The sequence below is a fragment of the Amblyomma maculatum genome, chromosome 1 (assembly GCF_055883805.1).
Source record: "Amblyomma maculatum isolate TAMU_Amacu chromosome 1, ASM5588380v1, whole genome shotgun sequence".
Lineage (NCBI taxonomy): Eukaryota > Metazoa > Arthropoda > Arachnida > Ixodida > Ixodidae > Amblyomma > Amblyomma maculatum.
Genome location: NC_139344.1, coordinates 49,133,561 through 49,396,091, shown reverse-complemented (window position 1 = coordinate 49,396,091; position 262,531 = coordinate 49,133,561). Strand labels below are relative to the sequence as shown.

Sequence of the window (262,531 nt, the reverse complement as noted above, 5' to 3'; positions counted from 1 at the left end):
GACTGTAGATAAGAGTTTAGTTGAGCGAATAGGTGTGCTGGTGAGGGAAGGCATCACACCTGTTTCTGACATGAAAAAGTGCCTTCATTACCATGTGCATGATGTGCTTTTTCCAGGCAAAGAGAAACCTGACAACAGTAGCAGAGCATTTTTCCCTACTGCTAAGGGCATTAGCAACCACATCCAAAACACTCTTCGGAAAGACCGCTTCAGCACTGTTGACCAAACAAATGCACTGAATCTGGTCACAAGAATTCAAAATGAGCAACCTGAAAGTTCAGTACTTTTCCGGCCATATGCTGTAAACAAGAGTGAAAGTAGTTGCATGTCTGATAATATGGAAGAGAGTGTTGCAAGTGAGTGTGAGCAGACACTGCTTTTTTGTTATCAATCAAAATTTATGAAAAATATGCTTTCAAAATATGGAAGTGCAGTTATCTGCTTAGATTCTACACAGAAAACAAGTGATTATGCCCTCCCCCTTTTTCTTCTCGTTGTGAAAACACCATCAGGCTACACAACTGCTGGTGCATTTATTGTGCACTTTGAAACTGCTGCTTGCATTGCTGAAGCTTTGAATGTTTTCAGAAAATGGGCTGGTCATCTTTCACCACAATATTGGATGGTGGACTACTGTCAAGCCGAGATGAACGCCATACGGCAAACATTTCCTGAAAGTAAAATATCAATCTGTGATTTTCACAGGTGTCAGGCATGGCATAGGTGGCTCCGCAGAACAGAAAATGGTGTTTCACATCCTGGCGAAGCTCTGAACCTTATGAAACGTGTAGGCAATGCTTGTAATGCAGGTGAATTTCAAACAGCATTGGAAGAACTTATGTGTTCGGAGTATTGGAAGAACGAAAAGTTTCAACATTATTTTGAAACAGTTTGGCTTGATGTGAAGGAGCTTTGGGTTCTTTTCTACCGCCTTGAATATGATGTTGTTCTCACAACAAACAATGGCATTGAGGCGCAAAATAGAGTACTAAAGGCACACTACGTGAAAAGTGCAAGTGGGAAGCGATCTCTCACTTCCCTTGTTACTGTGCTGATACATTCATACCTTCCAGACTGTGAAAAAAAATTTGTGGAAGCAGAAATGAGGCAGTCTGCACTTTACAGACAATACAGCGAGAACGTCCCCGCATACCTTCATGGACGACCTCACAACTTTATCAAGCATATGTTGAGGAGGATTGTAAATGCAGAAGAATACACACAAGCTGATATAGTTGCGTTGCCTACTGAAAGAACATTTTGTGTCCGTTCTGAGAGAAGTGGGAACATTTCTCACACTGTTGACTTTAGCAAGCCCACTTGCACTTGCCTTGACTTCCGTAAACATAAGTACCCCTGTAAACATTTCTGTGCCATTTTTAAATTTGCTGATGGGTATTCTTTTTTGTCATTGCCTCATGCCTACCTGAATGGGCCACATATTACTTTGGACCATTCTACACCAACACTTTCATCGTCCTGCAGTGATGCTGAGGCAGATGAAAACTTAACAGAAACCTCTGGGACTACAGTGTCTGAGCCAGCAGTTCGTACAGGGCCTTCAGAAATGCATAAAAAAATTGTGGAAGGTTGGGAAAAGTGCAGTTCGATCCTCTATCATTGTCATGATGAGGAAGTTCTCTCCGAAATGAATGATTTTTTTTACTATGCTTTCAGAAGGCTAGCCAGTTCTGTGCCAGAGAGTTCTGGCTTGCATGTCCGAAGTTCACCGGTAAAAGGATGTTCATCTCTGAAGCCTCTCCCTAAACGAAGGCGGCTACACGACAAATAACACCATTACAGTTATTGGCTCAGAAAGGCACAGTCGTGCCCTGTCTCTCATTTCACCAAATAATTGAGCTTTTTTTTTTTTTTTTTTTTTTTTTTTTTTTTTTTTTTTTTTACTGAAGAACATAGGACGATGCCTTAGTAACCTGTGATTCTGATAATGGTGCCTTGCAAAGTAACTCAGGGGACGAATTTAGACAGGCAAGATAGAATAATAGGACTAAAATTTTATATGGAGAAAATGAAAGTAACACTTAACAGGCTAGGGTATCAAACAGGAGTTTATGATAGGTAGCAATGACCTGGAAGTAGTTAGGAAATATGGCTTCTTACTACAGGTATAGCAACCGCCTGTCGCTTCGATGGCAGTCAAATAACTTGAAAAATAAAATTGACTTGAAGAACAATTGGCAGGTACTAGCTCTCAGATCATGAATGGCAGCTGACTAGTAGTATCCCTCAAAAAAAGTAAATAGCATATATGATAGCTGTATCTTTTCGGTACTCACCAATTGGGCAGCAATAAGGAGGCTAATAAAAAGGGTTCAGCGTAACTTTTAGACAGTGCAGACAGCTTGGCATAGAAAATGATAGGTTTAGCACTAAGAGACAGGAAGTGAGCAGAGAGAGTGGCCAGGAATAAACGTGAGTTATCAATATTCTAGTCGAAACCAAGAAGAAATAAACATGATAGGGCATTTAATATTCAGGCAAGCTAGCCGATGATCGCTATAGGGTAACTGACTGGATTTCAAGAGAAGGTAAATGTCACAGAGGGAGGCAGAAAGGTGAGCAGATGAGATCAAGAAGTTTGTGAGGACTAAAGTGGGTGCAGCTGGCACAAGACATGGTTAATTTATTGAAAGTACATATATAGCATAGGCCTTTGCCCTGCTGTGGGTGCAGTCAAGGTGATGGCAATGGTGTGCAAATTGAAAAACACGCATATAATACTTCCAAAAAGAAGAGTGTTTACCATGCATACACCTTAGTCACAAGTACAGTATACCATGTGCGGATTATCCTTTCTTTAGGCTGGTTTTTACAGACAGTGCAGGCTATATATCTGGAAATTACAGCAAGTTTCTCATGTATTTTTTATTGCATGCATAGTGCATATCTGTTTGTCTTTTAATTTCTGTGCATGGCTTCATGTTTTGTACTCTTTGTAATGAAATTGCATATTCCAATGTAAATATAATCCACATAGTAAATAAATTTGAATTTTCAATGACTTTGAAGTCTTCTCTGCATATATCATGCCGTCTTGAAGAAGAGTGCATCGATTGTTTTTACTTGCATAGAAAAGTTGATGCATGGTGTGAAAGCTACAGGTACTGTATTATCTGCTAAACTTATGAAGGCTATGGTGTTATGCTTTCAGTTCTGAGATTTTTTTTTAACTATATATATCAGGCAGAAATCTCCACCAGTTAGGGTATAGTTTATGAAAAAATCCTCAGTTGGTTCCAGCTTGAGCCAGTTAGGTCTAGAATATCCCCACGAGCTTCACTAGCTGGTCAAGAGTTTTGTCCGGTTTAAAAAAAAAATTAATTGTTTAAATTACATTCGGTATGATCGAATTAGAGCAGGCATCTTTGATGAATGCTGCTGTGAGAGACATGGTAAACATTTCTTTTATAATTAGCTTATCAGCTCAGTTTAATTTTATTTATTTCTTTTTCTTAACGGTTTAATTAATATTGTTAAGTGGAAGCAAAAGCCCCGCCATATGATATTGAAGAATACATGAAACGTACCTGAGTTGTAACTAGAAGAAAATATATGATGGACAGGATCAACAGCATAAGAACGGACAAGGGGTACAAAATGAATAAATTAATTTCCCGAGAGTAAAATGGATATATATGTACGTGCCAGCTGGTGATTTCAATGACGACCGTTTTGTGCATGATCTAGGTAAGTGCCGACGAAACGCCACTTAAAGGTATCGTGCAACAACACTCACATGAAGTGCACATAATAAGTTTGTATCATCATCACTCACATTTCTATTGCCCCAGCTGTGAAGCTGAACGAGATTCGCGCGCTCTTTCGGTCAAGACATAGAAAATAAGGTAAATAAATAGCTGGACAGACTGATTATGTTCGTAAGGAATTTTAAGTACCCGCTTCTGGCTTGCCACAACAAGTGCAGGGTACACAAGCGGCCGTTATAGCTCTAAAGTAGAAGCAGCTGACGTATACCTTGGCGACGCCAGCATTGAAGGACTCTGGCGACGCTTTCCACGCGGCCGCCGCGCCGGAGTTTCTTTTTTTTTTTTTCCCGACGCTATGACGTCAGTGGTCTAGTGAAAAGCGGAGGCCCCGCCCCTAGACCGATTTGGTGTGAATATAGCATCACCCGCTGACGCACCGCTCACTCCTTCGCACATTTCTTCACGCGCCCGTTCTCATTGACGTTTCGCTCACTCCTGCTCGGTGTCCCGTGATCGCACTCTCTCGCACCAAAGCAGGCGTACGGTCCGCCTGCATCCCTGCTTGCGATTTTACCAGTGCCCCGGAGCGATCTTGGAGACGGGCCGGGGCGGTGACTCAAAGGCCGTACTACTGACTCCAAACAATGAGCCGGGGCGCGCGGCAGACACGGAAACGTCCGCGGAACCTCGTCCCCCCTCAGAAAATGCTGTTTTCTTTTTCTCTTTTACGGTGAGCTTCTTTCAAACTTCGACGAGTCCGCACCAGCTCCGTTCTGCGGCCCGACCGCAACGTCGCCCCGCATCGGCCTTTCGCTGCAGGCCAACTGTTTCCTCACTTGTCAACGGAGCCGATGGGCTGCGAGAATGCACGGGGATGAACGGGCATCCCCCGCCTCCATAACCTCACTTTTCTAAACTAGAGGAAACATTTGCTTGTTGAGAGCTTGTTCGCGCATGAAAAAAACGGATTGATAAACCACTTACTACTTTGACTCAGCGCACTGGCAATTTGCAGCCAGGCATCGTTTTGCACTTCTCTCTGTGCGATTTCAGCTACTCGTAGTAGAGAGCCGGCCTCTGCCGAACTTTTTTTTATGAGAGGCTGATAATTCCACAGCGAAGATTCCGCACTGCACATGATCAAGCTGCGGACAGACCCAATCACTGACACAACACCAATAACACCGGCGAGCCGAGACACTGCAGCAGAGTAGGAGCGTTGGATGATGTCGCCTACTAGTGGTTTGCGCGCGAAATCTGGGAGGACCGGAAGCCCCGTGACCGGAAAGGGAAAACCGAAACGGCTGTGCGCATTGGTCGCGCGTAAAGCCGCGTTCAGACTACGTGCGCAACGCACGTATCGTTCGTAAGGATCGTCGAGTCGTAAAAGTCGCGGGTCCTCCGACATTTATGCCCACGCTGGCTGCGTACGTTGCGCATTTTACGCTCAGTACGACAGCAGTCTGAACAGACACGTTACGTTTTTTGCGCTTACGCTTACGATCCTTACGAACGATACGTGCGTTGCGCACGTAGTCTGAACGCGGCTTAAAGGTAACATTTTAAACTAATGGCCACTGGCAGAGATCATTTTCGAGTAGCATGAGCCATTCGTGACACGACAGGCGACCGGGTTGTGTTCGCCCAGTGGCGACCACGTTACTTATCCTCCTCTATACCGACTGGTTGGTTCCTTCATTGCGGACCCATTGGCCGTTGTGATTGGCTCTCTCAAAGGCCCCAGCTAATCATGATTCCACCTTACGCATAAATAACCAGTCCTACTCGTGTTTCAGTTTTCTTCGAATAATTCGCGTGAAAGGTGGCAACAGTTCACGCAGCGTATCATTGTGCATGCGCAAGTAGAGCTAACGCCGTTCTAATGAAATTAGCCGCGAGCTTGTGACGCAGGCAAAGGATGCTCACATTTACATGCTACTTGTGCACTCGCCCACACGCAGCGTTCGTCGGCCTCTGAAAAGAACGACGGCGACGAAACTTCGCAATGCAGCAGGCCCCCGTCGTTTGCTGCATGGTGCGTTGTCAAACAAAGAGAGAATACAAAAGAACAAAAGCGTATGCTGTTCTGCGCAGCTTCGTGCCACCACTCCTTTTTTTTTTCTGTGTGTTCGTAAAAGGCATCCTGGCACATGACAAAAAAATTACGAAAGCAACCCAGCTTCCCCGTCATTGCTGGCGTCTTATGCAGCCTTCCACAACGTATAGTGATCAGAGGGGTTTGAGGCATACAGTAATGTTATCTAACCTGCCGGCTACAAGGTAATGATGAGATTTGCCGTGGTCTTAGGTCCATGTTATTACTAAATCGCCCTGAAATTGCACCCATACACTGCGTCAAACGACAACAGCCCGTTATTGCAAGCAAAAAAATCTCAAGGCTAGCCACATCAATAATTCAACGTAGCCGTTGCAAAGTTGATATTGGTTACGCGTCCACCAATTCTGCGCGAAAACCCTTCCGCTACGTCCTAGCAAGATTGTGACGCGCATAACCAAAGGTTCACGGAACTTCTTTTTCGCATGAGTGCCGCAGGTTTGATGGATGCCGATAGCCAGCGAGATGACACCTTGGTAATGATAACGAAACAACCTTGTCAGTTGCCTGGTCGTCACCCGTTGATGATTGCATTTTATTAACGATGCGCCACTATTGGTGCGCACACTCCCAGACAGATTTAGAGTGTGGGGGCAGCTGTTCTGGGCCTCAAAGGAGATGCCCTTGACTTGCGTCGCAAGCTCAGCCGCTAGTCAGCTACCTGTAGCGACAGAAGGGGGCGGCTGTTAGGTGCCCAGCTTTCACCGGTTCAAGCCATAGTCAGGGAAGGAGTCAGAAGTAACAAATAAGAACAAACTTTATAGAGCTTATTCACATGACGTCCCAGCCTTAGTAGCAACCATGACACGCACAATGCAACATCAGAGAGGGAGAAAGAAAGAGAAAGGGGGCCTATGGCGAATCATGATAAGGCATCGGTGAATTCAGAGCTCTGGTTGGGTGGCGTTGGAAATGGCGTCTCAAGTGTCCGACAAATGAGCGGCGCGCAGCAGGAAGGAGGTCGGTAGATCGGCGCCGACGCTTCGGAAACATTATTTCGTGTGCTCTTAGTTTCGAACTGCCCAATGTTATGGTGCCTCCACAGTACAGGGTTGCCACAACTGCTGCTTGCTAAACCTGATAGTGAACCTGCTAAACCTGATAGGGCCTATACACAGCAAGAGACGATACAAAGGAATACACACTATTAAGAGCGCACAGACAAGAGGTTCCCAGAAAGGCAATGGAAAGCATGCAACTAACGAGGCTTTCAATACCACAATAAACGAGAGAGTCAGAGCAAATGAACACCAAATTGTTCACCGGGCTCTGTCGCAGACCGACGTCTGTAGAGTCGCAATGTAGCCGTCCTGTATACGAGCGCCGTTCCCTCGCAAATCAGTGGGCTTGCCGAGCAGTGGGTTAACCCCGGGAGCCGAGCAGTAGCACTTCAACACTCGCTGCAACACTGGCTCCAATACTGGCTAGCGTGTCGAAGCGACGCGACCTCAATAAATAGGGCGCTTCGCGTCTGTCTGTTACAACGCGCCAAGGCAGGCGCGCACATACACGTAACTTTCACTCTGCAAGCGTCCTCTCTTCCTCCCGCCGAGGCGCGCATCGTCATTGGTTAGGCGCGGCAGAACTTTTTGGAGATTACCAGCTCTTTCTTTGCCGGATGACGATGAGGTGGCGCCGATGCGCAAGACTACACACTCCTCGCGCGGAAAAGGAGACATTCGCCAATATCCTGGAATCCCCTACGCGACGCCACGCGCGCTTCTTCCGCGCTGCGCTGACTCAACGAAACTGGGTGCCGATTTCGTGACACTCGCCTATTCAATATATGGTCGCCTACTGAGCTTAAACGTAAAAGCATTAACGGTCATGTTCTCCGTAATATCCGGCATCGGCGCTGTCGCCGTTGTGATCGAAAAACCATGAGCCCGCCTCTGGTACGTGGTAGATGTTAGGCGATTATGCCTGAAAACTCATTGGTCGGTGACTTGTACGACGTCACAAATCACAGGACATGGCCGAGTTGGAAGGATCTGCCACCTCGGGCAGCTACTTTGAGATGGGTGGATGATAGGGGAATCGAACACCCCGGTAGCCTTGTATCCCGAGTTGGAGAAGCCACTTCAAGGCCACGAAGGCACATTCGCGCGGCTTGATTAAAGCGGGGCTTTACATGTATGTCGGACAGTCTTCGACATAATGCGGTAGCTTAGGACTGTATGCTAATGAGCACGTGTGTGAGACCTGAAAGAGAATACTTACTGTAGTAATTAAGCTATTAGCAAACAGAGTGCGCGCGAACGACGACCCTTAAAAGGGAGCCGCTGACGGGACCCATTAAAGTTGCCGGGTTAAGCCCTTAAAGGCGGAACTTAATTGCCCCCTATAGGGAGCTTGCATGAAGCGATGCATGCTGGGTAATCCGCCATGATGTTGTCTCGACGTAGCACGGCACTACCACACAGCCTCGTCTACATGGTCGCGTAGGGCACGCAGACGATGATGGCGCGATCGGGCAGGCCGACTGCGGGTTCTTCACGTTTCCAAAAATACGTCTGCACGAGAGCGAGAAGGCAAGGGATCCCTCTAGCGACGCGGTCGCGAATGGCTCGCACGGATCAACACACGCGAGATCGACGCGATCCGGGCAAGTATCAAACTACTTGCCACAACTAAAAATCATGAATGTCGGCGATGTCGACGGGCGGCCAGGTCCAGGCCCATATAGGGCAGTCAGTCATTCTCGCGTAGCTTGATCAGGCTCGCGTCGCACTGCTTGGCATTTTCTCATAGCGCTCCCGATTTTTCGGGCACAGTGTCGACACGTTCGGTCCTCAGGGATCTGCCGACAATTGCACGCACGTTAAGGTCGGCGCACGAAAAGCCGTGTATTTGCTCGGTTGACCGTCGAAAACGACAAGGCACTTGCTCAATTCAGCCTGGCCGCGCTGCCTGTTGTCAGCAGCCAGCGACAATATCATGGCGGAGTACCCAGCATGCATCGCTTCATGTAAGCTTCCTATACTGTTCCCTGCATGACCACGTTGTGCAGACGTTTCCATTGTCTTCTTAACCGTACTCCGGAACAAACGACGCTATTTTCTTGTTTACAATTGCGGAATGAGGAGTGCAGGGATTAAAAGGATCATAATGGTGGTAGAGTGGCCTACCTGTCCCATCCGTAATAGCATAGCAGAGCTTCAGAAACATATCACATATATTCCTAGACGGAAACTTGGTTAAGCAGAGGCAACTCCAATTTCTCAAACCTCTTTAGCTCGGGCCGTGAGCTGCAACCAACCGTGCGCGGAGCAATTACGGCGTCTAAGGCACCGGCCACTGAAAAACACATCTTGTGTTTAATAATCGCTTAAACAAAAGCTAAAGGAGTCCGACTCTTGGAGCCTATTGTACCTGTGGCAAAATTTTGTTGAAATCTACCAAATGCGCATTTCAAACCAACAACAATCTCTAGGTTGGCTTTTTATGCGTACTAAGGAACTCTACTACCGGCTACGAATATGCTTTCTGCTAGCTAGTTGGCGGCTGCCCACAAGCGCTTTCTCCGTTTTCGGAGGCACCCACTATGAGCTTGTTTCTCCTAGCAGGCCAGCACAATCTGATTCAGGCCAACCTCGCTTTCTTTTTCTTCGGCAAAAGTCTTCCGTGTCTTTTCGTGAAATGGACTCCTGTATGTTCCGTGTTCACGCCTTGTTTATCTAGAAGAAGACGTTTTTCATGCACCTCATTAACCAGCAGTAGGTGCTGAGCTCAAGGCGCGCAGTCCCACAGGCTCAATCCCAGTGGTCTGCGTCCGAAATAAGGTAGACGAAGAGGCTCACCGTTTGTAGAATCATAGGTTGAATTCTCAATGTTGTTCACGCATTTAAAACGCAGCCTGAGAAATCGTGCGCAACTAGGCTAGCATATGATGGTCGAAATGGAGAGTCAGTCAAAAAGCCGTGCTCAGATCGGTTGCCGCCAGCTGGCTTTCATACCAGAGAAAACGAAAAGCGAGAAAAAATAAAGTTGTTGGCACCTGTATCGCAAGTATTGTAACTTCCTCGATCGGAGGACAGCGAGCTTTGTTGGTGTGCAACATACGACCTTCGTTAGTTTTTTCTCACGATGCTTGCTGGCAGGTAGGCGTGCTAAATAACATGGCTTTCGGCAATGCGTCTGAAAGTAAAAGCGAATGCAAATACCTCGGCCACACCTTGTTCCACCAGGTCGCTACAAGAGCTTAAAAAAAGTCTGGTTCCCGGCCAGTTTTGCGAAGACTCCTTTTGGCCTGCCAAGGACGCTTGTAGACCTCAGGTGCCTTGCTTGTCTTCCCGTGCATATATTTACACATCAGCGCCGCTTGAAACGTGGTCAGTGCTTAAAATCTTGCTTTATCGATTCGAAGGGGGGGGGGGGGGGGGGTCCAAGTTATTCGAAGGCAGGTGAAGAGGGAATTTAAGATGGAGAAAGAGGGTAGCGTTTTCTTTACACTTTTTTATGTAAAGGGGATACATCATTCTTAATGTCAGTGTTTGCTAAATTTATCACTCAGACCTCAAACAAGAGGTTCCCATGCTATGGAGGTATCCGACGTAGAACAGCTCACCGTGAAACGAAGCGTCTACACATCTGACGTATGTAATGTTATTTGCAACAGCACTGTTTAATGAAACATCAGCATCCCTAATCGGCTCAGGGTCTACACTGGCCCGGGTAAGGTCTGCTGTCTACGACAGTCCTTGATGCCCGGGTAAAGCTGCGGACGACAGTGTGTGTGTGCGGTGGACCTCTGAAAGAGACTCATGGCCGGGGTCCATACTAGCGCGACGCTGGATGAGATGCTGACCTAAGGTCTGGCGATTCTTGCCGCGTAGAGGTACTATAGGCCTCATATGATGGAAAAACCATACCAACTCGCCCAGATGTCTCTTCTATTACTATAGGCCCTAGCTATAATTTCTACATGATACCTATGAGTCTGTGATGACGTATATGATGTTAGTCGTCGGGCTGGAGGCGATAGCTAGCTCCATCCCTGATTCTCCTTCCGGGATGGTGGCGGTTGTGATGAATGCGATCGCCTCAACTCGTTGGCCTGAGGAGTGAGTTGCGCGTCAGTGTTGCAGACTTGTGGCAATTTGCTGTCGATGCAACCTAATGCCTTAGCTCGCACTTTCCTTCGTCCAGTGTGGAAGATACACGGGGTGCATACAGCTAAGAATAAGTGCAGTTTGTAAGTGGTCGTTGATGATTGGTGAGAGTGCTGTCGGAGGCTGTAGAGGCACGTGGGTGCGTGATATCAGGGGCTTTGCTTCGGGTGACGTCATGTGGTGCTGAAAGTAACGCGCTCAATTTGGTTTGCAAGGCGGGCTTGTATTACTTATCTGGCCATATTATAGGGACCGGGCGCCCGTTGTGTGGCGCGGAACAGCGTCGCCTGCGGCAAAACGCTTGCCAGCGGATAGCCGTGCCAGCTGAACGGTGCAGTCGCTTCCGTTTGGCTAGGCGTACTCGAACATGTCCCTATACCCACCGTTCTGCGGTGTGGCTTTGAGAGCTTTGAGCTATGACTAATCGCAAGGAGCAGTTTTCGACCGAGAAATCTTGGAAAAGTAAAGGGCCATCCTCGGCAGGGCGTGGCTTTTTTTTTTTTTTTTTTTTTTTTTTTTTTGAAAGGCTGTGGCTAAAGGTACGTCGGACGGACCCGATCAATGGTCTTAAAGGTATGTCTGACGGACCCGGTACGCTTTTCTTCGGGATATGTCGAACGGATCCGGAAAATATTTTTCAGAAATATTTTCCAGAGGTATGGCGGACGGACCCGGTCGGTGGGGTTCAAGTTTAACGTCCGAAGGACCCTATGCATTTTTCTCCGGCATACGCAAGGTAGATGGATGGGGATAGGCCTTTTGGACTTGGGATACCAGATCTTACCTACATGTGTGCCAGACTCGAGAAAATAAGAGGAAAGCATTTTGTACAATTTTGCAACATCCCTTTCCATCCCAGCATGATTCTAGGAGAGACTGCACTAGTCCAAATTTCCTGCATTTTTGGTTTCCTAAAATGAAGCAATGTTCCTGAACAAGCCACATCCTAAAGAACACTAGTCATTAGACACAAAAGAAATACATTAAACCTTATTCTTGGTGCATGGCAGCATTAGTCGTTTATGCACCATAAAAATCAACACAACGCTTATAAGATTTCGGTCTGATGTGGTCTTTATTCATGTGACAGCGCCGTCATGCGGGTCTAATGTCCCAGCGATCGGAAAGTGACCTTTTCCAAATGCTAGCATAAATTTAAAAACTGTAAGGGCGATTCATTCTACAGATCTCTAAAGAGCGCGGGTGTTTGGTTTCGACTGGAGTACTCAAGTGTTTTATCAGCGTCCACCTGCTTTGTTTGGTGGAAAGCCTGTTATGAAAGTGCTAAAGAGAAGACATTTTTGAACAGGGCTTTTCTGAAGGCGTTGCTTTACATTACGGGGCCCACAAAAAGCAGCTGAATGTCAAACGCCGCCTAGGTAGGTTTTCTAGCAAGACAGCGGTGTAGCATGGAAAAATTGCTACGCCGGACCAGCGCTGACCGCGGACTTGAAAGGCGAACTGTTCAAACTAAAACCACACCTGAAACACTGAGTTGTGAATGGTCAAGGCAAAATTTTGCCACTGAGCACTGGTAGCTATGGATTTTGCGCCCAATAGTATGAAAATCCGTCCTCTCTTCGATCATTGATACGTCCACGGTTGAGTTCATTTATGCGCCTCGGGGTAGGCCAGCCGTGGGAACATGAATGCGTGGTTGTAGCAACGATCGCTTGCATAACATTCTCTGCGCAAGTCCAACAATCAGCATCTGCCACAAAATGTGCAGCGCACATTTTCTACCGCGTACCAATAAGTCCGGCGACGCATGCATATCTCGATCCCGCGCTCGTTTTAAAGGTGCGACCGTTCAGTCGGGTCACGCTAACCTCGAGCATGCGGGCGTTTAAACTACATGTACTCAAATTTCAACGACGAGAAAAAGATGCAGGCTGAGTACTTGTCTAGACTTCCCCTAAATACCAAAAAACATTGCTGTTTGCAGGGATGTGGATCATTCACGTTTCTGGCTTTCCGGTTGTGCACTCGTGTACTGCGATGCAGCAGGTCTTCTCCTAGACGAGTCGACGTGCAGCTCGCCGCTGTAGCAGCGTAGGCCTCTAGTAGATTCGACATGTCTTTTTCCACGGCTCTGAGGTAGAATCTAAAGGAAGGATTTAAGTAGAAACATCCTATTTCTGTCTGTATGTGAGGAACGAACATAATGCCATTTCACATATATACTTTGGACTGCCGAATGTTCTGCACGGCGAGCTGTGTGTGTTGTGCCGGCGCTCGATCTTCGGAGGTCGATGCAGGACCTAAGACAGCGTAAATGCTAGGGATAGCTCGCTTGCATTACGGGTAGATCGAAGTGATAGTTTAGTTCGAAGCGAAAACTCCTGAATGTGCGCGGGTCTCGATGCCAGCTGTTGGAGCTGGTGCAGGAGGTCGCATCGCCTGCAGCTATGTGCGTGACAAGCGATGCTTGCCGTACGCAATCCTGAGTGAATGAAGACTGTGATGTGCGTTAGAATGGGCGAACTCTTCGTAGCATCTCATCGAGAGTCGCGGCTAGCTGGGTTATAGCGTAGCAAGCGGAATGCGCACATACGCGTTCGACGTGCATATAGCCATGAGCCTGTATATCGACGTTCACCGTATCTTTACAAGAATCGAATGGGTACGTTGGACGTATCTTTAGATACTTCGTTTTTGAAACCGCCCGGTATTTCTGTTACACGCTCGAAAATGAGCGCGCGATTTAACCATGCGCTGGGAACGCCTCCGTTAGGTGCTTGCGAAGACGACTTCGGAGACAGGAAATGCGCCTGCACTGCGCGTTCATCTTATTTTGTTCTTGTCAATACCCGCCTGAAGATCAAATACCGCCGAGCCGTGGCGCCGTATTAGCGGTAGTTGTAAGGGTCAGCGTTCATGTAAAATGGAAAAGATGCTGCGCCTGTCTTTTTTGGTAATAGGCTGAAATAATTCAGAATAGGACATTCCGACTTCAACCTTAAAACGAGAGCTGGAAAAGGAGAAAAATAAACAAGAAAGGCAAAAATAGGATTATCTTTATAGTAGGGAAAGCAAATAAACGTACTTCCAGGATTTATTGCACAATTACGCTACAATAACGCACTGAATCCGGCCTTGAGACTATCATAATATAAGCGAAATGAGTAATATGACCTCAGCATCCTTTTTACGTATACGACAATGCCCTGGTTGAACACGTCGGAGCTGCTACAAATAATTGACTTAGAAAATGTTATACTATAAACACGTTTCTCTCGACATGCTGCGGAGGTTGTGAAAAGAAAAAAAAAATTATTTTCCTGCTATGATAGAGAGATCTTGGGAGTATTTGGCTTTTGCTTATTTCGGCTTTCTCCCAGGGCTGGAAGTTCAATGCGACTGACCGCAGCTGCCTTGAGAATTTTAAGGCAGTAGTCCACTACTACCAAACTGTTAAAAACAATCGAATAAAAAAAGTGTGATGTGTTGTAACATAAGCTACCAGACAACTAAGATGGCGTTCTATTGTTCAAGGAATCCCTCTGATGGCTCGTTCGCTAAGGTGTCATACTTTATCAGCGTACCACGAACCTGCGGGGCCGATACCTGACCGCGATATCTGATGAGTGTGAGGGAATACGACCCTGCAGGTAGTTTTCTATTTGCACGTCAAGGATTCCAGATAACTGAAAGCCATTCCTTTTACATACCTTGTCACTGCAGCTGGCCGGACTGCCGCTAAATCGTTTTACAGAATTGGTCATACAAGCTATTTCTGAGAGGTAAAACGATCATGTCTTACTACGCCATAATCAGGAAATCTCGCATTCACTAAAACGCCAATGAGATACACTGTATTTAGGTGGGCCAGGAAACGGGCGCTGCTGAGAAAATACGTAAACTCGTGTCAAGTGCAACGCGAATGCAAAATAAAAAGCAGATAAATATTTGCTACTCGAGTAGAAATATGTGCGGGACATATTAACAGTCCAAACGGCAGCATGCGTACCTTCAAAATTAAAAAAAAACAAAATACTGCGTTCAAGCTCGTTTCTAGCAATTAAAATGTATTTTTTTCTTGTTCGCCTTATATGAAGCCGCGATAGCAGATTTTGTGACCATGCGGCATTGAATGAGCTCTGAAATGAGTGATTTTATTAGGCGAGACGGACATATGCTTTAACAGGAGCTGCTGTCCCTCTTGCTTTTGTGTCGTGTTTGTTGCGCAATTTCATCATGACTACACGAGACGGACATGCTACAAAAAAAGGTTAACAAAATTCTAAGAGTATCAACGCAGAGCTCTCAGCACATTTTCATTGGTTAACAAACAAAGAGAGGAAAAAAGACAAGAAAATCATGGTATTAGGAATTGTTCGTCTCCTATCGCCTCTTTCTCTCAAGGGAAAAAGGAAATTTTCTATGAGTATCTCAGTGAAAGTATCTGCACAAACATTGTCTCTGCCCATCACTGAAGACCGTAATGTGGCTCGAATGACGATGGTGGCTGCCTTTTCCTTTTCCGTGCTGGAAGTTTCTTGTACCCAGGTGGGGAAATGCTAGCGTTGTAACTTGTTCCTTCGATTTCCAATTGTCAATAAAGAGACTACAGATTAAGTAGTGCGGCTTCGGCTCCGAGACTCTCGTGCCGTCACTCCTGGAGAACAGAAGGCACAAAGCATCCGGTTGCAACCGGAATTTAAAGAAATCGGCACTCCACGACGACAGTTACCAAACACGTAGATGTGTGCCTCTGTCTTTCAAAGAACCGTGCTTATGCAACCCGCCACTCATGCTTGTGTGGAAATTCGTAGAAATGATTTGACTTAAAAGAATCTGACGAGTTCGCGTAGCTGCCAGTGCAGTCAACAACGCACCACGTTTTGCCAGCCTTATTTGGCCCGACTTTGTTTCATCCGATATATCCACACAACTAGCCCAACTTTATTCTCTCCTGAGAAACATTATCTAAACATTAGATTTCCAATTTCCACATAAACCTACAACAAACGGCGCGCTCCAATGCGCTGGCAATGCCAGCAACGAGCGATGCGCCGAGAGGCGGCGCCGCCAGTTCAGCTGTGGTCCCTTTCCGATGAATGTAAATAGTTTTAGACCAAAATCTTACTTACATGATACTCATAATGTCAGTCTGACTATCTATAATGTTGTTTAAATTATAATGTGAAATGGCTGATGACCAGCGCCTGAACTAGCCTGATGTTGCCAGCCTCCGTCAGTCCCCGACGCATTAGTGGACACCCTTGCGATCACCCGGAAAATCTGTAAGGTTCGGAGGGTCGAATGTTCGACGAAGGTTTTAGGGGCGCTCTTCGAAATGTGTCGTGATCAAGTTCGCAAATATGAGGTCGTTGCTGATATTATTTAAGGCCCCATGCTGCAATCTAGAAAAGGGCCGAAAAAGGACATTATGGGGTTGTATGGGATGTCTTCCGTAGAGGGGTGTGAGTGGAAGCCAAACACTGCATCAGTGAAGGGCCTTGTCTCTCTCCCAGGTAAGGCTGCCGCCGATTTAGTGCGACAAGTTAAAGTTTGTCGATACATGATGCAAGCGAAAATGGGCGGAGGTTATATTAGACTGTCTTCTTGGTTTCGGCATGAGGACGATTTCAGCGTGCTTCCATTGAGAGGGCGGGATACCACTCGACCAATACAGATTGAAATGGTCGATGAGTGCTTGGCTGTGCAGGGGTTTCTTTCTGGATGCGATCTCGACCCGGTGTTGTGCTTCAGGTGAGTGTTTGGAGAGCATTCGTGATTTCTGCTCTAAAATAAGGCCGTCTAGAGAGCAATTTTTGCTCCAGTGTTGTTGACATATTGCGCATTCTGGTTTGGTTTGGTTTAACGTCCCAAAGCGACTCAGGCTATGAGAGACGCCGTAGTGGAGGACTCCGTAAATTTCGACCACCTGGGGTTCTTTAACGTGCACTGACATCGCACAGCACACGGGCACGTTACTTCTCGCCTCCATCGAAAAGCGGCCGCCGAGGCCGGGATTCGATCCCGCGTCCTTGGGAACAGTAGTCGAGTGCCGTAACCACTGCGCCACCCCGGCGGGGGATTCTGGGTCGTGCCAATATAACGCAGCTAGAGGAAGTGGATGACATGGTCGTCCTGGTCAGGATAGCTGTCTAAGGTGTGCTGCGTGATGTGATTGCTGACTGCTTGGCTTGGGAGAGACCATGTTTTTGTTGTCTCTAACGTGCCTTATAGTCGACTACATAATTCAGTTTTGTGCGGTAATTGCCGCATAATTGGTTGCTTTCGCTGTGGGTTTAGCGATACGTAGTCAGAGCTTTCAGTTTTGTTTCTGACGCTTCCAATGCTTGAGGAGAGCGACTGCGTCTGGTTTTCCACAGATGCAGCAAGTGATTGTCGACATAGGATGTGCCTATTGTGAGCGCGAGGTCTTTCGTATGTGTGTCGAGGCCCACATGTAGTGCCGTGACCCATTCTTCGGGCGTTCTTTTTTATCGTATCTTACGAAACGCATCCTAGTCTGTGAGTCTGATGCATCGAACCGTTTTGCGGAGTTTGCCGACAAGTAGTGTGGTAAAGATTATGCAGTAATCACAGCCGGAGGAGTCCTTTGCGTTGACTTACTCAGCATGCTGGGAATTTCTCAATGGTGTTAGGGTAGGGAGTGTCTCGTGTGACGCTGTTGCCTATGTATGTAGGATAGATCGATGGGCTCTTTGAGAAGTAGAGTCGGTGATGACAGAGAGCAATGTGAAGCTTAGTGCCTCCAACTGTTCAAATCGTGCACCCACATGAGGGGTGCGCCGCGTTGAATTCACCGTCTGTTATCAGGTCATAGCGTACAAGGGAAAGTGCTTTCGCGAAAAGCAAGTCGAATGAAACTTAGTGGCTATTTGGCGTGCTGTACGCATTTAACATAATTCCGGTCTCCGCGCTTGTTGAGAAGGATTTCGGTTATCCCGTGCATAATTGTGCTGTCAGTAGTGTGCTGGGTGACAGTGATTTTCAACAAGGATATTAGATGAAACGGATCATCCGAGATACAAATTTGATAGCCAGTCAGTGTGGATGTTACACGTGTTTCTTACAGAGCAGCGACATCGAGGTCTACGTGAGTTAAAATACATTGATTTATTGATCACCGTTTTAGAACGGGAGCTCAATACAAAAGTCGACCACCGGCGGACTGTATCCATTTGACCTTCAGCTAAGCCTCAATGTGAAGCCTTCGAGTCAAGTCATTGCCACACAAGTGTTACGTCGTTGTGTAGCCTACGTCAAGTACAATAGCAACACAAGTGTTATATCGTTATATAGCTTATGTTAAGTATAATTAAGTTTTACTCATTGCTCGTCTTAATTACGAAAAACAATTGAACATTGCGCTAAAACATCAAATAATATATCATTAGATAGCGTTTGTTGATTATAATTGCGCTGCGCTTATTACAGGTCTTAATTCGCTACCATTAATTCGTAATTGTGATTAAAATTGAACTTTTGCGCTACAAGTCATATTATCTTGCAAAGGTCTCGACGAGTACAGTCCAAAAAACAAACACCAAACCACACAATATCATGTCACTGCTTGTGCAACTCGGTTCAACAACATGGTTAAACCGTTGCCATTTTTCAGCTTCGTGTCTCGAAAACAGCGTGCAGACGGAGCACTCTAAATCTCTGGGAGGGAAGGCGAGTTCTAATCTGGCGCTACATGTGCAATCCCGAGAGTGTAAGTCGGAGCATGACCCGTTCCTTTGTGCGCCTGATTTCAATAATACGGGTGTAGTTTACAGCAATGGTAATCAATTCTCTAGAGAGTTGGTTGAAGCATATTACATTGCTAAAGCTGAGGACAAGTGTGTGGCTAAGGCGTCGGTTAGCCTTCATTGTAAGGAATTGGATCTATTAGAAACGTCGTTAGTTAGACCTTGACTTAGAATTGGCTTTGAATTTTCTTTTTAATCTTCTTCTCAATTTCATGCCATTCCACCGGTTGGGTTGTGCGCATGCTTTTCGGAAGGAGTCTTCGTTGTTTTCTTCTGTTCAATAAACATTCGGTTGCTAGTCCAGCCTTGTCCTGTCCTCTTCTTTCCTATGTCTCGTCCTTTGGCTGGTTAAATATGAATGTTTCTGGAAGGAGTGCTCTACTGTCGATCATACCCATACTGTTAACATGGTGATAGAAAAATGTCCGGAATATAACATCTATATACATAACATTCATTTATTACGAAAAAACACTGGACTCAGTCCAAACCTCGGCGGTCATGCAGACATTGCGAAATCAGGGTGTAGACTAACCGTATGTGAAAGTACTGAAAGACTTACATATAGTGGCTGCACAGCAATGATAGTTCTGCACAAAGAAAATAACAAAATTCCTATAAAGAAAGGTGTTAGGCAAGGAGACACGATCTCCCCAGTACTAATCACAGCTCGCTTAAAGGAAGTATTCAGAGACTTGGAACGGGAGCAGTTAGGGATAAGGGTTGATGGAGAATTCCTCAGTAATCTTCGATTCGCTGATGTCATTGCCTTGCTAAGTAAGTCAAGGAGTGAACTGCCAGGAATGATTGATGACCTACACAGGAAAAACAGAAAAGAAGGTATAAAAATTAACATACAGGAGACTAAGGTAATGTTCAACAGCCTCGTGAAAGAACAGCAGTTTATTTTAGTGAAGCACAGGAAGGGGTAGGCGAATATGTCTACTTATAACTTGTAAGCAACCGCAGGTCCGGACCATGAAAGGGAAATAACTAAGCGATTAAGATTTTCATGGAGTGCACTTGGCAAGTACTCGTAAATTATAACTAGCAGCTTACCGGTATCGCTCATAACAGTTTCATCTTATCTGTACTCACCTATTGGGCTGAAACGTGGAGGCTAACAAAAACAACAGTTGGAAAGGACAAGTTGAGGACAACGCAGAGAGCTATGAAAGAGAAATGGTAGGAGTAACGTTATAAGCGTGCAGAGTGGGTCAGAGAACTCAAGTTGATGACATTCTAATGGAAATCAATAAGAAGAAAAGAAGAAATGGGCATGGGCAGGGCATGTAGAGCAAAGAGATGATAACCGATGGTTTCTAAGGCTAAGGGTAACAAATGAGAGTCCAAGAGAAGGGAAGCGCAGCAGGGGGCGGCAGAAAGTTAGGTGGGCGGATGGGGTTAACAAGTTCACATGGGTCAAATGGATGCAGCTAATACAGAACCGGTTTAATAGGAGCAATTTGGGAGAGGCCTTCGCCTTGCATTGGGTATAGTACGGCTGATGATGATGCTGATGAGATTGGGCAGCGGATTTTGTCCAGCGTAGGGCAGACACCACAAGGCGACCCAGGTGGCGCTACAGTCGTCTGCGATCCCATGGTAGGCAAAAAGCACGGGAGTGGCACTGTGGCCAAGTTTGTCAAGAGCGTGTTATTGTTTGGTTTGGTTTGGTTTGTAGGGTTTAACGTCCCAAAGCAACTCAGGCAATGAGAGATGCCGTAGTGGAGGACTCCGGAAATTTCGACCGCCTGGGGTTCTTTAGCGTGCACTGATGTGTAGGCGCCTTTTCGGCAGACAAAATAACCATGTGCTCAGAGGGTTTACATGAATTGGACAAAAGTCGAGTCGGGTCCTCTTTTAGAGGGAAAGGGCAAAAGCAGAGGAAGAGAGCAAAACACACGTTACGTGTTTCCCATTCAAAACTGGCTCTTTCTCTCGATTTATCCACTCGACCTGCATTCTGTCAGGTTATGTACACAAGGCTACGTGAATATTTCGGGAGCTTCAGCGGTGAGGACAAAATCGGTACATGGAGCAACTCTACACGGCTTGCAGCGTCCGGTCCCGCCCGCCATACCAGACGGAGAGTGAAACGTTGCTGTCCTTTTCAGCAGTTGTGAGTAATTGAGAAATGGTAGAGATTAATGAGTAGTATCAATCGATAGAGGTTGACGTAATGTTGTGTCCGAAATAATAATTAGGTCAATAAGTTAATTAGGTAATTACTTACAAGCAAAACACGCAAAATCGTGTCCACAGAAGTTGTAATTGAAAAGTCGTAGAGGTTAATGAGTGGTGTCTATCGATAGAGGTATCAATAAGTTAATTAGGTAATTAATTATAGGCAAATAATAAAAAAGTAAAGGCAAAAATGGTCTCATTGGCGAATGGCTTGGCGCCACATTTGAATGTATCAGATACTACAATAGTTAATTAAATCAGTCAGTTAGGGTGACGTGCAAGATGTGACTTCACGCAACCTGAAGTCGAGCCAAAAGAGGGCATAGGAAGGGATTGGCGCGCAATTTGAAAGTAACAAAGGCTAAAGTAATTATAGTCAATTAGGGTGACGTCAAGGAGGTGACATCGCGCAACTGGAAGTAGAGCCGAAAAAGGGCATAGGAAGGAATTGGCGCGCAATTTGAAAGTACCGAATACTAAAATGGGTAAACAAGAAGTGAATTATAGTGACGTCAACGATGTGACGCCACGCAACCGGAAGTAGAGCCGAAAAAGGGCATATAAAAGGATTAGCGCGCAATTTGAAAGTACCAAAGAAAAAATGGGTAAACAAGAAGTGAATTAGGCAACTAGAAGCGACCAGAAGCAACCAATAGCAGCATCCGTGCTTTCGCGTTACTCCAATGCAGATTCTGCAGGGCTCTTTAATTTTTTTTCATTTCCTGTTTTCGCGCAGCCAATGGACCGCGGAACGCGTCGAGAATTACAAAGCTTTGAATGCATACTTTCAGTCGCGGCGAATTTTGTCGCCCGTAAACAGCGCGCGCAAACCACGTAGGAAGTATTCCGCTCGAAACATTGTAACCTCAGATGACTCTTCACATAGAGCGGCAAATGAGTGTTGTTGGTAAGCACGAAGCCTTCGCTAGCATCAACAGCAAGGGGATCGCGCCTTGGCACTACACGGATTTGCTTATCCTTGCAATGTTCGCTTAAATCACCGTGCGGCGCACCTGTTGTATCTGTACTGTTCTTGGGCGGCTATCGGCGTAACGCTCACAATTTCACCACGGGTATTCACGCTTTTAGCTCGAATTACAGTGAAAAGCTGCAGCAGCCGCCGTGGTTCCGTACTTAGGGCGACCCAGTTCAGTCCCGGCCACCGTAGTAGCATTTCACTGTAGGATAAATTCCGAATGCGACGTTTTCCATGCAGTAGGTAGCTGGTGTAAATATCCTCGGAAAGACTTAATCACGAGCACATATGTCGCTCGGCGATAATCAACCCCATAAGTCGCATTCACAATTAGTCGCTGACCACTAAAACCGTTCGGTATAAAAAATGCAGCTCCAATCGAGCTAATCAGCGGCTGTCAGCGCATCACGAAATAGATCAAAATAATTTAAGGCGAACACGGCGAAGCTAGGTTACCCATGCAGCACAACCATGGAGGAGTTCAACACAGATCGCTCGAGCAGCAGCTCACTACGGTAAATTAACAAAGTGAAAGAAAAAAAAATCAGTCTGAGGAATTGTCTTTAGATAAACACATCTACGCATGCTCCAACAAAGAAACAATGCATACTGGCTGCCTCGTCTACTTATGTTACGTGCGCAGTCGCACCCACCCCGAACCAGTATTAGGATATCCTATTACGTGTCGCAAATAAGGCCAAACTCGAGTTATTCGCTACCTTTGAGAAGGTAGGCCGCTCTAGCATAAAGGTGCATAAGCTTCAGCTTATCCGTTACGAAGTGTTCGCCGCATATTCGATGAGCCGGCGTCGGTATCCAGTCTCCGCGCTTCATCACGGTGGACCGCTGTTTACGGCTGCCTTCGCCGGCAAGAAATCTGTGCAAGCATACTAAACTTCCCTTCCTGTGCCTTGCAGCACACGCCACGGAGACGCAACTACAACACTGCTGACGACAGCGCCACCGCATCTTCCTGAGGTAGCCGGAGTGGAGGAGGTCAGACCCTGCAGACGTGGCATGCAGGTGACATGGTCGGTAGGGGAAGCAGCTTGTCTCCCCTCCGTGGCAAAGTATGAAGATGCATGGGCGCTTGTTTGCCTTCGAATGTGATCAAGGCCATCTGAGCCTGTCACAGCATCCTGGCACAAAAGATGAACTGTACAAGAACGATTCCTTTTCAGAAAAGGACGACGTCAAGTAATTTTTTTACGTTCTTCTATTTGAAAAATATTTGGAAAATAAAATATGCGTCGCTCGGAGAGAGGTCTGTCATGAGGTCGGGGGGACGTACCGGAGTGGATTGCGTGAACACGTTTCACCGAGGTGTCGCCGGCTGCCCCGTAAGCGAACCGGTTAAAGTCTTTGCCATTGAGATAGGTTGGTTATGTAATGATATCTGTCCGGATTTCGATGGGGAGGGTGCTCGCTATTTCCAGATTAGATTACGGGTTATCCGGGCCTGGCGGATTTGCGATGCTGCATGTTGCGGCGAAGCTGCTCTCGAAGTTGTGCGGCTCCACCTTGGGAGTTGCAAGCAGTCTCGATGACGAACGATCTGGTAGTCAGTCTTCCTAGCTGCGGTGGACAGTGCGCCGGGTTCTGCCAGGGGCTATCGTTTTGACAGGGCGACCAGGAGATGACGTGGGTCTGGTGTCGATTCTGAGATGTAGCACATGAAAACTAACCACCCAGTGCTCTAAGGATAAAATCTCGAGGAAATTACTCAGCCACCTGGACTTACACGTCGGGTGTTTGGAGGTGTTGCACTTCTGGTAGGTTTGCGTCAGGGTCGCGCAAAGTGGGACTGCTAAAGCCACAGGGCAGTGTTGGTGGTTACGGTTGGCGAGGCGGCAGCAGTCTAGGAACTTCCGAGGCGATAAAGAGCAGTTATGAGATCGATGGTTCTATGACTAATGCAGAACTTGAAAGCTAGTCGGATGGCTTCTCCCTTTCGTTCTGGGGTTTTTTCTTCGGGTGATTTGGCCATAAATGCAAGAGCCTATATGAGGCGTTTCCGTTCACGTCGGCTTCGCCGTCTTCGTCCCTCGATCAAAAAGGAACGTTCCGACCACCTCTAACAAGAATAAGATTTGGTTTCCTACCTCTGATTTATACAGTCCTTACCTTCTAGCGCGGAGGGTCTCGTATCCGTTCAATGCTGGTGGGAGGCCTCAGACTCCCCGAGAACGCCCTCTCACGGCACCAGGTACGGAAATGTTTGAAAGAAAGCGGGGAAACATGTCATTATGGTATAGAAACTATATAGACCAATACCATACATGGCAGTAATTGAATTACAGTAATGGAATTACTGTAATTTAATTACTTTTCTTCGTAATTTGTAATGTAATGAATTCCTTTTTCGGGTTGGTAATTTAGTAATGTAATGAATTACTTTTTGGCAGTAATTTCGCAGCAAAAGTAATTAATTCCTTTCGAAATTACTTTTACTAAAATGCGCCACTACTCCTTCAATAGATGACGAAGTAGAGTGCCGCGAAAGCAGGAACGGCGTGCGGCAAGCGAAGTCAACGTAACGGATCGGCAAAGGGGGACAGAGTTTTCCAAGCAGCAGGATACAAGGCGTCAAGGGAATGCTGAAGGGAGAGATGGTGCAAGAAGGCTGGAGCTGAAAACTAGTTTGGAGTGCGGCGTAGCGCCACTCCCTCTTGCGTCGGCTAGGGCACAGTGGTGCCTGGTTACACTCAACACCACGGGGCGAAGGAGGATTGGGGTTGGGGGAGATAGGCAGAAGGGTCCATGACGTGAGGCACCGGGGCTTGAGCATTACTGAGCAGTGAGCACAAATGTGCCGACATCGATTCTTGGGACTGCGGAAGCAATAAATAAGCTAGCTTCTTCGGGCCCTTTAAATGGCGGAGACAGCTCCGGGCCAGCAAGACGCTAGGTTTTCCGGTCATTTCAGGACCGTTCGACTGTGTGTGTGTGTGTGTGTTTTGCGGTAGACTTGTTTTTGTAATGGCACGTACTGTAGAAGAGAGAGAAGGAATAGCTCTCTGGGACGGAATTTGGCGGGAAGACGAAAGATCGTGTGTGCTTCGCGTCTGGAGAACAATTGTTGTTTTGTTTACTAGCTTTGCTTAGTTTTTGCATGGATAGAAACTAGAAAGTAATTTAAAAGTAATTTAATTACTCAGTAGAAGTAATTGTAATGTAATTTCATTACTTTTTGGCAGCAGTAATGAGTAATGTAATTTAATTACTTTTCTGCGATTTTCAGCAAAGTAATTAGTAATGTAATTTAATTCCTTTTCAAAAGTAATTTTGCCATGTATAACCAATACTGTGCTTACAGAACGGGCGGCTGGGAGTGTTGGCTGCGCCGTCGGTGCGCGGTTCGCTTTCGCTCGTTTACCATAACGTTTGAGAATGCTATTTCGTGTACAGCTGTCTAGGTTGCACACTTCGAACGACTACATTAGTGAATAAATATTGCCCACTTGGGAGAATATTTGGCACTACAGGACATTTAGTACATGCACACATCTGTTCTAGCCCCCTTTTGGGGGCATGTCCTGCATCATAAAACACAACGTATCAGCTTTGATTTGAAGTTAGGCACTCTGTGCACCCTTATTCAAAAACCTCGCCAACTACTAATGAATGGCCGCTTCCTTGTATAAGTTTAAGTTGCATGTCTTTGTATCGAATGCGCTCCCGTCAGCATCCCCAGTCGGCGTGACTCCTCAGGCATGTGTCGCCGGGTTCAAATCAATAGCTTTGAACATGCATTTCAACTGTCACATTCTATACTCGAATGTTCTGGGTTTTACTTCAAGACGGGACGACCTGGTAGGTGCAATATAAAATCATAAAACTACCTAACTACTTTGAAAATGGTCGTTTAAATGTATTTCTCTTTAACATAAACCTAACTTTGACCCCCCAGGCGTATCCGCCGGCGACAGCAGCGCCTCGACATTTTATTGCGAAAGCAATACTACTTTCACTTCTCAACCTTTCGCGTAGCGACGCGGTGGCTACCATTGACCTTTAGCGTTACCTTTAGCGCGCCGCCAAGCATAGCTGCGCAAAAACAGGGGCTCCAACTCGCGCCGTCAACTCGCGAGGCGGTAGCTACCAAACACGGCCTAACTCCCATTCCTTCCACGAGAGGCGCTACAGCCGGAGTGACGTCATTCCATCTGCCGCAAAAACAGGGGCCCCAACTCGCGCCGTCGGCTCGCGAGGCGGTAGCTACCAACCGCGGCCTAACTCCCGCTCCCTCCGTGAGGGAGCGCTACAGCCGGAGTGACGTCATCCCTGAGACTGTTGTGAGACCGTTTAGAACGACGTTTGTGGCGCCGGTTCGGGTACGCCCTTACACACCGAGAGTTAAGCACAACGTTGATCTACAGACGGGCGGAGCTGCAGTTGTGCCACATGCTCCTAAAGCTAAGAATTATGGGGCTGCAGCCGCAGCTACTGCCGGGGGTGCAACGTTGGATACAATAGGAGGTGGCCTAGCAGCAGGTGGAACCAACGCGGTCTCCAGGGATGCTTTCATTTCTGCTGGCGTAAAGAATGCCGTTGCAGCCGGTGCCGGAGCGGCAGTTCTACATTCTGCCTTAACCTCACCCACAACCAAGTATATCGTTGCAGCCACGGCACTCCTTCCCTCGCTACTAGTTATAAATAGAATAACCAGGTAGAATCTTACCTGTACTCATCTATGGGGCTGAGACGTGGAGGCTAACCAAGAGAGTTCTACTTAAGTTGAGGACAACCCAGAGGGCTGCGGAACGAAAAATGGTAGGGGTAACATTAAGAGATAGGAATCGTGCAGAGTGGGTCAGAGAAATAACTCAAGTTACCGACATTATAGTGGAAATTAAGAAGAAGAAATGGGCATGGGCAGGACATGTAGTGCGAAGAGAGGATAATCGATGGTCGCTTAGGGTAACAAACTGGATTCCAAGGGAAGGAAAGCGTAGCAGGGGGCGGCAGAAAGTTAGGTGGGCGGAGGAGGTTAAGAAGTTCTCAGGGGTCAAGTGGATGCAGCTAGCACAGAACCGGGTTAAGTGGAGAAATATGGGAGAGGCCTTCGCCATGCAGTGGGTATAGTCAGGCTGATGATGAACCAGGTAGCACCCCGCAATAAACAATAGTTGAACCATATGCCGTGGCCAGAATGGAGCACTGCGTAACCATAAGCATAACCACAAGCACCACAACCAGCTACGCCACCAGCTGAACCTAGGCGTAGCCATAGCTATTGCTTTCGCAATTACCAGGCTTAGCCAAGCTAAGCCACTGCCAATTTTTTGCTTACGTCCCATATCGGTGTTTGTGTACAGCCCGTATAGCAGGCACACGATACGCCAACACCGATCTGTGACGTAAGCAATCCGCGGGCTCACTACTCCCCGTATTCTAAGGCCTGCGCGCCGGGGGCGAGGAGGAAGGCGCCGTTTTTCTGATGGAAATAAATGCTCTATCAAATTGTGTATAGCCTGCTTGTCCACGTTGAGAAAAAAATGGGGCAATGAAAGATGATTAGGGTGCAGATGGGAGTGAACGAAATCTTGCGGTTCACTCTGGCGACCTACACGCAGTAAGTACTTAAAACTGCGTTATATTCTCCAATGCATGTGGTCGCAACAGGGCAACGCAGTGTCGTGTGTGTGTTTATGCGGTCCGTGTTCGCCGCGTATTCTTCTCTCGCTGCCGCTTAACCCTTGCTGTTGCTTCAAGTCGTCGGTGAGCAAACTTCCCAGTAGTATAACATGCCATTGTATAAAGGGCCTAGAGATTTCCCGATACACGCCCTAAAAGGGCTTGAGGGGGGGGGGGGGGGGTACTAAATTCGTGTCATTTTTTTTTTTTGTTTAGACTTGTGGCAGCGAAAAAAGAGATGATATACCACTTCTTTTCTAACCTCAACACACCCCCGTACCCAGACCATAACCGTAGACACTGAAGACACACGCCCTAAAGTTTAATTCTTGGGGTGACCCCGAGCGCAGTGTTGCTCTTTGAAAGGTAATTCCGATAACTAATCAATGAAGACGTCAAGTTTTATTTTTCTTAAAAGGTGCCAGTGGCGGCAACAGTGCGACTCCTCCACTAGTGCAAAACGAGACAGGCTGCATTACATAGGCACTACGAAAAGCAGGCCCGCACGTGTGGCACTGAGTCATGCTGTGCGGCCGCAGTTCGGCCCGGAGGTATTGCAGCCTCACGAAGACTCAAGCAGCATTCAGTCTTTAATAATCTGTTTGAAAAATCTCATACGGCACGCCAGTATGTCAGTGAGGTCGTTATAGGCTTTATAAGGAAACAAAGGGATGGGATGTACACGTGCCGATTAAAAATAACCGCCACAGACAAAGGTGAGTGAAAACTTGACTGGTCGCAATAAACACGATGACTACAAGAAGGAATATAGTCGCGAACTACAAAAAAAAAAAAAAAATGCAGTGAGCGCGCAGAGTAATTTTCTTTCTCTTTTCTTCGACTTTGCGTAGAAGGTGGCGCGCTGCAGACGATGTGCTCAGAACAGAGCAACGCAGCGTCTATGTCGTGTGTGTGTGAGCGGCCCGTGTTCGCCGCGTGTTCGCTGAAGTGGGAAGCCGATGCCCACCACGTCTCTCTTCTACTCGGTTCAGGGCGAGCAAAATAAAGACAAAACACAGCAGGCAGCGGCAGCGATGGTGGCGCTGTCCGTTTGCTCAGTTGGTGGGGCGCGGCGGCTGCGGAGGCGGCGGGGGCGGCCTAGTCGCCTTCCAGTCCTGGAACAGCAGGAACGCTCCCGCACCGTAGACGATCGCCTGCAGCAGCCCGAACACCTGCGGCACCGGCGCAGCGATGAGCGAAAGAGATGCGCCAAAGGTACCGGCCGATTCCGAACTTGCCGCCAGCAAGCTCAGCAACGATGGCACGAAAAAAAAAAATAATAATAAACTTGGCACACTAAAGGTCCGCCTTTAGAGTATGACGCGACAGCGCTTATGGCTACAGACTGCTCATTCCCGTTCCGGCACAGGCAATTTTCTACTCGCTTACTTCCTACTCCCGTAATCTGTGCCTGTATAATACCAACATCTCGATAGCGTACACAGTTGTAAGTTGCCAGATTATGTGCAAGGCCACCCAACATGAATATATCATTAATGAAGCCATGCGAACGAGCCTACGTGGCCCAGGAGTAGCTCAATTGACTGAGTCGAGATCCAAGGGTCCCGCTGCATTCGATTCCCATCTCCAAGGAGCGACTCGAGCTGAAACTCCTGCCATGTTATGCGGTCTCGTGAGGTCTCACGATCTATCCGCCGACCATTCAGTTCCTCGTCATGTCACCTGGTAACTATCACCTGCCACTGCCAGTGACAGGCGCGTGACGTTTCGCTCATAACGATGACGACGACGCCGGCAACGCAGTATTATCTGGAGAACGGGGCGTTTGAAGGTACCGTGTTAAACGAAAACAGTGAGCGAATCATTATAAGAGTGTAAAGATTCGATGACTGTCCGGCCATGGCGTCGCCTACATAGTCGCGTCGTACATTCCGGCATCTCAAACACAGATCTCAGTGGAACGGGTTCCGAATACGATTGACCTATCGTCGACATAATTCCCATTTTCAATGCTTCCCAGCTCAAAGCCACTATAAAACTTCTAATTGCCCTCTGGTGGTGATCAGCTTTGAGTCAAGACTGTCAGCGAGCGTTCTCGCTTTCTGCCTCGGAACTTTTCTCGATATGAATGATCTCCACGGATATTCAATGCTTTCATGCGCCTTCTGACGTAACATTACGGCATCAGGCGCGGTCCTTCTTTCCTTCCTCGCACCCCGGAGGCCGTGTTCCGTAAGCCCCTTTTTTTAATTTTACATTTAATTTGATCCTGACGTCAACAATAGCAACAGAAGGTTCTGAAAGAAACCAAGGCCAATATGGATGCGACGACGTCTCTAGCGACAACCAGTCTAGCACCTAACTTGCCTAGCAGATGCATGCTAAATGGGAAGCGAAATGGCATTCATTCATTCATTCATTCATTCATTCATTCATTCATTCATTCATTCATTCATTCATTCATTCATTCATGCATTCAATTCAGTTTATTTTCCGTCAAAGATAAAGGCTGTCCGAAGAATAATTCAGTCACAATTTTGATACGCAAGAGAACATACACATGTATGTTCGTTAGTGATCTGCCGTACGAGCAGCAAATGGTGCGCCAGACGCGGCACAGGGGAGGGGCCCTTCCACAGGAGTATCTGTTGAGCATGCCGTCGTCCCACTCGCCGCGTCCGTGGCTGGACAATGGCTGTTGAATGATGGCGATGCCGACAGACGGATTTTCGCGTGGTAGGGCTAGAAAAGGTTTCGCCTTAAAATACTAAGAAGTACGTGCTTCTAGATATCCGGTAGAGCTAATTAGAGAAATGTGCTGATTCTGACTTGTTACTACACTGTCAGTAGATGCTCCTGTGGGAGAATTTAGTCCACACGACCCCATTCATAATTTCCTGCAGTGTCGTCAAGCTTGAAGCTTGTAGGAAAGTTCGACGACCCGTTCAAGGTATCACACTAGATGAAATTTGAATATTTAGTAATGTGAGCGTATAAGAAGCCCCATTCGGAGAGAAACTCCGCGTCTCTCAAAAAGTGGCGTCATAAAGCAACTTAGCTACCATGGTAAATTCAATCAATTAATAGACGCAAATTGAAACCTAATGAAATATAGGGCAGCTGCTGCCTGCCAAGGCTGGCAAGTGGCGAAGAGGGGAAGGGTAATCCTCTTACCTAGGGCCTATGAGATAAATGACCTTTAATATGAAGGTCATCACAAGAGATAAATTACCTCCAAGACAAAGCAAGTTTGAGATACGACGGGGCTTCAACGCTTTCGCATTAACAACCCGTAGGATATATATACTTTAAGGTGCCTCGGGAACGTCTTTGTTTTTTGTTTTATTTCCCGAAGCTTTGAACGTATGTCTCGAAACTAACGTGGCCCAATAGTTACTCGCTGCAGAGCTAACTCTCTTGTCTGTAGAGGCATAACAGCTCCTATGCCGACAGCAAGGGTTCATAACAATATAAATGTAGAAGGAAGAATGGCGAAAATTTTAATACAGCGCATCCAAGACCAATCCTTTGGCTCGGTCGAATTTTTATTTCCAGATCATTTCGCTTTAGGCTGTAAAATATTAGCTGACTCAAAAGTGGAGAATGCTAAGAAAAAATTATACAATTAAAATCAGATTTATTTTTCAGGAATCGGATTTTCACCTGGGCTAAAACGTCTTTGTTTTTTGTTTTATTTCCCGAAGCTTTGAACGGTCTCGAATCTAACGTGGCCCAATAGTTACTCGCTGCAGAGCTAACTCTCTTGTCTGTAGAGGCATAACAGCTCCTATGCCGACAGCAAGGGTTCATAACAATATAAATGTAGAAAGAAGAATGGCGAAAATTTTAATACAGCGCATCCAAGACCAATCCTTTGGCTCGGTCAAATTTTTATTTCCAGATCATTTCGCTTTAGGCTGTAAAATATTAGCTGACTCAAAAGTGGAGAATGCTAAGAAAAAATTATACAATTAAAATCAGATTTATTTTTCAGGAATCGGATTTTCACCTGGGCTAAAACCTGTGGTACAAGCAGCTTGACAGGAAGCCACGACAATGCATAGCAACAGCAAACACATATAAATGCCAGAATCAGTGAATAATACAGTAGACATCAGAGCTTCAGGCAAGACACACACCAGTAGCGCGCAACAGAAAGAGGTACACAACTGGTTTGATAATAATGAACAGCTATAACGAGCAGCAACAGACTGGTGCTGCCTGTCCCATGAAACCATCACCATCGCTTCATCGTCTATGTTTTCAGAACTAGTTACCGATCCCCTTGAATTCTAATTCATCATCACTGCATGTTGCTGTTGTTATTTAGCACAATGAAATCCCATCTCTTGCGCAATACCTCGGATTAAAGGGGGCCTTCATAGTAAGAATACTGAACTGAATTGAAATCAAAGCACACAGTTCAGAAAAACGCGTGTAAAGACTTCAATAATAATTAAAGCAACAAGAGAGGGAAGGAGACTACATTCCCACAAAGTGCGTCCTTAGGTGCTTTAGCTAAAACCAGCAGTGCATTCGTATTTGTTAAGACAAAGCAGAAAATTATGGTTTAACGACAGCAGTTTGTAGGTAATTCAAGAATGCGATAAACATCGAGGGCTGACTGTGCCTTATTCGTGTACACTGCTTCAGGCTGTTGAGGCAAAAACCGACATTTCGTGGGTGAGCCCGCTGGTCCGAGCAGCCGCAGAAGAGAATAAAAAACTTACGCCCGCCGCGATGTACTGGCCGTTGAGGGCACTGAACATGACGGGCCAAACTTCGTAGTAGCCAGACTGCGACACCAGCTGAGTTACTGACGCGATGATGTAGAGGACGACAGCCGTCACCGTGTACGCCAGCTCCTGCGTCAGACGCGCATCCGTGCATGAGAACTTAGCACATTGTCTACGACGGTTGGGCAAGTGGATTAAAAAAAATAAAATTTAGCAAGTTTATGCGCTAACCATACATTACCGCCCATGTGTTTGTCTCATACGCAACGTTTTCCGCAAGACAATGGGATCCAAAGGTTACACTGTGGTAACAGTAAATTATATAGCCTGAACGTGCTTTTTGCTGAACCGCCATTTTAGGTTTGTGCAGCGGCACAACATTTCACGTGCGTTTCAATAAGGTGGTTTCAAGCGCCGCGCGTTTCTCAAGCTGTCATCCTGCCCTTGCGCTGGTTTCTTGTTCGTATACCTTACAAAAAGCGGCAACCAGCGAATTCAGAGCGCTTTGACTTGTCACCAGTAACCATGTCTACCCTCTCTTTTTGCCCTTAACCTGAAATTAATCCACGAATAATGAATAACAAGCGTTTAATGATGTTTAAAATAATTAACTGGAAACCTTCCTCTGCAATAAGCCAAAACTGTCCGGTAGTCTCCTTTCGACGTTTCCTTGCAGGCAGACGGGTGGAGACAACTTTCATACAAAACTCTGATAATTTTGTTTGGTGTGGAAGAATTGGGGGTAAATTGGGCTTTACTCCAAACCGACGGGGTCAGTGCATAATGAAGCTATTTCTTATTGTAAGCAACTGCTCATCCTTGCAACCCCTCTTGTTATGCAGGAAAGTCAACAAACAAATAAATTACTCTCGCTGTGCAGGAACGTCAACAAACAAACAAATAGATGAATTACTCCAAACTGCATCGGGAAAAAGCCACGCCTTGCGACCTCATCTCTGCATTGCCAGAGGCGATGCATGCTAAAAGGGGGGGGGGGGGGGGGGGGTTCATGGCGTCTGCCCTGTTTTGTAGTACATGCAACCGTGCAACGGGGTAGAGACGGACAGCCAGCGGTGCCTCGGTTAGCGCACCCCGACAGACGCACGTGAGGAGACGACGTCACCTGCACGCAGCAACTGATCGGCGTCGATAAGCGCCCTCGTTCATGCATTGTGGCTGAGCAATGAACCGCGTAAACACTTCCAGCTAAGGGCAGCGCCGGCGTGGCCTTGCTACTCTCAAAAGCTAGCCGAGCAGCGACGCGTGACCGCAGAGGTGATGGTCGCGCTCCCCACACCCAACACGGAAGGGCGACGCCAGCAAAACGCTGTCATCGGGCCGCAACTTTGACTGGCAGGGCGGGTCACAGCCGCTACGCGTGTCCGCTATGCAGGCAGAAACGACACCCAGATAGGATACGATGTAGTCTGATAACTGGTACAGTTCCACCGTGCAGTATGTGACAATCCGAACGGCGAGCCTTGATCGCGAGGATACTTTCGCGCCTGCGCAGGAAACGATGCACAGACGGCCTATGCACTCATATGTCCCATATGTTGATTCTAGCCCACCCCACTGCTGCTTTTGCGTTCCGCTGTTGATGATGATGACCTCGGACAAAATGGCACATGGTGGGGGATTGCCAGGGTGCATTGTAGGATGAAATATATATGATCAAATACTGGAGTAATAAGATAAATATGGATGTTTAACTAGAATTTGGAAAAATAAAAAGGAAAAGATAAAGTAATGAAGTCATACAATAGAATCGCACACTGGTTTCAAGGCATATCCCTTGACGCTTGCCCCAAAGGAGAGGAGAACTGGAATGGTTAGTGGAAAGCCTGACCTCGAAAGGGGAATCGCTAAGTAAATTTTGCGGAGAGATGCGAACCTCCGGCAGAAGAGGAAAAAATGATCTATGGATTCAATTTCTTTGCAAGACTCGCAGAGGCTAGCAGCGGATAGCCCCGAACGACATAAATACAGATTTAGTTTCGGTAATCTGCAGCGTAAGAGAGTCATAGACACTTCGCATAGCCTTGAACTTCACATGCGGCCACGCCAAGGCCATCTGAGGTGTTGGTAATCTAGTGCAGAAAGGAGAGGCTCGTGACTGAGGTGATGGAGACGTTGGAAATTTTGAAATCGTACTAAAGTTAAGTGAACGGTATTAGGTACGCACGGAACAAGAGGTCCACCAAGAGAGCAGGGACCTAATGAAAAAGCAAATCTGCAATTTGAGGAGGGATGTTACCTCTGTTTATTTCCTCCCTCTTTCTCTTCTTTTCCTTCTATCGCGACAACGCGAGCTGATTCATTCTGATTTTGGTTGAAAACAGCGCCGTATCTCTGAGGTTACGTCGATGCGGTATCGAGAGTATTTTACATGTAAGAACACACTCATAGACGTCATGACCCCACCATTCTGAGAATATCATTTAGTCTGTTTCACGAGGAAAACGATTTACCGGAAGTATCATTGTTCCGGAAGTCTAAAAGGTACCAGACGATGATTCCTCACAGACACGTTTCTCTGCTATGAGAAATGAGGTTAAACCGTTGTTTTTCATTTTCTTTTTTTCTTTGGTTTGAATTGCACCGCTTTGACATTTCCAGTCACTGTTGCAATGTTCCCTCGAGTTCACCTTCGCTTTCAAAAGGCTTCGTCCGAAGGGGAAAAGCAATATATTCCCGCGGTGGACCATGGAGAGCGCTGGTGAAGACGCTCGATAACGAGAGAGTCGCGGCGGTTGGCACCGAAGCCTTGAGAGATGCGGACCATGAAGGACACCCGTTGATGTGGAACCGAGCAGGCTCGGAACGATCGCAGAGCCTTCGTTGCACGGGCTTCGAACCTTGGCCCTACACGTGTCAACACGCAGAGTCGATCACGCGGATAGGCTAGTAAATGTCGCCCGTTGGAGCCAACCCCAGTTGACTGCTGCAATTCTCGTCTCGTTATACGTACTACAAGCCACTGCTGGGTGCCTCTTCAGGGACAGCGGGCCACGACACTTCGTGGTGGGAGCACTTGTTGGGAGCACGTGGTGGGAGCACAACGTGTGTCGCCAAGGGCGTCGAGCTCACTTTAGAAAAGAGAAACGGCAAAAGGCGAATGGGGGTGAAAGGGGGATTACCGCTCACCATTTCATCTCGTCGCCCGCTGCGTTAATAGAAAACGCACCGGAGTCTCCGCACTCGACAAGAAAGCGAGGGCGACTACGCGTAAGCGCGAAGGCTGTGAGTCATTGTGTGCGCGCGAAAGGGCGAAGCAAAGCGATGGTTTGGCATAACGAGCCTGCCTCAGTGACCCGACAGTCCCTGCGGGAGGCAGGCGGTGCTCTTACCCTTGTGCTTGCATTGACTGGTTAACTACTCAATACGTCAAGCAACCAATCGCTGCTGTACGTTACGTTCCTGCCTTGCATTTTGCATCTCCCCGGATGGTACCGCGAACCACCCATAAGGGTACGTCGCCACACCAGTAACTGTGACTTAATTGTCAGCGCCAGCTCGCTCACACCACGTAATTTCAGGGAAATAAAAATGACTAAAAAAAAAACTTAGTTCGTCACTGTGTACCTTATAGCTTGCATGTGGTGCTCACAAAATAATTCGAGCACGGAAGCAAAAGAAAGATACTGATTCCTTGAGTGCAAGCATGCAGCTGCCGCATACCGAAGGGTGCAATTTCCATTTCCCTATGTGCTACCTACACCTTGCTCGAGGTCGCCCCTCCGCAGCGAGCGCATTAAACTTTTTCGCGGCTTCTGTGTTTCGAAAACGTTTGCAGGGAGCTTGCTAAGCAAGTGAGAAAGCAAAACTTTAGCCAAATCACGTCTAAGATGCGGTAGAGACTGAACGAATTTGCGGCTATAACGCTCCATCCCTGCAAGTGCGGACAGCTCATCCCAGAGCCTCCTTTCTTTGTGTTCACAGCCCAGCCGAGAAGCCACGGTGGTCGCATGCCGTGAAACTTGCGTCTAAAGCAGCAACTGAGAGCGGAGCGCACCGATTCTCTCGACGCCTGCAGAGGCCCTGCGAGCAAGCAGATACTCACGCCCAGCAGCCAGGGAAGCGCCGACAGGGCCGTGTTGACGCCCAGCACGTAGATGATGCACAGCAAGACCGTGACGACGTAGCAGAGCGCCGCCACGAACAGGAAGAACCGGGCGTAGCCGATCAGCGCCGGGGAGGCGCAGCCCAGGCAGATCATGCCAAACAGCTGCGTACACGCGAGCACACACATACACACGATCAGTACACACACACAGTCCAACAGAGATGTCGAGGCCAACGCTGAATGAGCACTCGACACGCGAGATCAATGCCCCACGGCCAGCACTCATTACTGCGTCAATTACGTGCTCCGTTTGACGGGCTGCATGCTTTGTTTGCCCTGATTTACTTTCGATGCCTCCGACCTCGCTGACGCTGCACCTTTCGCTCTCCTGGAAGAACCTTAGCTACCGCGAAACGTCATCTCAGCTCAGGGGAGAAAGCTGACTGGCACAATGGTGTTTATATATTCTGGTTTTGGAGCTTTACCTTCTCTTCTTAGACCAGCCAGGAACGGACAGGTGTATGTCAACCGAAGGCTTTGCATTGTCACTCCTCTCCCCCCCCCCCCCATCCGCCCCCGCCCTACCCCTTCCTACAACCACTCCTTCCTCGACTCCAAAAAAACAAACAAATATAACAAAAATTGAACTGCACAGCAGCAGAGCGCACCATAAAATTTCTCATCAGCTTTTCCATTGTTTCTCACATAAAACCGACATACCACAACAACTTTCACAAGATAACAACATACTTCAGAGAACACAACGTAGTCCATACAGATGGTAGAATATACATGCACATTTTGCTATACGAAAGGACTCAACGCACGCGCAGCCCTCCTCAAAAGTGTACAGCCTGTGGCTCTGCTTCTGAGCCGTACTGCGTGCCTCATGAAGCATCGCTTGCGCTCAGTATCTCTTGGAGGCTATAACGCCTCTTCCCTCCGAAACGTAGCAGCTCGGTAGATGCTACAAAAGCCCCCGCAGAGGCTGAAGCGAATTCATTAACAAATCCGCGTGCTGGTCTTAAAATGTTAGAAAACGTTTGAGAGAAGCCGTTCAGTCGATGTGGTTAGAAAAAATAAGCACCGCCGAGTTTACAAACTAATATGGCCGGTTTGGTTTGGTTTGGTTTGATTTATAGCGTTTAACGACCAAAAGTGATATTGGCTATGAGGGATTCGAGTCCATAGAGGCTTGTTACGGAAATTGCTGCCACGTTCTTGCCTTGAAAGATGCTTTAGTGGACAAGTTATGCTACATGTCATCGATTTCCTCGATTTAGTTGAGGACATACAGATATAAGCAAAGAGACCCCCCCCCCTCCCCCCCCCTTCCTTAGCAAGAAAAGAAAGAAGAAAAAAAAAACAAAAGCTTTGGGGTATAACCCCCATGGGGTCCCCCATTTCTATTTTCTTCGAATGAACAAAAGTCAAATAACGCATGGTCGTCACACACAGCGGGGCGTCACCGTCGCACAAGTGACGCCACGCCCCGCCTTATGAGCATGGTTCATACTCATATATGCGCCTCCGCCTTGATACGCAATTTTTGATCCAAAAAGTATAGTAAACGAACCGTGCGTACTGAAAATTGCAACCGAATGTAATGCGTTCATCACAAAATAAAGACAAGGAAAAAAAAAAGAAAAGGGTATAGAAGAAACGTCAGCAGTTTCAATATTCTGTGCAGGAACGATTCTCAGGCACTACAGAGTGGCCACTTCAGTTGGAAAAAGAAACAGCTGTACAAAACAGTTCCACTTCGAAAATTATATTTGTGAAGCTCCGTGACGGAGATCATAACTGGGTGATGTGCAGGTACATAGAGAGGGCTTGAAGACCGTTTCGCAAGTCTTCAGCGGACTTTTCAAACAAGTTGAGCTTTCTGCGGTCATCAAATTTAATTTTGAGGCAACTGTGGAATATTGTTGTGGAAATGTTTAATGGAATAGCCTATAGCTTAAGATATGCTCAACAGAGTATTTCTTTTTGCCATTAGCCAGCATTGAGTAGCAAAAATTGTTATAGAAAACCAGTGGGAAACGCTTTTGACGGTAGCAAACACCTTAATAGAAAACAACTACGAGGGTAGCTAGATCTGGGGATATCTAGGGGAATTTCACGATATAAGAAGATTGCATTAATGAAGAACTTCTCATTGAAAAAAACGCTCCTCCCGTCTTTCAGAATACGTGTATACTTCTTACAAGGAAAGCCTGCCTTCGAATATGAGTTGAGGTTTTGATATGGACAAGTTATGCAAGTCATATAGATGTATACCGAAAGCCCCAGATTCCTCCACGAGTCAACGCCAGACTTGCTATCAGTGCGGAGCAGTGTGCGCCGCATGGTATTCTGAAAACGCACGGAGCATTTGAAAGGCCAAAAATTGGCTGCGAATGAGAAACCTTTCATACATCTGGCCATCTCTCGAGCCGGAGTGCTATATATATACAAGAAAAAAAAAAGAGCTTTGAAATATCGCGCGAAGCCTGTTAAAAAACTAAAGCGCAATAGTGATACCACATTTACTGAGAACTAAATATTGAATTATGACCTGCGTATTCATTTACAGGCTTCCAAACCGAGTTATGCGGACGCTGTGAAACGGAGGACAAAACTAGTCGCGGCGACTGACCAGAACAGCCAGGATTAAGAACCCGCGCAGAAGGTGAGTGGGTAGAGCGAACCACACTCCATAAAGAGAACAAAAGCTAGAGAGAAAAAAAAATTGAGGATGGCAATGACAACAAAATAGACAGTAGCGAGTCCGCTCGGAAACTGGAGGCCGAAGGAAACACGCCCGTGCATTATATACGCAAAACCGCGCGCACGACCGAGACGTGGGGAAGCGGAAGCCCGCGGCTGCCGCCGTATCGACGAGCGCGCTTGTCCACTTGACAAAGCGCTGCACGTTCTTCGACGTTTTCAGCTTCGAGCGAGAAAGTGCGCTTTAGAGGCCTATGCTCTGACTTTCTTTCTTCCCACGGCAGCGCAGCAGTCTGCTAAGTCCACGAGTGGTAGCGAAGCGTTGCGCGCCGCACACACTAGCCGCCCTGTGGAGATAGCCCGCGAGGAACGCCTTGAACGATTCCCGCTCAGAGTTGGATGCATTGGAAATGGAGTAAGGACGTTCATAATTCGGCGGCACGATGTTAAAAGAAAGCCGCGAAAGTGTAGTGGGAACAGAGAGTAAGTGAGGTCGACAACACTCTGCGGCCTCCACATCTAGCGGCGGGCACGCATGCGTGCGCGGCAATAAAGATTGCCGAGATAACGAAGTGAAAGCCCAATCGGCCGCGCTTTAACAAAACTGCAGGCGCGATGCTGTGCAGCAAAGTTGTTTGAAAGGAACGGTGGAATTTGCAGGTGACATGGCCGGACACTGACTGGCGGCACGGAGGCACAAAATTCGGGTGGCGTGGTCATGAATACTGAAATGTATAATGCTCTATATTTATGACTCATGACCAAAGCCTCCTTCAGAACACCTAAGGGTGCACGTAGCATTACAATGCACTTTAATATAGATATACTGTAAGGTGTAGAGCATGTACAAACGCTACACAAGGTGATCAGTCATTGTTATGGTAGTGCTTTCGCACTATGATGACTCTTGTCTCTCTGCCGAACATCAATAGCTTCATTAACGTGTCTGCGCTCAGCTCGGCCGAACCGAGTGCGTTACCTGAGTGGTTCAGCGCGTTATTTTCGTGTGCCGCGAACGCGGTTGCTACCTGTGGGTTCGGCAGTGCCCCGCGAACGCTCCACCGTCACTCAGGTGGCCAGTCGGAGTTCGCTGTGCTCGCCACGAGAAGGCGTCCTTCCGCAACCCGCGCAGTGTGCTCGAAGCATGCAGTGGGGTGCACGGCAGGAAAGCGAGCGCGCCTTACTTTCGCCGTGCGTGCTGCGCGGGCGGCTGCGTGGGGCTCCCCGCCGCGCACGCAGCGATCGAGTCGGACGTGCACCGTGCGGGCGGTTGCCTATCAGAGCGTCGCAGCTGCTCAGCCCAGCCAGCCAGAGCCCTCCTCCCTCCTGACTACCTGTGCGGCAGGCGGCTGATCCCAATGACAAGCGATGCGGGAACTGCACGCGGAGGCATTAGATGCGAACGTCGACGTGCATCAGCGAGCGTCTAACCAGCCATCTCTTGCATGCGCCATCATTAGAGTGCGATCGAAAGCGAAAGACAGCACGGCTATGCGACCGCCGTGCACGGCAACTGAGAAATAACGAAACCGAAATGAGAAAATCCGAGGACGATGCACGACCCATGTCAAAAAGATGAAGGTTTTGCACACCGGCTATCGCGTTATTCAACCCCGTAGATTCAGTTGCTTGTGAGCATGGCAACGTTAAGGAAAAAGTCAAATAACCCCGCAGGCGAAGTTCGCCATATTTAGACATAATACTGAAGGAGGTGTCAACGGAGATGTAGGGAAACGCATGTTCATCTTTCTGTCCACTTAAAAAGCGGCGGTGCTTAGTTACTCTACAGAAACAGGCGATTTGCATTACTTTTCAAAGTGCACGCAAGGCTTTCCAGATATTTTTTCTTTCTGTGCTGCAGAGACATTTTACCGAAAGGCTTGCTAAGTAGCTGACCTGAATCTGCGCTGCGACGCGCGTCTACTATAATCTTTTCTGCTCCTCCCCTTTCCCTTCTCCTTCATCCTTGCCGTCTTCACGCTGCAGTGACAGCGGCCACATTCAAGCCAGCCGACACACCCATGTTGCTTTTCCCTTCCGGCAATCGCTTTATGCTGTCAGCCTTGTTTTCTGCGAGTAAGAAAATTCTCTTGTCCACAAGGGCTAGTTGAGGTTGTTTACTCTGAAAATAGGTTCATTGGTGTTAATTTAATTTGGACGGACTAGGAACTTTTGACAATATTAACGGGTTAACAGCGGCGCAATAGTCACACTCGTTAGACGGCAGGTAAATTGTCGAAATCTTACTAATTAACCTGCACATTAAGTATTTCGTACCAGAGTATGGCAATGGCCCGCACATAATAGGAACCATATATATACCCGAAAGCACCACCGTGGTGGCGCAGTGGTTAGGGCGCTCGACTGCTGTACCTAAGAATCGAATCCCGACCGCGGCGGCCACTTTTCAATAAAGGCGAAAAGCTAGGCGCTAAAGAACCCTAAGGGGTAGAAATTTCCGGAGCCCTCCACTACGGCGTCTCTCATAGCCTGGGTTTCTTTGGGACGTTAAACCCCACAAACAAAACCAAACCAAACACATACCCGAAAAATTCTCTTTTCAAGTTGTTAGACATGCTATCAAGCGGCCGCGCGTCTGAGCCGCGCAGGTTGGATGAAGAAGGGAGGGAGCGTTCGAAAGAGAGAAGCGAAGACCCCCCTTTTTTTTTTTCTTTCATTGTTCATTCTTCGATAAGTCGGAGCACGCGCATTACCATCGCCGTCGGCGACTCAATAGAATGTGTCACTCAACATCAATGAGACGCAATAAGTGGCCGAAAAAGGATGCGCTTCCGTATTCAAGGCGCGGGTTCCATCTTCGAGCCCCGTCGCACCTGTTACGCTTCGTTGATGCAGGTAGCGGCGCGCTTTCTGGCTTTCTTTTTGCTGCCGCGCCTAAAAAGGGCTTCTTGAACCGCCGGGGTAACTCGCCGTACTGTGGCGTTGAGGCTGAAGCGGTGAAGAGAAGAGCTCTCGTGCACGATCCAGTGGGCAGCTGAGCCTCAGTGGCTGGCGAGGGACAGAGGAGCGCGTCGCCGCGAGGCGCCCAGATGAAGCGGGGGCCCTTCGCGTACACGCCAGAGTGGGCATGACAGCGACGTCAACAGGGTTCTCCCGCCACTGCCACCGCCGGTTCCGTGCGAATGGCGTTACACAAACGCGCCGGAGCTGCCCTGCGTCGTCGTCAATCTATAAAGTGCGCGCAACAGGTTCCGTAGGAGCGCCTCGGGCGGAAAAATGAGGAAACAGGAAGCGAATTCGTAAAAGCCGCGCAACGCGGTCCAGGAATTGTAGAGGAGGAGAAGGAAAGAGATGGTACGTGCCATGCGCGCGCGCGCACGCACGCACGCACACACACACACACACACACACACACACACACACACACACACACACACACACACACACACACACACACACACACACACACACACACACACACACACACACGCACACACACACACACACACACACACACACACACACACACACACACACACACACACACACACACACACACACACACACACACACACACACACACACACACACACACACACACACACACGAGCCAAAGGGAATCGCCGTCCGGGAACCGTTGTGATCAAGGTTAGCTCAGCAGCGGAGCCGTCCGCTCCTGTGAAAAGGAGGAGGACGAGTCTCGAGGACCTTGACCGCATTCTGCGCTGCCGTTTACGTCCACTATTTATATACCTATAGATATGCACTCGCGGCCATCCTCCCTTCTTGGAAGCGCTCCTCTCTAGCGGGACGCGCTCGCGTGTGTACAAGGCGATGATGCGTCCAGACGAGTGGCGAGGACGGGCGGCGTAACCTCCGGCGAGCAGCTTGCCAGGTGCCGTCCATAACTGCGCACACGTGGCGGTGAAACGAATTCGATTAACGGTGGCTCTTGCGCGGAGAGAAGAACGCTAGGAAAAGAGATGAATGCGTCGAGGAGCCCAGAAAATATACGGAACGCGGCAGTCGCCGCGGAACGCGTTACATGGGGATGAAACGAAAGAAAACGAAAAAGAGATTCATGTGCCTCTCAACGATGGACCGAATTTTCGTTATTGTTGTTTTTTTAACTCTCTGAACAGTGTTGACTAGTTCGCAAGAAAGATTCGCTCGAGGAGCACGCGTGGAATCAATTCAGGATGAGCTTTCCTGAACAGTATTAAGCATAGTCCGTCATGGCGCTTTGTGAAAGAGTGAATGCTGCGCCTCCGTGATTAATCGCTCTACTTTCTTCTTTTTTTGTTATAGCAGCTGTAAAATGTCACTCCTAGTGTTTAGTTTCTCTAATACCCAAGTAGGTAATCTAATCGACAAACTGATCTCTCACACACGATTCTCAAGACCATTCTTTGGCGTCGTCCAAAGGGCATGCTGGTTGTCCCGTGAGTGAAAATGCTGAGGTACGTCCACTTTCAGCCGTCCAGACATGTATTCAATGCTCGCCTGTACTCCCCTGGACATTATTCCTTATTTTGAGAGCAAGCGTTCATCACATTGCATTTTACTCCGGGACTGAAATGTTTCCTCCGGGCCCATCTCCGTCTGTCGTTACCGGTTACTCCAAGGCCCTCCATTGGCTCAACTCCCGTCACGTCCACAGCGCGCAAGGATGCTCGCAACTGTAACCTCACGATCTATTGACAAACTCGGCACCGCTTTGGCAACTCCAGCGAGCTCTGGACCCAAGAGGTTCAGCGGATCACGTAAACGGTCCCCGCTCGTGTTACGTCTGCCGGGTACGCATCCACAGCGCTGGCCGCTTTGCGCGATGGCATCGCGGCAACACCTCTCGCACTTCTCGCGGTTCCTCGCGGTGGTTCTCCGTCGATGCTACGCAATACCACACGCTTCGCGGTAATTAGATTTCGGCGTGGCGCCGCGGGATGGGGAAATTTCTTCCGCGAGCACGCACCGCGCGGTTTCTGGCAGTGCGGCTCGCGGTGTGAGCGAGCACTCGCTGCTCGCGCTGCGGGACAGTAGCGGCGTGATAACTTAATCATGCATCGGAACAAATTGAAAGAGGCCGCCCGCACGACGCCAGCGCGGTCGGCTCCGCCGGGATCAAGTTCTCCGCGGCGGCCCGCGTGAGGTAAGAGCAAGGCACAGAGGGTGCGCGATGCATTGCCCGAAAGTGTAGCGGAGGAAACAAGCACGCCGGGTATTTGGGTCGGAACTGGGCTTTTGCTGCGTGGCATTCTCGGTGCCTGTTCCGCGCTTCCTTGAGCCGCGCGCCGCCGTGACCTCCCCTGACCGGTCCCCTGGGGCTGGCTCGGAGGAGACGAGTGCGCGGCGACGTTCGACTGCGATTCCTCCCTTCGCGCCCGCGTGCCCCGGGAATTCGCAGATTCCGCAGCAACAACCTCCCCCGCCACTGGCTTCTGCTCGTCGCAAGATATTTCGTTTATCTGCAACGTTTTCTTCATTTTCTCGGTGAACAAGCAATACAAAAGAGATGCTTTTCGCGTTTCCTCTTTCAAAACTTTTGAGATTTGGCACGCTTTTTGGAGCGCGCCAAGTATTGAAGCAATTGTGAATAAAAAAAAAGCGTAAAAAGCAATGTCAGCTGAAAATTCTGGCCATGAAATATGTATATGTACATTTTGGCATATGCATAGATCTCCGCCGTTGCACAATATTGCGTGCCAGAATCTGTCGGTTAGGGCAACTCTTAATTGCTTTTGACCCACTGTGGTGAAACGGACGGACACCCTTGAATTTTTTTCTACAAAGCGGTCGATACTCTTCGTAAATACCCGCAAGATGACATTTCGTTTAAGTAGCCGGCGCCGACACACGTCGCCCCTGAATTTAGAAGTAAACCTCTCTTTCGGTGCATTTAGCAAGCGACAGAGATAAGCTCTTCTGAAAACGTATACCTTACTGATCGAACATGAAGCAACACGCTACACTCGGGTTTATACCACATAGGCCTCGAAGATTGAGGCCAGAGTTCATTTGCACGCATATCCAAGATTTTGTAAGCAAACTGCCGCCTCGCATTCAGCCCCATGCCGTACAATTTCCTTCCATGCGATGTATACACCGTCCTGACCGTGAGCCAAACATAGTGGTCGCGGGCGCAATCGACACCGCTGACCGCTGACATACAGTGCAAAACTCGGAAACAGTGAAGTGTACTCGTTTTTCTTTTTTTTTTTTTTTGTCTTTCATAATCATGGTTACGCGGCTGCGTTCATTAAAGAGCACTCGCCTTCTTGACCAACGTTTTCCAGCAAACATGCACCGAGACACTATCTGTAAACAAAATATTTGTTTGTTCAAGCCAACATCAAGCGTTTCTGCGTCCTACAGACTGCAAGGAGTACGGTCACAGCAACATGGTAGCGACACGCTTTTACTCTGTCTCAAAAAAAAAAAAAAAAAAAAAAAAAAAAACTGAAGCACTGATTCGACCTTCTCTCATTTGTTTCGTAAACGAATACAAGACCATCAGGGCTGCCTCGTCGCACGCACTGGGTTTCACGATCGACCTCCTCTAAGCGTGTTTCATTCATTTCATCTTCGCAATGGCACCTGAAATTCCCCATCACTCACTGAGCCTGTTGAGCGAGGAAACTTTAGCAGTAGCGAGAAGCACGAGCACTCACAGTCCAGCGAGGGATTGCTTCTGGGCGTATAGGAAGCTTGCATGAAGCAATGCATGCTGGGTAATATCAGCCATATTGTTGACACCAGACGACGCGTCTAGCACAGTCATGTTTCAGTGAATTGACTGAGTGCATTGTCATTTTCGACGGTGACACCAAGGAAACACGTGTCTACTCGGTGCGCTGCCCAAGTGCGTGCAAGTTGTCAGCAAATTTATGAATAACGTATGTGTCGACGCTGATCCCGAACGATCGGACGCGCAATGAAGAAAAGGCCAAGCAGTGCGGATCTATTCAAGCTACGCGTATACGACTGAGTCTGGGCTTGTGGCCACCCATCGACATCGTTCCGGCGACTATGGTTTGTTACTTGCCCGGAATGGCGTCGATCTCGAGTCTGTTGGCCCGTGCGAGTGACTCACGTCGGCATTGCTCAGAGAGCAATGCCGGAGCAATGCTCAGAGAGCCTTCTCGCACTCGTGTAGGCATATTTTCTGAATTGTGAAGAAATCGCACTCCGGTCGCGCCAGGCGTCTGCGCGCTCTTCATGCGACCATGCAAACGCGGCGGTGCTGCAGTGCGGTTCGGAGTTACAGTGAATAACTGCGTCGTCTGCTGACAAGACATGATGGCAGATTACCCAGCATGCGTCGCTCCATGCAAGCTCCCTATACAAGCTTGCACTGCAGAAGTACTGTTTCTCGCTACCTGACATATTTATAACTAGAGGGCATAACAGCCCCATTAGGTGTGTTTGCTCGCAGCTGTATTCTTTTCAAAGTAGACGCTCATGCACCTCCGTCAATAAACCGACTCTGAAGAGGAAAACAAGGGAAAAGCAGCGGACGTGCTGCTAGAGGCGAAGCGCTGTCGACAAACCTACAATACTAAAGTCTATATCACCCCACCCTCCCCTCTTTCCATTTCCTTAACCGAATCGGCACAGAAAACTTGGCAAAAATTTGGAGGGCACTAAATTTCGTCTTGAAGGGTATGACGCGACAACGTTGTTGGCTCCTGTCTGCAGCTCCGTTTGAGTAACTGCACTTTGCTATTCGCTTAATTACTAATCTTTCGATTGCTTCTTCTGTTATCGGACACATACATCACAGTCGTAAGATACCGCATTATGTGGAAGAACACCCTACATGGATATATATATATATATATATACTGTTGAGAGTCCCTTGGAGACTGCTGAGAGTTCCTTGGACGGCTAGAAAATTAAATCGGTCGATATTGTCGACCATAAACCCTGACTGCTCATTGGAGGGTCAAATTCTAAGTTAAAGCTCATCTACTCTGGTAATCTGATGAGAAGAGAGGAGTCGCTGGAGAAAGATTTGATGTTGGGAAAGGTTGAGGGTCACCGGAGAAGGGGTAGGCAGCGAACGCGATGGTTAGATGGCATCCTCGAGGCGCTGCAGATGAAGGTATGTGATGTCAGGAAGATAGTGAGAGACCGGAAAGCGTGGCGTTATATGGTCCATAGGGTCACGAAGAGTCGGACACGACTGAACGACTGAACTGAACTGAAATATATATAAGATGTCAAGGAATCCCAACAAGAGATGAAGCAATGATATCGCAGTTTTTTCCTTCTTCACGTGACCAAGAGTAAGCTTTGACGCCATAGCTATTACTCGGTTGTTGCAATTCGAACCGAAATGGATGAAAATAATACAACTATAGGTTATTTACAGTCGTAGACAAAAATCACGTGCTGACCCATGTACAGTAATAACTTAGTGTTCCTAAGTCTCAGGTGGAGAATCTTAATCCCCCATTCCTCCCCCCCCCCCCCCCCGCCCATTTTTTTTTTTTCTCCTGCAGTGGAGTGCGTGCTCTCCAACACTGAATGAAAACGCACGCAATTCCTGAAAAGGAGTTCAGTATGACACATACATGATATTTCTTCTCCCAAAGGAGTGTCTCGCTCCTCACTTTCCACGGTGTAGCTATCAGCGGTGTGTGAGCAGTGTGGAATTCAGCTTTGTTTCGCGTTGCTCCCGGTCGGCCCGGCCATAACAAGCACCCGCCTTCCGCCTTGTCTGGTCCCGTGAAGCAAGCAGCTATAGGGCAGTACAGTTCCGTCGAGTCACAGAGGGCAAGCAATAAAAAAAAAAAGAAATAAAATAGAAAGTATAGCGTACTCGGCGCCACAATTCGCTTTCAGAGCGCGCAGGCGCCTTTTGCGACAGAAACAAAAGCATCGAACTCTGCCGTCGATGGCTGCGACAAGCCCGAGGCGCACACATTGGCTGGCACAGACATTGCGTGCGCAACGCGGCCACTGAGGAACAAAGGCTAGCGGCGTGTGTCGTCACTTCCGCGGGTGCTTCGGAGAACGCTTAAGGGAAACCCCTGATGGAGAAAACGTGCTCATCCACTCAGCCTGGATGTATGAGCGTAAGAAGATGATCCAATATGATAGAAAGCGATGCTAAACTTTTACTGTTTATATTTAGTCTCTTGGCACTGTGGATGGCGCATGGTACTCGTCCCATCGACGGACAAGCTATCTTGCCAGTGGGGGAGTAAGGAGAGGCAGGCCAATCGCCTACAGTAAGCAAGCACAATACGGGTTGAGTTTTAACATACCTTCCTTAAGAGCAAGAGAAAGCCTTATCAATGCAACGTATGTTGTCTATAACCGCTCCAATAAATGTATAATATAACCTACGGGAGAATGTCGCTCTCTTCTTTACTCAATAGTGAATATGGAATACGAAAAAAAAAAAAAAAAAGGGAGGGGCATGGTGCAGCCCGCTATCTCTTTCACCTTTCACGTGATTCCGAAAGGCGTTCTAGAGGCTGTACTTATTGCGACAGCGCTGTATTTGTGTCCTGATCTTCGTCCTCGTCCTTCGCGCTGTTATTCCAAATGTGCTTATTACGCATCAGGCCGCTGTACCTGCAAGTAAAGCTTGTGCGGCAGGACCAGTGACGCCAACACTGCGCAAATCGCCTCTGTATCATACCGGCTCATCCAACGACGAACCCGATCAATTCTCTTGCTCCGTCTTCAACTTGTGCTTCTAGGCACCCGCCCAAATAACATAGGAAAATGGAGAGGACTGTTTTATAAGTGCTTCACATTTAAACCGGAGCATCGTAAGCCAGTATTTCCCAACGTCAATTTTAATGCCATGGTCCGCGCAAGAGAGGCTCGTGGAGAGACCCAGTACGACATCAGGGCCTCGGCGGGTGTTCACACTCGTACGTCGTAAGGCACGGCACGCACACAACGGCCCGCCCGAAAGCTAGCACTGTCGGGGCGACGCCGCCACGCCGGGAAGCAGCGGGCCCGTTTCCGCCCCGCCTGTCCTCCGGCGCCGAAGCTGTTCCGCATACCTGGACTTCCTCGACGCCGCAGCAGCCACCCAGACACAAAAATCAGTTTTCCTGCGCCACGCTCGGTCCGTCGTAGCCGCCTTTGCCGCGGTTTTTCTGGCATGGCGCGCCGTCGGTGTGTTTGCGTTCGCGGTTTCCGCGCCGGCGTCCGTCCCTGTGGGGCTCTCGTTCGAGTCCTCGCTCACCGAAAAGGGTGTGCGACTCGTGAGTGTTTGCCTCGGAAGGACGCGTTCACGCATACATGCCCACCATCTGGGCCCGTCTCTGTATGCTCGTACACCTGACGCGGCGTTTTCTTCTCTCGTGCGCGCGTGTTTCTCCAGGGCGGAGCTGCTGCTGTGTGCGTCGCGGGGACCCGGTCCCGTTCGGCGCTCTACGGCGTTGACGCACCCTCGCACAGCACAGCGCACTCAGTTCTGCCGTCACTGCCGCTGCTGCTAGCGCCGTGCGGCTGGGCCGTCATTTATGACTGCGCTCCGTGTCCGCGCTGTCTCGTACACTTTCGGCTCGGTCGGTCGAACCAGCTCCGGGAAAACAGACGCTGTGCACGTCGCGGCGAGCGCTGCGCAACCTGTTGTGTCTAGCGAAGTATGAAAGCGAGCCGGCAGAACGTAAACGCGGTTCTGGTTTAGTGGAATGGGGCAGGGTGGTCGAGTTTTGCAGCTGCTGCACAGCAATGGTTCGGCTTTGATTTTGAACAGTGGTCTCACCGCTTTAGTCAGCGAGCTTGCGGGCAAGCAAGCAACCGTGTATGGGCTGATCCTGATTTTATGATGCGTATACTTTATGAGAACATGACGCTGTGAGCGGCACAGTTTCCGCGTGAAAACGGGCTAAGTCAGATGTTGCGTTTTCACACTCACGAATACTCCCAGCAAGTGGATAGTCGGTACTTAGTAAATGAATAGGGAAGTACATCGGTCTTGACAACTGCACTCAGCGAGTCAGGTGGCCACTGTAGCGTCAGGTTCCATTTTCTTCGGTAACGTGGCACGTACGTGTAACCACTTTCGAGGTGAGATCGCATCGACACAACTGCTGGCCACGCAGGTTAGTTGGCGGAACGTCCCTCGTTCTGCGATCTTGCCGCTTTTCGTAGACAGTAAGCGAGATCAAGCGGTACTTCATAAACATGTTTCAGGCTCGTAGAAACTATTAACTTTGCCACGCAAATGCACGACTCCTACTGCGCACACATGAGTCAATTGCAACACGCAGGATGCGTACGTGTTGGGAGCAGGCGTCGTTCGGCCCATTTTTGGTGCGCTAGAGCCAATCCTCGCACCGCGGTCATGGTCCTCTAACCGAAAGGTGTCGAGGAAAGACTCGCGTGGGGCAAAAGCCTTGCAGATCAGGTGTTACTTGTTAAACGATGCGATCAGTCGTTCCTAAAGCTCAGCTAAAACATCTCGCGCCAACTACTCGGCATCGGTGTTTTCTATAATCCTCTCGATTACTCACGAATAAATCCTTGAATGCTTCTGCTTCTTAATTCCAACACATTTATTCAAACACGAGTTCATTTATCCGACTGTGCTGATGATTCAGAAGAGGCTAGTCCTGAGTTAGACATCATAGTCCCACGCGGTGGTGCCTGCAACCGCCAAGGGTCATTGGTGCGTCAAGAACGTATGCGTTCTGTGGTTCGTGGTTTAACGTCTCAAAACGACTCAACTATGAGAGACGCCGTAGTGAAGGGCTCCGGAAATTTCGACCACCTGGAGTTCTTTAATGTGTACTGACATCGCGCAACACACAGACGCTGCTGTGCCCGGCCAAATGCGCCCAGAAATTCAGCCGAACGCCAAATTTCGGCGAACGCCTCCTTCACAAAATCTGGATACTTCTCTGCAAAGCATCGGTGCACTGGAGGCGAGCCGTGCCAAGGGGAGAGAAGCGACGTGTTTGAACATGAGCTGAGCATCCAGACAGCTCGGCGCCGAGGTCCTGGCGGTGGACCCCTTCTCGCCCCGCGGCATATTTAAAGCGAGAGCGCAGCAAGCTCTCTCATTGGCCCTGCGAAAGTGCTGCCGTCGGATTGGACCATTTGAGCGTCAACGGTTTCTCGGTTTACGGAGACGCAAGTGCTTCCGTTCGAAACTCCGAGCGAGTGTGAGTTCATCACTAGCGTCCATCGGGGGCAGTTCGCACCCTGAAAGAGCAGACACGGCGGAATCTCCCCGGCCGTCGCTGCGCGAGAAAAGTCGCGTATAGTTATGTTAGCTTTCGGCCCCAAAGCCGATCTCGTTGTGTAAATGCCTGTAAGTAGTGTACAAAGCTTTTTTTTTTTTTTTTTTTTTTTTTTTTTCATCTCACCAGCGCCGACTCGAATCCATCGCTACCGTCCAGGGAGCTGACAGCCCTCGTTCACGAAACGGGTGACGAGCGCTACGTAACCAACTGCTTGGCACAACCCTGTTGACGGTGGGCTACTGTGTGATAACCCCACTGGCACAACAACGCCTAGCTTTTCGCCTCCATCGAAAAGCGGCCGCTGCGGCCGGGATTCGATCCCGCATCCTCGGGCACATGCCCTAACCACTGCACCACCACGGCGGGGGGAACGGAAGTTCTGCCACTTGAGTCGATACCTGCTCCGTGAGCCATCCTGCATGCCAGCAGAGCTCTAGAGGCAGATGTGGCGCAAGCAGTGGTAACAGCGCCCAGAGTCCCATCTATGCGACTACAACACAGCGCTTCCGAGCTGAAAATAAAAAAAAAAAGAAAAGAAAAGAAAGAAAGAAAGAAAGAAAGAAAGAAAGAAAGAAAGAAAGAAAGAAAGAAAGAAAGAAAGAAAGAAAGAAAGAAAGAAAGAAAGAAAGGAAACAAGTGCACAGAAAGAAACACAGGACCACAAAGTTGGAAAAAGGACGAGCCATCCTGCATATAACGTTGGGAGACTCCTAGTCGGCCACACTCTAGAAACGCGTCGAGAGAATCAGTGAGGGGTTTCATGACGAACGCGACGACCAATGGACGGCTGTAATGTCTTCTGCGGTGCTTATTGCAGAGAGTGCTTCTATATATAAGCAGCTTTCTCCGAAAGTGCTTTGAATGCGCAAAAAAAGATGAAAAAGTAATATCGAGGACCGAGCTCCAAGTTACCGAGGACCACACACTGACAACACTACTGCATTTAGCAGACTCAAGACAACGGCGCATTTTGGGACACCTGGAGAAACGCATCAAAGCAGCGCCTCTTTCTGAGCCGTGTCGCTGAGGGCCGATGTCTGCTTAGGCGGCAGCTGCCTCTTTAGAATGTCTCGTAAATGTCGAGAGGCCAAACGCACTCGACATCGCAATTTCCGCGACGAATTGGTGACAGTACGCGCAATGCACATCGCCACTCAAAGTAAAACCCCTGCCACACGGCAAATCTAATGCCATTTTCATCGAATGACATTCGATAATTGAGTCATTCGCTAGCTGAAACATGGGAAAATTAAATGACATTAGTTGAAAATGACATTAGCCATCCATTAAGTTTGGGGAACGCGTTCGAACCCGCTGCCCGATGAACTGTGCGGCCTTTTCTTTCTTTTTTTATTCTATCTGCTGCTGCCACGCGCACGACAAAGAAACGCAGCATAACCTTATACAAACACTTCGCTCACCGAGCCCTTCGCCTCAAGCTTTCGCTTTTCCTCAGTACTTTTTGTCTTTCTTGGACGCACTCGACCCGAAGAATGCCCGGTATTCGCTTCCAGACACGGGAGATAGCAAAAGCACCAGCCGCAAGCTTTTATTTTTTAATTGCCTATAGCGTTGCATCACGTAGCTCGAGGCCTGACTCGTCTATAATACATCGACATACTCCTGTTATTTTCTTCCTCGATAGCCGCAATGGCCAGAAGCTAAATATACGCTAGAAGGAAACCGAGAAACAGAAAGCCGTGAAGAGAAACGTTTTGTGCAAAGCTAATCAGCTCCGTGAAGCGGCTGACGGAATAATGATACACTCCAGGGAGTTTCCGGGTAATCTAAACCCACGTGATTGACACCGTTCTATCTCTTTCTTCTTGTTTCTTTTTTTTTTTTGTTTTTCGGTTGCTGCTCACTTTCGCGTATGCGTTGCGTCGCTTAATCCTGCGTTTTTACGCAGCGCCGACCGGCCGCGTCACAAAGAGGGCGACCGGCCGTGTATTTGTTCATTTGTGCAAACATCGCCGGCGGTGTCCAGAAAGGTGCCCCCCCCCCCCCCCTTTTTTTTTTTCTTTCTTTCTCAAACAGCGTTTTTGTGCTCCACCAGAGGCACGAGTAACCCAGGCCGGCCTCTTTAGCCGCTTCCGTGGACAGGCGCGGCCAGTTGGGGCACCCCTCCTTCCTGTATCGAGGGGGCTTGGAAGCGAAAATAAGAAGCACCTAGTGACTGTCGGGCTGAGTTAGGGTAGTTATTCTGGCAACTTCCACAGTTAAAAACGATTTAGTAATTTGTCTTCGAAACAAGCCAGTAGCAGCTTAACTGCATAATATACGGAGGCCTGTTGGAACTTTATTTTCCGCTATATGTGAGCTGTCGACATTGCGAAATTTTCTTGCATAAAAGCATGCTTCGTGATATGCGCAGAAATAATCGCACGCTATTAGCAGCGTGTCGGATGGTCAATCAAGTCATCCGAAGCAAGACTCCTAGCAGTAGTGTCTGTAGTGTGCAAGGCGTACGGTCATTTGCAACATCTTATTCGCGATCTGGACGGTTAGCGGTAGGGAATAGAAAATTGAAAACTGTGCGAAGAGGACGGGACGAAAAGCTAGAACACGTACGCACAAAGCGCTCTGTGTGTGCGAGCTCGTACCTCTTTTCGTCTCGTCTTCTTCCCGCGTTTTTCAATTCTCTGAAACTATGAACTGACTAGACAGATTTAACGTCTTACTTGAGTGCGGTACGTATGCCTGCACTTTCCCTTCGTGCCCTACCCGAGTGAGGCAGATTGCGGCGACTTTTCTTAGCCCGTATCATTATCTCGTCTTGGTTCACCAAATCGCACACTGGACATTCGTTCGTTCGTTCGTTCGCTCATTGATTCATTCATTTTATTACCCTAAATGGCACGAAACGTTACCACGAGCATTAGCTGGGGATGAATATTAAGTGAACGTTTGAAATAATGCAAGCATCTAATGTCTTACCCCCCACACAACAAAATCAGTGAACTCAGTCGGTACACATGATGAACGTAAGTACAGGTACGTATATAACAGGTAGTAACAAAATTTACTAACACTAGTTGGTCGTGACCAAAATGACCGTAGTTTTATACTCATATTCTCTCAGGATAAGACACGCCGAGACAATTATTTATTTTTTAATTAAAACTGTTCAGCAAGAAAGGATTGGTCGACAAATATTAACCATTGAAATGAAATAAAAAGAGAATGCTCTCTGGAGGTATGGGTGGCCGGAAGCAGCTGACAGCCATGCACTATTCCAGAAGTGCGCGCTAATGCGCGGCCAGAATACACTTTTGAAAGGCACAGTTCAGGTATATTGTGCCCCACCCCTTCCGACGACAGGGGGCAGGGGCATCTTACACGGACACTAAATGGGGACATCTAAAGGGGAGGCACACCTTTACAGAAAAGCGCATTTACAGCGACAGTAAATTAACTTTTTCAATGACTCTAGAAATAATTAAAGACCTGCGCCGCTTTCGGACACAGTAGCAACCAAAAAGCTATCTCTAAGCGTTCGCGAGATTGGCTAACAGGGCACATCTATAGGTGATGATGGACAATCAATGAACACGCAGTCATGGTGCCTTGCTTGCTTCGCCCATATGCTCGGGGCTTCGGCAATTTGCTTACGAACTGCCGGGATAGCAACATGGTCATGGGCGATTTCACGTGCACATGTCCATCAGAATGACCTAGTTTCAAAGCGCCACGCCACATCACCCGTGGTAAAGAGCATGATTTATTCATACCGCGGGACGCTTCAATACGCCTTTAAATGCTTCTGAGGGCGGAGGCTAGTTGCGCGACGCGGAATCTCGGGAGATCTGCCCTCAAACGAATTTTTGCCGCTCTAATATGAACCCGGAAATAAAGCTGTTGTCGCAAGCTCCGTATGACGTCATTGCCGGCGAAGATGACCCGCATGTGTCAGTAGCGCTGGTAACTAAAACGTGCGCCAATAAATCTGAGCTCTATAGACGTTGTGCCGACCAATCTTTGCACAGGCTTTGGGTTGGAGTGCCCTGGATCACTTTTAATCACCTGGTGTTTTCGGCATACTATACACTCTCTTCACCAAACTGCGGCCGTTGCGGAGCGGAGAGGCATCGAATCGCAATCCGGCAACAGAACGCTACAGCCGCCGCGCCATTATAAGAGACATCACAGAAACTTTGCTTCCCCTGAAGGGGAGACCAGTATTTATATCAACAGCTCTGCTTGGTGGAAATGGATTGGAAAATATTTAGGCAAGTAGTGTCGACAAGAGCTCCGAACACAGGTGCCTATGTACGGCCGTGTGCAAGTTAGTCGAGGAGGCAGATGAATGCGAACTCCTTAATTTCAACGGGCCGAAGCTAAAGGCAAAATAAGAACGGTCAGCCAACACCGTTTTGCGAGTGAAGCATTACTGCGGAAACGATCTGCCCGCGTAAAAGGAAAAATTTATTGCTAAGCAGGCAAAAAAAGTATGGGTGGTGCAATGACGGGGTGTAAAATTTTCCCACGGCAAATGGTCGAGGCGAAGCAAGCAGCAGGTAACACCCGCACAGCGCCAGCAAATGCGGAACGATTCGCGGGTCAAGCGCCAAGAGGCGCAGGCGGGTGAGAAGGGGACCGAGCTTCCATCAGCTACCCCTTGGCGCAACACGAGCGGTTTGGATTTGAGGCGCTGGGCGTATGTACAATGTAAAACAAAATCTATTCGCTCAATGTCTCGCTCGTGTCGGAAGCTGTCAGACGTCCTCCGCACTCCGCTCCCACCACCCCCTCCTTTTTTTTTTTTTAATTTCCTATTTGATGGTGCAAGTTGCACCTCTTTGAGCCACACCTAGAACCTGCGTTTTTGCATACATTGCTTTTCGCAAATTTTCTTGGCTTAGTGTAGAAAGAGAGGAAAGAGAAATAATCACGATGGGCTCTTGTGGCAGGCAGCTTCGTGCCAGTAAAAACTTCCCGCGTCATCAAAAAGAAGAAAATAAATTAGACAACGCAAGGAAGAAAAGCAATGTTCGGAGGATCCCAGGTCGAATAAGCAAGGGCTTCGCGCTGCACTGAAGTGTTCAGCAAAAAAGCAGCCCATAATCATCTACATTTTTTTTATTTGATGTTCCTATTCCACGGACCGAGTTAACGGGCACCTTGCACTATACAGGCGTCAAGCAATAGATAACATGAAAAAAACTAATAAAAAAGAAGGCAGCTGACACTTTCTCTTTAACTTGTGTGCAAGGTAAGTATTAGACGCCTGCAGGGACACTTTCTCCCGTCCGCCCCTCCCTAGAGTGGACACATAAACAACCTTGGACGAATAAAAATGAGGTAGAAGCGATGAGACGTAGCCTGCAAAACAGATGGAAAACTGGGGAACCACATATTATTATTATTATTATTATTATTATTATTATTATTATTATTATTATTATTATTATTATTATTATTATTATTATTATTATTATTATTATTATTATTATTATTATTATTATTATTATTATTATTATTATTATTATTATTATTTATCCAGCTGCACACAGTACATAGATGCAACGCAACACTTGTGTGCAATGCGGCACGCATGAATTCCGCATTCCGTGCAATGTGCTGCAGGTGTGGCATGGATGCCTCAAGTTTTTGACCGCGGCATAACGCGGTGTTGAAAAGCATTTCTTTGGCATCTTAACACTGAATTGTTAACCATGTTTGCATGGTGGATCTTTCACGCAGTTTTCAACGCTTAGCTTTTAATTTTAAACACCGCTTTCAAATCACTTGTGTTTAGGGCGTAATTGTGTTCCCTAATCACTACAGCACCCCAAACTTCGGTTTCGCAGCCGGACTCGTTTTAAAACATTTAAACGACAAGTTTGGGTTAAACGCACCTATAAATGCAACCTGAAAGATAGAGCACATCGAGGGGAGGCGGTAAATCTTGGTTGGTTTATGGGGCTTAACGCCCCAAAGCGACTCAAGGCTAAGAGAGACGCCGTAGTGGAGGGCTCCGGAAATTTCGATCATCTGGGATTCTTTGCTGTGCACTGACATCGCGCAGCACACGGGCGCCTTGCTTTTCGCCTCCATCGAAAAGCGGCCGCCGCAGCCAGGATTCGATCTCGCATCCTTGGATGTGGTAAATCTTACTGCTGCTTGTAATTCTTGCTTTTAAGAAAAGAAGACGAGAAAAAAAAAAATTCACTCCTCTTGTCTTCTTTCACTGTGTCCTCGTTAAGCGTAATTTCTCATCGCTTTACAAAACACCATCTAGTCCGATACCAACCATTCCTAAAGAACAAAAAAATTATTTCCAAGTTAAGTGACTCTTAACTACTGCCTTACACAATCGAAATCGCAGCGCTAGTCGACTGCGCCACAAATCCTTTAACATGGTATTTATTACAAGTGTTTATGTTAAAGAACGCGAGCATTGAACAGGAAACACAAGGAAACACAAAGATACTACTAAACAAAATGAAATTTGTTTCAAAGGTTGGTAAGGAAAGAAAATACGTCAGTAAAGAGCAACCCGGAAGAAAGTCACTTTCATTATAAGTGTCCTTTTAAGCTGCATCATCATGTGCGCAAAAATTGTTCTGGGAACTGACAGGCATGGAGAACATGGAGGAGCGTTTACTAGTTTCCCCCTTTTATTGTTTATTAACCTCGTCCCCCTTTTATTGTTTATAACGCTTTTTAACCTCGTCCTTCGCCACTGGCGGAACGTCTGACTGCTTTGCCCTACTGCCAATCTCAATATTGTTCAGACTAATTTGGCTACTCTAGAGATCAGTATAGAACTCGCCGGCTACTTTGACTATCTTGTCGATACTAGTGATGACGTTGCCCGCCTTATCCCTTAGCGCATACACGCATGTGTACGCATGTCAAATAAATGTATCATGATCGAACATAACATAATAATGCAGTCTGAAGGGGCACTTTAGTCTTTTTTTATTTTTTTACCATCCGCATTCAGCGCACCATCTGGAGCCGCTAACGGCGTAACGCCGAACTCAGCCACTTCCCCGGCGCACGTTGCAGGCAAGCATTAGCGTAATTAAACGCGACTTCAGAGGACACAAGGTACAAATCTTTATCATCTGCATAATTGGTTGTTTGACCGTTTTGAGTTATTGAGGTTTGTTGGACAACATAACCAAGACTGCTGTGGAGAAAAAGGGTTTTTAAAATTCAATATATATATATATATATATATATATATATATATATATATATATATATATATATATATATATATATATATATATATATATATATATATATATATATATATATATATATATATATATATATATATTTTTTTTTTTTCCCCCAGCCGCTCGATTCAACAAAAAGGAGTCCGCAGCTGAAAGTTGATGGTGGCATTACGTAGCCCCAGGCTAATGCCGCTAACAGTTAGCGCTAACGTCCTCATAGCTTGCTTACAGAACAGCATTAACATGCAAACGTTATTTTTTTTGCTCCTCTTACAGCTCAAAAAGGCAGCGTCTTCAGTGAAAACAAGTACATTGAAACGCGGTAATATATGGGTACAGACAAACTTCGTGACGGCAGAAAACTCGCAGTTGCCTTCTTTTTCTTCAACGGAAAAAAAAAAATCATTCATTAGGTAGAACAGTAACCAACCGAACGTTTGATCAAGTTCACACACTGACATTTCTTTAGTATGGGCACCCGCGTTGTTGGCAATCTCATGCTTAGGTATGCTTAGGTACAATCATGATGAGAGTCGGAGACTGATTACTGCGGGTATGTATGCCTGCGAAGAGAGGATAACCAATGGTCTCGAAGGGTAACAAATTGGATTCTGAGCGAAGAAAAACGTAGCAGGGGGCGGCAGAAAGTTAGGTGGGCAGATGAGGAAGAAGTTCTGAGAGGTCAAGTAGCTGCAGTATAGCATAGGGCCTGGTTAGTTGCAGTGATATGGGAGATGCCTTCGCTCTGCAGTAAGTATAATCCGGCTGATGATCATGATGATGTATGTCTGACAAATTTGGCATGGAAGAGCACTAAACAAAGGTTGAAGGGGATCCGCTCAAGCTTGCGAACAGAGGCTCCCTCTCAACCCTTGTTCAATGCTCTTTCGTGCTGTCTAGCCATCTTCTTCCTCTCGTTCTACCGTGACGAATTAATGTGTCTCTTCAAGGGGGAAGATACCAGAGCCGAAATATTGTTACGAGGAATAACACGGAGATAACCGCAACAGTTCGCCGTGGACACACTGCTAGGACTAGCTTCAGCGTCGTCGTTGCTCACCACACCATCCCACACCAACACGTCTTCGTCGTCTCGATACTGCATGCCGTAACAATATGACTCAGTCCGCCTCCGCCGTCGCACTGTCACGACGCCAGCAGTCACGACAGTGTTTCGTGTGACTGGCGTCTCTTCTCGCCTTGGCCCCTGCAGTCCGTCCGTGCGGCTCCTCCTTACCTCGCCGTAGCGCCTTCCCTTTCTCCTCGGATCACCGTGACGCAATGGCCACCGAGTGAAGGCCACGCACTGAGTACGCTGGCCCCGTTGACGTTGAACGAAGGATGTTACGGACTTCATTTCTACGCCTTAAGTCTCGGTAAAACATCCTGGATAACTGAAAAGTGCTTTCGAAGGGTCGTTTAGACATTTAGTGATTTTGATTTATTTGCACTTTTCGATCTTCAGAGGAAGGTGGCATACTCGAGCCTATATCAGTACTCTGACGGACGTTCCTAACGCCTCCAACCACCCCTGGCTCGTGTCTGTATTTCAAATAATCAATCAAACTGCAGCAGGTTAAAAACGACGGAATAATTGTAAATAACATCCGCACGATCGCAGTGATATAATACCTACGAGGGATATATATGCCTCGGGCTGACTTTTTTTTTTTTTTTTTTTTTTACATCTCTTCGGAAATTCAATACATTTTCCCCTCAACAGGGTGACAACGTTATTATTTTGCGGTCGAAATGCACAGAGTTAAATCGCGGCTCGTGCCGTCCCCGCCCTCGTGAGATTCGCACTTCCTATTCCTCCACCTCCTCGCTTCGACCCATCAAACGTCCCGTATATAGTCTTTCATCACAGCCGGCGTGATTTTCGTAGTAATAATTGGAAATGAGCGCACACTCACAGACAGAAAAGAAGACGGAGCAAAGTCACGAGTCGTTGTATGTGTAGTTGGCATATACTTGCGTGCCCGGTGCGCTCCGGTAGCCGGAAAGACGGAGAATTATACTATGGATTCCTTATTTCCTCCTTGATTTTTGTTTCCCCACCCTGCAACTGTTTCTTCCTGCAGTGGCTTCATTCCAACGTTGCATGCTTCCACTGCAATACGACAGAGACGAGCGAAACAATGAGCCCCGCAGTCGATGCAGCAAACGAGCTCGACACGCGCGTACGCTGCCTCTGTCGACGCGGCGGAAGGACTCCTCGATCCCGCTGCATAATGCCAATAACATAAGAAGGAAAGGGGGAGAGAAGAAGGCAGGGAATAAAAGTCGAAATGAAACAATCCCTCTTATTCGGGTCACCCAATCAGTGGAGAGTGGTGGCGACGGAAACAACGCCGTTCCATTGTTTTCGACGCGGACCTAAAATTAGGTTCCCAGAGGGCCGCGCCTGTTTCTGCCTCACCTCCTTTAATTCCGTTGCCTCCTTCCCTGCTCCGTCTTTTTTTTTTTTTTCCCCCATCCTCCTCTCCCTCTCTAGCCCCGAATGAGTTTTCGTTGGCTCTTCTCGCCATCCTGCGTCCTCTCTTCGGTTACACGGCTGGCCGCCTCTCGGGTTTCCGCTTTAACCGGCGCGACCGCTACGCGTCGAGCTCGCGCACGTGGATCGACGCAATGCCCGACGCTCGGTTGCGTCCTGCGCCTGCCACCGAACCCGTTGCCGCTGACGGTAAAAAAATCCAACACTGCTAACAGCTAGCAACGCTACTGTAGAAAGACAGAGAGCGACCGTAATATGACGCGAGCCGCGCAAATGATGGCGCGTGTTCGGGCAAGGAAATGTAACTCGGCGCTTTAGGGCACGTCGCTAATTTTCCCATTAACGTTTACGCATGATTCCGAGTAAATTACGTGTCGTGTACGTCACGCCGCGCTCGGAACGCGCGCATTGGAAAAACGAATGTTTGCTCCTGCAGGCCTATGCTATGCAAGGACGGCGGACACCTCGATATGTCCCCAAGTAAACCCGCACGGTATATAGTATACTCCCTAACTCTCAGTATCCGCCGAGTTCCAGCAGAAGTGACCGCTCCCTGCAAACGCGTGCTCTACAAAACTCGACCGCTACACTGCAAGCTTTCTTGAGTATAATAGCTCGCATGCTACGGGCCTAGGCTGCACGCAAGCGAGAAATTTTTGTTCCGGCTACTGGCTAAGCGTTCAGGCAGAATGTAAAATTGAGACTGAAAAACGGTCGAGACAACAGCGCCGGCTGATTGATGCCTGCGCTTCGACAATTACGGAAACCCGCTGTTACGTTTCGAACTTCCCGAGTAACGAGACGGTGCACGTGTCGAGATGGGCGTCCGTTTTTCTAAGACTGCACGCGACCACCTCGGAGTTCGTGGACCAGAACCACCCAGGACGCAGCAACACGGTGTTGCATATCGGCAGCGACGGCAGCAGTTGCCCCAGTTTGTGTCCGGAGGACTGTGCGCAGAGGCGCTAACGAATTCGCCGAAGAGCGGGCGCGCCTGTGTTTGGAAACAGAGAGCCGCGGCGCCTGCGTGTTAGCACCGAGGAGAGAGAGCGGGTCATCTTCCCCCCCGTGGAGAAGAGCGGTCACCGCATTCCTTTCCCGCGGAGTGCTCCCGCGCGAGGGGCCCGCGTGGGTGGCGCGCGGTTCCGACCTTGGACAGCCAGCAAGCCTCCTTGGGACCCCCAGGCCTGACTTCCCCCGGCGGAGTCGCCATCGTGCCGCTAAAGTGGAAAGAGTGCGCTGGGAGGACGCTTCTAGTGGGCGGTTCCCGAATGTCAGCATATCAGGAACTCAAATGTGATTGGACTTTGACGAACTAGAAAATTCCCCAACTAGGTACTTGGGGACAAAAAAGTTGTTAAAAACGAGAGCACGAGTGCTCTCTGTGTGTACCTTCTCAGATTCACCATGTAAATAAACCTTCGTTAAGTTCTCTCTAACTCTCGGCCAGTCTCTGCTTGGGTGACCACCGCCCAATATTGAAGTGCATGCAGCCCGACGTCTGACTCGGCTTTTCGCTACCCGTTGGTCCGCTACCGGAGCAGTACCAACGCAACAGCTGGTTGGCAGCGTCGGGATGGACTCCGCTGGAATCATGGTTGCAAGGTTCGGTGAGTGCTTGGCTTTTCTTCACTGAGGTTTTACCAGGCTTTGTAGTAAGTAAGTTTACAAAGGTGGTGAGGAATTGTTTATCGTTAGCACGGGACTTGAAAGTACGTGACGATAAGAGATTTCTGAAAGGAAGAAATTGCAGCACTCGGGATAACCATGAATTTGAAAGTGTTGAAAAAGCCACTTTTACTGGAGTTGGCCAAAAGTCTGGGTTTGGATCTTCAGGACCAAACGAGAAAGCCAGATATCATTGAGGCTATTGAGGCACTTGAGGCAGACGACGATGAGCTCTCGGAATGCCTGGAGCTGATTGCTGAGAGAGAGAAATCAAAGAGGGAAGCAGAAGAAAAAAATGAGAAACGCATGGCTGAAGAGAGTAAGCGCTTAGAGCAGGAACTTGAGCTGAAGCGTCTCGAACTGCAGGTGCTAAAAGCTCGAAATGAAAGTGATGAGAGCGTAGCATCGGGCACAGTAGAACGCAAGTCGTTCCGCATGAAAGACCTTATGCAACCTTATAGGAAAGGAGAGGACATAGGTCTGTTCTTGGTAAACTTTGAGCGCACGTGCGAGAAGGCAGGGTTTAGCAAAGCAACTTGGCCACAGTGCTTGCTGACACTGTTGCCTTGTGAGGCGGCAGATGTGATAGCCCGCTTGACTAAAGAAGATGCAGATGATTACGATAAGGTTAAATCTAGTCTGCTCAAAAAGTATAGAATGTCAGCGGAAGCTTTCCGGCAAAAATTTCGCAAAGCTAAAAAGGAGAATGATGAGTCGTACCCGGAGTTCGCGTATAAGCTTATGGCTAACTTGGGGGAATGGCTCAAAGAAGCTAAAGCTTATGACGAAAGCCAAAGAATGTTGCAATGCTTCGGACTCGAGCAGTTCTACTCTTGCTTGCCTGATGAAGTAAGGCATTGGGTGCAAGACAGGCCAGAAGTTGCGACTGTTTCGAAGGCAGCAGAACTGGCAGAAGAGTTCGTCTCGCGCCGTGCGCTGGACAGGACGGAAAGCCCTAAATACCAGAATAGGAAAGCAGCTGGATGGAGAGGGCAGCCTGTAGAAGAGAGACAGCAAGCACGAGGCGTAGACGTCTCAGAAAGAAGTGTGATCGTAAGAGAGGAAGCACTTGAAGCAGAAAACGGTCAGAAGAAAGCTTTTGAAAAGAGACGGCAATTGGTTTGTTACAACTGCCAAAAGCCGGGACATTTAGCTGCGGCTTGCAAAAGCCCAAAGATTGTTTGCTTGTCAGTGAACAGCAACAATGAAAGTATGCGGCTTTTAGAGCCATACTTACGAGATCTCGTCGTGAACGGAAAACCGTGTCGCGTGCTTCGAGATTCGGCGGCTACAATGGATGTAGTTCATCCTTCGTATGTAGAGCCAGAAAATTTCACTGGAGAGTGCACATGGATTAAACAAGCGGTGGAAGCAAATAGCGTGTGCCTTCCAATCGCTAATGTCAGCATTAAAGGTCCATTTGGCGTACTTCGCACAGAGGCTGCCGTGTCAGCCAGTCTGTCGAAGCAGTACCCCTATCTTTTCTCGAACAGATCTGACCAACTGTTACAGCAGAAGGGACTAGTGTTCGGAGAGGGGGCTGCCCAAGGGTTGACTCGCTCGAAAGCAAGAAACTGGACTGCTAAAGCCAGCACACTGGAAGCGTCAGGTGGCGTTGATGCGGCAGAACATGAGCCGTTAGACACGGCAGAGGCAATCCACGCGCCGACTAACGAGGATGGTATGGAGTTTAAAGAGGCCTGCGGTGAGCTTCTCATAACACCGGCATCTGACAGCTTGCAAAGATTGCTGGGGGTGGACCGATCGTCCCTGATAGCCGAGCAAAGAGCCGATTCCACACTGCAGAATCTTAGGCACATGAAGAGTAAAGGTATCGCGAAGAAAAACGTGATATTCTTAGAAAGGTCCGGAATACTTTATCGAAAGTATCGTGATCGCAGAGGAGTGCAGGTCGACCAATTGGTCGTACCAAAACGCTACCGCGGTGATCTTTTGCACTTGGTTCACAAGAGCTCCCAGTCAAGTCATTTAGGGCTCAAGAAAACAAAGAATCGGTTGTTGCAGGAATATTACTGGCCGGGATGTTTTCGGGAGGTGGAAAATTTTGTAAGGACCTGCGACACATGTCAACGGGTGGGCAAGCCGGGAGATAAGGCGAGAGCCCCAGTGAAGCTAGTGCCTGTGATCACGGAGCCATTTCGACGACTCGTGATCGACACTGTTGGTCCCCTTCCAAGGACTAAGACTGGTTGCAGCCACATTTTGACAGTAATCTGTCCTGCCTCCAAGTTTGCTGAGGCAGTGGCCCTGAAGGAGTTAAGCTCAATGGAAATTGTGAACGCACTCATGTCCATTTTCGCACGGGTTGGGTTTCCCGCTGAAATACAGTCAGATCAGGGGACTGTTCTTACCAGCGCACTGAATACAACTTTCCTGGAGAAGTGTGGGATTAAATTAATCCATAGTTCAGTGTACCACCAGCAGTCCAACCCGGTAGAAAAGATGCACTCGGTAATGAAACGCATACTGAGAGCCCTGTGTTTTGATCGCAAAACCGACTGGGATGCCTGTTTGCATGCAACAATGTTTGCGCTGAGAACCGTGCCTCATGAGGCCACGGGGTTCTTGCCGGCCGAAATGGTCAACGGCCGCTCCCTGCGATCGCTACTACGCTTTCTTCGGGAATCGCGTGAGGGCAGGGAAGAGAACCCTACGATGGTCGAATACGTGCTCGCGCTGCTTGAAAGGTTGCACAAGGGGCAGGAGCTCGCGGGAGGCGAAATGAGTAAAGTGCAGGTGAGGGCCAAACTACAGTGAACTAGAATCAAACAGTGCAATGACCGAACAGCGAGATTACGCTGTCTTGAAGCTAGAGACGCGGTAATGGTGCTAAAACCGCCCCAGAAAAATAAATTGGAAGTTCAATGGGAGAGCCCAGCGGAAGTCATTCAGAGACTGTCCGACACGCGCTGTCTAGCTAGCTTGCCCGGAAAGCGAAAGATAGAGCCACGGTAAACCTAACGGCAATGCCGATGACTTAAGTCAATGCTTTTGGTGTTATTGATAGCATCGATGAGTCTGGCTTGGGTATGTTTTTTTTTTTCTGGCATAGGTTTGCATAATTACCATTTTTCTTTTAATCTTGAACATTGTGTTTGTGTGAATGAATAATGTTCTGGTTGTATCAAGTGCTGAAGTAGTAGTAAAAGGATTAAAGTAATATTGGTATGAGAGCCTGGTGGATCTCGTGGAGAGAGTCCTGGCGCTTGCCGTCTTTGCGGCTGTGATTTTCGTGTTGTTCAAACTGATGCTGTCTTTCCTGTGAATGAGCTGGTCTGCAGAGATCAAGAAGCCCTCCATAGTCTTGACAAGAAGCAACGAGGAGCTGCAGAGTCCGTTGGAGGCAGCAGAACATCAGCAACAGTGAACCGAACCAGAACGACATCGTGTATCCCTCTGGACAATGGTTGCTGACCTTTGTGCATCGGGATCTTCAACCGCCGCCGGAGAAGCTGTTACGTTTCGAACTTCCCGAGTAACGAGACGGTGCACGTGTCGAGATGGGCGTCCGTTTTTCTAAGACTGCACGCGACCACCTCGGAGTTCGTGGACCAGAACCACCCAGGACGCAGCAACACGGTGTTGCATATCGGCAGCGACGGCAGCAGTTGCCCCAGTTTGTGTCCGGAGGACTGTGCGCAGAGGCGCTAACGAATTCGCCGAAGAGCGGGCGCGCCTGTGTTTGGAAACAGAGAGCCGCGGCGCCTGCGTGTTAGCACCGAGGAGAGAGAGCGGGTCATCTTCCCCCCCGTGGAGAAGAGCGGTCACCGCATTCCTTTCCCGCGGAGTGCTCCCGCGCGAGGGGCCCGCGTGGGTGGCGCGCGGTTCCGACCTTGGACAGCCAGCAAGCCTCCTTGGGACCCCCAGGCCTGACTTCCCCCGGCGGAGTCGCCATCGTGCCGCTAAAGTGGAAAGAGTGCGCTGGGAGGACGCTTCTAGTGGGCGGTTCCCGAATGTCAGCATATCAGGAACTCAAATGTGATTGGACTTTGACGAACTAGAAAATTCCCCAACTAGGTACTTGGGGACAAAAAAGTTGTTAAAAACGAGAGCACGAGTGCTCTCTGTGTGTACCTTCTCAGATTCACCATGTAAATAAACCTTCGTTAAGTTCTCTCTAACTCTCGGCCAGTCTCTGCTTGGGTGACCACCGCCCAATATTGAAGTGCATGCAGCCCGACGTCTGACTCGGCTTTTCGCTACCCGTTGGTCCGCTACCGGAGCAGTACCAACGCAACACCGCCCTGTGTGCTGTCGTGACGCTGGGGCTACGTCGACCCGGCCTTCACTTGGTAGCGTGCAGAGACTCGGGGTTGAAGTAGGATTGAATCTTCGAAGTTGGTGAAATATGTACAAGCAGGTTTAATGGCACTTTGAGAAATCTTATTTACAATATTTACACGAAAAAGAAGGGTACATCAGCAAAATGACAAGCGTTAAGAGTTCATAGCGAGAAGCGACTGGATGAGCCGTTTACCCAGGGCCCAGAGCGACATTTCGTGCTCTGCAGCGTCCTTAAAAACCCCCTATGTCCAGCCCCTCTCTGAAGATGCTGACCAACCAAATCCAGGGCACGCCCCTCAGGTATCGGCATCCAATCGAACACATCACTGCACTGATGGTCTGAAGCACTGACTGGTCCGGCATTCATTCGTTGGGCGTGATCACTTGTTGGCGGGAAAAGCTTGGGAACGGCGAGGAGAGGAGGTACATTTCTATTCTTCAGCAAAGAAACCACAGGCTGGTTCTGACAAGGGGTTTTACTTCTCAGAAACCCGAGTGCACGTGGCGCCGCATAGGGCTCCCAACATGGTCCCTTTTCGACAATTGCAAATCTTTCCTGCATTCCCGGGAAATCACTTAATGGCCGTATGAGTCATGCTCCTTTCTTGTCCTGCACGTCAGCGGACATGTCACTCTGTCGTCTCCTTTGGATAGGAGGCATTCATCACTGGAGGATAGCACTTCTCGACTGGAAGGGTGAACAAAAGAAAGAAAGCACTTCCTGCTATTTCCCTCAGGGGGACGTTTCTTTGTGTTTTTCCAGACGTTCTCTTGACAGGGTCAATTTGGCATTTGCAGGTTGTCCACAAAGCAAAACATGCTTACAAAACAGGATTCCTGGAAACAGGCTCACTTAGAGCCATTGGACCATCACCACATATTCACAAAACTTATCCATGCCCACAGGCGAACAATAGAGCGCGTAATTGCGGATGCTTGGTCGTAACAGCCTCCTCCCCCGCCAGAAGAGTCTCGGAGGGCAGCAGTCCCAGCTGCTGCATGAAGAGACGACTTAATGGCCTGCACGTGAACGCTTGAAGCTCGCTGTTGCTTGTCGCGTTGTCTTGATTGTTGTAGGCCAAATTGCTCGAGCTGTCTGAAACTCAACCACATGTCGAAGCAAGCACTCGGCTCCCGTCTGAAGAGACCAGGTCAAAAGAAAACTGCCATTGTTGTTCGAGAAAAGCCCACTCTCAAGACGTTCAGGACCCACGTATTCCTAGAAAACCAAACGTGCTGCTTTACATAGTCACACATATACAAGCGCACGAAAAAAAAAAAACCTGATTATCAATTTGGATACATGGTGAGGAACATCTCGGACCGCTTAGAAAGAGCGGCTAAGCGCGTCCGCATTCCCATTTAACTTCCCCTTTTTGTATCTTATTTCAAAATTGTACTGCTGTAAAATCAAGCTCCACCTAAGAAGGCGACTGTTCTTCGATGTCGCAGTTTGCAGCCAAGCCAGGGGACAATGGTCCGTCTCTACGGTGAATTTGGCCCCTCCAAGATAGCACTGCAATTTTTGAATGGCCCATACAATGCAAGCGCATTCTTTCTCTGACGCGCAATAAGCCCTCTCTCTAGAACTCAGTTTTCTGCTCAAGTAGAGCACGGGGTGCTCATTACCGTCGTCATCTCTCTGGCAGAGAACAGCACCTAGCCCTCGATCACTGGCATCACACTGGACCGTGAATTCTCGGGCATAGTCTGGAGCTCGCAATACCGGACGGCTAATCAGCACAGCCTTCAGGTTTACGAAGGAGGCTTCCTTTTGTTCGTCCCAGACTACATTTGTCGGTTCTGTCTTGCGGAGAGCGTCGGTCAGAGGGCTAGCCAAAGCTGAATAGTTAGGGATGTAGTGATTGTAGTATCCCGTCAGACCCAGGAATGCTCGAATTTCCGTCTTCGTGCTCGGCCGCGGGTAGTCTGCTACCGCAGAAATCTTAATCTCGCTGGGTTTCCTGAAACCTTGACCTACATTGTGACCCAAGTAGTCCACGGTCGCCCTTGCCAGGCAACATTTCTCGGCCTTTACAGTTAGTCCAGCTTGACGCAAAAGGCTCAGTACAGCTCTTAGATGTACCATATGGTCCGCCCATGAGTCGGAAAAAACCGCAATGTCGTCTAAATAAGGCACCGCGAATGTTTCACACCCCTTTAAAACCCTATCCATGAGTCGGGAAAAACAAAATGGAGCATTTTTGAGCCCGAAACTCATCATTGTTGGCTGGTAGCTGCCCGTCGGAGTGACGAAAGCCGCGTATCTGCTGGCGCGTTCAGTGAGCGGTACTTGCCAGTATCCTCGAGTAAGGTCCAGCGTAGTCACATATGCCGCTCTACTGACCTGTTCTACCCTCTCCTCAATATTCGGAATAGGATACACTTGATCCCTGGTGAGAGAATTTAGCTTTCGGTAGTCTACCACAGGCCTAGGGTCTTTACCTGGAGCTTCTACTGAGATCATAGGCGACGCATAATCGCTTTCCGAGGGTTTTATTACTCCTAATTCCAGCATGCGAGTTACTTCCCTATCCAGAATTTCTCTTTGCCTTGGAGAAAATCGGTAGCACCTTGATCGCACTGGCACGTCTGAAGTCAGCTCAATATCGTGCTCAGTCAAATCAGTTCTGCCTGGCCTGTCCACGAAGCAGGCCTCAAACTCTGTTATTATCTCGCCCAGATCGGACAGCTGGGATTTCTTTAGTTCTCCTCTCTGCTCCGTCTTTTTGAGAAGCTCCTGAGCGTTGCTTCCTTTTCCGCTGAGGCAAATCAAGTTATCCCCCATCTCCTCGGGAAGGTTTAACGTTAGATTTACCACGGTTTGCTCCATAGCTAAGTCCTCTCGGTTTTCACTTAAAAGTCTCGATAGATTACTAGACGCTGGCGGCAAGAGGTTACTCCCAAGGACGTCCTCATTCCGCGTCTCATCAAGATCACTTTCAAGTTGACTTATTTGAGATGCCTTGCTCTCAAAGTTTTCTGACCCACTGTCTTCCGCATCGACCACTGTTTTAGCTGTCGTTTCCTCCGCGGTGGATTTTTCTGGAATTAGCAGTGTAGCTAGTTCTCGCGCCTTTGAACGTGTTAAGGCTGGCACAACTCTGTCTCCGAAAAGGATGCCCCTCTTTCGCAGTAGCATATCCGATTTGTTGGAGAACAAATACGGATAGCACTTAGGAAGCTTTCCTGAAACGGCAGCCTCGGTTGTTAACTTGCCGAAAGTGCCCTCGATGACCACGTTCGCGATTGGCAAGCACACACTCTGTTCCTCCACTACCTGGCGGATCCACGCACACTGTCCTGTATAGTCGGAAGGCGACACATACGCCGGATGGACAACATCCATCGTTGCGGCCGAATCGCGCAGTACCTTGCAAGGCTTCCCGTTGACTACTAGGTCATGCAGGTAGGGTTCCAAAAGCTGCATATTTTCATCGCAGTCACTGACATACGAGAAAACAATCTTTTCTTTCCGGCAGTTGACGGCAATGTGACCCTGCTCATTACACCTAAAGCATGTGAGCGGCTTCCTAGCCTCAAACTTTTTCTTTGTGTTCTGCGCGTTGGTCACTTCCCCACTTTTCTCACTGCCGTCCTTTCTAGGGCGTTTGCCTGAAAAAGCCTTCCTTTCTTCGTTTGCAAATCTAGCAAAGTGCCTTTTCTGACGGTTATTTACACTGAACTTGGGATTGCGGGGCCTATCCACTGCTGGGTTGCTGAATTGTCGGCGCGAAGCATACTCCTCAATAAGTTCGGCAGCTTCAGTTGCCGACTTAATTTCGCCTCGGTCCTGTAACCAATTTCTTTCTTTTTCTGGGAGGCAGTTATAAAACTGCTCCAAAAGAATTCGCTCGACTACAGCGTCCCTATCACTGTAGGAATCTGTGCTCTTTAGCCACTCGCCCAAATTTACTCTTAAATTGTACAGGAATTCAGGGTAACTCTCGTCCCTGGACTTACTAGCTTTCCGAAAACGTTGTCTGAACGCCTCGGCGCTAAGCCTATACTTTTTCAGAAGGCAAGCCTTGACCTTCTCGTAGTTGTCCGCGTCCTCCTTGCTAAGCCGCGCGACAACCTCCGCTGCCTCGCAGGGCAGAACCGTCAATAATCTCTGAGACCACGTGTCTCGCTGGAAGGACAGTTTTTCGCATGTTCGCTCAAAGTTAACCAGATACAGACCGATATCCCCTGATATCACATATGGCTGCATGTACTTTGACATCTTGAAATCTGCCTCCTTGTTGAGAAGAGGTACCGCTAGCTGGGGACAATTGCCCGACCTCTTGCTCAACTCTAGTTCTAATTTCCGGAGCTCAATTTCTTGGTCCAGCTTTTTTGCTTCTCTTTCACGCTTCTTTTCCTCTTTTTCCCACTCACGTTCGCGCTCCCTTTCCTCTTTTTCCCTCTGACGTTCGCGCTCCCTTTCCTCTTTTTCCCTCTGACGTTCGCGCTCCCTTTCCTCTTTTTTTTGGGCGATGAGGTTCCATGCTTCACTGAGCTCCTCATCATCGGCTCCCAAATCTGTGATTGCCTTTATAATCAAAGGTTTTCGTGCCAAACCACTTGTATCAATTCCCAGTTCCTCACACAATTGCAACAGTTCCGGTTTCTGCAGCTTTTGTAGGTCCATGATCGCTCCGAGTGTCGGCTACTTCCAAAACAACAGTGCAAACTACCAAACCTAAAGGCGTTTCAACACTTTTTACCAGTTCTAAAATCTAACCCTGTTCTAGAACCTGGTCCACATCAGAAGAAAAGCCAAGCACTCACCCACACATGCGATCGATGTTCCGAGCTGCTCTCTTGTTGGCCGATTGTTGCTCCTGCTTGTTGCTTGAGATGCCACCTCCGATCACCAGATGTTGTGGCTTGTAGATTCTGATCCACCTCGAATCACCAGATGTTGTAGCTTGTAGATGCAGATCCCAACGCTGGTCACCAGTGTTGGGGCTTGTAGATTCAGATCCTACCGCTGATCACCAGTGTTGGGGCTTTATCCCACCGCTGCCACCAGTTGTCGTGACGCTGGGGCTACGTCGACCCGGCCTTCACTTGGTAGCGTGCAGAGACTCGGGGTTGAAGTAGGATTGAATCTTCGAAGTTGGTGAAATATGTACAAGCAGGTTTAATGGCACTTTGAGAAATCTTATTTACAATATTTACACGAAAAAGAAGGGTACATCAGCAAAATGACAAGCGTTAAGAGTTCATAGCGAGAAGCGACTGGATGAGCCGTTTACCCAGGGCCCAGAGCGACATTTCGTGCTCTGCAGCGTCCTTAAAAACCCCCTATGTCCAGCCCCTCTCTGAAGATGCTGACCAACCAAATCCAGGGCACGCCCCTCAGGTATCGGCATCCAATCGAACACATCACTGCACTGATGGTCTGAAGCACTGACTGGTCCGGCATTCATTCGTTGGGCGTGATCACTTGTTGGCGGGAAAAGCTTGGGAACGGCGAGGAGAGGAGGTACATTTCTATTCTTCAGCAAAGAAACCACAGGCTGGTTCTGACAAGGGGTTTTACTTCTCAGAAACCCGAGTGCACGTGGCGCCGCATAGGGCTCCCAACATGGTCCCTTTTCGACAATTGCAAATCTTTCCTGCATTCCCGGGAAATCACTTAATGGCCGTATGAGTCATGCTCCTTTCTTGTCCTGCACGTCAGCGGACATGTCACTCTGTCGTCTCCTTTGGATAGGAGGCATTCATCACTGGAGGATAGCACTTCTCGACTGGAAGGGTGAACAAAAGAAAGAAAGCACTTCCTGCTATTTCCCTCAGGGGGACGTTTCTTTGTGTTTTTCCAGACGTTCTCTTGACAGGGTCAATTTGGCATTTGCAGGTTGTCCACAAAGCAAAACATGCTTACAAAACAGGATTCCTGGAAACAGGCTCACTTAGAGCCATTGGACCATCACCACATATTCACAAAACTTATCCATGCCCACAGGCGAACAATAGAGCGCGTAATTGCGGATGCTTGGTCGTAACAGTGCCGAGTGGTTCAATGGACTAAGACAATCGCGGGCGGGCCTCAAACGACCTACTGTTTTCTGCACCATAGTACATATGATATCTTCATTTTTATTTTTAACCTACCCTGTCCTTTCTCCCAGTATCTCACCTATGCGATTTCCTCAACCTGTATCTCGCTATCCCTTTCAATCCGCCGCCCCATGAGGTTCAGGTGATTCAGTTTTCTCGATAACTCGTACCGAGGCTGGCAAACATCTTCTTATTTCCGCTTTTGCTTTATTTAACAACCAAGAACCACACACTAGTAACTGAAAGTGCTCTGTCGCAAGACGCCTCTACGAGTGCGCCGGGCGAAGCTCCACGAGCAGTTTTCCTGACGACGCTAATGGCGTTAACCTTGAACTGGCGCTCCTCTTCCTCGTACACACCGCGGCCGTAGTCCGTCAAAGCACGTGCTCTTCGTCGCCGACGCGCAAGGCAGGAAAACGTCAGCCAAGCCGGTGTCTGCCACCACACAGCAAGCTGCCCGAAAGAACCACTGCGGTCCTAAACTGAGGGCATCAACCACGTGCCCTCATTGTATGAATTAAGTGCCTGCCTCCACCACAACAAAACCCACTCAACAGAGCTTTGGCGGAACACTCCGAGCACATAGTTTCGCTAACACAACAACTATAACGGTTACAGACGGCTTTGTCTAAGACGTATTCTCCCGCTAAAGTTTCGCAACTGCACTTAAGTCGCCTCGCCACCGTCTGCACCACGGCGCTGGCGCGAGCCTGCTCACGGGCAAGCGGGTGAGAGCGCAGCCCCAGTAGCGCTCTTTCTGAGATGGCCATCGAAAAAAAAAAAAAAAAAAAAAAAAGAAAAAAAAAAAGGCCGATGAATCAGGAACACGCAACGCTGCAGACCCAGATTCTCATCGGGGACGTGAGAATTGGGAACTATTCTCGTCTCCCGGGGCGGCGGCTGCGGCAGTGGGTCGCTCCTCTCCCACTGCTCCGAGGCAAACGCCTGTGTTCCCACTGGAAGCTATACGTTTCGCTCGTCTAAACAATTGGCATATACATTTCTACTTTCTTTCTCTGGGCCCGAACGTGAAAGCGGGCAGGTTCTGTGACTATGCAGGCAACATGCTAGTTTCGCGAAAAAACGGGTACAAAGACCATTATAATGAAAGATAAACCGATTCGTATCAAACAGAGGGGCATGCCTCTTCGACCTCCCCGCTGGAAAGATTAAAAGGAAACGTGACAGGGTCATTTCAATGGGCTGCGCCAACTGTGAACATATTATACGGCTACTAAGTGCGCACAAGTCTATTACTGATGCGCACAAAATGCATGGTGAGCTGAGGAATCAAGACCGGTTTTACGCACAGTAACGAGGTGGACCGTTGAGCTAGTTAATCAAACATAAAAGCGGCAGCAGAGTAGACAACGACACACAAGAACCATGTTCCTTGTCTGTGTGTTTCTTGAGTGTCATGTACTTTGCTGCCATGTTTTTTTTTTCTTTTTTTTTTCTTTTTTTGCGGTGTTACGCGACAACTCTCTTGGTGTCTGTGGTGTCAGTGCAAGGCTAAAATGCCAGGCAGCACCGGTAAGCGTCCGGGTTATTTTCTATAAAATTTCAGTGCTTGAGAGTTAGAAATCTGAGGCCAATAGTTTTGAATAATATTTCTCGAATATTCATCGCGGGACTCTCAGGTAGGTGTTTTTAAAATGTCATATGACAGGAAAAATGGTAGGGGTAACATTAAGAGATAGGAAGCGTGCAGAGTGGGTCAGAGAAATAACTCAAGTTACCGACATTATAGAGGAAATTAAGAAGAAATGGGCATGGGCAGGACATGTAGTGCGAATAGAGGACAACCGATGGTCGCTTAGGGTAACAAATTGGATTTCAAGGGAAGGAAAATGTAGCAATGGGCGGGAAGAAGTTAGGTGGGCGGATGAGGTTAAGAAGTTCGCAGGGATCAAGTGGATGCAGCTAGCACAGAACCGGGTTAAGTGGAGAAATATGGGAGAGGCCTTGGCCCTGCAGTGGGTAGAAGTTAGGCTGATGATGATGATGATGACAGATTCAAATTCAAGACCAGGCGGAATGGAATCCCGGCCGCGGCTTTTCGACGGAAGGGAAAGGCAAGGCGCCCGAGTACTGTGCACGCGATGTCAGTGCACGTGAAAGAACTCCAGTTGATCGGAATTCCCGGAGCCTTCCACTGCGGCGTCTCTCATAGCCTGAGTCGCTTTGGGACTTTAAACCCTATAAACCAAACCAAACCAAACCTGCAAGCGTGCGGGTTTTTCTGCCGGGCCAACGCCTCCTGTTGAGGAGGTACTACTAGTCACGCACACCGGTGTCATATCTATCGCCCCCGCCTTATGGATGCGCGTATCCCTTCGCTAATTCATTTGTTTGATTTTCTTTTCAGAACAACGGCGCTGTGCTCCGCTTCAATCCGGCCAGTTTCAACGCGGATGTATATATAGCTAATCGCGTAGTGATGCAATAGCCCACTCCCCGAGTAATACCCTGAAAGTGGGACGTTCGGCTAAGTACCAAATACGCAACGGGGGAGATAAGCCAGGCGGCCAATATAAGCACTATATTCGACGCTGCTCGCCAACCGTTATTCGCGCAATAAACGGACAACGGTCAGGTAAGCATGCAGCGGCATGCACAGCCCCGCCCATAAGCGCTTGTGGGGGGTGACCAGCGAGCGGACACACGAGCCGCAGGTAGCGTTAATTCGTTTCCTCGTTTATTGTTTCGAGTGTATCCTTACCAGATCTGTTTTCCTTTTTTTTTTTTTTTTTTTTTTCATTGCTGGTACCCTTACGATCGCGTCGCCGGCAGGAAGGAACGCAGTCAGCTGTCGCACGCCTATTCCTCGGGGCAAAAAAAAAAAATAATAAAAATAAAAAAATAAAAAAAAGTGCCTCTCAAATAGCCGGAGCTCGTAGTTGCGCGCGGTTTGCGAGGCGCACGCGGCCAAAGGTCATCGGCTAAATCGCGCTCGGCCGAGCGCTAAGCGATATGCCCAGCGAGGAGCCGGTCCGCTCTGAGACAATGGATGAAGCGACGGATGGCCCTATGGTACAAAGCAAAAGCGCAGTCCTGGGAGAAGGGGAGGGAGGGAATGCACCGGCGGGTGCCGAGCCTTTCCGCTCTGAAGGTCACCGTTTCTGGGTCGCCGCAGCCTGACTACGGGAAAAGCCGGCACGCGGGATAATGTTTTTCTTCATTACGACGAAGAGCGGCCTGCTGAATGATGCAAGGGGACAAAGTTATTCGGCACGGATGTTTGCTAAACAGGAGACAAACACAAATAAGAGCATAGCGTTCAGGACCAAACAAAGAAACGTAACTTCTAGGCTAATCGGTGCCGACCCCTTTGGTATTGTTCCCTTTGCAAGAGATTTCCAACAGGTGATTTCATGCACACAGTCTACTCGTTACCGCTGTATATATAGCTGCCCGAAAAACGTTGGATCCGACAGGTTTTTTAGAATCTTCGGGCGGCTGTTTCGAAGTGAGCGAACACGCGTGCAGCGTCTGCATTCGCAGCCTACCGTCGACAAAAGTGCACAGCGAGAGTTTCTACGACAGATGCGCTATAGTTACTACTGATCACTGGCCCCCACTACATCGAAAGGCGAAGGGATCACGCGGCGCCACGAAAGCAATAATCTCCCACTGTCGGAAAAATATAGCATCTCATTACGCGTTTAAGAAACGCAAGACCAGTACACAACCATCGCGTGCGGTCTCGACGTATGCACCAGGGCTGATCTGCCTCGTTGCATCGCGCCGCTCGGAGGGCTGCTATGTTAGGCGAGGACGGCGCGTGGAGAAGAGTTTTGCATTCAATGTGCCATCATCATTATCGAATTCGGGGTCACTCGTGTTGCGGCCCCGGAGGCAGCAACGAGTGCTGCACGGGACGAAGAGGAAAGTGTTGCGGCGCCAGCGTTGTCGGGTCGCCCGCGACGAGGCCTTCTCGCTAGGCTTGCTATTACGGAGGCCCTCGCCGCCGCCCGCGAACTGTACACGAGCGCGGACGAGAACAATCGTTTCGCACTGTCCCCGGCGAAGGTGGTCGTTCGAACGGGCCACGCTCACTTTCCTCGGGATCTGTATGTCACGGCACAATGGATTTCGGTCATTGTGGCCCTCCACCCGCGAAAGGCTGGACGCGCTACACGCGGGACGAAGTGCGTTCCCAGTCAGGAATTCTATTCGGTTTTATAGGAGCTCTCGCGGGACCGGTGTTCGGTTGGCGCCACTTGAGCGACACTTGGCACGCTGCGTGTTCGAAGCACCGTCATCAGATAGCGTTTCATTGCGCCTCACCCAACCCCTTCTTTCTAGTTTTTCTCCGGGTTCAAAGGCTCACCGCCGAATGTGTTGTAGTATGATTCGCGTTAAACTGCGTGTTAAACCACATGCGACCGAGGATGAAAAAAAAAAAAAAAAAATATGGGGAACACTTAAACTCCGCCTTTAAAGGTATGACGCGATAGCGTAGGCTACCAGCCGACATATAAGCCTCGCTTTGACCGAGCCGTGTGAACGTGACTTTGTGGCCTAGGCGTAACGTGAAAGCAACGGTCTGGGTAGGCTGATCCTGATATCACCCTCCCATATGAAAGGAGGGCTCCGAGTTGACAGCTCCTGCCAAACGTAATGTCAGCCAACCCTACGTCCAGTTAGTGCTCGGCCATGTCAGCGGCCAGCTACCGCCTGCCAGCGAGCGCTATGCTCGTGATTTTTCGCTCACTGCGCCAACGCCGGCGGACGGCCGCCGACGCCAGATTTTCGGTGCACGGGGCCTTCAAAGTTATCGCGTTAATGTAAACAAACCTTGCCATGCTAAAGGATCAGGCTTACAAGCGAATCACACCATGCTGCCGCAGACATCATAGCAACATCCAGTGTACCAACAAAAGAGTGACCGATGCGAGTCATCGAAGTTCTGGATTAATTACTCGTTCAAATAACTTAATATTCTCCTTTTTTTTTTTTTTACCCCCGGTCGAGCAAGCGCGGACACAAAGTAAAATTAATGGTGCACAACCGAAACTATGCACCTAGCAACAAGTTTTCCATCGGACGGACGTCTCTCTCACGACGTCTCTCTCAATTAGCCATCGAGTGAGCGGGCAAACGGGAGGTGGACCGGAAGCTGTCACTCGACTGGCCCACAAGGCTTCTGTCCGAGCTAGTCCGGCACGGCTGCCAGCCCGCTCCGTATGCGAGAAAGGCTGCCGGCCACGCACCGTAGCACGGCGCATTGCTCTGGACGCCTTCAGCTAATCCCACGCCGGTGTCGCCTCCGCGCGGCGCCTCGAGGCCACCACCGCAGCCTCGTGGCCCACGCAGCTGTGATGACTCCGCGCCATCTGTCGCGCCCGGGTCTAGCGGCAGGGCTTTTCGAGTAGCTGCAGCCGCGGCGGGCCTACGCGGCGACCGACAAGTGCGACGTTAATGACAGTCTCGTATTAATAAAGCGCAATGCGTGGTAAGCGCGGCCGCGTTTGGCGCGTGGAACACGCGCGCGCGGAGAAAGTGGCGGGGAGGCGCCGATGCTAGGGCGGTGCTGTCTTCATTGGCAGCAGCGAAGGCGAGCTGTGTCAGCTGGGAGGCCCTGGCTGCGAGTTGCGGGCACGGCGAAATTGCCTTAAAAGAATAAATCGACCTGTTTCACAGTCTGGCGAATCATCTGCCGCTTCCGGGAGTTCAGCGGGCTTCCTGGGCTTATTACGCTACAGTACGGAGGGTAAAGACCCTTGAGTTGCTGATTTGCTGATATCTTTCGGCTTCCATGCGCAGATGTGAGGTTGTAAGGTGCATATTATAGAAACTCCACGTTATGCAAATTAATACGGAGCCCTTTACGGCGGTGTCTCTCGTTGCTGGATAACGTGTAACGCTGGGATGTTGAACTTCTATGGTGTTCTGTTAAGCTGTCGCCTCCCCCCCCCCCCCCCCCTTCTGCTTTATTTGTAAGCCTTGTGTAGAACCAAACCAAGAATGATGCGCCGGATTTTGGGACACAGCGCGAATTCTGTTATCAAAAATTAAATTTAAGGGTCAGTTCAGTTCAGTTCAGTTCAGTCGTTCAGTCGTGTCCGACTCTTCGTGACCCTATGGACCATGTCACGCCACGCTTTCCGGTCTCTCACTATCTTCCTAAGATCACATAACATCATCTGCAGTGCCTCGAGGATGCCATCTAACCATCGCGTTCGCTGCCTACCCCTTCTCCGGCGACCCTCAACCTTTCCCAACATCAAATCTTTCTCCAGCGACTCCTCTCTTCTCATCAGATGACCAAAGTAGCTGAGCTTTAACTTTAGAATTTGACTCTCCAATGAGCAGTCAGGGTTTATGGTCGACAATATCGACTGATTTGATCTTCTGGCAGTCCAAGGAACTCTCAAGAGTCGTGCCAGCACCACAATTCAAACGCGTCAATTCTTCGGCGGTCAGCCTTTTTCACAGTCCAACTCTCGCATCCATACATCACAACTGGAAAGACCATAGCACGGGTTATACGGATCTTGGTTGGCAGACTAATGTATCTGCTCTTTACTAGATGGTCAAGGCTAACTATTGCTCTCTTTCCCAGAAGCAGGCGTCTCCTAATTTCATGGCTGCAGTCTTCTTCCGAGGTAATCTTGGAGCCCAAGAAGAGAAAATCTGTCACAGCTTCCACTTCTTGTCCATTGATGCTCCAGGACTTGATAGGGCAAGACGCCATGATCATTCTCTTTTTAATGTTCAGTTTAAGCCCAAATTTCTCACTCGCTTCTTGTACGCGCATTAGAAGTCTCTTGAGTTCCACTTCACTTTCTGCCATTAAAGTGGTATCATCCGCATATCTAAGGTTGTTGATACGTTTTCCAGCAATCTTCACTCCAGCTGAAGACTCGTCCAGACCGGCCTTCCTCATGATGCACTCTGCATATAGGTTAAATAGGCAGGGCGACAGTATGCAGCCTTGCCTCACTCCTTTCTCAATCGGAAACCAATCAGTAAGACCATGCCCAGTTCTGACTGTGGCCTCTTGTCCTTCATACAGGTTCCTGAGGAGACAGATGAGGTGAATTGGAACTCCCATATCTTGGAGAGCTTGCCACAATCTGCTGTGATCTACGCAGTCAAACGCTTTCGCATAATCAATACAGCAGAAGTAGATGGGTTTCTGGAACTCTCTTGCTTTTTCCATGATCCAGCGAAGGTTGGCAATTTGGTCTCTAGTTCCTCTGCCCTTGCGAAACCCAGCTTGCACGTCCGGAAGCTCCCGATCCACATACTGCTGCAGCCTACCTTGGAGGATTTTCAACATCACCTTGCTAGCATGCGAAATAAGCGCGATCGTGCGGTAGTTGGAACAATCTTTGGCACTGCCTTTCTTTGGAATGGGGATGTAAACTGACTTCCTCCAATCCTGTGGCCACTGCAGGGTTGTCCAAATCTTCTGACATAATGTATGCAGAATGTTAACAGCGTCATGGTTGAGGTTTTGAAGCAACTCAGCTGGAATGCCATCAATTCCGCTAGCTTTGTTCTTAGCAAGGCTGGATAAAGCCCATTCAACTTCACTCTTCAGGATGCCCGGCCCGAGATTAGTAATCACAACCGTCTTATGTTGGGTTTGCACATTCGGGTCCTTCTTGTACAGTTCTGTGTATTCCTTCCACCTCTTCTTTATCTCTGAGGCTTCAGTGAGGTCCTTGCCTCGTTTGTCCTTTATCACGCCCAGCTTAGCACAGAAGCTTCCTTTGATATCTTGAAGCTTCCTTAACTGGCTGTCGTCCTCAACTGCTTGGCACTGTATGTTCAGGAAGGCATTCTTATCTCTCCTTGCTATTTTCTGAAAATCCGCATTGAGAACCTTGTATCTTTCTCTTTCCCCCATAACTTTTGCCATCCTCCTTTCCTCAGCTATTTGCAAAGCCTCTTTAGATAACCAGTTTGCTTTCTTGCATTTCTTTTGCTTTGGAACTACCTTAGTAGCAACTTCTTGTATTATATCACGAACATCAGTCCACATCTCTTCGGGCTCTCTGTCTTCTAGATCTAATTCTTGAAATCGATTCCTCACTTCCACAGCATATTGTAATGGAATTTGATCCAGATCATACCTGAAAGGCCTTCTAGTTTTCTGCGTTTTCCTCAATCGAAGCTTAATTTTGGCAACCAGAAGCTGATGATCGGTGCCCCAATCGGCCCCAGGCCTTGTTTTTACTGCTTGTATAGCGCTTCTCCATATCTGCTGGCAAAGAATATAATCGATCTGATTCCTGTACAGACCGTCCGGTGAAGTCCATGTGTACAGGCGCCTCTTGTGCTGTTGAAAATGAGTATTCGCTATGGTCAGGTTGTTTTCTTGACAAAACTCTACTAGCCTCTGCCCAGCTTAATTTGGCTCGCCAAGACCGAACTTGCCTATAATTCCGGATATTTCTTCACTTCCGACCTTAGCATTCCAATCTTCTATGAGAAAAACGACGTCTGATGATGGGGTGCGGTCTAAAAGGCATTGTAGGTCCGCATAAAATCTCTCAACGTCAGCTTCTTCAGCAGTAGTGGTCGGTGCATAGACTTGGATAACTGTTATGTTGAAAGGGTGAACTTGGATCCGAAGTGAAATCATTCGGTCGTTTTTGGGGTTGTACCCTAACACTGTCTTGCCCATTCTTCTGTTTACTATGAGAGCGACCCCATTCCTCCTCTTGGATTCGTGCCCACAATAAAAGACATAATGGTCACCGGAGTTAAATTCTCCCATTCCGGTCCACTTGAGCTCGCTGATACCCAAGACACAATGTTCAATCTGTCCATTTCTCGCTTGACGACATCCAGTTTACCTTGCGTCATAGATCTTACATTCCATGTTGCTATGTGATATATCTCCTTGCAACATCGGACTTTCCGGTCGCTTCCCGACACATCCACAACTGAGCGTCCTTTTGGCTTTAGCCTAGCCGCTTCATTCGTCCTGGAGCTACTAGGAATCGCCCTTTGTTCATCCCCAGTAACATGTGGGACGCCTTCCAACCTGGGGGGCTCATCTTCCGGCGCCATATCATTAATGGTATTGTGACTGGCCATAGGGTAGCGGAGTCTATTACAAGTATACCGTGGGAAAGCAACGGAGGATATTGCAGTTCTTTCGATACACGAGTATAGATCCAATGCGTTAAGTGCGCGTCCCAGCCTGAGTTGTTCTTAGTTATAGGCGGCTTTCAGCAATGCACAAAGCAGGAACCAGGGCGTCTTTCAGCGCTTCATATGTGTCTCTTTCCGAGCCTCGTACTTTTATTGAGCTGAGAAGATATTCATTTGACGTATCGAAACCCACTATCCCATCTTCCGACTTTAACGAGCGCGTCTTCTTCAAAGGGGAATGCACTCCGTCCCTCTGCAGTGAAGTACTGCATGTACTACTCGCAAACGATCAGCATCAATCGTAAATGTCTGCACATCAGAATGGTGCAGAGCGAGAAAGATGTAATTCAAAGTCGATTCAAAGGCGATTCAAAGTCGAAAGCACTGTTCAGCGTTACGTCACCGAAGCTATATTTGGCGATGGCGATTGTTTAAGTGTCCGTGGCCACCACAAAGTCTCGGACTTCCTCGTGTGCTGTTTTGGCTCGGATGCCAACCAATGAAGACATACTCAGATTTGACTCCGAGGGAACTGCGCGATAATTGTTCAGCCTCAGAAGAAACACTCCGGACGATGTGCCAATAAGGAAACAAACGCCGAAACGAGCGAAATTTACTACGGCTTCAACACCTCTTTTTTGGGGTCTAGTTGGTGCATACTTGAATTGGTGAAGATAATTTCGCCGAACTATGCAAACCACAAGAAAGAACGAAGACGTGACACTTACGGCTGTGCCTCTCCGGCAGTGCGCAGTATTGGAGACATTTAGCATCGGGGAGACGTATTAATGCACACGTTCTACACCTCTCTACCGGATGCCAGTTGCGCATATGTGCACGGCAAGAGGCTGCAGTCAGATAGAGCCACAGCGCATGCGCAGTTGGCATTCGGTAAATCCGTCTCTGCTAGCACTTCTCACATGCCCAGAAATTCTGGACAATCGTTTCTTTTTTTTTTTTTTTCAATGGGAATTCGATGAATACAATAAGAATAAAAATAGCCTTGCCTAAATGCGTAAGTTCAATTCTTTGTAAGAGGAGGACCCGACACACGCAGGGACACTCACTGGCACCAGATTTGACCCGCACAAACACATTCAGAAATAAAGTATAGAGGACCTTTCTTCCCCTCCTCCTCGCTAAGAGTCGATTTCGTAGCGAGGTCACGCCCTATCGTTGTCGTGACAGCCTGGTTTTCTGATTGGCGTTGGGCACGAAGGATGACGACGAAGACGCACGCTTCCCTGGCAGCTCACGACGAAACCCTCAGATTCTCTACAGTATATATCTTCTTAATCATCCGATTCGCCGCCGATTCGGCAGGCCCTCTCTTGAAGCAACAGTACACCCTGCAGGCGCGTATAGATAGCAGCGTCCACCGTCCTGCAGCGGGTCCCACGTGATCCGATAAAGGGCAAAGCAATAAAATCACAACTAAATTGCATACCAACGCTTGTTTATCGTGACACGATAAAACACAAGGTAAAAAAACGAGGAAAACTAAATCGCAGCACGAATCTAACGCGATCCAACAAAACACAACTAATGAAAAGCGCAAACTAAGTCGCATATCAGCGTCTATACCCTCTTCCCCTCACTACGGCGCGGGCCAACCGAGGCCGAAGAGCACGGGTAAAAACAGAATAGTAATTTGTCCTCCCGTTTTCACGAAGAGCGTTCGCCGACAAACACCAAAGTGCACTAAAGAGAGCAAAATCGTCGCTATTTAGACCCTGCCAGCTTCGGCCAAGAACGGGCAGAGGTGTAGATCTTCCCTGCTTAGTGCATTAACTTATGGGGCCGCACCGACGAAATCGTAAGCCGGCAAAAACAAAAGATAAAAAAGGAAGACTTTCGCTCGGGAAGCGCTGTGTTTATAACGCGGCCCGTGTTTGTGGCCTCACCCGTGCGCCGAAGACGTGCCGTTTCCCACGAGGTGCATCCGTGGAGTTCGTACCCACCACAGTCAAGTGACGTTCGTTTTATCCAAAAGAAGCGGGGCGAGGAGGGGGAGGGAGTGGGGAGAGGGGAACATATGGAACAAATCAGACAGGAGAGATTGTTCTCCTCATGGAGTCTCCGTTTATCCCGGGAGCACGCGCTCTCTGTATGCTTCCATCGCGATATATTCCTCCGCAATGCGAACGTGATGACGGTTAGCAGGCCGACGAGAACACGTATTTCACATGGGCCGACGAGAACACGTATTTCACATGCCACGGGAGAGTCTCGAGCTCAGTGACTGTACGAATAGCTTCTTCTGTAGAACAGCAGCAGAGCGGAATGCCTTCTCACATTTTTAAGGCGAAAGCTTGGCTTGCCTTCGGAGTAGATGAGAGTAAAATGTAGACAGCAAGCGGCGACAAAATAATGACGTGATTTCGTATTGAAACTCTGACGCAACCGTTGTCTAAGCAGTGCTCAGAGTGGAGTCATATAACATATCGCTTCTCATTTAGCATCCACCTGCTAGTCGTATTGGAGTTTCCGATAGGGCTTCGAACCGGCCACATGTATGTACCTCCAATTTTCGGCCGTTAATTGCGAAAATGGGTGTTCATCGAAAAGTAAGGCATATACTGCGCCTTCTCCTTCCAAGCACAAAAACCTAAACCAATCAACGCTTAACATTTTGAACAAAAAATGTCTCAATGCTAAACAGACAAGCAACCTTGCTAAACCATGACGACCAGTGTTTTGTGACGTCTTAATCGGTTTAAGCGTCATGTAATATCATAAAAAAAAAATTATAATGCCACTTTCCTGTTCCGTAAGTTTGCAGCATTGCTTTACAAAGCCTGTTTTTATTTGTTTTTCTGTTACTTTTATCGACTGCATTTACCTGTCATTTCTGGTAACATTATTGACTACGCCTTTCCTGCTGTCACAATACATAGTGGACAACAAGCGGAGGCAGCGTTGGACTTGCTTAGGAAACGCAATCGAATGAGAGAGGGACACTTGGTCTTAAAACCTTCATCTCATCTCTCGCATTCGACTGCTTCGCTTCAGCGCGATTCGTTAAAAAAAAAAAAGAAAAAAAAAGAAGAGTCGAGTGTGAAAGGTGAGCATGCTCTATTGTTCCACAGGCCGTTATTTTACTGTCAGGAGCCTCCGTGCTGCATGGTACATGGGGCTATAAGACAGTACGGGGAAAAATAACGGGACACGTGGTATTCTCGTGAACTGTCTCGTCTTTTGGCGATAGGTCTGGACCAAGCAAGCAACTAAGTAATTTAAGGACCTAGATGCGACGCCTAAACGTGTTCGCGCCAGTAACCGCTGACATCGAATGCTGCAGACACCTGCACAGAGAAGCAGCAATAGTTATCGATAGCGGCTGCGGCGAAGTCAAGGCGCGTGGTCTGCGAGACGAGGAAGGACAGGGAGGAAGGCTTTGAAATAAAGTGTGGCAAAAGCGCTGACCAGCAAGGCATGCAGGTCAGGACCCGCCGAGCAAGCAGCCGAGAAAGCTGCTTTGTAGCTGCTGGAGGTGCCGCCTGCACCCGGAAGGGGGGTGCGATGCAGGATGTACGCCGGGCCCGCTTCGTTGGGTCCGCATAATGGCAGACCACGCTCAATGCATCGGCCGACAGAAGCAGCGCGGACTGGCGCGTTCCGCCTTTACTCTTTCCCTCTTTTTCACCCCTTTCCTGGACGCAGCGTCCGGTCACTATGCTGCCGCGAGGCTCTTGTTTAGCCTCTTTTTGTCCCTACATCTTTCCCTGGCCGTATCCTTCCGTCTTCACCCTTTTTTTTTTTTTTTTTTTTTAACCAAAATATATCCTCTCCTTTTGACCCGCATAGGTACAATAACAACCGTAGGCTGTGGTACGAGTTCAAGAACGGTGGCAGAAGGCAGAAACGCGGAGAAGAAAAAGAATTAGAGGAGTGTCAAAACTACAGCGCGAAATCTCTTGGGACCAACGTTAATAGAAGTATGTTGCTTGGGAATGTCTGTCGGTTATGTGGCATGCTAGATTTTGCGACTGGGCCTCCATTTATTTCGGTACGCGGTCGAACGGAGCCCCCGGGATACCAGCACATTTCAGGCGTCGCTGCTCCCACTCGTAGTTATGCGACCCTGGAACCTGCGGAGAGTATATTCGATTCCCTCGCTCTTGGCTGGAAGCTACGGACGTGCGACCGTCGCTGGAGCGCGGTATGTTTCCCGCCGGATCAGCGGCCGCGTTTCCTCTCCGGGCGACAGTTTTGGAAGACGCAGCGCGTGTCCTTCCGATGACCTCGCCGTGTTTATAAACATGCGATGTAAATGGCGGGGCCGGCGGCGCCGAAGTGGGCGAGTCGGCAGCGGTGCGTCTCAGAACCTCGAGCGCCGTCGCTTTGACGAGTCCCGCCCCATGTTATATCGGCAACGGAGCGGCGCGAGCATCTCTTTACCATCACGACATCCCCGGCAAGGGAAGGCGAATATTGCTGCCCGGGTCGTTTTCATTTCTCTGCTTTTTTTTTTTTCCTGTCACATTACAGGTGTGCCTAACGCGCTATGACACACAATAATGATCCTGTTCAGCTAGAGACTCAGGAGAAGAGGGTACAGCGCCCGTTGCGCGTGCGTACGGCGACAGTGTGAAGGCAGCCTGCACCCCTCATGGACATTGCACTGCCAAGGTCATTGTCAATAGCTGAACAGCATAAAGTCACGGCCAGCAGGCTAAATGACGCAGCCTACTATGAAGTAGCACGATACAAGCTGGTCAGAGTATTCGACACCTCTTGCTCTCGCCAAGCAGGAGGTCGCCTACACGGACTGCTAATGCTCCGGTCATCCCATGTCCACACCCAAAAGGTAGGCTTCTGAAAACCAGCTGCAAGGACACGCAACAGCTGACAGGCTTCAGTCAAATGCCTGCGTTACAGGTCTCCGTCCTCGTTGGCACGTTGTACTGGTAGTCGCCTTTGTAAGAAATAACTACATGACGTCATATTTTCGGAATGTCTTGGTCACCTGCTCGGCAAAGAGAACGTGCTGTCTGTATACATCGCTGTAAAATAAACTGCATCCATAACGATGCGTTTCCTTGTCTATATCTCACTCCCTTGCACCCTCCGAAATGAGTGCACGGTATGGTGTTCACCTCCATACAGTGAGGTGTGACAGGTACAGTTACACCCTTTTCCTGTTCAAAGGAGAAAAAAAAAAAAATCAGGGCGAACCAACAAGCCTGCTGGCAAGTGTCGCGAGATCGCCATAGCAACACAACCAGGTTGGACATGTCACTGGAAAGTGCTGGCTGCAAAGTTCAAGCACAGAAGGCATCACGGACGCACTACCTATAGTTGCAGAATTTACAAAGCATGGAGACTACGTGTATCGCCTTCAACGTGCCCTTCAACCTATCGAAATGAGTCGTTGCAAAACACGTCACCGGGCTGTTCAAGAATTTCATGAAGGAGGAGGCCCTCGCACTTGTCGAGAGTGATATTCGACAAAGCTTCTATTCTGGGAATACGGTTGCGTGGAAATTCACCGCACGTTGTTAGCCATGTACGGAACAGTGCAATGTTGCACATTGATCGCAATGACCAGAATTACAGAAGGAAACCAGATAACTATTTCAGCGTCCATATGTGCATTGCCAACTTAATTGAGACGGCTCTCCGGCACTATCATCCGATAAAGCCGATGTAATCAGCTGCACCCTCTCGCAATTAACGGCCACCACAACAAAAGGTGAAAGCTTGGCACAGGAGGATCTTGATGTAGGTCGTTGACTTCCGCAGCGCCCGTGTCCTATAGAGTGACCGCGATAACTAGTCCTTGACTTTTCGTGTTAGTTTCAATGACGGGACCGTTAATCTTTCCGGGCAAGACACGGACGTCGTTTAATAAACACACAGAAGCCGAATCAAGCACGTTGAAATCTTAGGTTATATATATATTTTTTTTTTTGCTTTTTTTTGCCCGACAACTCGATACACCACGCCCTTTTCAATCCATGCTTCAACTGCACTTCTACACCTGACGACATCCAGTACTACGCCGTGACTACATGTCCCGGTTACAGCGGCTGCGAGCGCCGGTGTCGTGTGCGATGCGTGCACGACTGTTCCTCCGCGGAAGTTAAAGGATGCAGATTCTCTACATAGGCATCCGCGGTCAGCGCCTGCGTACCGGTCACATTGCGCTACCGTGTCATTAGTGTCGCCGGCGGCCTCGCTGCGGTGGCCTGCATCAGTGCAAAATAGCTTCGCGTCAGCGCCGGGAAGGGGAGGGGGTGCTCATCTCTTCCCGAGCGCGACGGGTGTCGGGCAAGGCGCGTGGCGTCTCTTCTCAGCGGGGCGAAATGCAAATGCCTTTTCGGCCGAGATCTTCATGGCCAGGAGTGTCGTCACGCGTGGCGCTCGCTGCTGCCCCGCCACTACTGTTTATGTGCGCGTCGCCGGCGTAATCGACGCTGACGCAAGCCCACGCGATGGCCACGCCCTTTGCGGCTGACCGTAAACGTCCAAGGTCGCGTGCCAGCCCGATCGCTTCCTAGGAGAAACGCGTGTTTGGCAGACGTGGCGCGGCGCTATTCTCCCCGTGTTTGTTTTCTTTCGCACCCTATGGGGAGAAAAAAAAAAAGAAAAAAGAAAAAAAAAAAACAAACAAACCAGGAGGCCGCTTCCTTGCTCGGTTCCGAATGATGCCTACTTCGTCCGCGGCCCAGTGCGACTTGGCATCACTCGAGCCCGTAACCTTGAGTGCGGCCGGACGAACGGGGGGACCTGCCGTGTTTGGGTTGCCGAAGGAGAAAGGCCGCGATCACTCACAGTCCGCTCTGAGCGCGCCGATTCACTCCGGCAGCCGCAGAAGGACGCCGTCCCAAACGTCCGGTCAGCACGCGCCGCCGTATTTCGTCAGAAATAGAACGGAACCGCGGAACGTGGGCTCGGCCTGGAAGCTCATTGTGCGTGCAACGCGTCGAGGGACAACGCAACTCCCTCCGGTGATCTTGCGCCCTGCTCGCAGCGCCTTCAGTTCGTGCTTGCTTCGGATGAGATTGCCAAGGGAGGGGTGGTTCCTGCTTGGCTAGCGGTTCTGGCTTAAAACGAAGGGAGTGAGGGGCCCCGCGTACACCGCGTCCTTCGTTCCCTGCTTTTCAAAGAGGAAACCACACATACAGAGATGCATGCGCGAGAAAACGGAGAGCCGCCCAGGAAGCAATGATTACGGACGCACCGGAGAGGATGCTAATTTCGCGTAAGTATAATTAGCGTAAACAGGTAGTTTTCATACGCCAAGCAAATGCGCCAAACCGATAATCGCTAGTCTACTGGATACTGGCGCACGGAACCGCAACTGAAGCTGCCGAGGGTCACGTGGAGAGGCGAGCTTGGGAACTTCGCTGTTGTTGGCCTCGACTTTCTCAAGGCGGGAAAAATGCAAGGTCATTTGCGAAGTCTCTGTCCTGTAGCAGAGTACGACTAGGGTGACGATGACATCTCCGGTGGATCTTGCGCTCGCAGTTATAATTCAGAAGCTGGCTTAAAAATATTGTTGCGAGCGTGAATTACAGCTGCGCGAATTATTCCCTGACATCTGCCAAGGAGTCGAGAATACGGGCGAAAAAAAGGATACCGAGCGGCAGTAACTCCGCAGTCGAAGAAGACTCACAATCTCCCACGTCAGAACCGGCTCTCTCGTTCGCTGCAGGCTATCTCTTGTGACGTATCGCTTAAACATGTGTGAGCATCATGACTCAGTAGAAAAGTCATAATCAAGGCGTCTCAAGTCGCAACGATGCTTCACGTAGAGCACCAAGTAGGTGCAAACAAAACCGAACTCAGTCGAATGCTTTAAGAATAGCACAACGTCACCGCAATTGAAAGCCTCGATTCGTTCTCTCCAGTGCTGGTTCGGGGCCCATTGTCAATTAAACAACAGGCGAGCGTGTTTCATCCATGTCCTGCTTCGCGGAGGCATGCAAAGACTTGCGTATACAGTGCTGATATGAAATAGTCTGAAGACCGCGAAAACTGAATCGCGCACCTTGATATGGACTAGAGTTTGTCTCGTCGGACAAGATGGCTAAGCGTGTGGCGAATTGTTTCAAGAGATGCAAAACGACCGTCCGGAGCCGGTACTCGGTATGGGGTGGGGGGAAAAATAGTGCTGCGCTGAGCCGTCCCTAACCGGATGACAGGCTTATGTAATGACCCGCTCACGACAACTGCCCCTCTCTCTTCTCCTGCTTTCATCCTTTCCCCAAGTCTGGATCCAGTCAGTACCTCCGGCCGTCTCCATAGTGCGCAGCTGGGACTCCTCGCTGCAGGGATATTGCCGGGCAGGAAAAAGAAAGCTCGCTATCTTCATTCGCCTGGCTTCGGAGATGTTGCAGCCACTTGTCTTTACGGAGGGTGCGCACAGCATGGTTTTGCGACAAGACGCGATCCGCCGTTCTTGTCCCTCTCGCCCCGTGTATTCCTCCCCTGTCTCAAGAGGAAAGGGGCGGAGAAGGCGCCCGTCAGTCGGACACGAGTACGCGGCACGTTTCTCGCGTGCAAGCTAAACGCACGACTTCGGACATCGGAAACGAGGCGTTGACGCGGAGTGGAGGCCCGACGGCCGCGGTCTCCCTCTATCGGCGCCTAATCGGCGGAACTGATTCCGCCCGTTCGGAATGAATAATGGAAAAAAGTGCGTCGGGGCGGAAGGGAGATGGCGGAAACGCCACGGTCCCGGCGTATAGGGAACCAAAGCTGGAGTTTGCTCCGCGACGCCAGCGCTCGGTTTCCAGCGGAGCGGAGAGGAACTACAAAACCTACGCGCATCCGCGCCCGCGCTGCGCGTGGCTGTCTGCGGAGTCTGCGCAGCCCGCTCGCTCGGGAGCGCGTGCTACGTTCAGCCGCGCGTGCACGCGGAGCGGGAGAAGGAGAGTGAGGACGAGGGGGGTTGGTGGCGCGTTCTCGCGCGCAAAGCCGGCGCTCTTTGCCAGTGGGATTTCTTAATTTTGCTTTTTTCTGTGCCCGGGCTGACTTAGAGGCTGGCTGGAGACATGTTTTTTATCGGTGCTTTTGAAAGCAAGAAATTATGATTAATTGATCGCCGGACATTGTTTTCAAAGAGCGCTTGTTGGCAGGCTCAGACATACAAAAAAAAAAAAAAGATGAACGCGAATTCGCTGCTTGAAGGCGGGAGGCAAACGACAGGTATCTTGAAGGACTTGAAGCGGCACCTCTTGATGCCTCTGTCCATGTTCACAGAATGAAGGGTCCAGCCTTCGAGTGCTCCTTCCTTTCCCTTTGTGACTGGTCACTTGAAAGGGGCCTATTCAGCTCTTTGGGGACAAACGTTTTAGGCAGTGCTGCCGGCGCTGTGGGGCCTGTTTTCGGCGCGTTTAGGATGCGTTCCCTACAAAGGCACAAAGCATGCCGCCTTACCCTTTGGTTCCTGCCGACACCGGCCAGGGGAAGTTCACTGCTGCGGCGCTGCCATCCGAAATCAATGACCTAGCTACCGTTAACAATGAGGGGTTTCTTAACGACCTGAGTCATTCCCCAGAAGCCGAGGCATGCCATTTTTGCGGCAGTTTCCTCTCCACGAGACGAACAGCGAGGAAATGTCTGACGACTTTCCATGCAGACGGGGACATCTCTCCACGGAAATCTTAATTCCACTGTTACGCTGCGCAATTCCTAGTTCAGTTATCTCCTATAGCGAACGCGCAGTTTTGAGCTTCCGAAGCAGGATCGCGTATGAGGATAGGATGATTGACGTAAAGTGATCGCATTAATGACGAATATCTGTTTCTTGAGGCCGACCCGGTTCCACGATGGCTGCTTCAGCACCGCCAGTTAGAGAAGTACGACACACGAACGGTACGAGATATCCCCCCCCCAAAAAAAAAAGAAAAAAGAAAAAAAGAAAGGCCCACAACCATCCCGTTAGCGTTTCCACACAAGCTTCGCGAAAAAAGTGCGCCGTCATTATTTTCCTTCTACTTCTTTTCTTTCTTTCTTCTTCCCCCCTCATTGTTAGAGCGCGACGGTGGCCACAATGCGGCCGGAGGAGGAGAGAAACAACCGAGCGCGCGCGCGCAAACACGTGCTAGAAAGCAGCGCGGAGCAGGCGACAACATGCTTTTCTATGCGGCGGCTAGCAGACGACGCGGCCGGGCTGCGCGTAGATTTTGACGGGGTCTCCATGGAGGGCGCTGACGCACAGAGCGGCGCAGCGCCCCCTGGCCCAGGTTTTCTCCCCTATCGGTCGCTTCGCCCGACTGAGCGTGCTCGCGGCGACATTGTACTGTCGCATTCCACCAGCCTCGGCCGAGCACGTTGGCTGCTTTACCATGATCCGCGGCGCCGGGTTAAGCTCCATACCACTTCCTCACGTCAGATACGGCAGGAGGCCGCGCTTACGGCAAACGCGGACGCTTCAGGTGTCTGAGTTTAGCTGCCTTGCAGATTCCGCTGCCGCATGTGCGGACATCAGTTATCTTTTTCAGCTCCGACAAGAATGTGCAAATGACGAGTGTCGTTTAATGAGCGCGAGAGACTTTAACGCCACAATCATAAGCGAAGCAGGATGCAACATATGGGGATGAGCAGCGCGCGTGCTTCATGCCAGACACTGTGTTTACTTTCAACTGTCTTTACCTTGCTCTCATGTAGAGTGCGGTGGGTCAGAGAAATAACTCAAGTTACCGACATTCTAGTGGAAATTAAGAAGAAGAAATGGACGTGGGCAGGACATGTAGTGCGAAGAGAGGATAACCGATGGTCGCTGAGGGTAACAAACTGGATTCCAAGGGAAGGAAAGCGTAGCAGGGGGCGGCAGAAAGTTAGGTGGGCGGATGAGATTAAGAAGTTCGCAGGGGTCAAGTGGATGCAGCTAGCACAGAACCGGGTTAAGTGGAGAAATATGGGAGAGGCCTTCGCCCTGCAGTGGGTATAATCAGGCTGATGATGATGATGATGATCATGTAGATAGTATCTAACAAACGTTTTTCACCACCACCACCACGACCCATATACGCAACACTATGGAGCTAAAGTGACGAACGGATATATCGAACCCAGGTATTTCGAACCCCTGGTTGTATCGAACGCACAGATTATCGCCCTGAAAACGTTCTGTGAAAGTATAGAAAACTCGCGCACTATATCGAACACAAATTTCGCCTTTCGTTCGATATATCGAACCATGCGCTGCATCTCTGCAGTGTCGATTCCCCTAAGAGCGTTCTTTTATCATTTTTCACGCGCGGAGACGAGTGAGCGGCGTGGCCTTGGGCCTCGGCTAGCGGAGGCAGAGATGTGGAACGGAATGGCGAGATCTTGCTGGTATTCTCGATCTTTTTGCCCTCATTTTGCAAGCCAAAAAGTCGATCTAACTAAAGCCCAGCAGAAACCCTTCGCTGCCAGAGCCATTGTGCCTTAAATTGTTTCTTAAATTTAATGAGAAAATATTATGCTTTTATTATACTGGTGAGAAGGATAGACACCTTATGATAGGCGGTGGATAGTATCAAAATACCGTCCGCGACATCTTCTATGCAAAGCAGGCTAGCCCTACGTCTAGAAAGCGGTGCGCTGGCATGGGTGGTACGTACTCTTGAGTCTAGGTTAATAACAAGCTTTTCTGTTCGCATTTTTATATACCAAATTATCAATAGATCAAAATATTTTGGGATTCCCGTCGAGTTCGGTATATCAAGGTTCTGTATTTTGACCCTCACTTGACGCTCAGAAAAATAGAGATGCCTGGAACGTCACCACTGGCGGTCATTTGTGGAACGGGTCGCGACGAAGGGTGGAGGCGACGAAAGTGTCTATTCAGAAACAAACAAAAACAAAACTGCGCCCCTCATACACATTACACGCTCTTGTCGCTTTCGTATGATGCGCAGCTCCGTTTTGAAGCTGTCTGAACTGTTTCTTTCAGTATAAATCTGTCGACCTAAACGCCTACCCCGCACGCATTACGATTATTATTCAGCAGATTTCGACTAACTCGCAACGGTCAGTTTTCCTCTTTGTTCAAACGACTGGAAGCACACTCGCAACATTCTCGTGAAATGAGAATGACCAAGTCGCTCTTTCATCAGTGACGTGAAAGTTGCGGTGCAAAGGGGATGAGTAGAGGGGAAAAGGAGGCGTCTAGCTATGTAAGTAATCATACGTCTCACTCCAGTCATTTGTATACACCGCGAAAAACGTTCTTTCAACGTAAAATCATAACGTTTCTGGCAATGGCGCGAGAAAAAAAAAATACGGTCGTTGAGACTGGCTTGTGGGATGTTAGATAATACCGAAACATTTTCAAAAGGCACGTACGTTGTTGTGCTTTTTTTTTTTTTTTTTTCAGCTGAGTTGCTTCCGAACGCATTTTTTTTTTTTTTCACATGTCGTAGGATTACACCAAAGCAATATACACCTGCATATCTTCCCATGGAACGCTTTTCTTTAAGTGTGTCGACAAAGTGCACCCAAATTTTATTGGTTCAGTTATAATTTGCTGTTATTACGCGAGAGGGTGTACATTTCGATCTGTCGAAAAATCGTCGTCGTGCCCCAGTTTCGGCTCGGATGGTGTTGCCTGAAGTGTTCAATACGTGGTTGGAAAAGATTTGTCTAACCCCGCTGAACCTAATTCACAAGGCTGAGGCTCGATTAAGACAGGTCACATAGGCTTTGCTGTGGTTTTACTCCGTCGTGGCTGTCTGCGAAACGCAGCCGAAGTACTGGTTCCAACGCGCGACTTTTCCATGGGTGTCTGAAAACCTCAAGGACACCACAGGTGACGATACGAAGGTGTTGAGGGTATTTTTAAGGGGGAGGACCCAGAAGGAGAGACAGCGGTGGAAGGAAAGGGTAGACAGAGGATTGGAATGATGTGGGGCATTGTGTCAGGCAATGTTGATTTGTGGGTGTCGGAACGAATAAAGCTTAACAGACGTGCGAAGAACAACAACAACAAGAACAAGAGAGAAAGAGCGGCGCCGGCACCTGGCGCCGCACCTGAGGTCATCGGAAGGACATGACCTTCAGGTTCGGCATGGAAGAAGTAGATCACCCACTCTAAATCGGAAGCCTGTAGTTGAGGCGGTGTTCCTTCCCTTACGGCGCGGTACAGGTGTCCACCGAAAAGTGCGACAGATACTGCGCCTTCCTTTCCCCAAATTTTAACAAAATGTAAAGATATCTCGAAATCAAAAGCGGTTTTTAACGCGCTATCGCGTCTACTCTTAAGGCAAAGCTTCGGCGTGCCTCTAGTTTCTTGTTTGTTTGCTTTTTATTCTAAAAAAAAAACAAAAACAACTTAGCACGGCCGCAAGGGCAACTCTAAAATAAAGATCTTTCTATGCATCTGACGCTTTGCCCATTTCTACGAATACGATCATGCGATACCTCACAATACTCCACAGTTTCATGTTCATGAAAGCTGCAATTGCTAGCTGTATTTTTTTTTTATTTTTGACATAGATACCGAAGTGTTGGCGCCAGTAGTGACGCCGGCTGCTCTTTTCTGACGTAAACATTTAACAGCACGTAAACAGATGCCCTTGCTACGTGCTGGACACAGGACGAATAACTGAGGTTCGAGTCACTAAATTGAGTTCGCCGTTACTGCATTGTAGCCATGACATGACCTGCTGGGAATTTGGAGCTCCTACCATCCGGCGTTCTCTACTACTACCCACGCGTACTCTTTTTGCGTTCGCAACGCCTTTCAAGCAATGAAGTGCTCGACAAAATCAACCTCGCGCGTATCACGCAGCAATGTATAACACTGGAAACTTTTTTTTCGAAACTCGCTTATTGAGCAGCTTGCGCAACAATGCCTGTTGTAAACGATGGCGGATACAGTTTGGAACGCCGCTGCTGGACAGATGATTTGATAAACTGGCGATCGTTGTGCTCGAAGCATATTGGAAGGCGTGACAGTCATGCTCCTCATACAAGGGCGGAGCCGAAGAATATGGTATTCGGAAAATTTAGCGACGTGCCACCGATGTAACCTGCCAGCTGCCACTCGCACAGCTGGATCACTTTCGCATTTCCCAGCCCACGCATTGGGAAGCGCTGGCTGCCTACGTGATAGACTACACGGACAAGGTCGTCTCGGTACCGAAGACGTGCATAGCGCCCTTGTTGAAACCTTGCCTTCGAACCGCAGCAATACTCCTATTCTCTTCGCGCCACGGCTGTACCTGTAGAAAGCTTGGCCGCAACAAAGACTTCGGGATCGTATTCCTGCGCTGCGGCGGCCTTTCTCCTAGCGCTCGGGTGTCCGGCGCGCATCACGCGGTCCGCGAAAGAGGGTGATCCGATGGATCCGATGTGTCCTTGGGCCTACAGATGGGCTTGAATGCACTCATGAGCACAACAACGTCGTGCGACCAAGGCAATGAGAGTACGGGATAATATAAGGAACAGCTCACGACCGAGCTGCAATAACTGTCTCGTTATGCTGCGTAGAATGTACCTAGAGAAAAGAGAAAGCTATTTGCCGTACAACTTTGCATCTACGCTCCTTCAGGCGCGGCACCAAGCCCTAGACATACGGGGAGACAACTCTGATGCAGAGTACAGGTCGCTGGCGCGCACTATGACCACTGCGGCCGCCGCGGTGTGTAAATGAATCGGCGGTGTGCCCTTTGCTCCCGCGAAGGGCGCCTGGAACGTGCGGCGAATGCGGCGCCCCCGGGCAGCGCATCTTCTTCCTCGGCCGAACGTCACTCGCCCCGGTTGCTACTAACCGGTTGCCTCGCGCGACGACTGCGCGCGTAATCGGCGCGATCCAGGGTCACCACCGAGAGAGGAGCGGGCACGCAAGTCCGGAGGGGGTTCCGAGGGGCCGGCCGCTGCCCCAGGTGGTCCTCTCTTCCGCCCGGTCAGCCGCCCTGGCTGGCCCCGAAGCCTGACCGCCGCGGGCTTGGTTCCTCCTCAGCATTGCCTTTTTTTTTTTTGTGTGTGTGTGTGTGTGTGTGTGTGTGTGTGTGTGTGTGTGTGTGTGTGTGTGTGTGTGTGTGTGTGTGTGTGTGTGTGTGTGTGTGTGTGTGTGTGTGTGTGTGTGTGTGTGTGTGTGTGTGTGCGTGCGTGCGTGCGTGCGTGTGTGTGTGTGTGTGGGGGGGGGGGGGGCTTTGTTCTCCCTCCGAGAAGAGGAGGAAGGGCACGTGATTCGCGTGGAATCGGAACGGAATTCCGCGAGCGCCGCGGCCGGCATGGCTCGTTAACCTCCATACACCATTCCGCAAAATTAGACAGTGCGCACAAATGGACGTTGCGCAACATGCTTCCTGCGAAGGCCGCGTGGCCCGCTGGAGCCGCAGTCGTAGACGTTTGTATTTCTGGCTACGCACGTCAACGGCGCTTGGTGGACGTGGGCGAGTGCGTTCTTATCCAAAACACAAGGCGTCGGCAAATTACGAGCAGCATATGTGACCGAGAGGTGCGCCTTGGATGTCGCACGTCGCGCTACCGCAAATGTCCACGTCACGAAGCGTTACTCTGTGACCGAGGCGCTTACTTCGGACATCGATTTGCTGGCTTCAGCAGCAGCTTCTACTTTGCAGGACTAACTTGTTTCTATATAAGGAGGACACCTGAAACTCGTCCGAATGTTGCGCATGGCGCATATGCAGCGTAAAGCCAATGACGCTAACGTCCACTTTTATTCAGTCTTTTATTACTCCAAGGTCAAGCCACAGTTGGAAGGAAACTAGTGTATGAAAAGCGGAGATTGTCAAAAGTTTCGGAAAATTCAATTAAGCGTGTGGCGGCCGAAATTTAACCTGCACCTTGTAGCAAGTATAGGCTTCCTTGCAGCCATTTCCTGGCCTAACATTTCCGCCCACCTATCGAATGCCATTGTCTAAATAAAGCGCATGCTGGAGGCAGCGCCGTTTCTATCCGATAGTGATTCGATTGAGGCCCATATGTTCGGAGCGGCAGCCGATCGGTCACATTTCACGGCCGTGACATCACATAGCGTCTGTCGGGTTGACGTCTGCTTCCAGCGTGAGCGGCTTTCTTCTCCATTCACTTCGCACGTGGGCGACTAACGAAATATCGAGGTTGAGCGCTGGGCGGTTCGCGTCCTTTTATTCTATTCACTCCATCCGGAACGTTGGCCGACCGAACATCGGGATAATGGCAGCGCTGTAACACCCGAGCCAAGGAGAAAGGGCTAAAGAACCAGGACGGAATCAAATCTGAATAGAATCATAGTCAATTTATGGCCCCCAAACGCGCTCTATGAAGCTTATTAACTTAGCTGGAGCCACTTGCGCTGTCCTAGCGCGCATATGTCTAAACGCGACGTTAACCACCATATATATATACTTTACCTTGGGCAGAAAGATGAGCATGTGACTCTTGAAAAAAAAAAAAGACAGACAAGTAGTCATGTTTGCTGGCTCCGAGGACAATGAATGGTGCTCACGTATGTTACTGCGTATGAAGAGAGGGTGGTGCTGGTGAACACTCTCAAGGTTCGTATACAGACAACATTAATGCCCAAGAAAGTAGCAGGAGGGACAGCGGCCGATGTAGCTCAGTTGGAAGAGCACAGGACGCGATATTCGGAGGTCGTGGGTTCGGTTCCCATCATCGGCACGTTGTTTTTTCTTTTACTTAGTGTTTATTTCTCTTCCCGCTAAACAGATTGCATTACTAATTTATGTGATTACAGAAGTAAAAATTAATAATAAAAAGACAAAGTACAATCCCCAATGCTTTCCTTGGCCTCGCCGACTGTTGGCTTCTTCCCTTCGTGTTTTTAATTGTGACGTGAGACAACTGCAGATAACTGTAAGAAACTCTTTGCACACGTTGATAGGAATGGTGTGATCTACCAATGCGTAGCAAAATCTCCTGCGCTCACGATGAGTAGTTAAGAATGTCAAAGAAAACAATTGGGGCTCAGTTTCTGAAAAAAAAAAGAAAAAAAAAAAACAACAAAAAAAAAAGAAAAACATGCAACTATAAAAGCGTCTCGAGGGCAGATCTGCGGGTATATTGACTGTTGGTATATTGGTGCCCTCTTACGATAATGCGAAAAAAAAAATTGCGTTCACAAGCAACTTCCTACAAAAATGTAGATGTCGAACATTTCCGAGCATGACAATGTGCATTGCAGTTGAAATCGCACCTCTTTTTGCACAAAAAGCGCTCAAACGTGAGCATAAACTGATTATTGCGTTTCACTCCACACACGTTAAATAATACATCCTCGAAATTAGAACTCATTCGGTGCAGTAGATAGTTTTAAAATGAATGTTTATTATTAATATCGAAAGCAGCTTTCTGGTCTGACAACCATTAGCCGCTGACGTCACAACGAGATCTCATCCCCATGTCGTCTGCTATTCGCGGTGTCGGCTGCGCTCTTGCATGCCTGCCGTGGACGGTGGTCACTGAGAGTTTTTTTTTTTTTTTTTTCAGCAAAGTTATTTTATTCACATGTATTCTTTTATCTTTAACAAGCCTTCACCATATTGTCACGTCTCGGTAGAACACCAAGGAGGACCTAGCGATAGATGGTTTGAATGGCAGACCAGAACAAGTCTTGCGTTCAAGCTTCTTTCACTTCCAGGCTCGCGCTTGTCGTCCCAGATGCCATCTTTTGCGTCGTCTTCTATATGCGTCATTTGCCCCCCTCCTCAGGAAGCATCGTCTCGATGAGGTCAGTCCGAGTTGTACGGCTTCATACGCACAACGTGGACGACGTCTGCTTGTTGCTGGCGTCGCTTTGATGTCGACACCTTGTCTGGCACCACCTCATAAGTGACGTCGGTTAAACGTCGCTGGACAACATAGGGCCCGAAGTATCGCCGCAATAATTTTTCGGAGAGTCCACGGCGGCGAATAGGAGTCCAGACCCACACTTTGTCGCCAGGTTCGTACATGACATGTCGGTGTCTCTGATTGTAGCGTCGTGCATCATGCTCTTGCTGATTTTTGATTCGCACACGCGCTAGTTGTCGAGCTTCCTCTGCACGTTGAGCGAATTCCTCGGCGTCCTGATCGAGATCATCGGTGTCAGTATTTGGGAGCAACATTGCATCCAGCATAGTCGTTACTGGTCGCCCGTGAAGGAGGCTGAATGGTGTCATACGAGTGGTGTCTTGGCGTGCCGTATTGTAGGCGAACGTGACGTAGGGAAGAATTTCGTCCCAATTCTTGTGGTTCACGTCGACGTACATGCAAAGCATGTCTGCGATGGTCTTATTGAGACGTTCCGTCAACCCATTGGTTTGGGGGTGATAGGCTGTAGTTTTACGATGACTGGTGCCACTGAGGCGGAGAACGGTCTCCAAAAGTTCGGCCGTAAATGCAGTTCCTCGGTCTGTTATAATGAGTGCCGGGGCGCCATGCCTTAGGACAATGTTCTCAACGAAGAACCGAGCTGCTTCAGCGGCGGTACCCCTTGGCAGAGCCTTGGTCTCCGCGTAGCGGGTTAGATAATCGGTGGCGACAATTATCCATTTATTCCCGGCTGTGGACGTCGGAAATGGTCCCAGGAGGTCCATGCCGATTTGTTTAAAAGGTGTCGTTGACACTTGAAGAGGGTGGAGTAGGCCAGCTGGTTTTACAGGAGGTGATTTACGGCGCTGGCAGTCTATGCACGTACGTACATAGTGTTTCACTGTCGCCGGCAGTTTTGGCCAGTAGTATCCATGCTGTACTCTAGCCAAAGTGCGGGTGTAGCCTAGGTGACCGGCGGTTGGCTCGTCGTGACACGCTTGCAAAACTTCACTGCGGAGAGCTGATGGGACGACGAGTAAATGACTGTTTCCCCCTGGGCGGAAGTTCTTCTTGTAAAGTACGTTGTTGCGAATAAAGAACGAAGGCATTACTCGGGCGAAAGTCTTAGGCACAACCGTAGTTCGCTTTTCCAAGAAATCAATAAGAGGGAGCAATTGCTGGTCCTCCCGCTGCTGTTGGGAAAGCGTTGCGTCATCTATGACACCTAAAAACGCAGTGCCTTCATCGGTCATAGTGGAAGGCTCGACCGGCGCTCGTGAAAGGCAATCAGCATCCGTGTGCTTCCTTCCAGATTTGTAAATAATGGCCATGTCAAATTCTTGTAATCGAAGGCTCCAACGCGCGAGTCTCCCTGAAGGGTCCTTTAGGTTCGTCAGCCAACAGAGAGAGTGATGGTCGCTAACGACTTCAAAGGGGCGAGCGTACAAATAAGGGCGGAACTTCATAACCGCCCATACCACTGCAAGGCATTCTTTTTCGGTTGTCGAGTAGTTCGCTTCCGCTTTGGATAGGGTCCTGCTGGCGTAAGCAATTACTTTTTCCACACCATCCTGGCGCTGCACCAGCACAGCACCTAAGCCCACGTTGCTGGCATCCGTATGAAGCAGTGTAGGGGCGTCGTCATCAAAGTGTGCCAGAACAGGTGGTGTCTGTAAACGCCTCCGCAGCTCATTAAAAGCTTGTTGCTGTTCTTCACCCCAGCTAAAGACAGCGTTGTCACGCGTCAACGAAGTTAATGGCCAGGCAATTCGTGAGAAGCCAGCAATAAACCGACGATAATAGGCGCAAAGACCCAGGAAGCGCCGTAATGTCTTTTTGTCCGTAGGTGTTGGGAACTTGGCGACTGCGGATAGCTTTTCAGGATCAGGCCGCACACCTTCTTGGCTAACGACGTGGCCTAAGAACTGCAGCTCCTCGTAACCGAAGTGGCACTTCTCGGGCTTTAGGGTGAGGCCTGCAGATCGTATGGCCTGAAACACAGCTAGCAAACGTAGATGCTCTTCAAATGTGGCCGAAAACACAATCACGTCGTCAAGATACACCAGGCATGTTTGCCACTTAAGTCCCGAGAGCACAGTGTCCATCAGCCTCTGAAATGTTGCTGGTGCAGAGCACAAACCGAACGGAAGCACCTTGAACTCATACAATCCGTCGGGAGTGACGAATGCTGTCTTCTCCCGATCCCTCTCATCTACTTCTATCTGCCAATATCCACTTTTCAAGTCCATTGATGAGAAGTAACGTGCATTTCGTAGGCGATCAAGGGAATCGTCGATGCGAGGAAGAGGGTACACGTCTTTTTTAGTCACTTGGTTGAGCTTGCGGTAGTCTATGCAAAATCGTAAGCTGCCGTCCTTCTTTTTAACAAGCACCACGGGGGAAGCCCAGGGGCTCTGTGACGGCTGGATAACGTCGTCTCTAAGCATTTCGGCCACCTGGCGCTGAATGGCTTCGCGTTCTTTCGGAGCCACACGGTAAGGATTTTGTCGAATTGGGCGAATCGAGTCATCCGTAATGATTCGATGTTTTGTCAAGGGCGTTTGGCCGACCCGTGATTCGGAAGCAAAGCAGTCTCGAAATTGATCTATGAGATCCAAAAGGCGGTCCCGTTCTGAAGAAGACAAATTTGGACTCACATCGACGATGGTTACGGGCGTCTTGCACATTGGCTCTTCCTGTTGCAGTGAGAAGCAGTGCTGCGCATTTAGGATGCTGTCGAAAAAGGCCACAGTTGTGCCTTTCGGAATTTGCTGACGCTCGTCGCTGAAGTTTGTCAGCAGCACTTCGGTCTGTCCATCGGTCAAGTTGACTAGCCCCCGAGCTATAGAAACACCTCGGCTTAGTACCAGGGTGACTCCCCTTTCGGCGATTCCATCGCCGGTGTGCGCCACGTCGCACTTCACTTGAACAAGAGAGCATGATCGCGGAGGTAATGTCACCGTCTCCTTGGCGACGCGTAAGGGCATCAGTGGTACTTCCGCATAACCAAGGTCTCCATGATTCTTGGTGAAGGCAACGACGCTATCTCGAATGCTGATTACAGCCCCATGAAGGCGCAGAAAGTCCATGCCCAAGATGAGGTCTTTGCAACAGTCAGGGAGAATAACGAAACTGCCGACAAACACCGCGTTTCCTATTGCTATCCGGGCAGTGCACTTCCCTGTCGGTGCCAGTAGCTGACCCCCAGCACTTCTAATTACTGGCCCAGTCCATTCAGTTCTTACTTTACGCAGCGTATCAGCCAGTTTCTGGCTAATAATAGAAAAATCCGCTCCGGTATCCACTAGAGCATGTACCTCCAGCCCGTCAATAGAAACGGCGAGGTCAGCACTAACAATTTCATCCAGGTTGTTCGTCTTTTTCGGCATTTGCGGCGGAAGTGCAGCAAGGTCGGCGCTGTCAGCTTCGTCGTCGGGGCTGCTCATCTGGTGCGGCATTTTCGGCGGTAATGTAGGCGGCATTTTCGGCGGTAGTGCGGCGATGTCAATGTAAATGTTAACAGCGGCGTCAGAAGCACAGGTTGTCGGCGGTTGCGGCGGTGGTGAGGGGTTTGGCATTTTTCGACTGGTTGCAACCTCCCCTCGCGAGGTTGCGGCTGTTAGTTTCCCCGGTGAGGGCTCGGGGACCGCTGTCCGCTAGCGTCAGCAATGCTACGGCGCATTGGCGAAGGATAACGCTGTGGTGATGGGGAGGAGCGGCGGCGGAAGCCCCGGGACTTGTTTTCCCTGCTGACCGGAGGGTTGTCCTCGATTTGGGCAGTGTCGGCATTGAAGTGTTGGCGAGCAGAAGCAGGCGGAAAGGCTTGCCCCTCTTCGCGGTAGCGGCAGTACCGATACACGTGGCCAGGTTGTCCGCAGTAGAAACAGAGTGGCCGGTTATCATAACTGCGCCACCTGTCAGTTCGGCGTGGTTGAAAGCGCCTGGAAGGCGCCCACTGAGGTCCATGGAAGAGTCGCGTCTCCTGACGGCTCGATGAGCTCGATGGGGCGTAGTCTGGAGGCGGGCGACGAAGGACTGCGGCATAGCTCTCATGTTGCTGCTCCTGGTAAGGTGCAGGAACGTCGGCCGTGAAGCTGACCGGTTGTGGAGCGTGGTATGGCTCCGAAATAGCTGCCGCGTTGTCGACGGGGTGAGACTGGTTACATGGTGCAGACGGTGATAAGGCATACCGAATTTCATTCCTGACGGTTTCCACGAGGGCCTGTGATGACTGAGCCTTCGTAGCCGTAATTCGCTGGAGCTCCTCAAGGACAATTTCTCTAATGAGGTCTCGAAGAGCGGTCCTATCGGTTGCATTCAGCGCCGCCGCAGTCGTCGAAGCACAGTTAACGGGTCGGTTGTACTGGCGGCACCGGTCTTGTAGGGCTCGCTCTATAGCAGTAGCGTCCTTAACGAACTCTCTCACCGTTTTAGGTGGGTTGCGTACCAAGCCGGCAAACACCTGTTCTTTTACACCATGCATGAGATGCCGTAGCTTCCTTGGCTCACTCATATCAGGGTCGGCACGGCGAAAAAGGCGAGCCATGTCTTCCGCAAACATAGCCACGCTCTCATTTGGCTTCTGGATGCGCACTTCAAGCAGGCGCAGCGCATTGTCCCGTCGGTCAGTTCTCGCGAAAGTGTCGACCAGCTGGCAGCGGAAGTCATCCCATGTGGATAAGCTGGCCTCGTGGTTTTCAAACCACGTTCTAGCATTATCCTGAAGGGCAAAATAAACATTACAAAGCTTCTGGTCTGCGCTCCACTGGTTTATCTTGGCCACTCGCTCAAACTGGTCGAGCCAGTCCTCCACATCTTCAAACGCTTCCCCGCGAAAGCACTCTGGCACCTTGGTGTTCTGTAGAGTCACCGGCGTAGGGTTGGTATGTGCCATGGCTTGGGAGGTCTGAGGAACTTGGGCGTTTGAGGAGTCGTTCGGTAGGTGACTGTACTCCGGCGCTAGGCCTAGAAGGCGGCGGCTAGCACGATGGACAGGCGTGTCGATGTTTGGGATCCGCTGTGGACTGCCGGAAGGAGTCCTATGCATACCCCAGCACCTCCACCAGTGTCACGTCTCGGTAGAACACCAAGGAGGACCTAGCGATAGATGGTTTGAATGGCAGACCAGAACAAGTCTTGCGTTCAAGCTTCTTTCACTTCCAGGCTCGCGCTTGTCGTCCCAGATGCCATCTTTTGCGTCGTCTTCTATATGCGTCAATATATTATGCGAGCTTAGTGATCCTCGGACTTGTTTTAGGCTTCGTCTAGAGATTATCGAGGAGGCCAAAATCGATGGCCTCATATGCTGTATTAAGCATATTATTCTTACGTTATGAGAGTTAGCTTGTTTAGCAACAAAACGCTCCCGCATATAAAAAGGTACATGCCCAACGTTTCCTTCCACCGTGCGCGCGGCGAAAAGGGGGAGGGGTTAGCGTTGTGTTGCTGAGCTACAGTCCGTCGCTCTTACGGTCCAAAACTAAGAGGAAATCCCAAACAAGCATACGTTGACGCGAGAGCGACATTAGAGAAGCAGACAAAACTTTTGAACGAAGCTGTACCCCCTGACTTGCTGCTGCATGCGCGTGTAAGTCAAACTTAATTATTTTCGGCTGGTAACGCATTTTTCCTTTTGCAAAACTATGTTTAGTCTGCCCACGGCCAGCGCACAAAAGCATGCGCCGCCACTGTTGCTTCAGTCCCGTCATTGAAAAACCCAAAGCGATTCGAATGCGCTACACTGCCCGCACCGAACAGAAGCCTCCCATCTGCCGCCATCTCCGTGTCTCGCCTCCCCCGCAGCCAAGAGTGCGACTGCGGCCGCCTCCCGAGCCAAATGACGTCTCATGAGTGCTTCAACGTAAACACAGTAGACATACACCATTTAATATTTAGTGTGTGAGCCCTAAACTTCCGCAGGAATGCGCCGATTCGCGGATTACGACTGCGCCCCCAGCGTGTTTGTTTACACAAGCGGCGCCGATAGCTGTCGGCTGCGCTCGCCAGACAGGGTCACGTACACTTCCCGCTCAATGTGCACGCGCTTTGCAATGTAAACAGTCGTCGATTTGGGGTCACTACTGCCAAACTACACTCGATGGCCACACGCAATTGCTAAATAGCTAAAGCTTGTGAATGAACGCTCCGTAATCGCTGAAACTCTAGACCCGAACCACGCGTGCTCGGCCTACTCGCCGCGGAAAGGGCCGGTAGTTCGGCGCCGACAAACATTTCTGGCCAAGATCATTGCAGATGAGAAGGGGGAACATATAAAGTGCAGCCGCTTGTTTTCCTTTTTCTAATACAGTTAAGCTACAGACGAGCGCAGCCGTTCAAGACGCGTTAACTCATCGGGTGTCAAGTTCTCGCTCGACCTCCGATCGCGATCCGACCAAAACAGAGCGGACGACCGTCCGCTGATCAGCTCCATCGGCGTCGCGGGGCCTAAAACCCAACACTACGGTGATAGGCGGCCATTGATTAAGCTGGCGTCGTTGCCGGTGTAATGTGACAGATCAGTGCGTCGGTAAGTAGCTAAAGAACTTAACCGTACAGCTCACTGACTGGAACCGTCACCACCGAGATTCTAACAAGGCCTTTGCATCACTTTCTCTCCCATCAGCGAACGTCACGACAAGCGGATGAGCGATAAAGAACCACCCACTGAACCTGCGCGTACAGGCTTGGGTAAAGGGGCGAGACGACATCATGTGACTCGACTCAGATTGGCGCTCGTACCTTCGTTTTCTGATACTTTATCGCCATTCGCTTCTCGTGACGTAGGCTGCTGGGGTGCGCAGGCCAATTGTCAAGATCTCGGTGGTGTCGCTGTGACCGTGCCTGAAGAAAACATGCCTTACTCTACATCGCTTTCGTGCGGTAACATATCTTCATCGATCACATCTGCATGAGGAACGTCCACTGTGTCAATTGTCCACAAAAAGAGAGAGACGTGTCATTTGATATTGCAGCCTGCATTGTAGACGACGCTCCGCCGCGTATCCTCTGTGACGTCACACGAGCATTTCAAAATGGCGGTCGCTCTCGGTGGGAGGAGCCTCTCGATTGCGATCTCTATCGCTTTTTTGTTTTTTGTAATATGCGCCGCTCGCTAGGCGCTGAAACTTTGCGTGCAGAATCACCTGTATATTACTCACAGAACTACAAACTTCCAAACCGTAAGTCTTTTATCCAAAGTTCATCTTTGATGAGCAAAATTGGAAACATGGGGAGGCAGCAGGAAGAGATGACAACAGATAATTGGCTCGCTTTTAATGAATGAGTTAGACCAAGCGGCAATAATTGGACATTACGATCTAGGCAGAAAGACACATCAGGCAGCAGCGTTTTCTTTACTGTTGTATTTATCAACGCTTGAATATCACATATTTTTTGTTCAAAGTAGTAACGAATAGCCCCTGTTCTTCAGGAGCAGTACAGTTACTGTCTAGAAAAGATAGTAACGGTAGCAATTCATGCCTTTTCACTAAATGTTTTTTCTAAGTGTGCACACTTGCATCGCTCGATAGAGGCATCAGTGATTGCTTTCTCACTCCGTTTTCGTTTTGGCTGAAAGGTCTTATCTTCAGATAAGCGTCGCCGACGTGGAACAAAACGACGGTGTTCTCGCAGTCATATACGTATACATGCGCCTAGCTACCCTTTTCGAGTAACCAAGAAACTGTGGAGGGTAAGAGAACTAAGGCCCGACCCTCCTTCGGGCGGAAAGCCCCCATTCCGAACTGCAAGAAATAAAAGGAGCGGCTTAATGGAAAGGCGGGCCGTCGCTATATGTACAAACAAACAGTCTTTGGCGAAAACGGGACTTCGAGGATCAAGACAAGGAAGTCGACCGCTGGGCTCGACAACAGCGATGCCTGGTGACCTCTCCTACGGCCGCTGACGGCAGTTGGCTGACCGGGTTGTTCGATAGCAGTGATCAATGATCCCTGTAGAAGTCTCAAATATCCGACGCGATGCCAGCCGCTGGTCTGCGAACTTCTCAACACACCGCTGGCCGCCGATCTGATCACCCTGTGAGGCTGTCATGCTGCATGAACTTTTGGTGTAGAGCCTACATCGTTTGCTAATTTTGTCTAGGACGCTCGTGCAGCGTCTCGTTCACAAGAAAAGTACAAAACACGGCAGCGTCGTCTTTCGTACTGCTCTCCTGAATGCGCTATCTTTCCGTGCTTTTTGGATAACCATGCATCTAGAACTCCACAGCGCAGATTAGACGAGAAGGTCGAACACCGCACCGGAAGTTCTGCGCTCGTGGATTGTTCAGTTCGTTGTCTAATGTATTTCTTGGCCCGTGCCTTCCCCCTCTGTTCTCACTGAGCGCTTTGGTTCACACTCAAGCCAGCTAGACGTACAGTTACGTTTTCAGCCACGATATTGTTTTACACTCATGATTCGGGCTTTGCTTTCCTTACCGCACGAGTGGCTTTAAAAGGAACTGGGGGGATGTGGGGAGAGGGTTAAGGGTGGTCGCATCGTGCCTGGAAGACTACTGCATTTCCATATCGTTTTAGATGCGAAACGCCCTAATGCTTTTTCCGAAAGGCATCCTCAATTGCGCTCCTGGCTTGTCCGAAGGGAAGTGCCGGGCAGTGAAGTTGGTCCTGCGCTCGTTCGAGTGCTACGGCAGTCCACGCGCGCTGCGCTTTCACGAAAGTGTTTGCAGCTTTTGATACACCTGCCGGATGCATAACCGCCGCCTGAATCCGCGTTGTTTTTTTGTTGTTGTTTTCTTTTTTTTTTTTTTTTTTTTTTTTGCCATGACTACGTCTCGGTCTCGTCTCAATTTCACGATGCATGCGCGTCCGCCCGCAGCGATTCCGTCCTCCACTTGTCCGCCCCTCGCAACATGTGTACACTCTTCAGTACCGCGATGCAGCACGAGGAAGAAAAGACAGGTAGGCAATAGGGCGGCTCTTATAGGCTATTCCTGTTTTCAAAGCGCCGCCGTTGGCCGAGAAGCGTGCATGGGACTTTCGCGGCCGACAGACTCGTGCGGGGAATTCCGGCCAGCCACCGCCGCTGGTCGTTCCTGCCACGAACAGGTATACACGCTTGCCGTCGTTAGAGTAATAGGACGCGAGCGCGCGACGCATGTGTGTCGCCGCAGCCCGCCAAGTGTACGCGCTGCGGGCGGCAGCGCTGCCCGAAGCCCGCGGCACGTGCTCCGCCCTTTCTGGTTTCGCAGGATCATTTCGTCTTCTTCCTCGATCGCGCACGGAATCGCGCGCCCTCATAGGGACAGGATGATATGCAAGAGCTTACAGAGCGCTCACGGAAAGAAATGTAGTAAACGAACAAACGCCACAGAAATCCGGAAAGGAAGCACGAGCTGCAGAACAACGAGGAGCGACGCGCGGGGTCTGACGCCAGAGGCGCCTTCTCTCCCTTGGTCTCAGCCAAAGAGAGGGAGAGAAAGGAAAGGCGCGTTAAAAAAAAGAAAAAACAATAACAGATATTTGAACAAATAGTACGAGGGCAGTTTGTATTTTTGATCTTTTTTTTTTTTATTATTATTCCCCCCCCCCCCCCCCCCTCCTATACTTAGCGTTACTCCGGGCTTCTGCGTACGAGAGGCCAGGAAAGGAATGAAGGCGCCTCCGTACAGCGTCGTCCACATCGGCAAAGGCAAGGTAACGCCTAATCTTTCATTCAGCGTCGTTCCAGCCAAGAGGTCTCGGAGAGGAGGACAGCAGCCTCCGTTCCAAGCTATTTACTCCCGGCCGCGCGCGCCTCTCACCTGGCGCACATCGCGGCAAGGCCACCAGAGCGCGAAAACGTCGCCAGCGTCGGCAGGCAGGGCACGTGTAGCGCTCCTGGCAGCCACGCCATGTAACTGCGCGCGATCTGGATTCTGGATCCGAAGCCGCGGACGCGCTTCGCTGCTCAGTGCCCAGAACTGTTCCATGCTAGTTCCGTCCCGTCGAGACGGTGCCATGTTCCCGAAATTGGGAGAAATCATAGCGCGAATGCATGCCTTCGTACGCAAGCGAGGCAATGACAGAGAGAGAGAATAGAAGAAGAAAAAAAACCGCTATACGCGCGCTGAGGCGTAAAGCTGCGTCCATTTGTCAACACATATGCTCTAGTCGAATATTACTGCTGCTTGTAGCGCACGAGGGGTAATTTGTTATAGCGTAACGAGCGGTGAAACAAAAGTAAACAGCACAACGGAGAGTTTTAAAGTGACTCTTTCACGGCTACGAGATGTACGACAGATGCAAAGACTGTTGCGGCTAGAGGTGCGTGAGACTCTGTCGACGCCGCCTTCTACCCACTTTACAAAATTCCCAAATGAAACTCTATACCGCAAACGCCACTGTATAGTCTCACCGCGATAGCTCTTGTAGTGTCACCTTTCTTCCTGAAAACCGGAATCACGGGCGTAAACATGATTAAGGGACACCTGGTCAAATGTTTCCGAAGTCACCGCCAGCGCAGGACCGTACTACGCAGCAAAGCTAAGTAAACATTGTGAACGTCATTTTATTAATTTTACGCGATTTAATTCATAATCACCCCCCACCCCCAAAGAAAAAAGCCGCGAAGTATTTGTGGTCAGCTGCTCTGAGCTGCCACCGCCCAGGCCATATTGGCGCCGATCAGCGATGAGCCTGCATCAAGCTGCACTCCAAGAAAGATGAAGGGTGTGTGTATATGCATGCGAAACCAAGTATGCTGATCCCTTGCGTTCGTTAATGTACTACACAGTCAAAGCCAAAGCCCATTAACTCAACAGTTCGAGTGTGTCAGAGCTCATAGAAGGCTAAGAAGGACAGGGGTCTGCATAACGCACGTGATCGCATACCGCGTCGACACGTCATTCCCGGTTATCTCAAGTCACACATGCCACCAAAAACCGCCACAACGTGCCAGTTACGCAAGAAAATACCACAATTTGGGCGGCGAAAATTACACGCAAGGTTGTCCCGCAGCTGCAGGCAGCAAGCTCTTGCTGGTATACGATGCACAGGTCCTTTCTTTTCGATGGCACTATACTGTGTTTTGATTGCGTTCGCCATTCCAACTTGCCCTCCGAGATATAAGGTGGGCGTGTCTTAACCAATAAAGAAAGTCGAAAAAGAATTGGACCGGATTGGAATAACTGCTCGCCCTGAACGGAACAACCTGGAGCATTACCAGGAGGCAGCCTTCCAGAGCTTATTCTGTTGGTATCAACTTTCCTGGCTTCATGTTCGGGAGGAGGCATAACATGCTTTACGTAGCGCGTCCAGTCGAGACCATATGACAGATTCTCTCTATTTTTGTTTTTGGCCAGTCGCAGGAGTAAACCGCTGTCGTATCACAAGTACACGTTGGTCAGACGTGATTTTAGTCCGCTTCCGGTTGTATACTCGGTTTGCTAGTACGACTGGTTCGATGCGCGCGCGCACGCACACGTTTGTGTGTGTGTGTGTGTGTGTGTGTGTGTGTGTGTGTGTGTGTGTGTGTGTGTGTGTGTGTGTGTGTGTGTGTGTGTGTGTGTGTGTGTGTGTGTGTGTGTGTGTGTGTGTGTGTGTGTGTGTGTGTGTGTGTGTGTGTGTGTGTGTGTGTGTGTGTGTGTGTGTGTGTGTGTGTGTGTGTGTGTGTGTGTGTGTGTGTGTGTGTGTGTGTGTGTGTGTGTGTGTGTGTGTGTGTGTGTGTGTGTGTGTGTGTGTGTGTGTGTGTGTGTGTGTGTGTGTGTGTGTGTGTGTGTGTGTGTGTGTGTGTGTGTGTGTGTGTGTGTGTGTGTGTGTGTGTGTGTGTGTGTGTGTGTGTGTGTGAAAGGGAAATGAGGGGCTCGTTATTATAGATTTTAAGGAGCGCACAGTCTACGAGTCCAAAACAAACGTGACTTCTTTTATTTTTTTTTTTTTTCATCTTTTGTTGTTGGTATTGACAAGAATTAGCCTTATGGTGATTATCATAAAGGAAATTAAATACATAACTGAAGGAAAAACAACGCGCCGATGGTCGGCGCGATATATATATATATATATATATATATATATATATATATATATATATATATATATATATATATATATATATATATGGATCCCTCTTTTTATATATTTTTTCTTCGTAACGGTCGGCTTTTGGAAGTCACGCGTGCCCTCTGCACTACCCTTAAAGGAAGTGGAAGGGTGCCTAAAAAAAAAAAAAAACGGGAAATGACGCGAGTAGTAGTGGGAAAGTCGGAATAGCGGCTGTAATTAAATAGAAAAAACAAAGGTGTTTGCTCTGGCGCTCGTTTGCGACGATTAATTATGCCCACGTTAGCAACGCGATAACCGCGGCGACCTCTAATGCAGTGTACAGAGCTATATGTTTTTGCAGCGGCCCGACACAAGACAGCATTGTGCTTGCACAGCGATCCTTTGTAAAACGCAGCGGTTCCGTATTCGTTAGGTCCTCGCGGTATATGCCCGGTGCCATTGAATCCGTGCTGGACGAAGCGCGATCGAGTCGCGGAAGGAGTGGCTGAAAGTACAATGTTCCCTTCTTTCGTACGGCCCAAATGGCGCATAGTTTACTTTTTGCCCATCACAGTTCGAAGAAGGTGCGTGAATTGTTTCTTTAATAATGGTGTCGACTTCACCTGTATAACACGACCGATATGCTCCACTCAATTACTTTTCCAGTTTGAAGTACTACAGGCGAGAATTAGAAGACATTCAACCGTGAAATTACTGTCGCCCGCCGCGATGGCTCAGTGGCCGTTGCTATGGCACCATACTAAGGCGTTCGTCTGCTGAGCCCGGTGTCGCGGGTTCCATACTAGCCGCTCGAGACCCCGTTTCAATGGGGGTGACAAGCAAGCAAGCCGCAGCGGCGCGCAATGTCAATGCAAGCTAAAGTGTCTCAGGATGCAGCTTCCGGACGTACTATCATGACGTTAGCGTCGAAGTAAGTAAAAAATCAAGGGTTCAACGCTGCAGAACCAAATATTGAGCGAAAGCATTAGCAGCGGGTGGCCGAGCGTTCTTCTTCTTCTCTTTTTCTTCTCAGCCTACATATAAAGCCCCGCTTTAAACCAAGCCATATGAACGTGCCTTAGTGGCCTATAGAGGTAACGTGAATTCCAGGGTCCTAGCAGGCTGATTACTCTGACATAACCGTCCCGTGTGAAACGAGAGACCCAAGTTGGCAGCTCCTGCCAGCCCGTGTGTCACGTGGGGTGTGACGTCACAGCGTCACCTGGGTTAGACGTAACTGCGGCCGGGTCACGCGAAGGCTTGAAAGTGCGATTAGTATTGCTTTCGCCATAATAGTACTTTCAAAGACCTATTCTGCCAAAGCCTCACTCGATTGATTACAATGAGACCTAAGGGGCAGGACGATCTTCCGAGATACTCTCCCAGGTCTTCTGCTGGCCACGTACTGTGGTTACTCAACCTTTTCCGCTTGAAGATTCACTGCGCCGAATGTGTTAGTACCATGCGGGGACAAAAATTGGCGATTGCTGTGAGCATAGTTTCCTTGCATGTGAAAACGTTTCCGTGTCACCTGAACGATTCGAACTGTTGCGGACATGGTACTATTTATTAGTTTTTTTTTGTTTTTTTTTCTCGTACCCCACGGACGGACTTAAATCGTTGAAAAGAGCAAGAAGGCTCTGCAAATGGAATAACATTAGTTAGAAAAAATCAAACGGAGTGATTTTCACTGCTGCAGCGGTTCTGCACGTCCTCTTAATTTCCACTGGGCGAAGCTCGGATAGAGTTCGAACGCCACATCGTGCATGGCTCCCTCTATCCCCCACTCCAGTGTCATGCGACAAGGTCTCTTTCTCTTTTAATATTGCGCTATTTTGTATTGTCATATAAAAAGCTCGTGCCTATACAGACAGCCTACTCGCTAGTGTTTGCGCACGAATCGAGCTAAGGAAAACTAAACGACTGTTAGTCGTGCAGCTGTGCCCGGACGGCAGGAAGGGAAGGTTAGAGCAGCATAAAAAAAAAGCCGCACTAGAGGCATCCCGCTTTATTGCTAATCACCACGGCTGCAAAAACAATTGTCGGAGTGAAGTGAAACGCTAGGAATGCGTTTTCCTTTTCCCAGGTGCCAGTCACTTGAAATGACCGTGCGGAACATGCGAGTCTCCTGTCACGTGTCATGCTCTGCCACGTCCGTTAGTAAAGAGCGAACATTTTCAGTCGGCCTTCCAGCCGCATGTGTGCCGTTTTCGTCGCTGTTGCAGTTGTTCTCGTGTGTTTCAAATTCTTTCTTTAATACGCGCTCGTCAACTGTCAGAAACTGCACGACCCGCCGCGCACGCGCGGCGCACTGAGACGTTCGAAAGAACGAAAGTGTATTGCATTTTAGCGCGTTAAAGCACCCGCGTAAGGAAAAAACAACGGTAATTAAAGGGATCGGAACGTGACGATGCTGGTTATACGCGGAGCGGGTGGGTTTTACGGCAATGAGTACAGTCTCTTACTACGTTAATTCACAGCCCCTATCGTCATCAACTTAGTGCTGTGCCGATGGATCACTGCAGCGGGGAGGATGTGGATATCAGTCGCTGCTGGCACGGTACTCACCAGTTGCAAGACGTTTTCCGCTAGGAATAAGGTAGCCGTTCCGCTCAGATGACGAGAAAAGACAGACACGAGAGTGAACATGAAGCTTATAGGTAAGCATCAGCGTTAAAATTATCGAGTTGCGACGAGAACCTTAGAATGCGCCTGTTTCTGCAAGATGCTGGGCACACTCTGAGAGGTTATGGAAGTGTAAAGTAGTAATGTCGTAGGTAGGTGTGCTCATAATCAGGGGTGAAATTTTGTTTGTCGTGAGGGTCCGTAATTAAGGTTACGGAGCGGCTAATGCGTGCTAACGTACGGCAATTGATTCATATAGAACCGCATAGAAGTTCCCCGCTGCATGCTTCATTTAACTCGAGCGCCTTTTGATTTCATTTCACAGGTCAGCTCGTCGACGAAACAGCACAGCGTACGAACTTGCAACGAATATACAAAGACCACATTCCTCGTCGACAGATAGGAAACGAAGGTCGACGAGAAATGCGATTAGTGCTGCCAGTCACTTGCGCAAAAGCGGTACACATCGCGATGTTTTGTTTTCCTTTTTTTTTTTATTGACATATCATCGTTGACTGTCATGTGGACATCGTACGTTTCCAGAGCGTAAACGAGCACTGAACGCCTAAACGAAAAGTACAAAAACGCCAGCGTGCGAGAGCCGAAACAAAATCACGGTTTGCGCAGTCTCCTAAATCCGCGGCAGCTCCGCACTCGCGAAAATCAACTTTCGGCAAGCTGCCTCACGCACTACGTCTCTCATTATTAATTTAAACAGCGCGAACACGAAGACAAAGAACAAGATAAAAGAAAGCCGCAGTACAAGCGCTTGTACTGCGGCTTTCTTTTATCTTGTCCTGTGTCTTCGTGCTCGCGCTGTTTAAATAAATAATGAATATGTACCAACTCGCCCAACAAAGTATCTTGCTACGTCTGTCAGATTTTGTTAAAGTGCTGGGCAAGTAAACAAGAAAAAAAAAAAAGAAGGAAGTGAACAAACACCCTTAGTGAATGATATCGCATGCACAGGCGTCCGTTGGAAGCATTCGGCATGCGGCCGAGTGTCGCGTACTCCAGTCGCGTGGCAATTTCAGTAGGCAATTATATGTGTAGGATGATAGTGGAGAGCTTCGATCCGAAATCACAAAATGCGGAAACGGCTGCCACTGCAAGCGCCGGAACCTCTACATACACCCATATATAGTTAGAGATTCAAAATCAGCGGTAAGAAACTACTCGAAAGGGTAACTTCGCCCTAGCCAACCAAATAATATCCACATGGAGGAACCAACTTACTCTGATCTGGGCACCTGCTCACACCTCCCTTCCCGTAAGCGAGGCAGGTCACGACTCTGTTCAAGGATTTAAGCCCAGCATACGAGAATCCAATTTCTGAGCTCCTACAATAGAGATTGGTTAGGAAAGTATATTCACCTAGAAGTAAAGTCCCTGAAAGACGAGAAAAGGAAGTAGCCTGGGGAAGACTAGCAACATATACGTTACCATGCCCGATTGTGTGTTCTAAGAACAAATACTCGGTCTTATGCATAAAATGCAACCAGCCAGTAAACTTGTATGACATTTTCTGTAGGTGCCTGGAGGAAGCGCGCAAAGACACAGAAAAAAATCTACACTTGACAAGTGTGAGACCGCGCTTCTGAGCTTCGACCTACCGTCCAATCGAAGGCTAATTAATGCACGAGCTGCCAGGAGGACTACATAGCGCCTAGTCAGTCGCGACACATCACTCTGAAGTCTCCTGAAATAAACATTCCCTCTTCCCCCCCCCCCCCCCCCTTCTCCCTTCCGACACACATGACGAGAAAGTTTAATTTCCTTTCTGCCTCGACGTACGTAGCAGCCTAACATTGAGGAGTGCACCGCGCAGGTGTCGCGCGGGGACGTGAGGTGCACACACACCCTTTCGTTGGTGGCTGCGTGCTTAGACTGACAGGCAGTCGCTCGTTTCCGCGTTGCGAGTAATTCTGTGAGGGTGCTGTTCACGATAATTCTATTCCAGCTCACCCAGTTTTCTGTTCTCGTTAGGGTCTGTACCTTGTCACAACTCTGTTTCCTTAGCTTGCTTGCATATAATAAAGTGGAATTTAATAACGCCGGCGAAAAGCGCGTTTTGCACAACACACTGTCTAAAAATGCAAAGCGCGACAAAGTGCGTTTTAAACGGCTAAGCGCAAAATTCCTTTGCCCATTTCGTTGCGTATAGCTAAAAAGAGGTCAACGCACTATGCAATAAGCGGCTCATCAATTACCTACCAAGATAGCACGCGTTACGTATACAAGTTCGATTCGCGGTTGCAGCGTTGCAATTCATCACTGATTCTTTGTTTTCTTGCGCTCGTACGACCTTCTGCGGCCGAAAAAAATAAATGGATATACGGAATGGAACGTGCGTAATCTCAACAAAGGGCACATAATGAAATTCAAGACTATGTAAAAGTAAGTGAAAGCACCAAAACGGGCCTGCACGCCCCAAAACCTGCCTCCCACATAAACATTCATTCATCGCACTTGTTTTCGACGCCACCAGCGCCTCTCTAGCAGGCGTAATCAACGCAGCACTGCAGGCGGCCATAGCTGAAACATCCGATATCTATTGCGCCCAACACACCACTACCGAAGAACGGCTGCGAGAAAATGAGCCGCCACTCCGGTTTTCCCCCTTCGGAAGCCGCAGAAGGCAGGCACGCCCATTCGTCAGTCGAGCACGTGTTCCGTAGTAAGCAGGCAAAACCTGGCGCGGAACACTACAGAGTGTAAGCGTGACAAACACCAAGTGACGCTGCGCAATGCCGATGCCGCTCGCTGCTGCAGCGGAATCTCCTGCGTGCCCCTCTCGTCTTCTAGAACGGAGGCAGCCAACGTTATCGCCCCCCCCCCCCCCCCCCCCCCCCCCTTCGAGGAAGCCTCGTACGCGACCAGGTGTGCGGCCCGTCTGCCTTGAAAGAGGAGGCCGGGAGGGATGAGCGCGCGGACAGAAAGTGAACGGGAAGAGAACAAACCAGTTTAGAACGCACGGGACACAGTTCCGCTGCTAGTTTAATCGGCCTGGCCCGCATTTTATTCAATCCGAGGGAGAGGTTGCGCGGGCAAGAAGCTACCGAGCTGCCGAGTGACTTACGCCACCGCCGCAGAAGCGACGGACCACGTAACGCCATCGCCTTTTTTTGTTGTTTCTCCCGTAGACGACCCGACAACTTTGCCGCCGGGTTGTTGCGCAGTGTGAGACGCGCTTTGTCGCTTTGTGTAATAAAACAGAGAAATAAAAGAATAAATAATGAAAGCAGCGGAAAGAAAGGGGGGAAAATGCTATTCCGGCGTACATGCGTTATGCAGTGAATAAAGAAATAACACAAAAGAACGCAAAAGCAGTTCCTCAATAAGTAGTACGGAGCTTTAGTTCATGAGCTATGAATACTTTGGCGGAAAGCAAGAACCTGCAGTGCGTAATACGAAATCTGCAGAGAGAGAGAGAGAAAAAAAAATGATATAGAATCTTAATTAGCTACCCCTAACGGGCAAACATTTGAAAGGCTAAATGTTGTTATTACAGGTGACACTAACCTAATTTCCCTGAGAATAAACAGACATTATTGCTCGTGGCCTTCCTTCTACTACGATTTCAACTACATGAGGAAACTGAATCGAGCCGGCAGGGTTCTAATTAGCGGAATAAATAAAAACGGCTCTCTGCAGCGATGTGGATACGATGCAGAGACTGACTCGTAAGCAGTTCGGGGTAAACAACAGCATAGTCGCAAAAGAAACTCGCCATTCAGTGAGGGCGTTGGTCGACAATTTCGCAAATTGGGTTAAATATAGTTTGCTTTTCTGTTAATAGTTTAACAGACAGTGTGATGGCTGAGGTGATGTGCCTAGATGGCGTGATAGTGCCATAGCCATCGTCGAGAAGCCTGCAACCTTCCTTGTGTTGTGACGCTGATGTGGTGCCTATTTTGGCGAATTGTCTAAAGTCACTTGTTTGATTCTCTTTCTTAGCTTGAGTTGCTTCCGGACATTTAGAGTAGCTTCGCTATCCGACCAGTATACGGAGAAAACAGCGCAACTAAATTATGCACAGAAAATCAGTTCCAAATTCCGCTCGCTTGCTTCAACGAAATCATTCAGCGATAAAAAAAAAAAAAAAGAATACTCAGAGAGGAAGCTTATAGTAATGGATAAAATAGGCTTATGCGTAGCAACCTTCGGTGGCAACACACTCTGATGATAGTCTCGCATTGTTAACTCTGTTATTTCACATAGCTTAGACGGCGGCATCGAATTCATTTCAAAATAATTGTGAAAAGAAGAAGAAAAAAGACGCGCCACTCTCGAACCGCCCGTTCAGGAGCCACACCTTTTTGGTCTGAGCTAAGAACCGCACCAAAAAAGGGAACTATGTAGGTACGTCTGCACCGCATCAAGTATCCCCTTTCTTGCTGCCCAGGAAATTACATATTTGGGAATTATGATTTCAGTTTATTCTTTGGTGCATCAAGAGCCATTTTGGTGGGAGTCATGTTACCTTGGGCACAACACAACTACCCCCCCCCCCCAAAAAAAAAAAAAAAAAAGGAACTTAGACGTCGCGAGATAAAAGAAAAAATTTCTGGTTCAGAAACTGCTCATCGTCGACACGGGCATAACGTAGTTGCGAAAGCTACCGAAAGTTCAAAGGTATAGCGAACATGTGTCAAAACAACGTTAATTCCTGGCCACATGTTGGCATACGATGTGTCACACCGTATCGCTCTATTTACAAAACAGACTCGTTTATTCAGCATGCAAATGCGTTGAATAATTTCTCAAACCGTACGCTTCCCTTCTTGTCAACACGCTTTTTGAAGGCCAGCGCGTAGAGCACTAAACTGAGCAGTAAGGTGGGCTCACTGCATTGCGCCTTTCCTATATTTAGTGAATTCTCGAATTACGGAAATGGTGATTGCCCACAGTTACAGGAAATTGGGGGGGGGGGGGGGGGGGGGATTGGACAGCAGACAAAAAGAAAGAAAATTTAGTTTAATCAGTGAAAAGTGTTGGCCATTTCAGCATTATGCTGTCCGGCGAATATTTTTCACTGATATTTTGAGTTTCTTTTCGGCTACCAAGAGCACCTCATTAAAAAAAAAAAAAAAAAAAAAAAAAAAACAGAAAAAAACAAATAAACGCTAAATCGATGGGTTAACCCCAACTCCGCACAGAAGGAAACATCCGATTATGAAAGCACTTTCGGTGAAGCTAGGAGGAGACAATGAAGCACTTACCACTTGTATCAGCTTTAGGATTCCAGGGACAGTTTTGAAGTAGTACGGGTTGAGCCTAAGTCCTTCTCCAACGGGCAGCGGCTCGACTTTCACCGTCGCAGTAACCCTGGCGGACCGCGAGGTGTTCGTCTCTGTCTTTTGGGTGTTCTGGTTGTTCATCTCGGCGTCACGGGTCATCTCTTGCAACATCAATACTCTGGAAATGAAGGCGAGAGGCCTTTCGTACGCAAGGATCTCAACGGCTCTGGTCGCAGGGATGCCAACAACGCGAACAGTACGAGAAGTCTACAACGGAGGTCCACGGCGCAAAAGATGCTACAAGCCTGGAAGACGAAGTTGCCGCACCAATCCGCATTCACGGCAGCGGGGACAGCGCCGAGCAGAGATGAGCGGTCGGGATAGGCGAAAACCAACCGACACTCGTGGCAGGAGTTTCGCCGGCGTTTCCACGAGCAAAGCGTGGAATTGGTATGCGAGGGAAAGCGCGGCGTCGGGGTGTCACACAGCAGCGCTCACACCTTCCGTCAACAGAACGAGGAAACAGCGGTAGACCCTACGCGGGCTTCGCGCCGGTGCCAGAGCAGACGACGCGGCAGGAGCGCTGCGTTGTGGAGACACGCGTCGTAGCGGAGACCCCCGGCAGCTCTGACGGAGGGAACGATTCGCCGCGCAGCATCCTCCACACTCTCGCCCTCTGATAACAGCGGCGGCGAACCGGTTTCGATGCACGGGCGACGACTCTACGCGCGGACTGCGTACAAAAAACTGCCGTAAAGTGTCGCTCGCAGGCGGGCCTCTCTGGGTTGCGAAAAGATGCGGCGCCAGCGGCGAGCGGTGCGGGCCCAGTCAGGCATAAACAGACTCGTGACAGCGAAACCAACAGACGTAATTGAAAACAAAAACATGCAGAGGCTACAACAACGACGCGGGGTCTGGTCTGCATGCAGTGGCTGCGGATGGGGGCCGTATAGTAGCGTGTCCAACTGCGTGCAGGTTGCACGGGGAGGATGGACTCCGTTCCACTGAGCGAGTACACATGTTTCGTCTATCTAGGCATTTTCTTTTTGTCGCTGCTACAGCCCCCCCCCCCCCCCTAATGCACACACAAACACACACACTGTAAATGCGACTCGTTTTTCCTTTTTCCTTGCAAACGCGGAGCTGGCACAATCGGCGATGGTTGCCACTATAGTCCCTCATGACATTTTTCTCGTGAGCTTTGATGTATTCGTGACTTGCAAGAATTTTGCTGTAGAACATGAAATTAAGCGTAATTTCTGGAATGCCGTAGTCGCTTAATCAGTAACATGCTGAAGGGCTTAACGCTGATGTGAACACATGGTGCAAATGTAGTACAAGCTTCACTAATACTTATCTTTCTTCGATTGTCTTCGGTTACTCGAACGGTGCACGGCCTATAAACATGCAGTGACACAGCCCGCGGCCACGGTAATGTGCTCTGCTCAAGGCTCTGGTTAGAGGACAGCGTAACCAGCAAAAATCGGCGGCCCGCGGCGATGGCAATAAACGCTCTTCGAAAAAACTGTTAACGTAAATTGGCGCCTGCAGCATGGAACCTTGTTTGTAGGTGCATTTGAGGGTGCTAGGTCTCGGGAGCACTGGAGCGAACCAGAGTTACCGCAGAAATCAGCGACGAATCATTGGTTGTACACCACCGGGCAGTTCGCGGATTTTACTGCACCGAATTCGAAGTGCGAAAAATTTTTCTCTGTACCTGCATGCTGTCCTAATGGCCCAGCAACATACCCTGTTCATGCTGACCTAAAGCCGCAAAAAGCTCGGCAAGTTTGCTACTGAGGGTCGAGGCTTTGCAGGCTCGGATTGCAACGACGCGCGCGGCTGCCACTCTCTTCGGAGGAATCTTTGGAGCCAATTCAACGCCTGGGCCAGCCGTGCGTATAGCAAAGCGGTGATGTAGCCCCTGTAGCTCGACTCGCTTCACGGGCGAGCGATCGCTGCAGGACTGGATCCAAGTGCACAGGACGTTCGACAAAGGTGAGAGCAGCAGCTTTTATTAGATGCAGTTGAAAACCACTAATTTCAAGTTTGTCTGAACAGCGATCCAAAGCCTCCAACTGAGAGCACAAGCTACGTAGAAAAAAAAAAAGAAAAAAAAAAAGAGAGCTGCACTGGAGGCTAACCGCATGATAGTGCCAAAGCCACCGCCCTATACAGCTCTCACTACACGCAGGCTCGAAACGGAATAACTCGCCCGCTGCCTTTCCACAATTACAGGGATAAAATCCAACCTTTTTTGTCCATCGGATCAACTACATGAATGATCAGATACGAGAATAGGGTGCACCTTAAATGGAATTCTGTTCGGTTGTGAGAACGGAACGGGTTGCTTCATGTGGTGCGGGGAGTTAATAGTTCCGACACTGGTGTGAGCCTGCACTGAAATCACAACCGAATGCGCTACGTTCGCCTTAGTGTCAAGAACTCACACTATAGTGAGCATTACCTTTCTTTTCACTACATCTAGTTTAAAGTAATTCAACGCTGTTGGCCACTGTTAAGGCTGTGTAATCAAAACTGCCATGAAACTTCGTTCAACACATTACATGCTGACAGGTTTCCGTTCAGTTTACGTTGTATCGCGCCTCAGCAAGCCAATGTAGCTCAGGCAAATGTAAGTGAATCAGACCTAACCTAGACGTACCTGGTGTAACCGTAACCACAGCTAAGGCAGCTGTGGAAAGCCAACACACTTATTATAGCCATTGTCCTGCGTCTTTATCGGCCTTTCCGTGCGTGTCCTTTAGTGCAAAGTTACTCATGCGATTCATACGGACACTAGAGCAAAGAAACGATCTCGGAGCTTGTGTGCCTTACTAATTCGCAACCCCCCCCCCCCCCCTCCTTCCTGATCATGACGTCACAGCCCTCGTGTCCTGGCACGGGTGGTTCAAATACTGCTTTCGCACTATATGATCAGTCAAAACAGATGAAACTCCGGATAATTTTAGTGCCAAATCACTACTTCGCACGATCAAACCCAAGCAAGAATGTTGTGGTTTGCATTTGTCAAGCTCGGCCAAAAACAAAAATTACCGAATTAACTTATTGGCCTAATTATTTTTTCGTACACATTACGTCATCCTCTATCGATTGACATCACTCATTAACCTCTACGACTTCTAATTTACTCACAACTGCTGCGTACACGATTTTGTGTTTTTGCCTTTAATTAATGATCTAATTAACGTAATTTCGGACTGAACATTACGTCACCTTCTATCGATTGACACCACTTATTAACCTCTACCACTTCTCAATTACTCACAACTGCTGCGGACTTTTATATTTTTGCCTGTAATTATTTACGAATTAACTTATTGGCCTAATTATTTTATCTGCAGCAACATTACGTCAGCTTCTATCGACTGACACCACTCATTAAGCACTACCTCTTCTCAATTACTCGCAACTGCTGTGGACACGATTTTGCGGGCGCGGACTGCGGTCACGGTCTGCGGACAGAAATGTGTGAACATAGCGAAGTAACGCTTTTGCGTTAAAACCGTCGGAGCGGAGTGGATTCAGGCCCAGGAGTTTTTCGAGCGTACGAACGTCGTAGCTACCTACCGCCGCAGCCGGTCGCCGTACGTGCATACTGCGACAAACACTGGTGCTGAGTGCTGAGAACTCGTCGTCTCCATTAGCTTCCGCCTGAGCGCGAAGGCTTTCGCACGTCCTACTTAGCTTAGCTGCGTTTAAACCCTACTATTTCTGCGCTGTTATTTCTTCCAAGAACTATGCACCAGCTTGCCCGCTAACTAGTTTTGTTGAGGTAACCAGTGACCACAGCCTTACTGCCTGCTGATCACTAAGAACGCAGCGATTGTTTAAACTCCACAGTAAGCCGCTCAAGCTCTCTTTTTCACGTGAGAAAACAATGTTTTGGGGAGGACTCTCTGTGCGCTCACGCAGAAACGTGCTCTTACTGTTGGCTTTATTTCTGGTGTCCAGGAAGGAACCAAGACCTCTGATAACAGATTGGCAGTTCACCTGCACCCATCTTTGTGGAGAAGTAGCGTGAGGCTGACATGAATCGTCCCACCTGCCTCGCTGCCGAGTTCACGCCACGACGCTCAGACGTGAGCAAACTTGTCTTGAAGCGCAGGGCGAACAAAGTGAGCGTTTACAGCAGGCACTAGGTTTCACGGTCAGTGCTCGGGCTGTCGCGATGCTGCGCAGAAATAAAAGCAAGGAACGAGCACATTGCTCCTAACGCAGCAGTTGCTGCGCAGCTCTCTCCAGCGCACCAAACAAGCCTGCTTACGAATGTATAGTACAAAAAAGGATGTTCCTTGCTGTTCCTTAAGTGGTGGCCACACTTTAATGCCACTGCCTGCTGCGTCTGAGCTAATATCTATGGAACAATATTGAAACAAAGCCTACCAGCTCTTCCGAATTGATATCAAGTCACTTTTGTTAGGATTTATTTAACCTAGCAGTGCCGCAGCCAGAAATATTTTTCAGAAAGTATCATAGGCCTCCGAAAAAAAAAAATATAAAAATAAGAACTGCAATGAAACGGCACCGTAGACTTCAATCGATAGGTGAAACTTTTAGCAGGGCGGCTGTGTGTGTGATCTCAGTGCTGAGCGAAGAGAAAAAAGCATTTTCAGGTAGCTTTGATGATGATCCAGAGGGGTTGTTACTAGCTGTCTACGTCCGCGCGCTTACGTACGCTAACTGCAAGCGTATTGCAGAAGTGTACTACACTACTACATCGGCACATTTAGTTTAGCACATTGTCACAAGCTGCCTCACCTATTATACAGCGGAAGTTGCGGGAGCTTCGGCCTCAGACATAGAGCGAAACTCGCGGAACCCCGCCGCTCCTCAAAGCAGGAGTCAACACGTTGGCAGGGGCAGCGACCGCCTGTCCTTGACGCGGGCGCTGCACACCAAGCCGAGTGTATAAAATAACCGACCGCAGAACGCTCGCGCCAGTGCGCTCTGGGAAGATTCAGACTTCCGGGCCACTCTCGCGGCCGCTCCGGGAAAGCGTATTGTGTTTCCTCGGGCCCGCGGTCGACGCATCGTTCTCCTCACCTGTACGGCCGCCGCTACCGATCAACTCAGCCTTCGATGCCTCAACTAACAAGAAGCCGTGAGAATTCCATTTCGCCACAGACTGCTGTTCAATTGAACATTATTTTCGCTTTTGTTAACCTTTACCTGACTTAGTAATATTGTTCGCTGTGTTTTCTATGTGACTTTGACCATACTTATTATATCTAGAATACTTGCTAAATAATCTTTATAGTCTTCTTTTTATCGCAGTGTTTTGTTCATTATCGGGTTTTCCTCTTGTCATTTAACTAGTCTTCGTTTGTCAATATCTTGTCGTGGCGTTTATTTTTTTATTGTACTTTATTATTATGCAGTGTAATTCGGACCACTATTTATAAACATTCAGTCGTTTGTAAAAGAATTTGAACTTATTCCTCAATCACACACCGACACACGTACTTCACGGGTTGACCAGCCTAACTTTTAAATGTGTTCTTAAACCTCATGGAGGGACGACGGGTAACCGTAAAGGTGATCCCATGCCTCTTTTGACAGTAAAGGCGGGGGTTTGTGACACACATGCGAACGGAGGTGCAACGATAACTCGAGTTTTATGTCGCCATATGCTTTTAGAACAGGAAGCACTTTTGTCGGCAAACGGACACCTTTATAATCTTCATTTTTGACAGTTTATGATGCCGATGCAGTGTGTAAAAAGCATGGCTGGAAAAATGCCCGAAAGGAGGGGACGAGGCGTGACAGATGTAGCACTCAAAAAATTGCGGGAAGTGTTCCGATACCGAACCCTTCATCCCCACCCCCCTCCCTGGTAAGGCGCGGCTATCTAGCATTTTTCCATCCTGCCTATTTGAATAGTTAGTCAACAATAACTAATGAGCTTGTCAAGTATTGCTTTGGACGCTTAGGTGTGAATAGGCAAGTTCTCGAGCGCCACTCTGGCGTAGCTGGCTCTGGCGTAGCCCTTTTTATTAGGCCAAAATAAAAGCTGAATGGTTATGTACCGTCTTTGCGAAAAGTAACCAGGCTGCTCCGAAGGCTGCCGGAGCAAGCGCAGGGCCGTGTGGTGGCGTTGCGCTCGCTGTGGCCAGGGGCGTAGCCAGGGGGAGGGCTTATAGGGCTTCAGCCCCCCACGAAATGTTTTCGTACTGTCATACACCGCAGACCAAAACAACTACCAGAGCCGGAAATCAATGTGGATTTTATCTCCAGTACGTTTTTTTTTTTTTTTTTTTTTTTTTTTTCACGCTCAAAAAGAGATTTCGGCGGGAATAAAAAATCGAAAGGTGCATTTAGTTTTCTGAAATCGTTCATCGGACCATACAAAGGAGACGAGCTTTACTATCAGACAAGCTGACAAAGCACGCAGAGATTGATGCGTGGAGAAATAAAAAAAAAAAAAAAACTCTAGGGGGGAGCGTGACGCCATAAGCAGCCTCCACAGGCAAAACTTCTGACGCCGCGCTATCTTCTTCCTCTCAGGCCTCTTGTTCGCACTGAATGTCGGTGTTTTAGCCGCTATGTATGCCCCGGTGGAAGATCTGTCGAAGTGGTTTGCTGAGAGTCCTTGTTTGTTCGTAACACTTCGGTTTGTTAAAGGGCAGATGTTGCATTATAATCAAAGTTAAAAGCACACTGGAGACAGTGCAGGGAACCATTTCATCTGCAGGTTCGTCAGGAAGACTATGTATTCGAACTAATGTTAATTGTATGGCTGGAAAACTGGCTATGATGAATTTTTCAGTTCTGCATTTGCTAAAGTAAACAATAATTTTTGTCTGAAACAATACAGGCGCAGGATACTCGATAAAACGAAAGCCCCGAGCGCGGTACTATTCTTTCATGCAATCTTTGCATCCCGGAATGCAGAATTTATGGCGCAGCTGAGAGGGGACAGGTTGGTGATAGGTATCTCGATACGGAGGAGGCCGAGAAGCAACGCCAGCCCCCCCTCGAAACAAATTTCTGGCTACGCCACTGGCTGTTGCCTATCCGTGCTCGTCAGCTCCGAAGGTACAACAGTTGACGCAACTTCGCACCCTCACTATCGACCGTTAGAGGATAAAAACTATGCGCGTATGATGTGTGGGCTGTTGCTTCACGTGTGCGAAGCCTTGGTTTGCCCAGCGAGGGCGCTCAGTATAACGACGGGGCTATTCGCTCCTCTCAGCAACTGCGAAAATCAGAAAAGCAGGTGATAGTAGACACGGTGAGCTCTTGTTGTTCGTTTCTAGGACGAATATGTGCTAGGTCTGCCACACTGTGTTGCCCTGAAATAAAGGGTCCGCGAACGAGAAAGTAATCATGGGCATCTAATGGCTAAGCGTGAGGAACGTTTCATTATAGTTGGTTACTTAAATCAAAACTTACCTACAAGCAAATGCAAGAAATTGTTAGAATCAATCATTGCACTTATTTATACACAACCTAAAAAAGAGGTAAGGTGGCTGGAAAGGGTTCACAAGCTTTCCTATATCTTTGTACCGGAGTTACGGCCCGAAAAGTGGCAGTACGCAAGGTACCTCGAAAAAAGCATATTAATTTGGAGGTGCGTTAGCATTCTTTAATGCACAGGCGCATCAAACACGCAGGAAAGCGCAGTTGTGCTGGTGCGTTTCAGCAGCGGATTACAGAACACAAGCACGTATAATTATATTGCGAGAAACGCGACTTATATCTGCTTCAGGGCAGTTGCGGAGAAGGGCGAATAGCCCCGTCGCTAGACTGAGCGCCCTCGCTGGGCACAACCGGGCTTCGCACACGTGAAACCGTAGCCCGCACATCATACGCGCCTAGTTTTTATCATCCAACCGACGAGAGTGAGGGTGCGAAATTACTTCAGCTGTTGTACCCTCGAAGCTGACGAGCACCGATAAGCCACAGCGAGCGCAACGCCGCCACACGGCCGCGCGCTTGCTCCGGCAGCCTTCGGAGCAGCCTGGTTACTTTTGGCAAAGACGGTACCTGGTGTCAGATTGGGATAACTAATTATACGATTAGTTATTCAAATTGACTGATTAACCTTTTATTTTCAATTTAATGAGGGAAGGTTACTTGCGAAATGAAAAGCCATCAACTTTGAAGGTGAAACTTGTTTTAGATCTTAATGCTGTTCAAAATATCCGACGTCAAAAATGGGCTTTTGAAACTATACTTGTCTTTCCGCATTGAATGCTTATAAAATAGTGTCATTGACGACTCCTATGCGTGAAATACAGACAGATTTTGTGTCATCATGCAGAAAAAAAGCTTGATTTCGGCATCTATGTACCACTCAGCAACACCGTTTTATATATATAAAATGCGAGAAATGCAGTTGAACAAACAATCAAACGCGCATTTTTGACGTTCGATATTTCGAACCACATTACCGATTAAGAAAAATCAAAAGCTAAACGCGCCATTGATATTGGCGGCGTTCCCCCGATGATCCATAAAGATGTTGACTAATTAAATGTTGATAATAATTTGTCTAATTATTGAGCTCTATCACGTGTATACTGTCCGTTTGCTTGTAACACGGCCGCTCGATGGAAGCGTGCTTCCATCGAGCGGCCGTGCATGTACTATCAGGAACATATGAAATGCGAACAAGAGAACTGAGATTCTAACGCTAAAACACAGGCATATATCTGCTGCTGGAGAGATAACGTAAATAAGTTTTATTAAGAGGTCTTAACTAGAGTATTAAGGCTTTCTAAACGAAACCAGGAATCTCAAGTGTTGAGCTTACTCAAGCAAACAGCCTTATTTTTTCGCTCTTGTTTCAGTTCTCTTGTTCACGCTTAATTTATTGCTGATAGTACAATCCACTTGCACAAACCATACCGACGTGTGTCTAGTAGTCTTTTAAAGATAAATCTGCAAACGTTAAAAATAAATCTTCGGTTGTACATTTTGTGGCGCCATATGCGAACTATTCCAAGGAGCAACGTTCGGAAGCAAGTCGTTTCTTCAATTGCCTGAGTTTTTCGCCATATCAGTCGTTGTTTTCAGAGGTTTCTATACAAAAAAATATACCGAGTGTTTCTCATCCAATACACATTGGTATTTTAAAAATCGTGTAATATACCTCAGTGCAGGCTGGGCAGGTTGATTGAAAGATATAAGGTGGATATTATTTACATGACAATGTATACGATAGAAAGACAAATAGTTAGCTACAATTATCTAATAAACTTTCTTGTTCCCGACTTAAGGGCACAGTATTAAACTACGCAGTCAAAGGCTGTCAAAATCAAAAGAGGGCCCAGATTTTTTTTTTCTTTTAATTTGGTAACAGCAATTTAGCAGCAAAAACAGCAATTTAGTAAGCTCAAGTCGGCTTTCCGACGCTACACATTGAAAACAAAAAATAAAAAATGGCGCGGCATGAATGAAATTCATAAGACGCAGTTCACATCTTTCATTACATAGATGATGTTTGTGTAATTCTTATGAAGAAACCACTCGCAGAAATGCCATCTCAGCAATGTGCGCTGATCAACCTATAGCGTGCGATCAGAAACATATTTTTCGCGCTCAATATTTTAAACTGCACTTTTGATTCAAAAACTTTATAATCAGGACTGAGCCTCAATGCTGAACACCATCAATTTCGCAATATAATAATGTGCCCTAAAACATGTCATTAAAGGTTTATTATTTTTTTAATTTCATTTAATTATTAGTCTTCTTATAGCATTCCGCGCACATAATGTCCGCCTTTCCATACAATCTCCTTGAACAGATTGCACTGGCACATGATTCAATGATTTCGAACATTTCGGCCTGCTATTACACGTATGTCTGCATACTGACAAGGATTGAAGAGCCGGTAAGTGGCACTGCGTGCGTTCCCTGTGCGTACAATAGAGAGCATGAAACAGATAGTTTATGCACTGCAATGGATCTCTAGCAAAGAGCATGAGAGCTCAGTTCTTGTCATGCACCGAGGCTATAATAATAAAGATACGATTCGCATTGCTATGAATGGGACATTTAATTACGAAACGCTGCTTGTTCAACTCTATCGGTGACCACACGTGACAAAAGGGCGCATTTCATCTTTCTGATTGTGAGCCATAATAAATCATGGATGTATGCTCATACAATTATTTTTTATACTCGGAATGGGGAGGGGACGTAGTCAGTATAAAGATTTCATTCAAATTTCTTTTAATCCTCCCATTTTGCGCTACTACCTCACAGCTAATGAAGTCAGTCAGGCAGACAGACGAAGGCCAATAATAAGTATGATCGGTGAAAAATATTCGCGCATTTGCTTCCTTATATTCATTACATAACTTTCATCTGCTCACTCACCCCCTTCCCCCAGTGCAGGGTAGCAAACCGGTTGCTGTTACGGGTTAACCTACCTGCCTTTCCTCCTCATCTTTCTCCTCCTCCTTCATCTGCTCACGAGCAAACAGAGAGCTCAAGGAGTGGTTAATTCATACGAAGGAATGTGCGAGGAATAAGGCTAAATCAAACTTTCGCGTTTAATTAGTACGCATGATTAAAGATGCGCACCTCTATTTCAAATAAGGAACTTTTATTCAAATTTAAAGTTACAAAGGAGGCGACACTAACTGATTCTGATTGTGCGAAGCAAAATGACAAATTGTGATTCACCGGTTCTTGCTCGCCTGTCGTGCCTGATGTAACAAAAGACGCTTCTAGGTCTGCCACCTGTTGCACAAAAGTCTGCATTGTCGGTGTCATAGATTTTAAATTTTATCCAAAGCGCCCGTTCGCTCTCCTGTCGTTTTCAAACGCTACAGCCATTGATTCCGTCGTAGCATCTCGTCTATTCTTTTGCGTCTTCGAGAAGACAAACGCCGTGTCGATCAAAACACGTCACCAGCACTTCAAACAAGTGTAACTCGATTGTGAAATTTGAGAACAAGCGCGATACTTCGAAGCTGACTCCTAAGCAGTCCTCCGTATAGCGCTGGTATATTGGAATGAATTGAGGCGAACCCTCAAGTTCGTGAAAAGTGTTACCATATACCCATGCAGCATATATATATATATATATATATATATATATATATATATATATATATATATATATATATATATATACACAGATTCATCACATAAAGAGCATGGTGCAATTCTGCACAGGAATATGGCATAAAAAAGCAGTAAAGACGCTTCCTCTCCACTTCACATAACTTTACATACTAATCCACAATGATATACTAGACGTGCAACGACCTATGTAGTACCCCTAATCGTATGGCGCGAAATAAGGAGGTTTAACACTTTTCCAAACGGTATGGCAGTCTCTCTTGTTAAACCACCAAGCAAAACCATCAAGTGGAGTCTATGGGTCTTGAAGATGTGGCCAAGCGACAAGAACAACTGCAGAGGAAACGTGAGGGGCAGAATATGACACTCGAGCTGCTGAAACGCCAGAAAAAGGAGCTGCGAGGCTAGAGGATGACCGTATAATATCGTGTTACACGCTCTGTTCAGCCAGAATGTCGTACTGCTTTCGCATGACCGCTTGCTTAACCATGCTCAAACCTGCATACCTTCTTTAAATTCATGGTTATGTTTAACCGGGAAACCCTGTATAAGGAAACATGAGAACAAGATAAGAAGGACAAGAGGAGCGACTAAAGGACAGAAGGCCTAATGGTAATGCATATCTATCGCATGCTAATTATGTGGGCCTGTATTTTTTGTTTACTTTTTTGTGCAGTGCAGTAATCAAAATAAACGTATGAACTAAACGAACACTTAAGGAGTGCTTAAGCTCCACCTTAAGGGTGCGATGTTACAGCTTAATGGCCCCTTTCCGAGGTTTCTCTTCACACAGTCACTGTCTTTTACCACATTAGCACAATATATATGAAGGTTTCGTTAAGCTAACGCGCACGAATGCTTCAGGGTGTCTATATGCTGATGCGTATATCCAGTAGTAAACAAATAACAAATATGCATTTTTTATATCAAGTTCTCTGTCATGATGCATGCATACTCCTCTCTATCAATAATGTTTTTAATTTTAAAAGAGGTGTGAAAAAAAAAAAAAGAGTCGAACAGTTAACATGAATGTTGGGCACAGAAATATGATACGACGTTGCGGGATATTGTTGGTTGTTTATAGTGGAAGCCCACATTGCTAAATACAGTGTCGTCACCACAAAGCGTGCATCTAGGACGAGTGCCTTCAAAAGAGAGGAAAGGAGGCAGAGGAAAAAAAAAAAACAGAACGTTTCACGATGTACTAGTGTGAGCAGCTGGCTGCACGTCGTCTAATCGGCGTTTCCACCGTTGACACGTAGATACAGTCGGTGCCGCCTATCAGGCCAAACGCATATCCACGCTATGTTCTGACCGTACCAGAAGCAAAACTGGGCGCAATATATGAAATTAGCAGAACATTGGCGCATCATAGCTCATGAGGGATTTTCGCAAAGTTCTCAAGAAACTTGAAAGACTCTTTGGCCTGCTTCATTTTGTTTCGCTCGCATTAACTATTATGACATCGGATTCTTTTCGGATGGCAGCTGGAAATGGCTACCTGACAGGGTCTTTGTTAACCAAAGGACTGGAAAGATTAAAGAAAAAACAACAACAACAACAGCGCGCGTTCACAGTGGCGCTACCGATGAGACCATACGCCAATCCACAAAATCCACAGGCACGATGTGCTGTCGTTATCGACTCTGCGACGGACGGACAATGTGGTGCATGCAAGCCCGTTATGACATGCAAGGATCGCTTTAATGACATTGATTATGACTTGGATTGGACCATCCGCGCTTAGCACTAAGCTGTGCGAAACCGCTGAGCAAGTAGTTGAGACGAACTTACAAAAGACGTCATCATCGATTCCCATGCCAACGTACTGACTGTAAGTAGGAGTACGTACTGCAAGTGTTTTGCACATGCGGACTGATGTGTGCGCGTAAACGATGCACTGATGTGAATCCGCGTTTTTTTTTTCTTTTGTGCCGATGCAAAAGAATGAATATTCAGTAAAGGAACTGCGGCTTAATCTGGCTAGGCATCCGCCACTGCCCTTAACGTCTTACAAGCACGTGTTTCGTTCATACTCATATGCTCAATATGCGTGTTGTTCACGCCGCTCTTGTCATTTCGCCACATCTGCGCAGAAGGTACCTGCACCAATATCTGCGAATAAAGGCCATTTTTCTTGATGCATGCAACCACACAATAGCTTTGTTCCGTTACGTAAGCTTTCGGCAGTGCATGGAACACAGAGCTGTCCAAACACTTACCCACCGTGTCGATGGCCGTGTGCGCTGGAGACATGCTAACTCATAGTCAAAGCGAGGCCGACCTCCGTGGCCGCGGTTTGCCTATGGCAGGAGGGAGATAGATCATGAGCAGATGGCGGAGCTCTGCTGTCGAGCTACGCAGCTGCAGTCAGGCGCTCAGCTCGGGAAGTGGGTTCTTCGGAAATGCCCGACCTGCTTTACGCGCCGCAGCTGCATCAAGAGGAGCGCGTCACTGCATTGGGCGAAGGACGTTCAGTTGCCGCGCTTCGTCGATCGAAACACAAGTAAAGGGAGGAACAATGAAGACAAATGAGGCTGCGTGCAGAATTGCGAACGAAGATTCGCGTTTTTGAGTCACTGACAGCTTTCTTTGATACTTTGTACCTTCCTTTTTGTTTTCTTTGCATTTTCCCTCATTTTTTTTCTCATATATTACTCCCGCTCGCCGTGCTCGAACACTTTTGTTTATGTATCCATGGCAAAATGTCAAACGCACATCATTCGTTAAATCTGGGAGGGATGTTTATCATGTTCTCTAACGATCTCAAGCGCGAAAGTTTTTGAGGGGACCAGCGGTTGACTTTCACGCTACAGCAAAGCGCTACTTGTATGCATAACATTAGAGATAAAATTTTGACCAACTGCTGGATACGCATCCGCGCGTACAAGTTACGTCACAAGCGTGTCCTTTGTTCTTGCAATTTTTCCTTGCTTGTGACTACCGTAGCTCGTCGGAGCTCCAACCTCTGTTCCAAGGAGACTGCCTTGGGAAGTTGGCAGGATATTGTCCATCGCAGCGCGCATCATGTGCGGCTCTTCAGTTCCTGTATGAAACCGACCTATAGACGCCTGTCTCCATAATGCGTTTATGAAACATGTATGCATAGAATTTAAACGTTCATGTTTGTTTTCTTGGCTGGACGTGCACCGCGTGTGCAAATCATTGCAACGCGCCACCGCCACCTCCCATCTTTACTCTTTCTCTTTTCGAGTGCTTCCCGTTTAATTTCTGAGGCAATTAGGGCATAGGTAAGTTCATCCTGCCTATAAAGTCGTCGGGCAGAGGAAATTACCTCTGCCCGACGACTTTGTACTTATCCCCTGCCATGTTCTCCTAGTTGGAGAAGTAAAGAAAGTACGGAACTTAAAAACAAAATGAACTCAAGCTAGTGGAAACACGTGCATGAACATGCTCTGTCGGCATGGAAGCACTTCATTTCCATATTTGCGCGAAGAACATTGTTGCGACGCCGGCAGGGCCGAAGCCGAAGGTAGCGAAGGCCAGCGAGGGGAGGCGACGAGGAACCACGGAAGCGAGGAGCACTGCAAATTTATTTACATGATGGTAGAGATTTTAGTGAGTCTCCCAATGTCCCCAGCAATGGGACCCCGGTTTTTCTACACTGTCTTGTCTCTAGGTGCCTAGATAGGGACTCCTTTGGTTTTGAGCACTGGCCAATCGAAGAGCACCAATTGACATTTTTGCACACAGCACTATGAAGACCCGCCCTCCGAATTCCTTCCCGTAGGCCACGGCACGTCGACGAATTCGTCACCAGCTTCCCACGGGTATACCTGGTTCTTGACGCTGCGGAAGCGAGGATATCATGTTGTCGGCGCTCCTGTTCTCTCAGGCGTGCTCTTGGTAACGGTAAACCGACCACAATGCGGGGCCGGCGATGCATGCCTCTTTCTTCCACCGCTGCCCTTGGGAAGAACGCAATTTCAAGGGCAGACTCCCGGGGCGTTCGCCGCACCTGGGTATCCGATGAAACGCGAGCTTGTTGCTTCGCGCAGGGCCTTGACCGCCGTCGTCGAGACAGGCCTGTTGCTATGTCCAGCTTGATATCCGCTTCCTCAAGTGCCCCTGGCAATGAAGACACGCTGGCGCCTTCGCAGACGTGACCGCACAGACATCACAACATACTACGCTTCCGAGTTTGAAATATCGCGGCCGAGCGCATCTTTTACAAGCCGAGACGCCGTTTCGTTTGCCTTCTACGGAAGCTTTGTCGCTGAGGGTTCTGTTTTTGTAGTGAATAGCTGACTCATTGTGCTCAAGAGCCGCATCTCTCACGTATATAGGTGTGAAAGCAGAGTACAGCCTTCAAAAAAAAGAAAAAAAGAATTGAAGCCCTGACGTGATTGCTCCTAAGAATGTTCAAAGCTTACAGACTAAATGGCGAAAGTCTGACAAAAACGCTGCTGAGTCTCCGAGCACGAGACCATCACGCAGCATGGCGAAATACGTGTTCCCGTCTTCCTGCGAGCCGTGTGCCATCGTGGTCGCGTTGTTGAGAACTCGCACAGAGAGGCTGGGCATATTTCTGACACGATAAGTATACATCGCGATGGAATCATGAACTCGGTTCCTTCTAAGAATGCGTGGTCTCGAGTTCCCTCTCCACTGAAGACTGAACATAGCTCGCCGGTCGGGGTGCTGGTTCCACGGAGGCATTAGTGTTCCTGTATATATATGCAGGAACACTAGGAGGCATCGCGTGGGAAACGGCACCTGGGGGCCACACGAGCAAACCTAGTTTTGTTGGTGTAAACACCGCGATTTCCGATCGGCTGTCCCTTTTTCTCTTTTATTTTTGCCAGCTTACGGTTGCATCGGTGCCGCCCCATATATGCGCTGAATAAGGAAGTATTGCGAGGTACGGGATGCGGACTCCGTGAAGGTTTTAAACGGGTCTTTATTTAGATAAAAGCGACCCAGAGAAAAGAAGAGCGCCCCAGGCTCTTAAAAGGTTGCGGGCTCCCCGTCTGCAGCTGGAGGAACACTCCTCTTCACCGCTGCTGGCCGCACTCCGTACATCGTGGTCACTTAACCAAGCCGCGGTTCCCGGAAGCGATGATCCGTGGGTGGCCGAGCCGGAGCCACCCCAGAGTTCCAATGCAGGGAGAGGGGAAGGTGACAGTCGTTCTTCGTGACCCTCATAAACATGTCAAGTCCGAGCAGGACGCTTTCCTTCCTAATGAGAGCACCGCGCCCTCGCTGGCACACCGTGGCGCGGAGGGTCCGCTGGCGCGCTCGCAGAACAATGTTCAAGTATTCCAGTGTTCACAGCCACCAGCTACGCGGAACGTAACAGTAGATATAAACCTTCGCCCGATATTGGCCTGAGCTGAAGGGCTAAATTGCGGCGTGGAGACGGTATTGCGCTCGTGTTTCTTTGAGGGGCAGAGGGTAGACGCTTATATGCGATTAGCTTGTGCTTTCCATTAGTTGTGTTTTGTTGGATCGCGTGAGAACTGCGTGCGCACGCGATTTAGTTTCCATCTTCTTGCCCTGTGTTTTGCAGTGTCACGTATGCCAGCGCGGACACGCGCTTTAATTTCGCTTTCCCTACCTTGCATTATATTTGGTCACGTCATACCAGCGTCTCCATGCGATTTAATGTGCTTTTATTTCTCTGTGCATTGCCATGTCACGTGAGATCCGCTAGACGAATTCCGCCTGTCCATGCGGCTACAGGATACTGTTGAGTGATGAGAGGGCCTGCCCTATCGGCGGTGAGTCGAGCGATTAAGAAGGGATGGTGTCAAAGGGTTCTCGTCGTGATCCCCTGACAGGGAGAGCTCTGGCGGCTCTATGTAATTCTTGCTCGACCGTTTTGTCCGTCTTTACCCTAACCATGCTATTCTGATAAATCAAGTTTTTCATTTAACGTCCGAGTCTTCATCGTCATCTTTCGTGCCCAACGCCAATCAAAGAAGAAGAAACAAAGAACCACTTCTGATGCCTTTCTCAAAGGCCATGACCATTGAATGAGGGACTTATCTCATTCCCGGCTCTGTGCTCTCAGAAGAAGTCTGGAAACCGTAGCGGCTTTATTCGGTAATTACGTCAATGCAAGCGCAAAAAAAAAAAAAAAACGAAAAAAAAAAAAAACTGCAAGGTTTACCTAGAGGTTTCTTACTTTTCTTACTTGCATACTTGCGATGAAATTTCATACTTCGATCCCTTTGAGCTCATCGAATCCGAAACCTTTTCAGTTACCCTCTTAAAAAAGTCGTTTAACACCAAAAGTCGTTTAGCACACTCGGCAGTGATTCGCACCTGCGTAGAGCGATATCGAAATGCAGTGTCCAAGAGCGGTTTTCAAGAGGCCAGATTTGAGTGGTTTCCACCTAGCCTGGGTGTAAACCGATAGCGCAGGAACCGAGGTTCCTGCAGTCTGCACGGTCGCCGCTAAATCGCGAAAGTCGTCGTTGGAACCGAAATTGCTTATTTCATGGTAGGGGACGTAACGGCGTTACACGAGGCTTTAAGCTCTAACGACACGTGGTGATAATTCACGGCGACATGCCGAGCGACGTCACTCGGTGGGCTGCGCTGAGGCCTGACAAAACACTACCGTTCATCGTGTCGATGAGCTTCAGGGTTTGTACAAAATTTCGTTCTTCGCCAGAAAACAGCTACCGAGATTAGCCAATCGCAGAAGACATTGCGGCTACATAATTTCTGTTCTGACTTTTTTTGCGAGCGGAGTTCTTCTAGCGAAGTGTGCTCCTAGCGCGGTCTCAGGGAAAAATTTGCAGACGCCCGCTTTGTCTGAGCCATGTAAGTAAATGTGAGCATCCATATAGTTCATGACAATAAAGGCTGTTGTGCCTAGATATTGTTAATTATCGAAATGAGCGGACGAGAGAAGTCACTTCTTGAAATTCCTGCAAGTCTGCGCCGCAGAGTGTACCAGAGGAATTTCTATCCCTGATTTTGACGTTACTTCCTGCTCTTGGTTCTTAAAAAAAAGGGGTACTAGCATAATTATACTTTCCTGCTGGCCCTAGATGACCGAACGACGAGGCAGCGACGACAGAGAAAAACCGAAAACGCTCCGCTCTGTCACCGGAACCGGCCGCTTCGTGTGGGTGCGGCAGAGGCAACAATAGCTGATGGCGCCGACATTGGGCGACATGTTGCCAAGAAACACCACCGGTTACCACTTTATATTTGCCGTACCGTAACAATCAGAGGAAGGTTTTCCAGCTGTATCGGCCGTTATGGCAGTTGTCTCCATACATAGCCACAAAGCGCTGATTCCAGGCAACGAAAATTTCACTGAAATGAACTAAAAGATTCTGCTGCCACGCTTAGCGGTAATAGCGAGCAGTAATCTCCAGTGATCAAGGAAGCATATTACCATGTCTTAATCTGCTCAGGTAACGGGGTTAACCTACTCACCAATACTGCTTGTTGCCCCCAGCTAGGGAGTTGAGGACATAAGAGTTCATGTTGGGCCATCCAATCGGTGGATACACGGGGTCGCCAAATGCACCGCTCTGTGTAGGAGGCGTCCCTCGAACCTCCTCGCAGTTCTTGCCATGGTGGCGAGGGTCAGTTCCGCTGGTGTCAATGACGATCTTGTGCCGGCGGCAGAGATTCATCACCAAGTTGAAGCAATCCGGGTAGTCCGCTGCGAAAAGCTGCATGATTTTGCTTTCGTTCACAAAGGGGAAACGTCATCGTGGTTATCCCTGTGAGCGCCAGGCAGGTAATTATACATGAATTGATCGCTTCCTGGGTCATGCGACTCCGCGAAGTGATTGACCGCCGCATCACGTGACGGTGATATTGCCGCGGCCCGCAGCACGTGGTGGCGATGTTGCCACAGCACGTGATTGCAATGTCGCCGCAGACACGTACGGTTCCTTCGAGGGCTGCTGCTCGCCGGACTGGCTTGGTGTCTGTCGTCGGCCTTGGCTGGAACCCCCGATCATAACAACAGTTACACTAAACGATTTCCCCGAATCGTCCCTTCTGTCCAATTTGTCTGGCTACTACGTTCGAGGGAACGGTCGAACGGCGCAGCTTCCACAGGTACTGTTCGAAGGTGCTGCGCATCTTTCAAGCGCCAGAGGGTCGCTACCGTCGGAGAGAAATCTGACTTTCGAGATTCAATGAACGCTTACCTCTCACTGGCTCGGTGACAGGTTCAGTTCTTTCCATAGCAATATCAACAACGATTACAGCTGACCGTTGCACGTCGTTCTCATGGAAGTTAAAACTCGCCGAATGAGTGAGCGTAATACCTCCAATTAAGCCTAAACAGGCCTGACCCGAAATGCACATCAAATAAATAAATGAAACGTTTACGTGCGACTAAACTGCCCAGGAAAGCACTACATAGCACCAGTTCAAAGAGTTCAATATCCTTCTTAGAGCGTCACGCGGGCGCTGCCGAGAGGTGGGGCGATGATATGTGCTCGCGCCAAATACCCATTCTTGACTTCTTATGCTGCGAAGACCAAACTCATCATTGGTCGCCCGAGGTCTCGTCGTATATTTGCCTCCATAAGTACTGTGTCTGCTGCGGGTTTTAACTTTCCGTTGCTGCGTACAGGACGACGCAGATCCCTTGGAACGGTTAAAATAGTTATCGCTGTAAAATCAGTCAGGAGGGTAGGAGGCTTTATTCTACCACACGACACGACATGACCAGACAGGGGTCTCTTATGCTTCGAGTAAAATAGTGACATCACACCGTCAGCAAATCCGCTTGTCTACGGCAGAGCAAAATTTAGCACTGTTACCAACATGACGGTGTCCGCGGAGGTTGACTTCACCGCACAGCGTACGAGTATTGGAAGAGCGAATATCCTATACTGCGCGCTTGGTGGTGAGGCGCCGCCTGCCTCTCAGCCGTTGTCAGGAACATCAGCTCATTTGCGGCACCGCTGCCTGACCCATTCATATTTTAAAACGGCAGGAGATGGATATTGATTCATGAAGTTACACTAATCACTGCTCTGGACGAAGCCTGTGACAAGTATACCATGTCGTGTCATCTTCCGTGAGCTGAATATTACTCAAGTGCATACGCGGTACTCCGGCACAGCATCCCGTTGCGGTGAGGCGGAGCCAGCCATTTGCGCCATTTTATTATGCCAGGATCACAGAGGACGCTCCAAAGTCGCTTCCACAGAACCCTCGAGTACCCACTCGCTAACGGTGGATCTAGCGACGCTGCAGTCGTCTTTCGTGAAGTTACTGCGGCTTTAGTGATTTAGGGACTCTGCACAACCGTCCCTTCGGATATAGTGACTCCAACAATCGATCGCGACCTGACTGAGGCTCTCTAGCCCTTACAAACCGCCTGCAGGTTTACGCTGCGTCTGTGCCCGGGCAAGCGACCTGCGCTCTTTGAGGAAGGTGGTAATTAGCGTGGTATTTGGACATTGGTAGCCATCGTACTTAGATATAGGGTGTCTTCGTTTCTTTTCGGTGCTTTGCAACTTCTATGCCACGGCGCGCACTCACTGTTTGCAGATGACCCTCTCTCAGCGAACTGGTTCAAAAATAAATGCCGTGTATTCGTGAGGTCTGCGTATAATGGACAAATCATGGATGCAGCGATTTAAAGGATTACTGAAGAGTAGACATCAAAGCTTGCCCAAAGCTTTCTGTGTGCACGAGTTGACCAACAGGCTCGCATAAAAGGCATGAACTACAGAACATCTTATTTCGATTTCAAAGTATCTGCAAGCAAGCTGGAGCGATCTTAGAAAGTAACTGTGAGCAGCGGATGCTTGTTGATCATGATCGCAGGTTTTAAGGTGAAAGCGGCTCGTACTGTCGGCGTTCATTTGTTCGGTCACACTGTAGCTGTCAGATAAATGGCGGCATGATCACGTCACCAGAAAAATAAAAGTCATGTCTCCACTGGGACTCGAACCTCCATCCCTCGGACCCCCAGCCGAGCGTTTTAACCAACGGCGCCACCCCCGGGATTTTTTTTTTTCTGACATGGTATTTATTGCACGTGGTTATGTACAGAAAGGGTTATGTACACAGACTATTTACAATTCCTTCAGCCGTTGCTGAGATGCACAATAAAAAACACAACTAAAAGGCAGGCAAAGATAAACACCGTGCACCGTGTCACCAGCGGAAACCATTCAGGTTGAAAGGAATTTTCATCATAAGTGTCATTCAGTTGCAGAATCATTCTGCTAAAATGGAGTCTAGGTGGAACAACAGTTTCAGCGTTGCGATCCAACATGCGTGTCTTCCACAACCTAAGCAATAAGGAAAAACATGTCATATGGTTCGTAATCAGATTGTATAACAGCAAGATACCGCAAGCTGTGCGAATTTAGAACCATCAAACGCCCACCATAATCCTCCTTGTCTACTGGGAGGATGGGTAGGGATGATAATGACGCTGAAATTATGACAATGATGACATTAGTAACGATAATGACGGTGTATTTAGTTGATAATGAGAATAAGAGCAATCATGATGCACCGTGTGCACCAGCAACGCCTAGGCTTTTGCATTCCACAGTATTCTCGGAATTTTTCTGTTGAGCGTGAAAAGTAATCCAACGTCAGGTGGCAGTTGTTTAACATGTCTCTCTCTCCAGGTCCGGTCATGGCACTTTCCACGTTCGGAAAACGGTGCGAATGAAGGTGCCATCAGCTTTCTCTTCTTCGCAAACAATGAGATATGAAAGTTCGCTCTCTGATATTGCGAATGTCATTGAACATTCGCGTTCCTTAACATTCTATTTTTCACTTCATGGTTCTAAATCACATCTGCAATGTGGGGCGCGCGTTTGGAGTTTGGGATTGTGTACAAATACCAGGTAAGTTATCTTCTACGCTTGTCAGCTACTGCGCACTAGTCGCTAGACGTCTGGTTCAGAAAAGCTGGTTGAACTACTGGTTAGAGGCGAGAACTCGAGAATCTTGAGAAATCGCGTACGATGTATGCGAGTGAACATGAAAATAGGAACTGTACGTCACAGATTTCTTTTTAACCGACGGGATCGACTGCGTTATCGTATTTCGCCTGACTTGTTGCCGAGAATGTGAGTAATAAAAATCGAAACTCGGAGAAGTTTTCCGATTAAATTATCGAAGCCGCGCTGGTGAATAATGTACCCTGTTCCTCGATTGCAATGTGCTCAGCAAGGTTTAGAGCGCGAAAAATATAACCCACAAAACCTGAAGTTGCAACTACTTTAAGGCGTACATTAAGGTCCAATCGTAAGTTATCATGTGTTGCGCAGGTAAGTATAAGCATTGACAAATATATAAGCTCTTAGTTGGCGTTTGTCCTTGACATTCGTATTTCATTCAGCGCCTCATTGTACGTATACCATATTGCTTTTTTTTTTTAAATCACGTGCATGCGTGATTAAAAATATGTGCAAAAGTATATATTCTAGCACCTGCCACGATGTCTCACTTGTTAGGACACTCGTACCTTGAACCCCAGGTGGTCGAAATTTCCGGAGCCCTCCACTACGGCGTCTATCATAGCCTGAGTCGCTTTGTGACGTAAAAAAGCGACGTAAACTAAATAAACAAATTAACCATCTAATCTAGAGGCAGAAAAAGTTTACACCTCGCACTCATTGTTCTGTTTCGGGCTTTGAAGAGCGCCCTGCGGATAAGTGACCTTCATGAATGCACTGTAGACCCTGGTCGTAGGTAGCCAGTGCGCGGGTGTACGTGTGTCGCGAATTTGTGAACGCGTCCCCAAATGCAAAGGGTTCGAACAAGATCACGAGCAGATGAAATAAAACAAAACGAAGCCGTTTTTAAAATGTAAAGCTAAGACGGCAATAAAAAAAAATACATTTACAAAAAAACACACGCAAAAAACACGCACACCACTACAAGATAAATGAAAGCCGTCCCCCGATGAAGAGCGTCCGAGGAAAAGCAGCGATGTCGTGCAGCAGACGCGGTTGGGTGAGCTGCGTCTCGTCGGTGGTGCAGCGTTCAGGAAAGCTCTACGAAGAACCAGGTGGAAGCGGGAGCAGGGAGGACTAAAAAGAGACGCCGGTGGACTTGCGTCGGTAGCCCCAGGAACTTGGCAGCGTCACCGATTTCCGAGCCCAGCGTCAGAAGCGTCGAAGGCTCCCCGTCCCACTAAAGGCTTAATCAGGCTAGCTTTGCACTAGTGATCCAAGAGAGGCCTCTTAGCAGCACGGACCAGACATCCGTCCTCTGCTAACCTCTACGCTTGAATGCCGTTCATTTGTTCTCCCCCCTTCCTCGATATCTCGTTTTCCTGGCACGTCACCTCACCGCTCCTCGTGCCCGGTACTCACACGTGCGCTCACGCATCGCCGGTCTGGCACGTGCATCGCTCCGCCGTCGGCGCACCAGCAAATCCAGCGTTTCACCACGCAACACCTCATAACTTGGCAGCTCTGCCACGTACAGCCGTGCACTGACTACGTGACAATGTAAGTACGTTACAATGGGTGAAAAAAAAAAAAAAAAAACAGCATTGATAAAGGAGGAGTATGAAAAACGCTTGATGCTTTGCTATGTAATAAAGAAAAGAGATTAATACCGTCGAGTAGGCCAGTCGATGAGGCATCATGCAGAGGAGCAGCGCAAGAAACAAAGCCACAAGAACACACTGAAAAACAGGACTAGCGCAGAAGTCAGGTTGCGCTAGTCCTGTTTTTCAATGTGTTCTTGCGTCCTTGTTTCTTGCGCTGTTCCTCTGCAAGAGAAGGGCTTTGCCGCACAACTTATCTCTATAGGAATACAAGAGGCTTGGTTTGGTTTGTAGGATTTAACGTCCCGTAGAGACCCGGACTATGAGGAACGCCGTAGTGGAGCGCTCCCGAAAGTTTCGACCACCTGGAGTTCTTTAAAGGGACACTAAAGACAGCCAAAGATGGTATGAAAATCTAATAAACTACATTTGGTGACACTGTCGCCGCATATCCGGCAGCAAAAAATCGAATAATTGCTGAGATATTGCGATAAGAAGCTGGTTTTTTCTTGTTCCCGCCGGTCGAATTCAAACTGTGGCCTCCAACTACGTAGTTGGAGTTGAGTGACGCACACTGTGACGTAAGCGGAGACTCCGTGATAGCTAGCGAGCCGGCGCGGCCCGCGGCGTCGCATCCCTCAAGGGCCAACTTGGCAACAGCGTACTCGCAATGACGGCCTCAGCCGAAATAAATAAAACGATGAAGAGAGTAATTTACCGAGCGATGGGCCCATAAAGGAAGAAAAAAAAAAACATAGAGCGCTTGTAATGCACAATACTTTGCATGTTTCTCAAGCTTTTGCGCTCCTTCTTGCACTGTGTATAAACAAACCGAGCCCTCGGTCATCGCAACGCTTCCTGACATGTTTACATACAAATAAGATTTAGTTACCAGCAAAATAGTGTCCTCGCTGCTGCGCTTGTCAGTTTTGAAGCTTCGTCGCACTTTTTTCCTTCAAGGTTTGTGCTACAGCTCTGTGTTCAGCGAAAATTACGTCCACGGTAGCAGAACATGACCGAAGTGCCGGCGCCACTACATTTGCCAGCGCTGTGAAATTCCACATGTTTAAATGGATCCAGTGCACAATATAGTGCGCATAGGCATCCAGAACATTAGTTGCAAGACGTGAGAACAGGCAGCATGCGCCGATGATCAAGAAGTTGTAATTTTTAGACCGGCAGCAGAAACACTTTATTGTAAATGGGGCCATGACATAAAAGCAAAAAATATTTCCAAGGTTATTGTGGCGCGGACCTTGGAAAAGCGCCGTACGTTACGGAGCAAGCAGTAGCGAGTTCGAGGCTTACCGCTTCTGGCGGCTTTTTTTTTTTTTTTCTTTACAAATCGACTTTTTTTTAACCTTTTGTAATGTACTTCTGGCGCTTCGTTATTTTTAGTTTTTACTTTTTACCCGAGGCTCTTTTTTTCGCCGGGCGACGAGCGCAATATATCGACGCTCTCCTCGGTATGAGCGGCAAGTATGCCCCTTTTGTTTACGACGCCTGCAAATAGCACGTTGAAGGTCTTGTTGACGCAGTATATGTTGGTCAGATGTGCCATGATTTAGTGAACAATTGAATGATAATGCGTTTTTCCTTCGGTACTTAGCATATGTATGCTTTTCGTGGCGTACGTAGCTGCAGCCAAGTAGTGTTCCTGTATATGCTACAGGAACACTACAGTCAAGCGGTCAGGTCGCAGTCGAAGCGGCAACGGCGGCGATATGTTGGCGCTGAAGTGTGAACGAAGGAGTGTGTCGGCAGTAGCGGATTTCGCTCGCTTGTGCCTCCGAATGCTCAAATGGGAACCATCAAGGCGCATCTGCTGCTCCAAGCTCGTAATTCAGGCGCTGCAGGTTCAAACAAACTATCCGAGTGCGCACGAAATGCCTGAGCCGAAACATAACCAAAACTGAAGTGGGCGCCTGTGGCGCCTCCAAGTATATTTTTGTATTTGCCTTGCAACATTTACGTTGTCTTTTCGCCGTCGTTTACGTATGATAAAAGCGTGTTATCATGTTTGAGAAAAAACGTACTACCGCATTCAAACATGCAACGTAATTCGCATTTGTCAGCCTCCGGGATCCCTAGCGCATCACGTGATTTGTAGTTGCGAGCCTCGGCCGTTTGGCTGTGGTGGCGATACCTGTATTTCTGTTATTCTTCTTTACTACCTTATAACAGCTCTGTTTTCAGTAAGAGTGGTCTTTTTGTAATCAGGAACTGGCATTCTATCGATGAAAACCCACTTCCTTTCTCTCTTTAGTGTCCCTTTAACGTGCACTGACGTCGCACAACACGCGGGCGCCTCGTTTTTGGTCTCCACTTAAAGGGACACTAAAGACAGCCAAAGATGGTATGAAAATCTAATAAACTACATTTGGTGACACTGTCGCCGCATATCCGGCAGCAAAAAATCGAGTAATTGCTGAGATATTGCGATAAGAAGTTGAGGTTTTTTCTTGTTCCCGCCGGTCGAATTCAAACTGTGGCCTCCAACTACGTAGTTGGAGTTGAGTGACGCACACTATGACGTAAGCGGAGACTCCGTGATAGCTAGCGAGCCGGCGCGGCCCGCGGCGTCGCATCCCTCAAGGGCCAACTTGGCAACAGCGTACTCGCAATGACGGCCTCACCCGAAATAAATAAAACGATGAAGAGAGTAATTTACCGAGCGATGGGCCCATAAAGGAAGAAAAAAAAACATAAATGCACAATACTTTACATGTTTCTCAAGCTTTTGCGCTCCTTCTTGCACTGTGTATAAACAAACCGAGCCCTCGGTCATCGCAACGCTTCCTGACATGTTTACATACAAATAAGATTTAGTTACCAGCAAAATAGTGTCATCGCTGCTGCGCTTGTCAGTTTTGAAGCTTCGTCGCACTTTTTTCCTTCAAGGTTTGTGCTACAGCTCCGTGTTCAGCGAAAATTACGTCCACGGTAGCAGAACATGACCGAAGTGCCTGCGCCACTACATTTGCCAGCGCTGTGAAATTCCACATGTTAAAATGGATCCAGTGCACAATATAGTGCGCATAGGCATCCAGAACATAAGTTGCAAGACGTGAGAGCAGGCAGCATGCGCCGATGATCAAGCAGTTGTAAATTTTAGACCGACAGCAGAAACACTTCATTGTAAATGGGGCTATGACATAAATTAGAAATATTTCCAAGGTTCTTGCGGCGCGGCGTAGCTGAGCGGTTAGCGCCGAACGTTACGGAGCAAGCAGTAGCGAGTTCGAGTCTTCTGGAGTTTTTATTTTTATTTTTTTTTACAAATCGTTTTTTTTTTAATCTTTTGTAATGTATTTCTGGTGCTTCATTATTTTTAGTTTTTACTTTTTACTCGAGGCCCTTTTTTTCGCCGGGCGAAGAGCGCAATATATCGACGCTCTCCTTGGTATGAGCGGCAAGTATCCCCTTTTGTTTACGACGCCTGCAAATAGCATGTTGAAGGTCTTGTTGACGCAGCTATGTTGGTCAGATGTGCCATGATTTGGTGAAAAATTGAATAATGCGTTTTTCCTTCGGTACTTAGCATATGTATGCTTTTCGTGGCGTACGTAGCTGCAGTCAAGCGGTCAGATCGCAGTCGAAGCGGCAACGGCGGCGATATGTTGGCGCAGAAGTGTGAACGAAGGAGTGTGTCGGCGGTAGCGAATTTCGCTCGCTCGTGCCTCCGAATGCTCAAATGGGAACCATCAAGGCGCATCTGCTGCTCCAAGCTCGTAATTCAGGCGCTGCAAGTTCAAACAAACTATCCGAGTGCGCACGAAATGCCTGAGCCGAAACATAACCAAAACTGAAGTGGGCGCCTGTGGCGCCTCCAAGTATATTTTTGTATTTGCCTTGCAACGTTTACGTTGTCTTTTCGCCGTCGTTTACGTATGATAAAAGCGTGTTATCATGTTTGAGAAAAAACGTACTACCGCATTCAAACATGCAACGTAATTCGCATTTGTCAGCCTCCGGGATCCCTAGCGCGTCACGTGATTTGTAGTTGCGAGCCTCGGCCGTTTGGCTGTGGTGGCGACACCTGTATTTCTGTTATTCTTCTTTACTACCTTATAACAGCTCTGTTTTCAGTAAGAGTGGTCTTTTTGTAATCAGGAACTGGCATTCTATCGATACAAACCCACTTCCTTTCTCTCTTTAGTGTCCCTTTAAGGGCGGCCGCGATTTGATCCGCGTCCTTGGGTTCAACTGCCTAGCACCCTAACCACTGAGGCACCGCGGCGGGGCGACTGCAAGGGGTGCGCTCTTGAACATTCCTCGGAGTTTAGTTGCAGCTCTGGGCAGTGACAGGTCAAATATGCAATTTCCGCCATGCTTTTTCCTCCGTGCGACAAAGCAAGACACTCTAGTATTTGTTACTGAATGTAACATTATTCTGATGCATTTATTTGGTTGTGTGTGGCATGCTGTCATTGCTGCGGTAACATGCCCTCCGCATTTCCGTGAAAAGATCGTCTCTAGCTCGGCATGTGACATGTATACGTTAAGTGGCACAGAGCAGGAAGCGGGTAATTGCTAAAACTGTTTTTACGTTTTGTTACCTATGAACAGTTCTCATTATAGAGGCTAGCAATATGTGGCCAAGAATGGCTGGCTTATCTGCTTTGAATTGCGGCAAACCGATGTTCTGACTCTCACCCTCTTCGGTTCTTCAGCGTTTAGACTGCATAGTTCTATTTTACAGCTGCGATTACAAGGCGTCTTAGATACGCAAAACACAGCGCCGTACATGTGTGCGCGGTAAACACCACGGCTTGACACGTTTATCGAGGCTTGTGCAAATGTTTACACGTCTGCTCAATGTGCCCAACTCATTGCAATATACGTACGCCTCGCGTTTACAAGACACTTGCCGGGTTCACTGAGTTCTGAAGCACCCTTGTCTACATGTAAGAATGGCGGTGTGGTTGTAGTCAGTTGTGCTCACTGGATGGCGGCCCAGTAGAATGCGCAGAAAAAAAAGTCATACTCATCTGAAGTAGTGTGTGCGATGCCCTCGTGAAAAATGAGGGCGCCACTTTGCCTGGGAATGGCGCGGTTCCCGCGCGCACTCTAGGGTCCACACTATGTCGCCCACTCCAATTCCGAAGGCGATGTCTCACAACACATGTCCGTTTCAGTCTAGTCACAAGCGAGAAATGTGAGCAGATAGGAGGGCGTCATCAAGGCAGAACGAGTGGGGCCAAAGGAGAGCGCGGCGCCGCGGCCGCTTAGGGCATACGAACTTGGCTTTGTTCGCCTTGGGTATTCCAATCAGCTGGGCTAACAGGGACCACAAAAGCTTGTGCGAACCAAACAGCGCCATGTAATCGATATTAGAGTCAACCCCCCTCGTGAGCAAGGCAGCCACGAGTGCTGAACTCTATGGAATGAACTGCAAAACACACACACACGCACGCACACACACACACACACACACACACACACACACACACACACACACACACACACACACACACACACACACACACACACACACACACACACACACACACACACACACACACACACACACACACACACACACACACACACACACACACACACACACACGCGCGCACACGCGCGCACGCACACACACACACACACACACACACACACACACACACACACACACACACACACACACACACACACACACACACACACACACACACACACACACGTGTGAGCTCGGCGTGCTTCTTCGTCTTCGTATTCGTCGCACAAACACGCTGGTGCATGGCGGTGGCTGAAGCGTGTTTCCGGTATGGGCCGTGGTACCGAGCAAGAAGTTTCTTTGAAAGGCCAGGAGTTTTGGAAGGAACCCAGAACCACACCGGAGAGTTCGGGAGATATGACGAAGCTTCGCCGGCGTCATGGTGGTGTTTTTGTTGCCACTGGTTGCCAGCGGGCGAGCTGACGGCATTCTTTTGCGTACGTGACGGCGCCGGAGAGTGGCGTCGATTCGGAAACATCAGGGCGGTAAGGAAGTGTGTCCATAGTACAGGGTGATTCGCGCCCGTAAAGGACCAAGAAGGGAGAGAATCCAGTGGTGGTCTGTGTCGTGGTGTTATATGCAGGTAACGAAACATTCTGTCAGGACATTCGTCTGAGGGTGGTAAGAGGTAGCGGTGCGGTGTATGATAGGGCATTCCTTCAAGAGGGCCTCAAGAGCGCCATATAGGAAAAGACACCCTCGGTCGCTGAGCAGTTCGCGAGGGGCCCCATGGCGAAGAACCAGGTTCTTCAGAAGAAAGGCAGCGACGTCACGTGCGGAAGCAGAGGGTAACGGTGATGTCTCAGTGTATCGGGTCAGATGGTTTACTGCCACGACAATCCAGCGGTTGCCAGTGGAAGTGGTAGGAAGAGGACCATAGAGATCTATGCCGACGCGATAAAACGGCTGCAACGAAGCAGGGGACTTGAAAGGAGTTTTTCGGCGTTGGCAAGACGGGCAAGAGCGCACAAAATGGCGGACAAAGCGAGAAATTCCGCGCCTGTAAAAGCGCAGACGCAAACGTGGGTAGGTTTTCAACACTCCACTGGGGATTCATGGAAAGCCGTGCAAATGTCGGCGCGGAGATGACGGCGGATGACTAGAAGCCATTCCCTTCCGTCGAGAAGATAATTGCGGCGATATGCGGCAGGCCGTCACGTTACGAATGGAAAAATGGTGGGCTTGGCGGACGAATGCTCTTGACGAATGACGGGGAGAGGGACCTGAAAGAAAGTCCGGAAGTGTAGCTATCCACGGGTCGTGCCGCTGGTATGTGGCTATGTCGACACTGGCAAGCGAAGACAAATCGTAGACGCATATGTGATCAGGCGATGAAGAGCGAGGCAGTGGGGAGCGCAAAAGGGCGCCCGCGTCAATATGTTTGAGGTCTGAGCGATAAATGACTCGAATGTCATACCCTTATGGGCGAAGAGCCCAGCGAGCAAGGCGGTCGGACGGGTCCCTGAGAGATGCCAGCCAACATGAAGCGTGGTAATCAGTGACCGAATGTCATACCCTTATGGGCGAAGAGCCCAGCGAGCAAGGCGGTCGGACGGGTCCCTGAGAGATGCCAGCCAACATGAAGCGTGGTAATCAGTGACCATATAAACGGTCGGTCATACACATAGGGACGAAATTTTCCGATAGCCCAAATAATGGCTAAACATTGTCTTTTCGTAACGAAATGATTGGACTCTGCTTTCGTCAAGGTCCGACTGGCGTACGCCATCACTCGAGGAAACCAGGTTTGCGTTGAGTGAGGACGGCACCTAGCCCAATACCGTTGGCGTCATTGTAAATCTCAGTTGGTGCAGTCGGATCAAAGTGACGGAGGGTGGGAGGCGGAACCAGAAGGCGGCGTAAAGTCTCGAAGGCGTCATCGCAAACAGGTGTCCAGGTGGACAGATCGGAGCTGCCGGCGAGTAGCTGGTTGAGAGGGGCAACGACACAGGCGAAGCTTAAGATGAAGCGGCGAAAGTAGGAGCACAGGCCGATGAAGCCGCGGAGCTGCTTCACTGATTTTGGAAATTCGGCAACAGCCCGAAGTTTGGTGGGATCGGGAAGAATGACGTCTTTAGAAACTACATTACCTAGAATAGTTAGTTGCTGAGAATCAAAGCGGCACACTTTCAAATTCAGTTGAAGGCTGACGGCGGCGAGACAAGTGAGGAAGTCCTTAAGTCGGAGCAGGTGAGATTGAAAATCGGTAGAAAAGACGACGATGTCATCAAAACAGCAAAGACAGGTTTGCTACTTGAATCTACGAAGAACAGTGTCCATCAGCCGCTAGAATGTGGCCGGGGCGTTGCAAAGTCCAAAGGGCATGACGTTGAGCTCATACAATTTGTCAGGTGTGATGAAGGCGGTTTCGGAGCGGTCAGCGTCATCCACTGGCACCTGCCAGTACCCAGGTCGCAAATCTAACGAAAATAACTCGGCTCCCTGCAGGCAGTCCAGTGCGTCATTGATGCGTGGCAGAGGATAGACGTCCTTGCGCTTGAGCCTTTTGAGCCGGCGGTAGGCGACACGAAACCGAAAAGAACCATCTTCCTTAGGCACCAACTCAATCGGAGACGCCCAGGGACTGTGGGATAGCCGGATGACGTCCTGGTGAAGCATGTCGTCCACGTGACCAACAATTACTTGGCGCTCAGAAGCCGAAACGCGATAGGGGCGCTGGCGCAAAGGTGCGTTTTGTACCGGTGTCGATGGTGTGCTCTGCGACAGACGTGAGGCCCAAGGCAGTTTGAGGAATGTCGAACGAAGAAGTGAAGCTCTGCAGGAAGGCGACAAGTTGATCACGTTGCGCAAGCAGAAGTGGCATGTTGCAAAACGTCGGAGAGCGTCGAAGCGGTCGCAACACCGCAAGAGCATAGACTAACGTCGAAGGAAGTGGTGGTGCTAACGAGAGTATTTATATGAGCGAGATCAAGTCCTTCGAAACATCCAATGCATTCGCCACGGAGCAGGACTGTTGGGCAAGAAAATGGGTTCGAGGCGTAAATCGCCCACTCGCCGTCTTGAATCTCTAGAACTGCAAACGGAAAAAGCAGGCAGGGGTGGCGGGAAGCGGCTTCGGAAGGTGTGAAAATAGCAGTCAAAGGAGTTAGACACTCACAAGAGAGTGATACGAGGGCAACAGAAAATGGAGGAATGTCGGTGTCATGGGCGACAAGCTGTTTTGCAGTCCGGGCAGGTGCGTCACAGGAGTGGGCGTCAGAGAGGGGGAAAAAGGCAATTTCCGCAGGAGCGTAGTCAATAACGGCCTGATGAGTCGATAGGAAATCGTATCCGAGGATGCTATCATGCGAGCAGTTCGGCAGAACAATAAACTCGATGGGGTACAAAACGTCTTGAATGAGAACACGGGCTGTGCAAGACGCTGAGGGGTGAATGTGCTGTGATGAGGCGGTGCGGAGCGAAAAGTCGGAAAGCGGAGTGGTCAACTTGCGAAGTCGACGGCAGAGTGCTTCACTGATGACGGAGACGGCTGCACCGGTGTCGACGAGAGCGATAACTTTGTCGCCTTCTACAGACACTGATAACATTAACGGGACGACACAGAGGACTTGAGGAATTCGAAACACGTGCAGTTCTTGCCCCGGGAACTGCGACAGTTTCCCTCAACGACGCCTGTAGGACGTCGCAGCATCATAGAAGGTGATCGGCGACGAGCAGAATGTAATCGGCGAGTGGCATAGGTTTGGCGATCTTGTAAGAAATGAGTACCGGGAGGACTCGTTTGCGAGCGTGGCTCGAGATCGTACGGGTAAGATCGCATGTCAGACTGAGAAGCTGGAAGGCGCTGGCCGCAAAGGCGTGCAACGTGGGCTGGACGATCACAGGCGTGGCAAATCGGATGGTTGTCGGCAGTACGTCAAGGGTTCATAGGGTGTGGGGGGAATTTTAAGGGTGGGGCTTGGAATGAAGTCTCAGCCTGTGGCGATGAATGGAAGGCAGGAACGTGTACGTATAGGGCTAGCTGTGGGTGAGGGTGACGGCCTATAGCCGTTACTTGGGCATAGGTCAGAGGTGCCGTCACAGGCAGCAGCACGGGGTTGGACCACGTTGGACGGCAAGACATCAGCGATGTGTTCCTGCACGACACGGCGCGTATATCAGGAGTCAAAGACGGAGCCAGTTCAGGAACGCGGCGGCTAGTCTTGAATTAAAATGGGGAAAGAGTGAGAGTTGACGTGCGACCTCTTCACGAATAAAATCCTTGATCTGTTGACTCAGCGGACTCTCTTCAGAAGTTGTAGAACCCCCTTTGTTTTTGCCTTAACTCAATAAAGTTTATTAACTCACTCACCCAGGGCCTATGCGTCTTTTCTAACACATCGGAGCGCCGTGTAGAAGCGCGCTGCTTGCGGAGCTCGTCATAGCTATAGCAACGCTTCACGACTTCAGTAACGGTGGCAAGATTTTTCGCTACCAACATCTGAAAGGCGTCCTCAGTAATACCCTGAGGATGTGACGGATCTTATTCGCTTCCGGCATGACCGGATCGATGCGTTTACAGAGTCAACGATGTCTTCAATCTAACTTATGAACGTCTCGTCAGCGCGCTGAGCACGATCATGTAAACGTTGTTCGGCACGAAGCTTACGTACTCCCGGGCGGCCGAACACTTCCACGAAATTCTTAAGTTCCGACCAAGATGACACGTCAGCCTCATCATGGTTGCGACACCAGAGGTTCACCACGTCCGTCAGATAGAATATGATGTTACTGAGCTTGTGTCATCCCACTTGTTGTAGCTGCATACTCGTTCATATGACGGCAGCCAGTCGTCGACATCTTTGTCGGCCGTGCCACTGAGGAGACAAGGGTCGCTCTGTCGTACGACGCTAGAACAAAGGATAGTGGGCGGAACGGCCGGCAATGTCGAAGTGGACTCGTCTTGCATGGCGGGCACAGAGGATACTGTACGGCTTCGGAATTCCAATGTGGATGCGTGCAGAGTGGGTAAGAAAATTAACTAAGGTTTAGGACGTCCTAATGGAAATCAAGACATGGGCACGGGCAAGGCATATAGCGGGAAGAGAGGAACCGATGGCTACTAAGGGTAACAAATTGGTCAATAATGCAAACACGGGGGCCAGTTGGTTGATCATTCTGTGGAATACTGCGCTACTTGATATACAGAGACAAATGGACGACGACACACGAATGAAGCTTCATTCGTGTGTCGTCGTCCATTTGTCTCTGTATATCAAGTAGCGCAGTATTCCACAGAATAACAAATTGGATTCCAAGGGAAGGAAAGAGTAGCAAGAGGCGCAGAAAGTTCGGTGGGCAGATGAGGTTAAGAGGTTTGCAGGTGTCAGGTGGATGCAGCTCGCATAGAACCGGATTAATTAGAGTAATATGGGAGAACACTTCGCCCTGCGGTGGGCATAGTCTGGTAGGTGATGATGATACTGCGGTTTAGCGTCCCGAAGCAACTCAGGCTATGAGAGACGTAGACACAGATTTTTACATACTGTAGCAATATAGTACTATTTCACCAAAAAAGATATCTGTGCGTACGGCGCGTGCGTGCGTGTGTGAATCATGCACTTCCCTAACGCCTCTAGCTCAAGGAGACGTGTTTTCCGGAGTACCGGTCGCCTTCCGTTGCCTTTACAAAACAAAACAGCAGCTTTAAAGCATTATCCTTCTTTAGTTATTTCCTCAGCACTGCGCTTTCGTTGTAGCCGGCCACAGCGCGGAACCTGACAGTGAGCGCAAGAACATCATGCCTTGTTAATTATCTTTTGACGGGAGCACTGGAGGCGTTGGCTCTCATGTAGAACCTGGAAGAGCGCCAAAGGCACTGTGAGCACTTAATCAATACCACCCATACTCCCATTTTGCAAGCTTGCAGCGGTGGTGGACAGGCGCATATGAACGGTGTCATATCGTGCGCGCCATTATCACTGGTCCATCGCAGTGCTGCAAACATTATGTCAAACACAGTATAGGTACCTATTCAAGGAATAGAATTTCCTCTTCGTCACACGACTGACGCAATATCGGGTACTGGCACCAGACATGGCAGTAATTGAATTACAGTAATGAAATTACTGTAATTTAATTACTTTTTACTGTAATTTGTAATGTAATGAATTACATTTTGGTAGTAATTTCGCAGCAAAAGTAATTCATTCCTTTCGAAATTACTTTTACTAAAGTGCGCCACTACCTCTTCAATAGAAAACAAAGTAGTGCCGCGAAAGCAGGAACGACGTGCGGCAAGCCGAAGCCAGCGTAACGGATCGGCAAAAGGAGACAGAATTGTGCAGAACTGTGCGTCTGAGACCTCGTGTGTAGCAGGGTCACTTAGTGCGGCTATCCAAGACAACCATTCTCCAAGCAGCGGCATACAAGGCGTCAAGGGAATTCCGAAGGCACAGATGACGCAAGAAGGCTGGAGTTGAAAACTAGCTGGGAGCGCGGCGCAGGGGCACTCCCTGTTGCAGCGACTAGGGCACAGCGGCGCCTGGTTACACTCGTCACCACGGGGCGAGGGAGGATTGGGGTGGGGGGTGGGTGGGGGAGATAGGTGAAAGGCTCCATGGCGTGCGCCGCCGTGGCTTGAGCATTTCTGAGCAGTGATTACAAGGTGCCGACGTCGATTCTTGGGACTGCGGAAGCAATAAATAAGCTAGCTTCTTCGGGCCCTTGAAATGGCGGAAACAGGCCAGCAAGGCGCTGGGTTTGCCGGTCATAAAACGACCGTGCGACCCTGTTTCTGCCTTTTTTTTTTTTTTTTTTTTTTGCAATTGTCTTGTTCTGGTAATGGCAAGTGCTGTAGGAAAGAGGGAAGGAATATCTCTGGGGCAGAATTTGGCGGGAAGACGAAAGAATGTGTGTGCTTCGCGTCTGGAGAACAAGTTGTTTTGTTCACTAGCTTTACTTAGTTTTTGCATGGATGGAAACGAGAAAGTAATTTAAAAGTAATTGAATTACTCAGTATAAGTAATGATAATGTAATTTCATTACTTTTTGGGAGCAGTAATGAGTAATGTAATTTAATTACATTTCTGCGATTTTCAGCAAAGTAATTAGTAATGTAATTTAATTCCTTTTGAAAAGTAAATTTACCATGTATGACTGGCACTGCGGTGTTTGCAGGCCTTGCCGCATCTTGTCGCGATTTTGAGAACTACACCAGAGTGGTTTCGAAGCCGCTAGAAGCAAAATGGCAAGAACACACTTGTCTGGAGCGCTTGAGCGCTGTTCTGCGGAGAAAATGAACTAAATTGCGACACACCTGCTGCACGGCTTGAACAGAGTCGATACTGTTTAAGGCGAAAGGATCTCTTGCCTCATGGGACGCTCTGGCGTCACTACGAGCTGTGAACAGAATGTGCACTGCACAGAGCGTGCCCTCCTTTTGCTGTCAATCAGGGAAAAATGGTGTTCACGGCCGGACTCTAGCCACCGTACTTGCTTTCGTGTCGCAACCGCGTGCGGTAGCGCTACTCTATTTTTTTTCTAAATTATCGCCTCTAACATAAGTACGCTACAAGCTGAAAAGAACAAAGGGAAGTCTCAAACATGCATTTTCACATCACGCTAGAACTTCTTCAGCACAGTTGAATTACCAGACTGGCTAGGCCATTCGGGCAGCGTCACGCACATATGAAAACGTTTAGTCACATTGTCAATTAACGTTTTCACGCTTAGAGCGAGCCTTTCCGCAACCTTGTCCTACAAAGGCTCAGAACCATTACCATGTCGCAGGGTACCCCACCATGATTTTTGACAGGTAGATGGCGAATGTCATGAGGTTTGACTGGTAAATCTTTTTTTAAGGTTCTCTGAAGCACATTCCAAAAGAAAATGACGTCCAAACATTATATAAAAGCGTGTGTTGTAGCTTTGTTGCAAAGAATGCAACTTGTTGACCAAGGGACGAAGATAACTTTCTCATGAAGCCAAGTGTTTACTGAGAGGGTCTTTTTGAGGAGTTTTGAGCAAAATGACTTCACGGAGGATTTTACTGCCATTTTGTTCACACTTTTAAGGACATCTTGTCTTGAGCTATGACTTTAAGCTCTCCTATACATAGGAACCGGCATGAAGATATAAACTATATCACTGCATATCTTCTATTGTTTCACACTGCTTAACGTTCTAAGAGAAACATACATAGGCGGACGGCGAGCGCACGCACTGTTAACGACATCAGCTGAGACTACGCGAAGAAGCGTCGACTGACCCAGATGCAATCGCATGGCATGAGTCCACCCAGCAACGTGCGAATGAAGCAAGGAAGGCTATAAGCGAGTGTCGGAGACGCCGGAAGAGCGGGAAGAACGAGGCCTCGCTAAGCGGCGGCGCCAAATCTCGAATCGGCAAAGACGCCGAGTCGCTGCCAAACTACAAGAAGAAGATCGCGTATACGGTACAATAAGAACTCGAAGCGACGAAGTCCTGTCGGATGACTGACTATACATTGGATGGACGGTCAGTGCTACGGCAACTCGGACCTTCGAGGCTGACTCAGTTTGGCTTTCTCAATTTCTTAACCGGTGCAGCCTAACAGATCGGATAACCAAGCAAAACACTAGCTTTTTCTACGTATATCCTGGCCTAGCTGAGCTAAGGCACTGCATTTTTCTTTTTTTTTTTTTTAGCGCTTCGACAGAAGCCCCTCATGATCCTGTTACCCCATTATCTGTGTTCCCTTTACAAAACATCTCGAAAACATATTGGCAGCGATTTATCGTGGAATATACACATGCTTACTAAACAAGAGGCTTAAAGGCATAACATGCTTTTTTAATTGCTCAGTCATTGGATATACTCTGCTTACGCCTGCCATGTGTCGTTTCCTTAAATGTTCTGCTGTGTGGAAAACCAGGATAAACCAGACTCTTAAGAAAATGGCTGAACATTTTATCGGTTTCACCCCCAATAATTCACAACGTGTGCTAGACTAATCCCTTGCTCCGCCTCTCTACCATCACTCGACGAAGCCCGACCGCACACGCTTGACAACTCTGGCTTACAAGAATTTACTACGTGACAGCTTATACAAGTCGTTAGCCCGGAAGCCGTCGACGTCTTATAGTAATAGTACTTGTAGCTTTGGCAGTGCATGTCGGAAACTATAGGGGCTGCGTAAAACAATCATATTATGGTAGTGATTGATGATTGACTGGTGTGTGCTGGCGATGACGAGTTAATGAAATCATTGTAATTAATTGATTGACTGATGAACTAAAGAAATAAAAAAATGGGAAAAGGGGTTCAAAGTTGTCAGAATGCTCAGAATTAAAAGCCTGTGCTTGATGATGCCAAAAGAAATTAAAGTGTGCAATCAATCAATTATTTAATTGAAACCATTAAAATGAAAAATTAGAAAAGGGTACTTCAAAGGAGTCAAAAGGTTCAGGATGAAAAGCCGATGCTTTATGATGGTAATTATGAAAACGTGGAGTGTGTAATCGTCCAAATAATGAATTGAGATAATTGCAAAATTTCAAAATTGAAAAAGAGGTTCAAAGGTGTCAAAATGCTCAGAACAAAAAGCCAATGCTTAATGATGCAGATTGAGAAATTTTAGAGCTTAATAGATCAAATAAATAGATGAAATATTGCAACAAATGAAAAATTGAAAAAAGGGGATTCAGAGGTGTCGAATACACTGAATGACAAGCCAATGCTTGATGATGCCAATTATGGACCTTTAGGGTGTGTAATTGGTGAAATAATAATTTTATATTATTGCAAAAATTAAAAATTAGAAAAAGGCGATTTAATGGTGTCACGATACTCGGAATGAATCATGAATGCTTGTTGTATAATTAAAAATGTTTCATAGGAAAAAATAACGGTACAAAAATGTAAAATTGCTCGAGTTGCTACACTATAAGTATCGGTGTTCGTGTGTGTGAAACGCTGCTGCGTCGTATACCCTTAACGGCGGAGTCTCCCGGCGTTGCATCGAACGCAAACAGCGCATACCGCTGCACGCCCACTGAGACGCACCAAATGTTATGAGCGCCATAGCCCAGCCGGCTATGGCATAAAAACATAAGGAAAATAAATAATTTAAAAAAAAAACTAAAAAACGAAAGAACGGTCGTCCTGCGCGTTTGCTGTCGCGACATGCCTTTAATGGCGAACCTTAAGTGTCCCTCTAATTTTTTCCTCAGTTGCGAACAAAGAGACCGGAACGGCGATGGCAGAACGCATTTGAGAAAGTATACGTAGGAGCCAGCGAGAAAGAAACAAAGTAAAGTGCATATTCAGAGCGAGTTGCCTCGCTCAGTGAAGGGTAAATATTCACAGGCCCAGTCGATAAATATCACTTCATCCGTTTATTGCCCAGAAATTGGATTACCTACATGTGGCAGTAATAACAAAACTACGCGCCTACTTCTTGCATCATGGCTCCTCCGTGGACGCACTATGAGTTCGCATCGCCATACCCAGGCGCGGTCAAGCTTGTCTAAAAGCGGTCGTCTGAAGATCAAACAAAGCGAAACTTTGCACCAGGTGTCAAATACTTCTGTCTGTGGTCGCGCCAGAGCGATATTACATAAATATAAAACCCAGGAACCAACACATTGCCATTAGCATAGAAGTTGCGGACCAATTTGTTCCGCAGCCCACCCATTCCAGCGCTCTGAAGAAGTATGTTCACGGTTGCACATGAAAACAAGGATGCTGCTTGCTCCTCTGAACTAATCGCCTCACCTAAAAGGTACTGTTGAGATCGTCTATCCCGCTGTTTGCCGCAGGAGTCCCATCTAGTAACCCGAGCGTGCCCAGCAAGCGGTGTCGTCCGGCGCAGCGAAGCGACGTCGTGACGTCAGTGGCCTGCACCTGTGGCCGTGGCATCACCAAACTATTCGTCAGGGCTGCATTCTCCTTCAACACAACCAATACGCCATCCGAGACGGATATCCAAGGTCGGGCGATGCGTGCCGCCGCGGTGGAAGCGGTAGACCACGTTACCCCCCTTCATTCGTCTGGCGCCGTCACCTGACCGAGCTGTTTACCCCCGGACGGGCCGTCCTGGAGAGCTCAAGACTGCTGCGCACTCCGGTCTGTGCTCGTGTGTGAAAGACAAACCCAGAAGAAGTCCCCCCAGCAACGAGGTTGGACCTATCCGTCTCTTCCCAAACGCCAGCGCCGAAGAGAAAGTGCAGTAGAACCGAAACCTGGACGGGTTGGTGAACGTTGGTGAGTGCTTGTTTGTTTGCGTGCTTCTTCCCCTGCCTTCGTTTTTCGCACTGTACATAATGCCGAAGAGAAAGCTACGTTCATTGGTCGAAGAGGGCAGGATGTGAAGCACCCAACCTCATTGTTGCTGGCATTTCCTGTACATTGCTTTGAAGATGTGGCGTCTTTCTGTACTCTTCTTTTGGGTTAAGAAGGAGAACACATTTCCCTTAATGCTTCTTCGTACCTGAGCCCATGTCGCAACTTTGCTTCTGACGGCCACCCCCTCTGGGCCCTCGACACGCAACAGTACCAGCTTCCTAAATTAAGCTGGACTATACAGTCAAAAGTGTAACCATCGCGGCCTATGTCAGCGTTCAGCGTCATGTAATTATTCCGCGAGGCTTTACATGTAATTACTATCCAGCATTACATGCGAAGACATGATGAAATTTTCCATGCTTGCCGATGTCCAGGATTACTAGCGCATTTGCGACCTTCTCGTCATTAAAAACGCTCTGGAGGCGAGCGACGATCATGTGCAGTTTCGCTGGCACGACGGGTGTTTGCAGACGAGAGCAACGATCGCCAGTTTGTGGTCGCTTCTTAATTGTACGTCGACTAAAATTATGACGCCGCCTTTAAAGGGGCGACGACAGGGCCGGTCGATGTATTTCCGTTTTGTACTTCTGTGAATAATGTACAACGTTGTGATTCTACACGCCAAGTTTCAGTGCCCAGCGAGCGACTCATATTACAAATAAACGCGATAGAAATGGGAATCGAGAAGCTTCTCCCATAGAGAGCGACCGCCATTTTAAAATGTTCGTGTGACTTCGCAGAGTGCCTCTCTCTTTCGTGCATGATTGCCACAGTGGTCACACCTCATACAGCTGTCCTCGAGGAAGATATGTTTCCGCACGAAGGCGATGCAGAGTATAAGGCATGTCTTTGTCACCATAAGGCACGGTCACAGTCAGTGTTAAGGCACGGTTAAGTTCTATATCTACTTATCGACGCACTGATCTGTCGCATTACACCGGCAACGACGCCAGCTCGATCAATGGTCGCCTATCACCGTAGTGGTGGGTTTTAGGACCCGCGACGCCGGCGGAACTGATCAGCGGACGGTCGTCCGATCTGTTTTGGTTGAATCGCGATCGGGAGCCGAGCGAGAACTTGACCCCCGATGAGTTAACGGCTTGAACGACTGCGCTCGTCTGTAGCTTAACTGTGTTAGGAAAAGGAAAACAAGCGGCTACACTTTATATGTCTCCCCTTCTCATCAGCAATGACCTTGGCCAGAAACGTTGGTCAGCGCCGAACTACCGCAACCCGTTCTGCGAGGCCTAGCGCGAGTACGCGGTGCCCACGTCTAGAGTTTCGGTGTTTAGGGAGTGCGCATTCACAATCTTTAGCGGTTGCATGTGGCCGTGGCGTGTAGTTCTGGCAGTAGTGACACCAAATCGGCGCTGCTTACATCACAAAACGCGTGCACATTGAGCGGGAAACGTCGATGTGACCCTGTCTGGCGAGAGCCCGCAGCTGTCGACGCCGCTGGTGGGCAAAACAAACGCTGGGGGCGCAGTCGTAATCCGCGAATGGGCGCATTCCTGCGGCAGTTTAGGGATCACACACTTAATTCTAAATGGTGTATGTTTACTGTATTTACGCTGAAGCACTCACGAGGCGTCATTTGGCTCAGGAGTATTGTAGTCGCGCGAGCGGATGCGCGGGAGGCGAGACGCGGAGATGGCGGCAGATGAGAGGCTCCTGTTCGGTGCAGGCAATGAAGCGCATTCGAATTGCGTTGGGTTTTGAGATGATGGGACTGCAACGGCGGTGGCGGCGTATGCTTTCGTGTGCTGGCCGTGGCCAGACTGAACATAGTTTTGCAAAAAAAAAAAAAAAAAATCTTTACCATCCGAAAATAATTCAGTTTGACTAACACGCGCATATAACAACACAACAAGGCGTACCGCTTCGTTCAAACGTTTTCTCTGCTTCTGTAATGTCGTATGGTATGCTATCGCGTCAGCGTAAGCTTGTTTGGCATTTCCTCTTAGTTTTGGACCGAAAGAGCGACGAGAAATAGCTCAGCAGTCCGCAACACACGCTCACCCCCCCCCCCCCCCCCCTCGCTGCGCACACGGTGGAAGGAAACGTTGAATATGCGCCTTTTTACATGCGGCAGCGTTTTGTTGCTAAACAAGCTAACTCTCATAACGTAAGAATAATATGCTTCTGATTGTATGCTTAAATAATACAGCATGAGGCCATTGATTTCGGCCTCCTCTACATCTCTAGACGAAGCCCAAAATAAAACAGAGGGTTAACAAGGTCGACGATTATAGTGAAGGCTTGTAAAAGAAAATAAGAATATGCGAATAAAATATTTTTACTGAAGAAAAAAAAAAAACTCAGTGACCACTGACCACTGTCCACGGCGTGCATGCAAGAGCGCAGCCGACACCGCGAATAGCAGACGACATGGGGACGAGATCTCGTTTTGACGTCAGTGGCTAATGGTTGCCAGACGAGAAAGCTGATTTAGATATGACATTTATTTTAAAACGATGTACTGCACCGAATGAGTTCAAATATCGAAGATATATAATTTAACGTGCGTGGAGTGAAACACAGTAATCAGTTTATGCTCAAATGCTAGCTGTCATGACACCTTTAACGCCACCTCTTCATTTATAAATTTTTATTTCTTGTTTAACTTGTATAATTTAAAACATTATATTACTGCAACATCAATACAAATCCCACCCGCATGTTAGTAAGTTATATGAGCCACAACACGTTAACGTATAGGTGGCCTCTAACACGCTTGGTACCAACGGCCCTTCATGCTCTATACTACTATACGTTAACAGTTGCTTGTCTGCATGGTATCCGAAGGGCCTGGGTTCGAAGCCAAATGACGACAGATTGATATTAGTTAATTTCGTCAATTTTATGAAGTACCCCTTCTAGAGGAACCACCCCGCCAATTGTGACTTTGTTTGGATCCTCCTCAATTCGCGCTAAATTTCAATGGGGGTGTTTGAAATTCCCGCGCCAGGTCATGTGGTTGAGGCATCCTAACTCTGTTGACGAATCAGGATTATATCCGGCCGGCGTCCGCGGCAAAGGAGGCGTTTCTGCGGAACGTACAAAGCGATTAGCTTAAACTAGGCGCTCGCCTTCAATGCAACAGCGCGGTTTAATGATGCAGTTAACAAAATTTGCTGCACTGATGACAGATGGAGCCTTTCTTACGGTTGCTCGACCACGGATATATAGTTTGCACAAATCAGTAGTTTGGCGTATAAGAGCTGAGAAGCCGACCAGTCGCGCAGAGCTGGAACGAATGAACATAATCTGGTACTCTATATACCTCTAATCGACTGGTGCCGTCTGCAGCTCCAACTTCAGCAACTAACTGTAGCGATGGGGGGCGCAGCATGATAACGAAACATCGAAGAAAAGAAAGCTAACGCGAGCTAAATTTCCTTGCGAAACCTCTCTTGCAGGCGCTTCGCTTCTCTTCGTTTACTTGGGGATTCCTCTCCCTCGGCTAGGCCTTCATCTATCCCGGTTTTCCTGTTCTTCAAGGCAATTAAGCGCCAAGGGATACGCCAGGTAACCAGCGTGCAATTCTGTTCACGACAATTTAATTACATTACGTCCATTCCTCCGATAGAATAAGAATTCGCTGTTTTCTCTGTTCCTGACTTTATTTTTTGTTCAAATTCTAGTTCAGGATACAAAATTATCCAAATACTCCACTCCTTGTCCATGAGTGTTTTGCATCTGCAATGCCCGCCGCCGTTCACATATGCAGTTACGACTGAGTACATCATAATCATCACCAGAGTGCACGGGAACCTGGGAAAGGAGCCTGCCTCCCATGTGACTTCTGCACCAGCAAAAAATTCCAGCGCTGGGGTTAGGCACCCACAATAATTGCCCCTGCCTAAAGGCAAACTGCGCAGGATATCGCATCATTCCCTCCATCTTACTGGGCAAGATAAGCTGCTCCCGCTGACTCCTGTCCTTTCACGGCACATCCACCTGTTAAGATGACGGTCTCGGCAGCGTGCCCAGTTACGTTTAGATATGTGTCATGCTCTACTGCTATGCGTGAATGAATTAAATGCGCATTTGTTGGTTATACCTCGTCAGTAAGCAGTTCACAGGACATGTTCCCTTAATGAACCAATTAACGCCCCTGCGATATTTTTCCCAGCGAATGGTTCTCTTTGCAATGCGATATTTTTCCCAACGAATGGTTCTCTTTGCAATGCAACGGCTAAAGATGTCGCACATAGCTACGTTCCAGATTGCACCGCCTTTTTCTGTGCCTAAATTTGCTGTTGTCTATCCATAGTAGACCTCCACTGCGGCTGCAGTTGACCGTTCACTCTTGCATGCGCGCGCAGTCTCATACCATGGAGAGCCAGGCAGCCGGAATGGAATCTTCACAGATCAAGCGCAAATCTCGCTCGGCCCGGGCGGATTTGCAGTTCTCCGTCAAGCGCGCGCACCGGATGTTGAGGAAAATACACCATCGCAAGCGCGTGGGAGCCCTAGCCCCCGTCTACATTGCAGCAGTGATGGAGTACATGGCGGCAGAGTTATTGGAACTTGGCCGCAATGCTGCGCTGCAGGATAAGGAGACCATCATCCAGCCACGCCACGTTCATCTGGCCGTCCAAAAAGATGAAGAGTTGAGGAAGCTAAAGCAGCTGCTTTGCAGGCTAAATATTATTGACGGTGGCATAGTGCCGCGCGTCCCAGCAGGGCTCCAACCTAATAGCGATGGCCCAGGCACCGTGGAAAAGGGCCAGATGGCTGGTGGACCGGGACCTAGCAGCCAGGACTTGGTGTAATTTAAATAACTGTTTGCTAATAAAGCACATTGCTTCGCAGCCAAGATCGATAGCTCTTCTTTAATCATCGGCTCCGCTCATCCGTCGCATGCGCATGTTCTCGGCAACGCGTACAGGCCACTGCACGCATGCTTTCACTGCTTCATCTGTTCCTTTTAGCCACTGGTCAGTTGCAAGCATGAAAATTGGGGGGTTAAGCTAGCCTGAATCTAGTGACACAGAGGTGGCTGATCCTGGCCCTGATTGGGCTGGGACAGGTAGGTCACCGCCGCTTGCGGCGGGGACTAGCCTGCCACTGATTTTTATCTGTTGTAGGCCGCCATTGCACCCGCCACCGCTCCGGTGGTGGTGGACGACGGCTGTTGTTGTTGCGGCGCCCGTCTTTCTTCCTCTCTTCTTGTTCCTTCCTTCTCTATTTTCTCCTCTGTCTGCACGAGGCAGCGGAGGTGGCTCAGCTACAGAGCCAGTAGCAGGCCCGTGCATTTTGTTTTCTTTCTTCCTACAGCCACAACAACAACCTAGTGATAGAGCGAAAACTGTGAGGTTTGCAGCGATAGAGGCAGCTGTCATCATCATCATCATCTGCAGCAGCGCCGTCGCCGCCGCCGCCGGTCCTATGTAGACATATTCGCCTACTACTACCAGTACTTCGCTACCTAATGTAAACTGCTGTTCCTTTCCGAGGCTGTTGAAGATTACCTTAGTCTTCTGCATATTGATTTTCAAGCCCACCTTTCTACTTTTCCTGTTTAGGTCATCAATCATTATTTGCAGTTCATCCCCCGAGTTGCTTAGCAAGGCAATGTCATCGGCAAATCGCAGATTACTGAGGTATTCTCCATCAACCCTTATCCCTAACTGCTCCCATTCCAAGTCTCTGAATACCTCCTCTAAGCAAGCTGTGAATAGTACTGGGGAGATTGTGTCTCCTTGCCTAACACCTTTCTTTATGGGAATTTTGTTACTTTATGCTGAACTATGGTTGCTGTGCAGCCACTATATATATCTTCTAGCACTTTCACGTATGGCTCGTCTACCCCCTGATTTCGCAATGCCTGCATCACCGCCGATGTTTCAACTGAGTCAAATGCTTTTTCGTAATCAATGAATGCTATGTATAAAGGCTGATTATATTCCGAGCATTTTTCTATCACTTGATTGATGGTATGGATATGATCGATAGTAGAGTACCGTTTCCGAAAACCTGCTTGATCCTTTGCTTGATTGCAGTCTAAGGTTGTCCTGATTCTACTAGCGATTACCTTAGTAAATACCTTATACGTAACAGACAGTTAGCTAATTGGTCTGTAATTTTTAAGGTCCTTAGAGTCCCCTTTCTTATGAATGAGGATAATGTTTGCATTCTTCCATGGTTCCGGTACCGTCGATGACACCAGGCACTGCGTATACAGGGTGGCCAGTTTCTCTAGCACGATATCCCCCTCGCCCTTAAGAAAATCTGTAGTTATCTGATCCTCTCCAGCTGATTTCCCCCTTTTCATAGTTTCTACTGCTTTCTTGACCTCGTCCTTCGTCACTGGTGGAACGTCTGACTGTTTTTCCCTGCCGCCAATCTCGTTACGATCCTGACTACTTTGGCTGCTGTAGAGATCTGTATAGAACTCCTCGGCTACTTTGACTATCTTGTCCATATTCGTGATGACGTTGCCCGCCTTGTCCCTTATCGCATACATCTGGTTTTTGCCTATGCCCAATTTCTTCTTTACCGCTTTAAGGCTTCCCCCGTTCTTTACAGCATGTTCAATTTTCTCCATGTTATACTTCCTTATATCAGTCACCTTGCACTTATTGATTAGCTTTGATATCTCGGCCAATTCGATCTGGTCTGTTCGATTGGAAGCTATCATGCTCTGGCGTTTCTTAATCAAATCTTTCGTCTCTTTAGACAGCTTATCGGTATCCTCACTAACTATCCTACCGCCTACTTCTACCGCACACTCAGTAATGATATCTCTGAAATTATTGTTCATTGCTTCTAGGGTAATGTCGCCATCCTCGGTTAGAGCTGAATATCTATTCTGTAGCGAGATTCTGAATTCTTCTGCCCTCCCCCTCACCGCTAATTCGTTGATGGGTTTCTTTCTTACTAATCTGCTGCGTTCCTTCCTCAGATTTAGGCTAATTCGGGACCTCACCATCCTGTGGTCCCTGCTGGTATGCTGTACGTTCGCTTTTTGACCCGTTCCGTACGTGTGCGCCCGCAACACCCTACCCGCACTGCTACGACTGGTCAGTGGTCCACAGGGCCTGCATAAATGTTGACTCAGTCGCAAAGACCGGATTGCAGCTATTGGCTGCTCTGTAGGGAACGTCTCCAGCTCTTCCTCTTCGATCTCGCCAGGGCAACATGGCCGCCAGAGGTAGCTTACAAGCGAAGCTAGAGCACTTTAGCGAAGCGTAAGCGTAGGTGGTGGTTGTTATTTTGCCGCAAAAACCAATACTTTGCGCTCGTTACTAGTACTAGTGCTCCTGTCGACTGTGATCATTCACCCCAAGTCTAAGATCATCTGCGCCACCGTGCACTGAGCTGGAAAGATGTTCTTGTGAACATCGCAAGTACTTCTTATACCCGCGAGGATCTTCACGGGCGACGGACAGTAATAGCTGTTCATGGTGATCATCGTGCGCACGAGTCTGCTCCACAGCGGATTGTAAAGTGCCCGTGCATGTGTTGCGAAAGTGTTTACGATTTGAGCGAGTGCTCCTAGCAAGGAAAAGAACTGTCCACGTGTGCAAAGCTCGTCACACAATGTGTTTTCCAAATGCTGAAAGTAACTTTGGGCCAGCTAGTCGCACCTGTTCCGCTGGTTGCAGTGACCGCGACAGAAACGAGCGCATGACGTGTTTCCGTGGCATATCCGTCGATCACCTGTGTTGATCGCGGTTCGTGTGTGTACTGTGCTTGAAAAATGCTGTGCGTGCGCCGAGCCCTCCGAAAACTGCATTGTACGCACGCGAAACGATGTTAGCTGCACAGCTGTAGAGCTACTTGCGACTATTCTACGGTTAGCGCTTTTGTGCTGATATGAGTGCTCGAGGGCACTGGCTAAACGGTGAAAATATCTGTATACTTTCGCGGCAGCTTTCACTTCGAGACTACGTTCCTGTTAATTTTTTTTTCCCTGCTGGCTATGTGCATCTATGCCTGCAATAAGTATCTGTGCAATGAATCGGTCGACTGAACACGGATTCTGCATGTGATGGCCTAAACATGTTATCGACACATCAGGTCGATCTCAAAAAAATTTCATTTGACGCGATGCAAAAAAAAAAAAAAAAGAAACAGTATGGCTGGAGGTTATGCTTATGAGTAAAGGCAAACCCAAGGAGGATATAAAAGAACTGGAGTGGTAGTCCCCTATACCGGCCAATGGGCAGGGGTTGAAGCCTGCGGCGGCCGTCTTGTGGTGGGCAAGAACTGGCTTGCCAAGCGCATGGAAACGCTGTTCGCGGGAGTCGCCAGTTTGTTTCAAGTGCTTAAAGGATTTTTAAGTTTTAATGCAATGTTGTCGGCTACCAGGTGAGTAAGTCTTAATTAGTTGCGTCTTAATTAAACACGATTAATTAATGAACTGCTAATGAATTTTAGATTTTACACATCATTGAGTCATATGTCGGTAGATAGCATATGTCGAGTATAAGGGCTCTGGCTTGACTAAATTTCTTATTAATTATCCTAATTAGATAATTGTCCATAAATGGTAAAATACATGCATTGGCTACAAGCCATATATCGTTGGATAGCTTATGCCCAGTACAAGTGCTCTAGACTTACTGCATGTATTAATTAATTACCGCTAATTAGTCAATTGTGATTAAACCTGAATTGAACGCTATCCTTTCAAGTCATATATCGTGGTGTAGCGTATATTGAGTACTGTTGTACTAAACTAATATCATTGCAATTAGCAGTAAATAAATAGCGCAATTAGCGGTAAATACTTTAGTGCTGTTGGACTTGGCATAAGCTATCCAACGATATACGACTTGTAGCTATCGCATGTATTTTATATTTATTAACAATTATGCAATTAGCAGTAATTATTTAGCGGTGAATAATTAAAACGTGCAGCTAATCTAGTGCTGTTGGACTTGGCATAAGCTATCCAATGATGTACGACTTGTAGTTATAGCACGTATTTTAATATTCACAATTTTGCAATTAGCTGTAATTAATTAGCGCAAAACGCTGCTAATATGCTCAGGGAGCATTCATGACGCCCTACACCAACATTAATCCAAGCGGCGTTGCCATGCAGTAATGAAATATCCTTAAACGGGCCGCGCTTGACTGCGGCTGCTGCCGTGAATGTAGCCACCTTTATGTTCTGCCCCCCCCCAGAGGCACGTTGGCGTCACTTTCTGGACGGTGGACACTTTGGTGTACCTAAGGCATGTTGAGCATAAACACATATTTGGTAAGAAAGAGAGGAAACAAATATTGAGGAAATTGTTGTGATTACAATCTGCTCTCTTCCTGTATAACTTTGGTGAGTTAAGTTCATTGGACAACTGCTTATAGAAGTAATGTTATGCATGTAGGCTCTATACTGATATGATGCTGTGATGGAGTTGCCCCCGTTACATTCTGTACTTGTTGCTTTGGCGGCTCTACTCTCACCAGACTACATGTCAACTCAGTTTATTGGTACTGAACAACTATTCAGTTGCATTTCTTTGCTAAGGTGCACCAATTCAGGTATTTTCCACACCATCAGAATCAGATTTCGTTGATGCATATGTTTGGGCCTATTTGCTGCTTTCATTTCACTGCGACTCCCGTGATTACTTGCCTGCTTAATGATATCGATGGCGGGCATGCATGAACCTTACGTATTTCAACACTGTAGGATGCATTACAGATTTCTTTAGTCCTTGTTGCATTTGCCACATGCCTAAATTATACCACATTCACAAAAATTACCTTCAATTTTCATTGTGTGTTAAACATTATCACATGGTTATTGGTTCAACATGGCTGATGCTGGTCCATTCTGAAAGCCCCGAGGCATAGATTTACCATCTGACTTGTTGACACTGAGGTCGTATGTAACTTAATCTGAATTCATTCCTTTTATGCTTGAATTAGATTTGCTGCTTGCATTCATAGATTCTCAGCTCTGCTTTGCACCTTTGCAGAGTGTTGCCTTAGTATTGCAGGAAAGCATATATAAGGTTGTAAAAGAATGATACAATCTAAGCGGGCAGCTTAATTCAAATGAGCTGCCAAGCCGCCTTGCAGTGGTGACGTACTGCTAACTATTTTAACATAACAAAAAGAAATGATTTGGGAACCAGAGAGTGTGAGCTGAAAAACTCAATGTGCCTCACAGTTAATGGGTTCGCAAATATATTGTGCACAGTGCGATGAACGGTATGATGGCAGTTTCACAGAGTAACAGCCATATAATTCAGTCTGTTTTACTTTTCTACTCAAATACAAAGACCCTTAAAAGCCCTCACACGCTGTAATATAAACTTCGCTACCACAGTAGCAATTATGTTTGCATGCATTGCTGTGTATACTAATGAAAAATATGTGGGTCACAGGCCCCAATAGGCTCTTGTTTATTGTCCAAACAGCAAACTTCCATGTTGATGAAGTGTAAATGCATTGAAAGTTTCATTCGCAAAAAACACTGTTTGCCAATCAGTCGTTCGTGTCCATATTATCAGGCTCTGTGTTAACGAGACATAGCTGTATATATTAACTTATTTCATTTTTAGTTACGGTAATGACACAAAGAGCCAGGCTGTGTGTTTTTAAACTGTGGGACTCAACAAGGACATTTCTCTCTGGAAGGTGTGAAAGATAATTTCAACACTGTGTCTCATGGAACAGAAGTTTGTTGAGTGAAAATTATGTCGGCTTAACCTGCTCTTAATACTTTTACACAACACAATAAAATGGGTCCTGCGGAGCTGGCAGAAACACTGCTAAAGGATAAGGACAGTAAGAAAGAATAAATGTCATTGTACTAGGTAGAAATTCTTGGTGTTCTCCTTGTCTCATCATGCAGTTTCTTATTTAGGTTTTCCACAAGCTATCCCTACAGTGCACTTGGATCAAGCCCTTAACCAGAGTGATAACAGGACAAAGTACAGGAAGCAGTGTGTGCGTGTAATTGTAATGCACTCTGTATAGTTACCCCCCTCATCGTACATAGGCCTCAAAATCTGTCGTGCCAGTAATCCCCCAGTTGGTGCGAGAATTGAACACAGACAAGAATGCATAGCCAGGATATTGTTAAATTAAGGTAATGCTTGATCAATAACTTAAAAGAGGCAAACTTCAAGACACAGCAAAGGATGCCAGTAAAAGATGCAAGCCACCACTGTCCTTTCTTTTTCCTCGGTGTTGTCAGAAAAGCACAGATTGTTCTCATTCGCAGCTATGCGGGCAGGGTTGATGGGCATTCAGTGTTGGCCAGCGGATTTCATAACTGCCTGTATACAAATGTTTTAACGAAATAAAAGTAGCCTAACTACAACTTGAACTTTTCTAAGTTTTTGATGCTTGTTGATATTACACCTAATTTGTTCCTTGGAAAGCAAACTAACTATACAAGAAGCTATATAAGGCTGAAGATGTTACCAGTCGGCAACCAACATCACTTCTGAAAGATTTAGGTATTGAAAGTAAAGACATCCCCTAGTAATTAGCAGTGTTCTTTTTTGCATTGTGGTTTTGGAAAAAGAATGATTATTAAACTCACCCATACTATTTTTACTTGTCAGGAAGCCAGAAATATCACTGTAAAGCTATGAGAGACCATACGCATTCATACTGCACACACATTTAAACTGCCTAATATTTCATTTTATTCTATGGCATCATAGGTTTCATCCTGGAAATATACTTTTGCAAATTCTGTTTGAAATGACAGGTTTGCTTGCGGTAATCACAAAGCATGGCTACTGTACCCTCCAAAGGGTTGTCATCCATGCCATGCTTTCACTGCACTAAAATGAATTTGTTGCTTGTCATGCCCTATTCCTCTGTTTGTAGTTATTGCTGCCAAAGCGAGCGCAAAACATCATGTGTAGGAAATCTTATACTCCTGCTGGCTGACCTCTCCATCTTTCTTTTTATAACTTTTTTCTCACTTCTTCTGTGCACTGGAAAAAAATGAGATAACTAATATTTCCACATAGTTTGTGTTTTCCTTTATTGCAAATAGCTGGCAAGAAATAATGATGATATGATAGGGGTGGTAGTGTGCGAAGCTGCACATTATCTTTCAGAAATGTGATGCTGCCCCATCAGCGATATATGGCTTAGTTACTTTTTGGTCTTGTGGAGTAATTTTTTTATTTTTTACTTTCTGCATGCAGTTTCTAAGGTTCTCCTTCTGTATTTTTTTTTTTCAATTCGTTGTGGTCTGCATACATTGCTTACTTTGTTTTAGAGTTAGTTTTTCTTTATGCCAGCATTTCATTTTGTGGTTTATTAAGGGGACTTCCAAAGTTCGGCTGTAAATCGGGTGCACAGCCCCAGTCAAGGAGCAGCTTTCCCCTGCATTGCCATGCCAGCACTGATTGCATATCTAGAAGAAATGAAATGAAATGAATTGACCCCAATAGAATAACTTGTACCTAGTGCCTGGAAAATGAATATCAATATCTGCCTTTTTTATGCTTGGAGGCCCCAATAGAAAGAATTCATTAAGGCTATTGAACACCGTAAAGGGGAGGCTTTTTGCATTCGTTAGAAATCTCAGTAGCTAACCTGCTCCTAGTGACTAGATATGACTGAAGTTTTGAATAGTAGGGGCCTTGTAAGCACTTTGAATCCAATTGTATGCTTGGACCAGTCAACACCTGAAGGGCTTGTAGACACATTGCGTCAGATCTTATGCCTCAGCCAGTCAGCACCTGAAAATAAAGCCAATTGTAAAGCCAATCTACATCAATGGATTTAGACTAAAGATAGGCGACGCATATGAAGGTGTTAGTATAGTTACAAAATGTAAGCACCAGTCTTACTTTCGTTTGGGTTCTTCCAAGTGTTTGTTGACATTTGCAACTTATTGCGGCACTCGAAGATAAAAATACACAGTATGTCTTTCCTCAATGGTTCCGCCTTATACTCTGGCTATCCAGAGAAAAGACATGTGACCGTGAAAAATGAGGTCAATTTTTATATGCCTGGTAAGCAAACAGTAGACAGCCATGGTACATACAGCATTTCATGCTGCTTATTCTCATCATAATCCCAAGAGCATGCACCCCCTTCCAATACAGAGCATCTGATAAGAGACTGCAAGACTATGTAAGCATTGTATATGACTCAAATAGTATATATACTGCCTCTACCCATGTACCCAGTCTCAGTGCATTACCAGCCTGCATAAGGAATGCATTACAATGGCAATCAAGAATAGCACTTCATTTCGTATTGAGCGCAATGTATGTTGTGCAGTAGATTTCTAGAGATTCAATTACAACTAACATAGTCCTTGAATCCATCTAACAGCAGTTAAAAATGCAATACACATTCTTCACCACGTCACTGAAGAGGCGTATTGGACAGAATTCTAAATAGTACTGTCGATGGAGCCACTTTTTGAGGCCTGTCTCTAGAGCGCGAGCAGATGCTGGAAGCAAAGGCTCGGTGATTGCAGATGAAAAGGCTGCAGATGGTCTGCTAGTTTATTCAGGAGAACATTATTACATGTTGTTTTATGTGTTTCTAATGTACAATATGGCCAAAGTGAATGTCGGTTTTTCTTGTATAGCAACTTTAAATCTACATCTCAAGTAACTATGACCTGGCAAAGCATGACATAGTCCATGTCATGTATGACATGTTGATATAATATGTGCCGAGTAATCAATCCTTTGTTTATCATGGTGGTGGCAGCCCCAGAGTTTGGTTCTAGGGGCGTAAAAGAGCTTCCTTTTAACCAAAAAAGAATAGAAACAGTTTCCTTGTATACTCGTTATTTGTCAAACATTACCATGCGCTTTGTTGTTGAACAATAAAGGGCAAACAAAGAGAATGTTTTACCTTAACCTATGCTTTGCAAACAATGGTTATGTGAGCAATATTCATACATAATCATTTCTATATTTATCTTACAATATTATAGCTTGAATAATAGTGTTCTGCTTCCAAGGTCTGTATATTTTGATTTAAAAAATGACCAGAAGAAAATTTTACTTGCTAAAAGGCTTATGAAGGGGGGGGGGGGGGGGCAGGGAGGGCATCAGCTTCCACCCTATCACTCAAGACCACAGCTACATCACGCCATTTCACTTGAAGGTGACCCCAAGAAGAAAGCTTACCCGTCTTTATGCCAGCAAGCCAAGCATACCAATTATCCCGGCTATATTTAATCAAACTTTAAATTAGGTAGAGTGGTTTAGGCTAGTAAAACTAACCTAGAACAGTTCAGAGTTGATTGCTCTGTGGTTAATTTATAGTGGCTTTCCATTTGCCATGATTATTCTGCAGTTACTAAAAACTAATTAGTGACTTCTTTATTTATTGGACCCAGGAGCAAAGCATCTATTCTAAAGTTGTAGATAGTCTTGAAAAACAGCTACCAGCAATGTTTGTATCAAGGTATGATTTCCATAACTTTATTCACTGACTTCCAAACGGAGCTGCAATGTGACTAGCTGCTACATATCTCACCCATATCATGGAAAGCTACACCATAGAGGGCACTTATGACAAAAGCCGATTTTGTTCTCTGAGCCACGTTTCGGGAAATTGAAGAGGAATTGCTGTCATGCAGAAGCTTTCTTTATTGGGCTTGCTGCCGTTTAAGATCGTGAAAAAAAGATTATGCAAAATAGCAGGCACCTTGGTGCAAACATATTTGTCAGCTGTTTTGGAAGACGATTTACTGCTTCCTTATTGATACCAATTGCCCTTGAAGCCAATAACTTATATTTTAACTATATAGTCTTAATGATTATTAGGTTCTGTAATGAAACGCCAGACTAGACCAGGATATTCCAACTGCCCACAGCTGGATTAATTCACTGGGCTAGGGCACATCAACTTTTTTTAAAGCTAGCTACATCTGGTGGATAACACACTCCATGGCCTTTTTTATTTATTTGCGTTAATGTTGCAGCCACCTTCTGTTTTAAGTAAGCACATCACACAATATTCTTGGGTTTGGTTTCTGGAACTCTAGAATTAAAAGAATGAGTTTTATTGCACAAACATTTCTCAAATGAAAATAAATTGCATTCACCTGACATCAATATGCTTTTATAAAGCAGCACCACAAAGAGAGCCGGGTGGAACAAACATATAGTAACAAATGGCAAACTGCAGCTGAAGTAAAAGCCTTAATTGCTGGCCTGGGCAATAATTACCCTCCCACATAGCAATAGCTATACATATAGCTAAATTGCGAACGGGGTGATGTCTGTCGAAGTGATCACAATGACGTTGATGATCGTATAGGGCGTCGGTCGAACGAAGAGCGCAGCTCCTTAGTCCGCTCGTCCGGCGACACGTTGCAAGTCGGAGAAGGCTTGCATATAAAGGCCGTTTTTTCAAGACAGGGCCAAAGATGTACAAGACAGATGAAGAAAGGCCATTAAAACGATGACAGTTCAGAGACGCCCGAAACCCGGCGCGCTCTCTTCATTTCGCGCCGAAACATCCCCTTAAGTCAGTTTTCCCAGGTTTTTGGGGCACCTCCTACATATCAATCACCGTGCAGCTTCTGGTGGCTAATCCGATAATTTTAGACCAACTTAAATGGGCCAATGGAGTGTCGGGGCTAAAGAAGTTTTTATTTTCCAGCACCGCGCGTTTTCTCGAAACTGTCGAGTGTGTAAACACATGGCTACAGCCCCGCGGACCGACACGGAAAAGCACTCAACGGACAAAAGCATCGCGCAGCAAGAGCCACACGTGCGGTCCGAGGAGCAGTAGCGGTAGTAGCGGTCCCCATCCCGTCTCCATTTCTGGGGCATCCGCGCGCCGCATCTTCGAGGGCCATAAAACACAATTCTCAGAAACAGAAGGGCTCGCTTGTCTTCGTCCGAGTAGCGCACCTAGACACAAAAGACTCAGCGCTCTGGCGATGGCCATTCTTTCACCGCGCAGTGTCCCGCCGGACACACAGAAAAGAGGGGGACCAAATCAGTGAGCAAGGGAAGGACGGGGTACCGGGGCGGCCGGCACAGTTAGGCGCAGGAGGCTCCCAACCTAACATGTATGTTTCATGCCGAGATGCTCATGTTTTACCTTGCAGATTACAGCACTGAACTGCATGCAAGGAACCAGTCAATTGTGAGTGAGCTGTTTTTATCTTCGGGTAATGCCGTTTTGTCTGTCCGTTTCCATTTCACACCTCTGTCCCATATTTCATTTTAATTTTCCTTTAGGGGGATGTGATGGAGGTCGAAAGAGAGCTTGCACTTGTTCACACGTGAGGCTATTCATAGTTAGATCCTCTTCCATAATTTCTCTTTCCCGGGTTGCACAGTGGTCCAGGCTTTACTACGTTTTTTTTTTCGTTTTTTTTTCTTTTTTTTTTGTAGCCGTTTGCTGTATACATGCCCCAACCGTTATATCATTCCTTTTGGAATGTTTCTTTCAACATTCTTGATTTCAACTCCTCGTGTATGTCGCCATTGCAGACTCTCGTCTTTTATCCTCACTCAAAGGGACAATTGCGTGCTGTACTTCTGCAACTATAACTCTTCATTCGGCTGACTTGCGTCCGCAAAACAATAAAGCTAAAAGCCTTCGTCAATAGAAGCAATCATGCTCGTCAGTCGTCGAACTATGAATGCACGTTGCATTCGGCAGTGCTCAGTTTAAAATCGGCACAGGAACATCGAAATAAATCAGCGAAGGTACACTGAAAAAGTCAGGAAATGGACAACCGAACTATTGCGGCGCCAGCTACGATGCACGCGAGCAAGAGCCAATTCAAATGTACGGCGGTGTCGGTGTAAGCACTCAAGAACCCTACTGAAGCGATACTCATTTGGCAGCTGACGAGTGCTGAGGCAAGTGAACTGCGCCATGATGCCCAAATCGGCAGCACCTCGCCACCCCGCAGCATGTGTTGCGTGCCACCTTTGACCTTCGTCTGAGGGAGCATGCATGTTATTTGAAAGAAGGCGATGCCAGGGCTCGCCAATCGGGACGCTGTAACCGTCCGGTTGACCGGCAGTCGGGAACATTATCGTACAACACCTCTTCCGCACCACGTCTGCAAGCGGACAGAAAACCTGCGGACCGCAGGCTTGCGGAACTGGTCGAAAAGCGAGCGCCTTTACCACCGCCTTTTCAATCCTTTTTTTTTTTTTTCATAAATTTTCTTTAGGTTAAGTTTTGGGAGACGAAGGCTCCTTATACTTCTGGGTGGACACGACAGAATTGCGGACACGTACCTAACCAGGTCAAGGTCACGTTTTCAAATTATTTTCTTGTAAATTGTAAGTTGGTTTATAAGACAGGAAAGGCTCAGTATCTGTCAGACCTGAGGGAAGGGAGCAAGGTGGGAGGAAAAGTGCAAGAGATCACGTCCCAGGTAGCACCGAACATTAGAATAATGTTATAAAATTGTTTTCTGAGCTGCCTGAAGATTGCCTACCGTTTTGCCACATACAAACAATATTAGTAGAACATTCAATAGAGGTGGACGTTTGAATGTTATAATAATGTTTCATGTTGCATCATAAACATTACTTTAATGTTGCAAGCAAATGTTGTTTCAGTATTGTGTTCCGAACATTAAAGTAGATAGATATTTATATAGGAACGAGGATGGAAGGCAGGGATGTTAAGCAGAAAGGCGTCCGGTTGGCTACCCTACACTGGGGAAAAGGGATAAGGGGATTACAGAGGGGAAGAGAAAAGGGATGTGGAGCACAGTCAGAGTTTGTCACACAAGCCGGTGACTGTTAGGAAAATAAACAGTGCCCTGTATTTATTCCTTAAAGGCGGTCGACTGCCGTGGCCACGGACCAAGGATCTTATCCGCAGTATGGGCGCGAGGACATAACGCGGTGCCGCCTCTAGACGGGCCGCGTGACGCAATAAGTGGGATAATCCGCATTGAATTGTTGCTGTAGGATGCTTTCCTAGGCAGTTTAGTTGAGCGTTAGTATTACGTTCATTTATTTATTTAACATACTCTGCAGTCTGGCTCTGATGAGCTTAACTGGAGGTATTACACTCACTGAATCGGAAGGAAAGCACTGAATCAGCGCGTCGTTGAAGTTGGCTACTGCGACGACGACGCACACTGGCTACACCATTTTTGTTGCTGCTATGGAAGAAAAAAATCTAAAGCTGTCCCATAACCAGTTAAGCGGTCATTGAATTCAGGTAATAAGAATCCTCTGCTAGAGCAGCGGAGCTGTCAGGGGCCTGACAGCTGCTGAACGCCTTCGAATAGCGCCAGCGGAAACGGCACCGTGCACCTTCTCCATTGAACGGAGCAGAAAAGTTGGGCAGTGGGGAAGACGTGAATTAATTTTTATAGCAAGTGTGAAGAAGTGCGCTTCACGCAGCGAATTCTTGTGCATTGACTGCCATCATTGGCCCTCTTGGTTCGGGCGGATATTTGTTTTCCCCGCGCAAAGGTTTCTTGTGGGAACGTTGCGCATTTAGTAGGTAATGTGCACAGGCCATCTTCTAGATATCCTGAATTTTAGAATGAATTGCTTTTGTTCCTTAACTCTCATGTAAATGAGAAACCAGACTAATAATGGCTGGTGACTTTAATTTGCCACATATTAATTGGGAAACTTTATCAATATGTAATATTGAAATAAGCAATGCGGATAAAGCGATAAAAGTTGTGTTTGCGCGTAACCTTAAGCAAATAGTGAAGGATTTTACAAAGGTTGCATCAAGGTCCCAGTCATTGTTGGACTTGGTTTTTTTTTTTATCTAGTAAAGTGGCAAACCACACTGTTTCTGTCGAGCCGGGTTTATCTGACCACAAGATGATCTATTTGAATGCGCTGTTGTACTCACAAGTTCGTAAAAAATCGCACGTTTCAATACGTGTCAAAGATTACAGCCGGGCAGACGACACGTCTATCTTAGACGTCTTAGAAGCGAAATTAAATCAGTTAGCAAATGCATCAACCCGTGCGTGAAAGTGTCGAGGAATTGTGGCAACCTTTCAAGGGCACACAAGAATATTTGCATTGATAAAATAGATCCTACTCACTCAAAGAAATCGAAGCGGCTCAATCCTGGGGTAACTAGAGCGAAAGTTAAAAAGGCTACGAAAGAAAAAAAAAAAAAGGCGGCAGAGCTTTCAAGCACCAAAAAGAAGCTCAAAACAGCGTTACTAGATTCGAAAAAAAAAAAAAAGTTATTGAATCGACACTAACTTCCTCAAAAACTCACCGGAAAATTTCTGGCGATATTTTTCAGCTAGGAAGAGCGCAATCGAACACGTAATGGATGGGGACGATTAGGTAACTGATACAAATGAAATTGCAAACCTAGCTGTTTATTGACCTCTCCCAGTCGGTCTTTTAGTACGAATAACGATCAAATTGAGAGTGATAATACTACAACTTGCACGTTGCCATACTCGATGCACAACATTTGCATCAACATGGGGGGCATTTGTCAGCAGCTGCTGTCTCTGGAGCCGAAGACATCGTGCGGCCCCGATGAAATACCGACGGAATTCCTTGAACGGTATGCTGAGGGGTTGTCCTCTTAATTGCAAATTTTATTTGAAAAGTCATGGCAGTATCATTCTTTACCTAATGACTGGCGCAGCGCAATAAAATTTCCGGTTTTTAAAGGCAGTAATCGACTTCTCGCAAAGAACTATAGACCGGTTTCACTCACTTCCGTATGTTGCATGGTTTTTGAACACTTAAGAGCTAAACACATCCTTCATTTTTTGGAAATAAACGACCTATTGTGTCCATTCCAGCAGGGTTTTCGGACCGGCGTGTCAACAGTGACGCCGTTGATTGAAACAGTGAACGATTTTTGTAAGGGGATAGACGAATGTCAGCAGGTATTATAACGTGGTCTGTGTGGACTTCGCGAAGGCTTCCGATAAATTTCTGAATCATAAACTTCTTTTTAAATGGCGCAGATTAGGAATCAGTGAAATATAGTACTATGGATTCAAGCGTATCTATATAGACCAGCACCGATCCGTGATGTAAGCACGATGCGGTGGCGTTTTTGTCTCCAGACTCGGCCGACTGGAGGTGAAAAGTAGGGTTAGCGCCCTCAGGAATACGTGGAACCGAAAGATCTCAAAGCAGTTTTCTCATTTCACGAGGCACCTATGATATCGTTATTCGACACAGAGCAATCATGAACATCCTAGGATAGATCATGAACGTATGAGATCTCATCACTGAGGCGAATTGTGTTTTTAAAACACCGCGAAACGTATGCGGGTGCGAGTTGGGAGGGCGACTCATGGAAACGCATGTAAACGTAACCTACCGCAACATTTTTCTCATTTCGTAGAGCACCAGAAGTGGTGGCCGGTCGTTACGTTGGTTAGTGCTTTGAAGAAGTGTGTGACGAAGTATTCTTCGTCATTCCGGAGGCAATCTACTTTTAAAACCCCTCGTTGTCTGGAATCTGAGTTAGAAAAGCACGGCAGTAGCGTGGCCTATAAAAAAATATATGTAAAGAACGGTACGCAAAGAAGCTGACTTTGTGCCTGCGAAAGCATTCGTTTGTTAAGAGCCAGTGCATTATTTTCAGTATGCAACAACATTTCACGTCTGACATCTCTGCAAAGCATATTTACCAAAAATAAATGTACGGCGCGTTTCCATACGAGCCCCCAGGTCTAGGAGGCGAGTCGCCCAACCCCCTTTTTTCTTTTTTTTTTTATGTTCACGTCTTGTACCACGAACCGGCATAATGTTGCTTGGCTGAAGAAAAAAAACCAACAAAAAAAAACATTCCAATTGTGCTGGCAACGCGCATGAGCCGCGTAAGGAAGTATTGATGCCGTCGAGACAGGGCGCATTTAGTTATTGAGAAGAATAAAACGCAAAATAACGGGAACGACGTCATTCCGTTCTGAAAACACTGATCGTGGCTAAGTAGAAGCGGTAAGTATTAAAATGAATGCATATGTAGTTGCGTCGCCATACATGCATGTGGTTAGCAAGTCGTAAGCCAACATTTTGAGAGGCTTTATATTCCTACGTCCGTGCACGCGCTGCATGATCTGCGCCATACTGAAAGAGAAAAAAAAAAGGCGGAGAAACCCCACAGAAAGCCCATAACGGTCTATTAGAACCATAGCGATACCAGGGGGAAAAAGAAAATAAACGAGAAAATAATTAACTAGCATATATGCACGTTCATGACCTTGCGCGCACCCACCTGCCTAAAAGTTATTGTATGCCTTCAGGAACTTATGCCTGGACAGTCTCTGCAGTAAAGCGACTTGGTGAAAAAATCAAATACACAACAATGTTTCCCATGCCCAATGGTGGCAGAGCGCCCCGCGTCAGTCCGGAGGACTTCTCAATGTGTTCAGGCATAACAAATGAGTCCGGGTGCACACCGCCATAAATCAACAGCTTTTCATTGTAGCGCTGTTTATCAGATTCCGACAAGCTTTTCACGTAGTCCGACATTGCTGCAGTGCATACTACATTCCCTTTAAGGTACTGCAAGTCTGACGATCTACGGAACTGTTCACAGCACGATAAACTGACCGCGCACAAATGGATTTATTTGTTTATTCAGCGTTACGAAAGTTTCTGTCTGCTCAGAAGTTGGGGTGTAAATATCGCAAAATAAATATCTAAGTGTTAGGGCCTTTTAATGCTGCCTTAAGTGCAAAATTATCAGCGCGCGCGCCGGTGCTTCATAGGCACACGGGCACACCAGCAGAACCGGCGGAGAGGATGGCCCCAAGAACAAGTGCTGCCCCTAGCGGCTGGCCTCTCTTCCGGTCACACTAAGCGGCCACGCGCTCGCTGCAGCGCGGCCTCACCGTCGGAGCACCTCTATTTCTTCCACCATGGCTCAAATGTTAGCTGTCATGACCCCTTTAACGCCACCTCTTCATATCGAAATTTTTATTTTTTTGTTTAACTTGTATAATTTAAAAAAATTATATTACTACAACATCAATACATGTCCCAACCACATTTTAGTAAGTTATACGAGCCACAACACGTTAACTATAGGTGGCCTCTAACACGCTTGGTACCAATGGCCCTTCATGCCCTATAGTACTATGGGTTAACAGTTGCTTGACTGCATGGTATCCGAAGGGCCTGGGTTCGAAGCCAAATGACGACAGATTGATATTATTTAATTTCGTCAATTTTATGAAGTACCCCTTCTAGAGGAACCACCCCGCCAATTGTGGCTTTGTTTGGATCCTCCTCAATTCGCGCAAAATTTCAATGGGGGTGTTTGAAATTCCCGCGCCAGGTCACGTGGTTTAGGCATCCTAACCATGTCCTAACTCTGTTGACGAATCAGGATTATATCCGGCCGGCGTCCGCGGCAAAGGATCGTTTCCGCGCAACGTACAAAGCGATTAGTTTAAACTAGACGCTCGCCTTCAATACAACAGCGCGGTTTAATGGTGCAGTGAAGAAAATTTGCTGCACTGACGACAGACGGAGCCCTTCCTACAGTTGCTCGACCACGGTTATATAGTTTGCACAAATCAGTAGTTTGGCGTACCAGAGCTGAGAAGCCGACCAATCGCGCAGAGCTGGAACGAAAGAACATTATCTGGTACTCTATATACCTCTAATCGACTGGAGCCGTCTGCAGCTCCAACTTCAGCAACTAACTGTAGCGATGGGGGGCGCTGCATGATAACGAAACATCGAAGAAAAGAAAGCTAACGTGATCTACAATTTTTTTGCGAAACCTCTCCGATTTAGTTATACATCTCAAAATCTAATATCTCTGCACCCCAATTCTTGGCCGATCCCCCTGTGTGGGTATGTGCCATCACATTAGAGGAGAACAACAACAACAACAACCTCTCCTGCCGGCGGTTCGCTTTTCTTCGGTTACTTGGGGATTCATCTCCCTCGGCTAGGCTTTCATCTATCCCGGTTTCCTGTTCTTCAAGACAAGCGCCGAGGGATACGCCAGGTAACCAGCGTGCAATTCTGTTCACGACAATTTAATTACATTACATCCATTACTCCGATAGAAGGAGAATTCGCTGTTTTCTCTGTTCCTTACTTTATTTTTTGTTCAAATTCTTGTTCAGGATACAAAATTATCCCAATACTCCACTCCTTGTCTATGAGTGTTTTGCATCTGCAATGCACACTGGCCAATCCCCCGCCGTTGGCATATGCAGTTACGACTGAGCACATCATCATCATCATACCAGAGCGCACGGGAACCTGGGAAAGGAGCCTGCCTCCCATGTGACTTCCGCACCAGCAAAAATTCCAGCGCTAGGGTTACGCGCCCACAATCATTGCACCAGTATAAAGAGAAACTACGCAGAATATCGCCCTCCATCTCACCGGACAAGGTAGGCTGCTCCCGCGGACTCCTCTCCTTTCACGTTTAGATATGTCACACTCTACTGCTATGCGTAAATGAATTACAAGCGCATTTGTTTGTTATACCTCTTTAGTAAGCAGTTCACAGGACATGTTTCCTTAGTGAACCAATTAATGCCCTGCGATATCTTTTACCCTATTATAAGGAACGAATGGTCGTCTTTGCAATGCAAGGGTAAGGATGTCGCACGTAGCTACGTTCCAGATTGCACCGCCTTTTTCTGTGCCTAAATTTGCTGTTGTCTATCCATAGTACGCCTCCACTGCGGCTGCAGTTGACCGTTCACTCTTGCATGCGCGCGCAGGCCCATACCATGGAGAACCAGCCAGCTGGAATGGAATATTCACCGATGAAGCGCAAATCTCGCTCAGCCCGGGCGGATTTACTGTTTTCAGTCAAGCGCGCGCACAGAATGTTGAAGAAAATACACCATCGCCAGCGCGTGGGGGCCCTAGCCCCCGTCTATATTGCAGCAGTGATGGAGTATATGGCGGCAGAGTTATTGGAGCTTGGCCGCGATGCCGCGCTGCAGGATCAGAAAACCATCATTCAGCCACGCCACGTCCATCTGGCAATCCAAAAGGATCAAGAGCTGAGGAAGTTGCAGCAGCTGCTTCGCAGGTTAACTATTGTTGAGGGTGACATACTGCCGCGCGTCCCAGCGGGGCTCCAACCTAAGAGCGATGGCCCAGGCACCGCGGAAAAGCACCAGATGGCTGGTGGACCGAGACCCAGCAGCCAGGAGTGTGTGTGATTTAAATAACCGTCTGCTAATAAAGCATATTGCTTCGCAACCAAGATCTATAGCTCTTCTTTAATCATCGGCTCCGCTCTTCCGTCGCATGCGCATGTTCTCGGCAACGCATACAGGCCACTGCATGCATGCTTTCACTGCTTCATCTGTTTCCTTTTCGCCACTCGGCAGTTGCAAGCATGAAAATTGGGAGGGTTTAAGCATAGCCTGAATCTAGTCATAGAGGGAAAACTGTGAGGTTTGCAGCGATAGAGGCCGCTGTACGTTCTCTTTTTGACCCCGTACGTATGTGTGCGCCCGCCCTACAACGACTGGTCAGTGGTCCGCAGGGCCCACATAAAAGAAGACTCCATCGCAAAGACCGGATTGCAGCTATTGGCTGCTCTATAGGGGACGTCACCGGCTTCTCCTCCTCGATCTCGACAGGTCAACATGGTCGCCAGAGGAGTGGCAAGCCGAAACGAAGATGCGTCCGTGTGCTGTGCGATGTCAGCGCACGTTAAAGATCCCCAGGTGGTCGAAATTACTCCGTAGCCCTCCACTACGGCTCCTCTTTCTCTCTTTCCACTTTCACTCCCACCTTCCTCCCTTCCCTTACGGCGCGGTTGCGGTGTCCACAGAAAACAAGTGAGGCAGTTACCGCGCCTTTCCCTTCCAATAAATAAATAAATCAATCAATGACAAGCGAAGCGGAAGCGTAGGTGGTGGTTGATGCTTTGCCGCAAAATACTTTGCGCTCGTTACTAGTACTAGTGTTCTGTCGACGGTGATAGGTTTTCCCCGTGTCTAGGATCATCTGCACCACCGTGCACTGAGCTGAAAAGATATGTTGTCGTGAACATCGCTAGTACTTCTTATACCCGCGAAGATCTTCACGGGCGACGGACAGTAACAGCTGTTTACGGTGATCATCGTGCGCACGAGTCTGCTCCGCAGCGCATTGTAAAGTGCCCGTGCATGTGTTGCGAAAGTGTTTACTATTTGAGCGAGTGCCTCCTAGCAAGGAAGAGAACTTTTCGCGTCTGCAAAGTTCGTCACACAATGCGTTTTCCAAATGCTGAAAGTCACTTTGTGCCAGCTAGTCGCACCTGTTCCGCTGGTTGCAGTGACCGCGACAGAAACGAGCGTGTGACGTTGTTTCCACGGCGTGTTCGTCGATCGCTTGAGTTGATCGCGGTTCGTGTGTGTACTGTGCTTGAAAAATGCCGTGCGTGCGCCTAGCCCTTTGAAAACGACATTGTACGCACGCGAAACGACGATATAGCTGCACGGCTTTCGGGTTACTTGCGACTATTCTGCGGTTTGCGCTTTGTGCTGATATAGGTGCTCGAGGGCACTGGGTAAACTGTGAAAATATCTATATACTTTCGTGGCAGCTTTCACTTCGAGAGTACGTTCCTAGTCATTTTTTTTCCCTTTTGGCTATGTGCACTATGCCTGCAATAAGTATCTGTGCGATGAATCGGTCGACTGAACACGACAGTATGGCTGGCGATTATGCTTATGAATAAAGGCAAACCATACGCAATTGCTGTGCCACATGATATGGACACTATGATGTACCTAAGGCATGTTGAGCATGAAAACATATTTGGTTAAAAAGAGGGAGAAAAAAAATTTAGGAAATTATTCTGATTACAATCTGCTCTCTTCCTGTACAACTTTCATGAGTTAAGTTCATTGGACAACTGCTTATACAAATAATGTTATGTAGGCTCTATACTGATATGATGCTGTGATGGAGTTGCACACGTTGCATCCTGTACTTGTTGCTTTGACGGCTCTGTGCTCACCAGACTACATGTCAACTCAGTTTATTGGTATTAAGCAGCTATTGAGTTGCATTTCTTTGGTAAGGTGCTCCAATTCAGGTATTTTCCACACCATCAGAATCAGAGTTCATCGATGCCCATGTTCGTGCCTATTTGCTGATTTCATTTCACTGCGACTCCTGTGATTACTTACCTTCCTAGTGATATCGATAATGGGCATGCACGAACCTTCCGTATTTCAACACTGTAGGATGCCTTTACAGATCTCTTTAGCCCTTGTTGCATTTGCCGCATGCCTAAATTTTTTTGCAACTCGCACGGTGATCAAATGGGTTTTCTGGTACACATATTAGTTCACATTTGTTGTACGGCCACCGCAGGATTATATCTCTATGTGGTCTCATACCACATTCACAAAGATTACCTTAAATTTTCATTGTGTGTTAAGCATTATCTCATGATTATTGGTCCATCCTGTAAGCCCTGAGGGATAGTATACAACTTCTGGCTTGTTGACACTGAGGTCACCTGTAGCTTAATCTGAATTCATTCCTTTTCTGCTTGGATTGGTTTTGCTGCTTGCATTCATAGATTCTCAGCTCTGCTTTGCACTTTTGCAGAGTGTTGCCTTAGTATTGCAGGAAAGCATATATAAGGTTCTAAAAGAATGATACAATCTAAGCGGGCAGCTTAATTCAAATGAGCTGCCAAGCTGCCTTGCAGTGGTGACTTACTGCTGACTATTTTAACATAACAAAAAGAACTGATTTGGGAACCAGAGAGTGTGAGCTGAAAAACTCAATGTGCCTCACAGTTAATGGGTTCACAAATATATTGTGCACAGTGCAATGAACGGTATGATGGCAGTTTCACGGAGTAACAGCCATGTAATTCAGTCTGTTTTACTTTTCTACTCAAATACAATGACCCTTAAAAGCCCTCACACGCTATATTATAAACTTCGCTACCACAGTAGCAGTAATGTGCAAACTTCCATGTTGATGAAGTGTAAATGCATTGAAAGTTTCGTTCACAAAAAACACTGTTTGCCAATCAGTCGTTCGTGTTCATATTATCAGGCTCTGTGTTAACGAGACATAGCTATATATATTAACTTATTTCATTTTTAGTTATGGTAATGACACAAACAGCCAGGCTGTGTGTTTTTAAACTGTGGGACTCAAGAAGGACATTTCTTTCTGGAAGGCGTGAAAGATAATTTTAACATTGTGTTCATATAACAGAAGTTTGTGTAGTGAAAAATATGTCGGCTTAACCTGTTCCTCATACTTTTACACAACACAATAAAATGGGTCCTGCGGAGCTGGCAGAAACACTGCTAAAGGATAAGGACAGTAGAAAACAATAAATGTCATTGTACTAAGTAGAAATTCTTGGTGTTCTCCTTGTCTCATCATGCAATTTTTTATTTTGGTTTTCCACAAGCTATCCCTACAGTGCACTCGGATCAAGCCCTTAACCAGAGTGACGACAGGACAAAGTACAGGAAGCAATGTGTACGTATACTTGTAATGCACACTATATAGTTACCCACTTCACCATACATTGGCCTCAAAGCTTGTCTTGCCAGTAATCCCTCAGTTACTATGGGAATTGAACACATACAAGAATGCATAGCCAAGATAGTTTTAAATGAAGTTAATGCTTGATCAATAACTTAAAAGAGGCAAACTTCAAGACTCAGCAAAGGATGCCAGTAAACGATGCAAGCCACCACTGCCCTTTCTTTTTCCTCGGTTTTACTTTGCCTAACTACAACTTGACTTTTCCATGTTTTTGATGCTTGTTGATATTACACCTAATTTGTTCTTTGGAAAGCAAACTAACAATATAAGAAGCTATATTAGGTTGCAGATGTCACTAGTCGGCAACCAACATCACTTCAGAAAGATTTAGGTATTGAAAGTAAAGACATCACTCAGTAATTAGCAGTGTTCTCTTTTGGCTTGTGGTTTTGGAAAGAGAATCACTATTACACCCACCTATATGATTTTTACTTGTCAGGAAACCAGAAATATCACTGTAAATCTATGAGAGAACATCCGGATACATGCTGTGCATACACTTAAACGGCTTAATATTTCATTTTATTCTCTGGCATCATAGATTTCATTCTGGAAATATGCTTTTGCAAATTCTGTTTGAAATGGCAGGTTTTCTTGTAGTAACCACAAAGCATGGCTACTGTATCTTCCAAAGGCTTGTCACTCATGCCATGTTTTCATTGTGCTAAAATGAACTCGCTGCTGGTAATGCCCTATTCATTTGCAGTTATTGCTGCCAGAGTGAGCGCAAAACATTATCTGTAGCCAAAGGTTATGCTTTGCTAGCTGACCTCTCCATCTTTCTTTTTATAATATTTTACTCACTTCCTTCTGTTCACTGGAAAAAAAAATGAGAACTAATATTTCCACATAGTTTGTGTTTTCCTTTATTGCAAACAGCTGACAAGAACAGCTGGTAGTGTGCGAAGCTGCACATTATCTTTCAGAAATGTGATGCTGCCCCATCAGTGATATATGGCTTAGTTACTTTTTGGTTTTGTGGAGTTATTTTTTTATTTTCTACTGTCTGCATGCAGTTTCTAAGGTTCTGCTTCTGTATTTTTTTTTTCTATTCATTGTGGTCTGCATACATTGCTTACTGTGTTTTAGAGTTACTTTTTCTTTATGCCAGCTTTTCATTTTGTGGTTTATTAAGGGGCATTCCAAAGTTCGGCTGTAAATCGGGGGCACAGCCCCAGTCACCTGCAATGCCATTGCATTGCTTTCACCTGCATTGCCATGCCAGCACTTATTGCATATCTAGAAGAAATGAAATGAAATGAATAGACCCCAATAGAATAACTTGTACCTAGTGCCTGGAAAATGAATATCAATATCTGCCTTTTTTATGCTTGGAGGCCCCATTAGAAAGAATTCATTTAGGCCATTGAACGCCGTAAAGGGGAGGCTTTTTGCATTCGTTAGAAATCTCAGTAGCTAACCTGCTCCTAGTGACTAGATATGACTGAAGGTTTGAACAGTAGGGGCCTTGTGAACACCTTGCATCCAATTGTATGCTTCGACCAGTCAACACCTGAAGGGCTTGTAGACACATAACTTCCAATTTTAGTAGATGCATAGCTCCCAATTTTATGCCTTAGCCAGTCAGAACCTGAAAATTGAGCCAATTGTAAAGCCAATTGCAAAGCCAATCTACAAGAATGGATTTAGGCTAAAAATAGGCATCAACACATATCAAGATGTTAGTATAGTTACAAGTTGGAAGCACCACTTTTACTTTCGTTTGGGGGCTTCCAAGTGTTTGTTGACATTTGCAACTTATTGCGGCACTCTAAGATAAAAATACTCAGTATGTCTCTCCTCAGTGGTTCCACCTTATACTCTGGCTATCCAGAGAAAAGTCATGTGACCATGAATAATGAGGTCAGCTTTTTATATGCCTGGTAAGCAAACAGTAGACATCCATGGCACATAGAGCATTTCATGTTGCTTATTCTGATCATAATCCCAAGCGCATGCACCCACTTCCAATACAGAGCATCTGATAAGAGACTGCAACACTATGTAAGCATTGCATATGACTGAAATGTTATATATACTGACTCTACCCATGTACTTAGTCTCAGTACATTACCAACCTGTATAAGGAATGCATTAAATTGACAATCAAGAATGGCACTTCATTTCATATTGAGCACAATGTATCTTGTGCAGTTGATTTCTAGAGACAAAAGTGCAACTCACATAGTGCTTGAATCCATCTAACAGCAGTGACAAATGCAATAAGCATTCTTCACTATGTCACTGAAGAGGCCTATCGGACAAAATTCTAAATAGTACTGTTGATGGAGCCACTTCTTGAGGCCTGTCACTAGAGTGCAAGCAGATGTTGGAAGTAAAGGTTTTGTCATTGTAGATGAAAAGGCTGCAGAACAGGCTGCTGAATATCTGCTAGTGTATTTAAGAGAACATTGTTACATGTTGTGTTATGTGTTTTCAATGTGAAATATGACCAAAGTGGAGATCTGTTTTCCTTGTATAGCAACCTTAAATCTACATCACAACTATCACCTGGCAAAGCATGACGGTCCATGTCATGCATGACATGTTGATATAATATGTGCCGAGTATTAGTAATCAGTCCTTTGTATAACACGGTGGTGGCAGCCCCAGGGATTGGTTCTAGGGGGAGCAAAAGGTCTTCCTTTTAATAAAAAAAAATAGAAACAATTTCCTTGATTACTCTTTATTTGTCAAACAATGCCATGTGCTTTGTTGCTGAACAATAAAGGGCAAACAAAGTAAATGTTTTACCTTAACTGATGCTTTGCAAACAATGGTTATGTGGGCAATATTCATGCATAATCATTTCTATATTTACCTTACAATATTATAGCTTGAATAAAAGTGTGCTGCTTCCAAAGGCTTTGTATCTTGATTTGAAAAATGACCAGAGTGAAATTTTACTTGCTAAAAGGCTTCTGAAGGGGGGGGGGGGGGGGGCATCAGCTTCTACCCTATCACTGTTCCACAGCTGCATCACGACCGTTTCACTTGAAAGTGGCCCCAAGAGGAAAGCTTACCCGTCTTTATGCCAGCAAATCATGCATTCCAATTATCCCAGCTACATTTAATCAAACTTTACATTAGGTAGAGTGGTCTAGGCTAAAAAAAGCCAACCTAGAACTGTTTAGAGTTGATAGCTCTGTAGTTAGTCTCCAGTGGCTTTCGATTTGCCATGATTATTCTGCGTTACTAAAACTAATTAGTGACATTTATTTATTGGCCCCAGGAGCAAAGCATCAATTCTAAAGTTTTAGATAGTCTTGAAAAGCAGCTACCCACACTGTTTGCATCAAGGTATGATTTCCTTAACTTAATTCACTGGCTTCCAAACTGAGCTACCATGTGACTTGCTGCTCACACATATCTCTCCTCCATATCATGGAAAGCCACACCATGAAGAGCACTTCTGACAAAAGCCGATTTAGTTCTCTGAGTCACGTTTAGGGACATTGAAGTGGAATAGCTGTCATGCAGACGCTTTCTTTATTGGACTTTTTGCTGTTTGAGATCGTGAAAAAAATTACATAAAATAGCAGGCACCTTGGTGCAAACATTTCTGTCAGCTATTTTGGAAGACGGTTTACTACTTCCTTGTCCTTGAAGCCGATACTAATTGTCCTTGAAGCCGATAACTTAAATATTAAATATATAGTCTTAATCATTAAAAGGTCTATAATGAAACACCAGATTAGGCCAGGCATGGTTTACGGCCCACAGCTGGATTAATTCACTAGGCTAGGGCACATGAACTTTTTGAAAGCTAACACACTCCATTTTTATTTAGGTGTGTTAATGTTGCAGCCACCTTCTGTTTAAGTAAGTACATCACACAATATGCTTGTGTTTGGTTTCTGGAACTCTATAATTAAAAGAATGCGTTTTATTGCACAAACATTTGTCAGATGAAAATAAGTTGCTTTCACCCGACATCAATATGCTTTCATAAAGCAGCACCCCAAAGAGAGCCCAGTGGAACAAGCATGTAGTAACAAACAGGGCAAACTGCAGCTGATGTAAGAACTTTAATTACTGGCCTGCACAATAATTACCCTGCCTCTATTCCCACATAGCAATAGCTATACATGTTTCATGCCGAAGTGCTCATGCTTTACCTTGCATGTTGCAGCACTGAACTGTATGCAAAGAATCAGTCAGTTGTGAGAGCTATTTTTCTCTTCGGGCAATGCTGTTGTGTCTGTCCGTTTCCATTTCACAACTCTGCCCCATATTGATGTGGTGGAAGTCGAAAGAGCTTGCACTTGTTAACATGTGAGGCTTTTCATAATTTGATCCTCTCCCATAATTTATCTTTCCTAGGTTTCACTGGTTCAAGCTTCACTACATATTTTTTTTATTTGTAGCCGTTTTCTGTATACATGGCACAACCGTCATATCATTCTTTTTTTAATGTTTCTTTCAACATTTCTGATTTTAATGCCTGGTGCATGTCGGCATTGCAGACTCTCGTCTTTTATCCTCACTGCACTCGTACATATACCTTGGCATCAACAGGACCAGTATGTCCTACTTCTGCAACTATAACTAGATCTATTTGGCTGACTTGCGTCCGCAAAACAATAACACAAAAAGGCTTCGTCAATAGCAGCAATCGTGCTCATCGGTCGTCGAACTATGAATGCACGTTGCATTCGGCAGTGCTCTGTTTAAAATCGGCACAGGAACATCTAGATAAATCAGCGAAGGAATACTGGAAAAGTCAGGAAATGGACAGACCGAATTATTGCAGCGGGAGTTACTATGCTTGCGAGCAAAAGCCAATTCAAATATACGGCGGTGTCCGTGTAAGCACTCAAGAACTCTACTGCAGCGCTACTCATTTGGCAGATGACGAGAGCCGAGGCAAGTGAACTGCGCCATGATGCCGAAATCGGCAGCACCTCGCCACCCCGCAGCATGGGTTGCATGTCACCTTTGACCTTCGTCTGAGGGAACATGCATGTTATTTGAAAGAAGGCGATGCCAGGGCTCGCCAAGCGGGACGCTCGTCCGGTTGACCGTCCGGTTGACCGGCAGTCGGCAACATTATCGTACAACACCTCTTCCGCACCACGTCTGCAAGCGGACAGAAAACCTGCGGACCGCAGGCTTGCGGAACTGGTCGAAAAGCGAGCGCCTTTACCACCGCCTTTTCAATCCTTTTTTTTTTTTTTTTTCATAAATTTTCTTTAAGTTAAGTTTTGGGAGACGAAGGCTCCTTATACTTCTGGGTGGACACGACAGAATTGCGGACACGTACCTAACCAGGTCAAGGTCACGTTTTCAAATTATTTTCTTGTAAATTGTAAGTTGGTTTATAAGACAGGAAAGGCTCAGTATCTGTCAGACCTGAGGGAAGGGAGCAAGGTGGAAGGAAAAGTGCAAGAGATCACGTCCCAGGTAGCACCGAACATTAGAATAATGTTATAAAATTGTTTTCTGAGCTGCCTGAAGGTTGCCTACCGTTTTGCCACATACAAACAATATTAGTAGAACATTCAATAGAGGTGGACGTTTGAATGTTATAATAATGTTTCATGTTGCATCATAAACATTACTTTATTGTTGCAAGCAAATGTTGTTTCAGTATTGTGTTCCGAACATTAAAGTAGATAGATATTTATATAGGAACGAGGATAGAAGGCAGGGATGTTAAGCAGAAAGGCGTCCGGTTGGCTACCCTACACTGGGGAAAAGGGATAAGGGGATTACAGAGGGGAAGAGAAAAGGGATGTGGAGCACAGTCAGAGTTTGTCACACAAGCCGGTGACTGTTAGGAAAATAAACAGCGCCCTGTATGCCTTAAAGGCGGTCGACTGCCGTGGCCACGGACCAAGGATCTTATCCGCAGTATGGGCGCGAGGACATAACGCGGTGCCGCCTCTAGACGGGCCGCGTGACGCAATAAGTGGGATAATCCGCATTGAATTGTTGCTGTAGGATGCTTTCCTAGGCAGTTTAGTTGAGCGTTAGTATTACGTTCATTTATTTATTTAACATACTCTGCAGTCTGGCTCTGATGAGTTTAACTGGAGGTATTACACTCACTGAATCGGAAGGAAAGCACTGAATCAGCCCGTCGTTGAAGTTGGCTACTGCGACGACGACGTACACTGGCTACACCATTGTTGTTGCTGCTATGGAAGAAAAAAATCTAAAGCTGTCCCATAACCAGTTAAGCGGTCATTGAATTCAGGTAATAAGAATCCTCTGCTAGAGCAGCGGAGCTGTCAGGGGCCTGACAGCTGCTGAACGCCTTCGAATAGCGCCAGCGGAAACGGCACCGTGCACCTTCTCCATTGAACGGAGCAGAAAAGTTGGGCAGTGGGGAAGACGAGAATTAATTTTTATAGCAAGTGTGAAGAAGTGCGCTTCACGCAGCGAATTCTTGTGCATTGACAGCCATCATTGGCCCTCTTGGTTCGGGCGGATATTTGTTTTCCCCGCGCAAAGGTTTCTTGTGGGAACGTTGCGCATTTAGTAGGTAATGTGCACAGGCCATCTTCTAGATATCCTGAATTTTAGAATGAATTGCTTTTGTTCCTTAACTCTCATGTAAATGAGAAACCAGACTAATAATGGCTGGTGACTTTAATTTGCCACATATTAATTGGGAAACTTTATCAATATGTAATGTTGAAATAAGCAATGCGGACAAAGCGATAAAAGTTGTGTTTGCGCGTAACCTTAAGCAAATAGTGAAGGATTTTACAAAGGTTGCATAAAGGTCCCAGTCATTGTTGGGCTTGGCTATTTTTTTATCTAGCAAAGTGGCAGACCACTCTGTTTCTGTCGAGCCGGGTTTATCTGACCGCAAGATGATCTATTTGAATGCGCTGTTGTACTCACAAGTTCGTAAAAAATCGCACGTTTCAATACGTGTCAAAGATTACAGCCGGGCAGACGACACGTCTATCTTAGACGTCTTAGAAGCGAAATTAAATCAGTTAGCAAATGCATCAACCCGTGCGTGAAAGTGTCGAGGAATTGTGGCAACCTTTCAAGGGCACACAAAAATATTTGCATTGATAAAATAGATCCTACTCACTGAAAGAAATCGAAGCGGCTCAATCCTGGGGTAACTAGAGCAAAAGTTAAAAAGGCTACGAAAGAAAAAAAAAAAGGCGGCAGAGCTTTCAAGCACCAAAAAGAAGCTCAAAACAGCGTTACTAGATTCGAAAAAAAAAAAGTTATTGAATCGACACTAACTTCCTCAAAAACTCACCGGAAAATTTCTGGCGATATTTTTCAGCTAGGAAGAGCGCAATCGAACACGTAATGGATGGGGACGATTAAGTAACTGATACAAATGAAATTGCAAACCTAGCTGTTTATTGACCTCTCCCAGTCGGTCTTTTAGTACGAATAACGATCAAATTGAGAGTGATAATACTACAACTTGCACGTTGCCATACTCGATGCACAACATTTGCATCAACATGGGGGGCATTTGTCAGCAGCTGCTGTCTCTGGAGCCGAAGACATCGTGCGGCCCCGATGAAATACCGACGGAATTCCTTGAACGGTATGCTGAGGGGTTGTCCTCTTAATTGCAAATTTTATTTGAAAAGTCATGGCAGTATCATTCTTTACCTAATGACTGGCGCAGCGCAATAAAATTTCCGGTTTTTAAAGGCAGTAATCGACTTCTCGCAAAGAACTATAGACCGGTTTCACTCACTTCCGTATGTTGCATGGTTTTTGAACACTTAAGAGCTAAACACATCCTTCATTTTTTGGAAATAAACGACCTATTGTGTCCATTCCAGCAGGGTTTTCGGACCGGCGTGTCAACAGTGACGCCGTTGATTGAAACAGTGAACGATTTTTGTAAGGGGATAGACGAATGTCAGCAGGTATTATAACGTGGTCTGTGTGGACTTCGCGAAGGCTTCCGATAAATTTCTGAATCATAAACTTCTTTTTAAATGGCGCAGATTAGGAATCAGTGAAATATAGTACTATGGATTCAAGCGTATCTATATAGACCAGCACCGATCCGTGATGTAAGCACGATGCGGTGGCGTTTTTGTCTCCAGACTCGGCCGACTAGAGGTGAAAAGTAGGGTTAGCGCCCTCAGGAATACGTGGAACCGAAAGATCTCAAAGCAGTTTTCTCATTTCACGAGGCACCTATGATATCGTTATTCGACACAGAGCAATCATGAACATCCTAGGATAGATCATGAACGTATGAGATCTCATCACTGAGGCGAATTGTGTTTTTAAAACACCGCGAAACGTATGCGGGTGCGAGTTGGGAGGGCGACTCATGGAAACGCATGTAAACGTAACCTACCGCAACATTTTTCTCATTTCGTAGAGCACCAGAAGTGGTGGCCGGTCGTTACGTTGGTTAGTGCTTTGAAGAAGTGTGTGACGAAGTATTCTTCGTCATTCCGGAGGCAATCTACTTTTAAAACCCCTCGTTGTCTGGAATCTGAGTTAGAAAAGGACTGCAGTAGCGTGGCCTATAAAAAAATATATGTAAAGAACGGTACGCAAAGAAGCTGACTTTGTGCCTGCGAAAGCATTCGTTTGTTAAGCGCCAGTGCATTATTTTCAGTATGCAACAACATTTCACGTCTGACATCTCTGCAAAGCATATTTACCAAAAATAAATGTACGGCGCGTTTCCATACGAGCCCCCAGGTCTAGGAGGCGAGTCGCCCAAGCCCCTTTTTTCTTTTTTTTTTTTATGTTCACGTCTTGTACCACGAACCGGCATAATGTTGCTTGGCTGAAGAAAAAAACCAACAAAAAAAAACATTCCAATTGTGCTGGCAACGCGCATGAGCCGCGTAAGGAAGTATTGATGCCGTCGAGACAGGGCGCATTTAGTTATTGAGAAGAATAAAACGCAAAATAACGGGAACGACGTCATTCCGTTCTGAAAACACTGATCGTGGCTAAGTAGAAGCGGTAAGTATTAAAATGAATGCATATGTTGTTGCGTCGCCATACATGCATGTGGTTAGCAAGTCGTAAGCCAACATTTTGAGAGGCTTTATATTCCTACGTCCGTGCACGCGCTGCATGATCTGCGCCATACTGAAAGAGAAAAAAAAAAGGCGGGGAAACCCCACAGAAAGCCCATAACGGTCTATTAGAACCATAGCGATACCACGGGGAAAAAGAAAATAAACGAGAAAATAATTAACTAGCATATATGCACGTTCATGACCTTGCGCGCACCCACCTGCCTAAAAGTTATTGTATGCCTTCAGGAACTTATGCCTGGACAGTCTCTGCAGTAAAGCGACTTGGTGAAAAAATCAAATACACAACAATGTTTCCCATGCCCAATGGTGGCAGAGCGCCCCGCGTCAGTCCGGAGGACTTCTCAATGTGTTCAGGCATAACAAATGAGTCCGGGTGCACACCGCCATAAATCAACAGCTTTTCATTGTAGCGCTGTTTATCAGATTCCGACAAGCTTTTCACGTAGTCCGACATTGCTGCAGCGCATACTACATTCCCTTTAAGGTACTGCAAGTCTGACGATCTACGGAACTGTTCACAGCACGATAAACTGACCGCGCACAAATGGATTTATTTGTTTATTCAGCGTTACGAAAGTTTCTGTCTGCTCAGAAGTTGGGGTGTAAATATCGCAAAATAAATATCTAAGTGTTAGGGCCTATTAATGCTGCCTTAAGTGCAAAATTATCAGCGCGCGCGCCGGTGCTTCATAGGCACACGGGCACACCAGCAGAACCGGCGGAGAGGATGGCCCCAAGAACAAGTGCTGCCCCTAGCGGCTGGCCTCTCTTCCGGTCACACTAAGCGGCCGCGCGCTCGCTGCAGCGCGGCCTCGCCGTTGGAGCACCTCTATTTCTTCCACCATGGCTCAAATGTTAGCTGTCATGACCCCTTTAACGCCACCTCTTCATATCGAAATTTTTATTTTTTGTTTAACTTGTATAATTTAAAAAAATTATATTACTACAACATCAATACATGTAACAACCACATTTTAGTAAGTTATACGAGCCACAACACGTTAACTATAGGTGGCCTCTAACACGCTTGGTACCAATGGCCCTTCATGCCATATACTACTATGGGTTAACAGTTGCTTGACTGCATGGTATCCGAAGGGCCTGGGTTCGAAGCCAAATGACGACAGATTGATATTATTTAATTTCGTCAATTTTATGAAGTACCCCTTCTAGAGGAACCACCCCGCCAATTGTGGCTTTGTTTGGATCCTCCTCAATTCGCGCAAAATTTCAATGGGGGTGTTTGAAATTCCCGCGCCAGGTCATGTGGTTTAGGCATCCTAACCATGTCCTAACTCTGTTGACGAATCAGGATTATATCCGGCCGGCGTCCGCGGCAAAGGAGGCGTTTCCGCGAAACGTACAAAGCGATTAGCTTAAACTAGACGCTCGCCTTCAATACAACAGCGCGGTTTAATGGTGCAGTGAAGAAAATTTGCTGCACTGACGACAGACGGAGCCCTTCCTACGGTTGCTCGACCACGGTTATATAGTTTGCACAAATCAGTAGTTTGGCGTACCAGAGCTGAGAAGTCGACCAATCGCGCAGAGCTGGAACGAATGAACATAATCTGGTACTCTATATACCTCTAATCGACTGGTGCCGTCTGCAGCTCCAACTTCAGCAACTAACTGTAGCGATGGGGGGCGCTGCATGATAACGAAACATCGAAGAAAAGAAAGCTAACGTGATCTACATTTTTTTTGCGAAACCTCTCCGATTTAGTTATACATCTCAAAATCTAATATCTCTGCACCCCAATTCTTGGCCGATCCCCCTGTGTGGGTATGTGCCATCACATTAGAGGAGAACAACAACAACAACAACCTCTCCTGCCGGCGGTTCGCTTTTCTTCGGTTACTTGGTATTCATCTCCCTCGGCTAGGCTTTCATCTATCCCGGTTTCCTGTTCTTCAAGACAAGCGCCGAGGGATACGCCAGGTAACCAGCGTGCAATTCTGTTCACGACAATTTAATTACATTACATCCATTACTCCGATAGAAGGAGAATTCGCTGTTTTCTCTGTTCCTTACTTTATTTTTTGTTCAAATTCTTGTTCAGGATACAAAATTATCCCAATACTCCACTCCTTGTCTATGAGTGTTTTGCATCTGCAATGCACACTGGCCAATCCCCCGCCGTTGGCATATGCAGTTACGACTGAGCACATCATCATCATCATACCAGAGCGCACGGGAACCTGGGAAAGGAGCCTGCCTCCCATGTGACTTCCGCACCAGCAAAAATCCCAGCGCTAGGGTTACGCGCCCACAATCATTGCACCAGTATAAAGAGAAACTACGCAGAATATCGCCCTCCATCTCACCGGACAAGGTAGGCTGCTCCCGCGGACTCCTCTCCTTTCACGTTTAGATATGTCACACTCTACTGCTATGCGTAAATGAATTACAAGCGCATTTGTTTGTTATACCTCTTTAGTAAGCAGTTCACAGGACATGTTTCTTTAGTGAACCAATTAATGCCCTGCGATATCTTTTACCCTATTATAAGGAACGAATGGTCGTCTTTGCAATGCAAGGGTAAGGATGTCGCACGTAGCTACGTTCCAGATTGCACCGCCTTTTTCTGTGCCTAAATTTGCTGTTGTCTATCCATAGTACGCCTCCACTGCGGCTGCAGTTGACCGTTCACTCTTGCATGCGCGCGCAGGCCCATACCATGGAGAACCAGCCAGCCGGAATGGAATATTCACCGATGAAGCGCAAATCTCGCTCAGCCCGGGCGGATTTACTGTTTTCAGTCAAGCGCGCGCACAGAATGTTGAAGAAAATACACCATCGCCAGCGCGTGGGAGCCCTAGCCCCCGTCTATATTGCAGCAGTGATGGAGTATATGGCGGCAGAGTTATTGGAGCTTGGCCGCGATGCCGCGCTGCAGGATCATAAAACCATCATTCAGCCACGCCACGTCCATCTGGCAATCCAAAAGGATCAAGAGCTGAGGAAGTTGCAGCAGCTGCTTCGCAGGTTAAATATTGTTGAGGGTGACATACTGCCGCGCGTCCCAGCGGGGCTCCAACCTAAGAGCGATGGCCCAGGCACCGCGGAAAAGCACCAGATGGCTGGTGGACCGAGACCTAGCAGCCAGGAGTGTGTGTGATTTAAATAACCGTCTGCTAATAAAGCATATTGCTTCGCAACCAAGATCTATAGCTCTTCTTTAATCATCGGCTCCGCTCTTCCGTCGCATGCGCATGTTCTCGGCAACGCATACAGGCCACTGCATGCATGCTTTCACTGCTTCATCTGTTTCCTTTTCGCCACTCGGCAGTTGCAAGCATGAAAATTGGGAGGGTTTAAGCATAGCCTGAATCTAGTCATAGAGGGAAAACTGTGAGGTTTGCAGCGATAGAGGCCGCTGTACGTTCTCTTTTTGACCCCGTACGTATGTGTGCGCCCGCCCTACAACGACTGGTCAGTTGTCCGCAGGGCCCACATAAAAGAAGACTCCATCGCAAAGACCGGATTGCAGCTATTGGCTGCTCTATAGGGGCCGTGACCGGCTTCTCCTCCTCGATCTCGACAGGTCAACATGGTCGCCAGAGGAGTGGCAAGCCGAAACGAAGATGCGTCCGTGTGCTGTGCGATGTCAGCGCACGTTAAAGATCCCCAGGTGGTCGAAATTACTCCGTAGCCCTCCACTACGGCTCCTCTTTCTCTCTTTCCACTTTCACTCCCACCTTCCTCCCTTCCCTTACGGCGCGGTTGCGGTGTCCACAGAAAACAAGTGAGGCAGTTACCGCGCCTTTCCCTTCCAATAAATAAATAAATCAATCAATGACAAGCGAAGCGGAAGCGTAGGTGGTGGTTGATGCTTTGCCGCAAAATACTTTGCGCTCGTTACTAGTACTAGTGTTCTGTCGACGGTGATAGGTTTTCCCCGTGTCTAGGATCATCTGCACCACCGTGCACTGAGCTGAAAAGATATGTTGTCGTGAACATCGCTAGTACTTCTTATACCCGCGAAGATCTTCACGGGCGACGGACAGTAACAGCTGTTTACGGTGATCATCGTGCGCACGAGTCTGCTCCGCAGCGCATTGTAAAGTGCCCGTGCATGTGTTGCGAAAGTGTTTACTATTTGAGCGAGTGCCTCCTAGCAAGGAAGAGAACTTTTCGCGTCTGCAAAGTTCGTCACACAATGCGTTTTCCAAATGCTGAAAGTCACTTTGTGCCAGCTAGTCGCACCTGTTCCGCTGGTTGCAGTGACCGCGACAGAAACGAGCGTGTGACGTTGTTTCCACGGCGTGTTCGTCGATCGCTTGAGTTGATCGCGGTTCGTGTGTGTACTGTGCTTGAAAAATGCCGTGCGTGCGCCTAGCCCTTTGAAAACGACATTGTACGCACGCGAAACGACGATATAGCTGCACGGCTTTCGGGTTACTTGCGACTATTCTGCGGTTTGCGCTTTGTGCTGATATAGGTGCTCGAGGGCACTGGGTAAACTGTGAAAATATCTATATACTTTCGTGGCAGCTTTCACTTCGAGAGTACGTTCCTAGTCATTTTTTTTCCCTTTTGGCTATGTGCACTATGCCTGCAATAAGTATCTGTGCGATGAATCGGTCGACTGAACACGACAGTATGGCTGGCGATTATGCTTATGAATAAAGGCAAACCATACGCAATTGCTGTGCCACATGATATGGACACTATGATGTACCTAAGGCATGTTGAGCATGAAAACATATTTGGTTAAAAAGAGGGAGAAAAAAAATTTAGGAAATTATTCTGATTACAATCTGCTCTCTTCCTGTACAACTTTCATGAGTTAAGTTCATTGGACAACTGCTTATACAAATAATGTTATGTAGGCTCTATACTGATATGATGCTGTGATGGAGTTGCACACGTTGCATCCTGTACTTGTTGCTTTGACGGCTCTGTGCTCACCAGACTACATGTCAACTCAGTTTATTGGTATTAAGCAGCTATTGAGTTGCATTTCTTTGGTAAGGTGCTCCAATTCAGGTATTTTCCACACCATCAGAATCAGAGTTCATCGATGCCCATGTTCGTGCCTATTTGCTGATTTCATTTCACTGCGACTCCTGTGATTACTTACCTTCCTAGTGATATCGATAATGGGCATGCACGAACCTTCCGTATTTCAACACTGTAGGATGCCTTTACAGATCTCTTTAGCCCTTGTTGCATTTGCCGCATGCCTAAATTTTTTTGCAACTCGCACGGTGATCAAATGGGTTTTCTGGTACACATATTAGTTCACATTTGTTGTACGGCCACCGCAGGATTATATCTCTATGTGGTCTCATACCACATTCACAAAGATTACCTTAAATTTTCATTGTGTGTTAAGCATTATCTCATGATTATTGGTCCATCCTGTAAGCCCTGAGGGATAGTATACAACTTCTGGCTTGTTGACACTGAGGTCACCTGTAGCTTAATCTGAATTCATTCCTTTTCTGCTTGGATTGGTTTTGCTGCTTGCATTCATAGATTCTCAGCTCTGCTTTGCACTTTTGCAGAGTGTTGCCTTAGTATTGCAGGAAAGCATATATAAGGTTCTAAAAGAATGATACAATCTAAGCGGGCAGCTTAATTCAAATGAGCTGCCAAGCTGCCTTGCAGTGGTGACTTACTGCTGACTATTTTAACATAACAAAAAGAACTGATTTGGGAACCAGAGAGTGTGAGCTGAAAAACTCAATGTGCCTCACAGTTAATGGGTTCACAAATATATTGTGCACAGTGCAATGAACGGTATGATGGCAGTTTCACGGAGTAACAGCCATGTAATTCAGTCTGTTTTACTTTTCTACTCAAATACAATGACCCTTAAAAGCCCTCACACGCTATATTATAAACTTCGCTACCACAGTAGCAGTAATGTGCAAACTTCCATGTTGATGAAGTGTAAATGCATTGAAAGTTTCGTTCACAAAAAACACTGTTTGCCAATCAGTCGTTCGTGTTCATATTATCAGGCTCTGTGTTAACGAGACATAGCTATATATATTAACTTATTTCATTTTTAGTTATGGTAATGACACAAACAGCCAGGCTGTGTGTTTTTAAACTGTGGGACTCAAGAAGGACATTTCTTTCTGGAAGGCGTGAAAGATAATTTTAACATTGTGTTCATATAACAGAAGTTTGTGTAGTGAAAAATATGTCGGCTTAACCTGTTCCTCATACTTTTACACAACACAATAAAATGGGTCCTGCGGAGCTGGCAGAAACACTGCTAAAGGATAAGGACAGTAGAAAACAATAAATGTCATTGTACTAAGTAGAAATTCTTGGTGTTCTCCTTGTCTCATCATGCAATTTTTTATTTTGGTTTTCCACAAGCTATCCCTACAGTGCACTCGGATCAAGCCCTTAACCAGAGTGACGACAGGACAAAGTACAGGAAGCAATGTGTACGTGTACTTGTAATGCACACTATATAGTTACCCACTTCACCATACATTGGCCTCAAAGCTTGTCTTGCCAGTAATCCCTCAGTTACTATGGGAATTGAACACATACAAGAATGCATAGCCAAGATAGTTTTAAATGAAGTTAATGCTTGATCAATAACTTAAAAGAGGCAAACTTCAAGACTCAGCAAAGGATGCCAGTAAACGATGCAAGCCACCACTGCCCTTTCTTTTTCCTCGGTTTTACTTTGCCTAACTACAACTTGACTTTTCCATGTTTTTGATGCTTGTTGATATTACACCTAATTTGTTCTTTGGAAAGCAAACTAACAATATAAGAAGCTATATTAGGTTGCAGATGTCACTAGTCGGCAACCAACATCACTTCAGAAAGATTTAGGTATTGAAAGTAAAGACATCACTCAGTAATTAGCAGTGTTCTCTTTTGGCTTGTGGTTTTGGAAAGAGAATCACTATTACACCCACCTATATGATTTTTACTTGTCAGGAAACCAGAAATATCACTGTAAATCTATGAGAGAACATCCGGATACATGCTGTGCATACACTTAAACGGCTTAATATTTCATTTTATTCTCTGGCATCATAGGTTTCATTCTGGAAATATGCTTTTGCAAATTCTGTTTGAAATGGCAGGTTTTCTTGTAGTAACCACAAAGCATGGCTACTGTATCTTCCAAAGGCTTGTCACTCATGCCATGTTTTCATTGTGCTAAAATGAACTCGCTGCTGGTAATGCCCTATTCATTTGCAGTTATTGCTGCCAGAGTGAGCGCAAAACATTATCTGTAGCCAAAGGTTATGCTTTGCTAGCTGACCTCTCCATCTTTCTTTTTATAATATTTTACTCACTTCCTTCTGTTCACTGGAAAAAAAAAAATGAGATAACTAATATTTCCACATAGTTTGTGTTTTCCTTTATTGCAAACAGCTGACAAGAACAGCTGGTAGTGTGCGAAGCTGCACATTATCTTTCAGAAATGTGATGCTGCCCCATCAGTGATATATGGCTTAGTTACTTTTTGGTTTTGTGGAGTTATTTTTTTATTTTCTACTGTCTGCATGCAGTTTCTAAGGTTCTGCTTCTGTATTTTTTTTTTCTATTCATTGTGGTCTGCATACATTGCTTACTGTGTTTTAGAGTTACTTTTTCTTTATCCCAGCTTTTCATTTTGTGGTTTATTAAGGGGCATTCCAAAGTTCGGCTGTAAATCGGGGGCACAGCCCCAGTCACCTGCAATGCCATTGCATTGCTTTCACCTGCATTGCCATGCCAGCACTTATTGCATATCTAGAAGAAATGAAATGAAATGAATAGACCCCAATAGAATAACTTGTACCTAGTGCCTGGAAAATGAATATCAATATCTGCCTTTTTTATGCTTGGAGGCCCCATTAGAAAGAATTCATTTAGGCCATTGAACGCCGTAAAGGGGAGGCTTTTTGCATTCGTTAGAAATCTCAGTAGCTAACCTGCTCCTAGTGACTAGATATGACTGAAGGTTTGAACAGTAGGGGCCTTGTGAACACTTTGCATCCAATTGTATGCTTCGACCAGTCAACACCTGAAGGGCTTGTAGACACATAACTTCCAATTTTAGTAGATGCATAGCTCCCAATTTTATGCCTCAGCCAGTCAGAACCTGAAAATTGAGCCAATTGTAAAGCCAATTGCAAAGCCAATCTACAAGAATGGATTTAGGCTAAAAATAGGCATCAACACATATCAAGATGTTAGTATAGTTACAAGTTGGAAGCACCACTTTTACTTTCGTTTGGGGGCTTCCAAGTGTTTGTTGACATTTGCAACTTATTGCGGCACTCTAAGATAAAAATACTCAGTATGTCTCTCCTCAGTGGTTCCACCTTATACTCTGGCTATCCAGAGAAAAGGCATGTGACCATGAATAATGAGGTCAGCTTTTTATATGCCTGGTAAGCAAACAGTAGACATCCATGGCACATAGAGCATTTCATGTTGCTTATTCTGATCATAATCCCAAGCGCATGCACCCACTTCCAATACAGAGCATCTGATAAGAGACTGCAACACTATGTAAGCATTGCATATGACTGAAATGTTATATATACTGACTCTACCCATGTACTTAGTCTCAGTACATTACCAACCTGTATAAGGAATGCATTAAATTGACAATCAAGAATGGCACTTCATTTCATATTGAGCACAATGTATCTTGTGCAGTTGATTTCTAGAGACAAAAGTGCAACTCACATAGTGCTTGAATCCATCTAACAGCAGTGACAAATGCAATAAGCATTCTTCACTATGTCACTGAAGAGGCCTATCGGACAAAATTCTAAATAGTACTGTTGATGGAGCCACTTCTTGAGGCCTGTCACTAGAGTGCAAGCAGATGTTGGAAGTAAAGGTTTTGTCATTGTAGATGAAAAGGCTGCAGAACAGGCTGCTGAATATCTGCTAGTGTATTTAGGAGAACATTGTTACATGTTGTGTTATGTGTTTTCAATGTGAAATATGACCAAAGTGGAGATCTGTTTTCCTTGTATAGCAACCTTAAATCTACATCACAACTACCACCTGGCAAAGCATGACGGTCCATGTCATGCATGACATGTTGATATAATATGTGCCGAGTATTAGTAATCAGTCCTTTGTATAACACGGTGGTGGCAGCCCCAGGGTTTGGTTCTAGGGGGAGCAAAAGGGCTTCCTTTTAATAAAAAAAATAGAAACAATTTCCTTGATTACTCTTTATTTGTCAAACAATACCATGTGCTTTGTTGCTGAACAATAAAGGGCAAACAAAGTAAATGTTTTACCTTAACTGATGCTTTGCAAACAATGGTTATGTGGGCAATATTCATGCATAATCATTTCTATATTTACCTTACAATATTATAGCTTGAATAAAAGTGTGCTGCTTCCAAAGGCTTTGTATCTTGATTTGAAAAATGACCAGAGGGAAATTTTACTTGCTAAAAGGCTTCTGAAGGAGGAGGGGGGGGGGGGGGGGAGGGGGGCATCAGCTTCTACCCTATCACTGTTGCACAGCTGCATCACGACCGTTTCACTTGAAAGTGGCCCCAAGAGGAAAGCTTACCCGTCTTTATGCCAGCAAATCATGCATTCCAATTATCCCAGCTACATTTAATCAAACTTTACATTAGGTAGAGTGGTCTAGGCTAAAAAAAGCCAACCTAGAACTGTTTAGAGTTGATAGCTCTGTAGTTAGTCTCCAGTGGCTTTCGATTTGCCATGATTATTCTGCGTTACTAAAACTAATTAGTGACATTTATTTATTGGCCCCAGGAGCAAAGCATCAATTCTAAAGTTTTAGATAGTCTTGAAAAGCAGCTACCCACACTGTTTGCATCAAGGTATGATTTCCTTAACTTAATTCACTGGCTTCCAAACTGAGCTACCATGTGACTTGCTGCTCACACATATCTCTCCTCCATATCATGGAAAGCCACACCATGAAGAGCACTTCTGACAAAAGCCGATTTAGTTCTCTGAGTCACGTTTAGGGACATTGAAGTGGAATAGCTGTCATGCAGACGCTTTCTTTATTGGACTTTTTGCTGTTTGAGATCGTGAAAAAAATTACATAAAATAGCAGGCACCTTGGTGCAAACATTTCTGTCAGCTATTTTGGAAGACGGTTTACTACTTCCTTGTCCTTGAAGCCGATACTAATTGTCCTTGAAGCCGATAACTTAAATATTAACTATATAGTCTTAATCATTAAAAGGTCTATAACGAAACACCAGATTATGCCAGGCATGATTTACGGCCCACAGCTGGATTAATTCACTAGGCTAGGGCACATGAACTTTTTGAAAGCTAACACACTCCATTTTTACTTAGGTGTGTTAATGTTGCAGCCACCTTCTGTTTAAGTAAGTACATCACACGATATGCTTGTGTTTGGTTTCTGGAACTCTATAATTAAAAGAATGCGTTTTATTGCACAAACATTTCTCAGATGAAAATAAGTTGCTTTCACCCGACATCAATATGCTTTCATAAAGCAGCACCACAAAGAGAGCCCAGTGGAACAAGCATGTAGTAACAAACAGGGCAAACTGCAGCTGATGTAAAAACTTTAATTACTGGCCTGCACAATAATTACCCTGCCTCTATTCCCACATAGCAATAGCTATACATGTTTCATGCCGAAGTGCTCATGCTTTACCTTGCATGTTGCAGCACTGAACTGTATGCAAAGAATCAGTCAGTTGTGAGAGCTATTTTTCTCTTCGGGCAATGCTGTTGTGTCTGTCCGTTTCCATTTCACAACTCTGCCCCATATTGATGTGGTGGAAGTCGAAAGAGCTTGCACTTGTTGACATGTGAGGCTTTTCATAATTTGATCCTCTCCCATAATTTATCTTTCCTAGGTTTCACTGGTTCAAGCTTCACTACATATTTTTTTTATTTGTAGCCGTTTTCTGTATACATGGCACAACCGTCATATCATTCTTTTTTTAATGTTTCTTTCAACATTTCTGATTTTAATGCCTGGTGCATGTCGGCATTGCAGACTCTCGTCTTTTATCCTCACTGCACTCGTACATATACCTTGGCATCAACAGGACCAGTATGTCCTACTTCTGCAACTATAACTAGATCTATTTGGCTGACTTGCGTCCGCAAAACAATAACACAAAAAGGCTTCGTCAACAGCAGCAATCGTGCTCATCGGTCGTCGAACTATGAATGCACGTTGCATTCGGCAGTGCTCTGTTTAAAATCGGCACAGGAACATCTAGATAAATCAGCGAAGGAATACTGGAAAAGTCAGGAAATGGACAGACCGAATTATTGCGGCGGGAGTTACTATGCTTGCGAGCAAAAGCCAATTCAAATATACGGCGGTGTCCGTGTAAGCACTCAAGAACTCTACTGCAGCGCTACTCATTTGGCAGATGACGAGAGCCGAGGCAAGTGAACTGCGCCATGATGCCGAAATCGGCAGCACCTCGCCACCCCGCAGCATGGGTTGCATGTCACCTTTGACCTTCGTCTGAGGGAACATGCATGTTATTTGAAAGAAGGCGATGCCAGGGCTCGCCAAGCGGGACGCTCGTCCTGTTGACCGTCCGGTTGACCGGCAGTCGGCAACATTATCGTACAACACCTCTTCCGCACCACGTCCGCTAGCGGACAGAAAACGTGCGGACCGCGGGCTTGCGGAACTGGTCGAAAGCGAGCGGCCTTTACCGCCGCCTTTTCAATCCGTTTTTTTTTTTTTTTTTTTCATAAATCTTCTTTAAACGTCCACGGAAATGGCCCCCAAGAAGCCACTGATAAACGTGTTCAGTGTGTAGAACACATCCTCTTGAGCATTAACGCAAATTGTAACTCCTTGGAACAAAGCCAGCGATTTATTATTAATCTTAAAAAACAGCGTTTTTTGAAATTCGCGGCAGAGAGAATGTCGCTTGGCGGTGTCGCATGCAACTACTTCCTTAAACCGTGACGTCACGGGTGAGTTGACTGGCAAGCCTTGCTAGAAGCTGCCATTCGCTGCGGCCACTGCAGCCATGACGTCACGGACACTCTTCTGGTAGCTGCGAAAGTCGTCTGCTCGTGCGCTGCTCGAACTCTGTGCGGGCTGTTACTACGGTGGCTAGATGGGTACTGTTTGTTACACAGCTCGCCGCCCTTATCGGTTAGGCGGCCATTGCCCATCAAGTACAACAACCGAAGCAACGCAGTGATCGGCGGAAAGAAGCTGCATTTACAAATATCTTATTTATATAGCGTGGTTTCAGGAGTACCGGAGTGTCGTCCGACGAGGCGTCAACAGCACGGTTACCGCACGATGGCAGCACCTCCTCGACCGCCATAAACACCGCCGCTGTGGCCCCTCCTCCTGCATACCGTGCGCGAACGACACGGCGCAACGATAGCACCGATGTCGGAAATAAAGCGTGCCAAAATTTATTAGCGTCTGGAATACTGAGTCGAATATCAGGTATGAAGCCCTTGTGAGGATCGCTGACCAGCAGCAAATTGCTGGTAAGAGCGATAGCCGTGATATAAGCTAGTTTCTGCTCAAGCCAGCTGCCGCTGGGGATGCATTTCGGCTGATCCGATCTGCTCGTACTAGCTCTGCGATTAATGCGTCGGCAGAGTTGATCCTATAATTATTTTAGTATGGCAGGATAGGATTCACTATAAGGCAGTTTCATAAATAGACGATTTACGACAGCGTTGATCATGTTCCAAAGCGTCGACCGCCGCGGCTTCGAAGCGAAACAATTCAGGCCCAGCGACGCGACTAGGGACGGTCACGCACGGCGCCGTCGTTCGCCGCGCTCGCGCGCCCCACCCCCGCGGTAATTGTGTAACGTACCTCAGCCTGCTCGCGGCATCCCGTGCTGCAAGCGTTGCAAACTCGTGTACTTTCATAGCTAAGGCCGCGCATTTTTTGACGTTCTGCTCAGCAACAAGCCGTTCAAACGATACTGCAGGCAAGACAAGGCTTCAGTACGCAGTCGCTGCGCTGTCGGCCGTAATCGAAGACGTCGGGCGGCACCATATTATACAGGGTGTTGCACAATTAGACCCGCGCTGTTGAATGCTTCTCCCAGCTAAACCGCGGAATCCTTGCAGTTCAGATTTTGCACAGAAATCGCATTTTGTCGCTAGTAATTTTTAATACTAAATTTGTTTGTGGTACTTGCCTGATTCGATCAGAAGAAGTAAAATATTCCCATCGCCTGCGGCGGCGGCGACGCCAGACGAACCGCTGCCCCAGTGATGGGACTGGTGGCGCCACCTCATGCTGCTTACAACAACTCAAACCTTCTGCCAGAAACGCTCGCCCCCTCTTTTCCTGCTACAGAGTTGTTGTTAACAGCATGAGGTGGCGCCACCAGTCCCATCGCTGGGGCAGCGGTTCGTCTGGCGTCGCCGCCGCCGCAGGCGATGGGAATATTTTACTTCTTCTGATCGAATCAGGCAAGTACCACAAACAAATTTAGTATTAAAAAATACTAGCGACAAAATGCGATTTCTGTGCGAAATCTGAACTGCAAGGATTCCGCGGTTTAGCTGGGAGAAGCATTCTACAGCGCGGGTCTAATTGTGCAACACCCTGTATACATCGATCTTTAAACGTGATACAGTGGGCAAATGAAAAACTTTGTGAAGCAGACCCGCTCGTACGTTTCGCACACTCGGGCGCCGACGAGTAGCTCCCGTCAACAGACGCCGTCATATCCTCGGTTAAACGACGCAAACTGAGGTTGTCAAGCTCGGTTTGCGATAACCGCGGTTAGTGGTGTAACCATGGTTTGGTCCGCCGTGTAACATAGGGTAACCACGGGCTCGCGGTTACATGCACTAACCGTCGCTGCGCGAACTGGCAAACTCCTCAGGCGTGTGCGAGCGAGGATGGGTTGACGCAAGTTACGCCAGCCAGCGAGCGAGCGGCAACCGGAAGTTCGTCGAAGCGACGTATGTCTGGCCATGTCTGGGCGGAGCTTTGAACTTGCTTGCATTCTTTATTTTTTTGGCTGTGGCTAAAGGTACGTCGGACGGACCCGATCAATGGTCTTAAAGGTACGTCCGACGGACCCGGTGCGTTTTTCTTCGGGATCCGTCCGACGGATCCGGGAAATATTTTTCAGAGGTACGGCGGACGGACCCGATCGGTAGGGTTCTTCCGACGGACCCAACGCATTTTTCTCCGATATGGGCCTTGGGATCCGTCGGGAAAGCCGGACTCAGATGTGGTTGTAGCAACAACATGGTAGCCATATGTAGCCAAATCGAAGTTGGTATGAGGTGTACGTGCGAGGTGTAAGAAGTATGTACTACATACTGCATGCGTGAAATGTGAAATTACAAAGAATAGTACAGTGGCAAGAATAGTGCCTAGAATGGGTGATATACTACGTGATGGCATGATGATAGGTTTACGTGAGTTGGACCGCGGCAGGGTGGCAAGCACGACCAGAGCGCAAGCGCATGTAATCGCGGTGTTGACGGCCAACCCGTGGACCGCACGCCCGCTCATTTGGTCCTCGTTATTATGTGGATTAACGTCTACGACGGTCGTTATGTAATTATGTAGTTTTGATTCTTCAAAGTTTCCTCACTTCCATCTGTGATGAGATGCGTCACGTAACGCATCGCTTTCTGCTCGCATTGAGGTTTGGTGCTGCAAGTTCTACGTAGTACAAGCGGCGCTGAAAAAGCTGGGCACCGCCGGCGTGTCTCTAGCCCAAGCATCGCGTCATTCGTGTTTGTTGTACAACTGGAGGTGTGGTTTGTGCTTACCGTGAGATGCTGTGATTACGGATTACGTCCTACTAGAGTGCTGTGTGAGACTACGAAGAGTGCTGTGATGAGTGCGCCGATGTCCGGACGGACATCAGTGTGTCCGTTTATGATCGGCGATGTTGCACGTGCATGTCAGTGTTTATTAGGTGCAGTGGTAATTTATTTACACGCGCTGTACAACAATCAGACGAAAATAAGTCATCGACAATTTGTTAGCCTGTACTACAGAGCTCAAAACTCGGAAAATGGGAATGCACGATGCAGTTTTCGCATGTTGGAGTGCACCGAAAAATAAGTGCCCAGCCCACACCGCCGGGATGCGTATTACTACAGGTGAAATGGTTCAGGTTTCTGTAAAATAGCTGCCTGGCACAGCACCTTTCTAAATGTTCAGGCTTTGTACTATTGTTGAAGGCCACTTTATCATTAATAAAGGAACGAATATGCTTTATGTGTTAATGACTAATGCTTTTTCAACATATTATGTTCATTTTTTTTTTCGTTTTTCCTTAGTTTCCTTTGTTTTTCATGCTAGACAAACACAAATAGTACACTTTTAAACTTGTCAGTCCAAAGCTGAACATGAATATCTGCCATGCATGTGACAGCTTTAATGCTAGAAAGGTTGACATGTATAGCATGTACGTACACGCTGCGACATCTTAGTGGCACGTTAGGCTACTTGCCCCAAGGTCGTGATGTTTAATACCAGTGATGGCAGTCGCACTTTGGTGCAGGTGAAATGCAAATGCTTCTGTTTTCTGCAAGATGTCAATTCAAAGTACAAAGCCCAGGCAGTCAAATTAGTCTGGAGCTCTCCACTACGGTATTCTTCATAGCTACATATGTCACTTTAGGATGTGAAACCCTACATGCCACAGGTAGGCTGCATTGTTTTTTAGATTTTGTAACCTCTCATCTATGTTTTGCAACATTTGGCTAATTTTAGTTCCCAAACAGTTGCTAAAGATGAAACCGAAGCAGTTCTTGGCATGGTTTGCTGCTTAGATTAATTTGCTAATTGAAGTTCTTTGAAACTTGCATCAATGCTGGACAGTTCAAATAGCAAGCAGTTGAATTACAGAAATGACGTGGATCATGCATTTCAGTTCTGACAAGTGGAAAGTAACGGTCCCCTCCTTGCATGCATAGGTGCCTTTAGACAAATACATACTCGGGTGTGTGATTGTGACGCATATCAAGGGTCAACAGAAGGCCATGTGGAGCCAGTGTGATATTCTTCATGAAGGCTAAAGTAAAATTGTACAACAGCTGCTGTACCATGCAGAAGAAAAATTGATCATTTAGTGTGTGATTAACTGACCATGAATAGCATCTTACTCAGAGTATGATGTGATATATATCTGGTTTAGCATCCCAAAATAACTACGGCTATGAGGAAAACAATAGTTGAGGGCTCCGGTATGATTTCGACCATCTGGGGTTCTTTTACATGCACTGACACCGCACGGTGCATGACGGCCTATTGTTTCGCCTCTATTAAAATGTCCCTGCTGTGGCTGGAACCAAATCTGCATCTTTGGGTTCAGCAGCCAAGCACTCTAACTACTGAGCCAGCACAACGGGGCCAAGTATCAAAATGCATGCCATTACATTTCTTTCTAGCCTGTGGTTTTCTTCACAGAACTAATGTATACAAGGAAAAGTAAACAGCAAGAAAACACTAGTTTTATTGCACATTATATTCACATTTCAGCAAACATTCTCTAGGAAAAAATTTCTCATAATGTTTTCATGGAAACCATGAACAAAACAAAACAATGCACTTACTCCACTCGAATTATTAATGGGCAAGGTTGCATCTATGCTACTACACTGCGCTTATCACAAAACCACCAGCCCCATCTGCTTTGGCCAATCACTTGATGGAACTAACGGAGACAGATGTCGCACACCACAGACTGGTCGTCTCGCAACATATCTCTGCATATGTTGCATTTCAATTTCATGCCTTTCCACTTAGTTTCAACTGTTGCCAGCATTACTAGTCACCCATCTTTTCTGAAATTCGTTTTTACGCTGTTGGGATCAGCATCCTTGTTAACGACGGTCTCTGGCATTTTAGATGCTATCATTTTCACATCTTCCTCATCTGGAAGAACGAAGGAAATGACAAGCTTTGAGCAGACAAAAAATTAGGGAGACTCCTAATCTCCACCTGTAAGGGTATGGTGTGCCAGCGTTAATGGTTCTTGTCTGCAGATCCCACTGTGGATTCTCGTTAATTTACATGCCCTTTGCTACAAACATTACTACTAATTCCTTAATTCATGTCTCTGTTATCTCAGATATACTCATTAGCATATGGTCGTAGGCTGCCCTGTTAGGTGATAGACAACCTAGCATAGACCTCTGTAAGCCTCAACCTTTCTTAATTGGAGCTGAAACGTTGAAGCTGAAATATTTCAAATATAACTTTGTAAGCTTGGCTTAACAGCTCCTGCCATGTCGTGTGGCCTCGTGACGTTTGGCTCGTGGCACTTTTGGCTTGTGCACAGGGGTCATCTGTTAAACACTGGTTAACATGCATGAAAAATACATTTTCACACAAACTGGTGGCAAATGGTCAAGTGGTGCACTGCAGATTCTGAAATGTATACCTATATTCATGCAAGGATCGCATCATCACATAACATGATCAAGAGTTCTATCAGTACCTGTAGTTACATAGCATACCTATATTCATGCAAGGATCGCATCATCACATAACATGATCAAGAGTTCTATCAGTACCTGTAGTTACATAGCATTTCAATGCCCATTAAAGGACCACCTCAGACAATGGTTGTTGTTATCTCAAGACCTGTTCTAACAGCGTACTGGCGCCATTCCACTGAGCGATGGACATGTATATGCATACCCTAGATAGCTCATATTGTGGATCTCATTTATTTCTATGACTTCCAAGGAGTTCCTGTCGTCAGAAACTTTATGAAATCGGGGCAGTAGTCTTGAAAGGTGATGAAAAGAAATAACCAGGTTACCTTGACGCAATGCTAAATTAGAGGGTGAATATGCTGCATGAAGATACCAAGAAGCTTGTACAAAGAAAAGTGAGAGTGAAATGGCAGGATTTTTGAAACATTGAAATAAACTACAAACTACACTTGTCAAACCTGTCATTAAGGAATGGAAATCATGCAGTAATCAAAAATGCAACATGGAAGCCATTTTAGGTCATCTTCACAAAACACATACCCACACCTCACACACAGCTTCATACTTATGAAAGAGGACAAACCAATATGCAAGGAGTGTGGAGATGAACTAACAATAAACCATATCTTACACATGCGCCAGAGTCGAGAAAAGAGGAAACATTTTGTACAATTTCCAACAGATCCATTTCCATCCCAGCATGATCCTAGGAGAGACGTGCAAATTTCCTGCATTTTTGGTTTCCTAAAATGTTCCTAAAAAAGCTACATCCTAAAGAACATTTTAGTCATTACACACAAAATAAATACATTAAACCTTGTTCTTGGTGCATGGCAGCATTAGTCGCTTAGGCACCATAAAAACCAACACAATACTGTAAGGTATACCTTGGTTAGCTATGTTATATGAGACAAGCTTTCGGCCTGGTGTGGTCCTTATTCACGTGACAGCGCTGTCATGAGGGTCTATGTCCCAGCGATCGGAAAGTGACCTATTCCAATAATTTTACAAACTGAAGGTGATTGTACAGATTTCTAAAGACTGGAGTGCTCAACTGTTTTATCAACGTCCGCCTGCTTTGACAGCCTGGAGTGAAACTGTTGAAGAGAATACATTTTTGAACATTTAACGCGTTTCTGAAGGCGTTGCTTTCAATTACGGGGCCAACAAAAAGCAGGTGAATGTCAAACGCCGCCTAGATAGGCTTTCTAGCAAGACAGCGGTGTAGCGTGGAAAATCGCTCCGCCGATCCATCGCTGGCGCCGCTGACTTGAAAGGCGAACTGTTCAAACTTATATAGCTACTGACCACACCTGAAACACTGAATTGCGCATGATCAAGGCAGAATTTCTTTAACACTGAGCACTGGTAGCTATCGATTTCGCGCCCAATATTGTGAAAATCTGTCCTCTCTTCGATCATTGATACGTCCACGGTTGAACATTTATGCGCCTCGGGGTAGGCCAGCCGTGGGAACATGGATGCGTGGTTGTAGCAACGATCGCTTGCATGGCACACTCTGCAAAATTCCAAGAGTCAGCTTCTTCAACGAAATGTGCAGCGCACATTTTCTACCGCGTACCTAAGCCCGGCGATGCATGCATATCGATCCCGATCGTTTCAAAGCTGCGCGGCCGTTCAGTCGGGTCACGCTAACCTCGAGCATGCGGGGGTTTAAACTACATGTACACAAACTTCAACGACAAGAAAAAGATGCAGCCTAAGCACTTTAGTCAAGTAATCCCCTATATACCAAAGAACATTGCTGTTCACAGGGAATTCGGATCATTCACGCTTCCGGCTTTCCGGTTGTGCACTCTTGCGGTGCGGTGCAGTAGGTCTTCGCCTCGACGAGTCGATGTGCAGGCCTCTAGTAGATTCGGCATGTCTTCTGCCACGGCTCTGAGGTAGAATTTATACGAAGAATTTAGCTAAAAACATCCTGTTTCCTCGGTCTGCATGTGAGGAACGAGCATAATGCCATTTCACATACATACTTTGGACTGCCGAATGTTCAGCTGCACGACGAGGTGTGTGTGTGTTGTGCCGGCGCTAGATCTTCAGAGGTCGATGCTGGACCTAAGACAGCGTAAATGCTAGGAATAGCTCGCTCGCATTACGGGCAGATCGAGGTGATAGTTTAGTGCGAAGCGAAAGCTGCTCGTGAATGTGCGTATCTCGATGCCAGCTGGTGGAGCTGGTGCAGTACGTAGCATATCGCCTGCAGCTATGTGCTTGACAGCGATGTTTGCCGTACACAACCCTAAGTGAAGACCGTGATCTATGTTAGAACGGATACACTCTTCGTAGCACCTCATCGAGAGTCGCGGCTAGCTGATATCATAGAGGATGAGATCCATTCACGCGTAGCAAGCGGAATGGGGCCGCGTTCGACGTGCATATAGCCATGAGCCTGTATATCGACGTCCGCCGTATCTTTACGAGAATCGAATGGATCCGTCGGACGTACCTTTAGACACTTCGTATTTTTTTTCGAAGTGTCTAAAGGTACGTCCGACATATCCATTCGATTCTCGTAAAGATACGGCGGACGTCGATATACAGGCTCATGGCTATATGCACGTCGAACGCGGCCACATTCCGCTTGCTACGCGTGAATGAATCTTATCCTCTATGATATCAGCTAGCCGCGACTCTCGATGAGCTGCTACGAAGAGTGCATCCGTTCTAACATAAATCGCGGTCTTCACTTAGGGTTGTGTACGGCAAGCATCGCTGTCACGCACATATAGCTGCAGGCGATGCTACGTACTGCACCAGCTCCACCAGCTGGCATCAAGATACGCACATTCACGAGCAGCTTTCGCTTCGCACTAAACTATCACTTCGATCTGCCCGTAATGCGAGCGAGCTATTCCTATCATTTACGCTGTCTAAGGTCCTGCATCGACCTCCGAAGATCTAGCGCCGGCACAACACACACACACACCTCGCCGTGCAGAACATTCGGTAGTCCAAAGTATGTACGTGAAATGGCATTATGCTCGTTCCTCACGAAACAGGATGTTTCTGGAAAAATTCTTCGTTTAAATTCTACCTCAGAGCTGTGGCAGAAGACATGCCGAATCTACTAGAGGCCTGCGCTACTACTGCGGCGAGCTGCACATCGACTCGTCGAGGCGAAGACCTACTGCACCGCACCGCAAGAGTGCACAACCGGAAAGCCGGAAGCGCGAATGATCCGAATTCCCTGTGAACGGCCATGTTCTTTGGTATTTAGGGGAAGACTAGACTAAAGTGTTTAGCCTGCATCTTTTTCTTGTCGTTGAATTTTGCGTACATGTAGTTTAAACCCCCGCATGCTCGAGGTTAGCATGACCCGACTGAACGGCCGCGCAGCTTTGAAACGATCGGGATCGATATGCATGCATCGCCGGACTTAGGTACGCGGTAGAAAATGTGCGCTGCACATTTCGTTGCAGAAGCTGACTCTTGAAATTTTTCAGAGTGTGCCATGCAAGTGATCGTTGCTACAACCAAGCATCCATGTTCCAACGGCTGGCCTACCCCGAGGCGCATAAATGTTCAACCGTGGACGTATCAGTGATCGAAGAGAGGACAGATTTTCACACTATTGGGCGCAAAATCGATAGCTACCAGGGCTCAGTGTTAGAGAAATTCTGCCTTGATCATGCACAATTCAGTGTTTCAGGTGTGGTCAGTAGCTATAAGTTTGAACAGTTCGCCTGTCAAGTCAGCGGCGCCAGCGATGGACCGGCGGAGCGATTTTCCACGCTACACCGCTGTCTTGCTAGAAAGCCTACCTAGGCGGCGTTTGACATTCAGCTGCTTTTTGTGGGCCCCGTAATTGAAAGCAACGCCTTCAGAAACGCGTTAAATGTTCAAAAATGTATTCTCTTCAACAGTTTCACTCCAGGCTGTCAAAGCAGGCGGACGTTGATAAAACAGTTGAGCATTCCAGTCTTTAGAAATCTGTAGAATCGCCTTCAGTTAGTAAAATTATTGGAATAGGTCACTTTCCGATCGCTGGGACATAGACCCTCATGACAGCGCTGTCACGTGAATAAGGACCACACCAGACCGAAAGCTTGTCTCATATAACATAGCTAACCAAGGTATACCTTACAGCATTTTGTTGATTTTTATGGTGCATAAGCGACTAATGCTGCCATGCACCAAGAACAAGGTTTAATGTATTTATTTTGTGTGTAATGACTAAAATGTTCTTTAGGATGTAGCTTGTTTAGGAACATTTTAGGAAACCAAAAATGCAGGAAATTTGCACGTCTCTCCTAGGATCATGAAGGGATCTGTTGCAAAATTGTACAAAATGGTTTCTTCTTATTTTCTCGACTCTGGCGCACATGTAAGATATGGTTTATTGTTAGTTCATCTCCACAGTCCTTGCATATTGGTTTGTCCTCTTTCATAAGTATGAAGCTGTGTGTCAGGTGTGGTTATGTGTTTTGTGAAGATGACCCAAAATGTCCTCCATGTGTTTTTGATTACTGTATGATTTCCATTCCTCAATGACAGGTTTGACAAAGTATAGTTTGTAGTTTATTTCAATGTTTCAAAAATCCTCCTATTTCACTCTCACTTTTTTTTCTACAAGCTTCTTGGTATCCTCATACAGCATATTCACCCTCTGTAATTTAGCATTGCGTCAAGGTAACCTGATTATTTCTTTTCATCACATTTTAAGACAACTGTCCCGATTTCATAAAGTGTAGGGTTTCTGACAACAGGAACTCCTTGGAAGTCATAGAAATAAATGAGATCCACAATCATGAGCTATCTAGGGTATGCATATACATGTCCATCGCTCAGTGGAATGGTGTCAGTACGCTGTTAGAACAGGTCTTGTGGTAACAACAACCATTGTCTGAGGTGGTCCTTTAATGGGCATTGAAATGCTATGTAACTACAGGTACTGATAGAACTCTTGATCATGTTATGTGATGATGCGATCCTTGCATGCATACAGGTATACATTTCAGAATCTGCAGTGCACCACTTGACCATTTGCCACCAGTTTGTGTGAAAATGTATTTTTCATGCATGTTAACCAGTATTTAACAGATGACCCCTGTGCACAAGCCAAAAGTGCCATGAGCCAAATGTCACGAGGCCACACGACATGGCAGGAGCTGTTAAGTCAAGCTTACAAAGTTATATTTGAAATGTGTTCTGGGACGTTTCAGCTCCAATTAAGAAAGGTTGAGGCTTACAGAGGTCTATGCCAGGTTGTCTATCACCTAACAGGGCAGCCTACGACCGTATGCTAATCTGAGATAACAGAGACATGAATTAAGGAATTAGCAATTATGTTTGTAGCAAAGGGCATGTAAATTAACGGGAATCCACAGTGGGATCTGCAGACAAGAACCATTAACGCTGGCACACCATACCCTTACAGGTGGAGATTAGGAGTCTCCCTAATTTTTTTTCTGCTCAAAGCTTGTCATTTCCTTCGTTCTTCCAGATGATGAAGATGTGAAAATGATAGCATCGAAAATTCCAGAGACCATCGTTAACAAGGATGCTGATCTCAACAGCGTAAAAAGGAATTTCAGAAAAGATGGGTGACTAGTAATGCTGGCAACAGCTGAAGCTAAGTGGAAAGGCATGAAATTGAAATAGAACATATGCAGAGATATGTTGCGAGACGACCAGTCTGTGGTGTGCGACATCTGTCTCCGTTAGTTTCATCAAGTGATTGGCCAAAGCAGATGGGGCTTGTGATTTTGTGATAAGTGCAGTGTAGTAGCATAGATGCAACCTTGCCCATTAATAATTGGAGTGGAGTAAGTGCATTGTTTTGTTTTTGTAAGATGTTCATGGTTTCCATGCAAACATTATGAGAAATTTTTTCCTAGAGAATGTTTGCTGAGATGTGAATATAATGTGCAATAAAACTAGTGTTTTCTTGCTATTTACTTTTCCTTGTATACATTAGTTCTGTGAAGAAAACCACAGGCTAGAAGGAAATGTAATGGCATGCATTTTGATACTTGGCCCCATTGTGCTGGCTCAGTAGTTAGAGTGCTTGGCTGCTGAATCGAAAGATGCAGATTTGGTTCCAGCCACAGCAGGGGCATTTCAATAGAGGCGAAACAATAGGCCGTCATGCACCGTGCGGTGTCAGTGCATGTAAAAGAACCCCAGGTGGTCGAAATTATACCGGAGCCCTCAACTATTGTGTTCCTCATAGCCATAGTTATTTCGGGATGCTAAACCAGATATATATCACATCATACTCTGAGTAAGATGCTATTCGTGGTCAGTTAATCATACACTAAATGATCAATTTTTTTCTGCATGGTGCAGCAGCTGTTGTACAATTTTACTTTAGTCTTCATGAGGAATATCACACTGGCTCCACATGGCCTTCTGTTGACCCTTGATATGCGTCACAATCACACACCCGAGTATGTATTTGTCTAAGGGCCCCTATGCATGCAAGGAGGGGACCATTACTTTCCATTTGTCAGAACTGAAATGCACGGTCCACATCATTTCTGCAATTCAACTGCCTGCTATTTGAACTGTCCAGCATTGATGCAAGTTTCAAAGAACTGCAATTAGCAAATTAATCCAAGCAGGAAATCATGTCAAGAACTGCTTCGGTTTCATCTTTAACAACTGTTTGAGAACTAAAATTGTCCAAATGTTGTAAAACATAGATGAGAGGTTACAAAATCTAAAAAACAATGCAGCCTACCTGTGGCATGTAGGGTTTCACATCCTAAAGTGACATATATGTAGCTATGAAATATACCGTAGTGGAGAGCTCCAGACTAATTTGACTGACCGGGCTTTGTACTTTGCGTTGACATCTTGCAGGAAACAGAAGCATTTGCATTTCACCTGCACTATAGTGCGACTGCCATCACTGGCATTAAACATCACGAATTGGGGCAAGTAGCCGAACGTGCCACTAAAATGTCGCAGCGTCTACGTACATGCTATACACGTCAACCTTTCTATCATTAAAGCTGTCACATGCATGGCAGATATTCATGTTCAGCTTTGGACTGACAAGTTTCAAAGTGTACTATTTGTGTTTGTCTAGCATGAAAAACAAAGGAAACTAAGGAAAAACGAAAAAAAATTAACATATGTTGAAAAAGCACTAGTCATTAACACATAAAGCATATTCGTTCCTTTATTAATGATAAAGTGGCCTTCAACAATAGTACAAAGCCTGAATATTTAGGAAAGTGCTGTGCCAGGCAGCTATTTTACAGAAACCTGAACCATTTCACCTGTAGTAATGCGCATCCCGGCGGTGTGGGCTGGGCACTTATTTTTCGGTCCACTCCAACATGCGAAAACTGCATCATGTGCATTCCCATTTTCCGAGTTTTGAGCTCTGTAGTGCGGGCTAACAAATTGTCGATGACTTATTTTCGTCTGATTGTTGCACAGCGCGTGTAAATAAATTACCACTGCACCTAATAAACACTGACATGCACGTGCAACACCGCCGATCATAAACGGACACATCGGCGCACTCATCACAGCACTCTTCGTAGTCTCACACAGCACTCTAGTAGGACGTAATCCGTACATCACAGCATCTCACGGTAAGCACAAACTACACCTCCAACAAACACGAATGACGCGATGCTTGGGCTAGAGACACGCCGGCGGCACCCAGCTTTTTCAGCGCCGCTTGTATATGTACTACGTAGAACTTGCAGCACCAAACCTCAATGCGAGCAGAAAGCGATGCGTTACGTGACACATCTCATCACAGATGGAAGTGACAAAACTTTGAAGAATCAAAACTACATAACGACCGTCGTAGACGTTAATCCGATAACGAGGACCAAATGAGCGCGGGCGTGCGGGCCGCGGGCTGGCCGTCAACACCTCGATTACATGCGCTTGCGCTCTGGTCGAGCTTTCCACCCTGCCGCGGTCCAACTCACGTAAACCTATCATCACGCTATCACGTAGTATATCACCCATTCTAGGCACTATTCTTGCCACTGTACTATTATTTGTAATTTCACATTTCACGCATGCAGTATGTAGTATATACTTCTTGCATCTCACACGTACACCTCATACCAACTTCGATTTGGCTACATATGGCTACCATGTTGTTGCTACAACCACATCTGGGGATCTCGGATCCGTCCGGCTTTCCCGGCGGATCCCAAGGCCCATATCGGAGCCCTAGCAAAAAAGACCAATAGGGAGCGTTATTGGTTCTATAAGAATCGGTGTTGGTTCTGTAGGTATTCTATGTGTTGTATCTGCATTTCTATGGGACTTATACAGAATCTCATAAATCTAATAGACTGGTACATATTTGTCCTATAGGCAATAGTATTGGTTTCATAGGTTTATCTGTGGGTTGTATAAGAAAATTATCAGACCAGTGCAGAAGCCCACACACCTTATAGGCTGATACATGCTTGTCTTATAGACCACTACATATTGGTTAATGTGTCTGATACATCAGTATGCCTTTGTTTATGGGTCTTACGTCTTACATGCAGGATCAGTCAGTTGGAGATTTTAGGTCTTTTTCATTGTTTCCTTTTCCATCTCGGACGCATCCCCAAAACTCACGCATTCATCCCGTTTATTGAGTGTTGCCGTAACGTAAATATTAGCCGCAATAACAATTGAGAACGCCGCGACACAAAATATTCTCACTTAATTCTGCGCGCGAGGTCTCAACAAACTACGTACGGTTGGAGCCGCAAGACGCGCGACGCTGTTGCTACTGGATCACTGAATGGAGATGGGAAAGCACGCGGATATAGCACGGTTCTGTCGGGGCCCAGCTGAGTCACAATCACCTACATGTGCCGAGCAGGGCGGTGAAATGGATTGAGAGGCGCGCGTCCAAGCAACTGCAACCACTGCAACCGCCGCCGAAGCGAGAGGAGTCGACATCGAGCGCGCGACGAGTACGGCTCGAGCTGCCGCCGCGGTAGCGCGATGCCGGCGGTGCTTCGCAGCGGAGAGGTAGGTTTCATGATAAGTGGGAGGCTTATCGCGGAACAGACAAGGACAGGAGAGGCACACAGAGGCACACTCCTGTGTGCCTCTGCTGTTCTTGTCTGCTCCGCGCTAAGCCTCCCACTTATCATGTATTACCAACTAGCCCAGAACTCTACTTTGCTCAGGTAGGTTTTCTTTCTCTCATTCCTACTCCCGCGCAAGCGTTCCCGTGCTGGCCTCTCTCATCCTCCTTTCCACCTCTCCTCTGGGCGCGCATGCGCAGCTCCGTAGAGGCATTGGCGCTGGCGCGATCGCTGGTCTGGCTGGCGGCAGTTCGCAGTTCGGTCGGTGCCCTGTGTTTATAAGTTTTCGCCGTTTTTCGGGGTGCTTCTCGAGGATATCAACGTTCCAGCGCACATTCAGCTTTTGATCAGGTGCGTGTGCATCACTTGCAACTTCGGGCTGACGTTTATACTTTGTCAGTGTATGATGTGGCTTTGCGTTGTAGTAGAATGCCGTTGCCTGCACGCCAACGAAGGAATTTGAATCGCGCGATGTGATATAACGCAGCGCCGAGTTTGAAAGTTGTCGGCACGATTTCTTGAAAGTATTGATGGAACTTTTTAGCGTTAATCTGTTTTTGAATGTCGTGCGCACTGTGTTCAAGTGGCAGAACCTGTGGTGAGGCGCAAGCAGCTACCTCGGAGTTCAATAATGGCGGCGCGTCCCCTATCTGCCTCCGCATGAATACGCGCGCAATCGCGGTTGCCGGTATATATGTGCGCCGATTTTATAAAGTCGTGGTGGTGTCGCGCTCATGAAATCGCTTATTTTTCAAGCTGTACCGCATTTTTTTATTTCTTTCAGGTTCCTTAGTATTGGAGAGACTACATCATCGGGCCGAACTCCGCAATCATGGAATCGAGGGCTACCTGGATGCAGTCAATGTTTGGATTATGTGCCAGTATGCGTTGCCGCTGTCATTGTGGAATAAAATGTGTATACATGCACCTGCTGCGTAACTCATCCCTAGAAAATGGAACATAGCTGCCCTCTCCCTTCAGGTGTCCGCGGAGAGGTAAACACACGCAGGTACTCGATGAGACCAATATTCTATAGGGCCTACAAAACCAATAGGTAGCCTACTGGTTTTGTAGGTCTCAGATTATTGACAGCTATGGGTGTACAAGCATTACAGACCTATCTGTTTTATCAGATGCCATAGGACCGATAAAACCATAACCTATACGACCAGTAAACAATTGACCTATAAAACCAATACTCCAGCAGACCTGTAAAACCAATAGGCTAGAATACCCATACGACCAATACTCTGGCAGACCGATAAAACTAATATCAATAATGTGATAGGCTATTAGTTTTCTATTGGATTTTTTTGCTAGGGAGAAAAATGCGTTGAGTCCGTCGGAAGAACCCTACCGCTCGGGTCCGTCCGCCGTACCTCTGAAAAATATTTCCCGGATCCGTCCGTCGTATCCCGAAGAAAAACGCACCGGGTCCGTCGGACGTACCTTTAAGACCATTGATCGGGTCCGTCCGACGTACCTTTAGCCACAGCCTATTTGTTTATGGCTCCCTTCGGCGTACGAGTTGAGAGGGAAAATTGGAAGGGTCATTTTTAATCGCCGATATCTCTGGTGTTGCAGAAGCTAAATCGAAAATTTTTGCGGGAGAATGATGGGTGGTTCAATAACTATCAGTGTTATGGCGTTGTTTAACCTTCTTGGTGACCCCTTTCAGGGGACCTTTAAGTTACGTTTTGGGAAATGAAGGGTCCTTATACTTCAGGATGGACACAGCAGAATAGTGGACACCTACACCTAACGAGGTCAAAGTCACGTTTTTAAGTCATTTTCTTGTAAATTGTAAATTCGTTTATAAAAAAGGAAAGGCTCAGTATCTGTGAGACCTGAGTAAAGGGAACAAGGTGGGTAGAAAAGTGGAAAAGATCACGTCCCAGGTAGCACCGAACATAATAATATAAAATTGTTATCTAAGATGCCTGAAGATTGCCTACCGTTTTGCCACATAAAAACAATATTAGTAGAACATTCAAGACAGGTGGACGTTTGAAAGTTATTATAATGTTTCATGTTGCATCATAAACATTATTTTAATGTTGCAAGAAAATTTTGTTTCAGTATTGTGTTCCGAACGTTAAAGTAGACAGACAGACAGACAGACAGACAGACAGACAGACAGACAGACAGACAGACAAACGGGCGGGCAGGCAGGCAGGCAGGCAGGCAGGCAGGCAGGCAGGCAGGGATGTTAACCAGAAAGGCCTCCGGTTGACTACCCTACACTGGGGAAAAGGGGATTAAAGAGGGGAAGAGAAAACGGACGTGGAGCACTGCCAGAGTATGTCACATAGGCCGGGGGCTGTTAGAAAACTAAACAGTGCCCTGTATTTATTCCTTAAAGGCGGTCGACCGCCGTGGCCACGGACCAATTATCTTATCCGCTGTATGGGCTCGAAAACATAACGTAGTGCCACCTCTTGGCAGGGCCGCGTGACGCAGTAAGTGGGATAATCCGCATTGAATTGTTGCTGTAGGATGCTTTCCTAGGCAGTTTAGTTGAGCGTTAGTATTACGTTCATTTATTTCTTTAACATACTCTGCAGTCTGGCTCTGATGAGCTTAACTGGAGGTATTACACTCACTCATTCGGAAGGAAAGCACCGAATCAGCGCGTCGTTGAAGTTGGCTACTGCGACGACGACGCACACCGGCTCCACCATTGCTGTTGCTGCTATGGAAAACAAAAACAACTAAAGCTGTCCCATAACCAGTTAAGCGGTCATTGAATTCAGGTAATAAGAATCCTCTGCTAGAGCAGCGGAGCTGTCAGGGGCCTGACAGCTGCTGAACGCCTTCGAATAGCGCCAGCGGAAACGGCATCGTGCACCTTCTCCATTGAACGGAGCAGAAAAGTTGGGCAGTGGGGAAGACGTGAATTAATTTTTATAGCAAGTGTGAAGAAGTGCGCTTCACGCAGCGAATTCTTGTGCATTGACTGCCATCATTGGCCCTCTTGGTTCGGGCGGATATTTGTTTTCCCCGCGCAAAGGTTTCTTGTGGGAACGTTGCGCATTTAGTAGGTAATGTGCACAGGCCATCTTCTAGATATCCTGAATTTTAGAATGAATTGCTTTTGTTCCTTAACTCTCATGTAAATGAGAAACCAGACTAATAATGGCTGGTGACTTTAATTTGCCACATATTAATTGGGAAACTTTATCAATATGTAATGTTGAAATAAGCAATGCGGATAAAGCGATAAAAGTTGTGTTTGCGCTAACCTTACGCAAATAATGAAGTATTTCACAAAGGTTGCATCACGGTCTCAGTCATTGCTGGACTTGGTTCCTTTTTTATCTAGTAAAGCGGCAAACCGCTCTGTATCTGTCGAGCCGTGTTTATCTGGCCACAAGATGATTTGTTTGAATGCCCTGTTGAACTCACAAATCCGTAAAAAATCGCATGTTCAAAACGTGTCAAAGATTACAGCCGGGCAGCTAAGACGTCTATCTTAGACGTCTTAGAAGCAAAGTTAAATCAGTTTGCAAAATGCATCGCCCCGTGAAAGTGTCGAGGAATTGTGGCAACCTTTCAAGTGCACACAAAAATATTTGCATTGATAAAATAGATCCTACTCACTCAAAGAAATCGAAGCGGCTCAATCCTTGGGTAACTAGAGAGAAAGTTAAAAAGGCTACGAAAGAAAAAAAAAAAAGGCGGCAGAGCTTTCAAGCACCAAAAAGAAGCTCAAAACAGCGTTACTAGATTCGAAAAAAAAAAAAAAAAAAAAAACGTTCTTCAATCGACATTAACTTCCTCAAAAGCTCACCGCAAATTTTCTGGAGATATTTTTCAGCGAAGAAGAGCGCAATCGAACAGGTCATGGATGGGGACGATTAGGTAACTGATACAAATGAAATTGCAAACCTAGCTGTTTATTGACCTCTCCCAGTCGGTCTTTTAGTACGAATAACGATCAAATTGAGAGTGATAATACTACAACTTGCACGTTGCCATACTCGATGCACAACAGTTGCATCAACAGGGAGGGGGGGCATTTGTCAGCAGCTGCTGTCTCTGGACACGAATAAATCGTGCGGCCCCGATGAAATACCGACGTAATTCCTTAAACAGTATGCTGAGTGGTTGACCTATTACTTGCAAACTTTATTTGAAAAGACATTGCGGGACCATTTCTCACCTCATGACTGGCGCAGCGCAATAAAAGGTCTGGTTTTTAAAGGCAGTGATCGACTTCTCGTAAAGAAAAAAAAACAAAACAAAAAAACATTCCAAGTGCAGGCAACGCGCATGAGCCGCGTAAGGCAGTATTGTTGCCGTCGAGACAAGGCGCATTTAGTTATTGAGAAGAATAAAACGCAAAATAACGGGCACACCGTTATTTCGTTCTGAAAACATCTATCGTGGCTAAGTAGAAGCGGTAAGTATTAAAATGAATGCATATGTAGTTGCGTCGCCATACATGCATGTGGTTAGCAAGTCGTAAGCCAACATTTTGAGAGGCTTTATATTCCTACGTCCGTGCACGCGCTGCATAATCTGCGCCATACTGAAAGAGAAAAAAAAAAAAAGGCGGGGAAACCCCACAGAAAGCCCATAACGGTCTATTAGAACCATAGCGATACCACGGGGAAAAAGCAAATAAACGAGAAAATAATTAACTAGCATATATGCACGTTCATGACCTTGCGCGCACCCACCTGCCTAAAAATTATTGTATGCCTTCAGGAACTTATGCCTGGACAGTCTCTGCAGTAAAGCGACTCGGAGAAAAAAATCAAATACACAACGATGTCTCCCATGCCCAATTGTGGCAGAGCGCCCCGCGTCAGTCCAGATTCTCAATGTGTTCAGGCATAGCAAATGGGTCCAGGTGCACACCGCCATAAATCAACAGCTTTTCATTGTAGCGCTGTTTATCAGATTCCGACAAGTTTTTCACGTCGTCCGACATTGCTGAAGCGCACACTACATTCCCTTGCAAATACTGCAAGTCTGACGATTTACGGGACTGTTCACAGCACGATAAACTGACCGCGCACACTTGCAGACGACCATGCCCCACCGACGCCGTCGCTAGCAGACGGCGTAGCAGGAGGCCGCCGCGGTTGGTATCGCCAGCTGGGTATTTTTTGGGGGTATCGACAAAAAAAAAAAAAAATATAAACCCGCAAGCCAATTTTGTACCTTGCCCCGGGGTCGAGTACCCGCCTCGGCTACGGGAGGTAGTGGGTTCGACTCCCATTGCCGGCCGGACACCCACCGGTTTTCTCAAATGGGTACAAGCCACGGCCCGTCCTGGTGCTCGGCTTACCAGGGCTCGTGGGTTGGAAAAGGTTACGGCAGGAGACGCTTATGGTCGGCAGGTCTCGGTATCTGATTTGCTCAACAGATCTGGGCTTCCCACGCTTGAATCCCGTCGAAAGCAGCACCGACTAAAAATGTTGTTCAATATCATACATAATAAAACAAAACTGAATTTTCAGAGTTACATGCAATACAACACAACACGCCCCACCCGTAACAAACACGAACGGACTATCTTGATGCCACGATGCCGAACAAAAGCATATTCTTGTTCCTTCTTTCCACGCACCATTTCCGAATGGAACCGACTGCCAAGCGATATCACCAACCTGGTATCTTCAGAATCTTTCTTGTCTGCTGTTTCGGCTCATGTATCGCAGTAGCGCGTCTAGTACACAGTGTATTTCGATTTCCTTGTTTTTATTGTGTTCACTTATTCTGTTTGACGTCGGATGATTTGCCTGTACTTTTTTGCTTCCCGTTGGTCTTATTGAATTTTGTTCTCGTACTGTAATCGCCCTGTGTTGCTGTTATTTGGTTGTTACTACATTGTAATTTTTTTTTTCTTTTTTTCTTTGTGCACTCCTGCCTTGACCGCCAAAGGGCAGTCGGCAGTATTTATGAAATAAATAAATAAATAAATAAATAAATAAATAAATAAATAAATAAATAAATAGAAAACAAGCAGAAAGATACGACAGCCTGTATGTACATACAAGCACGAGCCACCAGATCCCTCATGTAAAGTTCGCTGTGAAATTTTCTTCGTCATGATTGACAACCTTTTGCAAGCCCTCACTACTCGCTTTAGTGCTTATACTGAAGTCTGCTCGCAGTTTACTGTTATTACTGATTGTGACAGGTTTTCTCCAGAAGAGGGGCGGCTTCGGGCAATGGATCTCGTGAAAAGGTATCCTTCTGATCTTGCTGGCATATTACTCGATGAACGTGAGCAGTTTATTTCGTTTGCGAGAAACGCAGGCTGTTCTTCTGTGACAGACATGCTGAAAGTTTTAAATCGACAAAAGCATGAAGTTTCATTCCCGGACGTCCATGTTGCTATTCGAATTTTCTTGTGCCTGATCGCCACAAACTGCACGGGCGAGCGATCATTCAGCAAGCTGAAATTAATCAAGAACAGACTTAGATCATTGATGACTGACAGCCGTCTCAGCGATTTGTCGCTGCTGAGCGTGGAGACGGACACCCTTAAGCGGGTCAACATCGAAGATCTAATTAGCAGGCTTTCCCAGCAAAAGGCCCGAAACGCATGTAGAAGTGTGAATACCCTTCATTTGGTTACAAGAAATCAAAAGAGTAGTCCTGTTATACGCATGCATGCCACAATTAAAGTTAAATATCTGTGAAATGTTTCTCTCCTTTGTGTAAAAACCAGAAGTTTCTCTATATATGTCTTTTGCAAGTTCAAAGGAAGAAAGGTGCATGATATTATGGAAATGTTCTCTTCTTTAAAAGTGAAAATAACTAATTAGAGACTTGTGTGTAAAATGTATAATGTCTATTTAAAAGCGTACAGTCCCTGCAAAAAAAATGTAAATACAAATTACGTATTCTTTCAGCGTGTTAATAAATTGTTTTTGTGCCTGATGTGTGCCGATCACTTTTTTATGGGCGCCTGCTTTTCAAAAATATTTAATTATCCGTATAATGAAAACTTCAGAAACAAACATTATTTATTGTGCTTAGGTCAGTGTATTGAACACAATATAGAAATTTATGTAGAAACATTGCCTTAGGAGAGTTCAAATTGGTCTTTCCGGATAAATTGACAAAAGAGTTCGTTGACCGTCGACGCAGTATTTAGAGTAAGAATCTGCGAACTGCATATGAAGTTCCAATATCTTTGCTTCGGATGAGCTCACAGTCCTCACAGGTAAACAACTATTCCTGGGCAATCGCGAACTACAGGTGATATTTTTTTTCTTTTCACGAATGCTTGTTATTTTTGAAAAACGAACGCTGCGTAAGCATTATCATTTCCTATGATAGTTTTATTGACACGTGGATTAGAGCTAGAAGAAGATAAAGGAGCGAAATGGGACGAAGTAGACGACGTTGAAGTGTGGGGCCCGTTCCTGGTGCCCTCGTTCGCTGGTTTAGCTGTCTCAGTGCTCTCGCTCAGCGCCCACAGTAGTTGTTTCTGTGTAACAACTGTTAAACATCTGGTGGAATCGTGCTCAGTATACGCTTCCCGACCTGCGTACGCCTACGAGATAAGAACAAGGAGATCACACCGGTTCATCAGCGCCCTAGGCGCCGCCTCCGCGGCCTGTCTCCTGAATTCGGACTTCTTACCACCCCTAAGAGGACGACACAGCCTCGACCGACGGTTACACCGGAAATGGCCACAGATAGTAGGTCCCCGGCGCCCATCCTCTACCACACGCCGCGAACACCGCCATCCTTTCACGGCGATGTATACGAAGACGCGGAGGACTGTTTGGACACCTATGAGCGGGTCGCCCGCTACAACGGCTGGAGCGACGACCGTAAGCTCCATAACGTGTTTTTCGCGCTTGAAGACTCTGCTAAGACATGGTTCGAGAACCACGAGAACAACATGTCCACCTGGGAGACATTTCGCCTAAATCTCATAGCTACTTTCCCCAACGCAGACCGCCGGGAGAAAGCGGAAGCTGCGCTTCACTCCTGCAACCAGCGCACTAACGAAAGCGTCCGCATGCATGTGGAGGACATGACGCGCCTCTTCAAGCGTGCCGACCCCTCCATGGCGGAGGAGAAGAAGTTACGCCACCTCATGCGTGGCGTCAAGCAGGAGCTTTTTGCCGGTCTTGTGCGCAGTCGATCCACCGCGTACTGTTGCTGAATTCCTCACTGAGGCGACCACCATGGAAACAACGCTCTTGCAACGAGCCAGGCAATACAATCGGCATGAGAGCACGCTTGGCCCCGCTGTTTCTTCGGTGTCGCTTGGGAGCGATGTGGCCGCTTTACGTGACCTAATCAGGTCGATCGTCAGGGAGGAACTACAAGTCCTCCAGCTGCCTTCCTGCGCGCCATTACATCGCTGTCGGAAGTCGTCCGGGACGAGGAGCAACAACTCTCTGAGGGTCCTAGTCAGAATGAGGTCAGACCTACCTATGCATCTGTCCTTTGCCGGGCGCCAGCACCAGGCTACGACGTGAATACCGTGACTCAAGCAATACAGCAGTCTTGTCTTGCCCGTGAGCCTGCTTGACCAGTCTATCAGCGGCCACGGAAATGTGATGTGCGGCGTGCACCAGACCGGCGGCCCCTCTGTTACCACTGTGGTGAGGCGGGTGGTTTCGCGCCCGTCGACCCTTGCCCACGGAACAGCGAGCGACCACTCGAAATTGAAGCTCGTCTGTCGGCCCGTGCAGCGTCTGTCGTCGTCTGTCGGCTATCCTGAGCAGCGTTCTCCCAGCTCCACGTCGGGAAAACTAATTCCAGCGGCTCCGGAGGCAAGGCCGCTGCTGCCGGAAAAACCGAAGATCCTCCGTCGCCAATACGCCGAAACGCTGATTTCTCATAGGGGCAGGGTAGCGACAGCATCCGACGTGCTACCTCTGATTTGTGCGTGACAACTGACGGTACTGAGGCTGTCGCTTCACTTGATACTGGTGCAGATTATTCGGTGATGAGCCATGCCATCGCCCAGGACTTGAGCAAAGTTTTGACGCCATGGTTGGGCCCTAGCATTCGCAAGGCTGGAGGTCACCTCATTAGCCCGGCCGGAAGGTGCACAGCCCTAATCAGCATCCGCGGTTTCGTCTACGTCGGTGAATTCGTCGTCTTGCGCGAGTGTTCGAGGGATTTGATCCTGGGCCTCGACTTTCTAGAGGCAAACGGTGCGGTGATCGACCTACACGAGGCGCGAGTCACATTTTCGACAAAGCAAGCCGTGGCGCACAGTGACACAGAAGACCCAGGAGTCAACGCTCTGCGTATTGTCGAAGACGACGTAATGCTGCCACCACGGTCCAGTGTGCTTGTGTTAGTGAGGAACGGAGGAACGACTGGTTTCACGACTATGAAGGTATTGCTGATAGTGACCCTTCGCTGTTGCTCGAGAAGGGAGTGGCTATTGCGCGCGATCTTGTCGACCTGAATGGCGGCTGTGCGACAGTTTTACCGACGAATTTCACCAATGAAATTCAACACCTCGCGAAGAGAACGGCTCTCGCCTTCCTCCACGTTGTAGATGGGTTGCCGAATCTGTGCCCCGTGGAGATGAATCTTCACGACAATGCCGCAGCAAGCAACGCCCTTCAGAATGTCTAGAGTTTCGGTGTTTACGGAGCGCGCATTCACAAGTTTTAGCGGTTGCATGTGGCCATGGAGTGTAATTCTTGCAGTAGTGACCCCAAATCGATGACTGCTTACATCACAACGCGCGCGCACATTGAGCGGAAAGCGTCGATGTGGCCCTGTCTGACGAGCACTATCCGGCAGCTGTCAGCGCCGCTGGTGGGTAAACGCTGGGGGCGCAGTCGTAATCTGCGAATGGGCGCATTCCTGCGGCAGTTTAGGGATCACACACTTAATTCTAAATGGTGTATGTTTACTGTATTTACGCTGAAGCACTCACGAGGCGTCATTTGGCTCAGGAGTATTGTAGTCGCGCGAGCGGATGCGCGGGAGGCGAGACGCGGAGATGGCGGCAGATGAGAGGCTCCTGTTCGGTGCAGGCAATGAAGCGCATTCGAATTGCGTTGGGTTTTGAGATGATGGGACTGCAACGGCGGTGGCGGCGTATGCTTTCGTGTGCTGGCCGTGGCCAGACTGAACATAGTTTTGCAAAAAAAAAAAAAAAAATCTTTACCATCCGAAAATAATTCAGTTTGACTAACACGCGCATATAACAACACAACAAGGCGTACCGCTTCGTTCAAACGTTTTCTCTGCTTCTGTAATGTCGTATGGTATGCTATCGCGTCAGCGTAAGCTTGTTTGGCATTTCCTCTTAGTTTTGGACCGAAAGAGCGACGAGAAATAGCTCAGCAGTCCGCAACACACGCTCACCCCCCCCCCCCCCCCCCCCCTCGCTGCGCACACGGTGGAAGGAAACGTTGAATATGCGCCTTTTTACATGCGGCAGCGTTTTGTTGCTAAACAAGCTAACTCTCATAACGTAAGAATAATATGCTTCTGATTGTATGCTTAAATAATACAGCATGAGGCCATTGATTTCGGCCTCCTCTACATCTCTAGACGAAGCCCAAAATAAAACAGAGGGTTAACAAGGTCGACGATTATAGTGAAGGCTTGTAAAAGAAAAAAAAGAATATGCGAATAAAATATTTTTGCCGAAAAAAAAAAAAACTCTCAGTGACCACCGTCCACGGCGTGCATGCAAGAGCGCAGCCGACACCGCGATTAGCAGATAACAAGGGGATGAGATCTCGTTGTGACGTCAGTGGCTAATGGTTACCAGGCCAGAAAGTTGATTAAGATACTACTAATAAAAATTCATTTTAAAACTATCTACTGCACCGAACGAGTTCAAATTTTGCTGATATATAATTTAACCTGATGTTGTGAAACGCAATAATCAGTTTATGCTCAAATGTTAGCTGTCATGACCCCTTTACCGCCACCTCTTCATTCAGAAATTTTTATTTTTTGTTTAACTTGTATAATTTAAAACATTATATTACTGCAACATCAATACAAATCCCACCCGCATGTTAGTGAGTTATACGGGCCACAACACGTTAACCAATCGCCGCGAGGTCGACGTAGTGGTGGCGCTACCGTCGCTCCGGTAGTGTGCCATCGGCAGCCGGCGGCGCTAGCAGAAACGTACGCTGCGTAGGTCTGCTTTCAAGTTTACGGTGGGTTTGTTGGCGATGAAAACGTGTCTTCTGAAGTATTTCTGCAATATTACAGAAGGAAATCCAAGGATGTCGCCAATGCAGCAGAAGAAGCGCGGAATTTAGGAAAACAAGGAACGAAGCCACCATTCTTCTAGATTTACTTTGCACGTTTCTTGCGCTTTACCGCGCTCACGAGCCTAATATTTGGGCCTGCCTAATGACAGCTTTGTTTTTTCTTATCGACTTTTAAACACTGTGCGCATGACTCATGCAAGTGAGACAGGCGAATTAAGTGTCAAGCCCACGCAGATACAAGGTTCGTGCTCTGACCTACAGTACTTTAGAATGAATCGAGTAAGCCTGGTTCATTATATCGTGCTTGAGTCGAGGATTAAACCGGTTAAATACAGCACTGACAGCGTGCTGCATGGCGAGTTGCTTTAGAGTGAGTGCACATCAACTCTGGCTCGACAACCACGCACAAGTATTCCCCAAAAATGAGATCACGCCGACACTATACAGGAAACCTCGCCGCACAGGAAAACTGATTGTTCACGTGTACAGCGCTGAGTGGGTTGAATTTGCCGAGCTCACAAAGACGCGGATGCTTTTTGCGGCCACTGTCATAGAATGTGATAGTGTATTACTGCATGCGCCACTAACTGTAAACGATTTCCTGAAACCAAGAAAAGTATAAGGGATTTCTGATGTGTGTGATGTTGATATATAATGGTAAATTAGTAGTGTAATTATTTTGTTTTGCAATGCCAATAAATTTCACCTAGTGAGAGAACTTTTACACACTTTACCAAATTTACGATAATCAGCGATTAATTTTCAGTAACGTTAAAGTGCAAGCTACGAATCACTCGCTGCGAAGACATCGTCAGAAACTGTGCATGGGCACTGTCATGTTCTGGCAAGCAATTTTAAATGCTGAAGATTTCTTTTTCACTAATTATTGAGCCGTGACTAAGTCTTATGGGAAGTAAAATATGAGGGTTACTTCCAAAACAAGCGCCGGATATAAAACTATTCCGAAATAAATGGAGGTCATCTTACCACGCGACTATAAAGATGTATTTATTCCCGAACTAAACACTAATATTTAAGCCCGCATGAAGCTGTTTTACTCCCCTTGTCAGAAACGACTAGTTTGCTCGGAAGACATCACTTAGACGAAAAGGGATTTAAAGATTATAATTGGCTACCAGTAAAGTACATTGATGTAGGTATATTATGTAATATTTAGTGTAACAATTAGGTGCAGGGAATATGTTTCCCAAACATTCGAGCATTTCTCTAAAGCAAAATGTGCTCACTACCACTGTTACGGATGCGCAGAGGCCTTCAACAGAAAAAAGAAAATGCATATTGGCCCTGGTTTAACGCATGAAAGCGACATCGGCTATGACGGATGATTGCAGGTGCTGGTTTCGGTGTCGTTTCTTTTTTTTTTTTTTTTTTTTTCCTTATTACCACCACATCGACCACGTGGGATTGTTTGATGTGCAGTCAAACCCCACAGCAGAGCAGCGCTTTGAAACGGTAGTGATTGTATCCCCCGTTCTCGAAATCAGCAGTCGAGCGCCCTTACCACTGAGACACCGCGACAGAGGTTTAAAAGCAAAGAAAAAAAAGTACCCGCTTAACTCTATCGTGCATACAGAAGGCATAGCAGGCATAGAGTAGCCTGTTCAAACTGCATCCGTATAAAGCAGTCTGCGGTGACATATGTTTTCGTAGCTGCGACATTCCAAACAGAAACAGGAATATGCGATTTCTGAGCATTTGCATTAACTTTTATTGACCGCAGCGACCTGTTTTGCTTTGACACGACGCTAACGACAGTACCAATTCGTTTGAGACACTGCGTGTCAAAGGATCTCAAGCGCCGAAGACCGCGATGGATGATGTCCTTATCCAGCATTACATACTCGATAAGGGCAAGTATTTTTTTTTTTTTAATGGAGCGTGGGGTAATAGCCAGCTCATATTTCTTTTGCAAGAGGCATATAGGTAAGCAAAAGCGCTCATGAACCGCGAAACAAACAAAAACACTCCTGTACACGCCGCATGCGCGCGCGTAAATCACTGTGGGTGGGCACGCGGCGCGAAAACACATCCACACTCACGGCCGGTCTCGAGGGAGGTGGTGGTGAAAAACATTTATTAGGTAATATTTACATGAGAGAGAGAGAAAAAAAAAGAAAGGTGGGCAGCAGGCCTTAAGGAGAGCGCGGGCTCTTTCTTACGGCCTGCGCTTCGGGGCAGTTCCCACCTTTCACCGCCGCTTGTTTGTGGCGCTGAAACCCAACCCTGGCCACGGCCGGTCTCGGGGGGAGAGCGCGCGCTGTTTCTTACGGCTTTCTCAATCGTCGCGTGAACAATGGGAACTTTTCTCCTTGAGTTACGCTCTCCGCCGCCGCAAGGGGCGCGACCTGCTCACGGTTCGCTCGGCATCTGCTTCAGCGGCGGCGGGCGGCTTTTGCATGGTTTCGCGCTGTCGCTCGCTTGTTTCGTGGTGAGTGCAGCCCCGAAATAAAAGAACACGGAAGGTATATACTGCAGCGGCATGTCGTCAGCGTACTACACACGTGAACTGAGTCTTTAGATAAAAACACTGCCGCTCAGCAAACGTTCGACAAGCATATGACATGCATTGCGACATGGTAGCTATACTTTTGCCCATTTTAATCTGAATTTTTCCCAAGCCTGCACAAGAATAGCAAAAAAAAAAAAAAAAGTCTGATCACATCGAAGCTTCTTCAAGGCTAACATTACAGCAACTCGTCTGCAACAGCAAAACCGTCTTTCAGCGCTAGATGCGGAACCATCCGTACATTGCTCCGAAGATGAAAATAATTTCATAAAAATGTAATGTAAGTTGCATAATGCTTGCATGCTATAAAGTATTAGTATAAAAGTCAAAGTAAAGACTGTAAGGTTGAGTTTTCAATCTTATTAGAATTTATATATTAGCAAATGTGTTGTATTTAAACATTATTTTATTTTTCAAATTAATGCTGTTTTAATGAAATTTTACATGATATTATGCTTATTATGAAAACAATAAAGAAATGGTTTGATATTCATGACACCACTTGTGCTGAAAGCGGTAAAAAGAGGCTAATAAATGACGCAGCTGGTGATACTCGATTGCAGTGGCTGACAAACGAGTTCACTTGCTATATCGAAAGCATTCAAGAAACTTCTAAAGCGTTAAAGAAGGAAACTTTCACTGAAGAAACATTTCAAGAAATGCTGTTCATCACGGGTCTACTGTACGAGTGGTAGAATACCTCCTGGGGGAAGGTGCCGGCTCCGTCCTCATCAGGGCTCTCTTAGGGAAAGTAAGGCTACTGTGCGGAGAGAACGACATGCTAAATGCGAGGGCCGTAACAGCGGCACTTGACCACATTGTCAAGACAGACGTTTCATCATGGAGCAAAATCAAGGCAATTTTTGTCGATGCCAAAGAAATCATTTCTGCTCGGCCCCAATCATGTAACCGATGAAATGACGGAATTGTGGTGGCATCTCCTGTCATCCCATTACTGTCACATATTCCGGTTTAGCTTACGTCGACGGATACGTTAATAAGTTAATCAGTTACCTCGGGTGTGACGCTGCGCTACCTTTCTTGAAACTATAGCGAAAGAAGCAGCCCCATGTACACTCTTCTACGAGGATAAGAATTCTAGTGGACTGCATTATCAGAAACCAGAGTTTATTACCCTATTGAACAAGTTTTTTTTTTTTTTAATACTTGTGCATCTACCCCACACAACTGCTCTCGAAGTACTTCAAATCCCGATCCGAGCAGCGCAATTGAGAATTCACCATTTTTGAGTTGCCCTGAAGGCATTAACAGCCTATAAGGTCCGCTTCTTTGATATCTGAAAAAAATTATCAGAATCCTTGTTGTCAATTATGCCAAGAAAGTGACAGACAGGAATTACAGGCCAGCTCCCTATATGAACAAACCGGCCAGGAAGATTGAGACTGAATTTGCTAGCCGCAGGTCACGTTTTGATGAATTGATGAATATATGTAGTACAATGTACAACTTCGAAGGACAATTTTTTATTGTTTGCCGCTCTTTTCAATTAGGCATTACTGTTCATGCCCAGTTCCTTGAATAAAAGTTGTTGTTTATCTATGTATTAAACCGACTACGTCTGTTATACACGTACGTGCGTCAGTCACGAGACTACATATACATCTTATGCCTGTCAACATTTGTTTTGAACGAAGCTAGAACAGCTCACTCCATTAGACAAGTGCAATTTTAACTATATGCGTAAATTTTGTTCCTTACGCTGAATCTGAGACGCGCCATGAATTTTCGCCGGTGCCTCTTTTGCTCTAAACGAAAACCGAAGCGGTTGACAGAATTTCCAGCCAACAGTTTGCCATGCACTCACGCCAGGTCGCGCTGCATCTGCTTACAGCATCTGCTTAAATTCCCATAAAGAAAGGTGTTAGGCAAGGAGACACAATCTCCCCAGTACTATTCACAGCTTGTTTAGAGGAATTATTCAGAGACTTGGAATGGGAGCAGTTAGGGATAAGGGTAGATGGAGAATACCTCAGCAATCTGCGATTTGCTGATGACATTGCCTTGCTAAGCAACTCGGGGGATGAACTGCAAATAATGATTGATGACCTAGACAGGAAAAGTAGAAATGTAGGCTTGAAAATCAATATGCAGAATACTAAGGTAATGTTCAACAGCCTCGGAAAGGAACAGCAGTTTACATTAGGCAGCGAAGTACTGGAAGTAGTAGGCGAATATGTCTACTTAGGACAGGTAGTAACCGCAGATCCGGACCATGAAAAGGAAATAACAAGAAGAATAAGATTGAGATGGAGCGCATTTGGTAAGTACTCGCCGATTATGTCTAGCAGCTTACCGGTATCGCTAAAGAGGAAAGTATATAACAGTTGCATCTTACCTGTACTCACCTATGGGGCTGGAACGTAGAGGCTAACCAAGAGAGTTCTACTTAAATTGAGGACAACCCAGAGGGTTATGGAACGAAAAATGCTAGGGGTAACATTAAGAGATAGGAAGCGTGCAGACTGGGTCAGAGAAATAACTCAAGTTACCGACATTCTAGTGGAAATTAAGAAGAAATGGACATGGGCAGGACATGTAGTGCGAATAGAGGATAACCGATGGTCGCTTAGGGTTACAAACTGGATTCCAAGGGAAGGAAAGCGTAGCAAGGGGCGGCAAAAGTTAGGCGGGCGGATGAGATTAAGAAGTTCGCAGGGGTCAAGTGGATGCAGCTAGCACAGAACCGGGTTAAGTGGAGAAATATGGGAGAGGCCTTCGCCCTGCAGTGGGTATAGTCAGGCTGATGATGATGATGATGATGATGACATTGCCTTTGCCATGGGCGTCCTGAAAATGGTGATTCCCTCCCCACTGCTGGAATTCTTGGCTTACGGTCGGAACAGCATTAAATTATTGCTGAGAAGCTTCTAATCATAAACATCTGAAAGAAATGCTCAACGCAAAGGCTATGATGCAACTGATGCAAATTGCTCTTAAATATACTGTTTATTGAATCATACCTGCTACATTTCGAACATCGTGATTCCAGCAAAGTTGAGTACAAACTTCGATTAAAAATAGTCACTCAGGAGAGGCATTGAAGACTGTAAGCAAGCAGCTTGTAGTTGGACTTTTTCTTCTTCATCAAAGGTCCTAAGCTCATATATGTCAAGGTCAGACTCTGATTAACATCCTGGAGGGCTTGTGCACATATTTGGAAGGCTTATTTGTGCGTCTGTTATTTTGTTTGCATGGTTGATGAGAAGTATTCTCGTGAATTTTTCGGCAATTAAAGCCGCTGATCGCTTTGCGTGGCTGTCGTCAACACACTCTGGACAGCTTAGTACCGGTGCGCTTGCAAGCCGACGCTCCATGAGCAATTGAAGAGCTTCAAGTGTATTCGTTCGTGGCAAGTCTTTTGCCACGCGCTCAAAAAAAGCCAGTACTTTGTTCAAAAGAGCAAGGAACTCTGGCCTTGGGCAGCATAGCCCGCTCCTGTCTTGGCCTTGTAACAGTGCGTACAGAGGATCATCTTTGTTGCATGTTGTGACAAGAATTTCACAGGACCCGCAACCAAAATCTGTTATTAACTTGGAAATGTAGCTACCAACATATGACAAGCCCGAGTAAGTTACCGACCTTGGTGTAGCCACTTAATATTCCCTTAGGTCTTCCAGCTCGTCGTAAAACTTTTCAGACAGTGTAACAGCCACTTGTTCAACAGCATTATCGGGCGTCTCAGCTTCCTTCGGGATTAACGACTTGGCCTTCACAATCCGATCAAAAGCAGCCGTAACGGCCCTCGCATCCAGTTGATCGTTGCCGCCGCACATCTGTCCAATTCTACCAAAAAGTGCCTCAATTGGGTCGCTATTAAATTTTTTCGTCAGCACATAGCTGACGCCTTTTTGCATTAAGAAGCACGTTGCCGCCACAGTGGACTGAGTTGTGAAGAGCAAGGCTTGAAATGTCTCTTCTGTGAGTGCGCCGTTGCCTGAGGCGACTGAACATGACTGTTGCAAAACCGAAACCGAAACAAGACAGCCCCGAGTTGACAGACAAGCCAAGGCGAAAAGGCTTCAAAGACACGGAGAGACGCTTGGGGCGTCAATCGTCTGCTGTAACCTCCATGGCTGTAACCAAAAATAAACGGATGTCGTTTGTGCTCTGTTACGAAATTGTCTGATTTAACGAATGCGACATAAAGATAAAGTTGGTGCTGAAACCTGGGATGTACGCCGCGGCCTAACGAAGACAACTGCCAGTACTGGAGGTGACTAATAACGAAGAAATAGCCAATTTCTACCCTGAAGCCGCCGTCCAGTGCTACCAGAGTGCAGCGACATGGAACGACAGAAAGCGAAGAGAACGGCTCTTCGGTCTCAGGTGTCCCGCCTCTTATCCGATATTGACTCCTGCATGAAGAGCCGCATGGACAATGTAAAAGAACTCAGTGTTTTGTTGGCGAGACTCTCTGCAGACCCATCTGAACAAAGTTAACGCCTCTGTCGAGACGCTAGTGCCAAAGAAAGAAGCTGAGCAGGACTACGAGGAATCTATCGAGTATGACGACAAGATCGTTACATACATCGCGAAGCTGCAAGAGGAGATTAAAGAAGTTCGAGGAAAGAGGCATCCGAAAGGAGCATCACCACCCAACGACGCAGCCACGACGAACGGGGCCTGCCAGGTGAAGCTTCCAAGATTAGAGCTCATAAAATTTGACGGCAAAGAAGTGTCATGGCAAGAATTTTGGGAGCAGTCGAGCATTTGCTTGACCTGCAAAAACGACCGTCTGATCACCTTGGATAAATTCGGATACTTAAAGTCGGCGGTTACAGGCGAAGCAGGGAGAACGATACAAGGCCTCCCTCCCACATCGCAGTGCTATGACGACGCCATATATTGCTGCTCACCAGACGTTTCGAAAAAGCGGACGCCATCGTGCAAGTGCACATGCGTGCGCTCTTGGACCTCGAGCCTGTGCGGAGCGCCGAAGACATACGCTCCCTCCGGAAGTTATACGATACCCTCGTCTCTCGGATCCGCGGCCTGCAGGCCTGCAGGTGCTTGGTCAGGAGCGGGAAACGTACGGAACACTGCTCTTCCCCCCCGTTCTGCGCGCTCTGCCGAAAGAATTATTGCTCAACTTCCATCGGACCGTGGCGAAGGGGGTAGGGTCGGAAACCATAACACGGAGCCCGGCCCGGAGGAGGAATTCCGCTGCGGGACGACGACGCACCGGGAGAGTCAACAGAAAGAGAAACAGCTACAAAAGGTACGCTGTCATTATACTTACCAAGCTCGTTGATTTTCTGAGGATTGAAGTGCAAAGCTGCGAAAACCTGGTTGCGCAGCAAAGTATGACTAGGAAGCAGCAGGCGTCAAAGCCGAAGATGTTCAGCCCAGCAGAGAATAACAAGAATAGCGCTGGAACCAAATTTAAATAATCAGCAACTCTACTTCACCAAACTGCAAAACCAAATTGCTGTTTCTTTTTCAAGGAGAGTAACCACGAAACTGCCGATTGCTGTGCTAGCATTCCATTAGAAGAAAAGAAGAAAATGCTACGATCGGGAAGACGTTGCTTTCGATGCGTGAAGCAGGGTCACCGTGCTAACGAGTGCAGAAGCGAGATTAGATGCACAATTTGTGCAGGACGACACGCGACAACCATGTGGGATCCGGAATTCACCCATCCGAAAGTCAAGACTAATGTGAACGATGTGACGACTGTCCCCGTGAACTTGCAGTCTACGTCAGAAGAACCTAAAAAGCGAGAAGTACTGCTACAAACAGCAACGATATTTTGTTCCGGCGAACGTAAAGCTCTCTACTTACGTGCTCTCTTTGACAGCGGAAGCCGACGGTCATTCATTACTGAGAAAGCATCGGCAAAACTCGGTTGTAAAATTGTTGGAAAAGAAACGCTGAAAGTTGGGGTGTTCGGCGGACACCGTTTAGAACGAGATTTTAACAGAGTGCAGGTGTCACTAACCGCGCACAATAAGATGTATCAGATCGAAGTTCTTGAGACAAACATAATATGCGAGCAAAGAATCCCGATCCCTGACATCAAGATTAAAGAATTACTTGGATCCCTGACTGCTGCTGACATATGACCTGCGAAAACGAAAGAGGTGACGTAGACCTGCTTATCGGCTCAGAGCACTACTGGGAACTTGTTACGGGAAGAAACAAGAAGCTCAACAGGAAACTGCGAGCCCAGTAGAGTACAAGACTTGTCACTCGCAATGCATGCAAATCACTGTTCTTCTCGTATCACTTGCCGAGAGACTGCAAACTGCTTGGAACGATTCTTGACTCTCGAGTCGATCGGAGTCACGGATGATGACAGCTGTGCGGAGCACAAGCTGCTTGATTCTTTCGAAGAGAATATCAGGCGCAGTGGCTCTAGATACGAGGTAGCCCTTCCATTGGAGGAGAATATATATTTAAGTGACAACAAGGAAGTTGCTGAAAAACGCTTGTCACAGCTGACAAACCGCCTTCGAAAAACTCATCTCTTGGAGGAGTACGACAATGTCATCAGACAGTATTGCATGGAAGGCATAGCTGAACCGATAGTAGAAAAAGATGAAGAGGGAAAGCTGATCTACTACATGCACCATCAGCCGGTTTTTCGGGAAACAAGTAATACAACGAGACTGCGAGTAGTTTTTGACACTTCATCGCATGGACAGAAGGCAATATCCCTGAATCAAAACCTCGAAAGTGGTCCGAATTTGACAGCCGACCTTGTAGCACTGTTAATAAATTTCAGAAGCCACAAAATAGCTTTGGTAGCAGACATTGAAAAGACATTTTTGCAAATCGAGATCAGAGAGAACGACAGAGATGCATTGCGCTTTCTGTGGCACCATACAAAACCGGATGCAAATGAACCAACAGGCGAGATACAGACTTGGCGAATGAAGCGAGTTCCTTTCGGAACCACCGCAAGTCCTTTCTTGTTGACAGCGACTCTCCAGCATCATTTGAAGATAATGGAACGAGACTATCTGGAGGCTGCTTCGCTACTGGCACAGTGCTTGTATGTGGATGACTTCTTAACGGGAGCAGAAAACGAAGACGACGCGCTGAAGATATATGACGAAGCGAATGCAATATTCAGCGCGGCATCTATGAAACTGCACAAGTGGGCATACAACAATCCGGCATTGAACGAGCGCTTTGTGGCGGATAACTGCGAAGCAAGGCACCTCGGGTACCTGCCAGGAGTTCTCAAAGTGCTGGGATTGACATGGAACCCAAACAAAGATAATCTGACATTCACCCCACTGGCAAGCGATCCACCCGAGCTAGGTACAAGCACCAAAAGGTCTGTGCTCAAGACTACGGCGAAACTCTATGACGATGGCTAGCTCCATTCATCGTCAGAGTAAAGGCTTTATTCCAGGAGCTGTGGCAGAGAAATGTTGAATGGGATGATATCCTACCGATGGATCTGGACACGAAGTGTGTGCAATGGTGTGAGGAACTAAACGAATTGGAAAGAGTTCAAGTGCAGCGGTGCTACAAATCCGACACTGTCGAGCCTACCACCAAAACAGTCCTACACGTGTTTGCTGACGCCAGTCCTGTGGCATACGGAGCAGTGGCCTACATTTGCGTAACAGATGCGGATGGGATTACAACTTCGAGCATCCTAATCAGCAAGTCAAGGGTCGCCCCGATTAAACAACTGAGTCTGCCAAGACTGGAACCGATGGCGTGCCTCTTGGCTGCCAGATTGAATCAACACATTCTGAAGAGCCTGAAAAAGCCACCGCAGACGACGCATTTCTGGACTGACTCGATGATAGCACTGCACTGGATTGTAGGAGAGCCGTCGCAATGGAAGCAATTTGTGAAGAATCGCGTAATGGAAATCTAGCCTCTTAGCGATACCTCAGCGTGGAGGCATTTCCCGGGGTCAGATAATCCGGCGGATATCATGACTCGAGGAGTTACAGCTGATCAGCTTGTTGAGAGCGCCACCTGGTGGGAAGGAACGCACTGGATGAAGGCAATTGAAAACGCGTGGCCACAGATCTCTTCGCTTCCAAGGATTGATTGATTGATTGATTGATTGATTGAAAACTTTATTGAGTGCATGGCAGTTCTCGGAGTTGTGGGTGGTCCGCCTATTCCGGCAGCCTAGTGGCCTGCGCCGCAGCGTGGGCGCGTGGGCCCTGCGAACCAGTCCTCGTTGTTGGTCGGGGTCCTCGCTGTGCAGAATGGCTCCCACTGCTCCAAATTGGGATTAGGAAGTTTATCGATATCGTCTTTCTTCCTCCATTGTCGGAATGTTCCTTGGAAGCGAAATTGGTATTTCGCTTCCAAGGAACATTCCCACAATGGAGCAGGAAAGACGAAGCGTAGAAGTCCTTCAAGCGACGAGTACCACAGAAGTTCCCATGCTGTTGGACACATATCGATACAGCAGTGCCACACGACTGTTCCGAGTGACTGCATGGGTATTTAGATACATCAAGAAGTTGCAACGTCTGAGCAGTGACAAGGGTCCACTGATGGCGGTGGAACTGAATGAAGCCGAAAAATACTGGATGAGGCAAACTCAGCGAGATGACCTGAAAATAGAAATTGAGTGCGTGAAAAAAGGAGAACGCTTTCCCGCAGACTCGCCTCTCAGATACATTCCAGTGTTTATTGACAACGATGGTATCATGCGCATAAGCGGCAGACATCAACAAAGCGCCAAGCCGTACAACGAACTTCATCCAGTTGTACTGTCAAGCCGACATCGACTGGCAGAACTGCTCGTGCGTCAAGCACATCAGCAAGTGCTTCACGGTGGAGCAAGAGATACTCTGGTACAGTTGAGAGAGAGGTATCATGTGCGAGCCCGCCAGCTAGTGAAAAGTATCATCAAAGGGTGCATAACATGTCAGCACTACAATGCCCGTCCAGCCACTGAAGTGACAGCACCGCTTCCAACTGATCGGGTGAACGAGGCTCAACCATTTGAGGTAATAGGAGTTGAATTCGTGGGACCACTTCTGGTGAAAGGAGAAAACTCGCTGTACAAGTCCTACATCACACTGTTCACCTGCGCTGTAACAAGAGCGGTGCACCTAGAGCTGCAAAAGACATGTCTGCAGAGTCTTTTCTGATGATCCTCAGACGTTTCATCTCAAGACGAGGTGTACCTCGGGTCATTTACAGTGACAACGCGCTTTCCCTTAAAAAGGCCAGCAGAGATCTCCTTTATCTATGGAGCTCTATCCGAAAACCAGAGGTTCTTGACTACGTCGAAGAAGCACGAATCGAATGGAAGTTCATAGTGGAGCGCGCTCCATGGTGGGGTGGTTTTTATGAGCGCCTCGTCGGATCAGCCAAACTTGCGCTCAAGAAGGTGATCGGATCCAAGTTTCTGACCTTCAACGAGCTAATCACTGCACTGGCAGAAATTGAAGCCGTCTTAAATTCCCGACCTTCAACTCACGTCTACGACGAACTTGGAGAACCGGAACCCCTTTGCCCTTCTTTCTTCTTGACGGGAAGACGCCTCACATCGCTGCCTAGCGTGGGAAAAATCGAAGCAGATGAGGTCAACGTGTCAGTTCACAGACTATGGGTACGACGCCAGCAGACTGCAGAAGCCTTCTGGCGCAGATGGACAAGAGAGTATCTCGAGGAACTGCGATATGTGCAAAAGAAGAATGAACGTCAAGGAAAAACACTCAAGGAAGGGGATTTGATACTCCTTCGTGATGGCCTGCAGCCACGGCAACAATGGAAGATTGCAAGAATTGAGAAACTGTTTCCGGGAAGAGACGGAAAGGTGAGATCGTGCCTGCTGAAGCTACCTGTAGGATCATCTCTCAAGCGACCAATCCAACTCTTGTACCCCCTGGAGATCACGTAAACGAAGAAAAATGAGAAGTCATTTTCGGGAAGGAATGTGTTGCGAAACCGAAACCGAAAGAAGACAGCCCTGAGTTGACAGACAAGCGAAGACGAGAAGGCTTCAAAGACAAAACCACGGAGAGACGCTTGGGGCGTCAGTCGTCTGCTGTAACCAAAAATAAACGGATGTCGTTTGTGCTCTGTTACGAAGTTGTCTGATTTAACGAATGCGACAATGACTGTACATGCCTTATGTATACACTGAACTCGTTTTTTAGTTTTTTAGCCAGAGCAAACGATGATCGTCAGTATTGGAGATCGGCGCCTTGTAGCCACTTCCTGTGTACGAAGTGTCGTGTATATCGAACCATTTGTTCCACGTTTTCAGGAAACGAATGGTGGCACCCGCTTCTTTAAAATCATACAAGGCCCTATCTCCACGGTGGTTCTCCTGTAGATGTTGTAGCGCCGCACAAACCTGCGGTGAAAACACTTGAACAGCACGCAGCACATTTTGCTTTTCCAGATTCCATGGATGCACATGTTTCCTTGTAAGGTTTCGAGCGAGTTTCACAGTCACCTGGTTTTGATACTCGTAGAGCTTCTGAACGTATGTGTCAGTTATAACGTCGCTGCCATCCCATGAGCTGCCTTTCGAGGAACTGATTTCGGTCATTTTTTATAACATGACACGGGTCAAAGCTAAGGAAGATAACCCGCTCGGGGTCATGCGGATGCGTTACACCTGTACGCAAGGAGCCATTTCCTATGTGCTTGAACATTGTGGTGCTCGCAGAGTAGTTATTGGTCACAATTCGAACTATGATAAATCCACACGACTCGACAGCGGCAATCACTTCCTTCGTCCACTGAAAAAGGTCTTTTCCACTTAGCTGTTTTGTGAAATAATAAGACCAGGGTATCTTATATTGGCTGTTAGGGCCGCACAGAACAAAGCACAGAACCCTGTTCGCTAAAATCCTCTGAGTGTTCGACGTGCTGCTGTCTAAGACCGAACACAGAGTCGCCTTTGCGGTCATAAGCGTATTTCAGTGTTATGCTGGCGTCATCAATAATTAATGATGACATATGCTGCCTATTTCTCAGAAGTGAAGCCTCGTGAACCAGTCTTGCTCGCATCGCAGCACTCATTCCGGACGTGGTCGGAATTGGGCCCATGTATTTCTGGAGGGTGCATTTTGCTGGCAAATTCAGCAGCCTTGACATTCGAGCATGATAACCTTTCGGTGACAGAAATCGCCATATGATGTATTCTCGAATAACCACTTCAGGATATGTATGATGTGGCTTTCTATATCGCTCTATTTGGTGAAGCAGAAATACAGCCTTTTTGTCTCCATTCTGTGCGTCCGCCACGATTCTTCCGACCGAAGCATGATGTTTGTTTTTGCGGTAGAATGCAGTGCGTTGTTCTTCCGTCGCGTGTTTTTTCACTAACTTCTGCCTCTTGGAGCGGTGATATGCAACTTGAGAGCGAAGCTTTGAGATCAGAGAGAGGTACCGGCTTGCTCGCTGGCCATCGTTGTTCGTAGTTTGCGTAGTGACGCTTTTAGTGTGTCCATCGGGGCAGTCCGACAGATTGCACTCCACAGGCACCGATTCAAGTGGCTCAGCTTTTCGCTTGGTTTGTTTTGGAGCTAGAACAGAACGAGCCGCAGGTTCTTTACGAGGCTTTTTCGCGGGAGGTAACACGTAGGTTGGATAGCCTTCGAAAACGGTGGGGACAGCGCCAGGCAAAAGTTTCGTGATGCAGCTTTCTGGAGCGTAGTCCATCGAAAGGAAGTGCTGGCTACACACGACCGTAGAGAGCGACTTATCGTTGATAAATATGTCCTTTCTTGCGATGTTTTTTTGCCATTTGGCGCACAACATTCCGTCAATCGGAAACTGGTGAAAAGAAACGTCCCAGAGCACGAGCGGCAAAAGGGTACGCAGCAGTACACCATATAGATGCCGATCAGCCCACGTGCTGTGACACGAACCCCCCTGAAAAATTTTAACAGCGCAATCAGCAATCAATTAAAAAAAAATATATATATATATATATATATATTACGAATTTAGCGTCAAAACCACTATACCTACTTCGAGGGAGAGCGCGCGCTCTTTCTTACGGCCTTCTCTATCGCACCGGGAACAATGGGAACGTTTCTCCTTGAGTTACGCTCTCCGCCGCCGCAAGGGGCGCAACCTGCTCACTGTTCGCTCCGCGTCTGCTTCAGCGGCGGCGGGTGGCTTTTGCCTGGTTTCGCGCTGTCGCTCGCGAGTTTCGTGGTGAGTGCAGCTCCGAAATGAAAGAACACAGAAGGTAGATGCTGCAGCGGCATGTCGTCAACGTACTACACACGAGAACGGATATAAAAAACACTGTCGTTCAGCAAACGCTCGACAAGCATGACATACATTGCGGCAAGGTAGCTACTTTTGTCCATTTTAATCCGAATTTTTCCCAAGCCTGTACAATTAAGAATAGGAACAAAAAAAAAACTGAATGAGCAGTGATCACATTGAAGCTTCTTCAAGGCTAACATGACAACAACTCGTCTGCAACAGCAAACCGTCTTTGAGCGCTAGATGCGAAACCATTCATATGTAGCACCGAAGATGAAAATAATTTCACAAAAATATAATGTAAATGGCAAAATGCTTGCATGTTATAAAGTATTAGTATAACAGTCAAAGTGAACGTTGTAGGGTTGAGTTTTAAATGTTATTACAATTCATATATTAGCCAATGCGTGGTATTATTAGCATTATTTCAATTTTGCAAATACACATTGTTTTAATGAAATTTTTACGTAATATTAGGCTTAATATGAAAACAATAAAAAATGGTTTGATATCCATGACACCACTTCTGCTTGAAGTGGTAAAAAGAGGCCAATAAATGATGAAGGTGATACTCGATGCAGTGACTTACAAATGAGATCACCTGCTATATCGAAAGTGTGCAGGAAATTTTAAAGCGTTAAAGAAGGACTCTCTCACTGAAGACTCATTTCAAGCCTTATATAGCGACCCATTGAGGCTCTCTTCGGGAAAGTAAGGTTAATGTGCGGAAGGGAATGACATATGCTAGATGCGAGGGCCGTAACAGCTAGCGGCACATGACTACATTGTCAAGACAGACGTTTCATCTGAGAGCAAAATTAAGGCACTGAAGGAAGTGATGGCATCTCCTACCATCCCATTTCCCACTGTCACATATTCCGATTTACATTACGTCGCTGGAGATACCGTTTAGTTATTCAACTTCGGGTGTGACGCTTGCGCTATTCTTCTTGAAACATGCGAAAGAAGCAGCCCCATGTGGCACACTTTTCTACGAGGACAATATTCTAATGGACTGCATTATCCGGAACCGGAGCTTGTTGCCCTATTGGACAAGCTTTTTCTTTTTTCGAAACTTTGCCATGCACCTACTACACACAAATGTTCTCGAAGTACTTAAGATCCTGATTTAATCAGAATTTGAGGATTCAACACTGAGTTGCCCGAAAGGAATTGACAACAGCTATGTTATTAGGTCCGCTTCTTTGATTTTTGAAAAATTTCTCACAATTCTTCTTCTCAATTAATTATGCCAGGAAAGTGACATAGAAGACCGAGAGGCCAACTCCTTATGTGCACAAGCCGTACAGGAAGATTTTGAGACTGAATTTACTAGACGCAGGTCGTATTTTGATGAATTGATGAATATGTAGTGCACTGTGTAACTTTGAAGGACAATTTTTTTATTGTTTGCCGCTCTTTTCGATTCTTCTTAACTGCTTATGCACATTTCCTTGATTAAAAGTAGTCGCGAGAATACATATACATCTTCGGTCTTTTCGACCGATTGATATGTTTTGAACGAAGCTAGAACAGCCCACTTCACTAGACAAGTGACATTTTTACTATATGAGTAAATTTTTGTTCTTTATCTGAATCTGAGACGCGCCATGAATTTTCGCGGTGCCTCTTTTGATCTAAACGAAAATGGTAGCGGTTGACAGAATCTCCACCCAACAGTTAACTATGCACTCACGTCAGGTCGCACTACACCTGCTTAAAATATTCAAAGGTACATTGAATAGCCTGGTAAATTTATTTTTTGTACAAAACTTAGGGGCAAAACATGTTAAGTGTACCCGAAGCTTCATTCAACCGTGCACGGCCGCACTGACGAAGGCGCGCGCGTGAGTGGATTGTTGACTGTATTTTATTCCTCGTACACAATAAATGTTCGATGCTGATTACGGCCATTGTATAAACCATAAGGAGCGAAATATCAGGACCTGCCGGTTGCAACTGACGCGGGCGAAGCTAAAAGCGAGCGCGCGTTTCCCTTGCGCGTGAACGGCTGTGGCGGAGGAGCAGCAGTGGGGTGGTGGCCACCCCACCGAGGCGCGGCGGGCAGTGGAAACAGACCCCATTGGACATGGTCTCCGAGATTACCCTCGCGCGCGTGTTTGCGCGCGGAGGTGATCTCGGAGGCCATGAATTGGAGAGGCCGTAAGAGAAGAGAAGCGCGCTCTCCCTCGAGACCGGCCGTGGCAGAACGTGGCAGCAGCGAATGTGTGCTCTGATGTCCGGTGAATGTTCGCGGTGCCTCGAAAACACGTGCGGAGAACCCTGTCCGTGCCAGGCGAGGTGAGGCGTCTGCTGGAGTGAGGTTAGGCTAAAGTCACTGGGTTTAATTAAGGCTCCTCTATCTTTTTTAAAAAGATAGAGGAGCCTTAGGTTGAGTTGGGTCTAAGCGCCCCCACTCGGCGAGCGTGGCAACCAACCGTCGAGAAAGCACCCTATTGTTGCCTCGTTCGGCGCGCAGGCCGTAAATGCGCTGCGCTTTTCTCCGGGCCCTTTAGCCCGGCCATGTTACACTGAGTAGGTTTCGCCGCTGAGTCGCAATGTGGCGACTCTGCTCGATCTCGAGACCAATAGGTGGCCTCTAACACGATTGGTACCAACGGCCTTTCATGTCCTATACTACCTTACGTTAACAGTTGCTTGACTGCATAGTATCCGAAGGGCATGGGTTTGAAGCCAAATGAAGACAGATTGATACTATTTAATTTCGTCAATTTTATGAAGTACCCCTTCTAGAGGAACCACCCCGCCAATTTCGGCCCTGTTTAGATCCTCCTCAATTTGCGCTAAATTTCAACGGGGGTGTTTGAAATTCCCGCGCCAGGTCATGTGGTTGAGGCATCCTGACTGTGTTGACGAATCAGAATTATATCAGGCCGGCGTCCGCGGTAAAGGAGGCTTTTCTGCGGAACGTACAAAGCGATTAGCTTAAACTAGGCGCTCGCCTTCAATGCAACAGCGCGGTTTAATGGTGCAGTCAAGAAAAATCTGCACTGATGACAGACGGAGCCCTTCCTACGGTTGCTCGACCACGGTTATATAGTTTGCACAAATCAGTAGTTTGGCGTACGACAGCTGAGAAGCCGACCAATCGTGCAGAGCTTGAACGAAAGCACATAATCTGGTATTCTCATCATCATCATCAGCCTGACTATACCCACTGCAGGGCGAAGGCCTCCCCCATATTTCTCCAGTTAACCTGATTCTGTGCTAGCTGCATCCACTTGACCCCTGCGAACTTCTTAACCTCATCCGCCCACCTAATTTTCTGCCGCCCCCTGCTACGCTTTCCTTCCCTTGGAATCCAGTTTGTTACCCTAAACGACCATCGTTTATCCTCTATTCTGGTACTCTATATGCCTATAGTCTACTGGAGCATAGCCTCCTTTATACTATAAAGGAGGCTATGACTGGAGCCGTCTGCAGCTGCAACTTCAGCAACTAACTGTAGCGATGAGGGGTGCAGCATGGTAACAAAGCATCGAAGAAAAAAAAGCTAACGCCAGCTAAATTTCCTTGCGAAACCTCTCCTGCCAGCAGTTCGCTTCTTTTCGTAGAATTTGCTTGAGGATCCCTCTCCCTCGGCTAGGCCTTCATCTATCCTGGTTTTCCTGTTCTTCAAGGCAAGCGCCAATGGATACGCCAGGTAACCAGTGTACAATTCTGTTCACGACAATTTAATTGCATTAGGTCGATTCTTCCGCTAGAATGAGAATTCACTGTTTTCTCTGTTCCTTACTTTACTTTTTTTTTCAAATTATAGTTCAGGATACAAAATTACCCAAATACTCCCCTCCTTGTCCATGAGCGCTTTGCATCTGCAATGCACCCTGGCCAATCCCCCGCCGTTGGCATGTGCAATTACGACTGAGGACATCATCATCATCCCCAGAGCACACGGGAACCTGGGAAAGAAGCCTGCCTGTCATGTGACTTCCGCACCAGCAAAACATTTCAGCGTTAGGGTTGCGCACCCTCATTGACCTGGCCTGAAGGCGAACTGCGCAGGGTCGCATGATTCCTCCCATCTTACCGGGCAAGGTAGGCCGCTCCCGCTGGCTCCTGTCCTTTCACGGCACATCTACCTGTTAAGATGACGGTCTCAGCAGTTAGATATGTGTCACGCTCTACTGCTATACGTGAATGAATTACAAGCGCATTTGTTTGTTATACCTCGTCAGTAAGCAGTTCACAGGAGATGTTTCCTTAATGAACAAGTTAACGCCCGTTTGCGATATTTTTTGTCCTATTACAAGGAACGAATGGTTCTCTTTGCAATGCAACGAATAAGGATGTCGCACTTAGCTACGTTCCAGATTGCATCGGCTTTGTCTGTGCCTAACTTTGCTGTTGTCTATCCATAGTACACCTCCACTGCGGCTGCAGTTGACCGTTCACTCTTGCATGCGCGCAGTTTCATAACATGGAGAGCCAGGCAGCTGGAAGGGCGTCTTCACAGATCAAGCCCAATTCTCGCTCGGCTCGGGCGGATTTGAAGTTCTCGGTCGGTCGCGCCCACAGGATGTTAAGAAAGATACACCATCCCCTGCGCGTGGGAGCCCTGGCCCCCGTCTACATTGCAGCTGTCCTGGAGTACATGGCAGCAGAGATGTTGGAACTTGGCCGCGATGCCGCGCTGCAGGATAAGAAAACCATTATCCAGTCACGCCATGTTCATCTGGCCATCCAAAACGATGAAGAGTTGAGGCAGTTGAACCAGATGCTTCGCAGGCTAAATATTTTTGAGGGTGGCGTACTGCCGCGCGTCCCAGCGGGGCTCCAACCGAAGAGCGATGGCCCAGGCACTGTGGAAAAAGACAAGATGGCTGGTGGACCGGGACCTAGCAACTAGGAGTTGGTTTGATTTAAATAACTGTCTGCTAATAAAGCACATTGCTTCACAACCAAGATCTATAGCTGTTCTTTAATCATCGGCTCCGCTCATCCGTCGCATGCGCATGTTCTCGGCAACGCATATACAGGCCTCTGCATGCATGCTTTCACTGCTTCATCTGGTTCCTTTTCGCCACTCGTCAGCTTCAAACATGAAACTTTGGGGGCTTTAAGCACGACACCGGTCAACGCACTATGCTCACCGCACTCCTGGTGTTTCAGGTACTGATGTATTGGCCACCTGCTTGTACGTGCTCTTTCCTGGACTATCCGCCATCCGAAATGCAGACTGCACCCGCCTGGAACTTTGGACCCGAAGATGCAACTCGCGCTACGCTCGGGATGCCGGTCTCAGCGATAATCACCGACCCCATCTGGCAACCACCGCTATTCGCAACGTCACCAATCACGGGACGCAACGCTACCCTATTTAACCGGCAAAGCCGCTCGGTCCACACGGGGCACGACACCGGTGAACGCACTATGCTCACCGCACTCCTGATGTTTCAGGTCAGCTACCTAAACCATTGTAAAACATTCCGAAGTAGCAACCCTTTTCTGTTAGAGGTGTCGCGTGCCCCTACGACTTTGAGTGGCGTAGTGCTTTTCGCGTCTTAATTGATGTGCTAGCATTCAACTACTTGTCGCAACTGCTGCTGTTGATATCAGGCGATGTTGAACTCAACCCTGGCCCAGTTGAAACGCGCGTGCAGCGGCTAGAAGAAAGTCTTGAAGCACTGCGTGTTGAAATAGATCACCTCACCGCCACTCAATCTTCACAGGAAAAAAATACAGTCCTTAAGTAATCGTATAGCCAAATTAGAGTCATCAGAGTCAATACCTAACATCGATATACCCCCCAACGAAACAGACAACATCCAACGAGAAATAGCAGTCTTAAAAGCTGCCAGCATTGATACAAAAAATCGAATGCGCCGTAACAACTTGCTTTTTTTAGGCCTCGATGACGCAAGCACAGAATCATGGTCTGAATCAGAAAACAAAATTGTGGCACTTTGTGCCGATCACCTCGACTTTCATCTTGACCAAAACAGCATTGAACGTGCCCACCGCATTGGAAATTACTGCAACGACAAAAAGCTCCCCATAATTGTAAAATTCATGCAGTTTAAGACCAAAGAGAGCATTCTGTCCTGTGGGCGGAAACTTAAAGGGACCAACTACGCAATAAGAGAAGATTCTGAATTTCCAACCCGGCAGGCACGTTCGAAACTGCTTCAGTTGATTCGCCCACGGAAATGTGCCTTTAAACTGGCTTTTGACAAGCTTTACGTAGGCAATAAATGCTATATTTGCGACCCGACCACTGAAAGCGTAATAGAAAACATCAACTCGGCAACCAGCACGCGAAGAAGCGCAGAACCTTCATCCGCAAGCATTTCTGAAAGCAAAACATGACGCTCCAAAAAGCAGGTACTATCTTCTGTCCCCATCCGGAGCCCTTCGCCATGCCTTGACCTAAATATCACGTTCACGAACTTCCGAAGCGTAATCCCAAAATGTGATCATCTTGAAAGTTTCGTTACGGATGTTGATGTTGATGCTGTGCTATTAACAGAAACTTGGCTGAACGCAGATATCAGAGATTCCGAAATTTTTTCCCTTAATCTTAACTACACTATATACCGGCATGACAGGAAAAAGAAAAACGGTGAGGACGTCCTCATAGCTATCAAGAACACCCTATCATCTCACATTAATAGCGACGACACCTTGAACTCACGTGGGCATGCTTGAACGACAGGGCTAGAAAAATTGTTCTTGGCATTTGCTACAGGCCACTGGATAGCGATTCAACATTCTGTGATGCTCTGTATTGCTCTTTAACCAATATCTGAAATAACTTTTCAAACTCCCCCATATATTTATTTGGCGATTTAAACTTCCCGAACATTAGCTGGCCCCTGTCTCAGTGCTAATAGAACACCTTCCACCGACGCAAAACATTTCCTCCACCTAACACTTGACTTTAACCTACGACAAGTCATCACAAGCCCAACAAGAGGAAACAACATTCTCGACCTACTCCTTACTACTTCCCCTGACGACGTAAAAGGTATAATCACATTACCAGGCATTAGCGCCCATAACTTACTTCACATCCGCCTCTCATTACCAATCAAAAAACGATCCCCAACGCAAAAGGTAATAACCGACTACAAAAGGGCCAATTTCGACGCTATCAACCGTGCACTATTAGAATTCTACAGCTCTTTCCAGAATTTTTATCATTCTCACACGGTCAATGCCAACTGGGACTATTTTAAGGCCACTATGCTAACCCTGAAAAACATGCACATTCCGTCCTTCATTGTAAAATCCGATTCTAATAACGAATGGTTCAATAGAAAACTTAAAAGGCTTCTTAATAGGAAAAAACGACTGTATCGAACAGCTAACTTGCATAAGCATGCCGAAGTATAGGAACGGTACCATCAGTGCGCTAAAGTATATAACGAAAAATTGACTTCCGCCAAGGAAAAGGTTTATTTCATCCGAATCCTCTTAACAAACCCCAATAAATTTTGGCGCATTCTCTCCCCTAAAACACGATCCAATAGAATTGAGCTTCTAGCCGTTAACCGTGAACCAATAGACAGTGATAAGAGCGCGACAATCTTAAATTACTATTTCTGTTCAGTGTTCTCCCCAGCAGCTGGCAGTCCAAATCCTTTTCCAGCCATCTCAACAGTAGCCCTGCCCAAAATTATAGTCACTCCGGCAAGCATAGCTAATCTAATCAGTTCACTCAAGACTTCTTCATCGGCTGGTTGCGACCAGATCAACAGTAAACTACTAAAAAGCACCTGTGCAGTATCATGCCAGATACTGCATCTAATATTTGCCCAATCATTAGAATCCGGAGACGTCTCTGACGACTGGAAAATAGCAGAAATTGTCCCGATCTTCAAAAAAGGTGACCGCACAAGTCCTTCCAACTGCCGCCCTATTTCTTTAACCAGCATCCCTTCCAAATTACTTGAACATGTTATATCATCCAGCCTAATGAGCCACCTCGATTCCATAAACTTCTTTTATCCCCATCAACACGGTTTTCGAAAACACTACTCTTGCGAAACTCAACTGGCTGAATTCACTCATGACATCCTTCACTTTATGGACGAAAACTTTCCAATTGACGCCACATTTTTATATTTCTCCAAGGCCTTCGACCGTGTTCCGCACTCATACTTGCTCGCAAAACTTTCCTCTCTAGGTATCCCTGATAATATAATAACCTGGATCAATCAGTTTCTTCTTGGACGCAGACAATTCCCATCAAGCAATGGCTACCGCTCATCCCTTTCTGACGTTACATCAGGTGTCCCCCAGGGCGCCGGCTTATCCCGCTACTCTTCCTCATTTACATCAATGATCTCCCAGCTAATATAGATAATAAACTAAGACTATTTGCGGACAACTGTGTCATCTACAGTCCCATTCGTCACCTCACCGATAACCACCTACTACAAAAAGACATTGATGCAATAGCCACATGGTGTGACACTTGGCTCATGCCTTTGAACCTAGACAAATTCCAACTCTTGTTCTCTCGCAAACGAACAGTAATTCAGCATTCGTGCACCGTCAACGCTACCCTGGTTGCCGAAACATCATCCTACAAGTACCTTGGATTACATCTTTCATCTTCGTTATCTTGGGTCAATCACGTCCAAACAATATGCTCTGATGCCTCACGTGTTCTTGGTTATTCACAGCGAAACCTCAAATCAGCATCTCCGGAAATGAAAAAACTGGCTTATCAAACTTTCGTCCGTCCCAAACTAGAATTTGCATTATCAATCTGGCACCCATCTCAAGCCTACCTCACCGCCGAACTCGAATCCATCCAAAATCGTGCAACCCGCTTCATCACTTCTGAATATTCCAAAGAAATCAGCATTACTGCACATAAACGCTCTATCTCCCTGCCCACTCTAAAGTCGCGCCGCATCATCTCCCGTCTTTGCCTACTGCACAGCTTCTTTTACCACCCTGCTTCCAGACACCCTTTGCTGCAACCACCGCTCAGAACATCCAATCGCCTAAGCCACAGCCTCCCCATAGCAGGTATCAGGAGCGGCACTTCAGCTAGTTCTTTTTTCCCCAACGCGATTACTCTCTGGAATGCCCTACCTAACGACATATATAGTTACATGCGACGATCGCAAATCATTTCGCACAAAACTCGCTAGTCATTTGCAAGATGTGTAAGCATTTCATCTGTGTTACCATCAATCATTCATTGCCTTTCAACTTTGCTTGGCGCCGCACGCGCATTTCTTGCTTTTCTGCATGATCCCACGGATACCTTGATGCTCTTTATTTATTTTATTTTTCTTGCCTTTTACAATTTGTAGTGTTTGTGTTAACTGTGCCTGCCTTCACCAAGATTGTATTTACCGCAACTGTAACCCCTCCTTATGTAATGCCCTCGGGCCCTTAAGGATTAAATAAATGAAAAAAAAATGAAATGGCCTGAATCTAGTGATAGAGCGAAAACTGTGAGGTTTGCAGCGATAGAGGCCGCTGTACGTTCGCTTTTTGACCCGTTCCGTGCGTGTGCGCCCGCACCACCCTACCCGCGCTGCGACAACTGGTCCGCAGGGCCCGCATAACCAAAGCGCAACTCAATCTTAAAGAACAGAGTGCAGCTATTGGATGCTCTGTAAGGGACGTCTCCGGCTTCTACTCCTCGATCTCGCCAGGGTAACATGGCCGCCAGAGGTAGTGACAAACGAAGCGTAGGTGGTGGTTGTTACTCTGCCGGAAAAACCAATACTTTTGCGCTCGTTACTAGAACTAGTGTTCCTATCGATTGTGATCATTTCCTCCCAAGTCTAGGATCATCTGCGTCACCATGCGCTGAGCTGAAAATGTTCTGTGAACATCGCAAGTAAGGATCTTCACAGTGTTACGTTTCGGCACCGACAAGTGGGACAGCTGACGCGGCCACCGCATAGCAACAGGCAGAACCGCGAGCGGATCGGCCATTTCGGCACCGTTCATCGGCCGCCCAACGCTTCCTCCCGCGGGCAAGTCTCGACGTGATCTTGCCACGCGCCAAATGTGTGTACGTGCGTGCGTGTGTGCGCAAACGCTGGCCAAAGCCCGGAGCTCGAGGGAGGCTGCGTCGCCCTCGCCCGTCTGCAGGAGGTGGAGGAGATGCGGTCGGGCCACTTGCGATTGAGTCATCCCGTCTTGCCCAGACTTGTTGGGCTCTCCATTTCCTGTGAGGGCTTTCCCTTTCCCTGTGAACTGGCAAGCCTATAAAAAGTAGCGGCAGACTCCGCTGCGACAGAGACTACTTTGACGCGCCGTTGGCACGATGCTAGACACCAGCTGTGCGAGAGTGTCTGTATTCTCTCCGGGTCAGCTTCTCTGCCCGTTTCTTCATGATGTTGTAGTAAAGGTTGTTTCGTTAGAAGACGCCTCGTCTCTGCTGGGACCGTTGATGCCGTCCGCCGAGCCACGGAGCCGCCAGGCCAACGCCACCGAGGGGCCGCGAGCTGCATGTAATAACTGGCTGTCAGCGGTGCGATACCCAGTCGCGCGAGCCAAACGTAACAACTGGCGTCAGCGGTGGGCTGAGCACGCAAGCCCCAAACATAATAACTGCTGGCAGCGGCACGATACGCAGGCGCACGCGATCCAAACCTAATAACTGGTAGGCAGCGGTGGGACGACCAAGCCGTACCCGTGGTCGGAGCGACAAGTCAGACGAGGTAGGCGATACCGTCGTCCGACAACTGCACAGCGGAGGGACGAGAACGACCAAGCCGTGACCGTGGTCAGAAACGAGCCAGACCTGACCGAGGTGCAACATCTGGTGGGAAGAGCGGAGATGTCCCAGGCGTGACCCGTGCAACAAGCAGCTCAGCGAAAAGCCGGGAGCAGTGCAACGAGCCCTGTGTGATGACTGGTTGCCTGCAGCGGAACGACTGCGTTGGATTCTTGGCTGCGAGGTTTGGTGAGTGCGGGACTTTCTTCTACTGAGTTTTGCCAGGCTTTTGTTAAGTAGAGAACAGAGCTGGTAATTGTGTTGTCGTTGTTGCTGGGTTAATTGCAGCAAGGCAATAGTGGGCAGTAGAGGAGGCAGCACTCGGAACAGCCATGGATTTGGAGTCATTGCGCAAACCGAAATTGCTGGAGCTTGCGAAGAAGTTGGGTCTGAATTTGTCAGGCAAACTCAGAAAACCAGAAGTGTTAAAGGCTATTCTTGCGTTGGAAGCTGAAGATGATGAGCTTTTGGAATTCTTTGAGATCATTGACGAACGTTACGAGAAAGAGGTTCGTGAACGTTGGGAACGTCACGAGAAAGAGGATCGTGAGCATAGGGAACGTCACGAGAAAGAGGATGCCCGCGTAAGGAAACTGATGTAGCTGGAGATTTCAGCACATGGAATGAGCGTGGAAAAGATTAAAGTTTTTTTTTTTTTTAAATGCGGTTCAGTGTAACGGTTCAATACCGCGAGACGGTCCACCACCGTTCCTCATCGCCGAGGATATGGCAGAGTATTTGGCAGACTTTGAGAATGTCTGTAGAAGTAAACGTTTCGAGCGAGATAGTTGGGCGCAGAAGTTGGTAGCTCTTCTCTCCGCTGAAGCGTCGGAAGAAATCAAGCGATTGGTTGGCAACCGCTTGGAAAATTATGATGAACTAAAAGAGTCATTGCTGATACAATATCAGATAACACTTCATGATCTTCGGAAAAGATATGAGAGCGAGAAAAATTGTTGCAAGTCGTACTTTGATTTGGCGTATCAGTTGAAAGTCGCTGTAAGCGAATGGCTAGACAGTGCGGAAGTTCCGGAGCAAATCGAACTTGCACCGGAGAGTGAACTACAGCTTGGGGAAGCGGCCGAGCAACGTGACCGCAGTAGCGAGCCGACCGAGCCTCGAGCATAAGAGTATCCCGTTACCTTGGTCAAGCCACTAGCTGAGAAGGTTAGCACCGGCTCCAACAGCGAGAAGTCCGAAGTGACGCCGTTAAGCGAGGTGAACTGCACGCCGACCCAAGTAGCTGTAGGAGATACAGTTCCATCAAATGAGTGTGGGGAATTAGTAGTAACCGAACCGCCTCTCGAGTTAAAAGCAGAGGCTTGTTGAGAGCGTGGCGGAGATGGAAACGAGCTAGGAGATGACAAAATTTCGGTTTCCGAAATCAGCTGTGTCGTAGAGCAGGGCACGCAGAAAAACAAAGTGCCGATCAGGGAAACTGCGCAGCCCGCGAGTTGTGATCAGCCAGGGCAGACCGACGAGGAGTGCGCGTACGCTGTAGAGAGCGAGACTTGCGAAGGCGACAGCAAACGTCCAGGGCAGAGTCAGAATCGTTCGTGCCCCGAAACCACGCTAGGTTGTGTTCACGAGAAAAGTAACCCCAGTGTGAACGCGGACGTGGCACATATGGCCCTCACGCAATCCGAAGCGCCCCAGATGTCGAAGGTGCTTGATCGTGCCCCGGTTAGCTCTGAGCGAGGCGACGCACTGAGTAGCGAGCCGCCAGAGCAAATGCCTAGAAGGGGGACTGACGCGACTGACGTCAGCCGTTGTCGTTCGGACTTGACTGTGTTATGACCGTGCATGGTCCGCACTTGCGCGCTCTATTGTTCGCCTGTGGGCATGGATATGTGCTGTTGGTGCAAGGGCTCTAAGTGAGCCTGTTTCCATGAATCCTTTTGTGTGAGCCTGTTTTGGCTTTGTCAAGACCCTGCAAACGCCAAATTGGCCCTGTCAACGGAACCTCACGAAAAATACAAAGAAACGTCGCCCTGTGAGAAATAGCCGGAAGTGCTTTGTTCAACCGTTCACCCTTTCCGTCGAGAGGCGCTATTATCAAGAGAGGAATGCCTATTGTCCAAAGGAGACGACAGAGTGACACGTCCGCTGACGTACAGGAGAAGAAAGGAGCAAGGTGATTACGGCCATTAGAGGATTTCCCGGGAACGCAGGAAAGAGTTGCGATTGTCGGAAAGGGACAATGCTGGGAGCAGTATGTGGCGCGCACGTGCACTTGGGTTTCTGAGAAGGAAATCCACTTGCCGGAAACACCATATCGGATCTTTGCTGAAGAATAGAAATGTACCTCCTCGCCGTTCCCAAGCTCTACCCGCCAACAAGTGACCACGCCCAACGAAACAATACCGGACCAGTCAGTGCATCAGACCATCAGTGCAGTGATGTGTTCGATTGGATGCGGATATCTGAGGGGTGTGCCCTGGAACTGGTTGGTCAGCATCTTCAGAGAGGGGTTGGACATAGGGGGTTTTAAGGACGTTGCAGAGCACGAAAGGAGGCTCTGAGCCCTGGGTAAACGGCTCATCCAGACGCTTCTCGCTATGAACTCTTAACGCTTGCCATATTGCTGATATAACCTTCTTTTTCATGTAAATAAGTTTCTCAAAGTGCCATTAAACCTGCTTGTATATATTTTACCAACTTCGAAGATTGAATCCTTCTTCAACCCGGAGTCTCTGCACGCTACCAAGTGAAGGCCGGGTCGATTTAGTCCCAGCGTCACGACAACTGAAAGTGAGTCATGCGCTGCTGGCCGCGAATCAGACGCGGCGCCGCACTTTGACCGCTTCAACGACGCCCGTGCCCTACTAGCTCCGGTTACCGCTAGAACGGTAACCGCTAGCTTGTCAGAGATGGCGCCAAACGAAAGCAGAAAGCTAGTATTCTAGTGCTGCCATCGTAAGGAGAGCCAACTCAAACGATTGCAAAAAGAAAGCAGAAAGCCTGTGTTCCAGTGCTGCCGCTGAAAAAAGCGGAAAGGCAGGCGCGAGAAAGATTGCTGCCATCGTAAGGAGAGCAAACTCAAACGATTGCAAAAAGAAAGAAGAAAGCCTGTGTTCCAGTGCTACCGCAGAAAAAAAGAGGAAAGGCAGGCGCGAGAAAGAATGGAGCAAGTTGAAGCTATCGCGAAAGAGAAAGCGACTATCCCAAAGGCACAAATGCACCCGTGCAAAGAAAATGTATGACTGGTGCGCAACCCGTAAGGAGAGGGATAGGTTGTTTAGAAAAGTGAGCGACTCACGCTCATGTGTTTATCTGCACAGAAACAGGA

At 47.3% G+C, this 262,531-nt stretch overlaps 4 protein-coding genes and 1 long non-coding RNA gene across 7 annotated transcripts in view; 3 read left to right on the top strand and 2 right to left on the bottom strand.

The window, feature by feature from the left end:
- The window catches only part of LOC146202330 (uncharacterized), a 6,951-nt gene extending 4,907 nt beyond the window's left edge, over positions 1-2,044 (top strand). The window contains exon 5 of the mRNA XM_084584418.1: positions 1-2,044. This exon is cut by the window's left edge and continues 185 nt beyond it. Within this exon, the coding sequence (XP_084440544.1) occupies positions 1-1,792 (1,792 nt within the window). The 3' untranslated portion in view covers positions 1,793-2,044.
- A 25,814-nt stretch (positions 2,045-27,858) lies between these two features.
- On the bottom strand, positions 27,859-208,430 carry LOC146202328 (MARVEL domain-containing protein 1-like). 3 transcript variants are annotated; one of them, XM_084588096.1, is made up of 5 exons: positions 208,413-208,430; positions 119,484-119,679; positions 36,246-36,410; positions 32,177-32,311; positions 27,859-28,657 (listed from the first exon to the last, which is right to left on the bottom strand). In XM_084588096.1, the coding sequence occupies exons 2-5, from the start codon at positions 119,670-119,672 to the stop codon at positions 28,541-28,543; spliced, it is 606 nt and encodes a 201-aa protein (XP_084444222.1). In that variant the 5' UTR covers positions 119,673-119,679; positions 208,413-208,430; the 3' UTR covers positions 27,859-28,540. The 3 variants fall into 3 exon arrangements, with proteins under 3 accessions (XP_084444222.1, XP_084444224.1, XP_084444223.1); XM_084588098.1 differs by lacking the exon at positions 208,413-208,430 and adding an exon at positions 132,789-132,974; XM_084588097.1 differs by lacking the exon at positions 208,413-208,430 and adding an exon at positions 132,785-132,974 and having other exon boundaries at positions 27,860-28,657.
- On the top strand, positions 164,137-164,577 carry LOC146202329 (histone H2A-like). Its single transcript, XM_084600931.1, has one exon. It carries the CDS (start codon positions 164,137-164,139, stop codon positions 164,575-164,577), a length of 441 nt encoding a protein of 146 aa, XP_084457057.1.
- A 4,161-nt stretch (positions 208,431-212,591) lies between the features above and the next one.
- Positions 212,592-213,759, bottom strand: LOC146202327 (uncharacterized). Its single transcript, XR_014703684.1, has 2 exons — positions 213,679-213,759; positions 212,592-213,602 (listed from the first exon to the last, which is right to left on the bottom strand). It is a non-coding gene; the product is annotated as an uncharacterized LOC146202327 (long non-coding RNA).
- Positions 213,760-252,969: 39,210 nt separating this feature from the next.
- Positions 252,970-253,398, top strand: LOC146202326 (histone H2A-like). The gene has a single exon (XM_084600919.1). It carries the CDS (start codon positions 252,970-252,972, stop codon positions 253,396-253,398), a length of 429 nt encoding a protein of 142 aa, XP_084457045.1.
- Positions 253,399-262,531: the final 9,133 nt, after the last annotated feature.

Bases quoted from the DNA above. Each gene is read 5' to 3' on its own strand.
- LOC146202329 (XM_084600931.1), top strand. From the start codon at position 164,137: ATGGAGAGCCAGGCAGCCGGAATGGAATCTTCACAGATCAAGCGCAAA.
- LOC146202328 (XM_084588096.1), bottom strand. From the start codon at position 119,672: ATGTTGCAAGAGATGACCCGTGACGCCGAGATGAACAACCAGAACACC. The intron at 36,411-119,483 runs GTAAGTGCTTCA...GCGTGTACGCAG, and splicing joins TCCTAAAGCTGATACAAGTG to CTGTTTGGCATGATCTGCCT. The intron at 32,312-36,245 runs GTGAGTATCTGC...CGTCTGACGCAG, and splicing joins CGCTTCCCTGGCTGCTGGGC to GAGCTGGCGTACACGGTGAC.
- LOC146202326 (XM_084600919.1), top strand. From the start codon at position 252,970: ATGGAGAGCCAGGCAGCTGGAAGGGCGTCTTCACAGATCAAGCCCAAT.